General features: G+C 45.9%; 1 protein-coding gene across 3 annotated transcripts; it reads left to right on the top strand.

Moving 5' to 3' along the window:
- Nucleotides 1-28,334: 28,334 nt before the first annotated feature.
- LOXHD1 (lipoxygenase homology PLAT domains 1) lies at nucleotides 28,335-239,084 on the top strand (the record flags this gene model as incomplete). Of its 3 annotated transcripts, XM_082640796.1 has the most annotated exons (41): nucleotides 28,335-28,464; nucleotides 34,860-34,974; nucleotides 41,574-41,654; nucleotides 43,556-43,740; nucleotides 64,670-64,768; nucleotides 70,942-71,090; nucleotides 80,019-80,142; nucleotides 82,524-82,774; nucleotides 92,390-92,525; nucleotides 93,047-93,207; nucleotides 94,224-94,310; nucleotides 94,735-94,870; nucleotides 106,477-106,631; nucleotides 108,049-108,209; nucleotides 119,345-119,421; nucleotides 121,606-121,802; nucleotides 124,215-124,407; nucleotides 128,257-128,417; nucleotides 130,698-131,154; nucleotides 131,613-131,767; nucleotides 133,868-134,001; nucleotides 144,190-144,353; nucleotides 145,107-145,211; nucleotides 148,978-149,106; nucleotides 150,242-150,406; nucleotides 151,458-151,639; nucleotides 162,711-162,827; nucleotides 163,559-163,721; nucleotides 167,361-167,515; nucleotides 171,518-171,727; nucleotides 171,850-171,985; nucleotides 195,661-195,869; nucleotides 196,730-196,915; nucleotides 199,702-199,829; nucleotides 206,613-206,730; nucleotides 207,886-208,060; nucleotides 209,851-210,036; nucleotides 225,153-225,323; nucleotides 231,628-231,760; nucleotides 233,102-233,260; nucleotides 238,604-239,084. In XM_082640796.1, 41 exons carry the CDS (start codon nucleotides 28,335-28,337, stop codon nucleotides 239,082-239,084), a joined length of 6,816 nt encoding a protein of 2,271 aa, XP_082496922.1. The 3 variants fall into 3 exon arrangements, with proteins under 3 accessions (XP_082496922.1, XP_082496923.1, XP_082496924.1); XM_082640797.1 differs by lacking the exon at nucleotides 196,730-196,915; XM_082640798.1 differs by lacking the exons at nucleotides 130,698-131,154; nucleotides 131,613-131,767.
- Between the last annotated feature and the right edge of the window lie 11,021 nt (nucleotides 239,085-250,105).

The raw sequence follows: 250,105 nt of genomic DNA, 5'->3' as shown, positions 1-250,105 counted from the left end.
CCACACCTCAAGGTCGCGGCCCTGGGGATTGCAAGTGAATCAAGCACATTTCCACTCAGTTTTAGCAACCGAGAGAGCACAAACTGTATGGCCTCTTTGCAGCTAAAGGAAGGCCCCAGCGGGAACGGAAAAGAGGGAGACAGGACATGTGAGCACGGTTAAGATTTAACTCAGGATTTTGGGTTCCTGAGTCTTATACCCAGGCCTCAGCCCTGAATTGTTGTAGAGAACCTCAGAACTTAGAGGCCAACCCAGCGGCCAGACCTTCCTGTGGGGACAATGGCTCGGAGAGGTCCAGGGACTACCAGCCAAGGTTCCACCAACCGAGTCCATTAAGCAGCACTGTGAGATCTGATGCAAGGCCTGTGTGTTCCGATCTTCGCCGAGACACCGTCAGCCAAGGAGAGCCACACCCTTCAAAAGCATCCTCAGGCACGCACATAAGTCTTGGTGCCTCCAAGTTCAATCCTGCGTTTGATCTTTTGATGAGAAGGAAACAAACCAGACCAGCCATTTGCACTAAGGTTTCCAAGCCAATGTTATCCACTCAATAAGTGCTTAGCGACTTGCTTCCTCTTCTGTCTCCCTATCTTCAGCTCTGTTTTAACCAGGAGTTATTTATAAGATCCGTCCCTCTGTGTGTTCCTGAATACTGCAGAATCCTGCTGTATAACGTTCCTGAATTGGAACCGTTAAGGCTGCAGGCTGGAAAGCGCTGACATGTGACTGGTGAGCTTAGCGATGGAAGCGAGCCACGGTCTCTGACACCAGCATCACTGAGGTTCTACTGTAAAGGCGGGACTTCCCACAGCACTCAGCCTGGTGGCCTTCACACGCATGGGCCCACAGGGCTTCTGCTTTGGGAAGTCAGCTGTACCTAGGCTAAAAGGGGATCACATGTCATTTCACATCCCTTTGCTTCCCCCGTGGTACTTTGCCTTAGAATTTTGCGTGGTATGAACTGCCTTAGAATTTAGCTTTGTGGGATCGTAGAATATTAGTCCTGAAGGACCTTCGGCTCCCTCCCCCCTCCCTCCTTCCCTCCCCCCTCCCTTCTTTGCTCTCACCCTTCCTCCCTTCCTCCTTTCTCCCCTCCTTCCCATAAATATTTCCAGAAGCCTATTCTGCTTTGGTTTGGGGCTGGGCTTGGGAAGACAGGGTGGCACATAAAGGCAGTATCTCTGTCTTCTAGGAGTGGAGGGCAGACCATAGACAAATTCTGGCCCCGCCCACTGGGTGCTCCGAGGGGGAGGGACTGTGAGAGCGCAGTACAGCAGGGAACGGGACCTTTCATCTGATCACCTCATTTTACAGGCAGAGCAATAGGCCCAGCTGGTGAGGGACAGGAGGGCACAGGCCTTGTCCCGGGCGCCCAGGCTCCCCATCCAGGGCAGAACCCCTTCCTCTTGCCTGGATTTCATGTTGGTGGGCCAATATAGAGCAAGTGCTCCATGCACGACACTGCTCTAGATGCTGGCCTTGGTTCTGAGCTCTGGTCCTCACTGGGAAAACCTGGGGCTGCTCTGAGCCTGTCTGCTTGTCTGCAGAGCAAGGAAGTAGCCAATGAGGTAAATTAGGCCGAAGCACTTGGCGAACCAGGAAACACTACTAAGGACGGTGGATGGTTATGCTTCCTTGTGCTCTGCCTGTTTCTCCCAAGGAAGGAACGTCTGGAAAGATTCCAGTTAACTGAGGTTTCCAGCCACTTGTTTTTGGTTAATTGAGCCCCTTTCTTGAAACTACAGAATGTCAGAACTGGAAGGCTCTTAAAGACCATTTTGTCCCACATAAGGAAACAGGCCCAGAACAGGGAGGTGACCTGGGTCAAGTCGTGCCAGGGGCTCTATTGAGTGCCTACTGAGGATAGAACCCTCTGCCAGAAGCCCTCTGTTTATGTTCCAGATGGGGCAGTGTTTGAGGGCAAGAGCCTTGGTGAGTCAAATACCACAGTTCTCACAGCCAAGGGAGTCATGGGCTGGTGCCTGCCCCAGCCAGGTCCCTTGTAGGGGCTAGGGATGGAGCATCATGGCCCATGCTGTGAAGGAGCTGGACTCCTTGCTCTCCGTCCTATTTAAGTCTCTGGGTCTTAGGGCAAGTCCCTTCCCCTCCCTTAGGGTCTCCGTTTCCTCATCTCTACAGCTAAAGGCTTAAAAAATATCCCTAGGGTCTCTGTAATCTTTAATTTTATTTAAGTTTTTGGAAGTACTCATGATGTATGGATCTAAGCCATAAATAATGTTTATTACTATAATAGCTAAGATTTACTGCACACTCATTCTGTGTCAGGCCCTACACTGGGCACTTTCTTTGCACCGTCTCCTGTGATCATCACAAAACCCCCTTGGGTAAGAAGGCTCCATTGGGCAGGTGGGGAAACTGAGGCTCAGAGCCATTCAGTGTCTGGCTGGTGGCCAAGCACCCGGTGGAGGAAACCGCACCCGCGTCTGTAGAACCCCAAACCTGTGCTCCAAACCTGTCTTAGCTGCTTCCTAGCCAGTGTCACCGGGGCTGGAACAAGAGGGATCCTGACTGAGAGGCCACTGTAGGGTGGTGCTGGGCCCAGCTCTAGGGACAGTGCTCTGGGAGGCTGTTATGGGTCCAGGAGGGAGGCTGCTTGTAGGTGCTCCCGCACCCACCCAGCCCTGGCCCTGGCAGCAGTACAGATGCACCCACAGTGCAAGGTATGCAGGGGAGTTGGGGCCGTGTCCACATTTTGCAGAAGGGGTGCATATTAAAAGATAGCATGCTGGGGGACTTGCCCAAGGCCACATGGCTGGCTAGTGACTCAACTGGGACTCAGCCTCCTGAGTTCCAGGCTACACTTTTCTCCTGCAGCCAGTGTTTGTAGGCAATGCACCTTTTCAAAGGCTCGAAGAGACCTGGGCGTTGACTCAGGAAGCCCCACCCCACCACTTCCCTCGCACCTCCACCCCCATCCCACCATGCAGACTACCAGTGACACTCTTGTATAAGGGAGATCAATTCCCCAAAACAAAACAACCATCGCGTCTTCCTTTGTGCTAAGCCCTCTGCTCCAGGCTTGAAAGGCAGCAAAAACAAGTAAACGACTCTGTGCTCAGCCGAGCAAAAAGGAAGGTGGCTCAAGGTCAGATGCGGCCTCTGAGACCGTTTCAGCAATGCTGCTGCGGCAACTCTGCCCACTCATCACCTGGTGCTGCAGAGAGCAGGGAGCCCGTTGCCCTTGACTCTGCTGAGTAAGTGGGGAAGGGGGGAAGCTGTGGCAGCACTGCCTGACAACTGAAGGACAGCACAGAGCTGGTTTCAGCCAGACGTTCAGCAAATGGTTACTGAGCGCTCATTTTGTGCTGGGCATTGTGCGAGGGGCTGTTGAACTAGTGATGAGCAGAATGGTGCCCCAGCCCTCTTGGAGCTTATGGTCCGGTGGGCATGTCCAGATGCTGAACTGAGTCCCCCAGGCACACGTAGGAGCTGAGCTGAGTGCGAGCAAGTCTGGGCTCAGGGACAGTTAGCATGAGAGGAATACCAGGCCATGCCGGGGTCAGTCCTGAATTCTGAAGGTTGGCAGAATGATTGTAATTGTCAAAGCAGTGGATCCATGTCAGGCCTCATCCTCAGCATCCATGTGACGTGTGACAGGGTGGCCACACTGGTCTTTTGAGTCCTCTCTTTTTATTTTTTTTATAAGGAACCACTTTCCCCCGACTTTCCTCCTGCCTCTCTGAATGCTCCTGCTCAGGCTTCTTTGTTGACTTATCTTCTGTGAAGCTTCCTCAGGGTCCTTTTCTCTTTCTAGGAGCATTTCTGCAGAAATCACATCTGTTCGCAGCCTCAAATCTCTCCTGTCCTTGCATCTTACACCCCACTCCTGGAGGCCATTTCTCCCTTGGAGCATCAGGAACACGCTTGCCATGGCCGGCTGAATGTCTGTACCTGCTCAGCATCTCAGACCTCAACATGTCCTCAACTGGAACAGTTAAAAGGGCAATCTGGATTCAAAGTCATGTACCCTTACTTACTAGTGACCTTGGGGGAGCTACCAAAGCCCCTGGAGGCTCTGATTCATCATCTGAGGTGAGGCCAGGACACCAGCCTCACCAGCTGTGGAATAGAGTTGCACAATGCCTCGCACAGGGCCGGCACAAACTAGACACCCGGAGAGCAGTTTCCCTCTTCCTCCTTTCTTCCCCTGTGGAATGGCTCTACCATATCACTGGCCCTTCAGCCCCAAACCTGGGTCACTCTTAGCTCTTCCTTCTCCCTCACTTTCTAAGTCTATTTGTTCACCAAATTTTATCATTTCTGATTCATTTCTGATGAATCCCTTGAATTCATTCCCTACCTGCATTCCTTCTGCCACTGCCCTAACTCAGACCCTTTTGACTGACTGTTCTGCTTCTAGAGAATTAACTTCTGGAAACACCTTTGGTGGAGCCCATTGCCATCTTATACCATATAGTCCAGATTCCTTACCCAGATGTGCAGAGCATGTCCCAAGCTGGCTCACTCACCTTTCCAGAGACCCTCCTGCCAACACCATCCCTCTAATACTCCTCTAGGTGCTGTGCCTTTGCACAAGCTATTGGAAATGCCTGGAATGGCCCCACATTCCAACCTCCTCCCTCCTCCCCTTTACCCACCACTTTTGCAGATAATGTCAGGTGATGGTCCCCACCTCTTCCCCTCTGTGAAGCTGGGCTGGGCACTCTCTGTGCTTCTGCAGCAACCATCACTGACTTCTGTTAGGACGTCCTCACAGCATACTACATGTGTCCTTGCCCGAGGGTCTGTCCTTTCCCCAGGAGAATGCATTGTATCTAGCTCATCTTTGTGCCCTTAGCACTGGCACAGAGCCATGTGTTAACTATAGCAGTGGGGTCTCTGGTTAGCTGGTGGGTTCCAGTGGTTCAGGAGACCCCATTAATAAACTGAGTAACACCCTGGGGGTAATTGTCAGCTTAAGAGAGTACTCTGCTGATTATTTTTTTGCCTGGTACCTTCTATGTGGGAAGCACTGAGCTATACAAAGACTTGCCCACCTGCCCTTGGGGAGTTTGGGACGCAGGAGGCTGAAATGTCCTTGTTGCAGTTGCTTGCCGGTTCCATCACCCAGTCTCCACTACCTTCTTTTGCCTCCTCCCAGTATAATCTTGCTTATCTGCTTCTTGCCTGTTCTTCAACCCTCTTTCTCTAGTTTAAACAAAAGAGGGAAAGATTTTCTTTTTTCCCTTCCCTCCTTCAGAACCATAGAGATTTGTCAGGATCTGAAATCGCTGTGCTGAGGTACAGGCTGGGTAGCAGTATACAAGGGACTTATCAATAATGGCTCAAGAACAAGTGGATAGTGCTTTATTTATTGGCTAGGTAACAGATGAGCTGAGCTTTGCAAAATGTCCACTCCAGTTGCCCAGTGGAAGGCAGAAGCTTGGGGGTCTCCCTGTGGGGAGGGGATGGTGCTGCTCTGAGTTCAACACGCACCCTGGCCTCTCTCCCTGCAATCAGGGCACCCTTCTAGGAGGAGGCTGGCTGTGGCCAGGTGAGGCCAGGCTTGGGGTGTGCCGATGCCCAGGGTGTGCCCTGTTCTCTTGTACTTTGGAGGGCTGGTCAAGCCAGGACAGTCTGAGGTTGATTACATCCTACAAGGCGTCCTGATAAAGCAGTGTGTTCTTCAAAGGGTAGACTGTAGATCACCTGTATCAGAATCCCCTGAGTGTTTGTTAAAACCCCTGCCTCTGGGGCTTCCCTGGTGGTGTAGTGGTTGAGAGTCCGCCTGCCGATGCAGGGGACACAGGTTCGTGCCGTGGTCCGGGAAGATCCTACATGCCACGGAGCAGCTGGGCCCGTGAGCCGTGGCCGCTGAGCCTGCGCATCAGGAGCCTGTGCTCCGCAGTGGGAGAGGCCCGCGTACCGCAAAAAAAAAAAAAAAACCCAAAAAAACCCTGCCTCTGGACTCAGAACCTCGGGGAGGGGTGGTGATGCTGGGCAACCAGCACTGTGACATCTCCCGGTGGGTGGTCTTGGAGCCCATGTCCACTGGAGAACTGGGCTCTGCACTGCTTGTGTGTCAGTGGCTACTGCCAGGTGAGTGGTGACGTCTGGCCTGATATTCAGACTGGAGTCTTAAGTGGTAAAAGAGCAAAACCAAGAATCTGGCACAACTTCAGCGAGTTCTGGAAATATGAGTATAAAATATAGTCCACTATTAAATTAGCAACAAAAATTAACTGCTCAGGAATCTATAACATTTATGAAATCTGTTTTGGCCTCGACACTATCAGATATTTTTTTTCTATTTTTCAACTGTGGTAAAATATACATGAGATTTACCATCCTAGCCATTTTTAAGTGTACAGTTCAGTAGTGTTAAGTTGTGCAGGCAATCTCGTGTTCTTTTTTAGTTGCAAAACTCAAACTCTATACCCATTAAAGGACAATTCCCCATTTCCCCTCCTCCCAGCTCCTGGCAACCACCACTCTGTTTCTTTGAATTTGACCACTCTAGGGACCTCGTATAAATGGAATTGTACAATATCTGACTTTTTGCGACTGGCTTATTTCATATAGAATCATTTAGATATAAGCTGTTCTCAAATGACATAAACTTTTTAGTGTCCCTATAATAGGATTCTGATTTTGATTTTTGCCTGGAGCAGTTGTCCTGGGCCCTTGCTTGGTCCCTAGCTTCTGGCAACCTCAGCATCCTTTGCTGAGGGTCAGAACAGACCTGGTCTTGCTTTGCTAGCTTGGCTCAGCTGTGCTGGCCAGCCAGTGTCCTAAGAGGCAACAGCCCAGCTTCTATAAGTGTTTAGATATTTCCCCTGCATGGTCTCTTCAGTGAACCTTCTTTTTTTCACTAGAGAGAGAGAGAGACAAACATACATACATATATACATACATACATACATACATACGTACATACATACATATATTACTGTGACTTAGCTCTTGACACAAAAGCCAGAAATCAGTGACTGTCTCTCTTTCCAGTAGGGGGATGGTTCCCTTGGCAACCAAGTAACTCATTTTTTTCAACTAAATGACTTGCTCAGCTTTGAGGTAAAAGTTTTATTTCCTCTAGAATTATGGTTCTCAACCTTATATGCACATTGGATTCACCTGGGGATCTTTATAAAACCACCCCCATGCCAGATCCTCATCTTCCCAGAGAATCTGATTCACTTGGCCTGAGGATGGGACCCCATATTCTTATTTTAAAAAATCTCCTTGAGTGACTCTATTGCGCAGTGGTTGAGGCTCATTGTCCTGAGGCAGAAGGTCTCTGCCTTGGCGGCACATCGGGGTCATCTGAAGAGCTTGAAGACCCACTCGTGCCTGAACTTTGCCCCCAGAAGTTCTGACCCAGTTGGTCTGAGGTGTGACCTGAGTATGAGGGCTTTTCTGACTCTCCAAATAATTCTACTATGCAGCCGAGGTTGAGAACTGTTGTTCTAGGTCAGCAGCTCCTGTGGCAGAATCACTTGGAGAGCTCATTGGTTCCTGGGCCCCTCCCTGGAGTCTGATTTGGCGAGCCTGGCGTGGAGCTTCCTCGCTGGTTCCTAAGCGGTGCTGAGGCTGATCCTGGGACTAGGCATTGAGGAGCCCTGCTCTCTATGATATTGTAATAAGCTCAGCCCTGCTCTGCTGCATTTGTTTCCTGGTTAGGGCTTGGGAGCATCGATTCACGCTTGAGATTTCTGAAAGGTACCAAACAGCTCTTTTTCTGAACATTTTCAACATTTAAATAAACATCATGAAATCTTTTTAAAGCAAAGTTACATAGATTTCTTCTCCCAGGGTTAGTAGGCTCAGAGTGTACCTGAATTAAGAATTCATCTGTGCCCAGGATCAGGATGCATTTGGGGATCAGAGCTAAGGGGTTGGGTCTCCGGAGCTTGGAACCAGCCTGTGACCAGCTGAGGGTCACCCTGTAACTGATATTGGGGTAAGATCAGAGCACAACAATGCTCTCTTTAACACAAAGCTGGACCAGGCACTCTGCCTACCATGACCGTGGAAAACAAAAAAGGAAGGTGGTGATGAGGAAACATCTCACAGAAATGGGCTGATGTGACCCAGGGTTCACACCTGCACTATGTTCCTCCTTCCTTTCCCACCTTCCTCTGGAAAAGGCTCCAGTTGCAACCAGTGAGCTAGTGCCTGGAACCTACCTCAATCTCTTCTGTCTCCAACTGGAGACAAGTCCCCTGCCCCTCCCTCTGAAGATGCCCCCAGCAGTGTGGTCCCAGCGAGCACTTTATCCCCATGGCAGCTCACAATTCCTCATTCAGCCGCAAAAATTTGTTAAGAGAGGAAATAGTTACTGTGTTATTGAAACAAGGTCAAAGCACACCTCACCTCCCAGGGCCACTTACCCAGCAAGTTCACTCAGCCCCAGGCAGCTGTGGACTCAGGTAAAGGAAAATTAATTTTAAGCCCCCAAAGTAGCTTCTATAAAGCTCTGTATCAAAGACCAAATATTTTGCTCACAGCAAATCCCTCACGGCATTCACTTTAATTTTAAATTCAAATCTAGTGAACTTGATTCTGGTTTCTAATAATAAAGCAAATTAAGAGAATGATAACAGGTGCTAGATTTAGCAAGAAGTGGCAGCTAATAGACTAATAATAATGGCATTAAAAAGACCAAGTCTGTACATCTCAGAAAATACCAAGTGATCTGAGGCTATTTAGTGGAGGGGCAAGTAGTTTCGTGGAGGGCCCAATATGTAGTAATAACCCCAAGGGCAACAAATGACCCCTCAGAGCAGCCCATCCTGCGGTATCCACAACCACGTAGAGGTACGAACACACTCAAACAACGTTCGGTAGACTGTGTTTAAGAAGGCAGAGAAGCGTTTTATCCACTTGGAATTATTTCCATCCCCCAACACTTAAAACACATTCATAGATGTCTTGGTGCTTAAAGGATTAGCCCTTAGTTATCTTGAAGTTCAGGTAGGTGAACTAGTTCGTTATCTGATAATACAGGATTCATGAGATGGGCAAACTCATTCTTTTAGACTTAGTTTCCCTCTGACATTTGCTGCCCACACCCCGCCCCCCCAGGAGGAGGGAGAAGGGCACCCCTTCTACCTTCCCGTCTTAAAGGGGCCGCGCAGCGGGGCTGGTTGTGGTGGCCGGGGTGCCTTCTTCCTGCACCGCTGCTTCCACGTGTGGTGCCTCTATTGCACGTGGGAGGGGGATGCGGATCTCAGCCGGGGCCAGGGCAGGCTCTGCAGTGACTTGGCCTGGATTTATTTGTGAATTTAAGAATATGACTATTTTTTTAATATTCTTATGAAAGTGAACACTTCTACTTTCTACACACCTTCATCATCCAATTTCTCACCAGCCCTCGCTGGGTTCCTAGGAGGAGGGTAAGGCAGGTGGTGGCATCCCGACTGGACTGAGGCCCAGGAAGGTGGCAGAGGCGTGCCCCGGTTCACATGGAATGGTGGTGAGCTCCGGTTGGGTGCCCAAGCTCCCCCAGGGGCAGGGGGAGGCAGCCATGTCTTACTTGTGTTTTCTTCCCTCTGGGTTATCAGGCTGACTGCAGTGTGGTTCAGGCCTGGGCTTTACCCCTGGCCTCATGCCTTGCCCAGCGTCGGTGAGGTGGGGCCTTTTTGGGCTCCGTTCCCCTCCGGGCCCCAAGCATGGGGGCTGTACCTGGTGGGGGGAGGGTGGCAGCTGCCCTTGGCGGAGGGTCACCCAAGGCCACGGCAAAGCAGGAATGTGGAGGGCGTTGGCAGCAGACACAGCGACGCAGCCTCCTGGTGCTGTGGCCATTTGCGGGGGGGGGGGTGGCGCTGCTGGGATCCCAAGTGACAGCTCCTGCCAGCCCTCCTGCACCTTCTCGGGCAGGTCCCTGGCCCCCACTCTGGCAGGCTTCTGAGCCAGTCCCTCTTCCCAAGGTTTGGGGGACAGCTGGTCCTCCCTGAGGCTTCCATGCTCTGCACACAGGTTTTAGGGGTGCAGCAGGGTCTTCGTGGCCTGCAAATTCCCTTTCTGGACCCAACTGACCTCCCTTCAGAAAGCCATAACTCTTCTTCAAAGCCGTATTGTTTGAACTGTGAAATATATGTAAATGCATATGTATTTTTTAAACTAACGCTTTAACTCAATGAGCGTACAACTGTTCAGTGCTACAGTTTGGATTCAAAAACCGCTGCCACCTTGCTCCCCAAATGAAGCCAGGACAGATGATGGCGGACCACAGGGGAGCTGCGGAAACCTCGGCCCTGCACCCGCGTGCTCCCTGCCCTGCGCCTGCACGTGCTTTCAGCCAGGCTTGATGGCAGTTTCCAGGAGTGCGTGTGAAGGCAGCCAGTGGAGTACCTCCAAGGGGCTGGTGGCACGGACTCATCCCTAAGTGGCCCCCCGTGTGTGAAGACAAAGTGGCCATGCGGACGTGACATCCACGTGCTCTTCAGCCCCGTCCCTCCCTTGCTTTCCTCTCTCAAGAGCCGCATCACATGGCACTGTGTTCTGTAGAGCCTTTCCTATTGGAGAAGAAAAGGGAGACTGAGATGTTGTTTGCTGGGGTGTAGAGAAACTCGATCTGGGCGTGGAGCTGGAGCATTGCTTAAAAAAAAAAAAATCCCTCCCTTCCTCTGGTTGATTTGCTCCCTCTGTTCGCCCTGGAGAGAAACACTCTGTGCCATTCCAAAGCGTTGGGGAGATGGGGCTGCAGCCGTTATCTTATTTTCATGCAAATTTTGTTGAGGAGCAGGGGTTTATACAAACTCCTGCAGCATAATTCTAGCTTGTGGCTGTCCTTGAGTGAACCTGAAGTGGTGACTGTGACTTATGCCTAAGAACATAATCAGGGTAATTTGTATCTGTCACTGTGTTTGAAAAGCCCTCAATTTCCATCCAGTAAAACCAGTCAAATGGCTGATTTAGCAAAGACTCTCTGGCTGTGGCCGTGTGTGTGTGTGTGTGTGTGTGTGTGTGTGTGTGTGTCTGTGTTTGGGGATGAGGCTGGACTAGGCTGATGCAGCACAGCCCAATGTGGGGAGGCTCCCAGCTCTTGTGAAGAAGGCATGGCCACTTGGGGCCCATCTTTGGGCAGCGTTGGCCTGTCTGTGTCTGACAAGAGTGGCAATGTAAGCATAGGGGCTCACAGGAAGGGCTCAGAAACCAGATCTAGACTAATTTGGGTGGAGTGCTGAATTGACAGTATACAGGGAGCAGGAGGGCATGGAGGACCGCAGGCTTCCACTAAGGAAGGAGGGTCCCTGAGGGCTGGAGGGCTAGGGCAGGTGGGATCTGAGATGTGCTCACACCTGGAAACAGACCCATTAGCTACATAGACTTGTCTCTCTCTAAGCAAACTAGCTCTTTCAAGGTCCGGAGTCACAGCAAAGGAATCTGAACACTAATTACCCTCTTATTAAAAAAAAAAAAAAAGTTCTTTCAATGCCAATATCCACGAATGTGTTTAAAATAGGATTATATTAAATAAATAAAAAAATATTCATGCACAAACTGCCTGGCTGGGTCTGGCCTGCTCTATGAGATGTAGATAAAATTGCTTGGATTCCACAAATCTGCATTTTGGGAAGTCCAAAGCCTTTCCTATGATTTCTGCAAGCTCCCAGGGGCTAACATTTTCATGATCCCTCGGCCTTCAGACTTTTGAGCAAGTTTCTGTTTTATAACCCTTAACCACCTAGATTAGATGCAGACCTTTCCTTGACATCAGTGATCATATAATGCATTCCAGAGTGATGTGGGAAGAGATGGGAAAGGGATGGAAAACATTCCAAACAAGCAATCTCAAATGTAATGTTGGGTGTCCTCTGGCTAACCCACTGGCCAACCTCCCAATGGGGATACTTCATGTGGCCCCAGCCTCAGTCCATCTATCTGGCCCTCCTCTCCTCCCCCTTCTTTGGTCCCCTGTTCTTACTCCCCAACTCCCTCTCAATGGAGAACACATTTCTGCTATTTCTCGTTGGAGCTGTTTAAACATTCTCTGTGTACTTGGTTTCCTGCAGAGCCTAGATCTGAGCTCGCCTTTTACCTTCCCCCTAACAAGAATTTCCATGCCAGCTGGAAGATATTTAAACTTTCCTTATTACCATTGTAAAATGCCAAACAAACACTCAAGCAAGTAACTATGGAACCTAAGGATACTGTTTGAAGGTTATCCCTGAGACCTGGGCACTGTCTATTATAGGAAGAAAAAGAGCTGAGGATCAGGGAAATAGGACTTCAATATGTATTTTTGAATAAATGAATGAATGAACCAATGAACTGGGGAAAGAAGTTGAATGTAGTTCATTTATTTAATAAATAGATGCATACTATTTGTCACTTCATTCATTCATTCAACAAGCATTTCTTGAGCCCCTACTTTGGGCCAGGCAACTTGAGAATTTGGGAATACAAAGGTGAGCAAACACACATGCCATCTCTGCATTTACAGGACATAGAGTCTGGCCAGAACAATAAAGGTAATCAAAAAATTCCACAGTTCAAAGTTTAATTATAGACTGTGCTTCAAACGGGCGTGCGGTGCTGCAAGATGCTGGGCAAATCTCCCTGACCTGAGGTTGAGCACAAAGAGCGCTCTGCTGTTGAAGGGACAATTGAGATGAGAGCTGGAGAGTGAGGAAGGGTTAACCAGGTGAAAGGTAAGGGTGGAGTTGTACAGGAAGTAAGTCCAGGTAGAGGACCCTAGATGGGGAGAGAGCTTGGGACCTTGGAGGAACAATTTTGCAAGGGTAGGGAGGGGGTACATGGCAGGAGATAAGTCTGGAGGGCTGGATGGAGACAAGACTCTGTGGGGAAGAGGTGGGTCATGTTAATGATTCTGATTTTGATTCTAAGAGAATCAAGTAGCCCTTGAAGGATTTTGAGGAAGAGGACATAGTCAGATTTACACTGAAAAAATTTCTGAGAGGTGTGGCCAAGGTAGCAAGTAGGAAGACCCTGAGCTCACCTCCTCCCATGGGCACACCAAAATTACAACTATTTACAGAGCAACTATCTATGAGTATGACCTAAAGACTGGCAGAAAAGATTTGCCACAACTAAAGATATAAAAAAGGAACAATGACATGGGTAGGAGGGGAAGAGATGAGGTATAGTCAATACCTACATCCCTGGGTAGGTGACCCACAAATAGGGGGAAGATAATCACAGTTGCTGAGGTTCTCCTCAAGGAGTGAGGGGTCCAAGTCCCACAGTGGGCTCCCAGCCCAATCCTGCACTGGGAAAAAAAAAACCCCAGAATGGCTGGCTTTGAGGGCCACTGGAGCTTGCATAGGGGAGAGCCAGAGGACTGTAGGAAACAGAGACTCCACTCTTAAAGGGTGCACACAAAATCTCACACAATCTGAGTCCCAGCACAGAGGCAGTAATTTGAAAGGAACCTGGGGCAGACCTACTTGTTGATCTTAGAGAGCCTTTTGGAGAGGCAGGAGGCAATTGGACTCCCCCTGGGGATGGGAATGATAGCAGCAGCCATTTTTTGAGTTTGTCCTACTGCAAAAGCACTGGCACTCACAAGCGCCATTTTGGAGTGCTCTACTAGGCTATAGGTGCTGGGAGCTTACCCACCCACCAGAAGGACAAGGCCCCATCCACTAGGGGGCTGGCAACAACCCCAAGATGCTCCTGGGTCATACAGCCAGCTGTCCCAGGACCTGGCCCTCCCCATCAGTGGGCTGGTAGCCACCATGCAAGGCAAGACCTGGCAGCCAACTGGGCCAGAGTCCAGCCCAGCCTACCAGCATGCTCACAGTAGTTGACTCCACCACAAAGAAGTGCGCACACAACACACATAGGGAGTGTCCCTAGAGCATATAGCTCTGGTGACCAGAGGGGAGAATGCTGCTGGGCCTCATAGGACATCTCCTACTTAAAGCTACTTCTCCAAGATTGGGAAACATAACTGGTCTATTTAATAAATAGAAATAATCACAGAGATTTGGGCACAATGAGGAGACAAAGGCATATGTTCCCAATAAATTAACAAGATAAAACCACAGAAGAACTTAGAAAAGTGGAGATAAGCAATATATCTGATAAAGCATTTCAAGTAAAAACAAAAAATGCTCAATGAACTTGGGAGAAGAATGGATAAACACAGGGAAAATTTTAACAGACTTAGAAAATAAAAAGAAGAACCAAACAGAACTGAAGAATACAATAACTGAAATAAAAATACACTAGAAGGAATCAACAGTACATTAAATGATACAGAGAAATGGATCAGTGAACTGGAAGACCTAGTAGAGGAAATCACCCAAGCTGAACAGAAAAAAGAAAAGGAAGTTTTAAAAAATGAGGGTAGTTTAAGAAACTTCTGAGACAACATCAAGCATGATAATATTTACATCATAGGGGGTCCAAGAAGGAGAAGAGAACAAGTGATAACTTACTTGAAGAAATAATAACTGAACACTTCCATAAGCTGTGAAAGAAAACAGACATTCAATTCCAGGAAGCACAGAGAGCCCCAAACAAGATGAATCTAAAGAGGTCCACATCAAGATACATTATAATTAAAATGGCAAAAATTAAAGATAAAGAGAGACTCTTAAAAGCAGCAAGAGAAAAGCAACTAGCTATGTACAAGGGAACCCCCATAAGACTATCAGCTGACTTTTCAACAGAAACTTTGCAGACCCAAAGAAGTGGCATGATATATTCAAAGCTATGAAAGGAAAAAAACCTACAACCAAGAATACTGTATCTAGAAATGGAAATAAAATAAACAAATGGAGCCTAATGAAAATTAAAAGCTTTTGCACAGCAAAGGAAACCATAAACAAGATGAAAAGACATCCCTCAGAATGGGAGAAAATATTTGCAAATGAAGCAACTGACAAAAGATTAATCTCCAAAATATACAGGCAGCTCATGCAGCTCAATATCAAAAAAACAAAACAACCCAATGCAAAAATGGGCAGAAGACCTAAATAGACATTTCTCCAAAGAAGATATACAGATTGCCAACAAACACTTGAAAGGATGCTCAACATCACTAATCATTAGAGAAATGCAAATCAAAACTACAATGAGGTATCACCTCACACCAGTCAGAATGGCCATCATCAAAAAATCTACAAACAATAAATGCTGGAGAGGGTGTGGAGAAAAGGGAATCCTTTTGCACTGCTGGTGGGAATGTGAATTGGTACAGCCACTATGGAGAACAGTATGGAGGTTCCTTAAAAAACTAAAAATAGAACTACCATGTGACCCAGCAATCCCGCTACTGGGCATATACCCTGAGAAAACCATAATTCAAAAAGAGTCATATACCACAATGTTCACTGCAGCTCTATTTACAATAGCCAGGACATGGAAGCAACCTAAGTGTCCATCGACAGATGAATGGATTAAGAAGATGTGGCACACGTATACAATGGAATATTACTCAGCCATAAAAAGAGATGAAACTGAGTTATTTGTAGTGAGGTGGATGGACATAGAGACTGTCATACAGAGTAAAATTAGTCAGAAAGAGAAAAACAAATACCACATGCTAACACATATATATGGAATCTAAAAAAAAAAAAAAGAAAAAAAATGGTTCTGAAGAACCTAGGGGCAGGGCAGGAATAAAGACGCAGATGTAGAGAATGGACTTGAGGACATGAGGAAGGGTAAGAGTAAGCTGGGACGAAGTGAGAGAGTGGCATGGACATATATACACTACCAAATGTAAAATGGATAGCTAGTGGGAAGGAGCCACATAGCACAGGGAGATCTGCTCAGTGCTTTGTGTCTGCCTGGGATAGGGAGGGTGGGAGGGAGACACAAGAGGGAGGAGATATGGGGATATATGTTTATGTATAGCTGATTCACTTTGTTATAAAGCAGAAACTAACACACCATTGTAGAGCAATTATACTCCAATAAAGATGTTAAAAAAAATAGAAACTAATAAAAAATTTAAAAAAAGAATACCTAGCAAGGCTTTTATTTAGTTTTGAAGGAGAGATGAAGAGTTCTATAGATGAGCAAAAGCTAAGAGTTCAGTACCACTAAACCAGTCTTACAAGAAATGTTAGAGACTTCTTTAAGCAGAAAAAAAAAGGCCACAACAAGAAATATGAAAATTATGAAAGGAAAAATCTCATTGGTAAAAGCAAACATACAGTAAATGTAGTAAATCAATCACTTATAAAGCTAGTAGGAAGATTAAAAGACAAAAGTAGTAGAATAATCTATATCCACAATAAGTAGTTCAGGGATACATAAAACAAAAAGAATTAAATCATGACATCAAAATAATTAAACATGGAGGGGGGAGTAAAAGTAGGGTTGTTAGAATGTGTTCAAACTTAAGAAGTCATTAACTGAAAATAATTATATATATATATATATATTTATATCTATCTCTATTATCTAGCTAGCTAACTATGTTGTTATATATGAGCCACAAACTATGGTAACCACAAACCAAAAACCTAAAATAGATACACATAAAAGAGAAAGGAATCCAAACATAACAATAAAGATAGTCATCAAATTACAAAGGAAGAGAACAAAATAAGAAGGAAAAAAAGAACTATAAAAACAACCCCCAAACAATTAACAAAATAGCAATAAGTACATATCTATTAATAATTACATAAAATGTAAATGGACTAAATGCTCCAATTAAAAGACATAGAGTTGCTGAACAGATACAAAACAACCATATATCTATATCTATATCTATCTATATATATATATCTATATATCTATATATATATTTATATATATATATATATATATATACTGCTTACAAGAGACTCCAGATCTAAAGACACACATAGATTGCAAGTGAGGGGATGGAAAAGGTATTCTATGCAAATGGAAATGACATGAAAGCTGGGTAACAATACTTATATCAGACAAAATAGACTTTAAAACAAAGACTGTAGCAAGAGACAAAGAAGGATATTACATAATGATCAAGGGATCAATCAATTGTAAATATATATGCACCCAACATAGGAGCACCTAAATATATGAAGCAAGTATTAATAGACATAAAGGGAGAAATGACAGTACTACAATAATATAAGGGACTTTAACATCCCACTTACATCAATGGACAGATCACCCAGACAGAAAACTGATAAGGAAACACTGGCCTTAAATAACACCTTAGACTAGATGGATGTGATAGATATATATAGACCATTCCATCCAAAAGCAATGGGATACATATACTTTTCAAGTGCACATGGAACATTCTCCAAGATAGGTTACATGCTAGGCCACAAAACAAATCTCAGTAAATGAAGGAGTATTGAAACCATATCAGGCATCTTGTCCAACAACAACACTATGAGACTAGGAATCAATTACAAGGGGAAAAAAAAGGCAAAAACCACAAAAACATGGAGGATAAAAATATGCTACTAAATAACAAATGGATCACTGAAGAAAGCAAATAAGAAATCAGAAAATAGCTGGAGAGAGGTGAAAATGAAAATACAATGATCGAAAATTTATGGGATGCAGCAAAAGGGAAGTTCTAAGAGAGAAGTTTATAGGAATACAAGCCTAACTCAGGAAACAAGAAAAATCTCAAAGAACCTAACCTTACACCTAACAGAATTAGAAAAAGAACAAACAAAACCCAAACTTAGTAGAAGGAAAGAAATCATAAAGATCAGAGCAGAAATTAATGAAATGGAGACCAAAAAAAAAAAAAAAAAAAGAAAAGATCAATGAAACTAAGGGCTGGTTCTTTGAAAAGATAAGCCAAATGAATGACCATTTAGCCAGACTCATTAAGAAAAAAAGAGAGAGGGCCTAAATCGATAAAATTAGAAATGAAAAAGGAGAAGTTACAACTGACACCACAGAAATACAAAGGATCATAAGAGGTAACTACAAACAATTATATGCCAATAAAATGAACAACCTAGAAGAAATGGACAAATTCCTAGAAATGTACAATATCCCAAGACTGAAACAGGAAGAAATAGAAATTATGAACAGACCAATTACAACTAATGAAATTGAATCAGTAAAAAACAAAACAAAACAAAACTTCCAACAAACAAAAGTCCAGAACCAGATGGCTTCACAGGTGCATTCTACCAAACATTTAGAAGAGAGTTAACACCTATCCTTCTCAAACTATTCCAAAAAGTTACAGAGGAAGAAACACTTCTGAACTCATTCTGTGAGGCCAGCATCACCTTGATCTCCAAACCAGACAAAGATATCACAAAAATTAGAAAATTACAGACCAATATCAGTGATGAACATAGATGTAAAAATCCTCAACAAAATATTAGCAAAACAAATTCAACAGTACATGAAAAGGATCATACACCACTTTCAAGTGGTATGCAAGGATGGTTCACTATCTCTAATTCAATCAATGTGATACACCATATTAACAAATTAAAGACTAAAAATCACATGATCATCTCAATAGTTGCAGAAAAAGTTTTGACAAAATTCAACATCCATTTATGATAAAAACCCTCAACAAAATGGATATAGAGGGAACATACTTCAACATAATAAAGGCCATAGATGACAAACCTATGGCCAACATCATGCTCAATGGTCAAAAGCTGAAAGCATTTCTTCTAAGATCAGGAACCACTCTTGTCAGTTTTATTCAACTGACAATTTAGTATTGGAAGTCCTAGCCACAGCAGTCAGACAAGAAATAGAAATAAAAGGAATCCAAATTAGAAAAGAAGTAAAATTGTCACTGTTTACAGATGACATGATACTATATATCGAAAGTCATAAAGACATCCCCCCCCAAATTTAGAACTAGTAAATGAGTTCAATAACATTGCAGGATACAAAGTTAATATACAGATCTTTTACATTTCTATACACTAAAAATAAACTATCAAAAAGAGAAGTTAAGAAGACAATCCTATCTACAATTGCATCAAAAAGAATAAAATACCTAGGAATTAATCTAACCAAAAAGGTAAAAGACGTACTCAGAAAACTATAAGACATTGATGAAAGAAATTGAAGATGAGACAAACAAATGGAAAGATACACTGTGCTCATGGATTGGAAGAATTAATATTGTTAAAATGACCATACTATTCAAGGCAATCTACAGATTCAAGGCAATCTACAGATCAAAGCAATCCCTATCCAAATAACTGTAGCGTTTTTCACTGAACTAGAACAAATAACTCTAAAATTTGTATTGAACCACAAAAGACCGTGAATAGCCAAAACAATTTTGAGAATGAAGGACAAAGCTGTAGGTATTAGGCTTATATATACAAATTATAGTAATAAAAAGTATAGTAGTGACACAAAACCAGACACATAGATAAATGGAGCAGAATAGAAATCCCAGAAATAAACCCACAGTTATATGATCAATTAATTTGACAAAGGAGGCAAGAATATGCGGTGGGGAAAAGACAGCCTCTTCAATAAATGATGTTAGGAAATAGGATAGCTATAGGCAAAAGAATCAAACTGGACTTCTTACACCATGAATAAAAATAAACTCGAAATGCATTAATGACTTATATGTAGGTACCTGAAACCATAAAACTTCTAGAAGAAAACAGTCAGTGTGCTCCTTGATATCAATCTTAGCAACATTTTTTGGATCTGTCTTCTCAGGCAAGGGAAACAAAAACACAACTTTAAACAATTGTGCTTGATGGGACTACATCAAACTAAAAAGCTTTTGCACAACGAAGGAAACTATCAACAAAATGAAAAGGCAGCCTACTGAATAAAAGAAGATATCTGATAAGTGGTTAATACTCAAGGTATACAAAGAGCTCTTATAATTTAACAACAAAAAACAAGCAACCCGATTTAAAAATGGCCTCAGGACCTGAATAGATATTTTCCCAAAGAAGAAATACAGATGGCCAAAAGACACTTTAAAAGATGCTCAACATCACTAATCATCAGGTAAATGCAAATCAAAAACCACAATGAGATACCACTTATATCTGTCAGGATAGCTATCATAAAGAAAAAACAACAAATAACAAGTGTTGGCGAGGATGTGGAGAAAGGAGAATCCTCGTGGGCTGTTGGTAAGAATGGAATTTGATGCAGCCACTATGGAAAACAGTATAGGGTTTTCTCAAAAAAATGAAAACTAGAACTGCCATATGATCCAGCAGTTCTGAGTATTTACCAGAAGAAAACAAAAACACTAATTCAAAAATATATATGCATCCCAATATTTATTGCAGCGTTATTTACAATAGCTTAGATATGGAAGCAATCTAAACGTCCATTGATAGATGAGTGGATAAAGAAGATTATAGATATAGATAAATAATGGAATACTACTCAATCATAAAAAAGAAAATCTTGCCATTTGTAACAACATGGATGGATCTAGAGGGTATTATGCTAAGTGAAATGTCAGTCAGAGAAAGATAAATACTACATGATATCACTAACATGTGGAATCTAAAAAATAAAACAAACAAACAAAACAAAATGAAAACAGACTCATAGATACGGAGAACAAACAGGTGGTTGCCAGAAGGGAGGGGTTGGGGAGATGGGTAAAATAGGTGAAGGGGACTAATAGGGATAAACCTCCAGTTATATAACAAATAAGCTATGGGGATGTAATATACAGCATAAGAAATGTGGTCAATAATATTATAATAACTTTGTATGGGGACAGATTGTTATTAGACTTATCATGGTGATCACTTCAAAATGTCTGCAAGTCAAATCACTATATAGTACACCTGAAACAAACATAATATGTATGACTATATTTCAATTAAAAAATATTTTTAAGCAAATGAAAAAAAGAAAATTTTCCCTTCTGTGGTGTGGAGTGTGGAATTGCTGGGGACCAGCTAGGAGGCTACTGATGGTGATGAGGACTAGGGTAGAGCAAAGGGGCAGAGTTGAGAGCTCCTGAGGAGACCATGGAAAGGTTCAGAGATGTATTGGATGGGGGTGGGGGAGGGGGAGTGAGGTGTCAAGGATGACACTTTCTCAGCAGAGACACAGAAGGCTGAGACAGCAGCTCTGCCCTGAGTACGGGACTGCCCGGTGGAGGAGAGAGATCAAGTGTGACCATGTCACCAAATCGGAAGTTTCAACCGAGGCACCAACCAACAGTGGATGCCACCTCCCCAGGAGGTGCTGGACCATGTACACAATTTTTAGACAAATTAGCTCAAAACTAGTTAAACTGTTCTTGGCCCCTTCATGCAGACTGAAGATTATAAAAGAGGTGGCAGAGTTGATAGAATAGTTGGTTTTTGAGAAGGATTTCCAATGTAGAGACCGGTGACCCCCCCCTCTCAAGATAAAGGGGTGGGGTGGGGGTCAATGCTACCTCTTAACCCCAGGCTTAGTGAGAAGGGCTTCCATGGGACCACCTGGGGAGCATGTCATGGATTCCCTGCACCTGGAATGCAGGGCACTGGAGCCCCACTCTTGCCTGGGGGAGGTAAAGTGGCCCAGGGTAACATGGTCCAGCGAGTGGGGAAAGTTCCGATAGAGTCCTGGAAGAGATGTGCAGCAGAGAGGTCAGCCAGGGGTCATTTGACAGGGGATTTCTGTGGAAGAGGGTAGCCTGCCAGGGGGAGGGACCCTTGGCAGTGGGGGGTTGTGGGGATGCACTGCTGGGGCAGAAGCTGAGGTGGGATTAGGAACTGTCCATCCAAAGGAGGGGCAGGGAGCTGAGTTGGAAGGAGTCCTGGGAGCAAACACACAAAGATTCCCAAGGAAGAGTTGGCCTTAAATATCCAAGGGGCCCAATCCTGCAGTGGGGTGGGGGTGGGGTGGGGTCAGACCTCCAGCCCCCAAGAGAGGGAGGAGGTCAGAGGGATAGAAGGCTGTTCCGCACCTCCCCCCTTCCCCGACCTTGTGAAAATCACAAAGAATGAGTTTGGTGAGTGTGGTCAGGTGGGGTGGGGTGGGGTGCAGGGGCCTGGGACTGGGCTGGAGTAGTAGACAGCGCCAGATTTGGGGTCCTAGTCAGCGGAGCTAAGGAGTGGGTACTTTGTTTTCTAGGAGACGGGGCAACAAGGGAATAATGTGTCCGCATCAATTTTCTGGAAAAGCAACCTGGCAGGAGTGCAGTGGGGCGGACAGAGATTTGCTGGGCATCCAGCTAGGGGACCTGGTCCCAGTGAGAGAGGAGGGAGGTGAGGACTAAGAAGGTGGCACAGGGGACAGAGAGGAGGGGTCGACTGCAAAGACGTGCTCTAAGGGGTTTTGCCCTTGACAATGGGTGTGTGTGTGCGTGCACTTTTTTTGGTTGGGACAGGAAGAGGAGTGGGTGGAAACAGGGGTGAGGGGTTGGAGCCAGCATGGCTGGAGAATGGGGGGGGTGGATAGGGAGGGGTGAGGAGATGAGAGCCTACAGACCTTGAGGAGGGATCAGGACGTTATTCTAAGGGCATGAGAAGCCTTTGGAATATATACACTGGGGAGTGACATGATCTGATTTATTTTTAAGTAAAATCCCTCGGGCTGCTCTGAGCAGAGTGGATAGGAGGAAGGGGGCGGAAGTGGTTGAAGATGTGCTTTCCTGATATACCAGGTAGCAGGAACAGGGACAGGGTTTGCCTAAAATGTCTGTGAGAACTAATTTCAGTGAAACAGGAAAACCACCAATCCCACATCACCTGTCCTGCTCCCAGAATAAGAGGTGGTTCATTTTGAGATACCAGACCAGCTGGTACCTTGAATGAGAAATTAGGGACACGAGGTGGGTAGGGAGCCACGGGAGGGAGCCAGAGCTGCCAGGACGGGCACTCCTGTTCTTTGCACTTGTATATGCTCTGTAGACACCCCCAACACACATACCTGTAATTCACTCATTCACTCATCATTGCTTGAGTCACACTCACACTCTGCTAGGCACCGGGGATACACAGGACCTCCTGGGAAGGAGCTGCGTCTGGTGGAAGAGAGAAGTCATTGGGGAAGATTGAGTTTTTGCCCTGGTTCTCACCCCTCACCGTGTCCACACCCTTTGCTGTGTACATTTACAGCCCTTGACACTGGGCTCGGACATGTGCATTGCTTGGCTTGGTTGAGGATGTTAGCAGATTGATGAAAGTGCTTGCCTTGTCAGGGTGGCCCTCCTTGCCCTTCGACCATGGCCATGAGAAGAGCTTTGTCTGGGCAGCTGAACCCATTAGCGCAGGCCTGCCCTAGCCACAGCCAGTTGGTCCTGTAGCTGGATGCAGAGCGGTTGAGGCCAGTGTAGATGTCACCCCAGCTGAGCCCCAGACATGTGAGAAATAATGCTTATGCCACTGAGATTTCTGTGGTGGTTGTGTCGCAGAAGCTGGCTGGTATGGAGAGGCACACTCTAGCTCCGATGTTAGAGTGGACTAGGGCTCGCACAAGGAAAGCACCAGCTATGTTTAGAAAACAGAACTTCTTCAGTTTAATTGCAGTGTGGGTTTCCTAAGGGGGAGGTTGCGTCAGATTACAGGACCTCCAATGCCATGGGATTCTATTAGTGCTGGGGATATTTGTTATTCTTTTTTTGGCAACCCAACATCTGAATGCCCTTCTAAAGTTTGAGGAGAGCACGGGTCCCAGGGTAAGAGCTGAAAATGCCAAATCCTCACTTTCCCAGCCTCCTTTCCAGCAAGGTGTGGGCACACCACTTAGGCTCAACCAATTAGATGCACAAGCCCCAGACTCTGAATTGGCACAAGTCAGCGGAGTCCATTCTGGTCCAGCATCGGTGGCAGCGGGGTCCTTACCCAACCACATGAACTCAGGCATCCTTCCAGGGTGCAGCCCCTAAGCATGGTTCTTAGCCCTCTGGAAAATCCTGAAACCCCTCTTCCTCCCATTAACTTTTAAATAAATAATTTTTCTACTTAAACTAGCCAGTGTTAGTTTCTGTTGCTTGCAATCCAGAATCCTGGCTGATAAAATTTGACTGTACTGAGGTGTAACTGAAGGTTTTTGAACTGGAGAGTGACAGGACCAAAGGCAAGCTTTAGGAGAATTGATTCAGCAGCAGGGGGCTGTAGTTAAAGGGGAAGGAGACTGGGGCAATGAGATCGTTTTGTGTGTGTGAGAGAGCATGTGTGTGCAAGCATGCATTTGTGCACATGTGCCAGTGGTCAGTGGGATAAACAGGCCCCTCCTTTAACCAGAAGTTTGAAGTCCCAATAATTACCTTGTCTGCACTTTGTGTCAGCTTTATCAGAGTGCAGAAGTATACGTCCATGTTCAGGGCCTCATGGTAAGCCTAGGTTGGACAAGGTGTCTGACACAGACCTTGCTCTGCCTGGGATGGAAGGTAGGTCTGCAAATCATGCCTGAGCACCTTTTCCCAAGTCAAACATGTACAGGGTCCTCACACCAAAGAGCCTGGGATGGGGATCGGGTCAGCAGTCAGGACTGCACCGGGGGCCTGGCCCAGATAAGCTTTCATAGTGGAAAACAGCAGATGACGCAGGCCAGTGAGAGACAGGACAGAGCCTGAGGCCTAGCACTGCCCTCTCATGCTCCCTTCCAGTCAATCCCCTCCCCACGTGCCTAGCCCCTACAACCACTAGGCTAGTTTCACCACTTCTAGAATGTCAGATACATGTGATCAGACAGCATGTAGTTTATTCTGACTGGTTTCTTTCTCTACGAATAATGCTTTCGAGACTCATCCGTGTTTTGGCATGTATCACCTCTTCTTCCCTTTTTTATGGCTCAATAGTCTTGGCCAGTCAATGGGCATCTGAGTTGTTTCTAGTTTGTGGCTATTATGAATAAAGCTTCTATGAACATTCAAATGCAGCTTTTGTGTGGACATATATTTTCACTTCTCTTAGGTAGATACCCAGAAATGGAAATGATGGGTTGTGTGGGAAGGGTCTTTATAAGAAAGTGCCAAAGTCTTTTGCAAAGTGGTGGTACCATTTTACACTGCCACCAGCGGTGTGAGAGTTCTAGTTGCTCCACGTCCCCATCAACACTTGGTATTGTTTCAGACTCTGCTCTCTTAATCATAGTGTTCTAAGGCCATGGGATTCTCTAAAAATATTTTGATTTCAGTTTTTTGAAAAAATTCCAATAAAAATTTAAATTACTTTTTTCTCTGAATGGGTCCTCATGTAAAATGAACACTTTATCCCATTTTTTCCTCTGAATGGATCCTCATGAAAAATGATATTTCCCTAGTGATTTCCCAGTAATCTTTTAAGGTCTCCATCCTGAAGAACCGAAGGCATAATTAACAATGGAGGTAAAACCATATGGTGCCAGCAGGGGGCGTGCGTCACCCACACTTAAACTTCACTCCTATTCCTCATTCAGTCTTTGAGGGGACCCTACACAATCCCTCAGCAGAACAGAGGCGGAGGTAAAGTTGATCTTTTCTGAGTGATGACGTTTAGGGCCAGAAATACCTTCCCCTGTTAGGGACTTGGGTGGCTCCAAAACACAAAGCTGCCTCAGGCTCTGGGGAGGGATGTGAGTGCTGACTGCTGCTTGGATGTCCTGCATCACTCAGGAGCTTTGAAAACTCCCCCTGCCCAGGCTGCCCCAGACTGAGTCAATCAAGATCTCTGGGACAACCCAGGCATCAGCATTTAAAAACTCTCCAGGTGGCTCTGATGTGCAGCTGGGGCTGTGCGCCCCGGGATGGAAGCTTGTTAATCCTCCCCCATGGCCCAGGTGAGCTGATCAAGTTAGTGAGTTCACCTGGGACATATAGGTCACGGTGGCTCCAAATTTCAGTACATAGAAAAACCCCTGGGAGGAGAGGGGGGGTTGTTGAAAATGTAGATTCCAAGTGTCCCCCTCAGAGATTTTGATTCAGTGGTTGGGGATAAGGGATCAGAAATTGTCATTTTGATGAGTTCTTCCGCAGAGTCGAATCCAGAGTCCTGGAATCCCACCTTAGGAAAAATTGACCTTGACAGCATCTCAGAGGGTAGGAGACTGAGAACAGAGAAGGAGAGGTGGTGCCAGAGGGTCCTGGGTGCTGCGGCTTGGGGCTAAGGGCACTCTGGGTGGGCTCAGCTCTGGGCAGAGAAATTGCGAGGCACAGAGATGACAGAGAGGAACCGTGAAAGCCTTGTGGCTGTTGCAGACCAGCTCCCTCCTCCTCTCTGCACCCCACCTCAGGCTGGGGGGCCAGGCATGGCGGGCAGAGGCCCTCCTGCCCTCCTCAGTCCCCGGTGGTCTTGGGACAGAGCCCCCTCTGTCTGATCTAGGTTCTGCAGCAGAGCCTAGAGCTGGCGCATCACGGTGGCCACTAGCTGGGTGGCCCGTCATGGTTCCTCAATGTCCACCTGCACCTGCCACTCAGTGTCATAGAATGTCCCAGCTACCTGATGGAGAGTCTGCCAGGTCCAAATCCACAAAGGCCCCTGGAGCGCCCCCTGCTGTAGGCAGACAAGCAATGCTATCCAGCCTTCATATCTCTTATGACACTATCACCCCAGGCAATGCTCCCATCCTTCTTCCTGGATTGAGCTGAAACCTGCCTTTCCATAATCACCACCTGCGGGTGCAAGATGGCCCTTTCAGCCTTGGTCTAGACAATCATTCACATTTGTAGACCCTTGAAGTGTCCTCTTCTCCAGGCCAAATGTGCTCAGAACGATATTGGTTCTGGAACACTTTACCAATCTATCTTGTGAAGTGTGTTTGCTTTTCAGCCCATTCTGTTTTCCTTGTAGTAGTTTAGAGCTCTGCTGCAATTTGTTCATTCGTGCATCCATTCATTCACTGAACAAAGGGGTCCTGAAGGCCACAGTGTGCCAGGCATCTTATAGGTACTGGGAACCTAACAGTGAGCAAGGGGGCACCAGCCCTGCCCTCACAGAGCTCAAGGCTGGGAGAGGCAGGAGATGGGTAACAAGTAAGCAGGGCCTTACAAGACAGTCCTCCCAGGAAACTGGATTTTTCATCTGTTCACTAGTGTCTCTGATGTGTTAGTGTGGGTCGGGACCCACAGAGGAAGGACAACACCGGTGGTTGGTCCTTGCCTACAGGACCCGAAGGAGGGCTTCTGGGACAATCTGAGATGATAACGAAGCATCACACACAACCCACCACCACCGCCCCCACCATACAAAATAAGAAAGAGAGAAATCCTCAGTCATGAACATTTATTAAGCTTCTACTGTCTTCCAGAGGCTTCTGCTTACTGAGTATTTTCTCCAAGTGCTCAATATGCTTTAATGAGTCATTCTCCCCCTTTTATAGGTGGGGAGACAGGCTTGCCCAGGCTGCACAGCCAGGAGGTGGTGGGCAGACCAGTTTTGTCTGATGACCTCACGCCACCAGGACAGAGGAATGAGAGTTCCAAGTGAATTGAAAATTTCTAGCTTTCAGGATTTACATAGAAATCTTAAATTCGGGTTGTAAGAAATCTTAATAAAATAAGCAAGGAAGAGGAGTCCAGTGGCCCTAAGGGAAACTTCCTTGCTGATCAGGGTTAGAGAGGGGCCTCTGGTTCTCTCTCTCTGACTCAGAATCCCCATGTGGGGATGCAGGGATGGTAAGGGCTGAGTGGGGTGGGCATCCAGGTGAGCTCTCAGGGTTTCTATTATCTCCTTGCAAGCGCAGAGGGCAATATGGGTAAATGGAGGGCTCTTGTTAGAACAGATGCTGGTTAATCTTGCCGGCCTGTCGGGGCACTGTGGGGGTCACCTAGGACTCGATGGGCTTTCCCAGTGCCCTTGGTTCTGGCTGCAACACCAGGAACCCATGACTCAGAAAGCACTTTGTGGGTGGTCTGAGTGCTCATCAGAGCAGCAGTTCTCTCCTGGCTGAATGGCCACTTCCAGAGCCGGCAGTCTTGAGGAGATAGAAACACAGAGATCAAGAAGGATTCAGTAAGAATATTGCCTGCCCCGTAAGATGAGCAGCGGTCATGAATAATAGAGAGAAATGGAGTCCTCTGAGTCCTGGGGGCCCGGCTTGTTTGGGGCCCTGCCCTCCTCAGAAAGGCCTCAGGCCCTGGGGGCATCTTTCACGGCCCTTGGGGCTGTGGGGCTGGGGTATCTTTATGGGAGATGCCCCACCTGCCCCTGCGGGGGCTCTGCTGTGAGGCCAGGTAGGACACAGATGCCAAGGGCTTGATGTCACCTGATTCTCCATGAAAGGGGGAGGGGGGCGGGTGGGGAAGGGAGGAGTAAGGAAGATAGCCTGTCCTCAGTCCCCATGAATAAGTCATGAGACCCAAAGAGAACCCCACGGCAGGTGCAGAGGAGGGGGCCAGAGACAGGAAGGGCAGAGATAAAGCACCGAGGTTCTGCTCAGGGGCCAGCGAGGAGGGGAGAGCAGACAGCTCTGTGGGCATGTGTGGGCTCTCGCCCCCCCAGGCGTGTGCACGGGAGCTCCAGGTGAGAGGGCCGCGGGTCCAAGGAGGTGCAAAGGGGTGGGCACCGTGAGCCAGTGAGTGGCGGGAAGGGACAGCCGGCAAAATGATGCCCCAGAAGAGAAAGAGGAGAAAGGAGGACATCGACTTTCTAGGCCTGTATGAGCAGGAGCTGCTGAGCTACGCCTCAGAAGATGATGACGAGGAGCTGCAGCACGAGTACTACAAGGCCAAAGGTGCGCGGGGTCCTGGCCTGCGGGGAGGGGGCACAGGCAGGGGCAGTGTGGCCCATACCATCCTATCCCTGTTTTTTTCTCTTTTTTTTGCGGTACGCGGACCTCTCACTGCCATGGCCTCTCCTGTTGTGGAGCACAGGCTCCGGATGCGCAGGCCCAGCGGCCATGGCTCACGGGCCCAGCCGCTCCGCGGCATGTGGGATCTTCCCGGACCAGGCCACAAACCCGTGTCCCCTCCATCGGCAGGGGGACTCTCAACCACTGCGCCACCAGGGAAGCCCTGTCCCTGGTTTTGAGGGAGGAACTTTAGGTTCCAACCCAACCCCTTTCTCGTGGATTATCCTGTTGGGTCTATCCTACATCCCCTTGGGGTACACTGGGGCCTCCACTGTACTGAGGGTCACAGAGTTTTATCGGCACAGAATAGACTAGAACCGAAGTGCCCACACTCTCCAGGTCCTACACGTCCCAGAAGCCACGTTCCCGCCTGGTCTCTGAGGTGTGGCCTGCATCAGGCTGTGCAGAGGCCTGTGGGAAGAGACCTGGTCACTCAGTAGGTGCCGAGCAGGGGTGGGGGGCCGCTGCCCACTGCGGCCGATGGAGGTGAGGGCCTGGGGCTTTGCAAGGCGATGGCCCTGGCCCATATGGGGAGGGCAGTTGGTGCTTTGGATCCAGGGCCCAGTCCTTCCAGTCTTACCTTCCTCTGGGGTGTATGGGAGCTGCTTAGAAATGCTCTACCTTCTTGTCAGGAAAACCAGAGAAGGGGTGAACTGGGGACCCAGGAGCCAGTGTTGGCTTGCAGAGAGCTATTTTTTTTGCTTTGTTGTTTTTATTGGTGTTGTTTTACTTTTACAGTTAAAAAAAAATATGATTGACTGTGAATGCCCATAGGCAGCGGACTTTATCACTCATAGGTCTGTTTTACTCCTCAATGCTGCCTGCCTGGTCCCTGAAGGCATTTAAATTCTCAGCGCTTCCTCTAAACTGTCTCACTACTCCCTGTAAGCACCAGACTCCCCCATTCATTCACCAGATAAGTATCGAATGCTTGATCTGTGCCTGCCATGGGCTTGTTTGCCCTCCTTAATTCCTGTCTGCTGGGAGTTCCTTGATTATATCCGATTCTGTTGGACTTGTGGCCTCAGCCATCCTGACCTCTGTGCGGGGGGTGGGGGGGCTCCTTTCTTTGTCTTGACTCCTAACCCAGCTCCCAGGCTCAGAGGAGGTGGTTGCTGCTATGGTACTATGAGGCTGTGACCCTGCCGAGGCCCCTTTCCCGGCGTGGCGTCCTGGGCACCTTCTGGGGTGGAGGTGGGTATTGTGGGGTGGAAAGAAGGACCTAGAACAAGTGAGGTGTTGCTGCCTTTTCTCAGCACGTGTGCTCCAAGCTCTGTCTGGTGGGGCCAGGGGCATCGAGGCTAGATGTGCGGGCAGCACCCATAACAAATACTCTCAGCTTTGGGGTGACTTGCCCCAGCCAACACGAATGCTGGTGAGAACACTCGAAAACCTCTCTTAGCCTCCATCCCGTCCACTTCTGTTCATGGGTTCTGCCTGCCTTCGTGTGACTATATGATCCTTCACAGCTTCCCTCTTCTTTTTACCCTTCTCAAAGCCTTTTCACTTCCATTCTCACTTTGAATCCTCAAGATCCCCGAGAACAGTCAAGGCAGGTGTGATTAGTCTCAGGTTAAGGACTGAGGCTCCGAGAACTGACGTGATTTCAACAAGGTCACAAGCAGGAGAGACAAGGACTTCAACAGCTCCCAAGACAAGTCCCCACTTCAGGTCACGATGCTGTTCAGTAGAATCATGTATTTAATGCATCAGGCACCACGCTGAGCACTTTACCCATGTGGGTCGGTTTAATCTTCACAACAACCCAACAAGGTGGGTTGGGTTCTTAAAATCTGCTTTTTCAGGCGAGAAAACTGAGGCACAGTGAAGTTAAGTAACATGCCTAAGATCACAAAGCTAGTAAGTAACAGAGTTAGGATTTGAATCTTGCTGTTCTGGCTGGTCCTTACTCTTGTACTGTCCAATCTTGACTCTGCTAAAAATAGCTGGAGGAGAGCAAGCCAGGGTGGGTGCCATGCTGACATTTCTAAGAGACACAGACCCACTGACTCCGCAGTCAGCTACAGGACTGGGCGATAAATGTGTATGATGCTGACAGCAGTCACTTTCTGAACTTGACCTGCACTGTCATTGTTACCCTCTCTGTTCTGGAATGATGTGCTGCCTACTCCCTTTGAGCCCTGGGTTCTTGCATTATGTGGAGAATCTTGATGAGTGTGATGGGGAAGAAGAAGAAGGAAGAGGAGGAAGGCCTAGGTTTCCTTCTCTGTTCCTCAGGTCGCCTCCAGGCTACCCTGGAGTTTACCAACAGCCAGAGGAAGGAGAGCAGCTCCCTCCATGCTCTGAGGGTAGGCTGAGGCTGGTGCACTGGTCTACCTCCTGACTAATACAGGGCCCGTGAGGGGAAGAGAGTGACTCCTACCAGAATCTGGGATCCGAAGGGATCTCAGAGGTCATCCTGCACAAGCTTCTAGCCCTGGGGCCCTTTTCTCTCCTGTATCCTAGATAGGGGACTACCCAGCGTCTGTTGGAATACAGTTTCCCAAGGCAGCCTTCCTTCTTGGGGATGTTGTTAATGGAGATGATGGTAGTGATGTTGAAGATGATATTGATGTTGATGATGACAACAGTGGAGATGATGATGGTGGTGATGATGGTGATGTGATGATGGTAACAGTTTACCACTTATGGAATGTATATCTTTCATCCAGCTGCGAAGGAGTGTCTGTAAGATAAATTCCCAGAAGTGGAAATATGCTAGGTCAATGAGTATGAAAGTTGACAACTTTGTTTTATTTGATTTAATCCTTATGATAATCCTTCAAGGAAGAAATTCTCTCTCTTTCAGTGATAAGGAAAATGAATCTCAGTAAGAAACTTGGTTGAAATCATACAGCCAGTATGGTAGAACTTAGGTTTACATACTGGTCAATTTATTTCCATAGTCCACATTCATTTCATTGATTGTTTCATTCATTCATTTGTTTTTTCATTCATTCATCCATGTAATTATTTATCGAGCATCTCCCATTTGTCATGCTCTGTGCTAGGAACAACCTTTGTTGCTGTTGACAGTTCTTCTTTGTGCTGACCAGGGATGTTACTAGTTGGGACCCTCCTCTCTGGACCAAACAGAGTTTTGTGTCTTCCATGAGGTATTTGTCTTCTCTGAGATAGTTCTTCAGCTGTCTGAACTTTTTAAATTAAAAATTTTAAATTGAAGAATAATATACATATTATATATATGTATATACAGCACATTATAGAATATATATAATATGTATGTGCACATATATATATATATAGCACAAAACTCAAAAAGGAACAGCTGATGAATTTTTACGCATGTGCATGCTTGTGTAACCACCATTCAGAACAGGACACAGAACATTTCTAACCTCCTGAAAGCTCCTTTACTCTTCTTCCCAGAGGTAATGGCCCTCCTGATTCTATCACATACATTAGTTTTTTGCTCTTGAGCTTCATATAAATGGAATCACACAGTACACACATTTTTGTGTGTCTAGCTTCTCTTTCACTCAACATTATATCCAAGAGATTTATCCATGTTGTGACTCGTTATATAGTTTGTTCTTTTTTATTATTTGTGTACTACTGCATTTTATAAATATATCACCATTTGTTTAACCATTCTACTGTTGATGAAATTTGGGGTTATTTCCAGTTTTTAGCTATTATGGATAAAGCTGCTACAGATCTTGCACACATTTTTGGATGGACACATGCACTCATTTCTCTTGGATTTATAATTGGAAGTAGAATCACTGAGTCATAGGGTGGGCTTATGTTTAGTTACCAGGGCTTGTACCAATTTATACTCCCACCAGCAATGTATGAGAGTGCCAATGGCTCCACATTCTTGACAATACTTAGTATTTGTCCGTCTTTTTAATTTTAGCCATCTGGTGGGTATATGTAGTGTCTCATGGTAATTTTAATTTGCATTTCCCTTATGAATAATGACTCTGAGCCCTTTTCCCTATGTTTATTGGCCATTTGGATATCCTCTTTTATGACATGCCTATTTTAGTCTTTTGCCCATTTTTCAACTTTATTGCAATATAATTAACAATAAAATGAATCTACTTTAAATGTGCCATTTGATGGGTATGGACAAATGTATACATCTATGTAAACACTAGCACCATTTATATATAGGGCATTTAAATTATCCCTCAAAAGTTCCACGTGCCCCTTCCCAGGCAGTTCCCCCTAACTTCAACCCTAGGCAACCATGCTCTGCTTTCTGTTATAATAGATTAAAGTTCACATAGCTGGCGTTACATATCGTGTAGTGCTTTGTGTTTGACTTATTTTGCTCCAAATCGTGTGCTTGAGATTCATCCGTATTGCATATGTCAGTTGTTCATTCCTTTTTATCACTGAGTAGGATTCCACTGTATGGATATACCACACTTTTAAAAATTCATTCACTTGTTGATACCTTTAGGTTGTTTTTCCAGTTTAGAGCTATTATGAATACAGCTGCTATGAAAGTTTGTGTGCAGATCTTTGTGTGGGCATGTTCTTATTTCTCTTGGGTAAATACCTAAAAGGGGAATTTCTGGGTCTTATGGTAAGTGTATGTTTATCTTTAAAACAAATTATTGCCCATTAAAGCAATTGTGTGGGCTTTCTTTTTCTTATTGATTTGTGTGAATTCTTTACATTTTCTGAGTACGAGTCCTTTTTTTGGCGACAGGCAGACCCCGGAGATATTGTGGATTCGGTTCCAGAGCCCAGCAATGAAGCAAATATCACAATAAAGCGAGTCATACCAATTTTTTGGTTTCCCAGCGCATATGAACGTTATGTTTCACACCATACTGTAGTCTATTAAGTGTACAATAGCATTACGTCTAAAAAATGTACATACCTTAGTTTAGAAATACATTATTGCTAAAAAATATGCTAACCATCGTCTGAGCCTTCTGCAAGTCAATCTTTTTGCAATAGGAACATCAAAGATTACTGATCATAGATCGTCATAACAAATATAATAATAATGAAAAAGTTTGAAATATTGCAAGAATTACCAAAACATGACACAGAGACAGGAGTGAGCGAATGCTGTTGGAAAAATGGCACCGATAGACTTGCTTGACACAGGGTTGCCACAAACCCTCCATTTGTAAGAAACATGATATCTGTAAAGCACAATAAAGGGAATTGTGATAAAACAAGGTATTAGGGTGGGATGCCTGTGTGTGCATTCCAAATATCTTCTAGTCTGTGGCTTGCCTTTTCATTCTCCTGATGGTCTTAATTTTAACTGTCTAATTTATCATTTTTTAATGGTTAGTGTCCTATTTGAGAAGTAGCTCTGTACACTTGGGGCAGCTATGGAGGTAGTTTCTTTATCCCTCTCCCATACCCCAGACTCCTTTCTCTAAACCAGGCATCTCCAGGCCTATATGTCTTCTCTTATGTGATGTGGTTCTAGAATTTCCACCGTGCTGGTCATTTTCCTATGAACTCTCAGTTTGGAAACATCCTTGTATATGTGCAAACCATATGGGCAACACTTCAGGTCCTGGAGTTATCTCAGGGAGGGCTCTAGGAGTTGTTTGCCGATCAGGAATCCCTGTGGTGTAGACTGTGCAGAATGAAGGCTTTGGTTATCACAAGAGACAGGGAGTCACGCAAATGTACTGCTTCCTTTCTCCCCCTCACGGGGACCTTCATCAGAACCAGGGACATCAAAAGAAAAGACATCAACAGCAAACAGAACAAGCTTCAAGGGGACAAAGAGAGGGGAATTCGGTGCCCCTTCCTACAGGACTCACTGGCAAAGTTCTGCATCCCCCCCACTAAGATGTGTTATCCTGAGATTGCCATGGCAACACCCAGGAGGTCACAGGAAGTGAGGCCTGCAAGCAGCCTTGTGTAGAGGGCAGAGAGAAAGGTGACAGCCAGGGGCAGGCTCTGAAGAAGGTCTTGGCTAGGATGGCACCCGTGTGCTGTGCTGGAAAGATCACAGACAGGCATTGGGAGGCCTTGGGCTGGGCTCTGGTGTTGACATTGTGTATTGTGTGACCTGGGCTTGTCCCCTTGCCTGCAGGTTCCTTACCTGTAAAATGAATGTGCAGCATTAAGTGGGAGATTATGGTCTCACAGCAGGGCTTGGTGTGGGTCTGACCTTGGCTCAGAGGCTTGCAGGTTGCAGCAGGGGTCCAGAGCGTGCTCTGTGGCTGGGCATCCCCCTGTGGATCCAGCAGGAGCTATGGCTTCTCCGAGCCCACGTAGGATTCTGGGCTTTCTTCTGAGCCTGCGGTCTGTCTTCTTTCCTCCTCCAGTGTACGAGGTGGTCACAGCCACAGGGGATGTTCGTGGTGCAGGGACCGATGCCAATGTCTTCATCACCATTTTTGGAGAGAATGGGCTCTCTCCCAAGCTCCATCTTACCAGCAAGTGAGTACCAACTCAGCCTTGGTGGGGTCCTGGGCTGTTAGTGGGGGTTGATAAAGTTCTGGAACCCATGAGAGAAGACAGGTGTGTCCACAGGTGTATTAAGTGGTGTGGGCCTTGCTAACAACCGATCACATGCCAGCCAGGCCTCTCCCAGTGATTTCCTTAGCTCCTCTCTTGATTTTTTTTGTGTATAGTAATGCTTACTTTGGATCTCAGAATTCCCAAGAATTCATATTAGCTGTCCTTTGATGTGGGAGAATAAGCCCTCAGGATCAAGAAACCTGGTCTAGGCCCAGCTTTACCATTTAGTTGCCATGTAACTTTGGTCAAATCTCTTGGCCTCCAAAGCCTTGGCCTCCTCATATGTCATCTGGAAGTGATAATCCTCGTTTTACCAAACTCATAGGACTTTTGGGAAGAGGGGACGAGGTCATGTATGTGAGGAGCCATGAGCTTAAATGCTCTGCACCTACGTCTCAGCTGGGACCAGCATCAAACTGAACCTGCCTGCTCGCTAACACACACTCAAGTCAGTGCGTGTGTTTGTGTAGATGTGCTTGTGTGTGCGTGTGTGTGTGTGCACACTTGTACCCTCCATTTCATTGTGTCCCATTGAGAGCAGAGGCTGTTGTCTCTTCCTTTCCATCCCCTCCCCCCACCACACATGTGCACACACACTTACTACACATGGCAACATTCTAGCAGAATCATGGAATTCCAGAGATGGCCCGGGACCTCACTGGTGGCCTGGGCAGCTGTTTTTCACCCTGTGCTGAGTGGAACAGGGGATTGGTCAGTTGGTTTTGGGCTCCCAATACTCTAGCATTCCTCCCCCTGGAGCAGCTTGACTTATGCTTATCATATCCACCGAGTTTCTCAGTCAGATACTCTTTGCGCAATGGGCTCTGTAGCCAAGAAAAATTTGAAAACAACTAAGTCTAGTCCAACCTGCTCACAGGGAATCTGGGGCCTAGAGGGGAGTGGTGAGCAGCTCTGAGTCATGGAGCTTTTGATGGTAAAGCTGGTCCTCAAACCCCAGGGTCTTGAGGCAGACATGTCCTCAAGCTCATGACCCCGTGGCCCTAGAGGGTGTGTGGGAGACTCCCCTGCAGGCCTCCTGGGGCTCCAGGGTGTGACCTCTGGGGTTTATAACTTGGCACCTCCAGGGGCGGCAGGCGAAGCAGTAGAAAGGTGGGTCCACAGGCCAGGAGATCCACAAACTCTGTGCTTAGCAGAGTGACCAGGTCCAGTGGAATACATTTACCCTGAAGGCAGCCTCTGGTGTAAATGAGGCAGCGTTGAGGCAAGCATAACATCCTATTTTGTCCATTTCCGCAGAACAGGGTACCTGCCTTCTTGTACTGCTTACACTGCCGAGTGACTCGCTTGTGGAAGCCCTTTTCTCCAGTGCTGTGGGCACGGTAAAGAGAATACATGAAATGCCCATCCTCTCTGCCATGTGTTCTCCTCAGAGTGCACCCCTCTAGGGAGAAGACACTAGACCCTGGGGAGTTGGCCAGCTTCGTTTCTGGAGTCCCCAGCCTGTCTTTTTTTTTTTAAACAAGAAGAGCCATTTCCCCTTTTGTGGTGGTTCCTCACTGACTTTCTTCCTTTCATGCATCTGGACCCTCAGACTCTCCCCCCTCACCTTTTTCCTCTGTCAAAACACCTTCTCAGCAGGGCCCCCAGAGTCAGCTTTTGTAACCCCATGTGAAGGTCTGTCACTGTGTCCCCTCGCCCTGGGAGTCTGAGTTCCAGCCTTCCTTCTCAATGGGAAGGAAAGCTGCATCACGGTAGAAAGGTCTCAGGCATGACTGAGCTGACAGGGCCAGCAGGTCTGCGGGTGCTTCTGAAACCACACAAAGGCAGCCAGCTTCTCCGAGATAGCCTGCATGTAGGAATCAACTTCCCCCCAATTACTCCATGGGTCTGCTGGTAAGGGTCTCTCCCGTATCTGTGTCCTGCTCCAAGCTGGGCATCAGGGGCACAGATTAGGCCAGGATCCCAATCCAGCTGGTCCAGAGGGTCCTTCAGGAGCCCGCAGGAAATGGGTAGTTTCAGGGATACAGGCACATTTGCAGCATCAGCTGTATGTCCTTGGAGAGGCTGGGGAGGTGATGCATAGAAGGATGCATAAGTGGAGCCAGAGGATGATGGGAGGTGTGTTTTGTGCCTGCAACACCTATCCCAGTTCTTTGCAAATAGAGCTCACTAAATGATTTGGTATCAGTGTGGCTACAATAAGACTTTACAGGGAAGGATATGTGATCTGGACCTCGACAGGTGAAAAGGACTCATAGAGGAGGGGCAGAAAGAAGGTACTTTAGATGAGGGGGAACAGCTTGAAAAAGTATGGAGGCCGCAAGGGACACTGCAGACCGATGGGGGCTGGATGGGGACTTACCGGCTGCATGGAGGGGCAGTGAGGAGGGAGGTGGGAAAGGCAGGGGAGGACCAGACTGGAGAAGGCCTGTGGAGGCTTGACGTACTGTGCAGACAAGAAGGGTTAATCTGACCGTGGTGAGCAGGGTAAACGGGGAAAGAGGAGACCAGAGTCTGGCTGCTGCAAGACCCGAGAAATTGTCTATAAAGAGAATCGCATAGACACAATCCTCACCATCTGAGACCCTTACAATTCAAGATGGAGATCTCGAGTCTGGGAAGGGAGCACTGCTTTCCGAGGAAGTCCAGGCTGCCGTGGAACCAGCATGCAGACGGCCACAGAGGTCACCGAGCTCTGTGAGATTTAGATGCAGTTAGCCCAGCCCAGCCCTCACCCTCAGCAGTCCCTGGGGTCTGGCTCAGAATGCCCACTGATCTCGAAATCTCCTCTCCTCTCACTGTCTGCTGCTGTTCCCTCCTGGCCATACTGTGTCACCCCAAACCCACACCCACACCCCTGTGTCAACTGGAACTGAGCTCCTTTTCCTTGTTTTACACCCACAAACACACACACATACATCCACGCAAGCACACATATACACATGCACACCTACACACATGCACACACGCACACACACACAAACTACAAGGCATTTTGGTGTGCATCAGACTTCACCGATAACTCGGGGCGCCAGAGTTCACATGGAAGCAACACAGACAACTTAAAATGGAATACTAGATAGACCCCCCCGCCTGCCCACACCAGGGTCTTAAAGTTAAGCCACCACGCTTCCTGGAAGTCCTCCCCAACCCCTTTCTCTGCAGCCTCTGGCCACGTCTCTCACCCCACCTTTCTCTCCTGCCTCTCCCTCGTCCTCTTTCTTCTCTCTCCCATCAATTCCACTCTTTCTTGTGGCCTTTCTCCTCTGCCCCAGGCCTTTACATTCTACTCCCGGGTGGCTTACTAGGATTTTTTATTCTCCAATACAAAATAATTCCTGCTGCAAGAAGAACCTCGGTGCCTGATGTTAAAATGCTGATTGTTCTCACCCTCATGGTCTGGGGTCTAAATTCCTCGGCACACATTGGACCCTCTCTTAGGCAGCAAAGAGTGGGACACGTTCACTTCTATTCCCCTGCTAGCTGACCTCTGCCCTGACCTCCACACTAGCGAAGTGCCAACAGCTCTAGATCCCAGAGGAAGCCCCCTTCCCCGTTACCCAGGACCACTCCCAACAATGAGTTACATGTTTAGGGCATGGCAAAAGGATGGGATCTCATGTATCTTCTGGAACACGGTTCTCCTGTTGAGAATTCACCAACTGCAAGTGTGGTAGAATCCTGGCATTTTAGCCTGCTGGCTCTGCCCAGGGGGCAGCTAAAATGCCCTGTGCTGCCTGGAAAGGGTGGGATCCCTGTGGAACGGCAGGCACAGGCAGGGAGCTGTGTCCTGCATTTGAGGATTGACCAGGAGCTGTGGAAAACCTGCCATCTCCCACAAGGAAATGTGAAGAAGTGTCTATTTCTGATGTTTCTTTGGCCAGGGACCTCTGTCGTTTGCTGTTTCCACACCGCCTTCAGTCAGTTTTCTGAAACCCACCAGCATTTGCATTCTGACTTATTGGAAGGGGGGATTTCGGAGTCTGACCGCAAGTGGGCTGGGGTTGGAGCTCATCTGGGATTGTTTTGGCCCTTCCCTGAGAGGAGGAAGTCTGTAGAGCCCCGTCTCTGCAGTCCTTTGCTTTCCCTTCTCTGAAGAGAGACCCCTGAAATGCAGAAGGCTTTGCTCTTGTCCACCAGGATATTGGTCTCCATGTTGTAAACACTGTGGATGATTGCGTCACATCCTGTGATGCCCTGGATGCTCCAGTGTGGTCCTGAGACAGCGTGGAGCACGCCTTCTGCCCATCCTGGCAAACCTTTCCTCCTTGTTTCCCTTCTTCCACCTCGCTTTTTAAAATTTCTTTTTTGAGTGACTGTAAAGCAACATGGTCGATTATTTAACAAACACACTGGAAAGTGCCAATCCACATTCCACCTGGTCGCGTGTGCAGGGCCTTTTTGAAGGTGCTGAGCTCCCCTTGCTGGATGCAGCTGCTGGAGCTGGAACTCTTATGAGAAGCACCCTAAAAAGCCAGCTGCTTTCCTTCCAAATCACACCTTGTCTTTTCTTTTCCAAATCACCCTCCTCTTCCCCTACTCATTGGCATTGGTTGTTTCCCAAATTCCATGCACCCTCAGCAGATGAAGCCCAGTGAGCCTCAAATTCATTCCGAAGAATTCACCACAAGCAACTGTGGGCTGGATGGAGCGGGGGTTTCTGAAACAGGGGACTGTGCTTTTTTCATAATTACGAAAACAAGATGTACTCCCTTCAGAAAACTGAAAAAAATGAACACAAGAATAAATAACCAGCACTTCATAATAGTCTTATTAGGTAGACATGATGTTTTTGTATAAATCCTCCCCCTCTTTATTGTTTTTAAATGAACTTGGTGTCCTTTTTGTATTGGTTGTTGTTTATACATTCTATTTTTAGCTTGCTTTTTCTTTTAAGCCAATTTCATAAACCTGTTTCTGTTGTATTAAACACTCTTTCACAATAGGATATTTAATGGCTGCATAATATTCCATCATAGAGCTTCCCAGGGTGACTGCTTTGTAGGGTATTTATATGATATAGAGACTCCTGTCTATTCTAAAAATCGATTTCCTTGTCTCGTATACTGAAACAGAAAAAACCTCTTATTCATTTCCTTGTTTCCCATTTACACGGTCCTGACGCACATAATCGATGTTCATGTGTTTTGCAAGTCATTTAACAACTGCTTTGATTCTGCAACAGAATACAGGCTATGTTGTCACTCACCCTTGGAAGTGAGATTCTGACAGGTCCATGTCGCCAGCCTGGGGGCGGGCCTTTTCACTCCAGCAAAACCCGGAAGTTCCTGCCACTCTCTCCTCCCGCTCCGTTCCCCGGGCTACACCACTGGGGGCTCTTCTCCCTGACAAGGCGGCCTCGGTGCACACTTTCACCTGATTTTGTGAGCTCTGCACTGCTTTAGGAGGGCCCTGGGCCCCATGTCTCATAACGTGCCCACCATAAGGAAATATCTCCCCAGACCAGACTGTTTGCCAGAGTGGGTCTGTTTGCAGAATCACAGCTTCTGGGTCTCTAGAACCTTAAAAGCCTTCTGTTACTGAGAGAGTCTGAGCCTTTGCTGCCTTGGGGAGAAGACCTTTCACCTCCCTCTTTATTTTGAAACACAGACATATCTTCTGCGTTTTTCTTTTCCCATGGGCTGTGTGCTGGTGCTGAAAGCCCTGGCCGGGAGCACTGAGGGAGGTCCACAGCTCTCAGCCCTGTGAGGCCTTCACTGTGGTAGCAGGAAGAGCTGCAAGCAGGCCTGGGCTCAAGCGGCGGGCGTCCTGGCCTACACAGAGGACAGAGCAGATGCCCACGTGAGATTCAGGCTTCCACTCCCAGAGGACTCGGTGCTCCAGCCTTCCTGTGTCTAAGCTGATGGACGCTAGGACGCTCCCGAGTCTGGACTTGCTTGGGCATCTCATTGAGAAACAGGTGCACTTGCTTCTGTTTGCACCGTCTGTGGGATGCCAGATATGCATTCCATCACTGCCCCCACTTCGCTGGTTGCAGGTTTGGGTTGAGTGTTTCCTTCCTTGGAATGGCAGGACCATGGCCCACCACCCAAGGTTTGCATCCACTTGGGGCTGCCATTGCAACTCTTCCCAGCAAGAGCAAGGCAGGTGAGGAGGAGAGGCCAGGAGGCCTGCAGACCCAAGAGCACCATGGCATTTATCACACCTTCCTTCCTCCTCCACTCTCCCAACCCAGAGCAACCACAGAGCATTGGATCATGACTCTGGGAGCCAGGTTCTGGTCCCAGCTCTGCTACCAACTAGCAATTTACTTGTTTGTAAAATGGGGCTTATGTTGCCCACCATGCTTGCCTTAATGATACATAGCAAGGATCCCATAAGGACCTGGGCGTGAAAGCAAGGAATGAATACGAACCATCCTTGCCCTCCACCTCTCCAAACCATGTCAGAAAGGAATCTCCGAATGGGATTGGCTGCCAGTAGCACTTCCTGGAGTGGGATGGTGGAGGAAGTAGGGGGATGCCAGCCTTTGGCTCTCCTCCAGGGCCTGTGAGCCAAGTGCTGGTCTGTGCTAACTGTGCATACCTTCATTGCAGGAGCGAATCTGCCTTTAAGAAAGCCAACATCGATGTGTTCCGGGTGAGAACCAATAATGTGGGCCTCATCTACAAAATCAGGTGAGAACCTGACCCCTGACCAGGTTGGGTGAGAGGAAGGCAAGTAGAATAGGAACTGATTTCACTACTGACACTTTTGGGTGTTGATTGCTCTCCTGTCATCATCTGAGGGGTGACCAAAGGCCCAAATCTTTCCCTCCCACTCTGAGTCATTGTGCCTTAAATTTGCCCATTAGAGTTTCACTTCTTTGGGTTAAGACAACGTGAGACAATTTTTCACACACTTGGGAAATATGCTCTGAAAAACCCTAGCAAAGTGGTTAGTAGACTCAGTCCAGATTGCCTTCGTTCAAATTTCTGCCCTGCCATTTACCAGTTGTGGGACTTTGGGAATGTTTCCTCTCCAAGCCTCAGTTTCCTTGTCTGTAGTAATGGTGCCCAGCTCCTAGGGCACCATTAGAGTTAGTAAGAACTCAATGAGTCAGTGTTTAGAATATTAACTGGCATACAGTAAGTACCCAGTGAGTGTTAGAGATGCCAGGTCACATTGCAGGAAGCCTTTTGACAGAGATCTCCCCTAATCTTGCTCTCTCTGGTGGAGTTTTTGTGAATGTGTGGGGAGGGATAGCTCTGACAGCCTGGTTGCTGAGGAACAGCCTTCAATCACCCCTTTTTGCCCCCCTCCACCTACTACCACCCCCAATCAAGTCATGCCCATTTGCCAGCATGTCAAGATCACTTATGGTCTGACTGTACCCAGACTAGAGGGCCTGAACAGAAGGAAAATGCTGCCTCCATTCAGCCCTTGTTTTTTTTTTTCCTCCCACTAGAAAATATAGGGCCATGAACTCTCTTTACTGGGAAAATAAGGGACTTATGAGGGCCCTGGCACTGGTTGTGTGGGGAAAGGGGGTTATGAACACGGAAGGGGCTCTTATGGGGGAGGGTCGGGAAGAAGGTGTAGGTGTGTGTGAAAGGCAGCCACTAAGCTGAGGTCCGCTATGTGCCAGGCTCCATGCCAGGCAGAGGCATGCATCCTTGTGTATATCATGTGTGTCATCCATGTGTGTGTTGTTTTGGACTGTGGTTGTCCCGTTAGGACCTGCAAGTTGTAAGGCCTCCCTGTGATGGGATGCTTGGTGCAAAGTGAGGTTGTCCAAGGGTCAAGTTCTGGGGAAGAAACTGGGCCTCAAAGAGAAAACTGGACTGCCAAGGATGAATAGGACTATAGGAAGTGGCAGAAGATAATGGGGGCCAGATTTTGAAAAGTCTGGATCTCTGCTGCCCAGAACAGTAGCCCTTGGCCCCACAGGGTTATTGATCACTCTAATGTGGCTAGCCTAAACCAGATGCATTGTGTGTGCAAAAACACACCAGGTCTTTGAAAAACTAGTATGAAGTAAAGGATGTAAGATAGCTCATTAATAAATGTTTACACGGTTACCCACTGAAATGATAAATGGATTAAACAAAATATATTATTAAAATTAGTTTCACCAGTGTCTTTCTTTTTCAATGTGGCTACTAGAAAATCTAAAATTACCTATCTGGCTCACACATGAAGCTCATGTGATATTTCTATGGGGCAACACCAGTCTATGTGGCCATGGGGGATCCTCTGGGTGGTGGGACTGAGTATCTGGGGTGGGGGGTGGGTCTGGGAGTCAGGGAGAGAGGGGAAGCTCAAGATGGTCCCACTGCAAGCCTTAGCAATCCTGGATTTTCCATGGAAGGCAATATTTCTTTGTGGGCAATGTAACGATGCAACATTCATTCATAAGCTCATCCACCTTGCAAGGAGTCCCCGCTTTGTAGATAAGGAAACTGAGGTCGGAGAGGTAAAGTAACAACAACATCAAAATGATTAAACTTCTCTTTGGAACAAACATTGGGGTATTTCAGTATGGAAGGGGCGTTGTTTCTGTTCAGCATGTGATGGTGCGGGTGTCTTTCTGCACCAGGATCGAGCATGACAACACAGGCTTGAACGCCAGCTGGTACCTGGACCGTGTAATTGTGACCGACATGAAGCGGCCTCACCTCCGTTACTACTTCAACTGCAACAACTGGCTGAGCAAGGTGGAGGGTGACCGCCAGTGGTGTCGCGACCTGTTGGCCAGCTTCAACCCCATGGACGTGCCCAGAGGTCAGTGCCCAGGCTGGCTTGCCCACCATCCCTCCCTGCCTGCACTGGGCTCACCCAGGCCTCTGCCTTGTTCTGGGCAGCCCCATCACCCCTTGCCACCTCTTCCTGTTGGCTAGGGCCCAGGGGAAGCTCCAGCTTTTCCTTGGGTCCCTCCCAAGAGCAAGTTCTGGGGGCTCATGGAAGTGGGAGATGCAGGAGGTCCTGGAGCCATGATGGAGGAATGGGCACAGCCCTGAGTGTACCCTATGTTTTCAACAGCTCTTGTTGATGAGTATGTATCTACGGAGTGTTCCCTCTGAGTTCAAAGGCAGTTTTTCTCTGTCTTCCTGTTCCCTAGCTTTTTTTCTGATGACCAAGGAAGGTGAGTTTCAGCCAGGGGGGGATGGTGTATGTGAATCGCAATCTACAGCTTCCAGAGTTCCATTGTGCTGCCCCCAACTCCTCCTGATTTTATGAGGAGTAAAACAACTTATTTCAAGTACATTTCTGGCCCAAATCCTTAAATTCAGTCATTTTTAGCTCTACAGGAAAAATGGGAGGCGGGGGATCAAAGCATGTAAAAATACACGTTGTATCTCATGTCCTATTTTATCACTCCTTTGTCACCTAAAGTCCTAACATCACCTTACCCCATTATTGAACATATTTGTCTTTTCAAATAAGGGGACATCACATGTGGGTACCATCATCATAATAGCCTGCTTGCACAGAGTCATGGGCCATCGGAGGGGAAAGGAACTTGGCGGCCAGGAGAAGAGAAGTGACTTTCCCACAGTCACCCAGTAGAATACATTTCACCTCCCAGCATGTACCCAGTGATCTCCAAGTGCCACTGGCTCTTACACCCCAGCTGAGCACATAAGCATAATCCTCTCTTCCAATGGACTTCAGTTCTCAATTTCTCTGTCTACCTCTTATCTCCCACCTCCCAGCAGACCTTGAACACTTGCCCCATTCCTCTGTTGTCCCCATCACAATAACCTGCAACTTCACTGATTCTTTTTTTAAAGATATGTTATCCATCTTTTACTACAAAGGCCAAATTTGATCACTGCAGAAAATTTAGAAAATATGGAAACACAATTATATAAGAAGAATACCTATAATCCCATCACCTGAAGAAACATCACTGGTGAAATTTTTGCTCACTTATTTCTAGTCTTTTCTATGAATATATAGTTTGAAAGGATGGGCTGTTACAACATCTCCTGTTTTAGAGCATGTATATTTCTAAGCCATTATATGTCACTCAACACCCCTACTTGTAATGGCTCTGTAGCATTCTGGTGTAGGGAGATATCATCATTTATTCATTGAATCCTTTATAGTTGGACATTTATACTGTGTTCCCCCTCTAAATTTTTTGTTATTATAAATAATACTATTATGAACAATACACCTAAATCTTTGCACAGACAAATGATTCTTTCCTTAAGATAAATTCCTAAGTGGAATTTCTAGGTCAGATAGAATACACAGGGTTAAGGCTTTTAATGGGTATTCCCAAAGTGTGCTAGAAAGAACCCATCAGTGCACAGTCCCACCAGCTGTGCAAGAGCACTCACTCCACGCGGCCTTGCCAACAGCTGGTAGTATTGTTTAATTTCCCAACTGGATGGGAACAGGGGCTTTTATTATTTTTTTAAATTAATTTTTTATTGGAGTATTGTTGATTTACAATGTTGTGTTACTTTCAGGTGTACAGCAAAGTGAATCAGTTATATGTATACATATATCCACTCTTCTTTAGATTCTTTTCCCATATAGGCCATTACAGAGTATTGAGTAGAGTTCCCTGTGCTATACAGTAGGCCTTTATTATCTATTTGATATCTATTATCTATTTTATATATAGTAGTGTGTATATGTCAATCTTAATCTCCCAATTTATCCCTCCCCCCACTTACCCTCTGGTAACTGTAAGTTTGTTTTCTACATCTGTAACTCTATTTCTGTTTTGTAGACAAGTTCATTTGTACCCTTTTTTTAGATTCCACATATAAGCAATGTCATATGATATTTGTCTTTCTCTGTCTGACTTACTTCACTCAGTATGACAATCTCTAGGTCCATCCATGTTGCTGCAAATGGCATTCTTTCATTCTTTTTTTATGGCTGAGTAATATTCCATTGTATATATGTACCGCATCTTCTTTGTCCATTCCTCTGTTGATGTACATTTAGGCTGCTTCCATGTCCTGGCTATTGTAAATAGTGCTGCAATGAACATTGAGGTGCATGTATCTTTTTGAATTATGGTTTTCTCCAGTTATATTCCCAGGAGTGGGATTACTGGATCATATGGTAACTGTATTTTTAGTTTTTAAAGGAACTTCCATACTGTTCTCCATAGTGGCTGTACCAGTTTACACTCCCACCTATAGTGTAGGAGGGTTCACTTTCCTCCACACCCTCTCCAGCATTTATTGTTTGTAGGTTTTTTGGTGATGGCCATTCTGGAAAAGGAGCTTTTCAATGTTCTCTCTTTGATTACTGGTGAGGTTGAACATCTTCATATGTTTATTGGCCATTTGTGGGGGGTGTGTGTGTGTGTGTGTGTGTGTGTGTGTGTGTGTGTGTGAATTGTCTGCCCATGTCCCCTGTGCCTGTCCTATCTATTGGGGTGAATTTCACCAATTCTCCTATAGACCTTAAGCACTTTAATCCTTGATCCAGTCTCTTTATCAGGATCAATCCTTAGCAAATTGTCAAGCTTGCCATCTTTCTCTTTTGTTCTCTTAGTTTCCCCTTTCTTGGCCTTTTCCCTCCTTTTAGCTCCTTATCCAACCTTCTGCTTTGGTCACATGAAAATCCATTGCTCCACTGTTAGGAGAAGAGCTTCTGAAAATCACCATTGAGAAAGAATGAATGTAACTCAGTGGTTCCCCAACTTTCCACAAGAACTGTCCAGGGTAGTGTTTTCTTAAAGTCTCTGAATCAGGCTGCCTAACTGGGCTCCCTGCTCCTTTATGGGCTGGGGGGCATTGGGTTTTTAGTATTTCCAGGCTAGACTCTGGGGGAGGGAATGAAAAACATGATCTTCAAATATTCAGGGACTGCATTGGAAACAAAAGGTTAAGTTTCTTTTCTTTTCACCTGGAATTATACTAACTTGGTGTTCGGAGGTCTTTGGTCATCAAAATGGGGAAGATAATTATTTCTTTATTCGTAGTTTGACAGGTAAATATATTTCAAAATGTGGGATGTGGGCCACAATAGAAGGAGGAGAGAGGAAAGGGGGCATTTTCAGTGTGTATTCCATGCCCTCCTCCCCTTGTTCCCCTCTCCCCACCCCCAAGGGCCATCTCCCAAAGTTCTGGCTAATAATCAGCTGGAAACTTCTTTCATTCTAGCTCCTCAGGGAAGGTAGGTGTTCCAGGCTGACCGACCGACCCTTTGACCAGACCAAGGTGATCATCAGATGATAGTGGAGTGGAGGGGACTGGGCCTTGATTAGTTTTCTAGATGGTTCCTCTACAGGGGATCTCACATATCATGCTTAAAGACACAAGTGCCTGAGGGGAGCTTGCCCTCCCTGGTGCAGAAGCTAAGCCGAGGTGCACTGGAACTGCTGCCCTGGACAAGAATATCACCCTCCAGCTTCTCCAGCTTCGGTTTAAATCTAGCCTTTCTTGAGTGGGGGATGCTGCCGAACCTCCCAGTGCAACCCATCCCACTGCTGAGCGGCACTTGTTGTCAGAAGGGTCAGCCTGAAATTAAACCCCCATGAGTCCCCCTGAGATGTTTGCTAGTCTGATTCAGACCCCCCCCTCACCCGGCACAGGAGGTTTTCACGTCAGTCCTTTGGCTGTAGGAAGACAGGGCTCTCTCCTCTCAGGATTGCACCCCCAGGTTCCTCAGCCTCCCCTCTTGTGACTCATCCCCAGCCTGGCTCCTGAGCAGCCCTGGTTTATCATTGCCCCTCAAGAACGTGCCTCCCAAGCTAGAACCCTGTGTTTCAGATGGGGCCTCATCAGAACAGCGTGCAGAAGGCCTCCCTGACTCCATTGCCTGCTTCTCTTTAAAAATTATTGTGGAAAAATATACATAATATTTATTGCCTGCTTCTTTTAACAAATTATTGTGGAAAAATATACATAATATTTACCATCTTAACTATTTTCAAATGCACCATTCAATGGCACTAAGTACATTCACATTGTTGTGAAACCATCACCACAATCCATCTCCAGAATTCTTTCATCATCCCCAACTGAAATTTGTACCTATTAAAGAATAACTCCATATTCTCCTCTCCCTCCTCCCACTGCTGGTAACCTCTATTCTTCTTCCTGTCTCTTTGAAAATGACTACTTAGGAACCTCATATAAGTGGAATCATAGAATATTGTCCTTTTGTGACTGCTTATTTCACTTAGCATAGTATCTTCAAGGTTCATCCACATTGTAGCATGTATCAGAATTTCCTTTCTTTGTAAGGCTGAATAATGTTCCATTGTATGAGACCGCATTTTATTTATCCATTTGTCTGTCAATGGACCTTTGTGTTGTTTCCACCTTTTGACTATTGTGAATAATGTTGCTGTAAACATTGGTGTACGACTATCTGTTCGAGTTCCTGCCTTCAGTTCTTTTGGATATATACCCAGAAGTGGAATTACTGGATCATATGGTAATTCTATGTTTAACTTTTTGAGGAACTGCCACGCTCCTTTCCGCAGCAGCTGCACCATTTTGCATTCCTACCAGCAATTCCAATTTTGCCACACACTCATCAATACTTGTTATTTTCTGGGGGTTTAATTTGTTTATATTTGATAATAACCATCTTAATGGTTGTGAGGTGGTATCTCAACTGTGGTTCCGATTTGCATTTCCTGGGGATAAGTAATGTTGCGCATCTCTTCATGTGCTTATTGGTCATTTGTGTATCTTTTTGGAGAAATGTCCATTCAAGTCTTTTGCCCATTTTTTAATCAGGTTGTTTGTTTTCTTGTGGAGTTGTAAGAGTCTATCCAGAATATATTTCTGGGTATAAACCCTTTATCAGACACGATTTACAAATATTTTCTCCCATTCCATGGGCTGCCTTTTGTACTGTTTGTGTCTGCTGGTGCGTAAAAGTTTTTAATTTTTATGAAGTCTAATTTACCTAGTTTTTCTTTTGTTGCTTATGCTTCTGGTGTCATATCCGAAGTCACTGCCAAATCCTATGTCATGAAGCTTTTGTCCCATGTTTTCTTCTAAGAGTGCTATAGATTTAGCTCTTACATTTTGGTTGTTGATCTATTTTGAATTAAATTTTGTATATGGTGAAAGGTAAGGGTCCAACTTCATTCTTTTGTATGTGGATATTCAGTTTTCTCAGCACCATTTGTGGAAAAGACTGTGCTAAGACAATTCCCCATTGAATGGTCTTAGCACCCTTGTTGAAAATCATTTGGCCATATATATGAAGGTTTATTTCTGGGATCTCTGTTATATTCCATTGGTCTAAATGTCTGTCCTTATGCTAGTACCACACCATTTTTATTACTGTAATTTTGTAGGAGTTTTGAAATCAGGATGTGTGAGACCTCCAAATTTGTTCTTCTTTTTATTTTATTATTTTAGTTCATTTTTTAGATTTTTTGATGTGGACCATTTTTTTTTTTTTTTTTTTTTTTTTGCGGTACGCGGGCCTCTCACTGTTGTGGCCTCTCCCTTTGCGGAGCACAGGCTCCGGACGCGCAGGCTCAGCGGCCATGGCTCACGGGCCCAGCCGCTCCACGGCATGTGGGATCTTCCCAGACCGGGGCACGAGCCCGTGTCCCCTGCATCGGCAGGCGGACTCTCAACCACTGCGCCACCAGGGAAGCCCCGATGTGGACCATTTTTAAAGGCTTTATTGAATTTGTTACAATATTGCTTCTGTTTTATGTTTTGGTTTTTTGGCCCTGAGGCATGTGGGATCTTAGCTCCCTGACCAGGGATCAAACTTGCACCCCCTGCATTGGAAGGCGAAGTCTTAACCCCTGGATCTCCAGGGAAAACCCTGTTATTCTTTTTAAAGATTGTTTTGGCTATTCAGTGTCCCTTGATGTCCTGCTTCTTTTTTTCTACTTTTTTTCTTTATTGGGATATACTTCACATACCATAAAATTCACCCTTAAAGTGTACATTCAATGGTTTTTTGTATATTCGTGAAGTTGTGCAACCATCACCACAATCAAATTTAGAACATTTTTATCATTCCAAAAGAAGTCCTATACCGTTTAGCAGTCACTCACAGCACACCCCTCCCAATACTCCCTAGCTCTAGGCAACCATTAATTTACTTTCTATCTTTATAGTTTTGTCTATTCTAGACATTTCATATACACAGAATCATATAATATGGGGCCTTTTGTGACTTGTTTCTTTCATACAGCATGTTTTCAAGGTTTATTCATGTTATAGCATATATCAGTAATTCATTTCTTTTTATGGCATAATAATATTCCTTTTTATATTTATACTACATTTTATTTATCCATTCATTGGTTAATGGACAGTTGGTTTATGTCCTGCTTCTTTTAATGCACCCTAAATTCTCATTAACTATTTTTAACAGTGACACTACACCATAATCACCTGGAAGAAAAGATGAAAATGCTGTCTCCACCCCAAGTCCTCAGTCCTTGCCCAGGACTTAGAGGCTGCTGGAGAAACCTATGAATTCTCCTGACTCATCCCCACGTGAGTCAGCAGGTGTGGGTGTCCCAATCTTGGCTGGCTCTCCACCACATCTCAACAAAAAAATGATCCAGGCAGACATCACACCTCCTAATTAAGCATCTCAGATATATATGCAGCCTGAACAGGGAGTTTGCAGCCACCTCTATGCTCATTTCCTTCTTAGAATGGGGGTCAGGGGTCCTGGCACTTTCTGAGGCCTGGGGAAGGTTGGCAGCTGCTTTTTCAGCATATCTGTGTTGATTATACCTGGAAACACAGTCTTGACTGTCGAATCGTTCCAGAAGTGTGGCAAATTTTCCCTCCTGCCACCTGCTTCTTTGCATTCCCCCACCTCCATTGACATGGACACCTGATTCCCTTCCTGGAGGATTTATTTCATCCTGTCTGGAATGGCTCACGCTTTTGACACCCAGAACCCAGAGGGACATTGACATTTACACACTGATGAAAGCCCTTGGCCAGGATCTAAGGACAGTCTCCCAGACCTCGAACTGAAGCCTCATCATTAGCCACTGCCATTGGTGATGCCCCCCTGAGCTGCTCTTAGATTCTGGGTCAGGGTGAAAACATGGTCTTTTCCCTCAAGGTGCTCACAGTCCAAGAGAGGACAGACATTGCCATAGTACAAGGTATTCACAAAGAGGGTGGAGGGCATGATGGTTCAGAGCTCCCATCTCAAGTCACAGAGTCCTAGGTTCAAGTCCCAACAATGCCACCTACTAGCTATGGACAAAATCCTTCTTCAGACTGTGTTTTCGTGTGCATATACCTTACAGATAGTAGCTTATTTAAAATTCATAACACCCCGAGGAAGTAAGGTCTATTATTATCTCCGCTTTGCACCTACAACGAAGGTCAGGGTGAATATCCATGACCCTTAGTAGTCTCCTCCTCTGTTTCTTGATCTCAGGCCAGCAACTCCCCTTTCTCAACCTGTTTGCTCAGACTGTGTTGGCTCTAGTGTCTGGCAGGCAGTGCTCTGAAAGCTGTTCTCTCCGGCACTAATAAACCATGAAGAAGTTTCAAGGGACCCATGGGAAATGGGATTGAAGCCTGAGGGACACGATGAGACACCCTCTCCCCACCTACTCCCAGATTGTGGAGTGGAAGCCAGACTACTGAAAGCAGTTTCTGGGGTTCAGGCCCACCTTAGCCACCCCAAAAAGGACTGAATAGGACTGCTCTCGCCAGAGCCCCAGGGCCTGCCTGCCTGCCTGTTGCCATGGGGGCTTCTCCTTTCTCCCAGACAGCTGTCTCAAGTCAGTTAGAGAGAAAATTGTGGATCACCCACTAAAATATATACCAGGGTCAGAGGAAACATCAGGGCCCGTGCCTCTTCCCCTCCACCTGTTCTCTTTCACCCTCTCCTTCAGTTTTCTCCATGCCACCCAAACCCCATTGGGTCTAAAGCCCCAGCCTCTCTGGAAAGCATCACCTGTGCCCTTGCCTTGGGTTTTTCTCTCCCTGCAAACTCTGGAGAAATTGAAGTCTGTGCCTTCCACTGTAGTGCAGTGATTCTCAGCGTAGTGCCCCCACCCCAAAGGCAGTTAGGGGATGTGTAAGGAATCTCATGGGCAGAGAGGAGGAGCTTTTCCACCTGCTCCCTGAGGTTCAGATACATTCTGGCTGAATCAGCTACAGCCAGAACAAGCCACTGTGGCTGATGGGGGTGTGCTGTAGCCCTCAGGAGTTTTGAGTTGGATAAATGGCTGAGAAACACCGTATCTCAGGGACCGCTATTTGCCTTTTGGGTTCTAACTCCTTAATATGTGTCTATCTGGTGTCTCCAGCTAAGCTCAGGTTTCTCTAAGGGTAACACTTTCACTTGTGCCTGCGTGCTTGGTCACTTCGGTGGGGCTTGGGTGAAGATCGATAGGACGTGGGCTCATGTGTGTATGGGTTGTGTGCAGACACACCCACTCATGAAGACCAGCAGCAGAGATGGGTGGAAAGAGCTCTCCTGGGGCCCAGAGAGCTGGCTTCTAGACTTGCCCCTCTGTAATTGTGCCCCTTAGGCAAGTTACTTGTCCTCTGGGCTGCCTCCTCATCTTACCAGAAAACCCGGATGTTGTCCAAGGTCCCTTGAGGCACTAGCTTCCTCTGGTACTCTGCTAGCTAAGCATCTCTCTGCCCTTTCACCTGGCTCCATGTTTCCTCCGCCCAGTGATCCCTTGATGCTGGGTCACCTTTAGTGTGACATTCATGGGGCACAGCACCCACATGCAGTTGATAAGCACACTGCAGACTCACACAGGCTGAGAATGCAGGGCTACCCGTGCCTTTCTGGCCCCAGGGAGGCTCAGGGCACATACCCGAAGCTGGAGGTGGGATGAGGGTGTCACTGAAAGATCAGGGGTGGGGACATGGAGGCAGACAGGCAGGATAAGATGAAGTAGATTTGGGGTGACCCAGCGTTGGGGCTCGAAGGAGCGTATGCCAGGGGCTCTCGCCAGGAGGGAGGCACGGGCAAGACCTGTTTAGGGCAGACATGGCCTTCTCACTGCCAATATGACGTCATTTCCTGCCTGCTGGCCAAGTAATTATCCCCATCCTGGTGCCAACCCACAAACCCTCCCACCTTGAAAAGCACTGAGTTGATCACGTGGCTTAAATCAGTAACCAGCCCACATTGCAACAGGAGAGCCTGCCAGCTTGGCAGTGAGACAGGCCTCTGAAGCCAGGAGCTGAGTTCCAGCTGGCCTGGGGGCTGTGCACACCCCAGGGCTGTCAGAGCCCAGGCACAACAGCTCATCAGGGTTTCAGACCAGGCTTCACTGACAGCCGAGAGGGCCCTTGCATTCAGAAGGGCCTGGAGTGAGGTGGGTCCAGCCACCACCCCTGCTCCCAGCTGGGACCTGTTCGTTACGGACAAGCCTTCTTCTAAGGAGCGTTTAGTCTTCTTTGGTGGATTAATAATAAATACGACTGCAACCAGTTTTGTGTTGTGCTCCAAGGAGACTGAGGGGCTGGTAGTTGGAGGAAAGGGAGCCCACAAGGAGGAGCAACAGCTTGGGCAGGTGGGCTGCATGCAGTGTGCAGGCGGCGGGGAGGCAGATGACGTTCTCATTGCTTCCCAGTCTGGAGCAAATGGACTGGCTTTTTTTTTTTTTTTTTTTGGCTCTACCAAATGAGACAGCCAGTGCTGGGGGCCCAAAGTTGCCCAGAGCTGGGGACCAGGTGACAATGACATTGCGTTCCTCTGGCACAATCACTGTTTCCACTCCTGTTTATTTCATCAGGTAACTGGGTTATAATTTCCAGCCCAGGCCGTGCTACACAATGATTATCACACAGCTCCGGGTGTGCACCAGGTCTTGGCAAGACCGTGTTGGGCACAGTGCCCAGGGTGCATTTGAAAAAAGGACATCACGGGCCTCCCTGGTGGCGCAGTGGTTGAGAGTCCGCCTGCCGATGCAGGGGATACGGGTTCGTGCCCCGGTCTGGGAGGATCCCATATGCCGCGGAGCGGCTGGGCCCGTGAGCCACGGCCGCTGGGCCTGCGCATCCGGAGCCTGCGCATCCGGAGCCTGTGCTCCGCAACGGGAGAGGCCACAACAGTGAGAGGCCCGCATACCGCAAAAAGAATAGAAAAAAAAAAAAAAAAAAAAAAAAGAAAAAAGGACATCACAAGAAAGGGATCGTGATGAACATCTTAGGGGCATGTGCAGATTGTGCTGACCTGCAGTGGATTACGGACCAGCCAGAGAACTGCATGGTACAGGAGCAAATGCAAGCAGCCTGTGTGACTGATGCAAAAGACACCCATCGTGAGAGCCCTGCCAAATAAACCGGCAGCCCTGACCTACTCCCAGATTCTACTGGATGATATCATAGAGTAGTTAGATCATTAATTTAAAAATATAGCTCTCTGGATCAGAAAGCACATGGGCTGTGCACCCTGAGTTCTAGTTCTGGCTTTGCCCCCAGCAGGGATGGGACATGGAGCAGAGCTCAGTTCCTCTCCTGTCCTCAGTTTCTTCCTCTGTGGAATAGGGGCACTAGATGGCCTCTTGGGCCTTTTCAGTACTAGTAGAGTGTTTATTTTCACAAGCCAACAGAGGATTGACTGGGGCTAGCCTTCCTCTATGCAGGCAGGAGGAGATTGGCTTTTGGCCCCTCCCCTTCTGCAGTGGATGCTTCTTCCCCATTTCATCCCCACCCCCTACTTTCTACTCTTTTCCACATGCCCATCTCCCCACCAAGAGCTCTGTCTCTGAACCCCCAATCTCTGTGGTCAAAACCTGGCTCTGCCTTTCTACCAGTTAAGCATGAACATATGCCTTAATCTCTCTACCTCTATTTCCTCATCTGTAAAGTGGGGACAACATTAATTCCCACTTCAGAAAGTGCTTGAGCTGGTTAATTAGGGGAGTGAACGTTAAAGGACTTAGTGGAGTGCAGAACATAGAATAAATGCTCAGTACATGAGGCAAGTCTGGTTGTTGCTGTTGTTACAAAGCCAGTGTTTCTCCCCCTGCTGCTTCTTCCACATCTAGGCTTGCGCTGACACTGAGATGCACAGACTCAAGATTCTGGCCTCTCAGACTCAGAAAGGACTTTGGAGGCACTAAGTGCCAGGATCCCCTCTAGAATCCGGCGGGCTCATCTAGACAACTGGGGATAGGCTCATGACCTTGACGGCAGCCAAAGCTTGTGAGGGGCACCACTCCTCCCAAACCCCTTCCTTCTCCCTGACATTTCCCATGAACCCAGCTCAAATGTTACTCAGGGTCCCCTAGCTCTATTTGCTGTGGCTGCTGCATGGGAATCGTGATTCCTTGGAACCCTACAGAGGTGGTCCTGGGCCCACGGATTCACAGCCACGAGGGCTTCAGGGTGGGGAGAGCAGGGCCAGCCCCGCAGCACTCTCCTCCTCTGAACTTCACAGCAGCTTCCCACCCACCCCATCTGCTGCCACCTAGCATTGCAGAAAGTCATCTCCGGAAAGAGTGGGAAGAAGAGAACTGCTTTGAATGAGGCCCCAGTGAAGAGTACCAGATAATTTCAGTACCCAAAACGACCTTATCTACCCTCCTCCGTGTTACAGAGAAGAGCTCAGAAGCCCAGGGAAGTTGAGCAAGCTGCTCTTGGTCACACAGTGTAACTGTAGGCAGAGCTAGAGCCTTGGGCTTGAGAGGCCAGCTCATGCTCCTCCGATGTCATTCAGTGATTCAGTGGGCAGTGCGCATTTATTGGGAGTCTTCTCTGCACCAGATCCTGGGCTCAGGGTAAATATGTAAGGCCTTTTCTCTGTAGGAGCTTAGAGTCTAGAGGGGAGAGGGTCAGGCCAGTAAATAATCACAGTACAAAGGGATAGAATGTTGTAGGTGGGGGATGACCCAGGCCAGTGGAAGCACAGAGGAAGGAGGAATCAGGAGGGCTTCATAGAGGAGGTGATGCTCAATCTGTGACTTCATGGGTGAGGAGTTCGCCAGGCTTTCGAACAGAATGAGGGCATTTTAGGAACTGATGGGTCCTGGTGGCACAGTGTCTCATTCACAAAGCTGGGGACAGACCCTCAAATTCGCAGCTTCACTGTGGCCTCAGGTTCCCTGGGACCACTGCCAGCAACATTCTCTTTCAACCAACCAACCAGAACCTTTGGGGGAATGCATGGAATTGTATATTTGCCCCATACTTGGTTATTTTGGTTTTCAAATAGGTGTTTATAATAACCTTTGTTTCTATTTTTGGAAATTGCACTTTCACAGAGCTGTATTATGTAATCATGAAAATGTGAATTTATGATACAGATATTGCCTTGGCCTGTGGGTGTCCATTCCAGCCACCAATGGTTTCCTACTTGACCCCTCTCCTGAGCATCAAGTGTTTTTCAGATTCTTTTCCATTATAGGTTATTACAAGATATTGAATATAGTTCCCTGTGCTAGACTGTAGGTCCTTGTTGTTTATCTAGTTTATATATAGTAGTTTGTATCTGTTAATCCCAAATTTATCCCTCCCCTGATTTCCCCTTTGGTAACCATTAGTTTGTTTTCTATGTCTGTAAGTCTATTTCTGTTTCATAAATAAGTTCATTTGTACCATTTATTTAGATTCCACATATAAGTGATATCATATGATATTTGTCTTTCTCTGTCTGTCTTACTTCACTTAATGTGATAATCTCTGGGTCCATCCATGTTGTTGCAAACAGCATTATTTCGTTCTTTTTTTCTGGCTGAGTAATATTCCATTGTATATATGTGCCACATCATCATTATCCATTCATCTGTTGATGGACATTTAGGTTGCTTCCATGTCTTGGCTATTGTAAATAGTGCTGCTGTGAACATTGGGGTGCATGTATCTTTTCAAATTAGAGTTTTTGTCTTTTCTAGATATATGCCCAGGAGTGGGATTGCTGGGTCATATGGTAACTGTATTTTTAGTTTTTTAAGGAACCTCCATACTGTTCTCCATAGTGGCTGTATCAATTTACATTCCCACCAACAGTGTAGGAGAGTTCCCTTTTCTCCACACCCTCTCCAGCATTTGTTATTTGTAGACTTTTTGATGATGGCCATTTTGACTGGAATGAGGTGTTACCTCACTGTAGTTTTGATTTGCATTTCTCCAATAATTAACAATGTTGAGCAACTTTTCATGTGCCTGTTGGCCTTATGTGCCTATATGTCTTCTTTGGAAAAATGTCTATTTAGGTCTTCTGCCCATTTTTTGATTGGTTTCTTTGTTTTCTTTTCTTTTTTTTTTTTAAATTAAGCTGTATAAGCTGTTTGTATGTTTCGGACATAGGGAGGTATTATCACATCCCCATTTTGCAGATGAAGGAAACGAAGGCACAGAAAGGTTAAGTAATTTGTTTACAAGTGATGGAGCCAAGAGTGAACCCAGAGACTTGAACTTAATCACTGTGTAGGACAGCCTTAGAGACACCTCTGTTAACATTTTGGTGAATTTCTTTTCTATTCTTTTTTTGTGCATGAATGTATTAAACACTATTTATTGATGGAAAATGGTATTATATTATAGTCAGATTTATAACCAGTGTTTTTCACTTAACAGCATTGACTAATCTTCTAAACTATTATTGTAACTGGCTGCATGGTATTCCATGCGTGAGTGAATACTATAATTCACCCCCAACAGTCCCTCATTTTGGGTACTTTTAAGTGGTTCTCAATTTCTTGTTATTACTAACAGTGCTGTGACGGCCATCTTTTTAGGTCATCCATGAACACAATTGTTTCCTAGCATAAACTAGTTGTTCTGCACAGGGATTGAACTGTTGACTCAAGGGGCTCGCAGAACGACAAGTCTTTGGACGCATATTACTCACCTCGGGCAGCAACTGAGAAGTGCTGGCTTCCCAGCACTGTGGGAAGATAAACTCCAGCAATGGAGTGGAATCGGGGTTGGAAAGAGAGGAAATGCAGCCACAGTTGCTGAGTGTGCACGTGGAAGGGAAGGACCTTCGGCAGCACAGCAGGAGTGGGGCAGGCGAGCAATGGGGGTGCGTGTGGAAATAGCTCCATGAGCCTTGGCAGTGAGGGGGGTGAGCACGAGGAGGAGTAAAAGCTTATCTACTCAATACTGTTCAAACACCTGATAGCGTTAGGCTGACATCACAGTTTCCTAGGAAATATATGAGCTGTATATTTATTTGGGGGTGGGGGGGATGAAAAGAGCAGAGTATTTTTTCTTGATTACCAGAAATTCATGACTGAGTGATATTTTAATGTTGTGTAACCAGGCCCAGCTGAGTTCAACCCATGGCCTGTGTTCTAGCAAGTGTTAAGTGCCAAATAAGTGATGCAGACCCCAGAAGTTCTGGAGTGGAGCATTTAGGGCTTGGGAGGTAGGGCCCTTCAGAGAGAATCTGGGGTTTAAGCTACAGCCGGTAGGGTGGCCGGAATGACAGCTAAGGAGAGAGCCTTCTTGTCTGGATCCCTTGAGTCCAGGTGTGGGCTTCACTCTTTTCCAACCGTGAAAACTTAAGTGTCTCAACCTCCCGCTTCCATCGATTGCCTCATCAGTAGATGGTGACAATGGTCATTGTGAGTATTACAGGAGATAATAGGTGTGCTGGCCCGCACTGCGTTCTCAGTAAGCCCTGGAGGCTCTTATTATCTTGATTAGTGGGTGTGTCTGCAAGGGCAGCCAGGTCGAGGGCCTTATAGAGAAAGCAGAGGTGTTCCAGTCCTGCTTAAAGAACAGGGTGAATCTGGGTGACAGATTTGGGTCTCTGGACCCGAGGGAAGAAGGAGGAAACTGTCTGGGGACAGCACTGGGGGAGGGAGAATTCAAGCCCATGGGCCTGGGAGGGCATTCACTGATCAGTGGCCGTGACCTAGCTCTCGACATGGAGCCTTGCCGCCCATCCTTGGGCTCTGCAGACCACATTCTCCCCATACCCGTGCAGGCTTGAGTAGCTAGGGGCATTCCCTGGCTGGGGGGAGAACGTCCCCCCTTGGCTCCCGCCCCCAGGGCAGCCCCCCCCAATCTCTCTCCCTGCCATTTTCATCTCCTCCCACGCAGCGCCTGTGAGATCTCACTTCTGTGTGTTGGCATCCTGGCTCTGGGTGAGCGGAAGTGCTGGGTGTCAGGGTGTGAACCTGGCAGATGCGGTTGGGGGTGGGGTAAAATCAAGACCCGTCATCCTCCTTCCAACCCTCCTCCCCAGTCTCACCTGCTAAAATAAATAAAGCCACTTTTTAATTAAACAGGATCTGGGGATGGGCGAAAGGCAGGGAAAGAGACTCCGTCAGCTCATCATTAGCTCATTCATGATTCTCTGCTTCCTGAAAAAGCCTGGACCACGTGAGCTTCTCGGAGGCTCCAAGCACGTTGGGCATGGGATGGTCTCTTCCTTGGTAAGTGGGGCAGAGGCTTAGTTATGGGGTCTTTGCTAGGCTCCTGCTGTTGGGTACACGGTGAGCAACTCAGCTGGCTCAGTTGTGCACGCAGCACCAGGACTTGGGGCTTCTGGCCCCCTCAGGGCTCTACCTCCCCCTGTCGCCCAGGGTTGCTCTCTGGAGATGTGTCCCGTCACTGCTGTGTGCTGACTGTTCCAGACAGCGTGCTGGGGAGGCTGTGGGGGCCACTGGCAAACCTGGCGGCACAGGAGGCATCTGGGGCCTGCCAGTGCCTGTCTTTTCTGGAAGCCCACACAGGCAGCTTCCGGCTGGTCTGCAGGGGACAGATTTCCTCTTTGGAAGGAGTAGCCTTGTGCCTCTGCAATGGGGCGTGCAGAAGCAAAAAAGGACAAGGGCAAGGCTGGACTTGGGTATCCCCTGGGCAATGCAAGAAGGACACAGACAACCCAATGATGTGGCCTTGAGGTAGCAATCTGTCTTTAAGCTGTAAATGATACTATCTGTACAGGACCCCAGCTCAACGCTGTTTGGCTTTGGAAGGCACCAGTGATCGGCACCATGACCTGTATCTGTTGTATATTGTTCAGATCAATGTTTCAATTCGTTTGTCCGCTCCGAGCTCCAGCTGACCTTTAGTGGAAGGTTACTACCTGAAAGGTAGGGTTGCTGGGTTCAGATATACAGGCTATGCACTGCACAAGTGCAACTATGGAAGGAGACCGCTTTCACATCCTAGAGCTTGTAGATTTATGCATTTATTATGACAGTTATCCAACAGATGGCAGTAACGTGTCTTGAGGAAGGGATCCCTTTATCTAGTTTGCACAAAGGCACCCTTTGGGCTAACGGTAACCCTGCTGAAAGGCCAGAGAGAAATCAGTTCTAGGGAGAATTTTATAACAGATAATGTGCCAAATGGGTAAACCACAGGCCAACTCTAGGGCTGGGGTGGGCCCTCTCTAGTCCCTGTTTCTCCCATGCTCACTCAGGAAGGGCGATGAACTCCTTGTTAGCCCCTCCTCCAGCCTGACCTTCCCCTCTCTCCCCATCTCTGCTCTTTGCTCATTCACAACCAGGCAATGAGCTGAAAGGCATAACGCCTAAGGTTGCAGAGCTGGACCTGCCATCGTCCCCACCTTCAGAAAACCCCAGACCAGACCCCCTTCTCCACTGGACTCAAGGGAACACCAGGCTCAGCCTGGTCACACAACATCGTAAGGGCAGGAAAAATGGAGCACAGGACCTGCTCCTTCTCACCCCTTCCACCCCAACAGAGAAAGGGCAATAGTTCCCCCACCTTCAGAGCCCTGAGCTGCTTAGCTAGTGGTTAGGATGCGCTGTGATTATCCTGCAACCAGCAGCTGACTCCCCTGCGCCAGGCAGCTCCATTCCCATCCAGGCCACTGAGAGCAGAGTTGCCTGCAGTCCTCTGCCAGAAACACACAGGGCGGTGCCTGAGAGCACGGGAGAACACAGGCCAGGGGGTGGCCAAACCCGGCCTTCTACCTGTCTTTGTGTGGACCATGAGCCTAGAAAGGCTTTTACATATTTAAAGGGTTGAAAAGAAATCAAAACAAGAATAATATTCCATGACACAGGAAAGTTCTGTGAAGTTCAAGTGTCCATGTCCATAAATAAAGTTTTCTTAGAAAAAACAACTTTCCTTTTTTTTTCCCCAAGAAAACTGGGCTGGACCCAGTTTTCCAGCTGGGCCCATATGCTTATGTAGTATTTACATAGGATTGTATCCAGCTGCTTTGGTGCTACAGCACAAGAGCTGAGTAGTTGCAACAGAGACCAAGTGGCCTGCAAGCCCTAGAATATTTATTATTTGGCACTTAGAGAAAAATGTTGCTGACCTCTGGCCGAGAGCATGAGAGCCCATGAGGTACTCTGGAAACAGCCCTGGATTTGGAGACAAGAGACATGGCTTTGAGCCCTGCTGGCAACATTTAGCAGTTGTGTGTCCTCAGCTAAGCCACCTTGCTCTCTGAGCCCCAGTACCTCGTCTGTCAGTAAGAATGTCCACAGTACCTGCCCTCCTCACGTGGCCTTTGCATGGATCAGACTCCATCAAGGACACACAAGTGCCTTGTGAACTGCAAACCCTGTGTGAAGGTTTAGTATTATTTGCCAGGGAAGGTGAGTCATTCCTGGCCTCTTCTTTCCACCTTTCTTCTCATCATCTTTCTCCAGACTGCCTTGCTCCCTTGGCCTCTGGGGCAGGGATTTTTCCTAGCCCTTCCCCTTTCCCCCTGGCCGAACCACCCACTGTGCCAGAAAGGCAAGTTTGCGTTTGTTGAAACTCTGATCACGGGAAATTGGGGGGCTCTCATGTGACCACTTAAGAGGAAGCCTTGCTGTACTGTGCTGGCCGTTTGCCAATGGTGAGGGGACGGAGCCCTGCTTTTATTCTTTCATCAATATACGCACTTCATCGCAACTTAGAATGGGCGCTGGGCCCTAGGGCTTGTTTGGAAAATGGCAAATCAGATATTATGGGGTTCTGCCTGAAGAGGAAATATGGGAAAAGGGAGAGAGAACAGTAATAAAAGAAGCTCCTTTGTCTGTCTATGGGGCCTTTTAAAGAGTAGATTTAAAAGGCAGTTCTTGGCCGCTCCTCAGTGTGATCAAGGGTCATCTTCTATCCACCCAGCCAGCTACTTGAGGACCCAGCACCTCATCTTGCTGTAGAAAGTTCCACAGAGTTTAGAAGACAGTCTAGCCTTGTTCCAGAATCGACTTCCTCTTGCATTCTGTTCATCTGGCTTCCTGATCCCTGGGCACGGGCCCCCGATAGCCTCACCTGGTAAGGCCTGGAAGCTTTCTCTGGCCTATTGGCCCCTGACCCTTGGCTTATCACCCCGCTGCCTCACTTAGGCCCTGGTACTCTGCTTCTCTGGTCTTTCCAAGGATGAGGATGTGTGTTCCTAAAGCCCTTCATGGGCTCCTGCTTCCCGGGCCTCGTCTGCATGGGTCTTGGGTACCTCTCCCATCCTCTGAGATGCTTCCTTGTTCTCCTGGCTTCCCTCCATAGTCTGCAAGGCTGCCTTTCCTGGTCAAATGTTGTGGAATTGCAGATCGAAGAGGACCCTTAGTGTTCTCACATCCCTCACCTCTGCCATTTTCTCCACAGCATCCCTGACAGGTGGCTCCCCGTCAATGTGCTTGGCATAGAGTGACTGCTTAGGTGTCTCTGGGATTGGGAAACTCATTCCCCCGAGGGCATCCCAGTCCTTTGTTGGATAGCCCTACATACTAGAAAATGTTTCTTTTGGTGAGCTAAAATATTCCTCTTTATAATTCAACCCACTAATTCAAATTCCGCCTTCTGGAATGATTCAGAGTGTCTGCTACTCCTTCCACAAATATTCCCCAGCCCCCTCATCCTTCCTCCTGCTTCACTGTGCCCAGTTCCCTTTGAGGACCTGTTGCTCCTCTGACTGATGCTCAGCAGTGGCCTTCAGAGCCTCTCCCAGTCCCCATGCCACCCTGGCACCACCGGCCCTGCAGAGGGGTTTTGCCTCTGTGTGAAGTGAGCCCTGGACTGCACCTGAGAAAGGACTTGAACCAGTGAATGGCTCACAGAGGCCCTGCCAGCCAGAGGAGGAAAGAACCCCTGCAGGAGGCCTGTGCACCTTGGAGGATGATCAAGAACAGGATTCACTGGATGAACCCCCTGATGAAGGGTCCCTGGAAGGCAACCTGGAAATCTGTCTTCTTAACAAGCTCCCCTGGGAGCCTGAATGTGACCCAAGTTTCAAGTCACTGAGCCGGGGTTTGCCTGTCTGGACTCTTCTGAAGGCCCTGGCTCCGTGTCCCATCTCAGAAGAGTCTTAGTGGTGAAGCAAGAAGGGGTGGGAATCTGAGAACAACTGTCCTACTGAAGCCTTCATTTGGGGACAAAGATTGGAGGGTCTTCCCTCTCCCTGGATGGGTTTCACGAAGTAAAGATTGAGGAGAGAAAGAGAAGACTTGGCTCCTTCTTGGCTCAATGTCCTCAGCAGGTCAAAGGCCAGCCTTCAGGGTTGGTGGGTGGAGTGACCTCCGTGGGTCCCCTGCAGGATTCTGCACTGTGTCATCTCTAGAGGGCAGCCCTGTACTGCTGGACAGGATTCGAGATGGGAAGGGATGAAATTAGTTTTCTTCTCCCCTCCCCACCTCCGTCCTTTGCCCTGAGCAGCTTCACGAGACTTTGAGATTTAGGAAATTCAATTCAATTAGCTTTTCAAAGTACTCAGTGAGACTCTAATATGTGCCCAGCACTGTGCTAAGGGCTGTGAGAGAAGCCATATGAGAGAAGGAAGTCCTGCTCCCAGACCTCTTTTAAGTTCTTGAGGAACATAGAATTCTCACCTGCAGGAAACAGCAAATAGCACAAGGAGGAGATGGTGAAGCTTGGAAATCACTGACACAGACAACATGGCAAAGCCAAGGAGCACAGAGGAGCAAGACACGTGGGGGCTGGGACATGAAGGAAGGCTCTAGGGAGGAGGTGGGCAGAGCGGCTCTGATTTGGGCCTCAATGAAAACAGCTCTAATTTTTATCAGCTTCATATATTAGGCATAAGACATCTAAAAAATATTCTGGTACATGAAAAATAGAAAGCTATTGTAGGAAGGGGAAAGGGAAGGGAAAGTTGCCTCAGCCCTTAGAATTGTTGGCACCCAAAGAAAGTCTAGAGGAATCTCCATTTCACACCACATAGCAACCCTTGGCTTTTGCTACCCCAACCTAAGGCAGGCTCTGGTTGGGGAGACCCGGGCAGGGCTCAACATGTGTCAAGTTTACCTTGAGCCCCACCACCCCCTGACTTGAGGCCATGGCCAAGGCTGAAGCATTTTGGGGTTACAGAGAATGGATTTCTGTTCAATAAATGGAGCAAAGATATAGGTCTTTAAATGAGGTAATGCCTGAACATGCATTTGCTAGCTATTATTGGTTCCTCTGGTCTTTGCATTGGCTATGGCCTTGACAACTTACATATACATTAGATTTTTATTTGCATAATCAATTTTTCCCCCATGAATTTTTATACTGTGATGCAGCATAGAGAACAGATTGGAGAAGACAGAGTAGAGGCTGGGGACCCAGTGGGAGTCATTTCAGTATCCAGGGGAGAAACGCTGGTGGTGGGTTGGTTGTATTTGGGATGATTCATGCATCCCAAGGCAACAAGTTAGTAGATAAAAACAGAAGTCCCCTCTACCTCTGATTTCTGCTCTGCACGCAATTCAGCCATGACCATTTAGAACCAACGTCAGGCGACTTGTGTCTTGCTTGGTTATTGAAAGTAATGGTGACAATTCATGCATTGATGGAGGGAAGGGTGGATGGTTGGTAACTACTTTGGCCTCTGTTCTTCTCTACTCACGACCTGAATGAGCTGAGACTTTCTCTGTCTTCATTTCCAGGTAACAAGTATGAAGTCAAGGTGTACACTGGTGATGTCATTGGTGCAGGGACTGATGCTGACGTCTTCATCAGTATCTTTGGAGAGTATGGAGACACAGGTAATGGGTTTGAAATCCTTTCTTCAAAAGCCATGCCCAGAACTACTTCTTAAGTGGGCTGTTTTCCACCCTCCTGGGAGAGGAAGGCAACTCCAGTCTCCTCTAGGCTCTCCTGTTGAGCCTCTCTCTTCTTCTTGTGACGTGGTTTGTCATGGCCTTTCTTGGGCAGCATGGTGTCCATCTTGTCAAGTTTATGTGTGTGATGTGTTTTCAGAGTAAGTTGTGCTTGGTTTTTTGGTTGATTTAAAATCGTCCTGCATCCTAGAACAGACCCAGGCTCCACATCTCCAGGGCACTCATCCTCACTTACTCTCTATCTATCTCCCTAGGCTCCATGCCCATCTTGAATTATATTTTGGGATGTGACTGGGCATGACCTGATTTATTGCAGTGATTTGGGGCAGACAAGAATGGGGCCAAGGGATAGAATTACACTTGGCCTCATAGGTGGAGCAGGAACTGAGGGCACAGACACAGCTGCCAGTGTTGGAAGGAAGTTCAGGCCAGCAGAACTGAGACAGGTGGTCTTGTCCTGCTTCTGCCAATTTAAGGGAATACTATAGGAGTCAGAAAGCTACAAAGACATGAATTTTGGACACGGTATATTAAATAATTAAAAATGCATTGCTGGGATTTTAAGAAAAAAGAGAAATCTCCAGGTGTCAGAAATGAAGAAAGAACTTAAACCAAAGTATCAGCTATGAATTGATGCTGTGGATCTTGGAATCAGGGAGCCGTTATGTTCAACAATCTACAGGTTGGATTTCCATACACATTTGGGGTCAGAAAATGATATTTTGGCTCTGTATGAGGCAAAATATGTAAAAAATTAGAATCACACATAAAGCCAGGATCCCTGAAGTTCACAGGAACATCTTCAGTGAAAAAATAGACTAAGAAAAAAATTGCTCATCAGTATAGTAAACTTATCTCTGTAAGAACTCTAGATTAAAAAGACAGTTGATGGGAAATTGATATCTTAGGCATACACACATGTGGGCTTGAGGTCTGATTTTACAGTACAAGTGTGATTTGGGAACCCTCCCCCTCAGGTACAGAAAATTCATTCCATGCCAGTAATACCCTTTGGTGCTTGGCAGGAGCACTTGCAAGACTTCATGAGATTCCCACAGATAAAGTACTGGAGATGAGTTCACTTTCCAAAACTACAAAACACTCAAGGACACAATCCACCATGACTAACCATCAATAGACACAACAGACAATGAGATTAAATTCTCCAGAATTTCAGGTAATAGAGTGATCTGAGAAAGACTATAACTTAAGTATGTTTAAACTGTCTATAGACATGAAAGAAACAGTTAAGGAAAACAACAAGGCACTATGAAAAATATAGCAAACAGAAATACAGTAAATGAAAATATAGTTACTAAATATAAACACTTAATGGATGGGTTAAACAACACAATTAGAAACTGTTGAATAGAGAATTATTGAACTGTAAGAGAAGTATAAACAACATAGCAGATGTGGCAGAGACATAAAGAGTTGGAAAATATCAATGAGAGGTCATGAGATGTGGAGGAGAGAATAAGTTCTGACATGTTGAACAGGAGTTTCAGAAACAGACTATATAGAATAGGTGAGAGGAAATATTTGAATAGATAATGGCTGATCACATTTTTTCAGAATTAAGCAAAGATATGAATCTTCAGATTAAAGTAACAAAAGACACTGAACATGATAAATAAAAACAGATCCACATTTAGATTCATTGTAGTGAAGCCAAGGGCCAAGAGAAAGATCTTAAAAGTAACCAGATTTGGTGGATTCTCTTCTATAAACGCAATTAGATTTATAGCAAATTCCTATCAGCAAGCTATAGAGGATATAAGTTTATGGAATAATATCTTCAGTCTTCTGGGAATTCCCTGGTGGTCCAGTGGTCGTGGAACTAAGATCCCATAAGCTGTGTGGCAGGGCCAAAAAAAAAAAAAAGCAAAAACAAAACAAAATACAAACAAACAAAAAACAAACTTCAATCTTCTGAGCAAGGACATATATCAACCTAGAATTCTGTACTTAACTAGGTTATCATTCCAGAGTGAGGGCAAAATTAATGGATTTCCAAGCAAACAAAGAGAAATAGGACTGACCACTCACTCATAGACCCACGCTTAAACAACCACTGAAGGATATACTTTAAGAAAAAGAAAATTGTACCCAGAAGAAAAGTGTGAGATGCAAGAAACAAAGGTAAACCCCCAAAATGATAATTATATAACAAATTTAAGCAAGCATTGACTATACAAAATGATGCTAATAATAGCTATTATCAAGACATGAGAAAATGTGGACCCTAAACACTAAAAGATAGTGATCTTTGAGAAAGAAAGGAGATAATGAGAGTTAAAACATAACTTGGTTGTAGCCTATTCCCCTACCCTAGGAGAGCAGAGAATTTGATTAACTTTAGACTTAAATACATCAAGTATGCATATTAAAATTGTAAAAGTAACCACCCCCAAATAGAAATGTATAATTTCTAAACCAGTGGAGGGAATAAAAGGAAATAAAGACTCAATCAACTAAATAGAAGTCAGGAAATGAAGATAAAAAAAGCATGGCTACTAGCAAAAAGTAAGATAAGTGTGTAAATAATACAATAAGTAGAAATAAACTAAACTCATCAATTAAAGAATAGATATTCTCATATTAAATTAAAAGAAATAAAATCCAGCTTAAATATATGATACATAAATGTCTGAGAATATATACAATGGAATAAAGTATACCAGGAACATATCAACTACAAGAAAGAAGCTGGTGCTGCTATATTAATATCCATCAAATTAAACTTTCAGACAAAACACTTCATTAGAAATAAGTATATTATACAATGACAAAAAGAGCAATAAACCTGGAAGATATGATAATTCTGAACTTGTACAGTTTTAACAACATATTTTCAAAATACATGAAGCAAAAAATAATAAAATTCTTGGAGAAACTTGACAAGTACATAATCATAGTGGAAGATTTTAATACAACACTCTCAGTAATTGATAAATGGATAAAAATTTAGTATGGGTGCAGATCTTAACAACACAGTTAATCGCCTTGATCTAATGGAAGTATGTAGATTCCTAAATCCAACTGGTAGAGAATACACATTCTTTTCAAGTGCATAATGACAAATGCAAGTGAATCAATAACATAGAGACAACATTCTTTAATCACAAGTCAATAAAATTAGAAGAAACTTCAACCTCTGGACCCATTTAGAAATAAAATTTAATTTTCATAAAAACTAATGACCATCTATAAAATCATTAGAACTTAAAAATCATTAGAACCAATGAGAAAGTTTAATAAAGGTGTTGGATACAAGATTAATACACAAATATTAACATAAACAGCAAGCAAATATTTAATTTAAAAATATATGATTTACAATAGCAATTATATATCTAAGAAAAACTAGCAAAAGCACATTCTGGAAAAAAATAAAGATTTCTACTTAAGGATACACAAGAATAACTAAATATATGGAAAAATATATTATGTTCATGGATGAGGAAAGACTTAAGTTCAGTAAGATATCCAAATTTCTCAGATTATTCTATAAATGCAATGCAATTTCTGTCAAATTCCCAAATGCAATATCCCACAGCTTAACCTGCTATTAAAATTCATGTCCACAAAGGGCTAAGTATTGCCAAGATAACTTTGAATAATGAAAATAATATTGACAATATTAATAATATGAGGATATTTACCCTGCCAAATATTAAAACATTTAGATCTCTAAAAACTAAAACAGTGAGATATGGATAGAAGGATAAGCAAATAAACGAATAGAACAAAGAGTCTAGAAACACACAGAAAGTGGTATAAATCAGAGGGAAGAGGATGAAATATTCAATTACTGATGTTTAAACAATTGTCTAACCATATGAAAAAAGATAAAAGTAAATCTTTTTACCTTTCATCATACACAAAAATAGGTTCCAAATGGCCTAGAGACTTAAATGTGAAAAAGCAAACTATGAAATTTTTAGAAGAAACTGAGTGTCTTTTTAAAAAGCTCAATTTAGGATGGAGTTTCTTGAACAATTCATTAAAAGCACAAACAACAAAGGGAAATATTGATAAAGTCCATTAAAATAAGAAACATGTCTATATGCTAAAAGCCATAGGCAAAGGAAAGACAATAGAAAAATATGATAAAGTACATGAACAGGAAAATTATGGAAGAGCAAGGTCTAAATGGCCAATATATATATGAACCAACCTCTCAAGTGTACGTATTGAATATATATATGAATGTCTTTCCAAATAATCTTTTAACCTTTTCAAATAATCAAGGGAATGCAAATTAAAACCATAATTAGACGCCATTGTACACACACTGAAACAAAATTTTAAATATGTGTGTTAATAATGATTATGGGGCATGGGAACCCTCATGCACCGCTGGTGGTAATTGATGTAGTACAGCCATTTTGGAAGGTAATTTTGCAATACCTAATACATTGAAGATGAATACACCTCAGGACCCAGCCACTCTATAGGTGTCTATTCAGATCAGTTCTTACAAATGGGCAGCAGAAGGTAAGTACAAGAGAGTCCAATTCAGTGCTATTTACAATAGCAGTCAACTGGAAACAATCAAATGTACATTGGTGAACGAATGCACACATAATAGTGTTTTCTTCATTCAGTGACTATTATACAGAAGTTGGACGAATTCTGTTACTAGCATCAACAGAATAATCTCAAAAGCATGATATTAACTTAAAAAAAAGTAAGTTGCACAAGGGCGTGTGATGATAGGACGATGGTAACAGGAGCAATAGCAACGGCCCCGTCCCTTATGCAGCACCTACCATCTCCAGGCGCTGCCCTAAGGGCTTTGCACACGTCCATTCAGTTAATTCTCACAGCAGCCCCAATGAGGTGGAGCCCTTATCATCCCTATTGTACAGACAAGGGTCTTATAAGACAGAGCGATGTGCACTATGATGTTATTTATGTAAAATTCTAAAACATGCAAAAATAATATATTTTCTTTATGGATACATACATATGCAAGCAAAAATTCATGGGAACAATGGATGCCAGTTGACTATAGTGTTTGTTTGTGGGAGGGTGTGGTGGGGGAAGGGATGGACCATGAGACTTTAGACCTACATGTCATGTTTAATTTCCTTTAAAAAAGAGAAAGGCCTAAGTTAATTACACAAAATGTTAATATCTGTTATACCTCTTACATCTGGGTGGTGGGTACATGGATGACTATTATTATTATCTATATGTTTGAGTTGTGGCAATATAAAATTTAGAAAAATTTAAAGAATCAAATTTTGGAAAAGAAAGAAAACAGAATGGCATAAGCAAAAGGCTGGTGCTTAGGTGGGGTTGTAAGGGTTAATATGACTGGTAGACCTCGGAGGGTAATAATGGAAAACTGCAAAGTAGAAGGAACAGGTTAGATCAAGTCCTAACTGTGTGCTCAATACCTGTGTGACTTTTGGCCAGTTGTTTAACTTCTCCAAGTCTCAGTTTCTTCATCTGCAAAACAGAGTTGATAATACTTCCCTCCTAGATTGTGCCGTGGAATAAGTGAGGGAAGAAACCGTGTTAAACACCCAGCAGTGTCTGATGATAGTTATCATCGCTGTTTTCCAGAGGAGTCAGGCCTAAGGAAGCCTGCTGGCTGATGTCAGGGTCCCAGCCACATCCCGTAGACCAACGACCATGGTTGTGCTCCTAGTTCAGGACCAGCAGCCGGTAAACAAGGCAGGGCCTCAGGTCCAGGGATGGGGGTGCAAATCAGTTTACTAGGGTGGGGACTCTGGGCTAAGGCAGAAATCAGAAGCCCAGTTGTGGGTCCTGGGCACAAGCCACACACAAGGCAAGCCTCGGCCTTGACTGGTGGCTGGAGGGATTTAAGGAGCCTGTAGATCTCGGGGTGAAGCTACCCATTTCTCTTAAATTAATAAACTTTATTTTTTAGAGCAGTTTTAGGTTCACTGCAAAATCGAGTGGAAGTACAGAGAGTGTCCACATACCGCCTGTCACCACCCACCACCTCCCACCGTGGTGACTTTTGAAACCATCCTTCAGTGGGCAGCCCATTAAAGTCTGGAGCTGTTTCCCTCTCCTCCTCTGGCCTCCTTTGTAACTTTCTCATGTGTCTGTGCATACAGGTGAGCGTAGGCTGGAGAATGAAAAGAACAACTTTGAAAAGGGAGCGGAAGACAAGTTCACAGTGGATGCCCCGGATCTGGGGCAGCTCATGAAGATCAATGTCGGCCACAATAACAAGGGGTGCTCTGCAGGCTGGTTCCTGTCCAAGGTGGGTTCAGCTGACTGTCCGTGGTCCCTTGGCCAGGAGGCAGGAATTCTGGTTCTTCAGAAGTTATATAGCAGCCCTAACTTTCCTCTTTAGATCTGTCTCCACTCTTCTGCCTAAGTCCACTGGCCAACCATGCTGCCCTCCCAGTAGCCTCCAAGGCTTTGCCTGTGTTATCACCTTCCTAGAAGGACCACTTCTGTCATCTGAACCCAGCCAGGGTCTGATCATCCTTCAGGGCTCTGCCATGAAGTGCTTCCCCTCTGGCCACCGGAACCGCTCCCTCCCATGTATGTCTATAACCCCGCCAGCTTGTAGCATTCATTTCACCTTAATCATAAGCTACATTGTGACTTATCTTGGCCTGTTGCTTTGTACCTCAAACTTCTGGACCTCAGGTCCTCATAATTTCGCCTACCCAGGACAAAAAGTGAAGAATCAAGAAGAAAGCAAAAAGGCTTCTGAGAAGCTAAGACATATCTGGCTCAAAGTTCATGAGGAGAGCTCATGTCCCTGGCATGACCTTGCCCTGCCCTTATTTTGAAGGCAAGACCCCTCAGATTCTCACTCAGTGCTTGCTTATAATCCCTTCTAGCAAACTTGCTACCTGTAATTTTAAACCTATAGCAGAAAATTAGAAGGAAAAAGAGACACTGTAATTAGTAGGGTTATTGAGAACTTAATGGGGAGTCAGAGAAGATATAAAAAGCCAAAAGAATATTGAAAAATTATGGAACTGAGGTCATTTAGAAAATGGACTATGTATTTTCCTTAGTCACGAGCTCTCCATATATTTCAGCTCATCACGGAATGATAGGAAAAGACTGATGTGTAACATATATTGGAAAATATTTTGAAAAGGTCTTATGGCCTAAAAACAGAAAACCCTCGGATTATAATAATTTGACTATTTAGAACGAAGCTGTCTGATAGTTGAGGTTTTGTTATTCCTTAATTTATCATCTTGTGTCAGTTAGGAACATATTTGGCTGCAAGTATCAGGAAATTGAAGTGCAATGTTAACCAATCAGGGGCTTATTTTTCTCATCTCACATGAGATACAGATACGGTCAGCTCAGGGCTGGTACAGCTGCTTTCTGAGACACCTGGTCTCTCGCTGTGTCACCATCCTCAGCACTGTGGCTTTCATCCTCCAGCTTGTTGTCTCATGATCACGTGGTGGCTGCTGAAGCTCTCTGCATCTTATCTGTGTTCGAGGCAGGAAGAAAAGAGAAGACCAAAGGGGAAAGACATTTTTCTGGCAATTCTTGCTTTATTTTGAGAGAAACAAAACTCTCCTTGGAACTTTTGCCTGTGTCACGTGGCCACCCTAGCTACGTTGGAAACTGGGACTTCAAGAAGGCTTTCCAGCCCTCATAGTAGAAGTAGGCTAAGAAGGTGATGGGAAAGGGTGTTGAGTAAGCATCCTTGAGTGTCTGCCACACGCCTCTCCATAACTAGCCTCAAAGTTCCTTGAGGGCACCTCCCAGCTCTTGGCATGGGACAAGGTGCTGAATCAGTGAAGCAAGGAATGGCCAAGTTTCCTTTGGAAAGAGGGGGCTGGCCTGGCCCTAAGAGCAGCCAGCCTAATTCTGAACAGGGTTCCAGGAGGCTAAGTGGAACTGCTGCTTGGAATGGAGAAGAAATGAGGCAGGAGTCCAGATCCCAAAGAGCCAATGCGCGGGCAGAGGTGTGCCTTCAGGGCAGACAAGGGAGAGGAGGCAGGTGTGTTTTAGGACCTCAGCCAGGGTGGGGCACAGAGCAGGTACCTTGCAGCCCAGTTCCTTCATCCTGGGAGGGAAGACTGAATGAAAACACAGGTGTAGTGGAAGGAGCCGCAAAGTGCACCTGAGGGCCTGAGGGAGGCCTTGACGTAGTCGTTGCCGCTGTACTTTGTGAAGGCAGCTTCCTTTATGATCACCTGGGCCCTCACCCTCTATGCTCTCGGAAGCTATGTGAAGGAGGCAGGTTTGCACACCGAAACAGGTCCTTTTGTCATCTTCATGCTCAAAGGACAGGGCAGCTTGGCAAGATGTGAAATATATGGGTGAGAACACTTTTTTCCTTTAAAACATTATAAATCTTGTTCTGTTACCTTCTGAAATTTGACATCGAAGCCAAGCAGACTTTTATTTCTTTCTGGACAAACTGTTTTGTGATTTTTTGTTTTTCAGCCAGGATGCTTATAGGATTTTTTTCTTTTTCTTTTTAATTTAAGTCTTGCCAGATAATGTCTAGGAGTAGGGCCTTTGTTAGTCCATTCATCTCCCCTCCTCTCCCATCTCCTTTCCTCCCCTCCTCTCCCATTTCCACCCTCCCTCCCTTCCTCCCTCCCTCCTTTCCTTCCTTCTTTCCTTCCTTCCTTCCCTCCCTTGTTTTTAACTTCTCTGCAACAAGATGAATCTTTTCCATGATGCCTAGGATTATTTGTTTGTTTATAGCTCAGAAAAAAGATATCCTATTATATACTAGATTCTTGCTTGAATGGCTTTTTTTGGGTCTCTTCTTCCAGAGCACCAGTTATCCATTTATTGGATCTCTGCTCTCTGTCTTCCAAAGATCTCAGCTTCCCTTTTATTCCTTTCATCTCTATTTTCTTTGCATTCCATAACAACTTGTCAAAAATTCTCCTCCACCTCATTATTGATTTGCTTTTTCACACTACCAGTTGCATTTCTTTCTCCTATTAATATACATTTTAATTCTGAATGTTTCTTCTAATTATTTTTTTGTTCTTACAAAAGTAATATATATTTATTGTAAAAAGTTTAGGAAATACAAGTAAGCAAAAATAAGATAATCTGAACCACCATAATTTCACCACCCAGAAATTACATATCCGCCAGACATTTTTCTGTGAATGAATACACATGTCATTTTTAATAATGGGTTCATAATAAGCACGATGTTTTACAAACTGCTTTGTTTTTACTTTCAAGTGTAACATGCCTGTTTCCCCATGCTATTGAAATAGAATAACATTGATATTTCACAATGTAATTTTTAATGCCTATGATATTTCGTTGCCCAGATATACCATGAATTATTAAACCAATTCCCCTTTGTTGAACATTTCAATTTTTTTCTCAAAATTATTGATACTATAAATTGTGCTGCAACAAACATTCTTGTAGCTTATCTTTATACGCATCTATGATTATTTCCTACAATTAATTCCTAGGAGATGGTTAAAGGGCATACAGAATTGTAAGAACTTTGATGTATTTGCTGCTGTATAGTATTGATTTCCTGGATACCTTTCCCATGTAATCTAGCTCTCTTTTCATATCATTTTATTGCCTTTTCACTGCAGCCCTTTCTATTTAAAGATGTTTACTCCTGTTCATAAAGACCATATCTTCTTATGTTCTATTAAGCATACCCGTTTCTTGAATTCTTTTTCTGTATCCTTTATCCAGTCCTTTCTAGAGTTCTGCTCTTCTTCTGATTCTTCAGGATGATGTTTCCTTCCTCCCTCCCTCCTACTCTCCCGCCTTCCTTTTCGTCTTTTCCTCTTCTTACTGGTTGCTAGTCAGACACTGTTTTAAACCAGAAGCCCAAGCAGGCTACTTTCAGTGTGAGATTGGTTATTCTCTTTGGAGCCAGTATTATGTGTAGGGGCAAGTTCAGGGTCTGGTTGTCAGGTCCCCACCTGTCCCCCGAGTGCCAAGGTGGGTGTCCCTCCAAAGGTTCACTGGCTTCTGAAGAACTCCTAACAGTCTGTTCCTTTAACTTAAGCCAAACCAAAATGCTCCTTGGGGATAAGACAAAAATAATTCAAGAATTTTGTAGGTCAGAACACCTGGATTTACTAGATATTTTCCTGAAGGAAGTATTATGATGAGAGAGGAGAAAGGGGGGTTTTAGATTGCAGGCAGGGTGGGCTCAAGCTGAAAACCAGAGGCTAGAGGAAACCCTGGGCCACCTCTCATCACTTTGTGACTACACAGTGCATAGCCAGCCCTAACCTCCTGCCTTCCCTCTTGACTGGGTCTCCATGCTGCCTCCCCTCCCCTAACCTCCACAGAGACACCAATTAAAATGCTGTTAAATTGTCTGCATTTCCAAATTTGACCCTTGCACAGCAAGCGCTCCCATTGTTGAAGTTGACCAGTTGGTTGCCTTGGACATCACGTGACATCTGCTCCTTCGGTATTTATGTGTGAGGGCTTGGTGGGATAAATCTGAAAGCCAATATAATTAACCCCTTCATAAGTCATCTCCCTCCTCTTCTTCCTTAGTGAATTGCCCGTGCGCGTTCCTCAGCCCCCTGTTCTTTATCCCCTCTCCGGGGCTGGCATCCTCCCTCCCCCGGGCTTTGCACATGGCTTGGGTCCCCGTGTCTGCTTAGTCCAACAATTGTGACTAACTCAAGTGATCAGTTCAGCTCAATGACCACCACAAAAGAGCAAGAGTCACAGGATGGAACATTACGCTGCCAGTGGGCCTTGCCCTTGGCCCACCTGCTTCAGTAGAGGACTTGCTTGAGGCCCCACAGCTCTTCAGTGGCAGTACTGGGACCTACCCCAGGTCCTCTGGACTCTGAGTCTGGACTCTCTCCACTGTGCCATGCATTAGAAAATCCAGAATTGGATGGATCGCCTGCCGCATGCCTTAGGGAACGTAAGTTCAACCAGTACCACTGGCTCTAACAGGAAGAGGAGACAGAGGCTAATGAACAGATTTCAGGGACCTCAGGAAGCCCAACATGGCCTCATGTCACCAATTTATACTCAACATTCAACAAACCTTTACTGATTGATTATTATATCCTAGGCCCTGAGCTACCAACTGCAGCTGTGGCAGTGAACATGGTTCTGCTTCTAAAAGAAAGACGAGTTCCTGAATACTTCCTTACTGTAAGGCAGGTTACTTACTTTAACCTTATATTCCAAAACTTCAGGGAAAGTCCAGCTTTCAGTGAACAAACATTCTGTCCTAAGTATCCCACATGTGTTGATCAAACCAAATCTCCCAGTTTGAAAATCAGAAAACAGAATCACCCCAACTTTAATACGAAGCAGGATGAGATGAGTCTTACGTGAGGTACAAAAAAAATGTTGGGTGAGTTGTGCCTGATTGGGCAACACAGAAGGCTTCAGGGAGGGTCCGCTGGACCGGGGCCATGAAGATGGACGGGGCTTTGCCAGGAGGAGGACTCCTTTGGGCAGAGGGGCTGACAGATGAGGGGCAGCTGGGAGGTGGCACAGGGATACTAAATAACTGGACCAGGGCACAGGGCTCAGAGAACTGAGAAATAATGTCAGGGAGAAGGTGAGGGCAGGACCACCGCAGGCGCTGATCAGAATAAGCCATCAGAGGTCTTTATTGAATGAGGCAGCCGAGGCAGTAATGAAGGAGTGGGTGTGTGGGTGGGCTCAGAGGGGAGGGCTGAAGTGTAGAGGAAAGGGCGAGAGCACTGGGGGTGTCACCATTCAAATGCTGTCATTTACCGTTACTCATATTTGTGGTATGTTACCCAGTAATTGACACAGTATTGCAGTGTGATGAGCGAGGTGCAGAGCGTGTGGGGAAGGAGGAGGACACCGACCCCCCTTCCTTCGCGGAGCTTTGTTCCCCCCATAGAACATTCCCTTGTTCTTCCATGACACCAGGTCTCCCCTGCTAAGCCCTGGATGCCAAGACTTTTTTCCAAGTAGGTTCGTAAACTCCAAAGTCTTCCTCTTTTATCTTCTCCTGTGTCAAAACCTATCTGTCCCTTGCCCTATAATCTAAGAACTCCAAATGTAAACCACAGTTCAATAGTGGTTCCTGGAATGTGGCAATGACTGCTTATGAGTCAAGCAAGGGCCACCTTTACTGGATAACAGATGTGCATTTTCAAAGGGATGATTGGAAACAGGGGTAGGTCTTACATTCATTTCCTGCCCCGTGGCTGGTACAGAGAGGGAACACTGTGGATCACCCAGACTGTCTGCATCTCAGGCACCTCGGCACGTGGGCGGGGAGGAGGAGACCCTTCAGCTTCTCCAGATTGCCCTATGTGTGTGGGGTTTGTTTCTTCTGCCCAGAATGGGTCTCCGCTCCAATCAGGTTATGGAAAGTTGGTGGAAATTATTCCCATATGGAGGAGGGAGAGCTGCTGTGAGTCATGGTTGACTCTCTACACTAATCTGCAAGGTATCGACTCCAAGACAAACCCCATGTGCTCACACAGACATGTTTACCCTGTGTGGGAGGAAATGCAGGCCCCCATGTTCTGGACTGTTTGGGTGTGTTGGTGAACAATCTGGAGAGAACAAGAAAGAACCCCTGTTTGGCAGCTTCATCTTTTCCTTCTCTTTTTCGCGGTTGGTTTATCCTTCTTGGCTTTTTGTAACGGTGGTCTCACCTCGTAACTGCTGTGTCCCTGTTGCTGCAGGACAGGGCGGGCTCCACCGTGGACAGGCCCCCTTGTCTGGCTGCCATCTCGCCTCCCAAGGGCTCATGTCCCCTGGTTTCCCTCTTGCTTCTTAGAAGGTCAGCCCAGCCTATAGGCTTGTCTGCAGGTGAGAATATTCCTCCAGGAGATAACAGCTCTTGTCTTCCATTAGGTTATTGCTTCTGTCTGTCTGTCTGTCTCCCACACACACACTCCAGGTGTGCGCTTCTATCATTCATGATAAAGGCCGCTCTGTCTTTCCAGTCTTATTTTACAGTTGTCTCTGCCAGAACAACAGACTGTGAAACTGTGGTCTGGAGGGAGCACCACCATTTCATTCTGTTAGCAAAAACCATTCCTGAGCTGTCTTGAATTCTTAAAAGGAACTTTATGAAAACTCAGGGATGTCTGGGCAACTTGTGAACACAAGTGGAAAAGCTGCTTGTTCTCCCCCAGAGGGGCCCTTGCTAATATCCTTTAAGCAACAGGGGTCATGGGTCCCAAGCAACAGGACCCATATCTGCAGAGGCCAGAATGCCTTAGGGAGAGACCTCTGCCACGTCCCCCTGGACAATCTTCCTGTGCTGACGTAGGCTCCTTCCACATCTCACCTCTCTGCCCCTTCTTACAGCACTCACCATTTGCTACTAGATGAGTTCCAAAATGTTCCACCCTCTGGGAGCCAGCTTCCTCCAGCCTCATCCTGCAGACCTTGGGACTAACAGATGTCATCAGTAATTGTTTATATATTTCAATACTCATTTGGGAAATTTCCAGAACTGTTCCTGGACTTTTATACTTTTTAAATCAGTGCTTAAGTGTTTATGTCTCAGCCTTTCTTTGTGATTTGGTATTTCGGAATGTCTAATTTTTAGAATCTTGTTGGTTATTCAAATATTCATTCATATATTTTCTCTTCCCTTTGTGGTTCAGCTGTGCAAGCTAGTTTTGTCCTACAGAGTTATTTAATGGCAACACGTTCTATTTTTCAGATTAGCTGAACTTCTCAAGCCAGGAATGTCCATCAGCTATCAGGCCAGGAGAAGGCCCTTTATTGATGACATCTTTGTGAACTGTGAGGGTGGTTTGTCATTTGCTCTTGGAATTATGGCTGGCACACCAGTCTGAGAACATTTAAAGACAGAAATGGTGAATCTGTATATCTGTCAATTAGTAGACTTGACAGCTTATCTGATAAACTTAAGTCTTTTCTTTCTTCACCTTGCTTTTCCAACCCTGTGAGGGTCAGTGTAAAGGCGGTCAGGAGGTAGAGCCCAGATCCTTGGCTCCCCAATCTCCCCACAGCCTCAACCCTGGGAGAGGAAAGACATAGAGAAATGTGCAGATATGTGAATTGGGAGAGATTGGACTTCCTTTCAAGGCAGAACCCCTTCTGGAGAGGCCACAGAGGTCTCCAGGCACTCAGCTCTGAAAGTACTGACACTCGATAAAAATCAGCAAGCTCTGAAGGCTGACTCACACCAACCAAACTTACAAGGGACTGATTTATAAACCAGAGCTTAAATGCTGATGTATCTGGAGAGAGAACCCTGGTGGGACGGCTGATCCTGGCCACTGGCTCAGGCCACTGACCCCTCTCTGGTGGGTGGTATACTCAGGAGTTCAGCTCTCAGCCCAGAAGATTCCTTGATGAACATTGCATTAGAACAAGGTGAGATGCCTTTAGGCAGACCAAGACATGCCCTGTTTCCACACTACAGACACTTTGATCTTAGGAAGTGAGTCTTTCACTGAAAATCGGAGCCCCACTCTGTCAGGCAGTCCTGGGAGTACCTGGGCAGATATTTTTACTTTCCAACTCACCCTGTCTGTCACCAGATGCATCTGCCTTCCCATTATGACTGGAGGACTCGGTCTGGTTATTGACGATCACACTTATCTAAGAGTGAGTTTTCAGTTGGATGTTCCTGGGACATTTTAGGAGGGCCCCTCAGCTCCTTGATGAGCTCTAGAAAACACATTTATCTCAGCCTCGCCAACCTAGCTCACATGTGAGTCCCCGTGGGGGCTTCATGGATGCTCAGTTCTCCTAACTTCACTGTCAGTGGCTGACCTTTTCCAACCTGGTCACCAGATACTGGGATTCTGTGTGCCAGATTCAGGGCATGTAGTTCCCTTTGTGTGGACTCTGCTTCTCAGCAAGAAGGTCAGAATCCCAACCTTCAGCAGGTGAGGAAGATGGTGGTCTTGATGCTGTCTGTAAATCCAGGCTTCCAGTTCTAGCACCCCAGTCTCACAGGGTCCATCCTGCTAAGTTTCTTGCATAGCATTTTTTAAATGATCCTTAGCAGAGGAGGGAACAAGGCTCAGTAATTCAAGGAGTTAATTGTCAGTCATCCCTGTTTGACTCTCAGTGCTTTGCAAGGTTTTCCTGACAACAGGTGTGTCCTTGTGATAAGTTTTCCTTGGGCCACGAGGAAGATGAGAAAGTATACTTGGAGTTCACTCAAGTGATGGAGGAATGGATTCAGTCACCAGGTGTGACCTCAATGACACTTAACCTTCCTTCCCTCTCTTCTCCTTCCCAGATTGTCATTGAAGATATTGGGAACAAAAGAAAATATGATTTCCCTCTTAACCGCTGGCTGGCCTTGGATGAAGACGATGGCAAAATTCAGAGGGATATCTTAGTGGGCGGAGCTGAGACCACAGGTAGAACGGAAGAAAGGGGAGGCCCAATTGGCTAATATTTCACTTTCTGCCTGAGGGTCAGTGTTCTCATCTGTGGGTCTGGAGGCCTGCAATCAAGTGGGAAGCAGCCATGTCTTTAGACAACATTCCTCCTGCCCCTGAAAGTGTTCTGTGCCCCCGGGCTGGAGTCTGGGGCTCTGCTGATACCAGAGGTGATGAGGAGGCGCCCCTGAGCAGATACTGACTTCCCAGGGCAAGAGAAGTTACAGGACGTCACAGGACAGAGCCAGGATGTGAACTCCCGACACGTGGATATTTATGAGGATGTTGACCGACTCTTACCTCCTCCTGCTATTGAGCGCTTCCTATATGGCAGACTCTCTCTAGGCACCTGACTCATGTCATCCCCTCTAATACTCACAACAGCCCTGTAGTATGGGAACGGTTACTGTTCCCATTTCATAGTAGAGGAAACTGAGTCACAAGTTAAGAGACCTGTTCAAGGTCACACAGCTGATAAGTGACAAATCCAGGATTTGGTCTGCCTCCTAAATCTCTACCCTGTGTGAGTTCCATGGAAAACCTGAAGCTCCCAGCATAGAAGTTCATAGATGTTCCAGAATATCAATGTTGGTGAACGCGCACAGCTGAGAACATGCTCTGGGACAGACCCTCCCATGGCTCCCACTGCAGAGAGAATGAGTCCAAGTTCTGGGGTATAAGATAAAATTGCTCCACGATTGGGCTCCAACTGACCATTTCAGCAGCATCTTTCAACATCTTCTGCTACCACTTCCACACACACTCCCTCTCCCTCCCCCGATCTGCACACCTTTCACTCTTTCCCACACCTACCCCCTCTCCCTGTTGCCCCCACCTCACCCACATGCCTTCCCTCTCCCCTCCCCTTAGCTGCTGGCCTTACTCTTTGTCTTCCTTTCTCTTCGGAATATGCTTTCTCCTCAGCCTGTGGTGCCATTTCTCTTCTTTCTGCTTCTCAAATTCCTGCTTCCAGTCACTTCCTCTGAAGCGTCCCCTACCCCCTCTGGACAGGGCCATCTCTCCCTCCTCTTGCTCCAGACGTTTTGGGAGGAACGTGATTGCTATTGTTTAGGAAACCAAAGGCCCCTCTTCTCCAGTGCTTTTCAGCCATGGCATTATGGCGCCTTGGCCTGGGTGAGGGGCGCCACATTGTCGGGTGTGTCACGACTTTGTATTCTATAGTTTGCAAATTATTTACTTAAAACATCCACTAGAGGAGATTTAATATGCCCCCTTTAACTGTGTTACTATTACTTGCTTCCAGTGGTAGACGAGGAAAAATGACAGTGAGAGGCTGGAATTGCTGACAACCTAGGCTATGGCAGTATGTCTAGTGTGAGAACACCATCTGTCCATGTGTTGTGAAATAAAGCTGGACACACACTCTTTGAGGGCAGTGGCTATTCCTTTTTATCTTCATAGTCTCCCAAGACCTGTCATAGAGTAAGCACTCAGTAAATGTTTGTTGAGCAAGGGAAGGTGCGAATGTATGAATGAATAATGCATCCATGTAGTTGCATGTGCTATCTCCCAAAGACATTTTATTTCTCTGAGATCAGGGGATGTGGGTAGGATGAAAGGGAAGTGGGGGACTAACAAGGCTTAAAGTACCACTTGCCTTAGACTCTGGGACAGTGTGAAAAAAGGCAGACCACACCTTAGCAGAATTTCCTATAGTTTCCTGTTCAAATGTTTGTCTTTGGTGTTTTCCTTTAGTCTGTCTCATCTCAGAGTTTAATCTCCTCTTGCTGGAGGAGGTTATGTCCTCACATTGCCTTCTGACTGACCAAAACCCCAAATGGCCCAACCCACAATGTCCTCTCCCTCCCTCAATCTTCCGCATCCTACCACCTCAGGTGGTAAAGGAGGACATTCGTGCCCTCTATTAAGAGTTATGTTTTTAAGTTATGTGCAAAAGAGCAAGCTCCATGAATCAGAGAGTCCTGAATATAAATCTCTCTTAATTGAGTTGACTATTATAATTAAATGAGACATAATAGAATTCATCTGGCAGCTATTAATAATATGCACATGGTAATTAGCATTAATAATAAGTACTATTCTTAACCAACCCAAGCTCTTCCTTCTCTTTGTTAGTTTCCTGTAATGGGGGCTGGCAGCTTCCTGTAACCTGCAGTTTGTTCCTAAACTCAGATGCACTGACACACCAACTCCAAAAAAGATAAAGTGAAGTGGAAAGGGGCACTAGATGTCGTCTGGGGGAGGAGGACTTAGGGAGATGGGGATGTACAGCAGAGGGAGGGCTTAGGGAGGTGTGGTCAGGTGGCGGAGAAGGTGGGTAGGATATTGTTGTCAGCTTGCACTGAACCCTCTCCTTCCCCCTGTTGTTTCCATACCAGCCATCTCATATATTGTCACCGTCTTCACTGGGGATGTCCGGGGTGCTGGGACCAAATCCAAAATCTACCTGGTCATGTACGGGGCCAGAGGGAATAAGAACAGTGGGAAAATCTTCCTGGAGGGCGGTGTGTTTGACCGTGGCCGCACAGACATCTTCAACATCGAGCTGGCTGTCCTCCTCAGCCCATTGAGCCGGGTCTCCATCGGACATGGCAATGTGGGAGTCAATAGAGGCTGGTACTGTGAGAAGGTAAGGGAGGCCGGGGAGGACCCTGCCCTGATTCAACCCTTCTCTTTAACTTGCAAATACAAACTCTAATCTGAATCCTACGTTCTACTTCCTTTGCACCAGTTACAAAGTACTGAGAAATCCCTCTCATGGGGCCATTTTTTTTTTTATTCAAACAGAAAGTCACAAAAATTATAACCATCCTCATCAGTTCACTCAGTCCCATGTAATTAATTTTTTTCATCTTGATCTTTTGTTAGCACTTTTATGAATTCATCAGTTTTCCATTAGAGTTCTGAAAATGCTTATTCATTCAATTCAGCAGTATTGTCAGTTACCAGAAACCTGCACTTGTCAGAGTCTTTTCCATGAATTCCTTAAAGATGAAACCCGTCTATAGGAACATTTTTGTGAAAGCATCAGAGTACACCCAGAACTGTCTGTAAATGATAAAAGACTTAAAAATGACCACGGTTAAAGATTTGATGAAAGTTCATAATAATGCAATTGACAAGGAAATTTAGTTATTTCTGAGATATACATTTTAAAGTAATAACTAGAATAATGACTTATAACATTATACCAGAACATACAAGATTTTTAGAAATTTCATGTAACGTCTGAAACATTTATATTAATATATTTCCATACAAATAACCCAAAGAAAGTTTAGTATGAGTTGCTTTTGTTTGCTTGTTTGTTTGTTTTTTATACTGCAGGTTCTTATTAGTCATCAATTTTATACACATCAGTGTATACATGTCAATCCCAATCGCCCAATACAGCACACCACCATCCCCACTCCACCGCAGTTTTCCCCCCTTGGTGTCCATACGTTTGTTCTCTGCATCTGGGTCTCAACTCCTGCCCTGCAAACCGGTTCATCTGTACCATTTTTCTAGGTTCCACATACATGCGTTAATAAACGATATTTGTTTTTCTCTTTCTGACTTACTTCACTATGTATGACAGTCTCTAGATCCATCCACGTCTCAACAAATTACTCAATTTCCTTCTTTTTTATGGCTGAGTAATATTCCATTGTATATATGTACCGCATCTTCTTTATCCATTCATCTGTCGATGGGCATTTAGGTTGCTTCCATGACCTGGCTATTGTAAATAGTGCTGCAACGAACATTGGGGTGCATGTGTCTTTTTGAATTATGGTTTTCTCGGGATATATGCCCAGTAGTGGGATTGCTGGATCATATGGTAATTCTATTTTTAGTTTTTTAAGGAACCTCCATACTGTTCTCCATAGTGGCTGTATCAATTTACATTCCCACCAACAGTGCAGGAGGGTACCCTTTTCTCCACACCCTCTCCAGCATTTGTTGTTTGTAGATTTTCTGATGATGCCTGTTCTAACTGGTGTGAGGTGATACCTCATTGTAGTTTTGATTTGCATTTCTCTAACAATTAGTGATGTTGAGCAGCTTTTCATGTGGTTCTTGGCCATCTGTATGTCTTCTTTGGAGAAATGTCTATTTAGGTTTTCTGCCCATTTTTAGATTGGGTTGTTTGTTTCTTTAATATTGAGCTGCATGAGCTGTTTATGTATTTTGAGGATTAATCCTTTGTCCGTTGATTTGTTTGCAAATATGTTCTCCCATTCTGAGGGTTGTCTTTTCATCTTGTTTATGGTTTCCATTGCTGTGCAAAAGCTTTGAAGTTTCATTAGGTCCCATTTGTTTATTTATGTTTTTATTTCCATTACTGTAGGAGGTGGATGAAAAAAACATCTTGCTGTGATTTATGTCAAAGAGTGTTCTTCCTATGTTTTCCTCTAAGAGTTTTATAGTGTCCCATCTTACATTTAGGTCTTGAATCCATTTTGAATTTATTTTTGTGTATGGTGTTAGGGAGTGTTCTAATTTCATTCTTTTCCATGTAGCTGTCCAGTATTCCCAACACCACTGATTGAAGAGACTGTCTTTTCTCCATTGTATATCTTTGCCTCCTTTCTCATAGATTAGTTGATCCTAGGTGCATGGGTTTATCTCCGAGCTTTCTATCTTGTTCCATTGATCTATATTTCTGCTTTTGTGCCAATACTATGTTGTCTTGATTACTGTAGCTTTGTAGTATAGTCTGAAGTCAGGGAGTCTGATTCCTCCAGCTCCATTTTTTTTCCCTCAAGACTGCTTTGGCTATTTGGGGTCTTTTGTGTCTCCATACAAATTTGAAGATAATTTGTTCTAGTTCCATAAAAAATGCCATTGGTAATTTGACAGGGATTACATTGAATCTGTAGATTGCTTTGGGTAGTATAGTCATTTTCACTATATTGATTCTTCCAATCCAAGAATGTGGTATATCTCTCCATCTGTTGGTATCATCTTTAATTTCTTTCATCAGTGTCTTATAGTTTTCTGCATACAGGTTTTTGTTTCCCTAGGTGGGTTTATTCCTAGGTATTTTATTCTTTTTGTTGCAATGGTAAATGGGAGTGTTTCCATAATTTCTCCTTCAGGTTTTCATCATTAGTGTATAGGAATGCAAGAGATTTCTGTGAATTAATTTTCTATCCTGCAACTTTACCAAATTCATTGATTAGCTCTAGTAGTTTTCTGGAGGCTTTTTTAGGATTCTCTATGTATAGTATCATGTCATCTGCAAACAGTGACCGTTTTACTTCTTCTTTTCCAATTTGTATTCATTTTATTTCTTTTCTTCTTTGATTGCCGTGGCTAGGACTTCCAAAACCATGTTGAATAATAGTGGTGAGAGTGGACATCCTTGTCTCATTCCTGATCTTAGAGGAAATGCTTTCAGTTTTTCACCATTGAGAATGATGTTTGCTGTGGGTTTGTCGTATATGGCCTTTATTATGTTGAGGTAGGTTCCCTGTATGCCCACTTTCTGGAGAGTTTTTATCATAAATGGGTGTTGAATTTTGTCAAAAGCTTTTTCTTTTCTTTTCTTTTTTTTTCTTTTTTTTGCGGTACGCAGGCCTCTCACTGTTGTGGCCTCTCCCGTTGTGGAGCACAGGCTCCGGATGTACAGGCTCAGCGGCCATGGCTCATGGGCCCAGCCGCTCTGCGGCATGAGGGATCCTCCCAGTCCGGGGCATGAACCCGTGTCCCCTGCATCGGCAGGCGGACTCTCAACCACTGTGCCACCAGGGAAGCCCTCAAAAGCTTTTTCTGCATCTACTGAGATGATCATATGGTTTTTATTTTTCAATTTGTTAATATGGTGTATCACATTGATTGATTTGCATATATTGAAGAATCCATGTATCCCTGGGATAAATCCCACTTGGTCATGGTGTATGATCCTTTTAATGTGTTGTTGGATTCTGTTTGCTAGTATTTTGTTGAGGATTTTTGCATCTATATTCATCAGTGATATTGGTCTGTAATTTTCTTTTTTTTTTTTAGTATCTTTGTCTGGTTTTGGTATCAGGGTGATGGTGGCCTGATAGAATGAGTTTGGGAGTGTTCCTTCCTCTGCAATTTTTTGGAAGAGTTTGAGAAGGATGGGTGTTAACTCTTGTGTAAATATTTGATAGAATTCACCTGTGAAGCCATCTGGTCCTGGACTTTTCTTTGTTGGAAGATTTTAAATCACAGTTTCAATTTAATTACTTGTTATTTGTCTGTTCATATTTTCTGTTTCTTCCTGGTTCAGTCTTGGAAGGTTATACTTTTCTAAGAATTTGTCCATTTCTTCCAAGTTGTCCATTTTATTGGCATAGAGTTGCTTGTGGTAGTCTCTTAGGATGCTTTGTATTTCTGTGGTGTCTGTTGTAACTTCTCCTTTTTCATTTCTGATTTTACTGATTTGAGTCCTCTCCCTCTTTTTCTTGATGAGTCTGGCTAATGGTTTACCAAGTTTTCTTATCTTCACAAAGAACCACCTTTTAGCTTTATTGATCTTTGCTATTGCTTTTTTTGTTTCTACTTCATTTATTTCTGCTCTGATCTTTATGATTTCTTTCCTTCTGCTAACTTTGGGTTTTGTTTGTTCTTTCTCTAGTTCCTTTAGGTGTAAGTTTAGATTGTTTAGTTGAGATTTTTCTTGTTTCTTGAGGTAGGCTTGTATAGCTATAAACTGCCCTCTTAGAAATGCTTTTGGGATATGGGAACAGATGTATATGTATGACTGATTCACTTTGTTATAAAGCAGAAACTAATAAAAAAAATAGAAATAAAAAAAAAGAAATGCTTTTGCTGCATCCCATAGGTTTTGGATCGTCGTGTTTTCATTGTCATTTGTCTCTAGGTATTTTTTGATTTCCTCTTTGATTTCTTCAGTGATCTCTTGGTTATTTAGTAACGTATTGTTTAGCCTCCATGTATTTGTGTTTTTTACGTTTTTTTCCCTTTAATTCATTTCTAATCTCATAGCGTTGTGGTCAGAAAAGATGCTTGATATGATTTCAATTTTCTTAAATTTACTGAGGCTTGATTTGTGACCCAAGATGTGATTTATCCTGGAGAATGTTCCATGCGCACTTGAGAAGAAAGTGTATTCTGTTGTTTTTGGATGGAATGTCCCAAAAATATCAGTTAAGCCCATCTTGTTTAATGTGTCACTTAAAGCTTGTGTTTCCTTATTTATTTTCATTTTTGATGATCTGTCCATTGGTGAAAGTGGGGTGTTATTAAAGTCCCCTACTATGATTATGTTACTGTCAATTTCCCCTTTTATGGCTGTTAGCATTTGCCTTTTGTATTGGGGTACTCCTACGTTGGGTGCATAAATATTTACAATTCCTATATCTTCTTCTTGGATTGATCCCTTGATCATTATGTAGTGTCCTTCTTTGTCTCTTGTAATAGTCTTTATTTTAAAGTCTATTTTGTCTGATATGAGAATTACTACTATAGTTTTCTTTTGATTTCCATTTGCATGGAATACGTTTTTCCATCCCCTCACTTGCAGTCTGTATGTGTCCCTATGTCTGAAGTCGGTCTCTTGTAGACAGCATATATACAGGTCCTGTTTTTGTATCCATTCAGTCAGTCTATGTCTTTTGGTTGGAGCATTTAATCCATTTACATTTAAGGTAGTTATCGATATGTATGTTCCTATTACCATTTTCTTAATTGTTTGGGGTTTGTTGTTGTATGTCTTTTCCTTCTCTTCTGTTTCCTGCCAAGAGAAGTTCCTTTAGCATTTGTCGTAAACCTGGTTTGGTGGTGCTGAATTCTCTTAACTTTTTCTTGTCTGTAAAAGTTTAAATTTCTCTGTTGAATCTGAATGAGATCCTTGCTGGGTAGAGTAATCTTGGTTGTAAGTTTTTCCCTTTCATCACTTTAAGTATGTCCTGCCACTCACTTCTGGCTTGCAGAGTTTCTGCTGAAAGATCAGCTGTTAACCTTATGGGGATTCCCTTGTATGTTATTTGTTGTTTTCCCCTTGCTGCTTTTAATATTTTTTCTTTGTATTTAATTTTTGATAGTTTGATTAATATGTTTCTTGGCATGTTTCTTCTTGGATTTATCCTGTATGGGACTCTCTGCACTTCTTGGACTTGATTAACTATTTCCTTTCCCATATTAAGGAAGTTTTCAACTATAATCTCTTCAAACATTTTCCAAGTCCCTTTCTCTTTCTCTTCTTCTTCTGGGACTCCTATTTACTGTTGTCCCAGATCTCTGAGACTGTCCTCAATTCTTTTCATTCTTTTTTTTTTTTATTCTGCTCTGTGGTAGTTATTTCCACTATTTTATCTTCTAGGTCACCTATCCGTTCTTCTGCCTCAGTTATTCTGCTATTGATTTCTTCTAGAGAATTTTTAATTTCATTTATTGTGTTGTTCCTCTCTGTTTGTTTGCTCTTTAGCTCTTCTAGGTCCTTGTTAAAAGTTTCTTATATTTTCTCCATTCTATTTCCAGGATTTTGGATCATCTTTACTATCATTACTCTGAATTCCTTTTCAGGTAGACTGCCTATTTCTTCTTCATTTGTTTGGCCTGGTGGGTTTTTACCTTGCTCCTTCACCTGCTGAGTATTTCTCTGTCTTCTCATTTTGCTTAACTTACTGTGTTTGGGGTCTCCTTTTTGCAGCCTGCAAGTTTGTAGTTCCTGTTGTTTCTTGTGTCTGCCCCCAGTGGGTAAGGTTGGTTCAGTGGGTTGTGTAGGCTTCCTTGTGGAGGGGACTGGTTGCCTGTGTTCTGGTGGATGAGGCTGGATCTTGTCTTTCTAGTGGGCAGGACCATGTCCAGTGGTGTGTTTTGGGATGTCTGTGGCCTTATTATGATTTTAGGCAGCCTCTCTGCTAATGGGTGGGGTTGTGTTCCTGTCTTTCTAGTTGTTTGGCATGGGGTGTCCAGCACTGGAGCTTGCTGGTCATTGAGTGGAGCTGGGTCTTCGCGTTGAGATGGAGATCTCTGGGTGAACTCTCGCCAGTTGATATTACGTGGGGCCGGAAGGTCTCTGGTGGTCCAATTTCCTGAACTCGGCTCTCCCACCTCAGCGGCACAGGCCTGACACCCAGCCAGAGCACCAAGACCCTGTCAGCCACATGGCTCAGAAGAAAAGGGAGGGAAAAAAAGAAGGAAAGAAAAATAAAATAAAATAAATAAAGTTTTAAAAAAATTATTAAAATAAAAATATTTTTAAAGTAATTTAAAAAAAAGAAGAGAGCAACCAAACTAATAAACAAATCCACCAATGATAACAAGCGCTAAAAGCCATACTAAGTTAAACATAAAAATCAGAAACTAGTCAGTTGCATACAGCAAACCCAAAGTCTACAATTGCTCCCAAAGTCTACCACCTCAATTTTGGGTGGATTCATTGTCTAATCAGGTATTCCACAGATGCAGGGTACAACAATTGATTGTGAAGATTTAATCTGCTGTTCCTGAGGCTGCACAGAGAAATTTCCCTTTCTCTTGTTTATCCATGCAGCTCCTGGGTTTCAGCTTTGGATTTGGCCCTGCCTCTGCATGTAGGTCGCACTCTGGCATCTGTTCTTCACCCATACAGGAGGGGGTTAAAGGAGGGCTGATTAGGGGGCTCTGGCTCACTCAGGCTGGGGGAGAGAGGGGTACAGAATGTGGCACGAACCTGCGGCGGCAGAGGCCAGTGTGACATTGCAACAGCCTGAGGTGCGCCATGTGTTCTCCTGGGGAAGTTGTCCCTGGATCATGGGACCCTGGCAGTGGCGGGCTGCACAGGCTCCCGGAAGGGGAGGTGTGGATAGTGATCTGTGCTTGCACACAGGATTCTTGGTGGCTGCAGCAGCAGCCTTAGCATTTCATGCCTGTCTCTGGTGTCCGCACTGATAGCTGTGGCTCACACCTCTCTCTGAAGCTCTTTTAGGCAGTGCTCTGAATCTCCTCTCCTCGTGCACCCCGAAACAACAGTCTCTTGACTCTTAGGAAGTTGCAGACTTTTTCCCGGACTCCCTCCTGGTTAGCTGTGGTGCACTAGCCCCTTCTGGCTGTGTTCACATAGCCAACCCCTGTCCTCTCCCTGGGATCTGATCTCCGAAGCCCGAGCCTCAGCTCCCAGCCCCCACCTGTCCCGGCGGGTGAGCAGACAAACCTCTCAGGCTGGTGAGGGCTGGTTGGCCCCGATCCTCTTTGCAGGAATCTCTCCACTTTGCCCTCTGCAGCCCTATTGCTGCACTCTCCTCCATGGCTCCAAAGCTTCCCCCAAGCCCACTCCCGTTTCCACCAGTGACGGGGCTTCCTAGTGTGTGGAAACTTTTCCTCCTTCACAGCTCCCTCCCAGAGGTGTAGGTCCCCTCCCTATTTTTTTTGTTTCTGTTTTTTCTTTTTCTTTTTCCCTACCCAGCTACGTGGGGAGTTTCTTGTCTTTAGGGAAGTCTGAGGTCTTCTGCCAGCGTTCAGTAGGTGTTCTTTTGATGTATTTGTGTTCTTTAGGAGTTGTTGCACATTTAGATGTATTTTTGATGTATTTGTGGGGAGGAAGGTGATCTCCACGTCTTACTCCTCTGCCATCTTTAAGGTCTTCTCAATGGTGGATGCCATTTAAAAATTTTTTGACATTTACTTTACAATGTGCTTCAATTTATATATATGTTCCAAGAGTTGAATTTAAGATTTTGATTTTATTTATTAAATTCAGTTTGTTATTTTTGTTTTTGAATCTTCTATCTCCTTAATAACGTTTTGTCTGTTTGATCTATTAATTACGAAGAAAGATGTGTTGAAATTTCCAATGTCAGTGGTAGATATTTAAATTTCTTACTGTAGAACTAACAATTTTTGCTGTATATAGTTTTAGGCTACATTGTGAGATGTAGAATTAGTATAACCTTCTGGTTAATTGAATCTTTATCACAATCTTATCTGATACTATCTAGCTTTTAACTGATAAATTTAGTCATTTCTGTTTTTTATAATTATTAACATGTCTGTTTGTCCTGCTTTTACTATGTCTTTCTTTTTTTTTTTTTTTTAACTGATTGGTTGTGGGTTTTTTTTCTTGATAGTGATTTGGAAATTATACACTCTTTCTGGCTTTTTTAGTGGTTACTATTGAAATTTTAGCATACATACTTACTGTGACAAGACCTAAATTTAACCACCATCTCTAATTCCCTCTTAGACAAATCAAGAACCTTAGAAATTTCTAATGGTAATAACTCTGCATCTAGGTTGCATGCCAATTTTGAAAGTAGAGTATTTTAGCTCTCCTTTAAATTATTTTTAAATTCACATATTATATGCTGTTGTTTTGTAGAGTCATATTTGTCCAGATTTATCTACCTCTTTGCCAGTGTGTTTGCTTGCCAATTCTTCTTGCATCTAAGACCTCTTTTCTGGTGTCAATTTTCTTCTTCCTCCTGAAGTACTATGCTTTAGAAGTTCCTTTGGTTAAGTAAGGTCTATTGGTGGTAAACTCTGTTTTTGTTAATTTGAGAATTATTTTATTTCATTTTCATTCTTGAAAGAAATTTCAGGATACAGAATTCTAGATTGAGTTCTAATGCCCCCACCCCCCAATATCCTCTGGCTTCTGTTAGTCCAATTGCCATCATCTGTCTTTTCTCTCTTGATGCTCTTAAGATCTCTGTCTTTGGCATTCTGATGCTTCTCTTCAAAACGTCTAGGTGTGTCTGGGTTAGATAGAATGCCATGTTCTAAACCCATAAGTTCAGAATGTGGGTAGAGATGGAGAAGGTGTAGGAGAGAAGGTTAGAATGCCATGTTCTAAACCTGTAAGTTCAGAATGTGGGTAGAGATGGAGAAGATGTAGGAGAGAAGGTTAAATAAGGATCAAGTCCTGAAGAGGGTAGTTAGTTTTTGTATTAAATTATAGATATTAATTACCTTTTATGTGATTGACCTTTTTTCCACAAGACAAATATAGAGTATTAATTTAGTATTCTAGTTAATTTGGTTCAGGTGGAGATTTTACAATGTGCATAAGGAAACATGGTATTCAAAAAGGGTATGTGTATAGAGAAAAATGTTTTGAGGTTTGGGCTAGTAAATTGGAATATGGATGATACCTACTTGGGAAGATTTCTTAGAGGAGGTATTTCTTGATCTAAGATTTAATGAGATAGGCAGTGGGAAGAAAAGTGACATTCCTTGAGGGTAGTAATGCAGACAACACTCAGCGTGGGGCTAAGGAGGCTGTTGAACATTACAAAGAAGTCCCAGCCAGGGGACCTACTGTAGGAGATGTGATCTGCTCCCCCAGGTGGTGATTTTGTGCCCCTTCACTGGCATCCAGCAGACCTTCCCTTGCAGCAACTGGCTGGATGAGAAGAAGGCAGATGGGCTGATCGAGAGGCAGCTCTACGAGATGGTGTCTCTCAGGAAGAAGAGGCTGAAAAGTAGGTGGAGGGGCCCAGAGCCAGCAAAGGCCAGGATTGTCAAAGCACTGGGTGCTCCTTCTTCTCAATTCTCCTCTGGAAAAGAAGGGAAAGGGTCCCCCAGGAACCTCAGTTCTCCAAGGTACAGACCACACAGAGTTACAGATGTGGCACCAAGGCTGATACTCCAGCAGCCCCAAATCGTTAAGCTGCTGTGATGGGCTAGTTGTTAAAATGAATGGTTGAACACAGTGTACTCTGAATGTACTGGCCACAGGGTGGGTGGAGTCAACTCTTCCCCCTATTTAAAACATACTAAGAGACTCTCACCATTAAAAGGAACATTAAGGCACACTCTTTCAAATAGCAAGGAATCCTTGGCTTCCCAAATTTAGTATTTGTTATAATGGGTTTCTGAGACACACCTGTATACAACCTGCACTTCAGTCCTGATCACCTTTGATTTGCTTGTCTTCCCCACTGGTAGCTTGAAAATCTCTTCACTTTTGAAGTTTATGGTACAACTTGACCTGTCTCTGCAGAATTCCCATGGTCCCTGTGGGTCTGGACGACCGACTTGAAGAAAGCTGGTACCAACTCTCCTATCTTCATCCAGATTTATGGGCAGAAGGGGCGGACAGATGAGATTCTCCTGAATCCCAACAACAAGTGGTTCAAACCCGGAGTAATTGAGAAATTTAGGGTAGGAAGTGTGACAGAGTGGGAGGGAAGAAAGAGAAAGGGGTGTAAGAAGCATTTGTCGTGGGATTCTGGTTTTCTAAGCCAGGTTGGGATCAAGTTTGAAGACAAAAAGGTAAAATAGAGACCCTAGGCCCCTGCAAGGAATGCCACATTTAATGTACGGGCAACGTACTGATGGGGTGCAGTTTAGATCTGGCCCGTCATCTGAATCAAACAGTCCAGAACCAAGCATAGGAGAAGCAAGTATGTAATGGCTTTGGACATTCAGGAGCCTGGTGACTTGGGGAATCATTGTAGAACAGAGACCCTGAGCACAGTCAGTGTCCAACCGCCCAGTGTGGACTGAATTAGAGAGTGAGGAGCAAATTTAAAGGAAAGTATACATTTTTGAACATTTAAAAAGGAAATTCAGCTTTAAATGTTCAGTATGTATATAAGCAGAGCAAGGCTTGTTTTGTCAACGGAAGTGCTGCTCTGACCTTTAGGTAAGAATAATTTGTAATTTGCAGCTCTCTTCTCAGAGCACCCTGTTGGCGCTTCTATTATACCTTCAGTTCATTGCTCTTTATGTATTTGTCTTCCCGGCTAGACTTTGAGCCCCTAGGGAAAGGGCATGACCACTGTATTGATCTTTTTGTCTGTTTCAGTGCCCAGCAGAGTCCTGGGGCTGTGGGCCTGTGCTAATTTGCAGGGCTGCCATATGGATTTTGTAATTGAAAGCTTATTGCTTGGAAGATTTTATTTAGTCTGGATCCTACTGTGGGTCAGTTATTTTTGTTCCGTTTCACCAGCCCAGATTGAACCTTAGCTCTCTACATGGCTGTCTCTCCCTCATGTGCCATTGGTTAAAAGAGCACAAGAAGATAGAATATATGAGGGTGGTTTGAAGCAAACCCACCCTTGATGCTGAAGAAACAGCTCAAAGTGGGTACCCTCCTGGCAGGGGGTCAGCTGTGAGGGTAATAAACACATTTCACTTGGTTCTGTCCGCTCAGGCCTTGTTATTTTTCACCATAGATTGAGCTCCCAGACCTCGGCAGGTTTTATAAGATTCGGGCATGGCATGATAAAAGGACTCCTGGTTCTGGATGGCATTTAGAGAGGGTGAGATGTACCATCTTGGGGGTTAGAAAGTGGTTGGGAGAGGAACAAAAATGGTCTCTTTCTAATGACCTTGTCTTGTTAGTTTGCCTTTATCTGTTGGGGGTGTGGGTGGGGAAGGGTTGTAGTGACACCTAAATTTGGACACATGACACATGGACTTCCTGATGGGGACAGGACTTCCAAAGTAGACTAAGAAGTTGCTTAGGTTTCAGCAGACTTGCACTGTGTCCTAATCACCTGGCTGCTAGGCAACTGTGGGTCTCCAGGGGACCAGAGGGATAAATATTAATCTGGCACTCCATCTTCCACAAGAGTCTTGTGGAAGGCCTTGTCCTCCTTGAGATGAACTAGCAGAACGGGAACCTCAAGGCATGGATGAATATCTCTGGTACACCCACTTGCTCACTCCAGAACTTCATTCCAGATGACCCTGATGAACACTCTGACCAAGGACAAGTATAACTTCAACTGCAATCGCTGGCTGGATGCCAATGAGGATGACAATGAGATCGTTAGGGAAATGACTGCTGAGGGTCCAACAGTACGGAGGATAATGGGCAGTAAGTATTGACTGGCTCTCATCCTGGGGGAGGTCATGGAACTCTTACTTGGTGTGCCAATGGGTGTCTAGCCCATGAGCTGGTAGTCTTGTCCACTATGCATCATCAGGCTCCCTCTGAATGAGGAATGAGTTTAGAAGGTCCTAGACTCAAGACCGGCTTGTAGTAGCCATCTCCATGATGCTAAGGCTTTATGATGGGCATGGGTGAGAATGGGGAGATTTCTGGGTCTTCGGGTTGGCTATGAGGGGATGAGAAGAATCCACACTCAACAATATTTCTCCACACACTCCCTGAAATTAAAGGAAACATCCTCTTCAAATTATGCATAAGATGGTCCTCAAAAAGGAAGGCTGGATCTGGGTTCTTATAGCCACACTTGACTGCTCCCTTATGAATCCTCTATTTCTTTTTGTGGCTAGTAGAAGAGAGCTGAGCTTTTAAATAAATTTATTTATTTATTTATTTTTTGGCTGTGTTGGGTCCTCATTTCTGTGCGAGGGCTTTCTCTAGTTGTGGCAAGCGGGGGCCACTCTTCATCGTGGTGCACGGGCCTCTCACTGTCGCAGCCTCTCTTGTTGTGGAGCACAGGCTCCAGACGCGCAGGCTCAGTAGTTGCGGCTCACAGGCCCAGCTGCTCTGCGGCATGTGGGATCTTCCCAGACCAGGGCCCGAACCCGTATCCCCTGCATTGGCAGGCAGATTCTCAACAACTGAGCCATCAGGGAAGCCCGAGAGCTGAGCTTTTAATCTGGAGTCTAGCATCCACATTCAAAGAGGGAAAAGGAGATCATTTTGCCTCTAGGTTATACCACCAGAGTGCTGGCAAATACACGGCACATGTCCTATCCTTTTCTCTTGGCAGACATTACTGAGTAATCACAGCATTCTCTCCCATTTAGTCTGAAATGAGCTTCATAGCCCTCAATATAGCACTGCAAGCAAACATTAGCAATTGATCAGAATTGACACTTAATATAATTAACCTATTTTCTAACCTTGTGGCTGTGCTTAATTTTTTTTAAATAGTAAAATAACATTGCAAAATTACAAAAAGTAAATTACAATGTCATCCATAGTTCCAGTAGTCCTTCTAAGTATTTGGATAGTGTCACTTCTCAGGCATTTGCACACCCAGTAGAAGCTCTGTATATATATATTTAAACAATTTGAACAGAGTTAAATACACAAAAACATAGAAACCCCAAACAGCAAATATCTAAAAAGGGATCACCCTGTTAGTCTAATTAGGCAATGCTTGCAATTAGTATTATTTTATGATTCTTCTTCATTTTTAATTAAAATGGACTATGGAATTAATTAAAATGGACTAATTAAAATGGACTATGGAATATTTGTGTTCAAAGGTCCTTAAAATAGATTGATGCAGATAAGGAAACTGAGGAAGTTCTTGCCCTGATTATACAGTTAGAGACAGAGTGAGACCTAGAACAAGATCTCCTGCCTCCTAGGTCAGCAAACTATACTCTGCCTTTTCACATTCAGCAGTATTTTCTTTGGCAACAAGGCTATCATCTCCCTGTAAATATGATAAATAACATATGATTCCTGCCCACCCCCCAATTAGGACTCTATGTGACATGTATCCCACCAAGGCAGAAACACACCCGCTGTTACCTGATCTGCCCTCTTTATGTGCCAGAATTGAGTCTGCAGGTATGAACAATTGAGGAGATGGTCTTGGCATCTAACTGCTTTCTAAATCCTTCTAACCAGTTCTCATAATTTTAGCTCCTCACTCCCTATTTCTAAAGTTACCTGGTGCTGTCATTCCTGAGAGTTTGCAACCTTACTTCTCAGATTTCACAGCTGATAGCTCTGATCAATTCTCTCTGGTCTGTTAAGTCAGGGGACCTCAAACTTCAGCATTGTCACCTGAAGGGCTTCTTAAAACACAGATTGCTGGGGCCCACCCACAGATTTTCTAATTCAGTAGGTCTGGGGTGGGGGGCTCAGGAATTTGTTCAACAAATTTCTAGCGGCTGTCAGGGCTCCTGGTGAGGACCCACTGTGCTAAGGCACTGTGAAAAGCACACTTTTCTAGCTGTGCTCCAGCTTCTGAAATTTGGTTGCTGTTGTCTATATTCATCCCTTTCCCTGAGCCTTATTGGTGAAAATGTTTTGTTTGGTTAAATCTTTAAAATACCTGTATGCTATCGTTTTAGTGAGTTTTTTTCAGAGAGAAAGCTGCCATTTTTACTTAAATGTCCAGGATGTTCTTTTACCTCCATCTCCTCTGTACCTTGACTGAAGCATGGCTCCCCTCCCCCCAAAACCCAGTTTTCCGTCCTCACAACTGTGGGGCTAGCGGGAGGGGGCATTCTCCTGGCTCCCACTGCCCTTTCGGCCTTGAGGCTCACACCACCCACGGTGTGGCCTCTGCCCCAGCTCATTTCCATCTTCTGTTCACTCTGGACATGTTCCTGTTTTGCAAGGTGCCCCCTGGTCATTCTCTAGACCCCTCAACTCCTACCATTGTTCTAGGACAGTGAACTAGTCTGCTTGGGCTGCCATAACAAAATACCACAGACTGGGGGGCTGAAAGAACATAAATTTATTTTCTCACAGTTCTGGAGGCTAGAAGCCCAAGATCAAGGTGTTGGCAGGTTGGCTTTCTCCTGAGACCTCTCTCCTTGCCTTGAAAATGACCATCTTCTCGCTGTGTCCTCACATGATCTTTCCCCTGTGTGTGTGCTCATGTCTATGTGCTAATCTCTTCTTTTTTTTTTTTTTTTTTTTTGTGGTATGGGGGCCTCTCACCGTTGTGGCCTCTCCCATTGCGGAGGACAGGCTCCGGATGAGCAGGCTCAGCAGCCATGGCTCACGGGCCCAGCCGGTCCGCGGCATGTGGGATCTTCCTGGACCGGGGCACGAACCTGTGTCCCCTGCATCGGCAGGCGGACTCTCAACCACTGCGCCACCAGGGAAGCCCCCTAATCTCTTCTTATAAGGACATCAATCATATTGGATTAGGGCCCACACATACGACCTCATTTTACTTTATTTACTTCTTTAAAGATCCTACTTCTAAATACATTCTGAGGTACTGGCGGGTTATGACTTCAACATATGGATTTGTTGGGAGGATACAATTCAGCCCATAACAGATAGTGTCTCTGAAAGTATGCTCAAGGTCCCATTCATATAAAAATCACCTAGAGTGTTTGTTAAAATGAAGATCCCTGGGCCCAATCCCAGATATACTGACTAGGCTCTCTGAGGGCTATGCCTGGTAATCGGTATTTTTATCAAGCACACCAAGTAATTTTTGCACATATCAAAACCTGAGAGCTTTTGTTCCGCTTCCATCAATGTCCATGTGGAAAACCCATTCATCCACATGCTGGTCCTCATCCACTTTGCTCACCTCCACCTCCCTCCCAAGCAACCAGCCACTTCTCAGTACCTCACTTGGGCTCATCCCACAAAGCTGCTCCTCTGAACTCTGACTCAGTCCCCACCTCTGACTCAGGCTCCTGCCCTCGCAGGCCTCTCATGACCTTGATGACACTCACACTACCCTTGAACTTGAACTCCATCCAGTTCCTTCCTCCCCACATTTCTCCTGCTCCATCAAGGACTTGTGGGTGTGTGGAGGATGTATTTTAGGGTCAAGCCATTAAGAAATCATCCAGGGGAAGGAAAAAGTGGTCCTGAAATTGTGCAGGGTTCAGGTAGACGGTGGAGGCGGACATAAATTCAAGAAATACTCTGAAGGTGGAACTGGTAGGAGTTGAATGAATGCTGTAGACACAGTAGGGAGGTAAACTTCCTGCTGAGGAAGATGGGAGAAACATTGTTCAGGCATTTGAGCTGGGTCTTCCATGGTAGGGATTTGATAGATAAGGAGAGATCACGGTGGGAGGGGCAGGGAGGAAGAGCATTTCTATAGGTGACGTACAAAAACACCCTTGAAACATTTTAAACAGTGTATAAGATATGGGGCTATCATAGCTGTCTTTTGTTTGGTTTTGCCTTCTGTGATACTATTAAAGAACAACTGCAATTAAAAAACAATTCTCTAACGACTAGTATTGGATTGAAGTGAGATAAGCTGGGACCTGGCACCATTTACTGGAGTGCTTGGATCTCTAGCAACAGAATACAAAGAAACCATAAGGGACTAAAAATAACTGTACACATAACTGCAGTTGGGGGCAATTATAAGATACAAAAAGACCACAAACCAACGGCCATTGCTGAGGTACCGGGAGCAAAAGCATTATCCCTGCACACAGCACCACCAAGGGTGTGAACAGACACCTAAGCCGCCCCTCCAGCCCGACCCACCAGTCCGCCCCCACCCTCACCCCGTTTAAGGGACCAGCTTGCCCTCCTCAGAGAGCAAGCAAGGGCACCTGCTACTTGTTTTCACTCCCTCGTGCTCTGGCACGAGTCCCAGTAAAGCCTTGCCTGAATGTCTCTTCTGGCCTCTTATCAATTTCTATTGATTAAAGCGTTCAAGGACCCGGGTCAGTGACAGAAGGGCTGTCTGTCCTGGCTATGAGGGCAGTTTGATGCCTTCTGGGGGTCCTTGGCAGTACTTTGGAGCCCATATCAACTCGAATTTCTTTTCCCCGACTGTTCTTTCTGGCCCACATAAATTCCTCTTGTTCCTGGAACACTCCTATGTCCTCACTCACCTCTACAGGAACTCAGATCTCCTTTTCTGGTCTGGATGCTTCTTTGTAACAGTAAATAGAGCTGGTGGCAACATCTCACTTCCCCAGTTGGTACCAAGGTATACCAAGGTATAATGTGCAGGGCTTCCTGAAAATCCCTTCAGTGGAGAGTCTTGGACTCATGTAAAATGAGTAAATGCCAGTTTAAAACCAATTCTCTACGTTTGAAATTGTGTACTCCTAGTTTACTTAAAAAATAAGGGCCAAACAAGCAATTAACACCACGTCTGAGAGCCAAGATGCCTTCCGGGGTGATTGCACTGATCAACACAGACCAGGAGACACAGACAAAACACTCACCAGCCCACAATTTATCTCCACCTTGTCTTTCCCTCAGGAGCTACGTGAGATAGTAAAACCAATGAGATCTGCATTCTCCACTGCATGCCCAGCAGAAGGGATTACATACCACTGATGAGCCGGCAAGAGACCACTGGACTCAAGTGCTGAAAACTGTGGCTTCTTGCTAATCAGGCTGAGCTGTAATTTTAAAATTAAAGTACAAGAGGCTCTAGTACTTACCCATCTGTTTAAAGTCGTTCACTGCTGATGGCCAATATAATTATTTTTAATTGTCCACAGACTTCTTGCCAGGAAGGTGCTTAGAACCTCAGTGGTGGGTGGGCTGGGAGTGGCCCCTAGAGAGAATTAGGACCCCTGACAATGCCCAGCCAATAGGACCTTCGAGCTCCTGAACAAAGGGGATTGGGATTCCCAGGCATAGAGATTTCTAAATTCCCTCATCAGCTTGCCTCTGGGAATGGCCTAATAAATACAGCCCCAAAAGGCAAAACCGACCTTCACCAAAAGTCAGAATGAAGTGAGACTGGTGCCCTCCCTTCCCTTTTGTGCTTCCACGTTTCAGTACTCACTCCAGTTAATGCTTTTTGTTCCTTTTACTGTTAACACAGCCTATCATTGGGAGCGTAACACAAAAGCATCAGCTTCATTTATGCGAAGGCTAAAAGTTTAAAACATTTATCTTTTTCATTTTAACAGAGTTGACTGGAGAGGCAGCAATGGTTGAATTTCAGGTGCTGTCCCTCTGAAGAGGCAGTGTTGGGGGCAGGAGACCTTTCCCCACTCTTGACTTCAGTGGCTGCCTTTGCCAGCCCCACTCAAGCAGGTCTGTGGATAAGCAGTTATCCTTGACCTTTTCTTCTAACAAACGCTTTTGCTATAGACACTATATATTCAGACCCACATATTTAAAGGTCAAATTTAATTTTCAGATGTCTTCATATCTGCAAATAAAAATGGGTATATTACTGAAAAATTAAATTAAACTTACTGGTGATTTGTCTCATTCCTCATGTACTTTATCTTCATTTTAGAGGGACCACCAATGAGTAGTGTCCATTTTTTAAAACAGCTTTATTGAGGTATTCATTTTCCATACAATTCATTTATTTAAAGTATTCAGTGGCTTTTAGTATATTGATAGAATCATGTATCCATGACCACTATCAAATTCCAGAACATTTTCATTGCATACCCATACCCATTAGCAGTCACACCCATTCCCCCACCTCACTCCGTATCTCTGTACTTACCCATCTGTTTAAGCCAATAATCTATTTTTTGTCTCTATAGATTTGCTTGTTCTGGACATTTCGTATAAATGGAATCATTTAATATATGACTTTTTGTATCTGTTTCTTTCACTTAGCATAATGTTTTTAATGTCCGTTCACCTTGTAGCATGCATCTGTGTTTCATTTCTTTTAAATGCTGAATAATATTTCACTGTAAGGATATACCACATTCAACTGTTAATGGACATATGGGTTGTTTCTACTTTTTGGCTATTATGAATAATGTGGCTATGAATATTCACGTAAAGTTTTTGTGTGGACATATGTTTTCAGTTCTCTTGGATATATACCTATCAGCTGAATTTCTGGCTGTATGGTAATTCTGTTTTGAGTTTTGAGAAACTATCATACTATTTTTCAAACAGCTGCACCACTTTGCATTTCCATCAGCAATGTATGAGAGCTCCAATTTCTCTACATCCTTGCCAACACTTGTTATTCTTCTTTATTATTCTTTTTTGCTATTGTTTTGTCTATTCTGGGTTCCTTGAAATTCCATATGTATTTTAGAGATGACTTGTCAATTTCTACAAAGAAATCATTTAAGATTGTGATAGAGATTGCATTCTGTCTGTAGATCAGTTTGGGAAGCATTGCCATCTTAACAATATTAAGTCTTCCAATCTGTGAACATCTTTAATTTCTTTCAACAGTTTTTTAGTTTTCAGAGCTTAAGTTTTTCACTTTTTTCTTTTTTATTGAGGTATAATTGACTTACAATGTTATATTTAGTTTCAGGTGTACAACATAATGATTCAATATTTGTATATATTGCAAAGTGATCACCACAGTAAGTCTAGTTAACATCCATCACAACACGTTGTTACATAATTTTTTTCTTGTGATGAGAACTTTTAAGATCTACTGTATTAGCAATTTCAAATATGCAATATGGTATTATTAACCATAGTTGCCATGCTGTACATTACATCTCCATGACTTATTAATTGGTTTTCACTTGTTTTTAAAAATTTATTCAAAACTATTTTATTCTTTTTGATGCTATTTTGAATGGAAATGTTTTCTTAATTTTATTTTCAGATTGTTCATTGCAAAGTAATAGAAATACAGTTGATTTTGCTATATTGATCTTGTACTCCACAACTTTTGCTGAACTCTTATTAGTTCTAATAGTTTTTAGTGAATTCCTTATGATTTTCAATATACAAGATCATGTCATCCATGAATAGAGATAGCTTTACTTCTTTCCAATCTGGATACCTAGTTGCCTTGGCTAAAACCTCCAATACCATGTTGAAGAGAAGTGGTGGGAGCAGAGATCCTTGTCTTGTTCCTCATCTTAGGGGGAAAGCATCCACTCTTTCACCATTAAATATGATGTCAGCTGTGGGTGTTTCATAGATGACTTTTATGGGTTGATGAAGTTCCCTTTTATTCTTAGTTTGTTGATTTTTCATCATGAAAGAGTGTTGAATTTTGTCAAATGCTTTTGCTGAGTCTATTGAGATGATCATGTGATTTTTGTTTTTTTATTCTATGGATATGATATATTACATTACTTGATTTTCAGAAATTTAACTTGTATCCCTAGGATAGATCCTACCTTGCCATGGTGTATAGTTCTTTTTTATGGGGCTGGATTTGTTTTGCTAATATTTTTTTGAGGATTTTTGCATCTGTATTCATAACATTGGTCTGTAGTTTTCTTTTCTTGTGGTATCTTTGTCTGGTTTTGGAGCAGGGATATGCTAGCCTCACAAAATGAGTTCAGAAGTATTTCCTTCTACTTTATTTGAGAAGAACTGGTATTAATTCTTCTTTACATGTTTGGTAAAATTCAATAGAGAAGACATCTAGGCCTGGGCTTTTCTTCATGTGTAGCTTTCTGAATTCTGATTCAATCTTTTACTTGTTATAAATTTATTCATATTGTCTAGTTCTCCTTGAGCCATCCTTTTACTCTCAACCTATTTGTGTCTGAATCTAAAGTGTGTCTCTTCCATATATCAGATAGTTAGATGCATTATTTATTCTTCCAATCTCTGTGTAATAAGGAGTATGACTTCTTTTTCATATTTGACTGCTGACAGCTTTCCAGTTACACCAGTATCTTTCTGCCTCATGCCTGGGCAATTTGGTAAGAAATCCTGGATGCTCCCTTCCTTCACACTTGTGGAAAGTTCAAGCCATACAAGGACCCATGTGAAGAAACTCTCATCCCTTAACCACCATAAAATGTCAAACCAGTCATCCCTCTCTGCTGTCTCCAGCCATTTTTGGACCTGCTTGAGGGCCTACCATGCTCTCCCCAGAACTGCTCATTATGTGAATAATCATTTTATATTCACTCTTGGTACATGCGTGGTATCATCAGCCTTGATAGCTGAGCAAATTTGGAGTAGGGAGACCCATCCTGTCTCTGCAGGATTACCACCATATTTTGCCTTTTGATTGAAATATTTAGTCCATTTACATTTTTTTTTTTTTTTTTTGCGGTACGCGGGCCTCTCACTGTTGTGGCCTCTCCCGTTGCAGAGCACAGGCTCCGGACACGCAGGCTCAGCGGCCATGGCTCACGGGCCCAGCCGCTCTGTGGCATGTGGGATCTTCCCGGACCGGGGCACGAACCCGTGTCCCCTGCATCGGCAGGTGGACTCTCAACCACTGCGCCACCAGGGAAGCCCTAGTCCATTTACATTTAATGTAACTACTAATAGGGCAGGATTTATGTCTGCCATTTTGCTATTTGCTTTCTATATATCTTGTCTTTTTTTGTTGTTTCTTTATTCTTCCTTCTTTTGTGGTAAATAGATATTTTCTAGAATACCATTTTAGTTCCCTTGTTTCTTTTAATATACATACATATACATATATGTATATATAGTGAGAGTTATTTTCTTAGTAGGAAGAATTACACTTAGGGAATTATACCAGGGAATTGCAATTAACATCTTAACTTATAACATTCTAGTTCAGATTAATACCAGCTTAATTTCAATAATATGCAAAAACTCTGCTCCAGTGTAGGTTTGTTTCTTTTCACCTCCTTTGTGCTATATTGCCATACAGATTATATCTTTGTACATTATAAACCCACCAATGCAGTTTTATATTTACTGCTTTATGCAGTTGTCTTTTATATAAGATTTGAGAGGAAGAGAGTTACAAACAAAAATTAAAGTATACTGTCTACATATTTACCTAAGTCATTGCTTTTCCTCGTTCTCTTTATGTCTTTGGGTGTGTTCAAGTTACTGTCTAATGTCCAATGTGAAGGACTCCCTTTAATATTTCTTGTAGAGCAGGTCTGATGGTGATGAATTCTTTTAGTTTTTGTTTATCTGGGAATGCCTTAATATTCCCTTCATTTTAAAAAAATAGACTTTTTAGAGCAGTTTTAGGTTCGGAGCAAAATCCCTCTGCTTCACTGACTGCTGCTTCTCATCTGAGTTGCCAGCTTCTCCTGGCCTTGACCTCTAATGTTGGTATCCCTCTATAGTTCTTGTCTGCATCCTCTCCATAGGGGATCTCATCTGGTCCTGTGACTTTCAATGGAATCTATATGCCTATGATGACCAAAGTCAGGTCAACACTCCTGACCCTCCACACACATATTCAACTGCCATCTTGACCTCTTTTTATGATCATCTAATAAACATCTCAAATTTATAATGAACAAACAACCATTGATTTTTATCTCCAATCCCATCATTCTCCCCAAGTGTCCCTAAGTCTTGTTGCCAACACTATTCACTTAGTTGCCCAAGCCAGAAACCCAGGAGTCATCCCTGGTTCCTCTCTTTCCCTCAATTACCTATCCAGTCCATCATCAAGTACTATTGTTTCTACCTCAAAAATATATCTCTAATCTACTGACTTCTCTCCATCTCCACTTCTCTCCACCCCCAGTCCTAGGCATCCTCCTCTCTTTTCTAGACTACTGTAATTATTCCATTAACCGGCCTCTCTGATTCACTCTTTCTTCCCCTACAATCAGTTCTCCACATGGCAGCCAAATGCTCTTTAAAACATAGATCAGACTAAGTTACTTCCTTGCCTAAAGCCCTATAAAGGCTTCCTGTTGTATTAAAAACAAAAACACAAAGGAAGCCACATGTCTTACCTTGACCTGTCACACATCCCGGGTCTTAACCCTGTCCACCTCTGGGCCTCATCTCATCCCCTCCTTCTCCCTCCAGTCCAGCCATATTGGCCTTCTCTCTGCTCCTGAAACATAGCTGCTCATCTCCACATTGGGGCTTCACACTTACCCGCACCCTCTTCTCTCACTACGCCTGTGGCTGGCTCCTATCACCAACATTTTAGTCCAAGCCTTGTCTCCTTGCTGCAAGCTTTTCTGCATCTCTAAATCATCTTCACCCCCTTACTGCACACCTCCCTACTTCCATCACACCCTGTGGCATCACTCCATTATACTATCTTTGTTACAGATACAACTCAGATATTTTCCTGTTCATGATTTATGATTTTACTGTCCATCTCTCCTCTCCATCCTTCCATTCTCAACTTTAATATAAGTGCCATTGAACAGGAGTCTGTTTGTCTTGCTCACTGCTGAATCCCTGCACCTATAAAAATGCCTGCCACTTACTAGGCTTCAGTAAACAGATATTGGGCAAAGGAATGAATGAATGAATTTCACTTTTAGCTTAGGAAGTAAGGCCTTATGTGCCAGATGCAGGTTTGCCTGCTCCACTGTACATTGTCAACATGGGAAGAAGAAGCTGCCCTTCCCACGGCAGCTGCACTTTGTGCCTTTCTCTCTGCTTCTCTTCCTGGCATGTCCATAGTACTGGGGAGTTCTGAAGAGAAGGGAAGGCTCAGTTCTGGTTCAAAAAAAAAAGTTATCTTACTTTTCTTAAGAAGACAGGACTCATGAATTGGATGACAACCTGAGGCAAAAAGTCTACTGAGTTGGATGGAATCAAGTGCCAAAATGTTTGAATTAGACCCGTGGTCCCCAAACACTGCCAACTCCACCAGAGTCCCCTGGGGGAGCTTGTAAATAATGCAGTTTTAGGGCTCCCACTCTGGAAACTAAGATTTGGGAATTCTGAGGTGGTGCTCAGGAATCTGAATTCTTATAAAAGTTTCCCATGGCATTCTGACAGTTAGCCAGGATTGGGAACCTCTGGTCTGTCTGGGACAAGGGATTTGCAGATGAGCTGGCCCTTGACTGGTGTGAGGCAGCTGGCGGAATGAGCAATGTCAGCCCAGATGAGAGCGGGGGGAGAGGGGGAGGCAGTGCTCAGAGGTGGGGAGCAGCAGGGCCAGTGTTGGGAGCAGGGAGCTTCCAGCTCGTTGTGTCCCTCTCTCTGCCTGCCAGTGGCCCGGTACCGCGTGACAGTGTGCACTGGGGAAATTGAAGGTGCGGGAACGGATGCCAACGTCTACCTCTGCCTTTTTGGTGACGTGGGGGACACGGGGGAGCGGCTGCTCTACAACTGCAGGAATAACACCGACCTGTTTGAGAAGGGCAACGTAAGTTCCAGCAGTGCACCTCCGTCGGCCCCGCCCCACCCCTTCCCATTCCCTTGTCTTCCCTGCTCTAAGTAGAGCTGATCACTGGGACTGGTGCCTCGGCCATCAGAGAGGCTGCCTCTGGGTGCACGAACAGGGAACTACATGCATGACAGCCACCCGGCTCCTAAGGCTGGGAGCTGGCCCACACCTTAGCTTTGAGAAGAGGGCAGAGCAGGAAGACACTTGGGGTGGGCAGGGAAGGAAGCCGGGCACCTTATGTGTGGACTGAAGGTCTCAGGCATGCAGAAAGCTGGGACACCTGAAGGAACATTGCTTCTCCACTAGGCATGACCACTGGTGGCAACTTGTTCGTTTCCTTTTTGAAAGAGAAATCAGGAAAGACGCTAAACATGGAAGTGGGAGAATTGGGTTCTATTCCTAGCCTCATTACAAACATGCTGGGTGATCCCTTTGGTTTCCCCAACCATCACCTGGATTTACTGAGGAGGCTGTGTGAAACAATGGGGAAAGAGTCAGGAGGATCGGGGCCAGACCCTCCATTCTCTGAGCCTCAGTTTCCTTGTGTCTGAAATGGGGGAAAGGATGCCTACCTGTGGCTGGCTGTTGTGAGGATTAGAGATGACAGATATACTGCCTGCCAGCAGACCTGACCCTCAGCACACAGTAGGTGCTCAGTTAAGGGTCATAGTTCAATAATGTGAGACCCAAGGTTGCTCATCAGGTGAAGAGATTTGGTAAGCCTTGGTCCTCTCCTTCCTCTGCCACCTCTTCCTTAGCAAGGGCAGGGCAAGCCCTGGAATTCAAGTGGAGGTCTTTCTCCACCCTTTCCTACTCTTTTCTTTCTACATCTTCTGATTCCTTCCTTCATGAATCCCACTCTCGAGTTCCTGTTCCCAGAGGGCCCCAGGTACACTTGTGTAGACTTGGCAACTCTGCAGCCCCTGCTGCATTCCTGCTGCTTCACTGGCAGGCAAAACTGTGAAATTAATAAGACCACTGGTCCCCCTAATCATTCCCTTTCTCAGAAGGGAGCCAGTGTCCTTCTGTAGCAAGGAGCCAGAGGAGATTAACCAAGGAATTAATTCATGATAAACGGTTAGTGACTGATAACAGCTTAATATATTAATCCTCCTAGAGGATTTACCTTTTAAAAGGAGATCACAGGGAATGGCCATTGTTTATCCAAAAATACAGATCTCAGCTGTTGGGAACTTGACATCGAACATAGTCCAGTGGGAGAAATTGAGGGAGAGGTGCAATCCGTTCTTTATGGGTAGCCCCTGGCCCACCTGTGAAAGACCAATAGCCCAACCCATTGGCTATGGCTTTTAGGATTTCTGGGCCTGTGTCTTCCCTTGGTGTTTGGGTCCAAGGGGAGCCACATCTAAGTGGCCTTGCTGTCTTTCCCACAAAGGCCGATGAGTTCACCATTGAGTCCGTCACCATGCGGAAGGTAAGGCGGGTGAGGATCAGACACGATGGCAAAGGCAGCGGCAGTGGCTGGTTCCTGGAGCGGGTGCTGGTGAGAGAGGAGGGGCAGCCCGAGAGCGACAACGTGGAGTTCCCTTGTCTCAGGTACATGAGTCCTGTCTGTTTTGATTTTTTCCAGCTTAGGTTATGGGCCTTAGTTTTGGGAAGACTCAGCCTATTCCAGGTGCAGGGAGCAAAATCGTAGCTTAAGGATATAGTTGGTCCAGAAAAAGAGGTGGCCCTGCTGGTGGCACTTAGACCTGGGCCTCATATCCCCGCCACCCCCAACACACACAGGTGATGGAACAGCAGCATTGGGTGTCCCAGTGTGGTGCTGCTACTAAGTCTATTAATTACCAAAATGTTGGCATTTTTCAGTGATAAAATATGACAACTTCAGACTTTAACTGAGAGTTACCTCAGAGGCTTTGTTACATGCTGAACTAAACTTTTGAATTAAAGGTGGTTTTTTCCCCCATTTCGATGGCCTTCTACCACATCTTTTCCCTTTTAATATCTTGTCAAGATATTTTACTTTGTTTTCATTTCCTTATCCCAGCTTACTAGTGAGGTAAAGTTTCTTTTCTCTTTTGTCTTAAGCATTTGGATTTCTTTCACAGCCAGTTTGGGCTCTATCAAACGTTCCTGAGAGAGACATTTCTATAATGAGGAGCAACACCAGCATTTTTTGTGCTGTCTGGTTGGCCATTCCCATTCACCCGTAGCAATGTCTGGGAGGTACACTCTTAACTGGAGCTTTGGATCAACTAGGTTCTGCAAATCCCAGTCCCAAGCTGAGTCTTGCACCTATGGACGAGGTGCTGCGTGTGTGTCCAAGGTCACTTCCTTAGGGCTGGCCCAGGCTTCTCACCTAAGGGCAGCCCTCCTCGGAGTGGGTGGAGGCAGGTTGCCTAACAGCCTGGCAGCGAATGCATTGCTCTTTCTCTACCAGGCACACAGACGCACTCGTGCACACATGTGCATGCAGACACATTTGCCACAGCTCATTTGCTTACCACCACACCAGCCCAGGAAGAGCAGTTTCCCAGCTATGGAGGGCCACTGGGGCAATCCCAGGGCACAATGATTGTGAAATGTTTTTGTCCATGACAAAGGCATCTACAGTCTTCAAAGTATGGCCACTGTTAGTATTAAGAGGATTACACTGGAAAGATAGGTAATGATGCAGGCAGTTCCAAGTCAGTGGCACTAATAGACAGAAAGAGGCTCCGAGTAAGGTTTGGGAGCCAGGGAAGGCCTCCCAAGAGAGGCAGAACAGGACCTGGGCCTGGAAGGAAGATTGGAGAGTGAATGGATGGTGAAGAGAAGGGAGGGTGGGTCATCCAGGCTGGAGAAGTGGTGAGAGGCATGGGACTGAGGAGGTGGTTCGCAGAGGTTGGTGAGGGCTGCCTGGCACATGGGGAGGGAGCACAAAGAAGGAGGGGGTGGGAGAGTTCTGGTCTCTCTTCAACACTGACCCGTTTGCTCCCTGCTAGACCCGGAGGCTGCCTGGCTGGGATGCTGGATGGAGCAGCGTTCCTTGTTTTATTCCCATCCACTCAAAAGATATTTATGAAGCATTTATATACGCTTGCTCCCTGTCCTCATGAAGTTTGTTGTCTGGAGGGGAACTAAGCAATGAGCAAATGAATACACTAAGAAAGCCACAATTGCTAACTTTGAGGAGTGGGCTGGAGGACACGCACAGTGGTGGCAGCAGCTGCTGGAGAGGCCACACTGAGATGGACAGGGTGGGTCAGAGATGGAGAAGGTGGGTGGGTCTGTCTTCATGGGGACGTTTAGGCTGACTTCTTGCAGGATGAAAAGGAGAGTGCCAGGGGAAAGAGCTTGAGGGTTCTAGAACTCCAATGGGACCAAAGCAGGTGGACAAAGGAGAAAGCCACCCAGTGGGGTCAGAGGTGAGCAGAGGCCCATATCAGGAGGGCTTGGTAGGGCTCTTCCATTTTAGGTAGTTGCCTCTGGTTTCTGCATGGAGGACAGGTGGTAGGGAGTCCAGAGAGGAAACAGAATGGCAGGAGGTGTTGTGGGGTCCATGACGGTATGTATTAGTTTGCTAGGGCTGCTGTAACAATGTACCACAAACTGAGTGGCTTAAACAACAGAATTTTGCCTCGCAGTTCTGGAGGCCAGAAGTCCAAACTCAGGGCGTCGGCAGGACCATGCTCCCGCGAAGGAGCTCTGAACAGGGTCTGCTCCGTGCCTCTCAGCTTGTGGTAACCGCAGGCGTTCCTGGGCTTGTAGATGGCCATCTTCTCCCTCTGTCTTCACATTATCTTCCCTCTGCATGTGTCTGTCTCTGTGTCCAGATTTCCACTTTTTATAAGGATATCAGTCATTTTAGATGAGGGCCCACCTTAATGACCTCATTTTAACTCAGTTACCTCTATGAGGACACTATTTCCAAATAAAGTCACATTCTGAGGTTAAGGCTTCAACAGATCTTTTCTTGGGGAGGGACATAATTCAGCCCATAACTTGGCAGCCTGCCCCCAGGTGGTGGCAGCGAAGGTGGGGGGAAGGGCTGCACCACAGGTGGATCCTGGAGGTGGAGTTCATAGGACCTGCCATTAAGAGAGAGGAGAATTGGAGACCCCAGGTCTCTGCCTTCAGTAGGTGGGCAGAGGTCACCCTCTCTACCGAAATGGGAAGCCTGGGGAGCAAGGGCTGAGGGTTGGGGATGGGTGGACTCTGCAGGTCCGGTGGGATCGTGTTAGTTTTGAGATGCTTGTGCATCAAGTAGGCAGAGTCAGGCCTTGAGAAATAAATTCAGGAAATGAGAGCATAGAGATGGAATTTAAAGTCAGGGAAATGGAGGGGATCCTTTAGGGAGAGTGTGGATAAAGAAAATGAAGACTGAGCCCTGGGACAGGTGAGGAAGAAGAGGGGGAATGTGAAAAGGGGATGAGGAAGAAGTCTGAGTGTCCACACTGGCTGAATTGCCATGAGCGTGGTGCAAGGCCCAGGAATCTGGCCACCTACCTGCTAGGTGACTTTGGGCAAAGCTCTTAACTTCTCTGGTCTTCTGTGCCTTCCCAACCAGCAAGTGTCTTATGGTGACTATGAGGGTGAAATCCAGTTGCACTTTGAAAAGAGCCAAGTCTGCTGATGACACAGGCGATACTGTTGCTGCTGCTGATTGTAGGGCTGACTAGGAGCTGAAGCCTCTGACATACCCCAGGGCTCTCCATGCCCCCAAACACTTAAGAGTTCACACATTTTTTAGAAAATGGATTCTTTTTTTCCCCCCTGATCTATACAGTAGGTCTTTGTTGGTTATCCTTTTTAAATACAGCAGCATGTACATGTCAATCCCAAACTCCCTAACTATCCCTTCCCTCCACCCTTCCTCTCCGGTAACCATAAGTTCATTCTCTAAGTCTGTGAGTCCGTTTCTGTTTTGTAAATACATTCATTTGTATCATTTCATTTTAGATTCCTCATATAAGTGATATCATATGATATTTCTCTTTCTCTATCTGACTTACTTCATTCAGTATGACAATCTCTAAGTCCATCCATGTTGCTACAAATGTCATTATTTCATTCTTTTTTATGGCTGAGTAATATTCCATTGTATATATGTACCACATCTTCTTTATCCATTCATCTATCGATGGACATTTAGGTTGCTTCTGTGTCTTGGCTATTGTAAACAGTGCTGCAATGAACATTGGGGTGCATGTATCCTTTTGGACCATGTTTTTCTCCAGATAAATGCCCAGGAGTGGGATTGCAGGGTCATACGGTAGCTCTATTTTTAGTTTTTTAAGGAAACTCCATACTGTTCTCCAGAGTAGCTGTACCAATTTACATTCCCACCAACAGTGTAGGAGGGTTCCTTTCTCTCCACACCCTCTACAGCATTGATAGTTTGTGGATTTTCTGATGATGGCCATTTTTTTTTTTTTTTTTTTTTTTTTTTTTTTGCTGTATGCGGGCCTCTCACTGTTGTGGCCTCTCCCGTTGCGGAGCACAGGCTCCGGACGCGCAGGCCCAGCGGCCACGGCTCACGGGCCCAGCCGCTCCGCGGCATATGGGATCCTCCTAGACCGGGGCACGAACCCGTATCCCCTGCATCGGCAGGCGGACTCTCAACCACTGCGCCACCAGGGAGGCCCTGATGATGGCCATTTTGACTGGTGTGAGGTGATATCTCATTGTAGTTTTGATTTGCATTTCTTTAATCATTAGCGATGTTGAACATCTTTTTATGTGCCTCTTGGCCATCCATACGTCTTCCTTGGAAAAATGTCTATTTAGGTCTTCTGCTCATTTTCTGATTGGGTTTTTTGTTTTGATGATATTAAGCAGCATGAGCTGTTTGTAAATTTTGGTGACTAATCCCATGTCGGTCCCATCATCTGCAAATATTTTCTCCCAATCTGTGGGTTGTCTTTTCATTTTGCTTATGGTTCCCTTTGCTGTGCAAAAACTTTTGAATTTAATTAGGTCCCATTTTTTAATTTTTGTTTTTATTTCCATTACTCTGGGAGACAGATTGGAAAAGATATTGCTGCGATTTATGTCAGAGAGTGTTCTGCCTATGTTTTCCTCTAGGAGTATTAGAGTGTCCAGTCTCACATTTAGGTTTTTAATCCATTTTGAGCTTATTTTTGTGTATGATGTTAAATAATGATCTAATTTCATTTTTTTCCATGTAGCTGTCCAGTTTTCCCAGTACCATTTGTTGAAGACACTTTCTTTCCACCATTGTATAGTCTTGCCTCCTTTGTCATGGATTAATTGACCATAGGTGTGTGGGTTTATTACTGGGCTTTCTATCCTGTTCCATTGATCTATAGGTCTATTTTTTGTGCAAGTACCATACTGTTTTGATGACTATAGCTTGTAGTATAGTCTGAAGTCAGGAAGCCTGATTCCTCCAGCTTCATTTTTCTTTCTCAAGATTGCTTTGGCTATTCAGGGTCTTTTGTGTCTCCATACAAATTTTAGGGTTTTTTGTTCTAGTTCTGTGAAAAATGCCATTGGTAATTTGATAGGGATTGTATTGAATCTGTAGATTGCCTTGGGTAGTATAGTCATTTTCACAATATTTAATCTTCCAATCCAAGAGCATGGTATATCTTTCTATCCGTTTATGTCTTCTTCAGTTTCTTTCATCAGCATCTTATAGTTTTTGCAGTACAGGTCTTTTGTCTCCTTAGGTAGGTTTATTCCTTAGGTCTTTTGTCTCCTTAGGTATTTTATTCTTTTTGATGCAATGGTAAATGGGATTGTTTCTTGACTTTCTCTTTCTGATCTTTCATTGTTAGTGTATAGAAATGCAACAGATTTCTGTGTATTAATTTAGTAACCTGCAACTTTCCCCAATTTATTGATGAGCTCTAGTAGTTTTCTGGTAGCATCTTTAGGCTTTTCTATGTATAATATCAGGTCATCTGCAAACAGTGACTGTTTAACTTCTTCTTTTCTAGTTTGGATTCCTTTTATTTCTTTTTCTTCTCTGACTGCTGTAGCTAGGGCTTCCAAAACTATGTTGAATAAAAGTGGTGAGAGTGGGCATCCTTGTCTTATTCCTGATCTTAGAGGAAATGCTTTCAGCTTTTCGCCATTGAGTATGATGCTAGCTGTAGGTTTGTTGTATATGGCCTTTATTACATTGAGGTAGGTTCCCTCTATGCCCACTTTCTGGAGCATTTTTATCATAAATTGGTGTTGAATTTTGTCAAAAGCTTTTTCTGTATCTTTTGAGATGATCATATGGTTTTTATTCTTCAATTTGTGGATGTGGTGTATCACATTGATTGATTTGTGGATACTGAAGAATCCTTGCACCCCTGGGATAAATCCCACTCAATCATGGTGTATGAGCCTTTTAATGTATTTTTGCATTCGAATTGCTAGTATTTTGTTGAGGATTTTTGGGACTATGTTCATCAGCCTGTAAATATCAGTATCAGTGATATTGGCCTGTAAATTCCTTTTCCAGTGGTATCTTTGTCTGGTTTTGGTATCAGGGTGATTGTGGCCTCATAGAATGAGTTTGGGAGTCTTCCTTCCTCTGCAATTTTTTGGAAAAGTTTCAGAAGGATAGGTGTTAGCTCTTCTCTAAACATTTGATAGAATTCTCCTGTGAAGCCATCAGGTCCTGGACTTTTGTTTGTTGGGAGTTTTTAAATTATAGTTTCAATTTCAGTGTTTGTGATTGGTCTGTTCATATTTTCTAATTCTTCCTGGTTCAGTCTTGGGAGACTGTACCTTTCTAAGAATTTGTCCATTTCTTCCAGGTTGTCCATTTTATTGGCATAGAGTTGCATGTAGTAGTCTCTTGTGATCCTTTGTATTTCTGTAGTGTCAGTTGTAACATCTCCTTTTTCATTTCTAATTTTATTGATTTGAGTCCTCTCCCTTTTGTTCTTGATGAGTCTGGCTAAAGGGTTATCAATTTTGTTTACCTTTTCAAAGAACCAGCTTTTTGTTTCATTGATCTTTGCTATTGTCTTCCCTGTCTCTATTTCATTTATTTCTGCTCTGATCTTTATGATTTCTTTCTTTCTACTGACTTTCAGTTTTGTTTGTTCTTCTTCCTCTAGTTGCTTTGGGTGTAAGGTTACCTTGTTTATTTGAGATTTTTCTTGTTTCCTGAGGTAAGATTGTATTGCTATAAGCTTTCCTCTTAGAACTGCTTTTGTTGTATCCCATAGGTTTTGGATGGTTGTTCTTTCATTTTCATTTGTCTCTAGGTATTTTTTGATTTCCTCTTTGATTTCTTCAGTGATCCATTGGTTGTTAAGTAGCAAATTGTTTAGCAGTAAATTGTTTAGCCTCCACATGTTTGTGTTTTTTATAGTTTTTTTTCTTGTAGTTCATTTCTAATCTCATAGCGTTGTGGTCGGAAAAGATGCTTGATATGTTTTCAATTTTCTTAAATTTGCCGAGGCTTGCTTTGTGGCTCAGGATGTGGTCAATCCTGGAGAATGTTCCTTGTGCACTTGAGAAGAAACTGTAATCTGCTGTTTTGGGATGGAATGTCCTATAAATATCAATTAAATCTATCTGGTCTATTTTGTCATTTTAAGCTTGTGTTTCCTTATTAATTTTCTGTCTGGATGATCTGTCCATTGACAAAACTGGGGTGTTAACATCCCCCACTATTTTTGTGTTACTGTCGATTTCTCCCTTTATGGCTGTTAGTATTTGTCTTATATGTTGAGGTGCTCCTATGTTGTATGCATATATGTTTACAATTGTTATATCTTCTTCTTGAATTGATCCCTTGATTGTTATGTAGTGTCCTTCTTTGTCTCTTATAACAGTCTTTATTGTTGTCTATTTTGTCTGATATGAGTATTCTACTCCAGCTTTCTTTTGATTTCCATTTGCATGGAAGACCTTCTTCCATCTCCTCACTTTCAGTCTGTATGTGTCCTTAGGTCTGCAGTGGGTCTCCTGTAGACAGCATACACACGGGTCTTGTTTTCATATCCATTCAGCCAGTCTATGTCTTTTGGTTGGTGCATTTAATCCATTCACATTTAAGGTAATTATCGATATGTGTGTTCCTATTGCCATTTTCTTAATTGTTTTGGGTTTGTTTTTGTAGGTCTTTTTTCTTTCCTTCCTCTTTTGTTCTCTTCTCTTGTGGTTTGATTACCATCTTTAGTGTTGTGTTTCTGTTGCTTTTTCTTTTGTGTGTGTGCATCTATTGTAGTTTTGGGTTTGCTGTTCCCATGATGTTTTGATATAGCAGTATATATATGTACAAGGTTGTTTTAAGTTGCTAGTCTCTTTCCCACCTAGAGGAGTTCCTTTAGCATTTGTGGCAAAGCTGGTCTGGTGGTGCTGAATTCTCTTAGATTTTGCTTGTTTGTAAAACTTTTGATTTCTCTGTCGAATCTGAATGAGATCCTTGCCGGGTAGAGTAGGCTTGGTTGTAGGTTCTTCCCTTTCATTGTTTTAAATATATCATGCCACTCCCTTCTGGCTTGTAGAGTTTCTGCTGAGAAATCAGCTGTTAAACTTATGGGAGTTCCCTTGTATGTTATTTGTCATTTTTCCCTTGTTGCTTTTAATAATTTTTCTTTGTCTTTAATTTTTGTCCATTTGATTACTATGTGTCTCAGTGTTTCTCCTCAGGTTTATCCTGCCTGGGACTCTCTGCACTTCCTGGACTTGGGTGGCTATTTCCTTTCCCATATTAGAGAAGTTTTTGAGTATAATCTCTTCAAATATTTTCTCGGGTCCTTTCTCTCTCTCTTCCCCTTCTGGGACCCCTGTAATGAGAATGTTGGTGCATTTAATGTTGTCCCAGAAGCCTCTTAGGCTGTCTGCATTTCTTTTCATTCTTTTTTCATTATTCTGTTCTGTAGCAGTGATTTCCACCATTCTGTCTCCCAGGTCACTTATCCATTCTTCTGCCTCAGTTATTCTGCTATTGATTCCTTCTAGTGTATTTTTCATTTCAGTTATTGTATTGTTCATCTCTGTTTGTTCCTTAATTCTTCTAGGTTTTTGTTAAACATTTCTTGCATCTCCTCGATCTTTGCCTCCATTCTTTTTCCGAGGTCCTAGATCAGCTTCACTATCATTATTCTGAATTCTTTTTCTTGAAGGTTGCCTATCTCCACTTCATTTAGTTGTTTTTCTGGGGTTTTATCTTGTACCTTCATCTGGTACATAGTCCTCTGCCTTTTCATTTTGTCTATCTTTCTGTGATTGTGGTTTTCATTCTGCAGGCTGCAGGATTGTAGTTCTTCTTGCTTCAGCTGTCTGCCCTCTGGTGGATGAGGCTATCTAAGAGGCATAGAAAATGGATTCTGGTATCTTGCTGAGGTGTGTGGTGATGGCATTTGCTGCTTCAGGACCCAGGAGGACTCTGAAGAACCTGGAGGTAGAACCTGGGCTCACAGACTGCTTCTTTTTTCACCTGAGCTATTATTTTACTCCCTGGGAGAGGAGAACAAACCAGGCCTATTTATCAGAACTTCTCTGCCAGGATCAGGGAGTGGTGAGCATCTTAGCTATGGTAGGTGTGTGTGTGTTTATGTGTGTGTGTGTGCCTACGTGTGTACATGTGTGTTTAGGTGCATGTGTTTATGTGTGTGTGCATGTGTTTATGTGTGTACATGTGTTTGTGTTTATGTATGTACATCTGTGTGCACACGTGTGCATACTTGCACATTTTTGTGAGCCCAGGGAAAGAGTAATAAAATCTCCAGCAGACTGGCTTATCCATTTAGCAACATCTCACTCTGAAACTGGGCTGAAGTGTTTCAAGCTGAAAGAAAATGACTATATTTGGAAATACCTATTAATATCCTGCAAGTATTTAGGTGGAAACTGAAATGACAAGTCATGGTTTCCTCTGCTGCTGGGGAGGGCCTGGGGATGGAGAAGTGGTGGAGAGAAAGAAGGGAGAGCAGATGGGATTTTGCGAAGGCCAGTGGCTTGCTGACTATCCACCCTCCCTATCCCTGTGAGCACACTGACAGGGCCACATCACTGCCTCCTCCTCCGTGGTCTCCAAGTCTGTGGGAGATGCTGCAGTGACCTCAGCAGGACAGTCAGAGGTTGATTGAGGAGCTCTAGCCAGCACTCCCTTGCTCCCCAAAATCTCCCCCTTACCCTGTCATCAAAGCCATGAGTTTGTACCTTCATGTCTTATAATCTCAAACGGTTTTTGCTGTTCTAGATTCACAGCATGAAAGCTCATGGGAAGCATAACAACTTAATTGTCAGCTAGTGTTTTTTTTTTTTAATTGAAGTATAGTTGATTTACAATGTTGTGTTAGCCTCAGGTGGTGATTCAATTATATTTTTCAGATTACTTTCCATTATAGGCTATTACAGGATATTGAATATAGTTCCCCGTGTTATACAGTAGATCCTGTTGCTTATCTATTTTATGTGTAGTAGTCAATGGTAGCTAACAGCCAGCTGAAAGCAAGGTCCCATGGAAATGTAAGATCATGTGCTTAGGGAGGGAGGGTGAGAGCAAAGAGATGGGAGAGACCACAGTGTTGCCTGAATTGACACTGGGGAGGGGGGCAGTATATTGGCAGAGAGGACTGTGGTTTAGAGAAGCTTGAGCTCCATGCTGGGAACGCTGGTGAGGAGACAGTGCTTTGACTTCCTTTGATAGGTTCTGTGGCCCAGGAATTGCCTCCCTCTAGGGAGTATAATAGGAGTGGGCTGCAAAGACAAGCATCAAGATGTAGACAAATGGTCAAGAAGCAAGTACCTTGGTTTCCCCATTGCCCTGGAGAACACTGAGGATGTCTCTTCTCTTGCCATCAGCCCATATCACAGACTGTCTCGAGTACTGGGGCCTGGATAACTCGTGCTTGCATGAGAGTCTGATTTCCCAGCCTGGGTCTCTGTGCTCTGTGGGAGCAGTGCTTTTCAGGCAAATTGGTCCAATGTCTTTTCCACTGGCAGATGCCACGGCCCAGTCCGACATATTGATGAGTCATAGCCATCAAATCCCAGCCCTGCAGGGTCCAGACCCAGCTTCTCCTTGTTGGCAAATCTCATTCATCCTTGAGGACTCATATCAGTGGCCCTTCACCATGAGCCCTTCTCACTTCTCTACACTTCTGTTGCACTTACTTTGGTTTAACATCCATCCTTGTCTTGGTCTCCAGTACCTCAGCCAGTCTATCTGCCTTCTTAACTAGACTGCAGGTTCTCCAGGGGCTGAGCTGTGTCTTATTCATCATAGTGCATGTTCTCTGCCTTCTCCCCACCCCAGAGCTCCCATCACAGTGCCACGCACATGATGGACTCTTAGAAAAAGAGGTGGGTTGTTTTTTTTTTTATGATGATGACACAGGTGTTCATGGCTTTTAGGAAAGACTCTTTACCATGATTACCAAAGTTCCACATCAAGTGACCCTGCCACCTCTCCAGCCTCATCTGCCAGCACTGCACCATTCACTCGTTCCATTCTATCCACACTGGCTGGCTGTCTGCTCCTGGAGGCTCCACTCCATCCTAGCATGTTGTTCACTCTGAATACACCTCCCTCCTCTCCTGGTTAACTCCTTGTCATCCTTCCAGTCTCAGCCAGATATCACCTCCCCAAGGCAGCCCTCCTTCCCCAGTCTGGGTTGGGATCCTTTGTTCTGAGCTCTGGTAGAACCATTTCCCTTTGCTGAGTTCAAAGCTCTGGCCTCCTGGTGACTCTGCATGAATTGTGTGATGGTTGGTTGTCAGGCTGCCCCACTCAAAGAGCTAACAGCCCCTCGTTTGCCCAGCAGGTGGTTGGACAAGGATAAAGATGATGGGCAGTTGGTCCGAGAGTTGCTGCCCAGCGACAGCAATGCGACACTGAAGAGTAAGTCGTCCTGAGGACAGGTGGTAGGTGTGCCCTGGGCAGGACAGATGCCCTCCCTTGGCTGCTTAGAAGGCAGTTGGAGAAAGCACACACCCTTCACTCCACGGAGGCAGCACTGGGCAGGGTAGAGAGGAAGAGGCTCTGAGGGAGGATCTGGAAATCTGTCTGTCTGCGCTGTGCACACAGCCACTTTATGGCCCTCAGTGTGGGGCCCTGACGCATGTGGGCCTCTGTCAATGAGAGTAACAAGAGCAGTAACACAGGCTAATGTTGCCCATTGCTGGGGGTACCTATCATTCAGGGCCTGGAGAGGATAAACACGTTTGGAAGGGGCTGTACAATGAAAACATTGTTTTCAATGCCAAGAATTATCCTGGAGGCCTTACAGCTTTCCTTAATGGTGTTATTTCTTCAAGTGCCTTGGTTTGATCATGAGCATTAGACAAAGTTTAAAAGAAACATATCCAGAATCCTCAGTAACACCAACACCTCATTTCTTTTACAAGACCTCATATTTATCATTTATTATCTCACGTGAGCCCTGCGATAACCCCAGAAGGTAGGCAGAGCTGATGTTGCTATGCCCATTTGTCAGATGGGGACACATCTGGCGGAGCTAAATATCTTTGTAAGGTCAGATAGAAAATTGAAGTGTTGGAATTCTACATTCTCTGAATGAAGAATTACAGAATTTAAGAACTGGGATGATCCTTAAGAGATGAACTAATGACCCCATTGGATACACGACACATGCCTGTGGCAAGGGAATCTCCTAGTACAGCCAGGTCTGCACCCAGCAGTGGAGCTGGTACCAGTGCCCAGGAGTCTGTGCCTTCCTGCCTTGCCCTTCCCACTCCAGCAAGCCCTGCTTTACCACATGGATAGGACCCTTCAGGCTCTCCACTCCCAAGTCAGAGCTTTTGAAAGGATTTAGATGGAAAATGGTGTAAAGAAGAGGTCTTTTTTTCTCAGTTCCTGCTATATCTTTACAGCAAGAAGGACAAAAGCCACTTCCTCGGTGCCCTCAGGTGTCCCTGGAGGAGCTGAGCTGGGCCATACCCACAGGTCTGGCCTCTACCAGGGCCTGGAGCGTCTGTAGGGCTGCCCCCGCAGCAGCTGTGCTCAGCTGCCTTTCTCTGAGTCTTTTTTGCCAGTGCTGGAAGGCCCTGAGACAGCCATGCACAGTGGGTCTTGGAACTAGCATCACTTGCCTTCTCAGTGCTTCCCTCCTCATTCCCAAGACCCATACCCTGCAACAAACCTATAGGACTTGGGCTCGTGGCTCAGGTTATCCCAGGACTTGCCTTTTACCAGGCATTTGTATCCTCCCTTGTGGACAGACAATGAAGACCTTTCTAGGTCATAAGATGGAGTAACATCAGCATGGCATTTCGGTTGAGAACGGGGCCAAACGGGGTCCATGTTAGGGTTTCACTCATAGCTGACTCCTTCTTCTTTTTTTTAATATCTCCAACTATTTTACTTTAATATATGAACATCAATACATAATAGTTCAAAGAAAGTAGTTGTGATTATTTCAATATCATGCCAGAAACTTTATTTGATAAAACTCAGCTTTCATTTCTCAATTTTCTCAATTTTTAAAAAATGAATACAAGGTTACTTTCTTAAATGATTGTGTAAAACACAACTCTCAAATATGCTTAATGTTGAATGCCTAGTGTTTAATGCTAGGCTGGCTCCTTCTTAACTGTTGCCATCTTGAGCCAAATACATTATCTTCTGAAGCTCAGATTCCTCACCTGTAAAGCCGAGGTCAGAACACTCAGCACTAACACCGTGTAAACATGCTACACCCTGTCTGCAGGGAGGTAGATGCTCCCTTTGCCTCAGTTTCTTCATCCATCAGACAAGAAATTGCATGAGGTGTTTGCTTTAAATCCTTGTCTCTTACACTTTAGTATTCTTTGCAAGCCTTACTGTTCCCAGTGCATTCACACCCCGTGGGGCAGGCCAAGCAGGTATTAGAATTCTGATTTTGAGATGAGGGGGGCTGGCGGGAGCCAACCCCAGTCTCAGGGTTACGTAAAGAGAGCAAGACCCTAGGGTCCCAACCCCCAACTGAGCGCCCCAGCCCTGGCGGAGCGGCCTCCTGCCCCACGCTCCCTCCCGCTCACCCTGCACTAAACCCTCCCTTCCTGCCTCCTGCCTCGGGCTGTTCAGACTTCCGCTATCACATCAGCCTGAAGACTGGGGACGTCCCTGGGGCCAGCACAGATTCCAGAGTCTACATCAAGCTCTACGGGGACAAATCTGACACCATCAAGCAAGTTCTTCTTGTCTCTGACAACAACCTGAAAGACTACTTTGAACGTGGCCGGGTGGATGAGTTCACCTTGGAGACCCTGAACATTGGACCTGTAAGTCTTCTTCCTGAGACCACATGATGGCATCTTACCCGTTCACCTGCGTGTATCTGCACATGGATTCACACACACACACACACACACACACACGCACACTCGCAGACACACAGATGAACCCATTTTGAAGGAAAAAAATGCCCAGGGGCACAAGTGGTGAAGTACATTGTTTTCCAGTTATGACCTAGATCAGCAGAAGACATGTGAACAGTGGTCAAGCTTCCAGAATCTCTTTGGGGCTTGAAGATGTATTCTTAGTGGCTGTAATCCCAACATTTCCTTTACCTCCATAGCCAGGACTGATGGACCTGGGTCCCAAACACTGGAGAAGGGGACAGTGGTGTACAGGGAAGGAAGAGAGGAGGAAAAGCTGTAAAGAGGGGCTGAAAATACTTCCCAATTCCAAACTAGAGTGTGTATCAGAGAGACGCTCAGGAACCCTGTTTCAGTGTTTACTCCCAGGCCACACCTGAGAGACTCTGCCTTAGAGGATGGGGCCTCCAAGAGTCTCCCTCCATCATGTCTCCAGGTGGCCCTGCTGCGAGGGGTCTGAGCACTTCACCTGGAGAAGTGTGGATCTGACTGCCTGCACTCAAGTGTTGGAGACTTTTCTAGCAATGTCTGAGCTGGGCTTCATGTTATCACCTGCCCGTCTCAGGCGGTGGCTTGTGGAAACTGAGACGGTTACAACCTCCCCTTTGCTAACCCCTTCCCCTCTTGGTGAGCCTCACCTTATTTCAGGTGCTCTGGGGAATGATCTCATGTCAGTCATTTATATCTTGAAGGTAATGAGCTTAAATCAAGATTTTCCTTGATCAAAATGTATTTACATTTTAAGCTGAATTAATAATTGTAGACTGAAATGCTGTTTGCATTACTAAGGATTTCTGGCAACAGCCAACAGATAAATGAGACATCTGAGGGATGGGGGAGGGCGTTTGGGCCCTTCTTGTGTTTCTGAAACCCCCTCAACAAACAGTGTGGCCAAGAGGGTGGGAGCATGGTTTTAGGCTGCTGACTGCCTGGGTCTGAAGCCCAGTGTTTCCACGTACCTGCTGTGTGCAAGTTACTTCATCTCTGTTTGCCTCAGTTTCCTCATTACTATCCAAAGGGATCCCAATGGGGTTGTTATAGCATTAACTATGTTAGTAACACCCACATGCAGTAGTGTGTTCAATAAACACTAGCTGTTATTGACTGAACGTCAGCTCACGTCCGGTGCTGGTCGTTGTGGAACTGACAGGCAGTCCCTGCCATTAAGGTGCTTTCTGTCACACCAGGTAGAAAATACCTGTCCCAGTCTTTGCTCTGTCACAGTCCCAGCACCGCAGAAAGACAACGAAGCTCTCCCATGCCCCTTGGCACACACCCCAAAGGCTCTCAGGCTGTGTCTATAGATATAGTTGGTCTCCTTCCCACAATTCCAGGGGATCGGGCTACATGCACTCAGCTGCGATAACGTTTCTGTTACCAGCTGCAAAGGTGCACTTAGTATGCACAAGAGTGAGAGCAAGGCTTACAGGGACAATTTTCTAAATCTAGCCTTTGGGCACCAGACTCACAGCAAGCGTCACTCCTCCAAACTACCACAAAGAGAATCTAGGGGGTGCTGGAAGGGATCTCAAAGGCCATCTGATATTTCCATCTGAGGTTAGAATTGCCCTGTATACAGCATTTCAAAAAAAACCATAAAAGTCATTTGAATGTTGAAGAGCTAGGTACATTTAAGGATGGTAACATGATCATTTATGCGCTCATCTATGTTACTTGTGGGCAAAGATTAACATAAAATATAAAATAGTGAAGCAACTGAACTATGGAGTATTATAGGGAAAAAATGCACCTCAGTGCTGAGAGAGGAGGAATTGCACACAGAATGACAGAGCCCTGAGGTTGTCTGCATATTCTGTCACCTATAGGATGGGTGTGTCGAAGAAGACATGCAAAAATACGTCCAATAGTGTATGGTTTCAAACAAAACAAAAAGCCAAATCACCAACGTGGCTATCAGAAGCTGACGGTTAATATTTTGAACATTTGCTTTCTTGTGCATTCATCACGTTCTTAGGAAATCCACCACCTAACTTTCAGTATGTACTGGAGCTTTCAAAGCTCCTGCCACAGCTGTTCCCACACTTGTTTCTCACAATGTACCCAGAAGGTGAGCTGGACTAAAGACTTGAGGACAGAGGCTCCAGGCAGGAGAGGTGGTGCCCTGGTGCCCTGGCTGGCTGCTGGCAGGCAAGCCTGGGACCCAGCCTCCTCCTGCTAAGTCTGCGCCTCCCAAGGAACTGGACACCGGGTTGAGGAGGGCCATTTGTGCCGGTGTTTGGGGGTGGGTAAGGATGGAGGGATGAAGGTTTCTACACAGTGGCTCCTTGCTCACTTGCACCCTGGGTTTCCTTCCAGATCAACCGGCTGGTGATCGGGCACGACAACACGGGCATGCACGCCAGCTGGTTCCTGGGCAGCATCCAGATCCATGTGCCCCGCCAAGGCAAGCAGTACATCTTCCCTGTCAACCGCTGGCTGGACAAGAACAAGGCCGATGGGCGCCTGGAGGTGGAGCTGTACCCCAGTGATGTCGTGGACATCCAGAAACGTATGGAGGTGGCCATGGTGGGACCGTCAACAATGTTCCCTGTAGGGTGGGGCAGCAGGGAAGGAGGAGGGACAGTGGGCGACTTGGGTCTTGTCTCAAAGGGGGGAAGCTTCCAGTTGTCCTTGGTACCAGGGTTCTGGGAGGGAAATGGGGCTCCTTTTACAGATGAGGAAACTGAGGACTCAATGGATAAAACATTGTTTTCGGGGATAAAGGCAGCAAATGACTTTATTAAGAAATATACTTTCTGGGAATTCCCCGGAGGTCCAGTGGTTAGGGCTCCATGCTTCCACTGCAAGGGACATGGGTTCCATCCCCGGTCGGGGAACTAAGATCCCACATGCTGCATGACGCAGCCAAAAAAAAAAAATATATAGCTGTCAGCCCTGTGTTCAAGAGGAGTTTGAGAAATAGTCTTCCCCCTGGGAAGATTGGTGAGGAGATAAGCTGTTTATTCATTTATTTATTCAATAAATATACGTTGAATGTTTCTCTGTGCCAGCGCTGCCCTAGGCTTTGCAGAGGCAACCATGAGCAAAACAGACCAAACCCTTGTCCTCATGGACTTTACATTCCACCAGAGGAGACAAACAATAAATACATAATATAATGCCAAGAAAGAACTAGAAGAAAAGGAAGCAGGATAAAGGGTTAGCAATGGCAGGGGGTGAGGGACCTTTTTGGACAGGGTGGTGACATCTTTGAATGGAGGTGAAGTTCAAGGCGATCTGGCCACCATTGCACATGATGTGAGAGCCATAGATTAGGTAGGGGTCAGAGAAACAAGAGGTTATCTAGAGGGTCAGGAAGACCGTGGGACCAACCCTGGTACAGACAGTGTCTCTTCCCTCACCTGTGCATTTCCGCACCTACCCTGAAAGCAGCCATCCAAGGCTCACTCCCACAGGAAGCTTCTCTGAGAAAGAACCCACTACAAACTCAGCTCTTCCTCTTCCAGAGCTCCTTGTGTCTTTTCATTGAGTGCATTTTCTCTCCCCAACTAACCTGTAAATTCCTTAAGGGCTGTGTCACATATATACAAAGCATATACACATGCTTTGTAATGGTACCTGCCAGTATGAAGAATTAACTCCTTCCCTCTTTTTATGAGTTAAAACTTGATTTCCATCATAGTAATACAGGTACTAGTTAACAAGATAAAGATGAAAAATCAGGAGTTACCTTACCTACCTCTTCCCTCAACCCATCCCCTTTCTTCAGAGGTAACAGGTTTTTAATTACTTTAGCTTTTTCCTCTGAAATGTATCTCCATATTTCCAATAATATGCTTACCAATTTCTTGATTTTTCAGTCATAGACATTAATTATTGACTTCCTACTATGGAAGAGGAGGATCTAGCTTTTTTAACACAGGCTCATGTGCATGCATGTGCACATGCATGCACACACACAATCCCCTCCTTCCAGCCTTCAATAATCAATATTTGATTTGTACATTATTATAACCATGTAAATATTCTTCACTACTGACACCTACTTATAACAATTATATTTAATTTTTATACAACTTTTTGTTTTTTCTGGAGTTAATAATAGCCTCATTTATTCATTAGCAGAGTTTTCGATATAGCCATCTATATTTCTATATACCCATCTGTATACCCACCTATCTGCATTAGTGTGCTAGGGCTACCATAAAGAATATCACAGACTAGGTGGCTTAAGCAACAAAAATGTGTTTTCTCCAGGTTCTGGAGGCTGGAAGTCTAAGATCAGGGTGTCAGCAGGTTGGGTTTCCTCTGTGGTCTCTGTCCTGGGCTTGCAGATGGCCACCTTCTCACTGTCTCTCACAGGGTCTTCGTGTGTGCATGTGCATGTCTGTGTCCTAATCTCTTCTTACAAGGACACCAGTCATTGGATTGGTGTCCAGTGTCCCACCTTAATGGCCTCATTTTAACTTAATCACCTCTATGAAGGCCCTGTCTCTAAATACAGTCACATTCTGAGATACTAAGGGTTAGAGTATCAGCATATGAATTTTGGGGGTACACAATTCTGCCATTACACCATCTTATCTCCATCTTCCCAATAGAACTAAAATTCTTTTCATATGTTCAAACCCAACAGGAATTCTGTTGGTTTTCTCTCTGCACTCTTCTCCCCCACTCCCTGTCTCAAGGGAAACTCTGTCCTGTTCTCTAGGCTGCCATGCAGCTGTCCTTTGAGACTTCCTTTCTACTATCTTTTGGACATTCCATTCTTCTCTCATCTGGGTCAAATCTCCTGTTTCCTGGATTCCATGCCTTCCTCTGCTTTGGTTTATTCCCTCATTTTAGAGGGAACACATTCTCCACTGCGATGGAAAATTTGAATGTCTGCAAATGTCTTTGGTCTACTCTCACCATTGATCCATAATTTGGCTTGTTAGAGAATTCTGAGTTAGAACTCAGAGTTTAGAAGGAATTATTCTACCATCTTCTAGCTCCCAGGGCTGCATTTGGGAAGTCTGATGCCATTCTGTTACCCAACACTTTGGGTTTTTTCTCTCTAAAAGCCTATAGGATCCTATTTTTATCCCTAGCATTCTGAAATTTCATGATGTCCTCACTGCCTTTTGTGATTTTAGTTTCATCCAATCTTCTGGGAACTCATGGGCTCCTTCAGTCTCGAAGCATTTTTTAGTTTTGGGAGCCTTTTTTGTATTTCTTTCTTTGACAATTTCCACCTCTCTATTTCCTCTGTTTTCTTTAGAACTGAACTTTTAGTGAGATGGTGGACTTCCTCTGATTTTCTTACCTTTCTATCATTTGTTCTTGGGAAATTTCCTTTTTGTTCTTCAGAACTGTCCTTGACTTTACCCTTGCTTTGGAATATTTTATTTCAGCTACCACATTCATTCCCAATAGCTGGCTCTCGTTCTCTGAATGCTCATTTTTATCTATCCTAATTTTATATAATCCTGCCTGCTATTGTTCTAAGAACCGAGAGAGGGAACTGGGTTCAGGGTTCTCTCCATTCAGAATGCCGGCTTTTCCTGAGTCCCCCTGTTGTCCATCTGCTAGCCCACCCTCACTCCCAGCTGAGGCCAATATCTCTAGCTCAACTTCTTCAGGCTCTCAGCTAGTCCTCTTGTTTTCAGCCCCCAATTTCTCACATTGCTATGGTAGTGGGAGATCCCTCATCTTGTTGAAAATAACAGTCTTAACTTGAAAAAAGTTATGATTTTGTCTTATAACATTGCTGAGAGAGCAAGTCTTGTAATAGTCACTTTGAATAAATATGGTCCCATAGTTCTGGGAGACATTTTGCTCTCCTATGGGAAGTGCCCTCTAGGAGTAAATACCTGTAACACATTTCCACCCTCTAACAGCTTGATCAAGTATTACTACTTCAAAATACAGACAATTCTCTGTGTAGCTGTATCTGTTGATATCATCTGAAAGGTGCATATATTTAAATGAAAATTGTCATTTCAACCCCTCCTCCTTTACTGAAAATAAGGAAAAGAAACAAACACACAGCCTTTTACTTCTTTCTGCACTGTGGTGTCTGGCCAGGGGTAGGCACACAGCAGAGGGTGCCAGCTGGTGTACTGACTACTCTTCATCCCTGGTTCCAGAGGACATGTGTGACACAGAGGATAACTGAGCTTTGGAGTCTGATGGCTTGAGTTTGCCATTTCCACCACCTACTCCATTCTTCTAAGCCTCAGTTTGGCAATCTTCAAAATGGAAATAATGGGGTTTATGATATTGATGGGAGGGTTGGATAAGATAATGCCTAAGAAGCACCAGACATATGGTACAGGCTTGTGAAGTGTTTGCTTTGTAATGATTATTACGACTGTTATTACTAAATGTCCCATTTCTCCCCCATGTGCCCACCCAGTGATCCACTACGAGGTTGAGATTTGGACAGGGGATGTGGGCGGCGCAAGCACCACTGCCCGAGTCTACTTGCAGATCTACGGCGAGGAAGGCAAGACAGAAGTGCTCTTCCTCTCCAGCCGCTCAAAAGTGTTTGAGCGGGCATCCAAGGACATATTCCAGGTGTGTGTGGGCAAAGCAGTGGGGTTGTCAACAGAGGGCCCAGCAAATGTCTGAAAATGTTGGGATTGGTGCTCAGCCCTGGCTTCTTATTAGAATCACCTGGGGAGCTTTAGAAAACAAGGCTGCCTGGTCTACACCTGCATCAGTTAGATCAGAACCTTTAGGGTGGGATGTGTTTTCTGGGAATGTTTCTGAATGCTTTACCAGAGATACTAATGTGCTGCCAATTCTGAGACCTGCTGGAGCAGGTGATTCTAATTTAGCAAAATACGGCACGAGACCCTTGGTTACTACATTCATTCCCAGCCTTGGCCTCCGATTCTACCACTCACTCAGCCTGAGGGCAGGGCCGTGCCTCCCAAACAGGATACTGGGAGGCTTGGGGTCTCCCGGCTGTGTTCTGAGGGCCCCAGGCCTCCTCACTTCCCTTTGAGTAGAGGAGGAAAGAGATGAGAGTGCGAGCATATTGTTGGCAGGAGAGGAGGGAGGATGCAAGGGTGGTGCCCCTTGGGGCGGCCCATGAATATTTTATGTGGGACATGAGTGCGTGTGTACCTGTGTGTGTCTGCAGACCTGTGTGTGCATGAAGTGTATTCATGCTGGCTGGTCTATGAGTGTCTGTGTGCCACAAGCAGCTTGGCCCTCAGCAAAGAGTCCTAACCCAGTGCCCGGCAGAGAGGGTCCTGGCTGAGCTGGGCCAGTGTCACAGGCATCTGGAATGTTAGCACTGAAGGGGGCCTCCTGGAGTCCAAGCCCTCATTACACTGCTGAGGATGCAGAGGTCCGAGCGGTTCACCTCTCTGAGCCTCAGCTTCTTTAACAGCTCAAAACTAGCTTCGTAATACCTGCCTGGCCTGCTTCACAGCCCCTGGAAAGATCAAAATAGTCAAAGTCAGGGAAAGTACTTGGGAAATCAAGTCATGGGGATGTAAGAGCAGGGCATCTTCTGGATGTGAACAGACTGCATGGCTGGATATGGTGGTGGCTGCATTCACGGCTGGGCAGACAGATGGGGGAGAGGGGACATCAAGTGAGCTGGCTTGCAAGGATGCTGTGACCTGGAAAGCACTAGAGGGGAGATGGAATGTGCTGAAGAAGGGACTTACCGTATCCAGAACCCATCCCCTGTGTAGCTGAGAAGAATACATTCCTCTTCCTGGGGGCCCTGGGCTCCATTCTGGCTAATAATTTTCTCACAAAGGTGGTTTTGGCTGCATTGTGGCTTCATAAACCGGGAGTCAGAAGGCCCGAGTTCTCATCTAGGCCTGGGCTCCAATTATGGGACACTGAACAACTCATAGGACAGCCCTGGGCCTCAGTTTCCCCAGCACACAAGCAGAGAACTGGTGGGACTGGGCTTTGAGGATTGTCAAACACCCAGGCAAGGGCCCATCAGCACAGGGAGCCCTAAGAGTGGCCCGACCGGCAGGAACCCCATGTGAGCTGTCCCCTGAGCTCTACGGGGGCCAGACCTCCCCTCAGTATGAGGCTCAGAACAGAGTGGCAGATGGAAGGTCAAGGACCTGATCCTCTGAAGCAAAGCTAAATCCACGGACACTGCCCTTTGAGCCAGCCACGTGCTAGGCCCAGTGGGAGAGAAAAGCAAGAACGAACAGTCCCTGCTCTCAGGAATTCCCACTTGATGTGCAGACACCAGCGCACATGGGCAAAGAGGGCATCCAGGCCAGGCCAAGCTCTGAGCTCCCAGGGAGAGGAGAAGCTGGTGTGTGGGAGGGGCCTGGGGGAGACTTCCATTTTTTAAAAATAACACTTACTTTTTGCTTCTTGCAAAATTTATATATAATTAATGCTGAAAAAAAATGTTCGAAAGGAGAACACAGAAAAGCACAAACTAAAAAAAATAAAGTAATAATAAAGCTCAGGAATTAGAATGAATAGGTTTTAGAGGTAGAGGAAGGAATGTGAAGGCATTCTGCGTGAGGGAACAAAGATGAAGGTATGGAATTAAAAAAAATAGGAATGGGTGTGATGTGCATGGTGTGTGTGTGTGTGTGTGTAAAGGGGAGAAAGAGAGAGAGGGAGGGGGGGAGACCATCTTTGCACTCTGTACAGGGGTTTAGAAGGACACACGCTTGGGGGGAGGGGGAGGCGGGAAGGGAAACCAGGCTTGCGGGCACGAGAGGAGGAGCCGTGGCATCTTTGAGCTCAGAGGTCCCAGCCTTTTCATCCCACGCTCCTGGCACGAGAGGCGCCAGGCTCCTCAGGGGGCGGGGAGGATGCCACCCCCGACCCCCAGCCACTGCCCCGTGCTTTGAGCAGCTGGAGGCGGCGGACGTGGGCCCGGTCTTCAAGATCCGGCTCGGCCACACGGGCGAGGGCTTCGGCCCCAGCTGGTTCGTGGACACCGTGTGGCTGCGGCATGCGGCAGTGCGGGAGGAGGACCTCACGCCTGAGGAGGAGGCGCGGAGGAAGAAGGAGAAGGACAAGTTGCGGCAGCTGCTCAACAAGGAGCGTCTGAAGGCCAAGCTGCAGAGGAAGAAGAAGAAGAAGAAGGGTAGCGACGAGGAGGACGAGGGGGACGAGTCCTCGTCGGAGGAGTCCTCGTCGGAGGAGGAGGAGGAGGAGACCGAGGAGGAGGAAGAGGAGGAATTCGGACCCGGGATGCAGGAGGTGATCGAGGAGTACAAGTTCGACGCCCACCGCTGGCTGGCCCGGGGCAAGGAGGACAATGAGCTTGTCGTGGAGCTGGCGCCCGCGGGCCGAGAGGGTCCTGAGCGTAAGCCTGAGGAGGTGTCAGACGGTCCCCTGGTGGGGGGGGGGGCCAGGGAGGGGGAGGGGTCCAGCTCTCCTCTCACGTGGGGGGCCCATGGCTCTCCTCACCTGCCCTCTCCTGAAATGCCTCCACGGACAGTTCTTTGGCACTGGGGTTGGCATTGTCCTTGTCCTGAGACTCTTGGAAGGAGCCCTGGTATAACTCGCTGTAACGCCACGTGGGAGACATCACTAGGAGGGTTGCTGACTGTGAGTTTTGCCAGGACTCTCAGCCTCTTGGGCTTCATGGCAAAGCGAAGTCTTGGGTAGGGAGGAGGGACAGGTTCAATTCTAGGTTAGTGTAGATGCGGGTGTACCCGGAGGTCCTTCCTACTCCCACCATCTGGCTGGATCAAAGGGGTTGAGCCTCAAGTCCACCCCGAGGCCCAGGTGTCCTCAACACTGTGTCTTTTGTGTCCCCAGCCAACACCTACGAGGTCCAGGTGATCACGGGGAGTATGCCCAAGGCCGGCACTGATGCCAATGTCTTCCTGACCATCTACGGGGAGGAATATGGGGACACGGGAGAGCGGCCCCTAAAGAAGTCGGACAAGTCCAACAAGTTTGAGCAGGGGCAGGTAGGACTCGGGCTCTCTGACCCCAGGCGATGGGTGGGACCCAGATGGAGAGAGCCCTCTGGTGATTCCTGAGGCAGCTCCACCCAGCACAGCACTGCTGTGTCCAGCGGTGTGCTCTGTTCAATCCAGCCAGGTAGAACGGAAGTGCCTCTTCTGTAAGCACCGGCACTTTGTGGTGGGGACGTAAAAAAGGCACAGGTGGGGGTCAGTGCCAGGAAGCCCACAGCAACTAACTGGAGATGGTATGGGTAGCAGATGCTCAGGTGCTGAGTGAGTGGGGCAGGGGTTCAAGGAGGAAGTGCTGACCGTAAGATGGTGCTTTCGGGGAAACTTAGTGAGAAGGAGCGATGTGAACTGGGCCATGGTGGATGACTATGGTGTCCATGTCTAAAGATGACAGTGAGAGGTGTTCTCTGAAGATGTGACCACATCTTCACATCTTCCACATGGGGGTGGAAGTGTGGAAGGCCAGGTGGAGGACAGTGGGTCTTCTCACTATGCTGTGGTTAATGCCAAGCCATGATGGGCACTGCCTCTGGGAAGCTTGACGGGACCAATTTAAGGGGTGAGGGCATGAGAGCCTTGAAGGACAGGCTGAGAAGCCCGACCTGCATCCTGAGGCAGTGACGCCACAAAGGCTTTTGAGCATTTAGAGAAATGCATACCTCTCCCTCTTCTAGGTATAGTAGGAAAAGCATGGAAAAATACATCTGTCATTCTTGTCCTTTGAGATTTTACTACATCCTCTGGCTAGACTGTCTCTCATCTCACCTTTCCCATTTCTACCCCCATCCCAAAGCCAGATTCCCTTATCAACACAGAGGAAAACCAGAAATAAACCAAATCCATTAAAAATACTTCTGGGCTCATTGCTTGATTTATTTCAGGTATCCCCTGCTTTTTCCTTCAACACTGCCTTCCCATGACTTGAGAATCAGGATTTATTTCTGTGTTTCAGTACTTTCCTTTTAAAATTATAGCCACTATGATGGCTGGAATTGGAAGGAAATTGCTATAGATGGTGTAACTGGTACAGCTGATGAAATTTGAATAGGGACTGTATATTAGATAATAGTGTGTTGACTTTAAGTTTCCTGAATTTGGTAATTGTACTCTGATTATATGAGAATGTCCTTGTTCTTAGAAAATCTATGTTGAAGAATTTGAGTGGAGGATCATGATATCTGCCATATACTTCCAAATGATTCAGAAAAAAAATAGAGAAAGGGCAAGAGAGTGTGGGAGAGAAAGCAAATGTTGCAAAATCTAAGTGAAGGGTATACAAAATTTCAATGGGTCCTGGTATCGTCTGCTTCCTCCAGTGCGTATGTGTATACTTGTATCGTACACAGTCTCTCTTCTCACCTGAATGGTGAGCAATCCAAGTCTTACACTCCGAATTCTGTCAGTCACTCTAGATTTGCACTTTGGCTTATAGTAGGTACTTAATTAAATTTATGGTTGCAGGAGTTTATGCACGTATGTGCACACGCAGCACGTGGTCTCAGCACACACCCAAGCAACAGGTCGTACATACACACACTCCCCATAACACAACTGGGAGCGCCCAGCCAACCTGTTTTCTCCTCTCCTCCTCTCTTATGGTCACCTTCGTCACCCTCCTACTCCTCCCTCCACCTTGCGGGACACAGTGGAAGTGAGACCTCCCTGGTAGGGGCAGGTGTAAAGACAATAGTGCAATAGGTGAAGGGAATTAAGAGTTGCAAACTTCCAGCTATAAAATAAGTTAAGTCACAGGAATGGAATGTACACATAAGGAATACAGTCAATAATGTTGTAACAACGATGGTAACTGGTCTTTATGTGGTGATCGTTCCATAATGTATAAAAACATCAAAACACTATGTGGTACACCTGAAACTAATATAATATTGTATATTAATGATAACTCAATAAACAAAAACAAAAACCAATAGAGTAGACCAAACACCGGACAACTGACTGCACTTTCCATTCCCCCTTCCCCCTGATGCTTTGGGTCTTACAGCCGGTCTCAGGCTGCCCCAGGTCCTGGGAGGGTGAAGCTGATGGCGAGGTGGGGAGGGCTGCCCCCCAGTGTGCTACTCTGACCCTTCCCAGACAGACACCTTCACCATCTATGCCATTGACCTTGGCCCCTTGACCAAGATTCGGATTCGCCATGACAACTCAGGCAACAGACCAGGCTGGTTCCTGGACAGAATAGACATCACTGACATGAACAACGAGATCACGTGAGTGGGACTGGAGGGGAGGGAGGGAAGGCCATGCCTGCCACTAAGTAGTCATGGAAAAAAGGGTGGGGGTGGGGTGGCTGTGGCGGTGAGGGTGGGGGTGGGGTGGCTGTGGTGGGTGAGGGTGGGGTGGGGTGGCTGTGGTGGGTGAGGGTGGGGGTGGGGTGGCTGTGGCGGGTGAGGGTGGGGGTGGGGTGGCTGTGATGGCTGAGGGTGGGGGTGGGGTGGCTGTGGTGGGTGAAGGTGGGGGTGGGGTGGCTGTGATGGCTGAGGATGGGGGTGGGGTGGCTGTGGTGGGTGAGGGTGGGGGTGGGGTGGCTGTGATGGCTGAGGATGGGGGTGGGGTGGCTGTGGTGGGTGAGGGTGGGGATGGGGTGGCTGTGGTGGGTGAGGGTCAGGATGGGGTGGCTTTGGTGGGTGAGGGTGGGGGTGGGGTGGCTGTGATGGCTGAGGATGGGGGTGGGGTGGCTGTGGTGGGTGAAAGTGGGGGTGGGGTGGCTGTGATGGGTGAGGATGGGGGTGGGGTGTCTAGGATGTAGGTTTGGCCCATGGAGTTGGCTGGGTGGGCATTGCCTCCCTCTCCTTGAGCAGCCCCTCAGCTGCTGGCCCTGTCAGGTGACAGTCTGGTAGGACGTCCAATCCAGTTCTTGACTCCATCATTTCAGAAAGTCAGGTTTTCTGTCCTTGCCATGGCCCAATCTCCATGGCCAGACTTAGAACCCAAAAGTCTCTCCATGTACAAAGTGACTTCCAGGACATTGTTTTAATGTTCTAGACTAGAAATAAGCAAACTTATGCTGTAAAGGCCAGAGAGCAAATATTTTAGGTTTTCAGGGCCATTTGGTCTCTGTTACAACTGCTTGACTTTGCTGCAGAAAAGCAGCCATAGACGATGCTAAGTGAATTGATGTGGCTGTGTTTCACTAAAACTTCATTTATAGACACTGAAACTTGAATTCCAAGTAATTTTCACATTTCACAAAATATTATTGTTTTTAGATTTTTTTCAACCATTTGAAGATGTAAAATCTCTGCTTAGTTTGTGGGATGTACATAAGCAGGTGGGCCAGATTTGGCCCACAGGCCATAGTTTGCTGGCCCCTGCTTCAAATTCACAACTAGCCCCAGGAGCCAGGCTGGGAAGGGTGAAGGAACCACACCCCAGGAAGGCCAGGCCGCAGCCCCAGCGTCAATTTGTGCCAGAGCCAGGACCAGGTCTCCAGACCATCAAAGATGAATCTGGTGTATTTCCACCACTAGGCCACATTGCCTTTTGGGCAAGAGAGGCCAAAGGGCAATAGACAGGAAAAAAGCCTGGAAATGTGGTGGGGAGGAGCAGAGGGATGCAGAGAAGAAAGCAGACAAGATCTTGAGGGGCTTGTGGGGTTGCCGAGGGCCTGCCAGTGCCTGGAACATAGCAGGCACTTAAGTACATATTTGTTGAATTAAGCAGCTCCTTGGCCTGCAGCCTGGTGTCTCTTGAAACATGCCCTCTTCTTGAGCTGCTCCCCTCTGTTCAGGGCAGGGACTGATGGGACTCACCCCATCTCCCACCTCCAGCCTGCCCCACCAGCCCAAGATATTACTCCAGACAGGGACACTGAGGCACAGCTCACACACAGCCTGAGGTTATGGATTTCCATGAGGTCATCATGGTGGCACAGAAGGGTTGTGGGACTAGCCCATGGCTGGGAACCAGGGTCCTGACCTGGGGTAGGTCTTCTTCCAGAAACTCACCAGGTCACCCTGGAGAAGTCGCTCCATCTTTATGAGCTTTCATTTGCCCTTCTGATAAATGGGCTTAAAGATGTCAGCCCAACTTCTCAAGATGTTCTCAAAATCTAAAGCATTTAAGCTTGACAAGGATAAAGTGCTGCAAAAAAAGTAAGGACAGGGACAAACTGTGAACATTCCGGCTTCCCCTTGAAGCCTGGTTAGGATCAACTCTGTTCAGTTGATTTGGCACTTCTAGGCCAGCCCAACAATTTTTAAATTATTGTAGCCTTATAATCTATTTTAATATCTGTCAGTACTTGTCTTCTTTCATTATTCTTCAAGAATATTAGCTGTGCTTACATTTTCAAATCAAAATATTAAGTGATTTAAAAAATATATCCTGTTGGAATTTTAATTGTTTTGCTGTTAAACGTATGTGTGGAGAATTGCATATTTAGAATGTGAAGTGCTCCCCCAAGCACACATTTCCATCTATCCAAGTGTTTCTTTGAGGTACCTCAGTAGTGCCATTTTCTACACATTGTCTGCCACTTGCTACACATAGGCTACATGTTCTTGTTACATTTATGCTCATGTGTCTCATATTTTTATCACTCTTGTGAATGGAACCTTCCCTTTACTCCTCTCTCCTCTTCCCCTCCCTTTCTCTTTTTCCTTCCTCCACTACTCGCTCCCCTCACCTCTTCCTCTTCCCTTGCCATCCTTTCTCATTGGTGCTGTACAGTTTCTTTTCTTTGTTTCCTTGGTATTGAAGCAGCAGTAAGGGCTCTGTGCTGAGCCAGCTCCAACCACTTGCAAGTGGAGAGAGCAACTCTGAGCAAAGCCTGACCTGGGAGATAGACATAAAATCATGGGAGACTGGTTCAAGATGGTGGAGTAGAAGGATGTGCACTCACTCCCTCTTGCAAGAATCACAACTAACTGCTGAACAATCATCGACAGGAAGACACTGGAACTCACCAAAATAGATACCCCACATCCAAAGACAAAGGCAAAGCCTCAATGAGGTGGTAGGAGCGGTGCAATCACAATAAAATCAAATCCCATAACCTCTGGGTGGATGACTCATGAACTGGAGAACAATTATACCACAGAAGTCCACCAACTGGAGTGAAGCTTCCGAGCCCCACATCAGGCTTCCCAACCTCGGGGTCTGGCAATGGGAGGAGGAATTCCCAGAGAATCAGACTTTGAAGCCTAGCAGGATTTGATTGCAGGACTTCGACAAGACTGGGGGAAACAGAGACTCCACTCTTGGAGGGCACACACAAAGTAGTGTGTGCACTAGGACCCAGGGGGAAGGAGCAGTGACCCCATAGGAGACTTAACCAGACATACCTGCTTGTATTGGAGGTTCTCCTGCAGAGGAGGGGGCAGCTGTGTCTCATCACGAGGATAAGGACACCAGCAGCAGAAGTTCTGGGAAGTACTCCATGGCATGAGCCTTCCCGTAGTCCACCATTAGCCCCACCAAGGAGCCTGTAGGATCCAGTGCTGGGTCACCTCAGGCCAAACAACCAACAGGGAGGGAACTCAGCCCCACCCACCAGCAGACAAGCCTATTAAAGTTTTACTGAACTCTGCCCACCAGTGCAACACCCAGCTCTACCCACCACCAGTCCCTCCCATCAGGAAGCTTGCACAAGCCTCTTAGATAGCCTCATCTACCAGAGAGCAGACAGCAGAAGCAAGAAGAATTACAGTCCTGCAGCCTGTGGAACAAAAACCACATTCACAGAAGGACAGACAAAATGAAAAGGCAGAGAACTATGTACCAGTTGAAGGAACAAGATAAAACCCCAGAAAAACAACTAAATGAAGTGGAGATAGGCAGCCTTCCAGAAAAAGAATTCAGAATAATGATAGTGAAGATGATCCAGGACCTTGGATAAAGAATGGAGGCAAAGATCGAGAAGATGCAAGAAATGTTTAACAAAGACCTAGAAGAATGAAAGAACAAACAAACAGAGATGAACAATACAATAACTGAAATGAAAAATACACTAGAAGGAATTGATAGCAGAATAACTGAGGCAGAAGAACGGATAAGTGACCTGGAAGACAGAATGGTGGAAATCACTGCCACGGAAAAGAATAAAGAAAAAAGAATGAAAAGAAATGAAGACAGCCTAAGAGACCTCTGGGACAACATTAAATGCAACAACATTCACATTACAGTGGTCCCAGAATGAGAAGAGAGAGAGAAAGGACCCAAGAAAATATTTGAAGAGATTATACTCGAAAATTTCTCTACCATGGGAAAGGAAATAGTAACCCAAGTCCAGGAAGCATAGAGAGTCCCATACAGGATAAACCCAAGGAGAAACACACTGAGACACATAGTAATCAAATTGACAAAAATTAAAGAAAAAGAAAAAGTATTAAAAGCAACAAGGGAAAAATGACAAATAACATACAAGGGAACTCCCATAAGTTTAACAGCTGATTTCTCAGCAGAAACTCTACAAGCCAGAAGGGAGTGGCATGATATATTTAAAGTGATGAAAGGGAAGAACCTACAACCAAACCTACTCTACACAGCAAGGATCTCATTCAGGTTCGACAGAGAAATCAAAAGCTTTACAGACAAGCAAAAGTTAGAATTCAGCACCGCCAAACCAGCTCTACAGAAAATGCTAAAAGAACTTCTCTAAGTGGGAAACACAAGAGAGGAAAAGGACCTACAAAAACAAACCCAAAACAATTAAGAAAATAGTAATAGGAACATACATATCGATAATTACCTTAAATGTGAATGGATTAAATGCTCCAACCAAAAGACACAGGCTTTCTGAATGGATACAAAAACAAGACCCACATATATGCTGTCTAATAGAGACCCATTTCAGACCTAGGGACACATACGGAGTGAAAGTGAGGGGATGGAAAAAGATATTCCATGCAAATGGAAATCAAAAGAAAGCTGGAGTAGCAATACTCATACCAGATAAAATAGACTTTAAAATAAAGAATGTTACAAAAGACAAGGAAGGACACTGTGTAATGATCAAGAGATCAATCCAAGAAGAAGATATAACAATTATAAATATATATGCACCCAACATAGGAGCACCTCAATACATAAGGCAACTGCTAACAGCTATACAAGAGGAAATGGACAGTAACACAATAGTAGTGGGGGACTTTAACACCTCACTTACACCAGTGGGCAGATCATCCAGACAGAACAGAACTGGAACAAAAAATCCTAAAATTTGTATGGAGACACGAAAGACCCCGAATAGCCAAAACAATCTTGAGGGAAAAAAAACAGAGCTGGGGGCTTCCCTGGTGGCACAGTGGTTGAGAGTGTGCCTGCCGATGCAGGGGACATGGGTTCATGCCCCGATCCAGGAAGATCCCACATGCTGCAGAGCAGCTAGGCCCATGAGCCATGGCCGCTGAGCCTGCACGTCCGGAGCCTGTGCTCCGCAACGGGAGAGGCCACAACAGTGAGAGGCCTGTGTACCGCAAAAAAAAAAAAAAAAAAAAAACAGAGCTGGAGGAATCAGATTCCCTGACTTCAGACTATACTACAAAGCTACAGTAATCAAGACAATACGGTACTGGAACAAAAACAGAAGTATAGGTCAATGGAACAGGATAGAAAGCCCAGAGATAAACCCACACACCTATGGTCAACTAATCTATGACAAAGGAGGCAAGGATATACAATGGAGAAAAGACAGTCTCTTCAATAAGAGGTGCTGGGGACTTCCCTGGTGGCACAGTGGTTAAGAATCCTCCTGCCAATGCAGGGGACAGGGGTTCGAGCCCTGGTCTGGGAAGATCCCACATGCCACAGGCCAACTAAGCCCATGCACCACAACTACTGAGCCTGCTCTCTAGAGCCCGTGAGCCACAACTACTGAGCCCGTGTGCCACAACTAACTGAAGCCCATGCGCTTAGAGCCCGTGCTCTTCAACAAGAGAAGCCACTGCCATGAGAAGCCCATGCACTGCAACGAAGAGTAGCCTCCACTCCCCACAACTAGAGAAAAACCGCGCAGCAACGAAGACCCAACACAGCCAAAAATAAATAAATAATAAATAAAAATTTAAAAAAAAAAGTGGTGCTGGGAAAACTGGATAGCTACATGTAAAAGAATGAAATTAGAAAATGCCCTAACACCATACACAAAAATAAACTCAAAATGGATTAAATACCTAAATATAAGGCGGGACACTTTAAAACTCTTAGAGAAAAACATAGGAAGAGTACTCGTTGACATAAATCACAGCAAGATCTTTTTTGACCCCCCTCCTAGAGTAATGGAAATAAAAACAAAATAAATAAATGGGACCTAATGAAACTTAAAAGCTTTTGCATAACAAAGGACACTATAAACAAGACAAAAAGACAACCCTCAGAATGGGAGAAAATATTTGCAAATGAATCAACAAAGGATTAATCTCCAAAATATATAAACAGCTCATGCAGCTCAATATTAAAAAACTAAACAACCCAATCAAAAAATGGGCAGAAGACCTAAACAGACATTTCTCCAACGAAGACATACAGATGGCCAAGAAGCATATGAAAAGCTGCTCAACATCACTAATTATTAGAGAAATGCAAATCAAAACTACAATGAGGTATCGCCTCACCAGTTAGAATGGGCATCATCAGAAAATCTACAAAAAACAAATGCTGGAGAGGGTGTGGAGAAAAGGGAACCCTCCTGCACTGTTGGTGGGAATGTAAATTGATACAGTCACTATGCAGAACAGTATGGAGGTTCCTTAAAAAACTAAAAATAGAATTACCATATGATCCAGCAATCCCACTACTGGGCATATACCCTGAGAAAACCATAATTCAAAAAGACACATGCACCCCAATGTTCATTGCAGCACTATTTACAATAGCCAGGTCATGGAAGCAACCTAAATGCCCATCGACAGACAAATGGATAAAGAAGATGTGGTACATATATACAATGGAATGTTACTCAGCCATGAAAAGGAACGAAATTGGATCATTTGTAGAGATGTGGATGGACCTAGAGATTGTCATAGAGAGTGAAGTAAGCCAGAAAGAGAAAAACAAATATCATATATTAACACATATGTGGAATCTAGAAAAATGGTACAGATGAACCAGTTTGCAAGGCAGAAATATTGACACAGATGTAGAGAACAAACATCTGGACACCAAGGGGGGAAAGCGGGGTGGTGGTGGGGTAGGGTGGTGGTGGTGGGATGAACTGGGAGATTGGGACTGACATATATACACTAATATGTATAAAATAGATAACTAATAAGAACCTGCTATATAAAAAATAAATAAATAAAATAAAATTCAAATAAAAAAAAATCATGGCCGTTTAGAGGAAGTAAAATTAGAGGAGCAAATCTCCTCTCTCTCTGGAAGAGACACCATCTTCCCCGTCAGTGCCTGTGGCCTCCCATGACCTTTATTAGCTCAGGAATAAGGCCTTTGCAGCCAGAAGGGTAAATGAACACTGACCTCATCCCTCAGCTGCCCCTGGACCCAGTCACATGTCTCCATGCAAACTGACTCCACCCTGACTCCCCTTTGCTGCTCATGCCCCACCCCCAATCCATCGCCACTGTGTCAGAAAAGCTCAGCCAGACCCCCCTCCCCATCTTCAGCACCCCCTGGTCAGAGCCTCCTGGCTGGTGCCTCTGCTTCATCCAGACCCTCCTAGCGTCTACAGCCATCCAGCCCTTAAGCCACGTCCCTCCTCTGTTCACACCCTGCAGAGGCCTTCTTGGTGATGAAACTCGGGGCCCAGCAGCCACACAGAGTGTAAGGGGAAGAGCAGGGGCACAAACCCAGAGTTCTGGAATTCCAGACCCACTCTGTTGCTACGCCACTCTTCCAGTACCACCAGTTGACATACTTGATGTGCTCCAGCCTTTATGCACAAAACGGGAAAGGCCACACATTAAATACATTTTACAGCGTTCAGTTTTGAGATCCACTCCTTCCAGTTTAACTTTCAAGTGAAACTCGTACTTTTAGTGGCCCCGAGCTTTGTTCCAATGCTCAGTTTAAACCTCCTGCTGACCCAACCCCTGGCTCTTCCTTCCATGGCCCTTGCTTAAGTGGAGTGGTGGGCATACCTGGCCAGAACACCTGCACGCCTCTCTTCCCCTTTGCTCCTGAAAAATCCCTACCTACTCCCCTCTGCAGACCTGCTTGAGCAGGATTTATTCCTGTGGGAGGAAGGGGAGGGGCCAGTAGGCCCAGTCCTCCACTGGACCTCCTGTGAGTGCTCATTGTTGCTGTGGGGATAGAGTCTAAACGTCCAGCGCTCAGGCCCATCCTGGCTCCAGCTCTGGTTCTCCTGCCTGCGGAGGCTGCAGCCATGGGCGTGCTAAGGGCCTTTAACTTCATGGTGCAGGTATCTCAGGGGCCACGGGGGTGGTGCCAAGAAGCCAGGCTCTGATTCCCCGCGCATGCGCTCTTCACGGGTGTGGGAGGGCTTGTGCCTTCCCCTCTTCCTGACTTTTTTCTCTGCCAGCATCAGTCTCCCCCAGTTCTTTCTTTATGCATCCCTCTCCCCCTGTCTCTGTCCTCCTCCAGCTTCCCATACTCTCATGACTCCACCTCGGCCCCAACCCCACTCTTTTCTTTATTTCTGTCTCTCTCCCTTAATCGGCCATAATTTTTTTTTTTTTTTTTTTTGTGATACGCGGGCCTCTCACTGTTGTGGCCTCTCCCGTTGCAGAGCACAGGCTCCGGACGCGCAGGCTCAGCGGCCATGGCTCACGGGCCCAGCCGCTCCGCGGCATGTGGGATCTTCCCAGACCGGGGCACGAACCCGTGTCCCCTGCATCGGCAGGCGGACTCTCAACCACTGCACCACCAGGGAAGCCCGATAGGCCATAATTTAGAACTAAAGCCTATTATTCATAAATTAGTAAAAGTTTAACTTTCCCACTCATATATTTGAAAGGCAGAGTAGTGGAACGATATACATTTTTCACTTAAACACTAATTTCATAGCAATTTGGTTTATATCTCCCAAGGTTGAGCTCCTCCCACCCTTTAAATCCACATCTCTCAATACACAGTTGCCCCTCTGTGCCCCATCCGAACCCCTGGGCCGAGGTGGCATCCTCTGGCGCTGCCCCCCTACCATGCTGACGTTGGGAAGCAGTAAGGACTGTAGGAGGATGTGGGGCTCAGACAGGGACGAGACCCTTGGCCTACACTGCTCCCACCTCTCCAGACTTTGACCAGGCCCTGAATGCATCTTATGCACCTGGACAGTGGTGGGGAGGGGGTGCAGATGGGGCTGTAGAGATGGGCTGCATCCCCAAACCCTCTTGAGTTGTTCTGGAGGCTCAGGGACCCAGTGGGAACTGTCCAGCCCACAATCTCAGGCATGGACTGAAGAGGAAGAAAGGAAGCGTAAGAAGAATCATCATCATCTTTACAATAGTTTTAGCAAATTCCTAACCAAGAGCATACTGAGAGCCAGGCATTTTTTTTTAAACACTTAAAAATGTTTGAGTCATGAAATTCTCACAACCACCTATGAAATAGCCACTATCATCCTCATTCTACAGAGGGTTGCCTGATAAACTGCAGAATGGCCAATTAAATTTGAATGTCAGATAAGCAATGGATAATGTTGTAGTATAAGTATGTCCCCAATACTAGACAGGACATACTTATATTGAAACATTATTACTTGCTTATCTAAAATTCCAATTTAACTGGGAGTCCTGTGATTTTATTGGCTAAATCTGGCAACCTTTGCACAAAGAGGTAAAGAAACTTGTTCAAGCTCATGTGACTGTAGGCAGCAGAGCCAGGATTCAACCCCAGTCTGGCTCTAGAGGTGAGTCCTCAGTTCCCGCACCCTGGTCCCTCTCCCCCCAGCCTTCTTTCCCTTCCGTCCAGGCGCCTTCCTTGCTCTGCGTTCAGCCTCTCCACTGAGGAGTCTACCTTGGACCTCCCTTCCCTGGGTGGTGCCTGCTGTCTGCTGTGCCAGCTCCTTAGCCATACTCTTTGCACCTTCCAGAAGCATAATTGGGTCATTCCATTAAAATCCACTAATTCAGCCCTTGGGTATGAAGCCCCTCCTATGTGTACAACATTCTCTGCCAAAGTGGCCCTGGCTAACAGGTTGATTCTAGAAAAGGCTGGAACAGTCCCCAGAAGCCCCTTTTCCTCTAGATTCCTCCAATAGGACCCTGATTGAGGGTTTGCTGTGCTCCAGGCACTGCTACCCAGCCATTTTCAGTGGGGTTGTATGGAAACCACATCCCATGTTTGCTGTCTACTCCAGCCAAGTGACTAATGGGGTGACTCCCAGGCTAGGTAGGATGGGAGGGCAATGCTGGGGGTGTGGGGGAAGACAGGGGAGCATTTGGACCCCATCATGGCCTCTCGTTCCTCAGCCCATGACTACTGTTTCATGAGACCTTTCCAAAGAGACATCCCCCAATTCTCCTCACCCCCTGTCCCCACAGGTACTACTTTCCATGCCAGCGCTGGCTGGCAGTGGAGGAGGATGATGGCCAGCTGTCCAGGGAGCTGTTGCCAGTGGATGAGTCCTATGTGCTGCCACCAAGCGAGGATGAGGAGGGTGGGGGAGATGACAACCCCCTCGACCGCCTGACCCTGGAGCAGAAAGGTTTCCTAACCTAGAGCTGATTTCTCCCCTCCAGCACCCCTTTCCTCTGTCTCTCCCCCACTAGGTCTCCATCTTCCCTTCCCCTATGGGCTCTGGGCACTTCCTTCCCTGGGAATCTATCTGTTCTCTCATTCCTCCATGGCAAGAATGGGGAGGTGAAGGGGGCGTATTCTCACATGTCTAGCATACAGCTGAGTATAAAGTACATGGCCTAGCATGGAGTTATTGTCAGGAATAGAATGGAACGGAAGGAATGGAATGGAATGGAATAGAATAGAAGAGTTATAGCTGACTCTGACTTAGTCTTCTGTCCTCCCCTCCAGGCACATTATAGACTCTCAATATGAATATTTTTGTCAAGGGAAAGAGTGAACTTTCAAGAGTTCTATGATGCTTGTTCTCCCTTCCTTGAAACATGCATCCCTAAAACTTCCCAACCTGAAGGAGTCAGACCAGGGCTCCTGGCTGATGAGCCTCTGAATCCCACAGTCACCCCAAGTCTTCCCCAAGCATCCTACAACTTTACTGATTGAGGGTTTCCTGTGTGAGCTGGACGTGGGCTGGGGGGACCTCATCTCTGCCTTCAGGAAGTTTCCAGACTAAAGGCAACTGCAGAAGAACACATGCTACAAGTAAAGTGATTCATAAAAACAGCCAACACAAGCAGAGAAACATGCTCAGTATGTTTTCTTCCTCCTCCCTTCATGGGAGGTGCAATCTACCACTCACTTCTCCACACTCTTCTCCTGGCAGATAAATCTACCACATTCTCAGTGACCATAAAGACCGGGGACAAGAAGAACGCAGGCACCGATGCCAATGTCTTCATCACACTCTTTGGCACTCAAGATAACACTGGTAAGAGAGCAACGCAGGGCCGAGGTTCACCCAAGTTCCCCTCCAGGGAGACTGGGAGATTCAGTGCAATTTTCCAAGGAAATACTGGACATGACTCTCCCTCTTTCTCTCTTTTATTTTAAGAAACCATATTTTAAAATTCTCTTTATTATTTTATTTTATTTTATGAAGAATACTTAACATGCAATCTATTTTCTTACCAAATTTTAAATGTATGATACATGGTCATTGACTATAGGTATGTGGTGTACAGCAGATCTCTAGAGCTTATTAAACTTACTAAACTGAAACTTTATGCCTGTTGATTATTAAACCCCCATTTCCTCCTATCCCCAGCTCCTGATAACTACCATTTTCATCTTTAATTTTATGAATTTGATACCTCATTTAAATGGAGTCATGCAGTATTCATCCTTTTGTGTCTGGGTAATTTCACTTAGCATAATATCCTCAAGAACCATCCACATTGTTGCATATTGGAGAATCTCCTTTTTCAAGGCTGTATAATATTCCATTGTATATATATATATACCATATTTTCTTTATCCATTCATCTGTCAATGAACATTTAGGATTTTTTCCATTCTTAGCTATTGTGAATAGCACTGCAATGAACACATGAGTGCTAATACTTTTCAAGGATCTGATTTCAATTCTCTTGGATATATACCTAGAATTGGGATTGTGGGTTCATATGGTAGTTCTCTTTTTAACTTTTTTAGGAACTTTCATACTATTATCCATAGCAAATGCATCATTTTTCATTCCCACCAACTGTGTGCAAGGGTTCCAATTTCTCTACATCCTCACCAACACTTTTGGTTTATTTGGGTTTTTTAAAAAATTTATTTATTTTTGGCTGCATCAGGTCTTACTTGCAGCACATGGGACCTTTCATTGCGCTGGCCGGGCTCTTTGTTGCAGCGCAAGGGCTTCTCTCTAGTTGTGGCACGTGGGCTTTGTAGTTGTGGCACACAGACTTACTTGCCCCATGGCATGTGGGATCTTAGTTCCCGACCAGAGATGGAACCCACGTCCCCTGCACTGAAAGGCAGATTCTTAACCACTGGACCACCAGGGAAGTCCCCTTTTGTTTTTTTGATAGTAACCATCCTGACAGGTGTGAGATATCTCATTGTGGTTTTGATTTGCATTTACTTCATGGTTACTGACAATAAGCATTTTTTCTTATACTGTTGGCCATTTTTATGTCTTCTCTGGAGAAATGTCTATTTAAGTCCTTAGCCCATTTTTAATTGGGTTCTTAGTTTTTTTGTTATTGAGTTGTAAGATTACTTTATATATTTTGGTGATTAACCCCTTATAGATATATAGTTTGCAAATATGTTCTCCCATTCTGTATGTTGCCTTTTCACTCTGTTGTTTCCTTTGCTGTGTAGACACTTTTTAGTTTAATGTAGTCCCTCTTGTTAATTTTATTTTTTGTTGCTGTGCTTTTGGTGTCATATTCATGAAGTCATCGCCAAGACCAATGTCATAAAGTGTTTCTTTTATGCTTTGTTCTAGGAGTTTTACAGTTTCAGTCCTTCTGTTTAAATCTGTAATTCATTTTGAGTTGATTTTTATGTACGGTATGAGATAAGGGTCCAAATTAAGTATTTTACATGTAGACATCCATTTCCACCATTTATTGGAGAGGCTATCCTTTCCCCATTGTGTATTCTTGCATGCCTCTGATTCTTGAAAGATTTCATGCAACTAGCCCCAACAGAGAAAGGCAATTCCTTTTTTCTTAAAAATCTCCCTGTGAGATGACTTGTCTGCCTGGGTTGTGAATGCCAGTTCTTTTAAAATTCTTCCTAAATCTTACTAAGTCAGGCCTACCGCACTCTGGGGGCAGAGAGCTCCCTGCCCTCTCTTGGTCCTCACTGCTGCCTCTACCACCCTACAAGTGTTTGGAAGCCATGTGAATCATCTTCCCTTCAGTATCCTCTCCCCAAGTAATGGTGCCCAATTCTTTGTCCAGGACTTTCTGAAAGTGTTTACCATTTCCTGTGCCGTTCCTTGAGGTGTCAATCTGTTTGTCTTTCAAAACTGTAGCAAAGGGACTCCTCAGTCCAAACCGCGAGTGATCTCTTCTCTGTGTCTTTTGCCAGCTTTCTCCTTCTGTTCTAAAGGCAGAGGTAGCCCTAACTCTATCTCTACCTCAGTAACAACCTGGGAACCAGTGGCTCTTCCCAACCTCTAGTGAGATTCAGCCAATCGGTTCCATGTTACTCTCCGTATGAGATGCTCAAAGAGTCTTGGGGTCATTCTGGAGCCTCTGTCAAGACAATCAGAGAAGGTGGCATATAGTGCTGGAGTCAGCCATCCACTTGGACCACGTGTCCAGCCATTCTGTCTGAGTTCAGAGAGGAACCAGTCCCTCAAATATGTAATCATCCCATATTTGCTCAAAACCCTGTGGGTCCAGAGCACTATGCCAAGAACTGCTGAAGAATGAAGGAGCTTAATCCCTGACTTTGGGGTGCTCATATTCTAATTCAGCACTGTGGTGATATAGAGCATGGACTCAAGCTTGACTGATTGGTTTAAACTTCTGCTCTACCACTCATTAGCTGTGTGACCTTGGGCAAGTTCCTTAATCTCTCTGTGCTTTAGTTTCACCCATTTGTAAAATGGAGATTATATTAGTACATGCCTCATAGAGTTGTGTATTTAATGAAATTGAACATGTAAAATATTTGAGACAAAATGACACTCAATAAAACATTTATTATTATTATTATTTACCAGGTTAGGTAATGCAGATATAATGAATGAGTCAGGCCAAAACTTATAAATGTATGTCTTTGCAATAGTTACTGAGCCATGGTCAATGAAATTGAGGGGCCCTAACAACTGCTTTTATTTGCCAAGGGATTGCTCTGTGTTAGGCACATTCTTGAAGACACAAGTCATCATCTTATTAAATACTCACAACAGCTGTATGGGGGAAGACCATCCCTTTTGACATTCGAGGAAACCAGTTTCAGAGAATTAAGTAATTTGTCCAAGGCCATCCAGATGCTAAGTGGCAAAGCCGGGCATCTAACCAAGGTCCGTCTGACTCTTTGTGCGCTGAAACCAGTCTGCAATGAGTCTAGATTATCAGAAGACTTCCTACATGAGGTGGGACTTACAGCGTTAAGGAGACTTGAAAGCTGAGGCAGGAGGAGATGGTGATGATGCTGAAACCACCTTAAATTTCAGACTGACACGCAGCCAGAGCCCCAGGACAGATAATGTATGTGAGATGGCTGGTCAGGGGCATTTGAAGCCACCCCTCCTTCTGTCATCCAGAGAAGAGTCTCCAGAGAATTCCCACATGCCCCATCCCTGCAGGGGAGGCCCTGTTTCCCCAGGGAGCGTGGGAGGGTGGTCCTGTCACGGGCTCCCTCCCAGCCATGGAGAAACGTGGGGATTGTGAAAGGGGAGCACACATTGACTTAGGGCCCTACCACTTCCTCCTGGATGACCTTGAATAAGGCACTTAATTTCTGGGTGTGTCTCCTTGTCTTTAGATTCAAACTGGAAATAAAAATATGTATGTCAAAAGATTATTGTAAAGCTTAATAAAAGGACACACACACACACACACACACACACAAAATGCCAAAGACACCTAGTGGATGGTAATTGTACAGTCTAAATTTGAAGAAAGTTCAGAAATTTGGTCATTATGAGGAGAGATGAAAAAAGGTGGTCAGACTAGGTTGGAAGGTCTCAGGCCCAGCCAGTCACGATGGGGTCATTTGGTTGGCAGGAATGACCCTCCTGAAATCCTCCAAGACAAACAGTGACAAGTTTGAGAGGGACAGCATCGAAATCTTCACAGTGGAGACCCTGGACCTGGGAGATCTGTGGAAAGTCAGGATCGGCCATGACAACACAGGTCTCTGCCTTCCCTCTCTCTTTTCCTGGCTAAGAACGTGAGGACCATGGGCAAGTCCCCGTGAGTGTCTAGGAAAGAATCTTAGGTAGACTTGGATGTCATCTGCCTTCCATAATGACACAGCTTCCTCAGTCCCTTCAGTCTGGTAGGGTCCTGGCTGCACACAGAGATTCTGGTCTAATTGATCAGGGAGGGGCCAGGACGCTGGTGACTTTTAAAGCTTTCCCCAAAACCGCACTCTCAGAAATTTCAGTGGGCAGCCAGATTTGAGAATCCCTGATCAGTGGTTCTCAAATTTGAATGTGTATCGGAGCCATGTTTGGGGGCTTGTTAAAACACAGATTTCTGGGCCCCACCCACAGCCTTTAGTTGGAGTAGGTCTGGGGTGGGACCCTAGAGTTTATGTTTCTCACCGGTAATGCTGAGGCTGCTAGTCCGGGGGCTCCACTTTGAGAACCACTGATGGAGCCAGTTCTTCCCAGAACCCACTGACATTGAAGCCAGACAAAAGCTGTGCCCAAGTTTATTCTCTCTCAGTAAAGCAGACTCATTTTCTTGGTCTTCAAACCATATCTTCTAAGCCTGAGGAAGGAGGCCTTCCTCCTTCCCTCTGGGACTGAGGGACAGGGTCTCTGCCTGGCTTCCATTTCTTTCTTTAAACCTGAGCACTCATTTTCCCTGGGAGGAGCATCAATCCTTCACTAGTTTCCCTTGCCTTCATGCATCACAAACTGAGGCCAGGGAGCCCAGTGTTTCGCCCCATCACTGGGTGAAACTATGGAGTCCTCGTTAACACAGGCTCTCTCTGGCATCTCTGGGCTCCCTCTTTGGAGAACCTTCCACCTTGGACAGTGTCCTTGCTTCCCTCCCCTCAGACTCTGCCTCCTGTCATCTCCTCCCCATGCTCCTTTGCTCTTGCTAATTTCACTGACAGCAGGCTGGAGTGTGATCCACCTTCAGCTGCGTGCAGGGGAATCAGTTCAGTAATGCTGTAAGCAAAAGGGAAGGCATGTTCACGGTGGAGCTATAAGCACCAGCCGTCGAGTAAGGAAGGATGTTTGGAGTCCCTGAAGTTGTTCACAGGAAACCATCTGTGTAGAGGTCCTTGATGAGTTCTGTGTCTCCTTCCCTCCAGGCAAGGCTCCAGGCTGGTTTGTAGACTGGGTAGAGGTGGACGCCCCATCCCTTGGAAAGTGCATGACATTCCCCTGTGGCCGCTGGCTGGCCAAGAATGAAGACGATGGTGCCATCGTCAGGGACCTCTTCCACGCGGAACTTCAGACAAGGCTGTATACACCATGTAGGAATCTTGCACAGCAAGACTGGGCCTCCTCCTGCACCCCATTGCTCACCACCCCAACTCAGTCCCAGTCCATCGTCCAGTGTTGACCCTTGGCCTGGTGCACCTTGGAAATTACCCTGGCCCTGTGCTGGCTGTGGACAGAGCCCTGGACCCAGGGAAAGAAAATATGGGATGTATTCCACACTGTACCCCAAACCAGCTGGTGACAACAGGCAGAAAGCCTGACTTCTCTAGAGTTCAGTTTTTTTGTCTACAAAATAAAGATAATGTAGAATAGTTGTAAGACCCGAAAGGAAGAAAAGATAAAGGCCTAACAGTGAAGGATCATTATCAACCCCTTCACCAATCCTCATTCCAGTCATTAACACGCCAAAGAAATCACCACTATAAGACTTTATCCTGACTGGGGGGAAAAAGAACTTTAAAAAAGGTAAATGTAATTCCTTTACCAGCTAAAGGAAAGGAGGAAGTGGAACAACCAGGTGAAGTTTTGACACTTCCCTTCCTCTATCATCATCAGGAAGTCTGTGCTAAGGGGTTGAGGGGCAGGCCAGGTGGAGCCAGTGGATGAGTAGCAAGGGGTGGGAAGAGAAGAGAAAGGACTCTCTCCACTGTAGACTGGCTGATCCAATTGGCTGCTGTCCCCTGAAACATAATGCTCCTGTGTATAGAGTGTCTAGAACCAAGGACCCCATTGAGGACACTTTACAAATGAGGAAACCAAGGCTTGTAGGTGACTCGTCCAGGTCACACAGATAGTCAGGCTAGAGCCTGTGCTTTCAGCCAGTCTGTTGTTGTACTAGCTCTGTGATGGGAGAGGCACGGAGACCCTGGTCTGAGGTGACAGGAGCTTTCTGTGGGCACTAGGCATGACAAAACATCTCCCCTCACCCTGTGGTTGCTAGGCAACCATGTGACATTTCAGGTCCCTGGGTAGCAGCTCCCAGTGAAGGGACCATCTGGGGTGGTGGTGCTTGTGAAGAACTTGACCTGCCTGTGTCCTGTTTTCCCCTCCCCTCTGACTTTGCCCTCTGTCCCCCACCCTTAGTTGTCCCTTACGAGATCACCCTCTACACCAGTGATGTCTTTGCCGCTGGGACAGACGCCAACATCTTCATCATCATCTATGGCTGCGATGCCGTGTGCACCCAGCAGAAGTACCTATGCACCAACAAGAGGGAGCAGAAGCTGTTCTTTGAGAGGAAGTCCGCCTCCCGCTTCATAATGGAGGTACCTGGGTCTGGCAGGCTGCCAGGGGAGCCAGGACTGGGGGCGGGATGGGCCAGAAGACAAGGAGAAGGAGCCCTTTGTCCAGAGTCTGACGTGTGCCTTCCCTCCGATGCGCTGCTGTGAGTGAGGGAGACAGGCAGTCCATCCAACCTCTCTGAGCCTCAGCACATCTGAGTAGCCAGGAGGACAGTGAACCTACCCTTCCAGGACCAGTGTCTGAATCAAAGGTGATCATGAGTGGATAGGGCTTAGGGAGCTGGATGCACAATTCCAGTTCCATTGGGGCCATCTCCAGTGCTACCAACAACAGAGACCTGTGGAGAGAGCTAGCTTCCAGACTTTCTCATCGTATAATTGTCTCCCGTTCATCTGCTAAGCTATGGCCAATCCTCTCATATACAAAAGAGCATCCGTATATTCCTCGGTTCCCCCTCAACTCTGGCCTGAGAGTTGTTCGACGGTTACTGTGGATGTATGTCACCACATCCACACCTTGGTATTCTGTGCACTCAGTCCCGTGCCTCCCTGTGCACTCCACTGCGTGCCAGGTGGGGTGGGAGAGACAAGGGAAGAAGAGGACCCAGACTATGCCTGCAAGGGGCTTGCAGTCCAGCTGGGGAACTCCAGATCTCACACGAGGCTAATGAGAGAGTTTGGCGATCATCATAGTAACTGATGCTGGGGGTAAGAAGGCACCGTCATAGGGCTTTACCCATATTAGCTCACTTAACCCTCATAGCAACTCTGTGCTTTAATTATCCCTGCTTAAATATGGGGAAACTGAGGCACAGAGAGTTTAGTAGCTTACATGAAATCACACAACCAAGGCATAGTGGAAGCAGGATTCGAAGCCAGGAGGACTGGCTCAGAATATGTGCTCTTAGCCGCTGTAGTAGACTAGTCCATGGTGATGAGGGCAAACAGTGGGGCTGGCTGAGCGTGCTATAGGTGTTCAGAGATGGGAGACGGCTCCCTGGAAGTGGTGGTTTTGAGCTGGACCTGAAAGTGGACATAAGCGGGAACAAGGAGGGAAGGCATTCCTAGCAAGGGGAACATCATGGCCAGAGGTGGAAGTAGACACAGCAAGTGGTTTGAGGTTTGGCCAGAGGGGATAGGATGAGAGTGATGCGATTTGGGTAGAGGACGAGATGGAGCAAGACTTAAAGGGGATGACTCTGAACGACGAGAGATGGGAGCCTGGGCTCTCCAGGTAGTGGGGACCTTTGCAGATGTGCCCCTTATTTTCTGGTGGGAAACAAAGTCCAGAGCCCCTTCCTGCTTCCTCGGGCTGTGTCTGCCCTGGGGGACTCCCTTTCCCCTCCCCGCCTTCTCTGGGAGCAGTCAGCACTTGTGGGAAGTTTGCCACCTTGGTGGAGTTTTTGTTTGTTTGTTTGTTTGTTTTTTGCGGTACACGGACCTCTCACTGTTGTGGCCTCTCCCGTCGTGGAGCACAGGCTCCGGACGTGCAGGCTCAGCGGCCATGGCTCACGGGCCCAGCCGCTCCACGGCATGTGGGATCCTCCTGGACCGGGGTACAAACCCGTGTCCCCTGCATCGGTAGGAGGACTCTCAACCACTGCACCACCTTGGTGGAGTTTTTTAACAAGGAAAATTCAAGGGTGATTCATCTATGCACACAGAGCAACACCTCACCCACCTGAGATATCATGGCGTGTGCGTCATCCAAGCCTGATGCCGTCAGGGGCCCGAGCTGTGATGACACCTCAGCATGGCTTCCGGGGAGTTTTATCCATGAAGTCCGCCTAATGGGCAGCTATAATTTGCCAGCAATTTGTTGCTATCTTCTTTCTTTTTTCTTTTCAAATCTATCTGGGAGCTGGGTGTATGAGAGCTTAGAAACAAATGAGATCGCTTTGTATCCCTGTCTCTTCATTTCTCTTTTCCAGTTGATCTTCAGATAAGAGGTGGAGCACTGGATTGCGAGCCCATAACCCTGGGTTCTGGTTCTGCTCAGCCTCTAACTCATGAGCAAGCCCCATCCTCTCTCTGTGGCCTCATCCTCAGACACACGGATCGGCTGCGCAAATAACAAAAATAGCTAATATTTACTGAGCACTTCCCATGTGCCAGCCTTGTCCTCAGCACTTGGTGTGTGTCAACTCATTTAATCCTCATCACCATTCCAAGAGTTAGGCTGGCGAATTATTCCATTTGCCAGCTGCCTGGCAGCTCAGTGTCCTTGAGTGCAGATTCTGTGAGCCACGATCTCACCCGTAGCTTCCTGTTTCTCCTGTTGTCAAAGGATAAGGCCCTGTGAAATCACTGGTCTCTGTTTAATGATTCAGAAAGCCCGGGGACTCGTGGGGGACACCACTTCTCTGATGATGCATGGGCGAGCTGGCCAGCGGGGAGTTGGAGCGGAGCTGCAGGGCAGCAGAAGCAATGACAGTTATAGCATCTTGTTAACTCAGGGCGTCTCCAGCCCTGTGGCGCCATATTGGTCACTTGGAAGGAGAGAATCATTGACAAAAAGAAGCACGTCTGCGATCTTAGATGTAGGAGTGACCTCGAAGGGTTGCTCTGCCCATGCCTCTGCCTTCAGCCAAGCAATCTTCCTATTTGATAGATGAGGCAGCTGAGGCCTGGAAGGTCAAGTGCCTTGTCTAGATCACACAGCTCGTAGGGCTGCAACTGGGAAGGATGGAGGTGGGGTGGGACTACGGGGAGGTTTCTCAAGCAGTGCTGATGGGCCTCCCCATGGCTGCTGACTGTGGGTGGGTGTGTGCGGAGGGTATGCAGTGATGGGAGCTGTTCTAGTTCATTCCCAGGTCACATCTATCTAGGGTTATAGAGGCTTTGCATTTGATGAATGACTCAATCACTCATTCAGATGCCATTCACTCATTGGGAGCTTTCATCCATCCTGGAGCCGTCTCTTTGTAGCACTGAGACCTTGATGGAGCAGGCCAGGCAGGTAGCTTTGCACAGCTGCTACCAGGAAACTCAAGTCTGCACACCCTCTTTAACCCCCAACTGTCAAAGCAAAAGGCATGAATTCCATGGACGAACCATGAGCCAGAGCACCTGGGTATTACCATATTTCCCTACCCTCTTTTCCCTTTACCCCAACTTCCTTGTTTATATCCACCTGTGATTGCCCAGATCCCCATAGGGCTGAGGCAGGGTGTGAACTGATACATACAGCACCATTTCAGAAGAGAATATGACACATGAGAACTGGGAGAGGCCCTGGAGTGGGACCTGGTGGGATGATGGAGGGCAGCCTGGCAGGGAGAGAGCCGGGGAGGCAGGTGCCAGCTGAGTGGCTGCCTCGCCTTGTGTCTGGCCACCTCCCTGCTTCCTTAGAGGGCTCCGAGGGAAGAATCTGGGGATCATTCACTCCTGGCTGAGTTCCTCCCTTGCACCTTATGCCCATAGGCTCCAGGCAGGAGAGACAGGAGATCACAGCTCCCTGAACTTCAGGGACTCACTGTGGCACGCACGTAATCAGCTTTTTCATTCAAGGGGACGTTCATACACACCTTGGTGGTTAAGGTTCAACACTGCATGTGAGAGAACCCAGTTGACTTTGTCACACCCATTTTTCAAATGAGGAAACAATCATTCTTTCATCCTTCCAGCCAATAGTTATTGAGAATCTAGTTTCTGGGCTTTGGGGATGCAGTGATGAGCAAAGCAGATATGATGCCTACCCTTGTGGCTTTCAGTTGTAGAGAAGAAGGTATCACACCTTCTTTATCACATAGGTAAATGCAGACTCCTAACTGAGAACTGCTGTGGGGGGTGGTTATAGGGTGCTGTCAGACCCTATCATGAAGAGATTTGACTTTCTTAAGGGGGTCAAGGGGGTTCCCTGAAGAAGTGATCCTTGAGCTGAGACCTGAATGATGAGGTTGAACAAGCACTGGTTCAGGTAAAGAAGAGAAAAGGGGGACTTCCGGGTAAGATGGCGGAAGAGTAAGACGCGGAGATCACCTTCCTCCCCACGGATACACCAGAAATACAGCTACACGTGGAACAACTCCTACAGAACACCTACTGAACGCTGGCAGAAGACCCCAGACCTCCCAAAAGGCAAGAAACTCCCCACATACCTGGGTAGGGCAAAGCGGAGAGATCCGCACACAGAGGATCGGTGCCGAGCGGCACTCACCAGCCCGAGAGGCTTGTCTGCTCGCCCGCCGGGGCACGCAGCGCTGGAAGCTGAGGCTCGGGCTTCGGTCAGAGCGCAGGGAGAGGACTGGGGCTGGTGGCGAGAACTCAGCCTGAAGGGGGCTAATGTGCCACAGCTAGCCGGGAGGGAGTCCGGGAAAACTCTGGAGCTGCCGAAGAGGCAAGAGACTTTTTCTTCCCTCTTGGTTTCCTGGTGCGCGAGGAGAGGGGATTAAGAGCGCTGCTTAAAGGGGCTCCACAGACGGGCGCGAGTCGCGACTGAAAGCGCGGAGCCCAGTGACAGGCGTGGGACGCTGGGGCTGCTACTGCCGCCGCCAAGAAGCCTGTGTGCGAGCGCAGGTCACTGCCCACACCGCCCTTCCGGGAGCCTGTGCAGCCCGCCACTGCCGGGGTCCCGGGATCCAGGGGCGGCTTCCCTGGGAGAACGCACGGCGCGCCTCGGGCGGGTGCAACGTCACGCCGACCTCTGCCGCTGCAGGCTCGCCCCGCACTCCGTGCCCCTCCCTCCCTCCCGGCCTGAGTGAGCCAGAGTCCCCGAAGAGGCTGCTCCTTTAACCCTGTCCTATCTGAGCGAAGAACAGACGCCCTCCGGCGACCTACACGCAGAGGCGGGGCCAAATCCAAAGCTGAGACCTAGGAGCTGTGAGAACAAAGAAGAGAAAGGGAAACCTCTCCCAGCAGCCTCAGAAGCAGCGGATTAAAGCTCCACAATCAACTTGATGTACCCTGCATCTGTGGAATACATGAATAGACAACACATCATCCCAAATTGAGGAGCCCGGAGTCAGTGCTGTGCCTCTGAGGTGGGAGAGCCAACTTCAGGACACTGGTCCACAAGAGACCTCCCAGCTCCACATAATATCAAACGGCGAAAATCTTCCAGAGATCTCCATCTCAACACCAGCACCCAGCTTCACTCAACGACCAGCAGGCTACAGTGCTGGACACCCTAAGCCAAACAACTAGCAAGACAGGAACACAACGCCACCCATTAGCAGAGAGGTGGCCTAAAATCATAAAAAGTCCACAGACACCCCAAAACACACCACCAGACGTGGACCTGCCCACCAGAAAGACAAGATCCAGCCTCATCCACCAGAACACAGGCACTAGTCCCCTCCACCAGGAAGCCTACACAACCCACTAAACCAACCTTAGCCACTGGGGACAGACACCAAAAACAACAGGAACTACGAACCTGCAGCCTGCAAAAAGGAGACCCCAAACACAGTAACATAAGCAAAATGAGAAGACAGAAAAACACACAGCAGGAGAAGGAGCAAGATAAAAACCCACCAGACCTAACAAATGAAGAGGTAATAGGCACTCTACCTGAAAAAGAATTCAGAATAATGATGGTAAAGATGATCCAAGATTCTATTTCCCAGATACAAAATCTTGGAAATAGAATAGACAAAATGCAAGAAACAGTTAACAAGGACCTAGAAGAACTAAAGATGAATCAAGCATCGATTAAAAACACAATACATGAAATAAAAAATACTCTAGATGGGATCAATAGCAGAATAACTGAGGCAGAAGAACGGATAAGTGAGGTGGAAGATAAAATAGTGGAAATAACTGCTGCAGAGCAAAATAAAGAAAAAAGAATGAAAAGAACAGAGGACAGTCTCAGAGACCTCTGGGACAACATTAAACGCACCAACATTCGAATTATAGGGGTTCCAGAAGAAGAAGAGAAAAAGAAAGGGACTGAGAAAATATTTGAAGAGATTATAGTTGAAAACTTCCCTAATATGGGAAAGGAAATAGTTAATCAAGTCCAGGAGGCACAGAGAGTCCCATACAGAATAAATCCAAGGAGAAATACGCCAAGACACATATTAATCAAACTGTCAAAAATTAAACACAAAGAAATCATATTAAAAGCAGCAAGGCAAAAACAACAAATAACACACAAGGGAATCCCCATCAGGATAACAGCTGATCTCTCAGCAGAAACTCTACAAGCCAGAAGGGAGTGGCAGGACATACTTAAAGTGATGAAGGAGAAAAACCTGCAACCAAGATTACTCTACCCAGCAAGGATCTCATTCAGATTTGATGGAGAAATTAAAACGTTTACAGACAAGCAAAAGCTGAGAGAGTTCAGCACCACCAAACCAGCTTTACAACAAATGCTAAAGGAACTTCTCTAGGCAAGAAACACAACAGAAGGAAAAGACCTACAATAATGAACCCAAAACAATTAAGAAAATGGGAATAGGAACATACATATCGATAATTACCTTAAATGTAAATGGACTAAATGCTCCCACCAAAAGACACAGAGTGGCTGAATGGATACAAAAACAAGACCCATCTATATGCTGTCTACAAGAGACCCACTTCAGGCCTAGAGACACATACAGACTGAAAGTAAGGGGATGGAAAAAGATATTCCATGCAAATGGAAACCAAAAGAAAGCTGGAGTAGCAATTCTCATATCAGACAAAATAGACTTTAAAATAAGGACTACTAGAAGAGACAAAGAAGGACACTACATAATGATCAAGGGATCGATCCAAGAAGAAGATATAACAATTGTAAATATTTATGCACCCAACATAGGAGCACCTCAATACATAAGGCAAATACTAACAGCCATAAAAGGAGAAATCGACAGTAACACACTCATAGTAGGGGACTTTAACACCCCACTTTCACCAATGGACAGATCATCCAAAATGAAAATAAATAAGGAAACACAAGCTTTAAATGATACATTAAACAAGATGGACTTAATTGATATTTATAGGACATTCCATCCAAAAACAACAGAATACACATTTTTCTCAAGTGCTCATGGAACATTCTCCAGGATAGATCATATCTTGGGTCACAAATCAAGCCTTGGTAAATTTAAGAAAATTGAAATTGTATCAAGTATCTTTTCCGACCACAATGCTATGAGACTAGATATCAATTACAGGAAAAGAGCTGTAAAAAATACAAACACATGGAGGCTAAACAATACACTACTTAATAACGAAGTGATCACTGAAGAAATCAAAGAGGAAATTAAAAAATACCTAGAAACAAATGACAATGGAGACACAACGACCCAAAACCTATGGGATGCAGCAAAAGCAGTTCTAAGAGGGAAGTTTATAGCAATACAATCCCACCTTAAGAAACAGGAAACATCTCGAATAAACAACCTAACCTTGCACCTAAAGCAATTAGAGAAAGAAGAACAAAAACATCCCAAAGTTAGCAGAAGGAAAGAAATCATAAAAATCAGATCAGAAATAAATGAAAAAGAAATGAAGGAAACGATAGCAAAGATCAATAAAACTAAAAGCTGGTTCTTTGAGAAGATAAACAAAATTGATAAACCATTAGCCAGACTCATCAAGAAAAAAAGGGAGAAGACTCAAATCAATAGAATTAGAAATGAAAAAGGAGAAGTAACAACTGACACTACAGAAATACAAAAGATCATGAGAGATTACTATAAGCAACTCTATGCCAATAAAATGGACAACCTGGAAGAAATGGACAAATTCTTAGAAATGCACAACCTGCCAAGACTGAATCAGGAAGAAATAGAAAATATGAACAGACCAATCACAAGCACTGAAATTGAAACTGTGATAAAAAATCTTCCAACAAACAAAAGCCCAGGACCAGATGGCTTCACAGGCGAATTCTATCAAGCATTTAGAGAAGAGCTAACACCTATCCTTCTGAAACTCTTCCAAAATATAGCAGAGGGAGGAACACTCCCAAACTCATTCTACGAGGCCACCATCACCTTGATACCAAAACCAGACAAGGATGTCACAAAGAAAGAAAACTACAGGCCAATATCACTGATGAACATAGATGCAAAAATCCTCAACAAAATACTAGCAAACAGAATCCAACAGCACATTAAAAGGATCATACACCATGATCAAGTGGGGTTTATTCCAGGAATGCAAGGATTCTTCAATATACGCAAATCAATCAACGTGATACACCATATTAACAAACTGAAGGAGAAAAACCATATGATCATCTCAATAGATGCAGAGAAAGCTTTCGACAAAATTCAACACCCATTTATGATAAAAACCCTGCAGAAAGTAGGCATAGAGGGAACTTTCCTCAACATAATAAAGGCCATATATGACAAACCCACAGCCAGCATCGTCCTCAATGGTGAAAAACTGAAACCATTTCCACTAAGATCAGGAACTAGACAAGGCTGCCCACTTTCACCACTCTTATTCAACCTAGTTTTGGAAGTTTTAGCCACAGCAATCAGAGAAGAAAAGGAAATAAAAGGAATCCAAATTGGAAAAGAAGAAGTAAAGCTGTCACTGTTTGCAGATGACATGATACTATACATAGAGAATCCTAAAGATGCTACCAGAAAACTACTAGAGTTAATCAATGAATTTGGTAAAGTTGCAGGATACAAAATTAATGCACAGAAATCTCTGGCATTCCTATATACTGATGATGAAAAATCTGAAAGTGAAATCAAGGAAACACTCCCATTTACCATTGCAACAAAAAGAATAAAATATCTAGGAATAAACCTACCTAAGGAGACAAAAGACCTGTATGCAGAAAATTATAAGACACTGATGAAAGAAATTAAAGATGATACAAATAGATGGAGAGATGTACCATGTTCTTGGATTGGAAGAATCAACATTGTGAAAATGACTCTACTACCCAAAGCAATCTACAGGTTCAATGCAATCCCTATCAAACTACCACTGGCATTTTTCACAGAACTAGAACAAAAAATTTCACAATTTGTATGGAAACACAAAAGACCCCGAATAGCCAAAGCAATCTTGAGAACGAAAAATGGAGCTGGAGGAATCAGGCTCCCTGACTTCAGACTATACTACAAAGCTACAGTAATCAAGACAGTATGGTACTGGCACAAAAACAGAAAGATAGATCAATGGAACAGGATAGAAAGCCCAGAGTTAAACGCACGGACATATGGTCACCTTATCTTTGATAAAGGAGGCAGGAATGTACAGTGGAGAAAGGACAGTCTCTTCAATAAGTGGTGCTGGGAAAACTGGATAGGGACATGTAAAAGTATGAGATTAGATCATTCCCTAACACCATACACAAAAATAAGCTCAAAATGGATTAAAGACCTAAATGTAAGGCCAGACACTATCAAACTCTTAGAGGAAAACATAGGCAGAACACTCTGTGACATCAATCAGAGCAAGATCCTTTTTGACCCACCTCCTAGAGAAATGGAAATAAAGACAAAAATAAACACATGGGACCTAATGAAACTTAAAAGCTTTTGCACAGCAAAGGAAACCATAAACAAGACCAAAAGACAACCCTCAGAATGGGAGAAAATATTTGCAAATGAAGCAACTGACAAAGGATTAATCTCCAAAATTTATAAGCAGCTCATGCAGCTCAATAACAAAAAAACAAACAACCCAATCCAAAAATGGGCAGAAGACCTAAATAGACATTTCTCCACAGAAGATATACAGACTGCCAACAAACACATGAAAGGATGCTCAACATCTTTACTCATTAGAGAAATGCAAATCAAAACTACAATGAGATATCATCTCACACCAGTCAGAATGGCCATCATCAAAAAATCTAGAAACAATAAATGCTGGAGAGGGTGTGGAAAAAAGGGAACACTCTTGCACTGCTGGTGGGAATGTGAATTGGTACAGCCGCTATGGAGAACGGTATGGAGGTTCCTTAAAAAACTACAAATAGAACTACCATATGACCCAGCAATCCCACTACTGGGCATATACCCTGAGAAAACCATAATTCAAAAAGAGACATGTACCAAAATGTTCATAGCAGCCCTATTTACAATAGCCCGGAGGTGGAAACAACCTAAGTGTCCATCATCGGATGAATGGATAAAGAAGATGTGGCACATATATACAATGGAATATTACTCAGCCATAAAAAGAAATGAAATTGAGCTATTTGTAATGAGGTGGATAGACCTAGAGTCTGTCATACAGAGTGAAGTAAGTCAGAAAGAGAAAGACAAATACTGTATGCTAACACATATATATGGAATTTAAGAAAAAAAAATGTCATGAAGAACATAGGGGTAAGACAGGAATAAAGACACAGACCTACTAGAGAATGGACTTGAGGATATGGGGAGGGGGAAGGGTAAGCTGTGACAAAGTGAAAGAGCGGCATGGACATATATACACTACCAAACGTGAGGTAGATAGCTAGTGGGAAGCAGCCGCATAGCACAGGGAGATCAGCTCGGTACTTTGTAACTGCCTGGAGGGGTGGGATAGGGAGGGTGGGAGGGAGACGCAAAAGGGAGGGGATATGGAAACATATATATATGTATAACTGATTAAATTTGTTATAAAGCAAAAAAATAAAATAAAATAAAATTTAAAAAAAAAAAAAAAAAGAGAAAAGGGAAGGGGCAGGAGGAGCATGTGCAAAGGCTCTGTGACAAGAGAAAGTAGAGTTTGAGGGACTGGAATTTGAGGGATATAGAAGAGGAGTGGCTGGAGATGAAGGGGGCTCTTGGGGGCCAAGGAGAAGGTAAGGGTGGCAAGAGAGGGCATGGTCAGAACTAGAACTCACCTCCTGATGCCCCCCAGGCAGTTCTTAAGCCACTGCTAGAAGACAAGGAGCTGGGCTCCACCATGAAAAGTGGGGGGCGGGGTGGCAGCCTCCCAGAGCTTGTGTGAACTGAGTTCTGAAGTCTAGGCTGATGTTAAGCTTGGGGGGAGGAAGGGAGGTATGAGCACGGCATAGGTAGGGGAGGGCGGGGGCTGGCTTGACTGGACAGGAGGGACATACTGGGAGAAAGTGACCCCAGGAAGTTCAAAGGGACTCACGGGTGGATGCCCTGGGGAGGTAGGGTTTTGCTGAAGTTGTAATTTCCAGGACCTTTCAGCCAACATCTGGTACATTTTCTCCTTTCCGAAGTTAGAAGACGTGGGAGAAATCATTGAAAAAATTCGGATTGGCCATGATAACACGGGCATGAATCCTGGTTGGCACTGCTCCCACGTGGACATCCGCAGGCTCCTCCCAGATAAAGACGTGAGTTTCTGACTGCTCTGTCCTGCTGTTTCTTTTGTCCCTTTTCAGAAGAGATTAAAGACAGATTCTTTATAAGAAACGGTAGCCTTTTTTAAGTTGAGATAAAACCATCTAAGGAAAATTCAGCCAGTTCACTCCGAGTGCAGGAACGAACTCAGGTCCAAGGCAGAATCTCTTAGAACATGGTTTATGGGTCAAGAAGGAGGGTCTGGGCAACCATGTCTCTGCTCCCCACCCCCAAAGCCATACTACCAGTGAGTGACCAAGTGTGCCCTTTCTGCAACTCAAGGTCGACTCAGAGAAAGAAACCCACCTGACCAACTTGGAAAACATTCCCAAACCACGAAATTCTAAACCTAGGAAGCAGCTGTCAGTCATGACTGTGGTTATGAGCTGGAAGCTGGGAGCAGTTTTAAAAAAACAGAGCTTCCTCCCCTTGCCTGCTGAGTCTGCGTCTCTGGGATGGGGTTCAGATATCTATTTTTAAGTGACTCAGGGAACTCCACCTTCAAGAGCCTACCCCTGACATGGTGTGGAAAGTGCTTTAAGTAAGACTGGATCTGCCGGAATTGGGGCAGGCCGGGGGGAGCTCCTCTGTGGCTTTTGTATTATCAGTGGGGCTCCATCACCCTTGTCCTTGGTTGGTCCCCATGAGTGTTGACATGGTGATGGATGACTGAAGTTGGCGGTTTCCACATTAAGGGCTCAGTTTCCTCCTTCCCTCACCCCAGGGCACAGAGACCTTGACCTTCCCTTGTGATCGATGGCTTGCCACCTCAGAGGACGACAAGAAGACCCTTCGAGAACTGGTCCCTTATGATATCTTCACTGAGAAATACATGAAAGATGGGTCTTTAAGGCAAGTCTACAAGGAAGTGGAAGAGCCTCTGGACAGTAAGTGTCATGTGATCGCCCTCATCACTGTCCGCAGAGCCCTCCCTTGTAGGGCACCTGCCCTGTGCTGGGCGGAGCCTTTGCACCCAGGAGGTAGAGTCTATAATTATCTTCACTCCATAGAGAGGGCAACTGAGGCTCACAGAGGTTACATAACCTGCCGAAGTTCACTCAGCTAATAAATGGCAGGACTATTCTTCAGAGGTACTCAGCTATCTCACTCCGAGGTTTGTGCTTACCTGGTCTGACAGTGTAATCATACATCCAAATATGTGCTCTTCTGTGCCTAGACTATGCTGGTCCTTGTTCTCTCCCTTGCTTAGTTAATTTCGCTACTAATCTCCAGGGCTTGGTTCTCTCTGCTCTTGCTGGATCCAGCTGTCCCAACCGAGTATGAATCAAATAGCATCTTGGCTTTGTACAGAACTGGAGCTGTGGTGTGTTTGTTCTCAGGGGCTAGGTGCAGCTTCAGTGTCCAAGGTCATGGGTTTCTTTTCTGTATGTGCCAGTTTCCTTGTTCTCATTGATGAGGTTTTTTCTGCCTAATTTGCCCCAGCCTGACCACACACTTCTTGCTCTCATTCCTTTGCTTTTGAGCTACTATTTTCTGGTTCTCTTCTTACCTCTCGGGCTGGGCCCTGAGTGCCGTTCTCCCTTCTCCTGCCAGGTGGTATTGCTTCAGGCTCAGCCCTCAGCCTCAGCTGAGCCTCTGCTATAGCTCTCACATTTCCTTTAGTCTGAGTTGCCATTTGCTTAAGAGATAAAAACAAGTGTTGCCTCAATAACATGCCTTTCCCTACCCATATCCCTTTCTCCAAATTTGCTTTGCTATTGAATCTGGCAGATAATTCCCTTTTCTACTTGGATCCCGGAGGATGCCCAGGAAAGCTGGCCCGGCGGCACATTGGGCTGTTCTGTATTAATAACATGCCACAAACCCACTCTGTGCTGGGTGGTGTTTCTAGGGAAACATCTTTCCACGGAGAGCTGTGTGGCCTTGGTGGGACAGGGAGGGAGGAGGATCCAGAAAGAGCAGGATTTGACTGCATGACCACATTGCTCAGCTCCCAGAAGCTGAATCGGTTTTCCTAATTCCCAAAGGACTGGAGAGAGTGGGGGGGGGCGGGCGGGGGTGGGGAGAAAGGGTCAGGAGGGCCATTTAATCACAGCCCTGGAGACACAGCACCCCACTCTGGGACGAAGGCTCCTAGAAGAGGTCCCGCCCAGGTGTGAAGTAGGGCTGAATGTACAGCCAGCAAATGGATGGGGAGAGAAAATGAGGGGGGTGGGGACAGTCGACTGTCGTGTCTAAACCATGGCAAGATTCCTAATGTTACCTCACGTCAGTATTAGCCAGACAGGCGTGGGTGATGTTTGCTCTTTTCGACACGAGAGGATTTGTTTAATGCCCACGTGAAATGCTGGCCAGATTCTGAGCTGAGCCGAGCAAGGTGGGGGCGTTGGTTTCTGTCCTTGAGGGGACAGGCCTCTGAGAGCAGTTCTCCCGATGCGCCAAGGAGGTTTAGCCAGCAGAGTGCTGGGTGGGGCGGCAGAGAAGGGAGGATGGGAAAGGGGGCGTAGGGAGGGGGCGGAGTTCAGGATTGGATGTGAGTTTGTGCTCTGTGGTCTAGTCAAGGTGGACATGGGGGCGTGGGTCCAGAGCACAGGAGGGAACTGGGCTGGAGATGCAGCCGCGGGGAACTCACAGAAGTCAGCACCCGGAGCATGCAGGGTAAGAGCTACGGGTAGTGGACTGACCTGGGAGACGTGGGCATCCGAGGGGTAGGCAGACGATCAGGAACCTAAAAGCTGCTCAGGGAGCAGCCAGAGAGGCAGAAGGAGAGCAGGAAAGAATAATGCTGTGGAATCCAAGGGGAAATGAGGATAATAATAGGAACCGTGTTGTGGGCGTGAGCGTGTTCCATACCAACGGGTAAGAGCAGCTCACATCACCTTACTCTCCTACATTTAATTACACGTGGTTTTGAGCCCACTTGCAAGGGTTGGTAAGAAAGTCCATCTCAGTCACTGCAGGGAGGGGGCATCCCCTTTTCTAGGGTCTTATAAAAATCCTGAGGCTCACATCAGGGGCCTGGCCCTTAGTCCCGGTGGGAACAGCCTACACCTGTGGTCTCCTGCCGCTCGGTGACGCTGCTGCTGCTTGCTCCCCGCTGACATGCAGGTTTCATCTCTCTGGATGGCCAGCAACGCTTCTCCATGGACCCTGGCTTTGTCAAAAGACCCCCTCTCTCTCTCTCTCTCTTTTTTTAAAAAATAAATTTATTTATTTATTTATTTTTGGTTGCTTTGGGTCTTTGTTGCTGCGTGCAGGCTTTCTCTAGTTGCGGTGAGCAGGGGCTACTCTTCATTGCAGTGCACAGGCTTCTCATTGCGGCGGCTTGTCTTTGTTGCGGAGCACGGGCTCTAGGCGTGCGGGCTTCAGTAGTTGTGGCTCGCAGGCTCTAGAGCGCAGGCTCAGTAGTTGTGGTGCACAGGCTTAGTTGCTCCATGGCATGTGGGATCTTCCTGGACAAGGGCTCAAACCCATGTCCCCTGCATTGACAGGCGGATTCTTAACCACTGTGCCACCAGGGAAGCCCAAAAGACCCTCTCTTCAGCCTGGAGGCCTCCTTGCTTCAAGTCCCCAGATAAGTCAGGCAGCTGTCTCCTTATTGGGTCCCTTTGTGCAGGTGAGGACTTCCTACCACCCATAGGGACTCTCGAACCCTCACCTGCTCCCAGGCTGGGGAAACTGACCTTCTTCCCAGTTGGACCACTTCCGCCTTCACCTCAAAGCCACAACTTTCATCCTTCCCCTTGGGGATAATCCAGCTAAGTCCCTTCTTCCCTGGCCTGAAACTCCAAAGCCCCTAGAATAAACGAATACGGAGAGGAGACAAAGAATGCTCAGCCTTCCTAAAAACAAAGCCTTGCCTTTCCCTCCTGGGGTGGGGATTGGGAAAGGGGCTACTTTGTTCTTCCCTGATGAGTGTATAGCAGCAAAACAAAAACAAGACAGTGTTTAGTGTCATTTTCCTGAATAACTTTTAATAACTGTCACACCAGTATTTATTGAGCCCTTTCCAAAGGCCATAGGAGATAAAGGAGTGGGTGGCAGTGACTGTGGCTTTGGTGAGGGGGGTTTCCCTGAAGTGCTGGGGGCAGGCTGGTTGAAGAGTAAATGAAAATACGAAAGACACTGAGGGGAAGCTATTCTTTCAAAAATATTTGATTTTTTCCATAAACTGTTTAGAAGGATCTGGCATTGATACCGGTCACCCTCACATGGGAAGGCACCTTACTGTCAGTGTGTCACGGTAGATAGATTTAGTGACCACGGTGTGCATGTGCGTCAGGCAGTTTCCTGAGTCTTTCCCCCGGAAGCTGTAAGCAGCCGGAGGGGTGGATGGTTTGAGGGGGCTGGAAAAGTCTCCATCCCTTGGGTCTCTTAGAGGTAAACTTTCCACTGGTGAATCCACTCCGAACTGTAGCAGAATGTGCGTAAGGGAACAGACAAAAGGAGGACACTGAGTTCTCCTGGAGTCCTGGGCCACAAGCTGAATACCGCCTACAAATCCAGTTCCCCCAAACCTAAACGCCATCCCTTTCTTCCCTTTGTCTGTCCGGCTGCCCACCCAGTTGTGCTGTACTCGGTGCAGATCTTCACAGGAAACGTTCCCGGGGCAGGGACGGACGCCAAGGTCTACATCACCATCTATGGCGACCTCGGGGACACGGGAGAGCGGTACCTCGGCAAGTCAGAGAACCGCACCAACAAATTCGAGAGAGGAACGGTAGGCGGAGCCCGCCGAGTTACCCCGCCCCTCTTCCTCTCTGTTGCATTATCATTATAGGGGGTGGGGATGAAAGGGGCCAGCTCTTCTTGTCTTGGAGCTTTGTGGGATGTCATGCACCCTTATGTGGGCATTTGCCCCCCACGGAGTCTGCTCTCCTTCTCTCAGCCCACACAGGGTCCTGCATGTGGAGTAGGGGTGGGGCTTGAGCAAGCAAGAGGCCATTTGAGCCCCAGGTTGTTGGCTGTAAGGAACTGGGTTGCCTTCAAAGACTCCAGCTCACTGCAGTGGGTCATGAGCGTGCAGTGGTGAGTGCCTGCAGAGCGGCGGCATGGCCCGGACAGCGGCTTGAACTAGGGTCTGGAGGCCTCGTTCTGACGTCCACACCTTACATGGCTGAGCATCTCTGGCCTCAGTTTCCTCATCTGTGAAATAAGGAGGCTGATGTGAACCAGCTGAACTGTGTTGTGCAGAGTCCCGGGCAGCACCGAGGCCCACGGGAGCCACAGAAGGGTGGGGGCAGCAGACAGGCAGCCACTCCTCCCGCACGGGTCCATCTGACCTGGCCTAGCTATTGGAGTGCCAAGCAAGCCCTCTCTTAAGCAAGGGGCTCTGTGGCTACAGAAAAGCCTTGAAAACCACACCACTGGATGGTGTCCGAGGCCCTGCCAGCTCGGACCTAACAGTGGTTTTACAAAAAAGAAGATATCCGACCAAACTTGCCGTCCCGCCAGCTTGGCCTCCCTCTCCCCGCCAGAGCTCCCCTCTCTGGAAGGTGGCTCTGCCGCCTTCCCCCTTCACTGCCCCTCGGCCTCTCTTCCGCCTCCGTTCACGGAAATCTGCCGAATCCCGCCAGACCAGGCTACAGCTGTGGGGATGAGAGCAAGGTGATTGGCTCCTAACTGAGTCTGTGGCCCTCCCTGTGGCCAAGTGCCTGGGGAGATTCCCCCATCAACCAGCGGGTGTTTATCAGGGGTCTCCTTAAGCCTGACCCCCAGCCAGGCATGACCTTTAGTGCTGAAACATTCGCTACTTGGTTAGGTTGAAAGTAGCTCTGGGCCAAGGAAAGCAGGTGTCACTAAGTAGGTCTGCAGCTGGTGGGTAACCCCAGGAGTCAGACCGCCTGGAAGGAGCCCCAGCCTGACCTCGAGGTCTGTGAGGAGTCAGGCCCCAGGGCTGCCTTTGCTGTATCATCCAAATATGAACCCATTACATTTAGCTTTGGTTTACTGCTTCTGGAATGGGAATAGCTACTTAGACCCCTGAACTGAAAAACTGGACAAGAGATAGAAGAGCACTTTGTATCAGGGAGAAAAAGTTTAACACACACACACACACACACACACACACACAATATAGTTGTTTGCCACACTTACAAGGTAGCTAATAGGAGGTCTATTCATTTTGGAAAAATAGAATAACAAAGAGGTCAAGTGACTCATGTGGTGTGCCTGACTCTGAAGTAGAGACGTTATTATCAGGCTGACTCACGTATGCTGCTCTGGCACGTGGCCATGTCATGCGGCGCAGGCGTGCCCAGACCTGCAGCTGGGGCCAGATCACATGCATTCAGCTCCTGTCTCTGACACTGACTAGCTGTGTGATCCTGGGCAAGTTCCCTAGCATCTCTGTGCCTCAGTTTCCTCCACCATAAAATAAGTTCACTGAATTAAAACATGTGAAGTGCCTAGAACCATGCCTGGCATGAAGTTAGCTCCTTGTTAGTGCTGGCTGTTGTTGAGGCTGGGGAGAGCCCACCTTTCCTGTAGCTCATCACAGTGCCTGGAAAATGCACCATCAGACAGCAGCATGCGCCATACGGATGATAGGTCGCTCGTTCGTGGCTAAATCCACAGGGCCTAGCAGAGTAGGCGCATAAATATTTTTTGAGTGAATAAGTGAATGAAGGTATAAATGAAGGTGATGCAATCCATTCTCCTCTGTATTTAGATTCAGATTTTTTTCTCTCTTAGCAATTATGACATCACAAGAAAAGTCTCTGACTCATCCCTTTCTCTTCCTTCCCTCCTGTGTTGATGTCCCACTGGGGGAGCTGCAGCTACTTCTGGCTCAGTCACTAATGAGTTCGGACTTTAAGTTCACTGCTGAGCATCTAAAAGCTTCCACTTCTCTACTTATTTGCTCCAGAATCTAGGAGTCACCTGGACACCCCTCTCCCTACCAGCACTCCCTTCCCACCCATATCCAATCAATCTTGGAGAGTTGTGGAGAGGATCTCTTCTAAATAACTCTCAGATCAGCCCGGTCAACTTTGTCACCACTCAGCCCTTCCTTATTGCACCTTGCTTAGTGAGCCAGTCTGGTCTCCCTGCTCCAGGCCCCTGAAATCCAATCCATCCTCCAGCTGTCCCCAATTAACCCTTCCAAAGGTGGCCGAGTCACTCCCTCACTTCAACCTGTCAAGCTTCCCACTGATCCCAGATCTGGTCTGAGCCTTTCATGGGATTCACAAACCTTCACTGCCTGCCCAGCCAGCCTGCATAGAATGTCCCCCTGGGCCCCAGTTTCCAGAATGCTCCACACTTTCTCCTGTCTCCAAGTTTTTCCGAGCCTTTTCTCTGCATCTGTGCACGTACGCACATAGGAAATACATAGTGCTGCTCTGTGGTTTTAACTTTTTACATAAAAGGCGTCATCCTATATGCGTGCTTCTTGCAGGCAATGGGGTATCGTCGAAATCTATCCATCAGGAGAGTCAAACACAGATGTTGTTGTCTTGTTCTTTGTAACCACTGCACACATAACGTTCCACACACGACATTGCCATGGTTATTTACCATTCCCTAAGCACTGTGGACACCGAGGTGGGTCCCAGTTTTCCACTGTAAAAAATTATCCTGCAATAAGCATCCTTGTGCACATATGAAGGTGTCCCCCCAGGACAGATGCAGAGTGGAATTGCTGTGTCGTAAGGTGTACCCATTTTTGCTCTAATGGACTCAGCCACTTGCCGGTGCCCCAAGGCCTGCACAGGCCCACACCCGCCATCAGCATCACACCATTCACCTGCACTTTCCTCAGCCCGCAGCCTGCCCTGCCCTGGCTGCTTAGAAGGCCCAGCCCCCCAACTTCAGCTTAATGCCTCCACCTGGCAAGTCTTGCCAACCCTGCCCCTAGTCCTCACGCAGGTGGTTGTTCCCACCACCTGGGCTGTCCTGAGGAGGAGCACAGGGTGTCCTATCATCCCTGGGTTCCCAGCACTCAGCACAGTGACTTAGCATATCTTTCAGAAGGGAAGTGGGTGTCATTCAGGGTCACCTCTCCCTCTTTCCCCTCCCCAGGATTCTGCCAGCTGTGTTTTGACCCCACTTTACCCAAAGCCTAGAACTCCACATCTCACTGAGCAATCCTAAAAGAATGCAAGCCCCCAAGAGTGCAATGCCACATCACTAAAGATATAATCAGGGACACAGAGAAGGGCCAATGTCACACCTCTGACAAAATCCCTCATGAACCCACAGTCCAGGTGATACGCCCTGTGCTCTCCCCAGCCTGGCCTGGCCTCCGCCACAGCCTCTCCCCTCTCTGCCTGCACTCCTGCAGCCTGACCTGGCTCCTCCAGATGCCAGCCTCCCCTGGGAATTTCAAGCCCCCCTCTCATTATTCAGAAAGATTTCACCTCTTCCGTAGCTCTTACCGTCCAGCCTCCCACCTGACCTCAAGCCAATACTCAGCATAACTAAGGATGTCCAGGTACCAGGCTGAGCACCCCACTCACACAGCTCGTCAGGGTCCATATTCCAAACACCCACAGGGCTTATCCCAAGAGGAGGTGGACTGCAAAACGGGGCCATTGTGGAAGCGAGGCCTTGGAATACCAAACTCTCTGCGTTAGGGATTTGGGCCTGGAAGGCTCCTGGCTAGAAAGGGTCTGTTCAGCCCAACAATTGAGGGGGATGGAAGGTACTGGATGGATGGGGTTGGAGTGGGTGGAGGTGGGGAGTGCCCCGCCACCCAAGTCCACACATCTGGACTCCCCAGGCCGACACCTTCATCATCGAGGCTGCTGACCTGGGTGTCATCTACAAGATCAAGCTCCGTCATGACAACACCAAATTGTGTGCAGACTGGTACGTGGAGAAGGTGGAGATCTGGAATGACACCAACGAGGACGAGTTCCTGTTCCTGTGCGGGCGCTGGCTGTCCCTGAAGAAGGAGGACGGGCGGCTCGAGAGGCTCTTTTATGAGAAGGTGCGTGAAAGGCAGCCGGGGGCTTGGTTCAGCCATGGCCTGTTATCCTCATACCTGGGGTGGCTCAGTGGAACCCAGGGTGCCAGAGGTGTAATGGGCCTGGGTTGTGCTCCTCCGGACAGGAGTACACTGGGGACCGGAGCAGCAACTGCAGCAGCCCCGCTGACTTCTGGGAGATCACCCTGAGCTCCAAGATGGCCGACATCGACATCGCCACCGTGACAGGGCCCATGGCGGACTACGTTCAGGAGGGCCCAGGTAAGTCAAGCAGAGAGCTCATCAGAGGAGGAGGAGCAGGCACATGGATATGTTCCAACTGTTCTTGGACAGGCCATGTGTTGACCCCATCATCATTTGACCTACATTTAACACTTTGTAATTTACACACAGTTTCCTCACATGTTGTCTATTTCCATCCCCACAATAGCCCTGTGAACTGAGAGATGTTGACCTAAAACAAATAGATTGCCAGTCATTTCTCCAGTGAAAATGGGTTTATTCAGGATCAGCAGAGAATTGCAGCTTGGAGTCTGCGACCAGGGCAAGCTACATGCAATTCCCCATAGAGCAAGGGAAGGAGAACTCTTTTATAGAGGAGAAAATGAAGTTGGGAAGGCTGTAGTAAACAAAGAGTCCGTGGCTTTTCACTGGCTGAGTTGTTGCCAGGAGAGAAGAGCAGTCTTTCTTCTTCCTGTTGAGCTCTGTCTGTTGTCACAAGGCCTGAGAGCTCCCCCTTCTGGTCTCCTGACTCTATTTAATTGAGGTTTCTATTTATTAATTTTTTACATTTTCTCCTCTTGATCAAGACCTTTCTATGAAAGTATCGCTGATCAAGAGTCAGGTCTTCTGGTTTCAGCAGCTTTTTGTCCCTTAATGTCAGGAAAGGCCTTTCCTGGGTATAGTGTCCCATGTTGGAGAGAAAGTGCACAGATTGGAATCCTAATGAGATCACGTTTGAGTAACAAGGAGTTGTAGGAGAGAGACCTCTGAAGCATTTTTTAAATCCAAAGTCTATGTTACAAAGATAATAGACTCTGGAGATTATCTGAAGTGCTTTGTCATCATCAAAGGTTTGGAAAGAAACTTCTGACAGACCTGATCTGGATATCTTGGGAAAGTTGTCTCATCAAATATTGTATGCTTCAATTCCAGGAAATATTTACTTTCATGTCACAGATGATGTGCAAGTCCAATCAGGATTTGGTTGCCTTCTTTGTCACATGAATCCAAGAGTCTGTTCCCTGGAGTTTGGCAGCACAAGTGTTGGTTAGCAGTACTTGGTAGGGGCCTCTCCAGCAAGATTGAAGATAGTCTTTCTGGAGATATCTTTTCCAATAGACAAAATATCCAGGTTGTAAGGTGTGATGCTTAAGGTCTTTGTCCCCAGAGAGCACGCTGTGAAAAGATTGCTCTACAAAAAAACATGATTATTTTTAACAAAAGCAGTATGAGAGTATCTCTCCTTTTATTGGCTGTGGATCAGAAAAAGCAGAAGCCAAGAGCTTTGGGTGTCCTGTGACTATCTCAAAGGGCAAGTGTTTGTGAGTTCCAAAAAGAGTGAATCTAAGATTTAGAAGGATCAATGGTAAAGCTTTTGGACAAGATATGTGGAGGGTTTCTACACATGTTGCCATTGAGTCTTCATAATGCCGTTAGTGCACGTGACTAAACCAGAGCATTGAGGGTGATAAGCACAGTGAAGTAAAACCAGCCAAACAGTGCAGACTTGTCAAAGTACCTGACTAGCAAAATGAATTCCTCAATCACTATGAAGTTCAAGAGGAGTTCCTCAGGTAGGGATAATCTTTTCCAAAAGGACTTTAGCCACAGAAGAGGCAGTAGCCTGTCTGCAAAGGAAGGCTTTAGTCCAGTGTGAAACAGACAGACCATGACTGAAAGGTATTTATCTCCATGAGACAGAGGAAGTTGTATGAAATCCATTTACCAGACCTCAAATGGTCCATTAGGAAGTTTAAAATGTCCAGGGGCAGTACAAACAGGCTTCCCTGAGTTGTATTTCAGATAAGTGGAATGGTGAGGTAGGCACTTTTTGTGGCCTTGTTAATGTTTCCTCACTAATATTGATTCATGGGTGCTATCTTTTTGCCAGTAGACCAATGGTTTAATGCATGTACAATGGTGATTAGTGGGAATTTTAGATCTCTCGTAGGACTGGGTTGTTATTTGGCCCAAATCAGAGCTTTCTCTTTTTATCAAACCAACAACTGTTGAATTTTCAATCTTGTTTTTCTTTTTTCTGAGGCCAATTGTTGGGCTTCTCTAGCCAGTTTCGCTATGTTATCATTTGGGGAAATATCCCTTTGGACCATGACAGAGGTTTGACTGCTTTCAGTTCCTTTAATGTCAGCATTCCTTGCAGAAGTGTCAGCAAGGTGATTTCCCTCAGCTTCCAAAGATTCAAGTTTAGAATGCCTCAGAATCTTATCAATAGCTAAAACATTGCACCCAATAATTCCTGAACATAGGGATCATTTTAAATTTTATTTCCACTGGAAGTAAAGAAGCCATGCTCTCCCCACAACATTCCAAAATCACAAGCTATTCCAAAAGCATATCTACTATCAGTATGAATATTGACAGTTTTGTCCTTGGCTAAATTATGAGCTCGTGTAAGATTGTAACCTATTGAGATCACTTTTGAGTAACCATATGAACCACAGGGCTGAAGTAGCCATAGGTAGCAACATCAAAAGTAGTGGCAATAGCATACCCAGCACAATATTTGTCCTTGTCACCTTCTGAATAAGAATTATCAATGAACCGTGAGAAGTCAACATTACCCAAAAGAATTTCCTGAAGATCATCAAGAGGAGTCAGGAGGTGACCCATCAGCATTAAGCAGTGGTGAGGGACTTCATCACAGAGAGAGAGGAGAAGAGTAGCCAGGTTAAGGTTATTACAACGTAAAAGAGTTACGTGGGGACTTCCCTGGTGGCGCAGTGGTTAAGAATCTGCCTGCCAATGCAGGAGACACGGGTTTGAGCCCTGGTCCGGGAAGATCCCACATGCCACGGAGCACCTAAGCCCGTGCACCACAACTACTGAGCCTGCACTCTAGAGCCCACGAGCCACAACTACTGAGCCCATGTGCCACAACTACTGAAGCCTGCGTGCCTAGAGCCCATGCTCTGCAACAAGAGAAGCCACCGCAGTGAGAAGCCTGTGCACCACAACGAAGAGTAGCCCCTGCTCGCCGCAACTAGAGAAAGCCCGCGTGCAGCAACGAAGACCCAAAGTAGCCAAAAATAAATTAATTAATTAATTTAAAAAAAAGAGACTTATGTGAGGAGCAGTTAACAAAAGGACTTCATAGGAAGTGAGGTGGCTGACTTAGAAATGTTGAGTATGATGAGAATTCAGGAGGGCTTCTACTTCATGAGGTAAAAAATGGTTAAAGAAGATCCCACGATGATTTTCTCAGTAGCCCTTAACCAAAAGGGCAGTGGCTGTAATGGCTCTAAGGCAAAGGTGGTATCCCAGTGGCACAGGCTCCAGTTGCTGGCTACAATGCCCTATGGGCCAATGGTGGTCCCTGTGTTTTGGGGTAAATACCCCAGGGATAGCCTCTTCCTTTTCATATACAAAAAGGGAAAAGGAAATCTGATATCCATATGGGATGCCCAAGGGCAGGTGGGTTCATCAAACTCTCCTTTAAGGCCTTAAAAGCTATGTAACTGGTTCTTCCCATAATATTAGTTCAGGGTTGTTATTGTTTAGTAAAACACACAGAGGTTTGGTCATAAGAGAGAAATTTGGAATCCAATTTTCACAATAACAAAGTAGCCCAAGAAAACCGAGCAGTCAGTGCTTAGTTTGGGGTTTGGGGAAACTTGGGACATCATGAAGTCTATCTGGAACTAGGTATAGCTCTTGTTCTGATATAAAATGCTCTAAATATTGAAACTAGGTTTGGACAAACTGCAACTTTTCTTTGGCAATCTTATATCCCTTCAAGATTAAAAGCTTTAGCAAGTAGACACTGTCTTCCTATGAGGAAGCTTGAGGAGAGAAAGGAAACAAATCACCCACGTATTGCAACAAAGTAGATCCCTAGGGAAATTTATATCATCCAGATCAGGCTTTAGGATTTGTGAGAAATAAGGACTCCTAGAAAAACACTGAAGCATTGCTGTCCAGGGGAATTGTTTTTCTTCCCAAGTGAATGCAAAAAGGTATTGGCTAGCTTCATCAACTGGAATACTAATTGATGTACTGCATAAATCATTTACAGTCAAGAATTTGCTTCAGTGGGAATGAATATTAGTAACATTTGAGGTTTAGGAACAATAGGGTGTTGAGGGATAACTATTTTTTCTATTGCTCGAGGTCCAAGACAAACCTCTACCCTTGACCCTTAGGTTTTCTCACCAGCAAATGGGAGAGTTACAGGGGCTAGTACAAGAAATAATAAAGCCTTGAGCCTTGCAATCTTCTATTATTGACTTTATGCCTTGAAGGGCTTCTTCACTTATACGATATTGATGAATTCTGAGAAGAGATTTCTGGGAATCTATTTGAATCTTGGTGGGAATTTTTGCCAGTATTGGTTGGAGGTTTTGCCCTTAAGGAAGCTGGTAGCTGATTCAATAGGGACAAATCATCAGTGTTTCCAGAATCATCTCTAGTACTGTCAGAGGTGGGACAAATAAAAAATGTCAAAGGGTCATTTAACTCATCTGGTTGGCTGCTTTGATGACTACTGTCAAGTTCTAGAATTATTTCCCCTTTGGGGGAGAAATTCCAACATGATACTTCTCTAAGAAGTCTTGGCCTAATAAATGGGAGTGGAGGAACAAAGGAGAAAAGGGTGTGTATTTCTCAAAGGGCCTAAACAAAAGGGAATAGGTTCAGAGACAGGAACTTCTTGAGGTTCATTAGAGATCCCCACTAGCTGAAGTGTTTTAGTACTCTGGGGCAGGGGCTGCTTGAGTAGGGGGGTTGAGCATTGGGATTGTGGCTCCGTGACAGTTAGGACTGGGAGAGATTCATTCCCAACCTGGAGAAATGTTTCTCCAAGCTGTTTAAGAGGGAGGATTGGGAAGGGCTCCTGTATTTTCTGTGAGCCCTGTCACTGAGAACTGGGAGGACGTTGGAGGGCTGAAGGTGCCTGAAGCACTTAAATCTGTAGCAATCTCTTTTCCAATGTCCTGTATGTTTGCAATAATAGCAGAAACTAAAGGGTTTAGGTTTTGTTTAGGGGCCTTCAATTGTTGGAGATGAAGAATAAGAATTTTGGTGGTCCTCCTTTTAGGTGGCTCATCTAGAGTGTGAGAGAGCTGGTGTGCCAAGTTAACTAACCTGGCGTGGACACAGTTTACCATTCCATCCTGGTTCTTTTTTGCTGAAGGGAAAGTTTCCTGTTTAGCTATTAATAAACACAGAGTTAAAAGCTACTCAGGTGGAATCAATAATCTGAAGTCAATTATTATAGTTATGAACAGGTTTATCAGATTTTTGTGTGCAAACCTGAATTTTGTTGCAATCAACAGGCTTTGGAAAAGCCTTAGGAATCACCCAATGAAGTCACCTAGTGATTGCCTGAGCCTGATCATATACCTCGTTTTATTGCACTTTGCTTTATTGTGCTTCACAGATATTACGTTTTTTACAAATTGAAGGTTCGTGGCATCCCAGTATAGAGCAAGTCTATCAGCGCCATTTTTCCAACAGTATTTGCTCATTTCCTTGTCTTTGTGTCACATTTTGGTAATTATTGCAATATGTCAAACTTTTTCATTATTATTATATTTGTTCTGGTGATCTGTGATGAGTGATCTTTGATGGTACTATTGCAATTGTTTTGGTGTGCTACAAGCCTATATAAGATAGGTGAACCAATATAAGATAGTGAACTTAATCAATAAATGTTGTGCATGTTCTGACTGCTCTACCAACCAGCCATTCCCTGTCTCCCTCTCCTGTGGCCTCCCTACTCCCAGAGACACAACAGTATTGAAATTAGGCCAGTTAATGCCTACAGTGGCCGCTTGAGTGGTCAAATGAAAAGAAGTTGCAAATCTCTCACTTTAAGTCAAAAGCTTAAAATGACTAGGCTTAGTTAGGAAGGTATATTGAAAGCCAGGACAGTCTGAAAGCTAGGCTTCTTGCACCAAAGAGTTGTGAATGCAAAGAAAAAGTTCTTGAAGGAAATTATTATAAACGTGCTACTCCATTGAACACACGAATGATGAGAAAGTGAAACAGCCTTATTGCAAATATGGAGAAAGGTTTCATGGTCTGGATAGAAGATCAAACCAGCCACAACATTCCCTTAAGACAAAGCCTAATCCAGAGCAAGCCTTTAACTCTTCAATTCTATGAAGGCTGAGAGAGGTAAGGAAGCAGCAGAAGAAAAGTTTGAAATTAGCAGAGGTTGGTTCATGAGGTTTAAGGAAAGAAGCTGTCTCTATAACATCAGAATGCAAGGTGAAGTAGCAAGTGCTGATGTGGAAGCTGCAGCAAGTTATCCAGAAGATCTAGCTAAGGTAATGAAGGCAGCTACACTAAACAACAGATTTTCAATGTAGGCAAAACAGCCTTATATTGGAAGAAGATGCCATCTAGGACTTTTATAGCTAGAGAGAAGTCAATACCTGGCTTCAAAGCTTTAAAGAACAGCTGACTCTCTTGTTAGGGGCTAATGCAACCAGTGATTTTAATTTGAAGCCAATTCTCATTCACCGTTCTAAAAATCCTAGGGCCCTTAAGCATTATGTTCAATCTACTTTGTCTGTGCTCTATAAATGGAACAACAAAGCCTGGATGACAGCACATCACTTTACAGCATAATTTATGGAATATTTTAAGCCCACTGTTGAGACATACTGCTCAGGAAAAAAAAAGATTCTTTTCAAAATATTACTACTCATTGACAATGCACCTGGTCACCAAGAGCTCTGATGGAGATGTACAGTGAGATTAATGTTGTTTTCATGCCTGCTAACACAACATCCATTCTGCAGCCCATGGATCAAGGAGTCATTTTGACTTTCAAGTCTTATTCTTTAATAAATACATTTTATAAGGCTATAGCTGGCATAGATAGTGATTCCTTTATTAGATCTGGGCAAAGTGAATTGAAAGCCTCTGGAAAGAATTCACCATTCTGGATGCCACTGAAAATATCTGTGATTCATGAGAAGAGGTCAAAATATCAGCATTAGCAGGAGTTTGAAGGAAGTTGACTCCAGCCCTCATGGATGACTCCGAGGGGTTCAAGACTTCCGTGGAGGAAGTAACTGCAGGTGTGGTGGAAATAGCAAGAGAGCTAGAATTAGAGGTGAAACCTGAAAATGTGTCTGAATGGCTGCAATCTCATGATAAAACTTTAGCAGATGTGAAGCTGCTTCTTATGGATGAGCAACGAAAGTGGTTTCTTGAAAAGGAATCTACTCCTGGTGAAGATACTGTGAAGATTGTTGAAATGACAATATAAGATTTAGAATATTACTTAAACTTAGCTGATAAAGCAGTAACAGGGTTTGGGAAAACTGACTCCAATTTTGAAAGAAGTTCTACTGTGGGTAAAATGCTATCAGAGAGCACTGCACACTACAGAGAAATTGTTCATGGAAGGAAGAGTCAATTGATGTGGCCAACTTCACTATGGTCTTATTTTAAGAAATTGCCCCAGCTGCCCCAGCCTTCAGCACCACCACCCTGACCAGTCAGCAGCCACCAACACCGAAGCAAGATCCTCCACCAGCAAAAAGGTTATGACTCACTGAAGGCTCAGATGGTGGTTAGCATTTTTTGGCGATAAAGTATTTTTAAATTAAGGTATGTACTTTTTTAGATATAATGCTATTGCACACTTAATGGATTACAGTCTAGCATAAGCATAACTTTTATATCCACTGGGAAACCAAAAAGTTTATGTGACTCACTTTATTGCAGTATTTGCCTTATGGCAGTGGTCTGAAGCTGAACCTGCAATGTCCTCAAGGTATTTCTATAGTGAGATAGCAGGATGGCTTCCCAGTTGTGAGTCTAGACACCTTTCAGGATTTTCCCAATTAACAGTTTTCTTTTTTAATAAATTTATTTATTTATTTATTTATTTATTTATTTATGGCTGCGTTGGGTCTTTGTTGCTGCGCGCGGGCTTTCTCTAGTTGCAACGAGCGGGGACTACTCTTCAGTGCAGTGTGTGGGCTTCTCATTACAGTGGAGCACAGGCTCTAGGCGTGAGGGCTTCAGTAGTTGTGGCTCGTGGGCTCTAGAGCGCAGGCTCAGTAGTCGTGGCACACAGACTTAAGTTGCTCCGTGACATGCAGGATCTTACTGGACCAGGGATGGAACCCGTGTCCCCTGCATTGGCAGGTGATTCTTAACCACTGCGCCACCAGGAAAGCCCCAATTAACAGTTTTCATTCAGTGCTGGGCCTGGCCTTCACCACCAAGCATATTCACTGAACTGAATATCACCACTAGCTGATATGTCAGAGAAACCAGGTTGATGAGTTTGAATTACTATATTAAATTCCTTCTCAAATCTGTAAGGATCATTGGTTACTTTGGGAAAATCTTTGACTATGGCTCAAAATTCAGCTTTATTCCAGGGAATAAAAGAAATTAATGATTTTGGAAGGAGGTGATCAAGATGGTGGAGTAGGAGGAGACCAAGCTCAACTCCCACCATGAACACATCAAAAATACATCTACAGGAGCTTCCCTGGTGGCGCAGTGGTTGAGAGTCCGCCTGCTGATGCAGGGGACACGGGTTCGTGCCCCGGTCCGGGAAGATCCCACATGCCGCAGAGTGTCTGGGCCCGTGAGCCATGGCCGCTGAGCCTGCGCGTCCAGAGCCTGTGCTCCGCAACGGGAGAGGCCACGGCAGTGAGAGTCCTGTGTAACACAAAACAAACAAACAAACAAACAAACAAAAAAGACATCTACACGTGGAGCAGTTCTCACTGAAAATAAACTGGAGGCTAGCAGAAAGACACTTATCAACCAAGGCTGTAAAGAAAGATCCACGTGGAAGTCAGGAAGGGAAGAGAATCGATCAGGTCAGGACCTGTGCCCTAGGAGGGGACACAGAAGAGGAGGGGCTGATTACACAGGCTCGGAGATCCTCCTTGGGGAGTGAGCAGTTCAAGTCACATACTGGACACCCCTGCCCTGGGGTCTGACGCCAAGGAGACAATTTCCCTTAACTGGCTTGAAAACCAGTGGGACTAACAGGAGGCTGTAAGAAACCTAGACTCTGCACATAGGCTTGCTTACTCCCAGGAACAAGGCAGAGGAAGCAGATTGACACTTCCCAGAACTCCAGCCTGTCTCCCACACCGAGCACCCACTCCACCCCTCTAGCTCCAGTGCAGCTCCACTAGGGTGTAGGCTGTCATTGCCGAGGAGAGTGTGCAATTTTGTGGGGGACAGAGCCAGCTTGGACCTGGCACTTCATCTGAATAGGGTGAGCGTGACCATTACTGGCACTCGTAGAGATGGTGGATCAAGAGCACACTGGAGCTCTGACCGATGTACCAGGACCAGCCAGTGCATGCCCTGGCCCACACTGGGTGCCCGCTCTGACCTATCTTGCTCCAACACTACTCCCCTCTTGGACAAAGGTGCTAATGCTGGGAGTGGGGAGAACCCACTTAGAAGAAACGGAACCAGTTTGGACCAGACCCTCAGGACTTCTGCCTCAGCAACGTGGGACCTGACCCCAACCCCAAGAGGGTGGTGTTGGCCACTGAGCATAGCAGAAGCTCTGGCTCATAACCAGCTCTGGCTCTAGGCTCTCCATCTCCAGGCCCACTTCCCACCAAGGTGATAGCTGCCAGCACACCCCAGGGGAAGACAAGACTTGTGTTGACTTCAGATCCAGCTCTCTCACCAGAGCCATTGGGCACACACAGACTGCATAGGATTGCTCCCACACAAGGACACCCCTTCAAGACTGGGATAGGTAACTGTTTTACCCAATTTCAAAGAGACAGAAAAAGTTAAGCAAAATGCGAAGACAGAGGAATGTGTTTCAAATGAAAGAACAAGACAGAAACTCTGAAAAAACAACTAATAAAACAGAGGTAAATAATTTACCAGATGAAGAGTTCAAAGCATTAGTAATAAGAACGCTAACTGAACTAAGGGGAAAAAATGGATGAACACAGTGAGAATTTTAACAAGGAACTAGAAAATATTAAAAAAGAACCAATTAGAGCTGAAGAATACAATAACTGAAATGAAAAACACCTGAAGGAATTAACAGCAGACTAGGTGGTACAGAAGAATGCATAAGTGATCTGGAAGGTAGAATAATGGAAATCATCCAATGGAAACAGCAAAAAGAAAATCAAATTTAAAAAAATGAGGAGACTTTAAGGGACCTCTGAGAGAACATCAAGCACACTAACACTCAAATTATTAGGATCCCAGAAGAAGGGAGAGAAAAAGGTCAAAAATGTATTTAATGAAAGTATGGCTGAAAACTTACTGAACCTGATAAATGAAACAGATATCCAGATACAGGAAACCCTGAAAGTCCCAAACAAGATGAACCCAAAGAGACCCACAGCAAGACATGTAATTACAATGGCAAAAGTTAAAGGCAAAGAGAGAATTCTAAAGGCAGCAAGAGAAAAAGAGAATCACATATTGTAAATCAACTATACTTTAATTAAAAAAAAAAAAAGTACCAGACACTGGGGAAAAAAGATTCACATACAAAAGGACCCCCATAAGGCTATCAGCTGATTTTTCTTCAGACACTTTGTAGACCAGAAGGGAGTGGCATGGTATCTTTGAAAAGCTGAAAGGGAAAAACCTACAACATAGGACATTCTACCAAGCAAGATTATCATTCTTGCTGGAGAGATAAAGAACTTCTCAGACAAGCAAAAATTAAAAGTTCATAAATACTAAACCGGCCCTAAAAGAAATGTTAAAGGGTCTTCTCTAAGTGGAAAAGAAAAGACTGCGGAGACTTCAAGATGGCGGAGGAGTAAGACGTGGAGATCACCTTCCTCCCCACAAATACATCAGAAATACATCTATATGAGGAACAATTCCTACAGAACACCTACTGAATGCTGGCAGAAGACCTCAGACCTCCCAACAGGCAAGAAACTCCCCACATACCTGGGTAGGGCAAAAGAAAAAAGAAAAAACAGACAAAAGAATAGGGATGGGACCTGCACCTCGGGGAGGGAGCTGTGAAGGGGGAAAAGTTTCCACACACTAGGAGCCCCTTCACTGGCGGAGACAGGGGGTGGTGGTGGGGAAGCTTTGGAGCCACAGAGAAGAGCACAGCAACAGGGGTGCAGAGGGCAAAGCGGAGAGATTCCCGCACAGAGGATCAGTGCCGACCAGCACTCACTAGCCCAAGAGGCTTGTATCTCACCCGCTGGGGCAGGAGGGGGCTGGGAGCTGAGGGTAGGGCTTCAGAGATCAGATCCCAGGGATAGGACAGGGGTTGGCTGCGTGAACACAGCCTGAATGGTCTAGTGTGCCACAGCTAGCCGGGAGGGAGTCCGGGAAAAAGTTTGGAGCTGCCGAAGAGACAAAAGAGACCATTGTTTCCTGGTGCATGAGGAGAGGGGATTCAGAGCACCACCTAAACAAGCACCAGAGACAGGTGCGAGCCGCGGCTATCAGCGCAGACCCCAGAGACGGGCATGAAATGCTAAGGCTGCTGCTGCCGGCACCAAGAAGCCTGTGTGCAAGCACAGGTCACTCTCCACACCTCCCCTCCCGGGATCCCGTGCAGCCCACCACTGCCAGGGTCCTGTGATCCAGGGACAACTTCCCTGGGAGAACACACAGGAGGACACACGGCGCACCTCAGGCTATGTCACACTGGCCTCTGCCGCAGCAGGCTTGCTCTGCATTCCGTGCCCCTCCCTTCCCCTGGCCTGAGTGAGCCAGAACCCCCTAATCAGCTGCTACTTTAACCCTGTCCTGTCTGAGTGAAGAAAAAACGCCCTCAGGCGACCTACACAAAAAGGAGGGGCCAAATCCAAAGCTGAACCCTGGGAGCTGTGTGAACAAAGAAGAGAAAGGGAAATCTCTCCCAGCAGCCTCAGGAGCAGCGGATTAAATCTCCACAATCAACTTGATGTACCCTGCATCTGTGGAATAACTGAATAGACAACGAATCATCCCAAAATTGAGGCAGTGGACTTTGGGAGCAACTGTAGACTTGGGGTTTGCTTTCTGCAAATAATTTGTTTCTGGTTTTATGTTTATCTTAGTTTAGTATTTAGAATTTATTATCATTGGAAGATTTGTTTATTGATTTGGTTGCTCTCTTCCTTTTTTAAATATATAGACATATATATATATATCTTTTTCCTTTTCCTCTTTTTGTGAGTGTGTATGTGTATGTTTCTTTGTGTGAATTTGTCTGAATAGCTTTGCTTTTACGAGTTGTCCTAGGGTTCTGTCTGTCCTTTTTTTTTTTAGTATAGTTTTTAGCACTTGTTATCATTGGTGGATTTGTTTTTTGGTTTGGTTGCTCTCTTCTTTCTTTCTTCCTTTTTTTATTACTTTAAAATTATTTAATTTTTAATAATTTTTTATTTTAATAACTTTATTTTATTTTTCTTTCTTTCTTTTTTTTCTCCCTTTTCTCCTGAACCATGTGGCTGTCAGGGTCTTGGTGCTCCAGCCGGGTGTCAGGCCTGTACCTCTGAGGTGGGAGAGCTGAGTTCAGGACATTGGTCCACCAGAGACCTCCCGGCTCCATGTAATACCAAACAGTGAAAGCTCTCCCAGAGATCTCCATCTCAATGCTAACACTCAGCTCCACTCAACGACCAGCAAGCTACAGTGCTAGACATCCTATACCAAACAACTAACAAGACATGAACACACTCCACCCATTAGCAGAGAGACTGCCTAAAATCATAATAAGGTCACAGACACCCCAAAACACACCACCAGACATGGACCTGCCCTCCATTTACATTTAAGGTAGTTATTGATCGTGGAGCTGGGAGGCCTATGGTAGACCAATGTCCTGAACTTGGTTCTCCCACCTCAGAGGCACAGCCCCCATGCCTGGATGGAGCACCAAGAGCCTGTCATCCACACGGCTCAGGATAAAAGGGAGAAAAAAAGAAAGAAATAATGAAAAAGATAAAATAAAATAATTTAAAAAATAATTATTAAAAAAATTTAAAGTAATAAAAAAGAAAGAAAGATGAGAGCAAACAAATCGAAAAACAAATCCACCAAGGGAAACAAGCACTAAAAACTATACTAAAAATAAAGGAAAAAATTTTAAAAACAGACAGAACCCTAGGACAAATGGTAAAAACAAAGCTATACAAACAAAATTGCACACAGAAGCATTCACAAAAAGAGAAAAAGGGAAATATATATATATATATATATATATATATATATATATATATATCATTGCTCCCAAAGTCCACCTCCTCAAGTGTCCACTGACAGATGAATGGATAAAGAAAATGTGGCACATATATACAATGGAATATTACTCAGCCATAAAAAGAAACAAAATTGAGTTATTTGTAGTGAGGTGGATGGAGCTAGAGTCTGTCATACAGAGTGAAGTAAGTCAGAAAGAGAAAAACAAATACTGTATGCTAACACATATATTATGGAACCTAAAAAAAAAAAAAAGAGAAAAAATGGTCATGAAGAACCTAGGGGCAAGACGGGAATAAAGATGCAGACCTACTAGAGAATGGACTAGAGGACATGGGGAGGGGGAAGGGTAAGCTGGGACAAAGTCAGAGAGTAACATGGACATATATACACTACCTAATGTAAAATAGATAGCTAGTGGGAAGCAGCTTCATGGCACAGGGAGATGAGCTCAGTGCTTTGTGACCACCTAGAGGGGTGGGATAGGCAGGGTGGGAGGGAGGGAGACACAAGAGGGAAGAGATAGGGGATATATGTATATGTATAACTGATTCACTTTGTTATACAGAAGAAACTAACACACCACTGTAAAGCAATTATACTCCAATAAATATGTTAAAAATGTAAAAGAATTAAATGCTCCAACCAAAAGACATAGACTGGCTGTATAAACAAGATACCAAACAAGACCTGTATATATGCTGTCTCCAAGAGACCCACTTCAGATCTAGGGACACATACAGACTAAAAGTGAGGGGATGGAAAAAGATATTCTATGCAAACAGAAATCAAAAGAAAGCTGGAGAAGCAATTCTCATATCAGACAAAATAGACTTTAAAGACTATTATAAGAGACAAAGAAGGACACTACATAATGATCAAGGGATCAATCAAGAAGAACACATAACAATTATAAATATTTATGCACCTGACATAGGAGCACCTCAGTACATAAGGCAAATGCTAACAGCCATAAAAGGGGAAATCGACAGTAACACAATCATAGTAGGGGACTTTAACACCCCACTTTCACCAATGGACAGATCATCAAAAATGAAAATAAATAAGGAAACACAACCTTTAAATGACACATTAAACAAGATGGACTTAATTGATATTTATAGGACATTCCATCTAAAAACAACAGAATACACTTTCTTCTCAAGTGCTCATGAAACATTCTCTAGGATAGATCATATATTGGGTCACAAATCAAGCCTTGGTAAATTTAAGAAAATTGAGAGCAGAAGCAAGAAGAACTACAATCCTGCAGCCTGTAGAACAAAAACCACATTCACAGAAAGATAGAGAAGATGAAAAGGCAGAGGACTATGTACCAGATGAAGGAACAAGATAAAACCTCAGAAAAACAACTAAATGAAATGGAGATAGGCAATCTTCCAGAAAAAGAATTCAGAATAATGATAGTGAAGATGATCCAGGATCTCAGAAAAAGGATAGAGGCAAAGATCAAGAAGATGCAAGAAATGTTTAACAAAGAACTAGAAGAGGGCTTCCCTGGTGGCACAGTGGTTGAGAGTCTGCCTGCCAATGCAGGGGACACGGGTTCATGCCCCAGTCCGGGAATATCCCACATGCTGTGGAGCGGCTGGGCCCATGAGCCATGGCCGCTGAGCCTGCGTGTCCGGAGCCTGTGCTCCACAATGGGAGAAGCCACAACAGTGAGAGGCCTGTGGACAGCAAAAAAAAAAAAAAGAAGAACTAGAAGAATTAAAGAATAAACAAACAGAGATGAACAATACAATAATTGAAATGAAAAATACACTAGAAGGAATCAATAGCAGAATAACTGAGGCAGAAAGGATAAGTGACCTGGAAGACAGAATGGTGGAATTCACTGCTGTGGAACAGAATAATAACAAAAGAACAAAAAGAAATGAAGACAGACTAAGAGACCTCTGGGACAATATTAAATGCAACAGTATTCGCATTATAGGGGTCCCAGAAGGAGAAGAGAGAGAAAGGACCTGAGAAAATATTTGAAGAGATTATAGTCGAAAACTTCCCTAACATGGGAAAGGAAATAGCCACCCAAGTCCAGGAAGTGCAGAGAGTCCTATACAGGATAAAACCTACGAGAAACATGCCAAGACACATTGGCAAAAATTAAAGACACAAAAAAATTATTGAAAGCAGCAAGGGAAAAACAACAAATAACATACAAGGGAACTCGCAGAAGGTTAACAGGTGATTTCTCAGCAGAAACTACACAAGCCAGAAGGGAGTGGCATGATATACTTAAAGTGATGAAAGGGAAGAACCTACAACCAAGATGACTCTACCCAGAAAGGATCTCATTCAGATTCGATGGAGAAATCAAAAGCTTTACGGACAAGCAAAAGCTAAGAGAATTCAGCACCACCAAACCAGCTCTACAACAAATGCTTAAGGAACTTCTCTAAGTGGGAAACACAAGAGAAGATAAGGACCTACAAAAACAAACCACAAACAATTAAGAATATGGTAATAGGAACATACATATCAATAATTACCTTAAACTTGAATGGATTAAATGCTCCAACCAAAAGACACAGGCTTGCTGAATGGATACAAAAACAAGACCCACATATATGCTGTCTACAAGAGACCCACTTCAGACCTAGGGACACATACAGACTGAAAGTGAAGGGATGGAAAAAGATATTCCATGCATATGGAAATCAAAAGAAAGCTGGGGACTTCCCTGGTGGCGCAGTGGTTGAGAGTCCACCTGCCGATGCAGGGGACACGAGTTCGTGTCCCAGTCTGGGAAGATCCCACATGCCGCGGAGCAGCTAGGCCCGTGAGCCATGGCCGCTGAGCCTGTGTGTCCAGAGCCTGTGCTCCACAACGAGAGAGGTCAAAACAGTGCGAGGCCTGCGTACTGCAAAAAAAAAAAAAGAAAAAGAAAAAAAGAAAAGTTGGAGTAGCTATACTCATATCAGATAAAATAGACTTTAAAATAAAGAACGTTACAAGAGACAAGGAAGGACACTACATAATGATCAAGGGATCAATCCAAGAAGAAGATATAACAATTATAGCTATACATGCACCCAACATAGGAGCAGCTCAATACATAAAGCAACTGCTAACATCTCTAAAAGAGGGAATTGACAGTAACACAATAATAGTGGGAGATTTTAACACCTCACTTACACCAATGGACAGATCATCCAAACAGAAAATTAAAAAGGAGACACAAGTTTAAATGACACAATAGACCAGATAGATTTAACTGATAGGACATTCCATCCAAAAACAGCAGATTACACTTTCTTCTCAAGTGCCTATGGAACATTCTCCAGGATAAATCACACCTTGGGTCACAAATCAAGCCTCAGTAAATTTAAGAAAATTGAAATCATATCAAGCATCTTTTCTGACCACAATGCTATGAGATTAGAAATCAATTACAGGGAAAAAAACGTAAAAAACACAAACACATGGAGGCTAAACAATATGTTACCAAATAACCAAGAGATCACTGAAGAAATCAAAGAGGAAGTCAAAAAATACCTAGAGACAAATGACAATGAAAACACTATGATCCAAAACCTATGGGATGCAACAAAAACAGTTCTAAGGTGGAAGTTTATAGCTATACAAGCCTACCTCAAGAAACAAGAAAAGTCTCATAAACAATCTAACATTACACCTAAAGGAACTAGAGAAAGAAGAACAAATGAAACCCAAAGTTAGCAGAAGGAAAGAAATCATAAAGATCAGAGCAGAGGGGGGCTTCCCTGCTGGCACAGTGGTTGAGAGTCCACCTGCCGATGCAGGGGGCACGGGTTCGTGCCCTGGTCGATGCCCTGGTCATGCCCTGGTCGATGTGATGTACCGCAAAAAAAAAAAAAAAAAGATCAGAGCAGAAATAAATGAAATAGAAACAAAGAAAACAGTAGCAAAGATCAATAAAACTAAAAGCTGGTTCTTTGAGAAGATAAACAAAATTGATAAACCATTAGCCAGACCCATCAAGAAAAAGAGGGAAAGGACTCAAATCAATAAAATTAGAAATGAAAAAGGAGAAGCTACAACAGGCACTGCAGAAATACAAAGCATCCTAAGAGACTACCACAAGCAACTCTATGCCAACAAAATGGACAACCTGGAAGAAATGGACAAATTCTTAGAATGGTATAACCTTCCAAGACTGAACCAGGAAGAAACATAAAATATGAACAGACAAATAACAACTAATGAAATTGAAACTGTGATTAAAAATCTTCCAACAAACAAAAGTCCAGGACCAGATGGTTTCACAGGTGAATCCTATCAAACATTTAAAGAAGAGCTAACACCCATCCTTCTCAAACTCTTCCAAAAAATTGCAGAGGAAGAAACACTCCCAAACTCATTCTATCAGGCCACCATCACCCTGATACCAAAACTAGACAAACATACTACAAAAAAAGAAAATTACAGACCTATATCACTGATGAATATAGATGCAAAAATCCTCAACAAAATACTAGCAAACAGAATCCAACAACACATTAAAAGGATCGTACACCATGTCCAAGTGTGATTTATCCCAGGGATGCAAGGATTCTTCAATATAAGAAATCAATCAATGTGATACACCATATTAACAAATTGAAGAATAAAAACCATACGATCATCTCAATAGATGCAGAAAAAGCTTTTGAAAAAATTCAACACCCATTTATGATAAAAACTCTCCAGAAAGTGGGCATACAGGGAACCTACCTCAACATAATAAAGGCCATATACGACAAACACACAGAAAACATCATTCTCAATGGTGAAAAACTGAAAGCATTTCCTCTAAGATCAGGAACAAGACAAGGATGTCCACTCTCACCACTACTATTCAACATAGTTTTGGAAGTCCTAGCCATGGCAATCAGAGAAGAAAAAGAAATAAAAAGAATACAAATTGGAAAAGAAGAAGTAAAACTCTCACTGTTTGCAGATGACATGATACTATACATAAAGAATCCTAAAAATGTCACCAGAAGACTACTAGAGCTAATCAATGAATTTGGTAAAGTTGCAGGTTAGAAAATTAATTCACAGAAATCTCTTGCATTCCTATACACTAATGATGAAAAACCTGAAAGAGAAATTATGGAAACACTCCCATCCCATTGAAACAAAAAGAATGAAATACCAAGGAATAAACCTACCTAGGGAAACAAAAACCTGTATGCAGAAAACTATAAGACACTGATGAAATAAATTAAAGATGATACCAACAGATGGAGAGATATACCATGTTCATGGATTGGAAGAATCAGTATTGTGAAAATGGCTATACTACCCAAAGCAATCTACAGATTCAATTCAATGCCTATCAAATTACCAATGGCATTTTTTACGGAACTAGAACAAATCATCTTAAAATTTGTATGGAGACACAAAAGATCCCGAATAGCCAAAGCAGTCTTGAGGGAAAAAAACGGAGCTGGAGGAATCAGACTCCCTGACTTCAGACTATACTACAAAGCTACAGTAATCAAGACAATATGGTACTGGCACAAAAACAGAAACATAGATCAATGGAACAAGATAGAAAGCCCAGAGATAAACCCACGCACCTATGGTCAACTAATCTATGACAAAGGAGGCAAGGATATACAATGGAGAAAAGACAGTCTCTTCAATAAGTGGTGCTGGGAAAACTGGACAGCTACATGGAAAAGAATGAAATTAGAACACTCCCTAACACCATACACAAAAATAAACTCAAAATGGATTCAAGACCTAAATGTAAGACTGGACACTATAAAGCTCTTAGAGGAAAACATAGGAAGAACACTCCTTGACATAAATCACAGCAAGATCTTTTTTGATCCACCTCCTAGAGTAATGGAAATAAAAACAAAAATAAACAGGTGGGACCTAATGAAAGTTCAAAGCTTTTGCACAGCAAAGGAAACCATAAACAAGACGAAAAGACAGCCCTCAGAGTGTGAGAAAATATTTGCACATGAATCAGCAAAGGATTAATCTCCAAAATATATAAACAGCTCATGCAGCTCAATATTAAAGAAACAAACAACCCAATCCAAAAATGGGCAGAAGACCTAAATAGACATTTCTCCAAAGAAGACATACAAATGGCCAAGAAACACATGAAAAGCTGCTCAACATCACTAATTATTAGAGAAATGCAAATCAAAACTACAATGAGGTATCACCTCACAGCAGTTAGAGTGGGCATCATCAGAAAATCTACAGAAAACAAATGCTGGAGGGCGTGTGGAGAAAAGAGAACCCTCTTGCATTGTTGGTGGGAATGTAAATTGATACTGCCAGTATGGAGAACAGTATGGAGGTTCCTTAAAAAACTAAAAATAGAATTACCATATGACCCAGCAATCCCACTACTGGGCACATACCCTGAGAAAATCGTAATTCAAAACAAGTCATGTACCACAATGCTCATAACAGCTGTATTTACAAAAGCCGGGACATGGAAGCAGCCTAAGTGTTCATCAACAGATGAATGGGCAAAGAAGATGTGGCACATGTGTACAATGGAATATTACTCAGCCATAAAAAGAAACAAAATTGAGTTTTTTGCAGTGAGGTGGATGGACCTAGAGTCTGTCATACAGAGTGAAGTAAGTCAGAAAGAGGAAAACAAATAACATATGCTAACACATATATATGGAATCTAAAAAAAAAAATGGTTCTGAAGAACCTATGGACAGGACAAGAATAAAGACTCAGATGTAGAGAATGGACCTGAGGACATGAGGAGGGGGAAGGGTAAGCTGGGACGAAGTGAGAGAGTGTCAAAGACATATATACACTACCAAATGTAAAATCAATAGCTAGTGGGAAGCAGCCACATAGCACAGGGAGATGAGCTCAGTGCTTTGTGACAACCTAGAGGGGTGGGATGGGGGGTAGGAGGAAGACGTGGGAAGGAGACCCAAGAGGGAGGAGGTATAGGGATATATGTGTATGTATAGCTGATTCACTTTGTTATAAAGTAGAAACTAGCACACCATTGTAGAGCAATTATAGTTCAATAATGCTGTTTGAAAAAAAAGAAAAGCTGCAACAAGAAGTAAGAACTTCTAGGAAAGGAAAAATCCCACTAGTAAAGGCAAATAAATTCTATAACTATAATAGCTAAAAGATAGACATGAAGATATAAAATATGACATCAAAAGCACAAAACATGGGGGAGGGGAGTAAAAAAAATGTAGATCTTTTAGGCAGTATTTGAACTTAAATGACTACCAGTTTAAAACAAAGCAGATATAGCTATGGGTCAACATATACAAACCCCAAGATAACCACAAATCAAAAACCTACAATAGATACACAAAAAGCTAGAGAGAAAGGAACACAAGCAAATCATCAAACCAAAAGGGAAGAAACTAAAAAGAAGACGAAAAGAACAAAGAACTACAAAAAAACAGAAAACAAGTAACAAAATGACATAGCTATCAATAATCACTTTAAATGTCAATGGATTAAATGCACCAATCAAAAGACAGAGGGTGGCTGATTGGATTAAAAACAACAGGACCCATCTATACTGCTACTTACAAAAGGCTCACTTGCAGAGAGGCAATTTTAGGCTTATGATAATATTTGGAAGCCTCAAAGTACCAATCTAAATACACATTCCATTCAGTTCTAGAAATTTTAGCACTATTGTATTCCAATTTGGCTTTAAAAAAATTCAGCTTGGGGATTTCAGAAGTTCCATTTGGCCATTGATATTCTAAATTGCCTTTGGTCAGGTAGATCTATTTAGTTAGAAATGTGTATGAGGAAGAACTGAGGTTTTTACACATAAAATTGACCAGATTCCCTGTAGGAGGGGTGCCCTCAAAATATTTAGATAACTGGGATCCTATTTCTCAGAGGTTTTCCTACAGAGTAAAAGAATAATTTTTAAACAGATTAAAAAACTCAACCATCTTACATTTTTAACAACTCAATTCAATAGCTTAAACAGTTCAAATATCTCAAACAGCTTGCAAAGGAACTGCAGGCCTAATACTAGCAAGTTCTAAGGGAACAGGTTGGTCCTAGAGGAGCCAGGCCAAAGGCTTCTCAGCCCACTTCTCATAGAACAACCCCTGCTCCAAAGGAATGGGTCAAAGGCTGAAACAGCACAGTTGCAATGAAACAGCCCCCGTTCCAAAGGGAACAGGTTGAAACCTAACCAGTTTCAGTTGAAAGAGTCTGATCTCAAAATCTGACCAAGGTGGCAAATGATTACTCATATACAGAACAAGGCCTTAATCAGAAAGGACAAAACCTTAAAATAGATCCCAGATAAAGCCTGGAAAGCTTCAAATGCTAAGAGAGTATGCGCTCAGATCCAGGAAAAAGACATACCTTCAAACTCCAGGGTTGACAAGAAAAACAGTGGGCACAATGGGCTCAATTGTGGGTATCTCACCTGTTTGCTCACCAGCCCCAGACCTGTTGGGGCTCTTCTCTGGATCCCTGTACGGGCCACCAAAATGTTGACCTAAAACAAATAGACTGCCAGTTATTTCTCTAGCAAAATTGGTTTTTTGGGATCAACAGAGAATTGCAATTTGGAGTCTGCAACCCTGGCAAACTACATGCAAGTTCCCACAGAGCAAGGGAGGAGAACTCTTGGAAAAGGCAGTTGGGAGAGTTGTAGTAAACAAAGAGTCCAGGACTTTTCATTGACTGAGTTGTTGCCAGGAGAGAAGTGGAGTCTTTCTTTTTCCTGTTGGACACTGCCATCGTCATAGGGAGTGAGAGCTCCCCCTTCTGGTCTCCAGACTCTATTTAATTGACGTTTTTGTTTATTAATTTTGTTTACAGAGGGCAGCAATTAGCTTCCTTTACAGATGGCGAAACAAAGGCTAAGAGAAGTTAGAATGATGATATCCGTAATCTGCTAATCTACCACCAGGAGGGTATCATCCTAAACTCTGCCCTCACCCAGACTCCCAAGAAATAGTTTCAGCCCAGAGAGCCTAGGACAATTCTCATGAGACAGAAATCAAGAGCAGCAATGAGAATTCCTTGTATGTTGTTTAGGACTCAGCCATGCAAATTTTAGGCATGAGCAGTGTGGGGGGATGGGAAGAAGAAGTCCTGAGCTGTTTTTTGGGAGATTTAAGTTCCATTTCTGGCTCTGACAAGAAAACGCGTGGCCTTGGACAAGTCACTCTTTTAGCTTCAGTTTTTTCCTGCTTCTTAAAACAATATTGTAATCCCCTGAGAAGTTCATTTTTTCCAACCAGATTTTTGAGATAAGGCAGTTGTATATTTTTCTGTTGGACATTTAAATCCACTGCTTTTCTGTTCAGTTCTCTTAGATATAAGAGCATGTCAACCACTATATTTTTCTCCAGAAGACCACATGGAGGGACTGTGGGATTGGGCAGAGAGGCAATCTTTTCATACCCTACCTTCTTAGACAGGACCTACAAGAAAGTGCTTCTCCTTAATTAAGCATGATGATCAACTGTGGAAAGGCCAGTGGCGCTCTCCTTGTAAAGATGAAATGCAGCCATGGGCAGAAAACAATGCAGGTAGTTCCAGCCAGGAAGGTCTAATCTGGAAATTTTTCAAAGGGCTACAGATTGCATAACCTAACATCTACTACCCCAGGGCAGTGTCTGCCAAGCTGTTGAGGAAGATGAGCCAGGAGAAGGTTTTCCAACCTGTTTCAGTTAGTAACTGCAAGTAACAAGAGACCTAAAGATAGTGTCTTAAATGAACAAGGAATTTTTCTTTTCTTACACATAAAAATTCAAAGAGAAGCAGTTGGGAATGATATAGCAGCTCCAGTGAATTCAGGGACCTAGGCTCTTTCAACCTGACCACTCTGGCAATCTTACAAGTGGCTTCCATCCTAAAGGTTGCCCATGGTTCCAAGATGACTTGGAGCTGGAGCTCCAGACATCACATCCACATTCCAAGCAGAATGAATGGAAGGGTAAGGGGCAAAAAGGTGCTCCTCCCGGTTGAGTCAGACCCTTTAAAAGAAATTTCCCAACATCTTATATATCATGACCACCTCTAGCTGCAAGGAGAATGGAAACTGGCTGGGCAACTAGAACTCTATGCCGTACTACCTGAGCAAGTTTTTATGCTGTTTAATCTGGATTGTTTTGGAAATGAGTGCCTTCTAGAACTTTGATTTACCAGGTTACATATATAAATGCTATTTTATTATCTTCCCTAAATTCCTGCTTTCCGTGAGACCTTGCTTTTGCCAACCTCATTTTTGCTGTGATAAGCTTTTCTTATCTATGATAAGCTTTTCAGGCATCTAACCCCTGTACTCGGCTAGCCATTGTTGTTCTCACCCCACTTCACATGGGAGTGCTCGGTGCAACGAAGATAATTGGTCAACAGGGCTTTTAGATGTGGCAGCGATGCTCTCTTTGATCTTCTCTTGGGAGTTACCAGCTCCCTCAGTCGTTGGAGGGCAGACACTTGCCAGTCTGAAAAGCTGTGTTGTACTTTGTCTCAGAGGCGGGGAGCTGAGATCAGTGCCTCCAGAGGTCATTTCCAAGTGTCCGAGCCTACCCTGGTCCACGTGGCCCATGATGAGGCTGGGCTCCCATGATCTCTTGCAGTTATTCCCTACTATGTGTCAGTCACCACGGGGAAGCACAAGGACGCAGCCACCGACAGCCGGGCCTTCATCTTCCTCATCGGAGAGGATGACGAGCGCAGTAACCGCATCTGGCTGGACTATCCCCGAGGGAAGAAAGGCTTCAGCTGCGGCTCAGTGGAGGAGTTCTATGTTGCAGGCTTGGATGTGGGCATTATCCAGAAAATAGAGGTGCTGGGCCCTAGGGCCTCGGGATGGTGACCACCCCTAGGGAAGGAAGCAAGGAACTGACCAGTACACAGGTGGGAGGGTGAGTGGGCCCGACCTGAACCCCACTGAGAACAGGCAGCAGAGGAAGAGCTCCTGGCCCCTGCCATCAACTAGCTGTATGACCTTGGTTGCATCACCTGCCCCTCCAGGTCCGTTTTCCACCCACCCAATGGGGAGGCCTGTGTATTCGTTTTTTATTGCCGTGTAACAAATTACTACAAACTTAATAACTTAAGGCCACACAAATGTATTATCTCACAGTGTCCTGAGTCAGAAGTCCAGGTCTGAGTTAGCTGAGCCCTCTTCTCAAGGTCTCACTGGGCTGAAATCAAGTTGCTGCCACGGCTGGGGTCTCATCTGAGACTTGGGGTCCTGTCCCAAGCTCAATGGTTGTTGGAGGAATCTGTTTCCTTGTAGTTGTAGGACCAAGGCCAGAGGCTGCCTGCATTCCCTGCCACATGACCCTCTCCAAAATCAGGCAGTTTGTTTCTTCAAAGCCATTCAGAGAAGATCTCTTCTGCTTCACATCTCTCTGACTTCTTCCATCTCTCACGTCTAGACCCTCTTTTAAAGGGCTCACCTAATGAGGTCTGGCCCACCTAGAATAATCTTTTGATTAATTCAAAGTCGCCTGATTAGAGACTTTAATTACGTCTGCAAAACCTCTCCACCTTCACGGGAGGGACAGGTCAGTGAGTGTGAAGCACATTGGAAGGCGATGCTGAGGGAGGAGGCAGAGAGTGGGGAAGCGGACGCCGAGCAGGGAGGGCTTCTTTCCCAGTTGCGCCCTGTCCTCATGGCCCCTGTGTGTCCCCTCCTAGCTGGGCCACGACGGGGCCTCCCCTGAGAGCTGCTGGCTGGTGGAGGAGCTGTGCTTGGCTGTGCCCACCCAGGGCACCAAGTACATGTTGTGCTGCAATTGCTGGCTCGCCAAGGACCGAGGAGATGGAGTCACCTCCCGTGTCTTTGACCTCCTGGATGCCATGGTGGTGAACATCGGGGTGAAGGTATAGGGGGCACCTGTGTCTGTGCGTTGTGTGGCTAAGGGCAGTGCAGGCTGAGGTGGGCGAGCAGCAGGGGAAATGGAAGTGAGAGAAGCAGCAGACTCATCCCTGGGGCACTGGCAGGGGCTGCAGCCCTATATAGCAGCCAGACCCACTTTGCTAGGAGCCAAGAGAATCAAGTCTCTTCTTGTCTGCAGCTCTGTAACCTTGCACAAGTCATCTGGCCTCTCCGGGCCTTGGTTTTCTCATACAGCACATGGAAATAATGCTTCTTATCCTGTTCCATGTAAGATCTTGAGGAGAACTAATGAGACCATGAACAGTCCAGAAAAGCTTTGCATGCTCTACACAGACAGGCAGAGTCATTGTTCTCCAAAGGATGCTGCAACATCACCAATAGGCCAGTCATGAGGACAGATGGCACATTTGAGAGACTGTGAGCCTCTGGGTCTCATAGTGTAGTGAGTGCTGTCTGCACAAGACCCCCTTAAGGGGAGAAAGCTGGAAGGCAGGTGCTCTAAGCTCCTGTCCCATCTCTACCTCTAACTAGCCAAATGACCTGGGACAAGTTGTATAAAGTCACAGGTCGGTGTCAGGCAGGAAGCAGGATGCCTGGGTGCTGGGGCCCAAGGAAACGTGACCAGCTGGTGGCGCAGAGGCCTCTGTGTCACATGACCCTACAGGTTCCCTTTCTCTCTGAAAAGCTGTGGAGTAAACGGAAGGTCCCAGCCCTCATCTCTATTCCTGAATCCAAACCCATGCGCTACTAGATTTAGGTCAGAAGCCGTCACACAAAGGTAAGGAGAAATCGCTCTGGGCCTGAGCATGTCCCGCCTATATAGTATATGGAAACAGAACGAAGGGCTGAGTTATGGGCTCTAAAACTCTTGCCAGGCAGGAGTGTGGATGCCAGGCCATCCCCTGCTTGAGAGCCAGAGAGCAGAAATTTCTACGGCATCGATACCCCCCCTCCCTTGCTCAGCCATCTCCATCTCTGGCCAGACAGTCAGTGTAGGAGAGCACACAACTCATCCAGGGACCTCCGTCCTGACCCAATTCCCAGCACGCACGTGGGCATGTGTGTGGGTCACTCCCAGTGCATACGCACACCCCGCTCGGTACAGCTGCATCTCCCTCTGAGCCCTTTAGTCTGTGGAAATCCAGACCCACACCCCAGTTATTCCTGTTACAAAAGAACACACGTTTGTCACTTTACAAAGAACTGTAGGGCTCTTTGGACTGGCCACCTCCCCAGGACATCTGATATCAGACTGGAATTACAAAAGCCCTGTTTCTGTGTCTCTTTCTGGAAACACACCTATGACATAAAAAGAGATGTGTCTGCATAAAGGAGAGAAAGATGGACACAGAGAACACAGGAGTCTGGAGAGATCAGCCTTAAAGGGACAGTCTCCATGGGGCCACCGAGCACTCACTTTGATCATTCTGTTTCTATGTCTGCTGGATTAGAGCAAAATAGTGTCAAGCTTCTGCTTTCATTTCTGATAGCTCCGTGCCCATCACACATGCCCCTGTTAGGTGGTCTAAGAGGATTTTCCTGGTAAAGCAAGGGGCTCTTCAATGACTCCCTTGGCAAACATGTCCTCCTGGCCAGGCCTGAAATACTACTTCGAGCCTTGCAGTAGCATGGTGAAGGTTCTAGATGTTGCCTGAAAAGACACAAAATCAGGGGCATGATCACTGCCATGAATAACTTGGGTTATGAGTCCAAAGGCATCTGGGTGATGGGGACCTAGCGTCTTCACGAGTGACAACAGATACTGGGGAAGGGAAGGGCCGGACACAGGTATATGCAGAGGAGATGCTCAGCCTGGCACATCCTTGGCCACGTGTGCAAGCCTCTCCTGAACCTCTGAGACCTAATTGCTAGTCCTTGGGCACCTGGTGAGAGGCGTGGAGTAAGAAGCCAGGACCAGAGAACCTTCCAGGTCAGGGGTGAAGATGGACCCTCTTGACACGAGGCCGCCTCTTGGAGGAAGAACCAAGGCAGGGGCCTCGGTGAGGGCACCGTCCTCGGAGGAGTAGGCTGCTCCCTCCCCCTCCAGCAGAGACAAAGGGAATACGTCCTCTTTGGAGCAAACCTCAGGCAAAAGGGCAAAATTCCAATCTAAAGTTAGAACCACGTACAATAGGCGGCTGTCCCATTTCACAAGTGAATGGAGGCAGAAGTCCCTGAACCATCAGACTGGGCGGGCTTCCCACTCACCGACGTGCAGGGTGTGTGCTGCCTGCAGCAGGAAGGAGGGAGTCCCCCAGAACCATCCCCAAGGCGAAGTGTCTGCAGCTCTCGCAACTCTACAAAGTGCTTATCCCTATTTTATGGGGGAGGAAGCGGAGGCTGGAGAAGGTGTGGCCTCTGTCCAGGTCAACAGCTAGCACGGGACGGATCTGGGACTCAAATGGCGCCCTGCATGGCTCCAAAAGCCACTGTCTGGCCAACACACGCTGCTGGGATGAACAGACTTAGGTTGAGATTTCAACTGACATAGAAATCGGTTAACGCTGGGGCTTTTGGTCATATTCCTACTGCGCACGTGTTCTCTATCAGAAACTGAACTCTACAGCACTGAACTGGACACAGCCAGGGACACAGACAGTAACAAGGCCTAGCTCTTGCTCTCCAGACATTTACAGTTGATTAGGGGGAGATCTCTTTTCAGAGCCATGGAGCTTGGAGGGCGTGTTGTCTTGCCCCAGTGAGAGTGAGGCAAATCACTGGGGTTAACGGTTGCGACCAATGCCCATGACCCACATCCCTCTCGTGGCAGGTGCTCTATGAAATGACGGTGTGGACGGGTGACGTGGTTGGTGGTGGCACCGACTCCAACATCTTTATGACCCTCTACGGCATCAACGGCAGCACAGAGGAAGTGCAGCTGGACAAAAAGAAGGCCAGGTATCTGGAGGTGGCCTGTGCCGCTTGCCCCTTTGCCCCTCCACACACCCAATCCTCCACCATCCAGCCCCATCCTGCCTTTAAATAGACTGCTCCCCTCATTTTCCCCTCATCCCCTGGGGCCTCCGTGCCTCTGTGTGATTTCTCCCTCCTGGAATGCTCTTCATCCACTCTCGCTGTCCCAAGACCCTTCTGTTTCAAGGGCTAGCTCAAATCCACCTCCTCCAGGAAGCCTTGCTTGATCACCTCAGCCCACAACACTCCTTCCTTCCTACCTTCCGCCTTTCCTTCCTTCCTTCTCTCACTCAAAAATGTTTACTGTAAGGTCTGTGTTAGTTGATAGCATTGTGTCATTGTGAATCTCCTGCTTTCTTTCTTTTTCTTTTTTTTTTTTTGCGGTACGCGGGCCTCTCACTATTGTGGCCTCTCCCGTTGCGGAGCACAGTCTCCGGACTCACAGGCTCAGTGGCCATGGTTCACTGGCCCAGCCGCTCTGCGGCATGTGGGATCTTCCCGGACCAGGGAATGAATCCGTGTCCCCTGCATCGGCAGGCGGACTCTCAACCACTGCGCCACCAGGGAAGCCCTGCTTTCATTCTTTGTATGGTAGTAATGTAACCTGTTCACATTAGGGGAAGCTGGGTGAAGGGAACACAGAAACCCTCTTCTATTTTGCAACTTGCCTGCAAGTTCAAAATGATTACAAAAAGGCTAAAATAATCTTTAAAATATTAAAAAACAATTGAACACCTGTGTCAGACACTGTCTCAGACACTGTCGAAACAATACAACCGGGAAGAGAAGATGTTCAAACTAACAAAGCTTAACACCTGAGGGAACCACAGCAACAGCATGGACACTGATGTGGGCTTATTTTGTGCTGGACATTTTTCTAAGCCCTTTGAATGTATTGATACACCTAGTCCTCCCTACAACTCTATGAGGACCGTTATTATCATCCCCATTCTATAGGTAAGAAAACTGAGGCACAGCAGGGTCAAGTCATGTTGCTCAAGGTCCCAGAGCCAGCAAGTTATGGCACTGGGCACTGCACCCAGGGGCCCCAGTCTTTTTTTTTAAATTAATTAATTAATTAATTAATTAATTTATGGCTGTGTTGGGTCTTCGTTTCTGTGCGAGGGCTTTCTCCAGTTGTGGCAAGCAGGGGCCACTCTTCATCGCGGTACGCGGGCCTCTCACTATCGCGACCTCTCCTGTTGCGGAGCACAGGCTCCAGACGCACAGGCTCAGTAATTGTGGCTCACGGGCCCAGTTGCTCCGTGGCATGTGGGATCTTCCCAGACCAGGGCTTGAACCCGTGTCCCCTGCATTGGCAGGCAGACTCTCAACCACTGCACCACCAGGGAAGCCCCCAGGGGCCCCAGTCTTAAGCATTAGGTTCTACTGCCTCTTAAGATAGTTATTTGTAGTGGCAATAAAGGTGAACCTCTTGTAGTGCTTCCTGCCTGAGCCTTCCATCAAATCCTCAGCTTGGTCCTGGCTTTTGTCTGGTTTTCTATGTTCAGCCGTTGTCCCCCAAACCATCCCTGACCCCTGATATCTTAAGCGTCAGAGGGGAGAGACTCAGAGCCCAAGCCTAGGATTTCTAAAGCCCATCCACAGCCACTCACCCCTGAGGCCACACTGCTGCCTTCCCAGGCTGGAGGACAGGATCCAGAGAAGCCTCCTTTCTGAGTCCTCACAGCTCCTGACTCTGGCCTTGCATGTAGCAGGCCTCAGTAAGTATTTCTGGATGGTGAGGACGATGCTGAGGATGAGGATGGCGGTGCTGAAGCTCTTGGGAGCCAGGCACAGGTTTCTTCCCATGGACAGAGCAGTTCACGAGAGCGGGAACTCTGCTCATCTTATGCAGCTCGTGCCTGGGTGTCTGATGAGAACAGTTTTTGCCTGTCTTCTTTAGCACTTCTACACTCTCATTATGCAACTCCTGTTTCCTCCTGGAATTCTCCCCTGACCAATTCTCCCCCGATGATGATTGTAACAATGGCTAACATTCAATGAGCACCTGCTCCCTGCCAGGCACCATTGTAAATCCTTTTTAAAGATATATTAACTCACAACCAATAAGGTGCCTGAGACACAGAAAGGTGAAGTAACTCCTCAAGGTCACTCAGGTAGTAAGCAGGCGAGCTGAGGTTCGAACTCCTGAAATTGTGGAAATAAACGAAGGCCGAGTGAGAACAGAGGCTATTTCTTTAGAGCTTGCTATAGCAAGGGTGTGAGCCACCATCACTTTGGCAAAGGCTAAGGCTGTCAGGACTCTGGCAAAGCTTCAGAGTGTAGCATTACTGGGGGCATGGTGAAGCTGGAGGGGGGCTACCTAGAATCGGGCATCTTATGTGATTGGATTGGGGAACGAATCTGGGTTTCTCTGATTGTCTTGAGTTGGGAGAAGGGGCAAATCAGGGAAGCTGGCAGTCATTCCCCACATCCTGACCATCATGGGCCCACTGCTGTCTGGCTGCCTGGGATGGCTGCTGCTGCAGAGGTGGTAGGTCAGAGTTCTGTTATCATCTCTGGTCTAGCTAGTGTCTGTTTGTATCTTCAGTCACTCACAATCTTTACCGCTATACTTTGACCCTAATCTCCACCCCGACCCCAGATTCCTGGAATTTCTCGGATTAATTATTCCACGCCTACATTCCACCTTATTTTATAGACACACGCAGACACAGTTGCTGGTGGGAAAGATAGATACCTCCTTTCTGGTAGTATCTAAATTCCAAAAATGTTGCTTGAAAGTCACACCATATTGTAAATGCTTCGAGGCACCTTGTTAAAGAATTTTGGTTTTCCCAATTAAGATTTATTCTTTGAAGAGAGCCATCATTTCTTAATTATTCTGGAGGGCAAGCTCAGGGCTCTTACCCAAGACATATTTTGCTTCATTGCATTTGCAAGTGGCCCGAAGTTTGACCTGTGTCTTGGAATCCTCATTATAGGTGTCAGCATCTTGACTCAGGGACTTGGATTGTAAGACCCACTGGGCTTGTGTCATGCACACAGCTTAGTGTTGTGCAAGGGAGCCTTTCCCAAGAAATGGTGTGTGACCAGAATGGAGGCAGAAACGTGCATGTGTCACACAGAAAGCATTGTGTAGGTTTGCCTGCTGCAGCGCCCCTGTTGTAAAATGCTATACCCAGAGTCCAAATTTGATAGCAATTCCCTCAACCCCACTCCCCAGCTAAAGTCCCCAACTTGTTGTCTTGCCACTTTGGGGGAAACTGTTCTGGTAAATTAATTCACAGTGAGATGGTTGTGAATGGATGTAGCATTCAAAAAAATGATGCCTTCAAAAGGTAATGCTTAAACCCAAGGAATGACTGTCTAACAGTGGAACTTGAGGCAATTAGTTTCTAATGGATGTAGGGGCTATTTTTGGGCAAATAGATGTGGTTTTTCTCTAGAGGGAAGTAAGTACCTGTAAGGAATCATTCCTAGGCCCATCGGAGACACCATAAACTGGGAAATTCTTTGGTCTGGAAGCAAACCAGATTCTCAGAGTTCTGTTGGCTTTGCCCTTCCGGGTGGCCCCCTGGCTTCCACTAACCCTTAGTGCAAAGAAGATGAGAAGAGACTCAGCTCAAGAGAACTCAGATGGAAGGCAGAGCCCAGATGGCTTTCCAGTTGCCACTTCAGGAGGCATTTGGGAGCCACCAGTGGCGGTGGCCTGGGCTTAGCCTGTAATAGCTTGTAAGTTTTGAATCTTTCCTTCATATCTTTCTCACTTAGGTCTCACACTGCCTGGTTAGTGATAAAGCTCTGAGAATGGAAAGGGCCCATCTTTGGGGGCTTCATGGGCAGGGGAGCTGGTGGGGAGGCTCCTGGAGTTGGTCAGGCTTGGAGGGAGGTCTCAGGGCTGAGTGGGAATGGTGGTAGTCTGAGAGAAGAGGCAAGCGGGCTGAGTTCCAGGGACGGGTGCCTTTGAAAGATCAGGCAGTTGGAAAGTTCTAGCACCCACTGCTGGGTGACCCCTCTTGACACATCATCTTCAACTCAGAGGCTGCCCTTTAAAAGGACACTGGAAGATTTGAACATGTGCTGGGCCTGATCATGCATTTGAGGATGGTAGAGATTTAGAATCTGTTTGAGATTTCTTTAACTTTGATCTACTCTCAAACCAAGGCAAGGATGCTCATGAGATATGGATGCAGACGGGTTGATGCAGCTCCCTGCTGGGCAGCAAGTTCAATGATCTTATTGGTCCCTGAGGAACCCGGTTCAGAGGAGCCAGGGCCTGTGGGCTCTGCCTTTTACCCCTCAGTCACATCAGCACCTGTGGACACCTACACCACCGCTGAGGCAGTCCTGCTGCTACTCACCAATGCCTGGAGTTCTCTCTGTGCTGGGTCTCTCATTTGGCCCCCCTACAGTCCCAAAGTGCACAGTCTTGCCACTTGGGTCTGTGTTAGTTTCCCGAGGTTATGACAAAAATTTACTACAAACCTAGTGGCTTAAAACAATGCAAACTTATTCTCTAACATTGTGCTGATGAGCACTTCGGGCCTGAAGGAGAGAGGTCTGGTGGCTACTGCAAGGGCCTGGGGAGGGGAGACTGTAGAGGCACCGAGCTTGGCCAAACGGTTGACAATTAAACAATTGGCTCTTGGGCCAGAGCTGGGGCCGACTTATTAAGGGTTGGCCAATGCTGTCCTTAGAGGGACAGAGCTGCCCCTAGTTGCTGTGGGATGGAACATGGGCTAGATGGCCACTGGTGCTGGAAGGAGCTGGGTCTAACATGAAGCTACAGGTGAGCCTCTGATCCCAGCCAACTCCGGGAGCCCCAGCCCTACCTCTAAGATGCACAGAGGCAAAGTGCCCGAGCAGCTGCCCCAGGGAGGCTGGCTTTGAACCCCATAACCTTCTTCCCTATCTTCCAGCCACCCCCTCCCCAGGCTCCCTACCCATAAGTCTTCCCCAGCTTCTTAACAATGTCTAAAACTTTTCCATTAAATACTGGCCCTTCCAGCCTAAGGCTTTGGGTTTGGTTAGCCTTAGGCTGTCTTCCGTCGCAGAGACGGGTGAGTGAGTGGGCGCTAGGCCCTTTCCCAAGGACAGCCTTTGAAGGGGTGGAGAACAGAAAGAAGGGATAACAGGAAGGGAGTGAGGGGTAGCTAAAGCTGCTGAGCTCCTTCAGGTGGATGAGCAGGGCAAAGCCCGGGCCACTTCAGCAGCCCCATCCTTCTGAGCCAGAGGCAAGGGGACCTGACTCAGAGGCTGACCACTTCTCCAGCGGGGGCCCCTCAATGTGGTGGCTCTCTCTCGTGGCAACTGGGATGTCTCGAGGGGCTCGGAGCAGCAGGAAAAATGTGGCTGGTGAGCTGTGGAGGAATAAAGGGCCAATGAGGGGCTTTCCTTTCGGATGCAGGCCTTTTACCCTGAGGAGAGGGGTCTATCCAGGTGTAATCGGGGTTTAGTCTTTAATGGAGGGTGAGGGGACAACTGTAACCCAGTCTTCAGTTTTCTAAAAGAAAAGCTTATTTCTCTCTCCCTTTTTCCTTACACCTGCCCCACCATAAAATCTCCATAAAAGGGAGATATTTGGCTAAATTCAAAGGGCGAAAATTAAAAAAAAACTACAAAGCACAGATTTCTAAAGTTCCTTTGTTCTGCAAAATTATACACCTGGCAAGAGTAAGGAATCCATGAGTTGAAAGATTATTTGAGAGAATCTCCTCTATGTGAGATGAGCTTGACAGGGGAGTTTGTGAGCACCGCCTTCCAGTTCCCACGTGACCAGAGGGACAGACAGCTTAAACTAGAGCAGGAGGCATTTAGGGCAGACTTCTGGGAGAGTGTTTTTACTTCTAATAATCATAAAGTGCACATAAGCAAGTTATCAAAGGGATTAGGCCTCTGTTCCACTGCTGTCTTGAAGACGAGGGGTAGTTAGTTCTCAGTTTGCAGCATTTGCAGTCCCAGCTCCCACTGGCTGTGGCCTCTGTTTTTAAAAGTATGTTTTGTTCAAGGAAGCATAAAATTGCCATGCAGTGTCATATCTTCAGTGATACCTGCGTTACCCCCAGGGGCTTAGCAGCAGCAGCATCTGGAATCAGTGAGCAGTCAAGCAATGTCAGCACCGAAGGTCGCGTTTTGCACGCAGCACTGTGGGAAGAGCAGTAAGAAATAAAGATAGAGCGTCTCTGAGATGCTGCGGTCATTCGGTAGAAAAATAGTAATAGCAGCAAAAGCAACGTAACTGCCATTTTACAGTTATTAGTAGTTTTACCCAACCTAGGGCCACTGCCGTCAGTTATGCATATTCTGTGCAGAAAAAAGTGAACAGCACTCTCTAGAGTTGTGCAGTGCACAGCTTGCCCCACCATTCGTGGCAGCCAGGTCACTCACTGAGTCTCATTTAAAGCTTTGCAGGTATGGAATTCTTTTCACATGTTAAGTTGATTTCACATCCATTTGGTCCTCATGACAGTTTTATGAGATTGCCGGGCCAGTGTCATTTTCCCTAGACTACAGATGAGGAAACCACGTCCCAGAGAGGAGCCGGGGCTGTTCCATGTGGTTAGCAGAATGAGATTAGGACCCAGAACTGGTACCTCTTGATTCAGGACCCTATCTACCAGCAACTCACTTAACCCAGTCTTTTGGGAACACGTCTGGGGCACAAGAGACAGGCTAGTGGGGAGTCACTGGGAGCTGAGAGGCCTCTTCTTCCCTCCTTACCCTGAATCTGGTCTCTGGCACGACCTCGCCCTCTCACCATGGCCAGCCTCCCTTCTTCATGCCCCTCCTCTCCACCCCTAGATTTGAGCGGGAGCAGAATGACACCTTCATCATGGAGATTCTGGACATCGCCCCGTTCACCAAGATGCGGATCCGAATTGATGGCCTGGGCAGCCGGCCCGAGTGGTTCCTGGAGAGGGTAACGTGGCTGGACCCTCACCCTCCCTTCCACCCACTGCCCACCCCCTCTTCCTGCTCTTTTGGGCTGTCAGTGGGCCTTGTTAAAGTGCAAATGTCACCTTAAAGGGTTGTTATGCGGACCTGGCCCAGATAATCAATACGCCCTTTGGTGTGAATTAATCAGAGAACGTAGTTTTATTTATTTGAGTCCAGTCAAAACTGAACCAGCTGCCAAGGCGTACAGCCTGCCCTGTCAGTGCAGTGTGGACAGAGACAGGGTGTGGGCTTCCTGGAGGAAGCGAGTTGGGAGGGGTGAGAGGGGAGCGGGAACTGGGACGGCAAAGCTCCAATGGTGGGAACATTAGACCAACGGCAAGGCAGCTTCCGGTGCCCCTGTGATCACGGTTAGCTGGCTGCCTCTTCTTCCATCTTGGGCTAGTGCTCCCCTCTGAGTCATCCTCTCATCCCTCCTCCATCAAAGGCCATCTGTTCCAAGTCCCCTCAGGCTCTGCTCACCTGTCCAGCCTTTAGCAGATTTTTCTTTTTTCTTTTTTTTTTGCGGTACGCAGGGCTCTCACTGCTGTGGCCTCTCCCGCTGCGGAGCACAGGCTCCGGACGCGCAGGCTCAGCGGCCATGGCTCACGGGCCCAGCCCCTCCGGGGCATGTGGGATCCTCCCGGACCGGGGCACGAACCCACGTCCCCTGCATTGGCAGGCGGACTCCCAACCACTGCGCCACCAGGGAAGCCCCCAGATTTTTCTTGAACCAACAGTGTGGTGCTCCCACCAAGGGCAATCTGGCGAACTTGGGTACACAGTTCCAGGGGTCTATGGCTGACAGTGGTTTGGTTGGTCTGTTTTTCTGTCATTCATTCAGCAAACATTTCTCATGCACAGTGATGGGCACCTCTCGGAAATATATTTAGACGAATTGCCCATTTCCAACTCCCTAAGTGAGGGTAGTCATAACAGGGGCTTCAGACCCTGTGCCAGGCCCGCGGGGCAGGGTCTTTTCCTGGAGAGGACCCTTTCCTCATGCCTCGAGTCTAAATCAGAAGAACTTATCTCAGGTCTGGGATCATGGGTCCCGGGGGTCCAGATGAGGGGGCTGCGTAGCGGGTGGGCAGCTGGCAGAGGTGAGGGAGGTATCCCCACACTGGCCCCTGTCTCCCAGATCCTCCTGAAAAACATGAACACTGGAGACCTGACCATGTTCTACTACGGAGACTGGCTGTCCCAGCGGAAGGGCAAGAAGACCCTGGTGTGTGAGATGTGTGCCGTCATCGACGGGGAGGAGATGATGGAGTGGACTTCCTACACCGTCTCAGTGAAGACCAGTGACATCCTGGGTGAGTCAGTGGGTCCCTCCCTTCTCCTATACCCCCCTGCCACTAACCCTGCCCCTCCTTAAATTCTGGCTCAGGTCCTGGGCTCTGGTCAAGACATTTTTCTCTGGATGGCCTTCCAAAAGTTAGGCCAGCTCCCTTCCACAGTGTGCCACCTCCTGCCTGAACGAAGTATTCCTCCCAGTGACTGACTTGGCTCTGTCCTTCCTGGCTCAGGGAAGTGAGGGAGAACGTCATCAGGCCATATCGTCAGCACTTTCTTTTTTTTTTTTTTTTTTTTTTTTTGTGGTACGCGGGCCTCTCACTGTTGTGGCTCCTCCCGTTGCGGAGCACAGGCTCCGGACGCGCAGGCTCAGCGGCCATGGCTCACGGGCCCAGCCGCTCCGCAGCATGTGGGATCTTCCCGGACCGGGGCACGAACCCATGTCCCCTGCATCGGCAGGCGGACTCTCAACCACTGCGCCCCCAGGGAAGCCCCCCGTCAGCACTTTTGAAAACGGTGCAGGAGCTTGGCTCAGAGGCCCTCTGTTCTCCTGCTGCCTCCTGACACCCCTCACCCGGGTGCCATGCATCTTGGATGCCCTTGGGTTCCTTCCCACATCCCTGTGCTTGGCCGCCATCTGCTGTGTGCCAGCTTTGGCCTGGGGTCTTAGGATGGGATAAGTCCCTGAGCCCGTGTATGACTGACATTCGAGGGCAGCAAGGACAGTGAGGCTGTGACAGAAGTTGGCACAGGTGCTGGGAACCCAGAGGAGGGCACCTTACCTGGCCTGAGATCAGAGGCAAGGGTCATGGAGAGCTTCCCAGAGGTGGTGCCAAAGTCTGGCCCAGAAAGACCAACAGAAGCCGGTGAGGCAGAGGGGACACCACAGGACGGGCCTTCCAAGCAAAAGTACGAGCGTGCTCAAAGGCCAGCAGCTGAGAGGAAAGCAATGCCTCCTGCCTCCCCTCCCCTATACCAAGCCTGTTCCCCAGCAGCTGGTGCAAGGAATCTGGCAAACTCACTCACACTACTTATAAATGGCTAGTGAGAGAGCCCCTTGTTGGCCCTGGTAGCTTACATTTTCAACAGAGAAGCATTCAGCCAAAGAAATGGAGCATCTCCGGCATACGTGATGGGTCAGGACAGCTGGCAGAGGTTTTTCTGGCACCTCCCTTCTTCCTTTCCTCCTCAGAGCGAAGCCTTCACTCTCTTCGCTTAAAGTTCCAAGTGTTCGCAGTTTTCGAGTCCCTCATCCCTTCATGATGTGCTCTCAGAAAACAATAACTTCATTTTTAACCACAGGGTGTGTATCAGAAAATCTTCAAGGAGTGACCTCTCCCAGAAGCCTTTTCTTTTCAACTGGGGTCAATACCTCTATTTGGCTTAAGCAAATGATGTGAAGCTCTAGTGTAGAATGTCAACCAGAGGCAGATTTGGGAACAAGGAACTTTCACATTTTACAGGAGGGAGTTTTATTTCTAAACTGTAAAGCCAGTCTACATGGCACATGTTTAAGTATGGGTGTATTTCCCCTAAACTAGGTGAGTTCTTGTACCAAACCATTCACACTTGGTAACCAGGATCCCAGTTAGCCCAACAGCATTTACAAGCCACAGAGGTGAGATGAAGGATAGAGTTGGGAGCCCTATGACACTGACCAGCCCTTTCCGACCTCACCCCTGGCCTCGATGACTCTGAACTTGCCCATGTGCCCCCCTGGCTCCTCCCAGGATCCCAAGAGTGAGGCCAGAACAAGAGAGCCATGATTCACAAAGTCCAGCACCCAGAGCCCTTGTCTTGTGCACCCCAGGAGCGGGCACCGACGCCAATGTGTTCATCATCATCTTTGGGGAGAATGGGGACAGCGGGACCCTGGCCTTGAAGCAGTCTGCCAACTGGAACAAGTTCGAGCGGAACAGCACCGATACATTCAACTTTTCTGACATGCTGAGCCTGGGCCACCTCTGCAAGCTGAGGGTCTGGCACGACAACAAAGGTAGCTCAGGGTGGGAGGGAGGGCAGGCCTCAGCTCTCCACCTGAGCCCCACCCTGTCTCCCTGGCAGCACGTGGACCCTTCTACGCCAGGGTGACAGGGAACCGAAAGTAGTTGATTGCCACCATTTTTAAAAATTTTATTTATTTTTGCTGCGTTGGGTCTTTGTTGCTGAGTGCAGGCTTTCTCTAGTTGTAGCGAGTAGGGGTTACTCTTCATTGTAGTGTGCAGGCTTCTCATTGCGGTGGCTTATCTTGTAGCAGAGCACAGGCTCTAGGCACACGGGCAGGCTTCAGTAGTTGCAGCACGTGGGCTCAGTAGTTGTGGCTCGCGGACTCTAGAGCGCAGGCTCAGTAGTTGTGGCGCACGGGCTTAGTTGCTCCACGGCATGTGGGATCTTCCTGGACCAGGGCTTGAACCCGTTTCCCCTGCACTGGCAGGTGGATTCTTAACCACTGCGCCACCAGGGAGGCCCAATTGCCACCATTTTGACTGTTCCATCAGGTAGAAAGCCAATGTTTCTGGGCAAATTTTAGTTCCTCCTGCTCCCCCCTGCCCCTCGGGGTGTTGAGTAGCTCTTAATTTTCTGTTATGTTGGGGCATTAATTCTACTTAGTTCAGATATAAAAATTAAGAAAAGAAGGGCTACATCACCAAATTCACTTCCCATGGATTTTCTATAAAGGATTATGTTTGTTTATTTATAATAGCTAGTCTAAAATTAGTCAAATTCACTTATAAATATGAATGATGGGATAGACTATAAGCCAAGCAAGAAATTTATTTTTAACTTCAAAATATCTAAAGAATACTTTGTCATACCTGTCATTGTGCTGAATTTTTTCATTATCCTTTTGTTGTCTTCAGGCCATTCTGAACATTTTTTTCTGGCTTTGGGTCTTTATGTTACACATTATATAATTAGAAAAGAGTTGTTAAATACTACATTTCACCTCCTTGAGACACATTACTTTCTTAATTTATGTGTTCGAACTCACCCTCTTGTCTTCCATTGAAACTGGCCTCAACAAAGCTATTCACTCAAATACTTCTCCAATCTTTCCTGAGTTTCCCCCAGGAGTGGCCCAGAGGTGTCCTGAGTGTTGCATTTGTCCTTACTTCTTCCAAATCCTGACAGAAGACCAATATGTCTGTCATGGTATCTGATGAAGCCCAACTTGGCAGCTTTAACATGGGTTAAACAGTAAAAATTTTTCAATACCATGGGATAAGCTCTGATTAAGCACAGAGAAAGTACTCAGTCTTCAGAGCAATAATCTAATGAAGATGTGCACAGCCCTCCATTTTCAAATCTCAGTGTACCCATTCAGTCATTCATTGAGCGAACATTTACAGCATTCACTGTGGTCCTACTGCTCTGTTAAATATGAAAGATACAAACATTTGACCCTTACAACAATCTTGTGAATTCCTGCAACAAAAGCACTGAATTATCTCTCTTTTCTACAACCAAGGAATATTGAGGCCCTGTGAAGTTTGAACAACTTACTCAGAATCACACAGCAAGAAAGAGACACAGCCAAAACTCAAATCCAGGTCTTCTGATGTCTGTTCTGGGATACCAGCCCTACCTGCCAGTTCCATTGTGCACCCTCACCAGCCACTGTGCCAACAGGTCAAAAAAGCAGATGAGGAGACGAGGACAGCTTCTTCTACCTCTCTTCTCCCCCATACATGTTTATTGTCAGGGTATAGGGGGAGGATGACTTCTCCAGAAAAGTGGAAGGGGCTGCTTATTCCTCTCCTGTTCATTCAGTGTCCTTATAAGTCTATGGAAAGAAACATACTTGCAAAATATTCTCAAAATATCCCTAATGAATCTCAACTCTTTCCCAATAAGGAAACAAAACAAAGACCCCTGAATTCTTTCTCACTCTCTCATCATCCATTATGATTGTTTTAGAACTAGTAGAAGGTTGGCCGGTGGTCGAAAGTCTGGCTTAACAACAAGAGCCAAATTATTAAGATCATCTCCTGCCCCAGACAGTTCATAAGATCAAGATGAGCCGCTGCCCATGACACTCCACAAATGGATCACTCAGTCAAGACCATCACTTCAGTGTTTGAGCAAGATGCCAGGGGCTCAGGAAAAGCACTGAACCCCATTGTGTGTGTCACCACAAGCCTAATTAGAGTGATTGGACAGACCAGATTGATGAGGGTGGGTGGGGATGGGGTTTGTCTACCCTAATATACATGCATACAGCTTCCTTGTTGCAGTGTCCACTCCAGAGGCAAACCATGGTTTAGGAAGTATATTCCTGGGAAGTGTGTCCCTGTCCTAATCAGAAAGAAGCACATTTTATCTCTGGACTGCCAACACACCCTGGCAAGGCATTACTCTTGAGAGCAGGGGCCATGGCTCATTCATATTTATTTTCATAACTGCCTACAAAGGTGCCTGTGGCACAGTGGAGACTCACTAAATCTTAGCTTAGTTGAGACTCCACCCCTCCCCCACTCCCAGGAGAGAGCTGAGAAATACCAGGGCCTTTAATTCTGTTCTTCCACAGCCCCTACCTCAGAAGCAACAGAGAAGCAAAGGGACTAGAACCTTGAGAAGGAAGAAATATTATTCCCAGCCAGTCTGAACAATCCCCTTAGGGTTCAACCACATGATGGGATCAGAGGTCAAGGGGCTCCCTGATCGCCTCCTGGTCAGGTCAGAGAACTGGGCATGGTAGAACTTCATGTAGACCATGATGACCTCCATCCCTTTTCCAAGAAGGGAAGACAGTGTCAGGGCCATTTTTAATATGAAGGTTTCACTCACAGGGTTGCGAGGGTGGAGGGGATGACCAGAAAGACTGAGGATGCCCGTGTTAGAGACCACAGTTCTGGGTAAACATGCTATAGCCTTTGGAGCTGTGTAGCTGTCCAGGGTACTGACTTCTCTCTGGCTTCTCTCAATTCTGGACTCTGCCACCTGTTTCTAGGGTTCCCACCTTTGAGGCTGACTATTTTCAGCCTGGACTGTTACAGACTTCCCTCAGCTTGCCAAAATGGTTCAACTTACCATACGTCTCATCCTCAATTCACAGCAATAAAAGACAGATAATTGCTGATCCAAGATCAGAGTTCATCTCTGTTTCCTGCCTTCAAAGGCTGCTATCTTCAACTCCATCTTATCTAACTCCACCTGACTAACTATCTGAAACCCTACTGGTTCTTTGTTCCTTGGATGACTTCTCCTGTTGCTACCACACCTTCAAAGTCTGCCTTCTCCTTCCATCCCCATCTGTTTCTCATCACAGACTTTCCAGAGTCTTCTTAGGCATTCCTGCTTCATGTGGTATCCCTACTTCCAAACTACCTAGGAAAGCAAAGGCACACATATTTGAGAAAAATGTCCCAGAAAGTCAAGCAGTAACATTCCAGGAGTCAGGGATAATGTTTGCCTGTAGTGATGCCTATGTTTCCCCCTTTCTTGTTTTTCTCCTCCTACCTGACATGTCCTCTTCCCAGACAACATGAGCCTTTCAGTTCCTCTACTACTGTAGTCCTAATGATTCCTAACAAGTCCTAACAAGTTTTTATATTGATTTCAGTCAATAAATCAAATATAACCAATTCTCATTATCCACAATAGTTTTGCACTCTAAGGTTGCTGCAAACACTGAACCACTGCTCCTAGGGAAAATACAAGGTTAGGTTCCTGCAGGCCTCTGGTCACAGTATTTTCATCAACCAGTCAATACATAACTTTGTTTTATGTGTGTTCCTGTTTAAAGACACTTCATCTAATATATATTCTTGATTTATTTTTTTAACATCTTTATTGGAGTATAATTGCTTTACAATGGTATGTTAGTTTCTGCTTTATAACAAAGTGAATCAGTTATACATCTACATATGTTCCCATATCTCTTCCCTCTTGCATCTCCCTCCCTCCCACCCTCCCTATCCCACCCCTCTAGGTGGTCACAAAACACCTAGCTGATCTCCCTATGCTATGCGGCTGCTTCCCACTAGCTATCTATTTTACGTTTGGTAGTGTATATATGTCCATGCCACTCTCTCACTTTGTCACAGCTTACCCTTCCCCCTCCACATATCCTCAAGTCCATGCTCTAGTAGGTCTGTATCTTTATTCCCGTCTTACCCTTTGGTTCTTCATGACACTTTTTTTTCTTAGATTCCATATATATGTATTAGCATATGGTATTTGTTTTTCTCCTTCTGACTTACTTCACTCTGTATGATAGACTCTAGGTCTATCCACCTCACTACAAATAACTCAATTTTGTTTCTTTTTATGGTTGAGTAATATTCCATTGTATATATGTGTCACATCTTCTTTATCCATTCTTCTGTTGATGGACATTTAGGTTGCTTCCATGTCCTGGCTATTGTAAATAGAGCTGCAATGAACATTTTGGTACATGACTCTTTTTGAATTATGGGGTTTTCTCAGGGTATATGCCCAGTAGTGGGATTGCTGGGTCGTATGGTAGTTCTATTTGTAGTTTTTTAAGGAACCTCCATACTGTTCTCCATAGTGGCTGTATCAATTTACATTCCCACCAACAGTGCAAGAGTGTTCCCTTTTCTCCACACCCTCTCCAGCATTTATTGTTTCTAGATTTTTTGATGATGGCCATTCTGACTGGTGTGAGATGATATCTCATTGTAGTTTTGATTTGCATTTCTCTAATGATTAATGATGTTGAGCATTCTTTCATGTGTTTGTTGGCAATCTGTATATCTGCTTTGGAGAAATGTCTATTTAGGTCTTCTGCCCACTTTTGGATTGGGTTGTTTGTTTTTGGTTATTGAGCTGCATGAGCTGCTTGTAAATTTTGGAGATTAATCCTTTGTCAGTTGCTTCATTTGCAAATATTTTCTCCCATTCTGAGGGTTGTCTTTTGGTTTTGTTTTTGGTTTCCTTTTGCTGTGCAAAAGCTTTTAAGTTTCATTAGGTCCCATTCGTTTATTTTTGTTTTTATTTCCATTTCTCTAGGAGTTCTTGATTTATTAACAGTGAACTCATGGTCATCAATACTATAACTCATGCCTAAAGACAAATCTATTTTCTCTGTAAGGCACATCACAGCCTTGTTGCACTTAGAAACACTAGACAGCTCTCTAGCACTATGCTTGGGGGGCATTTAAAGCAGCAAAATTACCAACAAAAAGCATAAAAATGTAAAAAGAAAAAACCACAGCACTAAACAGACCACACAAAGGACACTTATTCATAGTGTGAGAGCTGAAACAAGGAGGCAGGGTATCGTCTTGTTTGACCTCAGCTGGCAACATGTGCATCAGACAGCTCAAATTTTTTGCCACTCTGCACATGTCCATGAATAACTGTGAAGGCACTGTGAGTATTGATTTTAGGGTGACAAATACATTTTAGCAAGTAGGTTAATCTGTACATATGGGTAATACACAAATAATAAGGTTCAACTGGATCTATCTTTGAAAAGGTGAATTTAAGCTAAGACCTGAAGTATTGATAGGAATAGACATTTGGTGAGGTGTGGTGTTTACCAAAAATGAAGCATATTTGAGGCAGAATGAATAGAAAACATAAAAGCCCTGAAATATAAAAAATATTGATATGTTCCAGAAATGAAAGAAGAGTTCAGAATGACTATAAAATAGGGAATGGGGTTGGGAGCCAGAAAGTAGACTGGAATCAGGCTGTGCAAGGTATTATAAGCCATGTCAAGGATTGGGTCTTTATCCTAATTGTCCTGAGAAGCCATCAAAGGATCTCAGAACAGTAGTCACATGGGGAAGATTATCATAGTATCTGTGGGGGATAGGTTAAATGCAAAAGAAAACAAACTTCAAAAGATTGGCTAAGAGATGATGGGAGATAATGATGCTTTGCACAATGATGGTAGCAGTGGGGAATGGAGAAAATGTAGAAAGATTTGAGAAATATTTAAGGCAGAAAACTTATTAAAGGTTTGGCTAAGAAGGAAACTTGAGCAAGAACGGTGAGGATGCTTGAGGAGTTTCTTCATCTTGATATGTTTAATTTAAAGGTCTGGAAGACATCTAAGAGGTGATAGCTAGTAACAGTGGGGTCTGGAGCTCAGGAGGAAAACTAGTTGGTAGATATTGATCTGAGATATTGATCTAAGAGTTGTTAGTGCAGAGACATTACTGACGCCATGAGAGTGATAAGAGCATTTGTGGAGGAAGTGCAGCTTGAGAAAAACAAAAGTGGCCGAGAGCAGATTCCTGAGAATTCTAACCTTTGAGGTTAGATAATAGAAGGGAAGGAAGAGGATAAGGAGGAAGAAAAGAGGAGGAAAATGGATTGCTTTAACATTTTTTACTTCCAAAGGGGAATGTGTCTGGGGAGATGGACCCTGTCTGGGGAACTATGTAATGTTGAGGATCATTCACTGGCCATGAAATCCCAAGAAGTGGTGTGTTGGTTCATGATGTCATAGTTTCCTGGGCATAAATTTAATAAAGGAAATATGAAACCACATTTGTTTTCAAATAGCAAAACAATTTAAACTATTTAAAATGTTTATTTCTCCCTAGCAAATTCCCAGAATCCCTTGATGAGAAATTTTTTTATGCAGCCGAACATTTAAATCACTGTAACAAGGGAAAAGGAGGGGAAGATAAAGAACCTTCTGTCATTTATGGATTCATGTTTATAAGACAAAAATGTTCGTCATTGCCTCCTAAGTACTCCTCCCCACCCACCCCCCCACACAAATTGTCAGGGAAACTTTCTCACCTAGCTTCACCCTCTCTGTTTCTTGTCCTTTTTGTAATGTGGAATTGCCTTTTTATTCCTGACTGTTCCAGTCCATCCAGTGAATGGTGTGGTACATATGAATTTGCAACAATGAGAAATCTCTAAGATGAACTTCCATTAAAAAGGTTTTCTCTTCTCTTCACTCTCTTCTCTTTCCTAGCTCTCTGAACTTCGAGGCCAGCCCTTGTTTAAATTTTACCTGGCATGAAATAACTTACATCTTTGGCCAAGCTAACAGTTATTCATAAATAGATACCTAAGAGATGAGTTTTCTCCTGAAATTCTCTTCCCCTGATAAATTCTAATGCATCCTTCAAACTCCAGATTAACTACAACTTTTTACATGAAATGAAATTAGATGCTCCTTACTCGATGCTCACGAACTGTTCTGTTTATATCTCTATTCATAGCGCTTACTGAGCTGAATTGTAATTGTCTTGCCAATTACAACTGGCAGATTTTGAGTCTCTAAACAGTAGGTTTCTAACTTGTTTGATTCAACTTTGAATTCTCAGTGCCCTGCACTTAGTGGCTATTTAATAATTATGTGAACAAATGACTAAATTCATGTCAAACATCAGCTTGTAGCAGCTTCTTAAGCCTAAATGGATGACTCCAAATGCCATCCTTTTCTGGACTCCCAGGGAAGTCTTTCTCCTCTCTAAGTGTTTGAGAAGCTCCAGATGTAGCACATCCTATCAGACACTCCTTCAAAGAATTTGTAATTCTCCAAAGGCAGATTTAGTGGGTCGAATGTTCCCCCTGAATTCTTGGCCACCTAGAACCTCAGAATGTGACCTTAATTGCAAATAGGGCCTTTATTAGTTAAGGATTTTGAGATGAAATCATCCTGGATTTAGGGTGGTTCCTAAATCCAATGACTTCTGTCCCTATAAGAAGATGAGAGGACACAAAGAGACATATGGAGAAGAAGTCCATGTGAAGATAGAGGCAGAGACCGGAAATAGAGAACACAGCTCAAAGACATTGAATGCCAGGGATTGCCAGGAGCTACCCAGAGCTAGGAAGAGGCCAGGAGGATTCTTTCTTGGAGTCTTCAGAAGGATCATGGCCCCACTGACACCTTGTTTTCAGACTTGTAGCCTCCAGGGTGGTGAGAGAATAAGTTTCTTTTTTTTTTTTAAGCCACCAAGTTTGTGATAATTTGTTACAGCAGCCCTAAGAATTGAACACAGTAAAAAAGAGGCCCTTCCAGGGAATAGTGTAGACTTCCTGAGGGCTCCAATTCAATCACCTCTCTGCAGCAAAATATCTGCCTCAGGATTCGCTGCTGGATAGAAAAATATTCAAGGCCATTGGGCCAAGATAAAATGCAGCAAATCAGAGTGAAGTCCCATCAGAGAGCCTGAAGTCAGCAAGGTTAACTGCAGCACCTTAAAGTACAGTGAGGTGGTCCAGAGCTATAATTCTCAAGGTGGTGTCAAGTTGGGATCTGCTTGACAAACTCATTGCTCTTAACTGTTATAGCTGGGGTCTCCATAGCCCTGCAGGCAGTTCAGTGGTAACTGGGGCTCAGAAACCAACTATTCTTCTAAGCAGGAAAAAGAGGAAGAATCTAGAGCTAAAAGGCATCAGACTAGCTTTTGTTTCTACTATGTGCTTGACATTTAATTCCAGCCCCTGAGACTTCTGCCTTGTGACCTAACTCTGAACCTGCACCCTGCCATGATTACATCTCCCTGTTTATGATTAACAAACTCTCTTATGTACTAACCTCCTCACTGTAAGTTCTTCCTATTGCCTTACCTTACTTAAACCGTCCCCCAGAATAGTCATTATATTTGTAACTACATGCTTAGTCTCTGTCTCCCTCACTTATCATCTCCATGAGTACCATTGTCATATTCATTGCTCTTTCCCTAATGCTTATCACACTGCCTGTAATATAGTAGGAACTTAATATAGAATTTATTTATACCTCTGTTTCAGTCCCTCTGATCATTCCTGTCTTTTTATGCCTCCACCATAGAGAACCCACATTTCTCCTAAATCAGAATTTTTCCTTGTGTCTTAGTACTTTCAAAAATTGAGTACTGGCCATGAACCTCAGGGTCATCACTAGGTCCTCTCATAATGGCTGTCCCCACTCCTTAGACACTATGCACATATGTAGACTTTCTCAGTTTTCTCAAGAAAAAAACTGCATTTTTCTGCATTTTTCTTCTATGCAAAAACTCTGCATTCAAATCTGTCTCATCACTGTCAAAACCTTGAAAGAAAAGGGAGGCAGTTCAGCACCTTGGACAGCTCTAAGCCATACTAACGATTGTTTGTTGCTACTACTTTGGCTCTTCAAAGAACTTGATGCCTCCCTTGGATAGCCCAAGACTGATTGCCTTTGGCCCCATAATGGCTCTGAACTTAAAGAAATCCCAAGTCATTGATGTTAATCTCTTCCCTTTGTAAGCAGAGAAGTGGCCTTCTCCTCTCCAACCAGACTTTGGATCTGAAAGCAGGGTCCTATCATCAGCAGGGAAAGAAAGATTTTTGTGTCTTCATTGAGCCCAAGTGGTTGGGATACTAGGGTCAGGAGAGGAACAAGGTTCTGTGCCTAACTTCTTCTTTATAGTAACTTTCTCTTCCAGAGATGAAAGTTTAAATCCTAATATAAGTCAAGACAGCTAGATATGTATAATGAGCTTCCACATACCCATCACGTGGATTCAACACATGATTTGTCATACCTGCTTTACCCTTTTTTTTCTTTTTTGGCTTCTTTTTGGTTGCTGAAAGATATAAAATCAAATCCTAAACCTCATGTCATCTCACCCAAACATATTTAGTATGCTTCTCTTTTAAAAGTAGATATTTTCTCAATGCCATTATCACACTTAACAATGATTTATTTATGTTATCCAATTTCCACTCCATATGCAAATTTCCTTAATAACATAAAAAATGTCTTTGTACTTTTGGTTTTATGTGAATCAGGATGCAAACAAGGTCCACACAGCATATTTAGTTGTTATGCTTCTTTAGCCTCCTTTAATGAAGAGCCATACCTAATCCCTTAATTTCTTCATGCCATTGACTGTTGAAGGAACTGGGTCCAATGATCTATAAAATGTCCACACTCCAGACCTGCCTGTTTGCTTCTTCTTGGTATCATTGCTTCCTTATTCCCCATATTTCCTACAATCTGGAGGTCAGCTCTAAAGGCTTGATTAGCTTCAGGTTCAACATTCTTTGGCAAGAATGCCTTATAGGTGGTATCAAGGCTACTTTAAAATGGGACCTGTGTCCTTCATATTACATCACAGCTGTCTCAGTCTCACTGATGCTCACATCTAATGATGGATCCAGGGGCTGTCTACTTGATTCCTCCATTGTAAAGTTCCCCCCATCACTCTTCATCTAATGGTTTCTCCCAGTGATGATCAATGAGGGTTACAAATGATTTTCTAATTGTTATTTCTTATCCACTTATTAGCTAGAATTCTTCTGTAAAAAATTGTCCCTCAGGCTATTTGATTACCATGAAATATAGTTCATAGATGAAAATCAAGATAAATGATTAATTCTTCCCCTTACTTCCAATCACCCAGATAGCTTTTACAACACTGAACAAATTATAACAGAGTGTTTATTTTCTAATTCATCTTGTTCTTCTTGCTTGCTTCCTCTGAAAACTCTGATGAAATGAAGAATTTTTTTAATCACAGAATGAATTTATATATTTTCTTTTGAATAATATAAATTCATAGAAATATAAAGGACCACAGAAATCATGTATTTTAACCCAGTCACATTGCTCAAGTAAGGAAACTGAGGCATGGAGATATTATAATACATTTAGTATGGTGGGTATGCTGAGAATGCAGTCCAGATTTGCCAAATCCATGCGTGTCATTTTGGGCATCCTAGTTTGGATGTGAAAGTGTTTGTGGGAGAATAATAACTAGATTCTTATATTCTTTAATAGCTAGGACTGTGATGGTTCCATAACTCATTTCAAGCCATCTATTTATCTTGTTTAAGAAATTTTGTTTACCCACATAGACCTTAGCTTGACAAAAAAAAAAAAAACACCTGAGAGTTCACTATAGAAAGTAAATATAATTTATCAATTCTATGTTTATTGAGCATTAAGTCAATATCCCTGTGATGCAAACAAGAAGTCATAAGACATGGTTCCCACACCTTAAAATCTAACTGGAGAAGCCAGACATACAACATAAAATCAATAAAAGAGTTAGTTCATGTTCATGACCTCAATAGCAAAGATTTCCCAAGCCATCTGTGTTCATAGCCAAGTGAATGGACAGATGATGAATGCTATGGGACTGGGGAGTTTAGAGGGTTTCATGGAGGAGGTGGGGCCTAAGTTGTCCAGAGGATAGGTGGGAATTTAGGGCAGGGAAATAGCTTGGAGCCTTAATGAAGAGGAAGGAAATGCTAAAGTGGTGCTGAATAAATCTATCTAACTAGGGTGGAGGATTTGCATTAGGGGTCTTCCTTACTGAGGTAAGGAATGAAGTGTATGGAGACAGGGTGAAGAAAGCCCTACATATGAAAACACAGAATTGGGCCCTTTTTTCCCATCAGGTATGGAAGGCCACTGAGGAATCACAGGTAGTAGATGGCATGATGAAATCCAGGAAGCATGTAGCAGTCAGTCTCGCTCCCATTCAGAATCTGCCCTCTCTTGGCTGGAAAGATTGGGACCCCATGCTCATTCAGTTTCTAAGCTTTTTTCTTATAGTAAACCTTAGGACATTCGGGATAAAATAATCAGTTCTACTAGGGCAGGCCACTGCTCCCTGGTGGGGCTTTGAATTATTTTCCCCCTCCATTCACAGAATGTTACCACCAGTGTCCGTCTTCCTTGTTCTTCCCTATTCACTAATAGTGCACACTCATGCATTCAATAAACATTTGTTGAATAATGTGCTAAGCATTGCTCTAGGCACTAAAATATAGTGGTGGATATATCAGGCAAGACCCCTGCTTTCATGGGGCTTACAACCTAGTAAAAGACAGACAATATATAGAAAATGTGCAAGGAAATAAAAACAAAATTATTTCAGATTGTGAAATGGGTATATGTTGATGTGATGGCAAGTAATTGAGGATGAGGAAACCTCTGCAAATAGTGTGGTTAGGAAAGGTCTTCCCAAAGACAGGACATTTGATCTGACACCTCAGTGATGAAACACTATGGGCATTCAGAGCCTGGGGTATATTGTTCCAGGCAGACAAAAAAGTATATGCAAAGTTTCCAAGGCAAGACTGGATTTCATATATTAAGGTACTAAAAGGCCAGTGTAAGTGAAATATAGTAAGTAAACTTGCAAGTAGTATGAAATGAAATCAGAATGGAAAGGGACAAAGTCATGTTGATTCTTAGAGTTGTTAGTGAACTGTTTGTATTTTATTCTGAGAGTGCTGGGAAGCCATTGAAGGGTTTTCTATGGAGAAGTCACAAAATCCGATTTATGATTTTAAAAGATCCCTATGATGCATGTAGAAGGATAGTAATTATACCATTGCATATAGAAGTAAAAGTCTAGTTAGCAATCCATCAATAAGAACAAGGTAGAAAATTTCTTTTGTGAGCATACAATGGAATACCATGCAACTGTGAAAAAGGATGGGCAGATATTTATGTACTGATATAGATTGTAAGTGAAAAGGTAAGATGTCAGGCAGTGTGGGGTGTTTGTTATATTTGTGTAAAAAAATAAAGTAGGACTCTAAAAGAGGAGACTTTGTAAAGAAATGGATTCTCTAATGGTGCGATTCAGATGGTTCCCTATTGGTCTATGGTGGAGACCATCCAGGTAGTGCTGGCCACACAACTCGCCATGCTATAACTGTCAGTCTGTCAACTTCTCTGGTGCCTTCACCAGCAGAACCCAGACACATGGCATCAGCCTGCCCAGGGCTGCCTGTTCCCATGTTTGATAGGTTATTAGTCTAGAAAGTTGTAGTAGGATCCCTGTCAATCACATCCAACATTTCCAAAACAAGGCAACTAAATAAGCAGTGAGCATGAAGCTGAGAATGAAGCTTCTTTATCTCAGAATGGTTGGCATTAGCCTGCTATTTACCATGGAAAAAGTTCTTTTGCAGCATCAAACTTGGAAAGAGAACTGGGGATGGGGTGAGACAATGCCATGCTTTCAGAGGAGAGAGGAAAGGGGGATGCAGAGGGAAGGGAGCAACCTGCCAAGAAGCACCAGGGCAACCCGGACCAGGTAGGCTCCTCCTCTGGTTGTCTTCAGCCACACACTGGGGCACTGAATTGCCTGTGGATGAAGTCAAAGCCAGCCCAGAATCCACTCTTCCCATCAACCCACTGCTTTCCTGTCACCACCCTGCCTGGAGCTCAGGAAGTGTAATTCAGGAGTGAAACCTGCCCAGGACGTACAGCAGGGTGAAGAGTGCATTCCAGCAACAGAAGTGATCTCATGATGACCCACCTCTCCGGTTAATGTCATCCCCCTCCACTAACACTCACACACACTTAGGCACACACTAACACAAAATTCTCATTGATTCCCATTGATGATTATTGCCATGATATCATAGAAAGACCATCATCCTGGAGAAGAGATGACTCCGATACATTAAGACAAGGTGTGGCTCTGGGACCAGCAGAACCAGGAGCACCTGAGAAATGGTTAGAGAAAGAAATTCTTGGACACCACTACAAACCTACTGAATCAGAATCTCTGGGGGATGGGGCCCAGTTACCTGTTTTAACAAAGCCCTCCAGGTAATTGCGATGCAGGCTCAAGTTCTCAGCCTTGGCTACACATTGGAATCACCTGGGAAGCTTTAACGACTGTTGATGCCTGGGTCGCACTCCAGAGATCCTGTTGTAGTTGATTTGGGTAAGGCCTGGACAGGGAATCACCTCATTCATATTCTCTCTCTCTTTCTCTCTCTCTCTCTCTCTCTCTCTCTCTCTCTCTCTCTCTCTCTCTCTCTCTCACACACACACACACACACACACACACACACACACACACGGTAGGGGATTGGGGGAGAGCAAAGAATGTCTTCCACTGGGACATCTTCCAACAGGACCAACGATTTGTCTTCTCTTCCTCTGCCTCCCTCTTCACTCCCTCTTCCTTCCTATGTTCCGCTCTCGAAGCCTGTTAGGACTGCTTCCATGGGTCTGACATGCACCATCTCTAGACTGAATACTTCGAGCCTTATTAAGCAGTTTAATTAGTGTATGATAGTATCAGGAATCATCTCAGAAAGCAACCAATTTACAGACTTACAGATGGAACTGGCCCTAATGCAGGAAAGTAAATATATTTATTTTAAAAAATGTTTATCACAAATACTGACATTTTAAAATAAAGCAACTTAAGTGTATCTAATAGAATGTAAACACTCGAGCAGTTTGATGCCCACATTTATCCACTTAAATGAATACCCAGACTGTTACTAGTCAAATATTTGACATCATTTCTTAATCTTTTTGAGCTTATATTCTATGTAATTCTGAAAAGATGAGGAACAGGGAGGTGAAATAACTTGCCCAAGGTCACATAGCATGTATATGGCAGCTCTGGGTATGAATCCAGATATCTTGCTTCGGATTCTGTTATTTCCATTCATTACTAACCATTTGTTATTTACATTTTGAATTTAAATAAAACTTAAAACATGCGTGCCAAAAAAATTTTGTTGATAAAATAACTCACCACTTTTTAACTCAACAGAACTATTTTAAAATTTAACTTGTTTTAGGACTCGCTGTTTTCCACTTTCAGTAAAGATCTATGTTTTAAAACATATGAAGTACTTTTTACACTGGGAATGAAGCCATACTAGGACTGCCAGTATGTATGCTCTGTCCATGAGCCTTAATATCTACTCCCTGTGGACTGGGCGACTGCAAGTGTGTGTCCACCTTTGTGTGTCTCTTTGTATTTATAACCCTTGAGACCAATGGCAAGATCTAGAGTTGTTGCTTTGAGCAGTGTCTGATCCTAGAGAATGGCTTTTTGGTGAGGACAGTGGGACTGCCCCCATGGCCCCAAGTGGCACGAGAAGGCAAGATGTGAGACTAGAATATATACATGCCTTCCTTGTAGGGTTGCCTTGTGGACATACTATGGACATATACATATTAAAGGACATACACGGACCCTCTAAGAGTTCATGAACCCAAGTTAAGGATTTTGCAAAGAGAATTATAGCCTCTGGGATAGAAGTGTCTCAGAGATAATCTAACCCAACCCTTCATTTCATCAACAAGGAGACAAAGGCCCAGGAGGACAGAGAACTGTCCAGGGCCACACAGCCAGTGGGCAGGGGGAGTGGAAGTCTGATAGGGGAGGGAGAGCACGTTCAGCTCCCAGTCCCCATGTCTCTTTCCTACAGGGATATTTCCTGGCTGGCACCTGAGCTATGTCGACGTGAAGGACAATTCCCGCGATGAGACCTTCCGTTTCCAATGTGACTGCTGGCTCTCCAAGAATGAGGGCGACAGGCAGACAGTCCGTGACTTTGCCTGTGCCAACAATGAGATCCACGATGAGCTGGAGGAGACCAGTACGTGGGGAGACTGGTGGGCCCTGCTTAGATTCAGCCTGGGCTGAAGCTTCAGTTAAACGAGAGTTAGCTCAGGAGGGAGGTGGGAACAATGTTGGAAAATCCAAAGAAGGAACTCTTACAGCTGCAGGGGAATCAGATGCCCAATGAAGGAAATAATATTGGAGAGGTGCATAAGTAAGCACCCTAAATGTTGTTTCATGGACCTGGAACAGCCAAGATACTGGTACCAGCTCATGGCCCCAAATCACAGGGACTAATTAGGTAGAGGAAAACCCACAGGGGACAAGCTTACTCTGCCCTGAGGGCTGGGCTGGGCAGTTTGATGTGATGCTCCCTCTGGTTTATTTTTTTGTCATGGACTCTCGCCAACTGATGTCTATGACAACAGCCACCAAATCAAGCCTTCCTGGAAACAGAATGTGCAGGGTAGCCAGCTTCTCCACCAACCACTTCCTCTTTGGTTCCTTCCTCAGGGGATGTTTAAAGGGAAAGAGAAATTGGTCCCTAACCTGGATGGCCATCCAGGACCAGGGAAGTGTTTCTTTACTACAGATGCTAGTATCTGCATCCAACAGATTTGACAAAGGCTTATCAATAGCAGAGCCTGATGTGAAGAAAGGATTTTCCAACCTTAGTTATTAAGGTAACACTAGCTGCATGAAGACATAAACCCCCAAATCTCAATGGCTAAATACAACAAAATTTGTTTCTCACTCACATAATAAACTGTCCAGTGCGAGTGTTTGGCAAGAGGCCTTCCACACTGTGATTCAGGGACCCAGGCTCTTCTCATCTGTCTGCCATTTTCAACACGTGACTCCCACATTTCTTGCAGAGGGAAAAGAGAGCATGGAGAAGGCACACTCCCCTACCTTCTTAACATATTAACTCACATTCTATTAGTCATGCAGCTCCACCTAGATGTAAAGGCATCTGGGTAATGCCATACCTGGCTGGACAGTCACCCCCTGGCAAGCACTGTACACCATGTGGCAAGGGAAGCATGGATCCTTGGTGGAAAGCCACTCAGCCTTCTCCACCATGCCATCCATACTACCCAATGATGGACTTAGCTACTTCGGGAGGTAGTGAACACTGATGTCCCTGGGAGCATTCAAACAAGGGCCAACTACTCATCTATCAGCTTTACTGCATGGGGATTCCTGCCCTAATTCAGAGGGTGAACTCTCAGCTTCTGTAATTGCACTTACTGGGAAGTTACTGGGGGCCCAGTTTTATTTTAGATGCTAAGTGCGACGCACACTGCTTTGTGATTTCTAGTTTATTTGTATTGACCTTTGTCCATGTGTAGTACTCCCTACACAGCTGTAAGCTCCCAAAGGTCAAGGACAAAATCACTCATGTTTGTAGCCCTCTGCAGCTCTCTACGCTTTGGGACTTAGTAGGTACACAAGTCGTTAGTGCTCAGCAAATGGAAGAAGATGCAGTCAGTCGTTTTCCTTAGAGCCTCACAATCTCATTAGAAGGAGAGGCTAATATACAAATGCCAACACAAGCAATAGAGGCTCCTTGGACCATTGATGTTTAGGGGAGAAGAGATTCGTGAGGCTGGGAGAATAACCACTGAGCTTCCTTCCCAGATTTCCTGCCAAAGAGCTGCTAAGACCTATGGGATTTGGGTTGGCAGGGAGATTGGCAGAGGGGAAGCGGCACTTGCATTATTTCCAGAAGGATGTGTGTGGGCTAGAGTTGGGAGGGCAGGGACATGGAGCCCAGGAGATGGCCTGGATCAGTCCGTCTTTACTAGGAGCCTGCAGAGAGCAGAGTGGCGCCCTCTAGGCTGCCCACAGGGGGAGAGACAGTGACACCCATGTCCTAAGATGGAGGCTTATCCTGGGGAGAGCCAGGGATGCAGTTCAAGCCAATCATTTCAACGCTCAGCTAATTTTATTTAACCACTTGGCAAATACTTATTGAAAACCTACTGAGTGCCACGGCCTAGTGTGGGTTCTGGGGACACACTAATGAATAAAGCAGAGACCCTGCCCTCATGGCACTTACATTCTGTGTCTGTGTCCCCAGGGGCACCTCTGGGCACTTGGCTTGTGAGAATAAACATGCTCTCATACTTGAACAGAGCTTCACGTGTGTGAAAGCATTCCACACATCCCCTGCTCTCACCGAGTCCTTGCCATCCCATTCCCACCCTATGAGCTAGATAGGGGGCAAATTCACCCCTCTACATCATAGGTAAAGAAAACCAAAAACCAGAAAGGTGAAGTGACATGTCTAAGGCCTAGCCATAACTATTAGGTCTCATATATCCTGATTCCTAGACCACGACTCATTGCACCACCGAAGCCTTATTGGGCCTGGCTGGTACTCCAGACTGATCCATTGCCCCACCTTGTTTAGCCTCCTGTTTTCTGCCTTCACTTCCAACTCTTTTTTTTTTAAATATAATTTATTTATTTATTTATTTATTTATGGCTGTGTTGGGTCTTCGTTTCTGTGCGAGGGCTTTCTCTAGTTGTGGCAAGCGGGGGCCACTCTTCATCACGGTGCGCGGGCCTCTCACTGTCGCGGCCTCTCGTTGCGGAGCACAGGCTCCAGACGCACAGGCTCAGTAGTTGTGGCTCACTGGCCCAGTTGCTCCGTGGCATGTGGGATCTTCCCGGACCAGGGCTCGAACCCATATCCCCTGCACTGGCAGGCAGATTCTCAACCACTGTGCCACCAGGGAAGCCCCACCTCCAACTCTTATTAGCAGTTCCTGAAGCTGCTCCCCATCCTCTGCAGGTGATTCCAATGTGCAGGCAAAGCTGAAAACCATTGGCAAACTTCAAATAATACTGATGTCTGAGTCTCACCCCAGAGATTTTGTTGTAATCAATCCAGGCTAAGTCCTGAACAGTAGGATCACATGCTCATATGTGCATACACATGCACACAGCACACACACATACATGCACACCCTCATGCGTACACACACACACACACATGCATACACACATGCACACCTGGGAGGACAAAAATATCTCTCTCCCTGGAACATCCTCCAACAAGACCAATGTCTCCCTCTTTACAGCCCTCCTCCTTCTTATCCACCCGCACTTGAAGCCTTTTAGGGCTGCTCAGTCAGCCTTATCTGCAACATTTCCAGCCCAAATACAGTCCAACTTGATGGCCAACTCCCCAAGGATGGAAGACTCACTGCTCCACAAGGCAGCTCTGTTTAAAAAAAAAAATTCATCTTTATATTTATGTTCTTGAAGTTTCTATCCTTTGGCAGTCCCAATGGGATGGGGTCAAACGGAAAATTTCAGGAGTGGTCAGGACCCTTGGTTGTACATATACAGCTTAGGGTGTACCCCACCCCTAAGCCGGCTCCAGCAAAAAGGGAGCATATTGGTTCCCAGAACTTGGAAGTTTCAGGTGGAGCTGGCTGGGACTTGGCTGTCTCCAGAGGCTACAATGCTTTTAGTATGTCTTTGTCCCCCTTTTCCTCTTAACTGTTTCTTTCTCTACATCATGAGAAGATGGCAGCTGGTACCTGCAACCCCACTGCCTTCTAACTTAACAGCTTCAGTGGAAGGGAAGAGAGTGTCTCTTAGGGAATAATTCTGACTCTCCAGGCCCAAGACTCTCAGCCCCATGCAAACCACATGGTAGGAGCTTGCCAGAGAAGGGTCCTGACAACATGAGGTGGGGAAGGCAATGTGGAGCAGTAAGGTCCCTGACGCCCACCAGATGCCCAGGCATCCTCTGGTGCTCCTCCATGGAATCACATGCCCCTGCAGTCCTGGCCTCAAGGCAAACACCTGTCTGTTCAGGAGCTGCTCACCTGATGGAATGTTGGATCCCCTCGGTGCATCCTGGGTTGCTGGTTCATCTCCCTCTGAGGGTGCCACGCCCAGAGCCCAGGCAAGATGCAAGTGTGGCCAGATCTCCTCTCTCCTCTCCTGCCACCTGAACCACATTCACCACATTCACTGGCTTTGCTGGTGGCCCCTTCATGTGAGTGACTTGCACGGTGGCTGCTGAGCCACTTTCTCCAGCTAGGCTGGTCCTGTGTGGGTGTTGGCCCCGAGGTGAGCCTCATACGGACCCCTCCTAGGCTGGGCTCCTACCAGCCCCACTCTTTCAGGTCCCTGGTCCTCCTCTGTCCTTTCCTCCCAGCAACCTATAAACAAAACTGAGAGTCATGCCTTCCACATTTTTATCAAGCCTTTCCAAGGTGGACATATGCTGATTGAAAGACCGTTGATGCAGCTGGCCACATTTGTTTCTAATCTGTCTAAATGTCCTGACTTACACACTTTCCTGCTTTACCTTCTCCCCGGGGCCATGAGGAGAGGATTGCTTATGGTCCACATGCGCTGCTTCTCGAATGTTCCACTTGAGTTGATTGTAGAGATCAAGTAGGTTCCTAGCGCTCCCTGCCTCCTCTCCTGGGCGCTGACAAGCCATTTCCTCTACAACGCCCAGGATCCACTTTGAATTCACAGGTGTCTGGTTTTCAGAAATACTTTACCGGCTGCTGGGAAAGCAGAATGGCAGTGGGACCACCCCCTCCCTGCAATGACTTCGAGCCGTGGGCAGTGACTCAGCCATTTCACATCCCTGGGCTGTGAACGGTCGGGCCTGCAGAGCCCCGCTCTTCTTCCAGGGCTTGTGCTGTGGATCTCTTCCCCTATCGTGGGCATTTTTGCCCTGATTCATTCTACCTGTGACTTGAGAGAAGTCACAAAGGCAACAGTTTGCGGAGAGGCCGGGATTGAGGTTACATTGAGCTGTAGGCACAGCCATCCCTTCTAATTGTCTTCATCACATCTCTGAGATAAAAGCATAGAGATCAAACTATCCCTTTGGATCCAGAATCCCAAATCCTCAATGATTCACTTACTGCAGCAAGAGCTGTACGCACAGGGAAACCTCCAGACAAATATTGTGTCCTCCTGTGTGCCAGCTCCAGCCTAGCCTGGTCCCTGGGGAGTGGGGCTGGATCATGTGGATTTCAAGCCCCTCTCATGCCCCTCAGTATCTTTGCTTATGCTGCTCCCTCCTCCTACAGCATCCCTCGGTTTTCTGCTGATCATAATCATGGCTGTTTTTCAAGGCCAAGCTCAATACGTCATCTTCTTCATGAAGCTTACTGCGATTAGCCCAATCATTCATTGTTCACTCAACAAGTATTTATTGAGTGCCTATGTGCCAGGTTCCTATGTGTTCTGGGCTCTTGGGATCTGTAAGTGAGCAAAACGAAGACCCCTGCCCTCATGGAGCTTACATTCAAGTGGGAGGGGGGAATACAATAAACGATAAAATAATCAGTAAACTCCTTAGCATGTTAGAAGGTACTAGGTGATAAGAGAAGATAATAGAGCTCAGTAGGGCAGGCGCTGGGGAAATCAGGCAGGAAGCGTGGTTTGGGTGGTCTGGTAGACCCTGTGAGAAGGTGACATCTGAGTAGGGAGGAAGGAGGGGAGGGAGTGAGCCAAGCCAACGTGGGTGGGGGTGGGGGTGCTCAAGGCAGAGTTCTAAGGCCGGAGTGTGCCTCCTGTTCTGGAACAGCACAGAGGCTGAGCGGAGCGAGCAAGGGAGAATGTACTGGAAGGTGAGGTTTGAGAGGTAATGGGAGCCTGCTTTATCCTCCCTCCCATGCTATTTTGGCCCTTCATTTAAGGTTATTCTGTCCTGTGGTGCAGTCGGTGTTTCTGTCTGGGGCTAGAGATGAGTTCTAGTGCTGCCCAGAGTCTAGCCCAGTCCTGACACTTGGCAAATGCTGACATGCTTGTGGGAACTGCAGGGGAGGGAGGTCGTGATGATGAGCATGACACCAGAGTGAGAGCTGAGACAAGACAGGGAACGAGACTGCTTGCTACAGAAAGTTCGAGGCAACTGGATCTTCCCCTCCCCTTTCTGTAGCTGGGCCCCGCCTCTCCTCCCTTCTCTTTACACACCATCTCCACTTTGCATCTCACAGACTCTTCCATCCCTGAGAACCAGGCCCCAGCGTCTCTCCGAAAACTCATCCCAACCTCATGGATCCTGGAGGCAGAGGCGTTTGGCTCTTCACTCCCAGTGGCTCCCATGCTTGCCAGGCAAAGAGACTGCTACTATAAATAAAATGAGGACACCACTCTAGACCCCAAACTGAGGCAGGTTCTATTTATAGTGCCTCAGTTGTAGCGATTTTAACCTGCGCCCCACCGCAACCCCCTTAAGGCTGTGATCTAAGACCAGATGTAGGACCTGCAAGGAGTGGCCAATTTGCTCCTGCTCTGATGGCGGGTGCTGCTTCCCCTCTGCTGACCCTCTCCCACCTTCTCCACCACAGCCTATGAGATCGTCATAGAAACCGGCAATGGAGGCGAAACCAGGGAGAACGTCTGGCTCATCCTGGAGGGCAGGAAGAACCGATCCAAAGAGTTTCTCGTGGAAAATTCTTCTAGACAGCGGGCCTTTAGGAAGTAGGAAGAGGGGTGCCCACAGGGGAATGTGGATGGGTGGGATGGGTAAGAGAGGGACCCCAAGAACCAACCCTTTTAGTGGGGGCCATAAATATACAAATGGGCCTAACCAGCAAGAATTTATTGAGTGCCTACTGTGTGCCAACCCCATTCGAGCTCCAAGGCGTGAAACAAGGAGATTTAGAAGAGCGAAGAGAGGGGACTGTCATTTAAAGAGAGCCCCCTCTAAGAGACTAGAATCTATATTATTCCAACTACTAGAAAGAAAGGATAATTATGTAATATGATAGAAGTGCTAATTATGGCTACAATGGCAATCACGGTACAATATATAAATGTTTCCAAGTAACATGTTGTACACCTTAAATTTACACAATAGTATATGTCAAATGTATTTCAATTTTTAAAAAGTTAATGGAAAACTACAACAAAAATCAGTTAATAAATTAATTAAAGCTGGGCGGGAATCATACAGACGTTATCCTGTGTCCGTGCAGATGAGGAGCTCACAGTCTAGTTGAAAAGGGAGACATTCATCCACAAGAATGCAGAAGGATCATATAGGACAGCGTAGACTTTTAGGAGGGAGGGAGGGGAGAGCCTCTAAGATGCTTTATAGGAAAATCAAAACTGGGTCTCGTGTAATAGGTGCCTCTGCTCAGCACTCCCGGCTGCCTGCCACACGCCGGAGACTCTCACCTCCCCCTGCACGTCTGAGCCGCCTCTGAACTGCTCAGAAGCCCCCTTCATCTCCCCGCTCCCTCCAGAATTGCCTACATAAAGTCTCCCCCTGCCATAGCCCCACTTTACCTTCTATTCAAACCCCTCTGAGTGGGGATGGTCGGAGCTGACCCCCTCCCCCCCGCAGACTGCCCTTCCCCCTTCTTTTCCACTGCCCTTTCCCTCAATGCACCCAGCCAAGTCAGCACTCCCCCCAGAAACGTCTGCACCTCCAGTCCCACTGTTCCCATCCCTTGACTTTGCCAAGTCAGATCTACATCGGAGGACTCTTCCCTTCCCCCGCCTCTGCTCTCTGAATCTCATCAGCCTCTTCAACCCAATGTCCAAGGCCCAGGACCTCACCCACCTCCAACACCATCCGATATTACCAATCATTGATTCAGGGACCAAGAAGCCAGAAGGGCTTTTTAATGGTTATGATTGTCTTGTTCCAAAACTAGACTGAACCCTTGAGCAGTGGAGACCTGACATCAGGTCTTGCTTGCTCTTCTATCTCTGTTCTTCAGACCAGTGCTTAGGATACAGTTGGCACTCAGTAAATGCTTACTTCCTTCAGTGGGCATGAGCTGTTCTCACTGGCCATATCTTTGCATCCTGCAGGGGGACCACAGACATATTTGAGTTTGATAGCGTCTATTTGGGAGACATTGCCGCCCTCTGCGTGGGCCACCTCGCCAGGGAGGACCGGTTCATCCCCAAGAGAGAGCTGGTCTGGCACGTCAAGACCATCACCATCACCGAGATGGAGTACGGCAACGTGTATGTCCTGGGCCTCTGCCCTCTTCCCCAGGAAGTGCCACGCCCTCAGTGGGGAGGGCCTGTGGCCAGACCAGATGGCAGGGTGTGAGGTGTCCCCTTTGAGGCTGAGGTCACCTCACTCAGGAGGCATATGAGGCAGCAAGGGAAGAGGCAGCTACACTGGTTCTTGAGCTTTCTGAACCAGAGGCTTACCCCAGAGGCAGGGGACTAGACGGAATGACCTTGGGTGCTCCAGTGATGCTTCTTTGGAAGGAAAGAAGATCCAGTCAGACAGGGCCAGACAGCTGAGTCTTTCCTTCCCTTCCCCCATTATCACTGTATAATGATAAAGAGATACAGCTTTGAAGCCTGCTGCTCCACAGTCAGAGTGAAAGCCCGTCATTCCTGTGGGCAGAGTAGAGACCAGCTGGAGTAATCCCATGGGCCACCGGCCCTGAGGACCCCAGATAAGGAGATTTACATTTCCCCCACCAAGGCCTTCTGGGGACTCAGGCATTTCTGGAGGATTAAGGGTCTTAGTTACCTGGGTAACAGTTCACAGCCATCAGTTTTTCTAATTAAAACTACTTGGTAACCACCATTGGAAGACAGAAAGAGCCCTGAGGCTCTGGAAGGCAGGAAAGACACTAAGAAGGAACCAGGAGATGAGGAAGGGGAGGCCAAGGGCAGCGCATGCCTTGGGGAGGGTAGGCCCAAAGAGCAACCAAGGCAGTTGGACATCCCCCCAGAGCCACTGCCGGCCCCTCCGAGCTCCCCTCGTGCCCCTCCAGGCTTGGCCCTGCTCCTGGCAACGCCTTTCACAAGAAACGCATGGGACAGAAGCAGCAGCCCTGCCTGACCAGGCGGGTCCCAGCTTCAGGCTCCAGCCTTCAGGAGCCCAGCTTCTCAGAGAAATGTCTGTCCACATTCAACCTGCCACCTCCCTGGAATTGGCTGCCTCTGACCAAGCTTCCACTTTGGGAATTAAGCAGGAAATGTTCTCACATTTGAACTTCTGTCTTAGCCATCTCAGGCTGCCATAACTGAATCTACAGACTGGGTGGCTCAAACAACAGGCATTCTTCTCTCACAGTTCTGGAGGCTGGAAGTCAGAAATCAGGGTGCCAGCAGGGTTGGGTTCTTATGAGGCCTCTCTTCCTAGCTCACTGTGTACTCACATGGCAGAGAAAGAGAGAGGGAGATCTGGCATCTCTTCCTCTTCTTATAAGGGCACTAATCCCATCATGAGTCCCCACCCTCAGGACCTCATCAAAACCTGATTACCTACCAAAGCCTCCATCTCCAAATACCATCACTTTGGGGGTTAGGGGCCTCAACATGTGAATTTGGGAGGAGAGGACTCCGTTCATAGCAGCTTCCCTCTCAGGCTGCAGTGTTATTTATTGCTCTTTTTGAGAAAAGAACAACAGTAAATCCTGTAGGAGCAATACTGACGAGGACTTGAGAGCTGGGATACAGGGGCCTGGAAGAGTTCCAGCTCACCCAGCGAGCCAGGGCCAGGTCAAAGCCCCTTCTGCAACTTGAACTGTCTCCCTATGGCAAGGAGCATGGCTGCTGATACTGCGCCTCTGCAAATGCCCAAAATAAACAAAACAATACAATACAATAATAAGTCACCACCTGAGTTAGCTTTAAACCCACAGTGTTGGCTGTGAGAGAGAGAGCCAAAGATCTCAGCACCACTTGGCACCTTCTAGTGTCAGGAGGAAGCGGGTGAAGAACTTCCCATCCCACAGTCCTGGGGCCGTTATAGGATTTTCATCCAGTGGAAAGAATCTGCCACTCCCAGTGAAGCATCTTTTCCTACATTCTCAAGAGTGTGGCCTTTTGTCAGCATGGTGCTTGGGCTGGAAGGGGAGGGAGGGATGTCCATGGCGGGGGGGATCTTCCCAAAGGGAAGTGAGTGCAGGGAGTGCAGACACCCAGATGCTAGAGCTGTCACGGATCAGCCGTGTAGCCTCAGGCCATAACCCAGCACCTCTCGGGGAAGAGAGCTGGATGCCCTCTAGAGTCTGGTGGGAGGGGAAGGATGGCAGGGGTTCCAGCCTGGAGGGCTCTCAGAAGTCATACTCCAGCCTACCTACCTGCACTGGTCTCAAGCCTGTGATTCCTGGTGTATGAGAACCTCCCCCCAACAAAATATCACCTCTATACCAAGAGGGGACAGTACAGGGGTGTTCCATCATTGTGGTTGTTTACATGTCACCATTCTAGAACACATTTAAATTCCGTCATGTAAAGACCACTTAAATTGCACTGTATATGGATCCACATTTCCTTTCCAATGAGCATGTTGGACCATAATATTTGGATTTCCATGAAATACAAATTAATTTAATCTCAATCTCATAAACACAACAATCTCAAATTTTTATGTTCCAACCGATTCCAGTCCTGACTCTGCTTCTTCAGCGTTTCTGACCAGCTGTTTTTTGTCACTAATATCCTCAGGACCTCAGTGGAAGGACACACAGAGAGGTTTTTGTTTCTTTTTTTAAAACCCAAAGTGGAATCGTTGTTTTATCCCATTATCATGTATAATACATAATCATTTTAAAATTCAAATAAGGTAAAAATAGTGTGTAAAACAAAGTAAAAATTCTCTAAAGCCCTACCCATCAGAGATGGCCATCTTGAGCATTTGGTGACCCTGTTCTCTCTGGCATATTTCTAATGTCTCACACACACACACTGTTCACAGAAGTGTAATCATATTCTACTTGGTGTTTTTAACATGTTCATTTTTTTGTTTGTTATTCTCTGCCTTGCCTTTATTCTCACCCATGACCCTACCCCCATTGCCAGTGGGAACAGCCTGGCATGTTCTTCTGCAGCTGGAGTCTTAACTTCACAAAGCCCTGAGGTCCCACATTTTGGTGATCTTATAATTATATCTATTAGGAAACATTTCCGTATAACTACACCCGTGAATATTTTTCAGCCATTAAAAACAACAAATTAGGTTTCCCTGGTGGCACAGTGGTTAAGAGTCTGCCTGCCAATGCAGGGGGCACAGGTTCGAGCCCTGGTCCGGGAAGATCCCACATGCCGCAGAGCAACAAAGCTTGTGCACCACAACCACTGAGCCTGCACTCTGGAGGCCTTAAGCCACAACTGCCAAAGCCGACGTGCCTAGAGCTTGTGCTCCTCAACGAGAAGCCACTGCAGTGAGAAGCCTGTGCACCGTGATGAAGCGTAGCCCCCACTCGCTGCAACTAGAGAAAGCCTGAGCGCGGCAAAGAAGACCCAATGCAGCCAAAAATAAATAAATAAATTTATTTTTAAAAAAAAGAATTAAATATGTACCAGAAGACTTGGAGCAATTCCCAGGAAGTATTGTTGAGTGAGGAAAGTAAGATATGGGAAAGAATGCATTATATGATGCCATTTTGTAAAGGGAACACTGACGTCCTGAATGTGTCTGTGTCTATGTGGGTCTGTGCAGGGTTGGGTGAAATGGAGGGAAATTTGGCAAGATACATCTACAGCTGTTACATGGGTTATCTGAGGTGAAGGCAAGATGCAGGAGGGGTATGGAAAGAGAAAAAGGAGATAGAGCCAAGCAAAAAGGAAAAGAAAAAGAATGCATTTAGAAGAACACCCATATGATCACAGGATTTTTGCATTTATATAGAATTATGTATATTAGTGGGCATTTGCATAAAGAAATACATTTTAAGTGAATGTTTAAGCAAAGAATGCGATTATATCTTCCTCTTAGAAAGTATGGTATGTAACAACAATCTGGATTTATCAAGTGACGAGTTGGGGGCAGAGAGATCTCAAGACAGAATAATGATTTCTTGTGAAGTGTCTTTAAATGGCTGGCTCGTCAGGTGGCCAGGTAGGCTGTCTCTGGGCCCCAGCTCTGTGTCACTTGTGCAGTAACTTCTCTTCTCCAAGCCTTCATTTCCTTTCTGTGAAATGGGAAGACGAAGTCTACGTATGGCTCAGGGTTGTTGTGGGAGTTGATGAGATGTACGAATGCAAAGTCCAGGCATTTAGTGAGCATGAAGAAAACCAAGTTCTTTTTGCTGTTATGTATTTTCATGTAAAAATTGATTTTGCACCACTGGGCACGCCCTTTCAGGGCTAAGTTCCTGAAATCATTAGCCAGTGCCAGGATTGCTTATTTCCAAAGCTGTTAAAATATTAGCAATTTGGATGGGAAAAACACCATGGCAGTTGTTCAGTCCAAACCTCTAGTACTGCCGATGGGAAAATCAAAGTCGCATAGGTAGTAGGTGGCAGGGCTGAGGCAGACCCCAGGCCCCCTTACACCCTATGCAGTGTTTTCTCACCGTGCCCTCTGACTTCTTCCTTGGTAATTATTGGACTCACTGTCATTACCCAGAGGCTAACATTGGGGGTGGGGGGTAGAGAAGGGACTTTTTGGTCCAAGACCATTTCTCTTGGGCCTGGACTTGCTTCTGCTTGTGGCAGCTTCTTTCAGTACTTTGTACTGAAGTACTTTGCACCCCTTTGTACTATGTTGTCCATGAGTACATGCGTGTATGTGTGTGCACACGCAACACACACACACTCATAGTTCAACTCAGCCAAGTGCAAGGGATTTGGGAGCATACATTTCATAGCTATTTTTCCACTTGGCTTTGCCTGAGATTGTTGTTCTGGATCCCATAGCTCCTCTGAAGGTGACAACACTGGGTAAAATCATTCATCAGTCCCTTTGAAGGGGCAAGGGGATCAGCCTGGTTGGCGTGGAGCGAGCTTAGAGAAAGGCAGACAAGTCAGGAAGGTAAACGCTGGGAGGAGGGTCGGATCATGTAAGGTCTTGCAGGCCTTTGTAAGGTGGTGATTTTTATTTATTCTGGGAAGCCAGTGGAGGGTTCTGGGCAGAAGGGTGACATTCGTGGGCTTACATCTCCACAGGATCACTTGGATGCTGTGGAGAGGAGTCACGATAGGTAGCGCGAAGCAGGCAGACCAGTTAGGAAGCTGACACGTTCCAGGTCGAAGATGGTGGTGACTTGGATGAGAGGAGCAGCAGGGCAGAGAGTGAGATAGCGCATACTTTTTCGAGTGGGCTGATTCTGGACCTGTTGTGAGGACGGGGTCAATGGGAATTGCTGGTGGATCGGATGTGGAGTGTGAGGGGAAAAAGAAAAGGAAAATCAAGGAGCAGCTAAAAATATGGAGATGTCACTCACTGTCAATTTTCAGATAAACGAGACCCATCTTCACATTTTAATGCAGACATTTCCCGCCCTAAGATCCTGTCACCTGGGGAAGGAATCACTTGTGGATGTCCAGGGTCCTGGGGGGGGAGCGTGAGCCTTGGCTGGTGCACACTAACCTCCCCGACTCCCCCGCCCCTTCCAGGTACTTCTTCAACTGCGACAGCCTCATCCCCCTCAAGAGGAAGAGGAAGTACTTCAAGGTTTTTGAGGTCACCAAGACCACAGAGAGCTTTGCCAGCAAGGTCCAGAGCCTGGTGCTGGTCAAGTACGAGGTCATCGTGACGACGGGCTATGAGCCAGGGGCGGGCACCGACGCCAACGTCTTCGTGACCATCTTCGGGGCCAACGGCGACACGGGCAAGCGGGAGCTGAAGCAGAAGATGCGCAACCTGTTCGAGAGGGGCAGCACCGACCGCTTCTTCCTGGAGACACTGGAGCTGGGCGAGCTGCGCAAGGTGCGTCTGGAGCACGACAGCAGCGGCTACAGCTCCGGCTGGCTGGTGGAGAAGGTGGAGGTCACCAACACCAGCACCGGCGTGGCCACCATCTTCACCTGCGGCAGGTGGCTGGACGCGAAGCGGGGCGACGGGCTCACCTGGAGAGACCTCTTCCCTTCCGTCTGAGGGCTAGAGGCCCTCGCTCCCGCTTCCCACCAACGTGTCCCGACCACCCCCGCTACCCCCCACCTTGGCTTTCAGCAGTCCTTTCCCGAAAGCCTCCTGGAGCTGGGACTGGGGGCCAGAGCTCCATGGTCCTTCAGAGGCCATTGTGGGCAATGGCTTGTGGGGTCCTACACCCTCTCGGGTGCCCTGGATCCAAATGAATCCATCAACCTGTGTCATAATCCATTGCTGCACAAAAATAACTTTTTGCATTTTCTTTTTCAATAATAGCAGTGACCAGGCTGAGGCTTGCTGCCAGGCGTGGATGGGAAATTGGGGCTTCACCCAGGGGATAGAAGTGGGGAAGAAGAGGCCATCAAGATGATGTATTTTAAGCAAAAACTAATTAACACTTTTTTCCCAGAAAAGCTGGGCTAATTAAATTATTACCAACCACACCCTGCAAAGGACTCATCTGGGCATCTGCTCACTTAGATATGCATCCTTTTTCCCAGTTTCAATAAATCCAGTGGCAAACAGAGAAAAACATCAGGAGGAAGAATTTTAGCTGGAAGGATTTATGACCCTGTGAACAGGTACATGATTCTTTCTGTCACTTTACAAAGGACGCATTGCCAAGTGCCGGCTGGCTGCCCCAGCCAGTGATAACACAGTTGAGACCTGGAGACCTGAGCAGGTGATCGGGTACGGGGAAGAGGGGGAATAAGGTGCCTGGAACAGTGCCTGGAACTGCCTGGTCCCTGCTGCACCCGGGCTTGGAGGGGAGGAGGGCATCAGTGGTGTTTAGCGCTATGGATCGCTGTGGGCAATGTAGACTGAAAGCTGAGAAGGGATTGGAACAAAATAAAGATGTGGTCTCTGCCCTCAAGGGGGATGTGACCCTGATGGAGAGGCAGCAAGAGAACCATATATTCATGTGCGTGCACAGATGTGCACATACACACACACACACATCCTGATCAACAATCACAGCTGGAGTGCAGTACAACTCAGCCCCTGACTTCTGATTTTCCTGTGGAGGCAGGGGTGGGAATGAGCAGAAAGGTGCATCAGGCCAGGAAGTCTTCCTGTAGGAGGTACCCAGTACCAGGATTTCTGCTGTGTCACCAAAGACCCTCTAGCCCAGACAGGTGTAAACTTGGTGAGGCTTCATGGCTCTGAGCTCTCGGAGACCCTTGGAGAGAGGCTGTGGCAGTGAGCACAGGCCTGGAGGCAGCAAGAAGCTGTCTTGGGTCCCAGCTCTTCCTTTTCCCTGCTGGGAGAGCTTGAGCACAGTGCCTCATCTCTCAGGCCTCAGTTTCCTCATCTGTCAAATAGGAAGAATGATAATACCAACCTTGTAGGCTACTATGAGGACTACGTGAGTTAAAATGCAGACAGTTAATTCAGCGCCTGCACTGAAGGGTTTGTCCATCATGTTAAACAAGCAGGACTTAAGGGGGCTGGGGTGGGGTGGGAGAGAAGTGATCATTAAATAGTTTTATTTGTATCTTTTTCTGGAGCCGGTTCTTCCCTTGTCCCTGGATGAAAATTAAGGCAAGCCTCATAACTCTTCCGGACTCTCATAGGTAATAAAACATCCAGCAACCACTTTAAAGTCACAAAGTCCATCTCAGTTCTGTAATTTAAATGTATGGCTCCAATATAAAGGCCAAAACATTCCACTCAGAGTTGAGCCTCCTCCCGTCCCCCAGTTCAGTCCTATCACAAGTGGTAACAAGAGTGAGTGAAGAGCGAGCATGTGGGTGTGTCTGTGTGCACACGTGTGTGTATGTGTGTATGAGTGTGGGGTCAGCCTCACCTCTCGTCCCCACCTTGCCCTTTTACCCCTGCTCCCCGCTCTAGCTGACCCCGGTTTCCCACCCCTGGTGGAGAGGGAGGAGAGGTGACGAGGACAGCTTCCTGTTGGGGGCGCTACTGTGGTCAGTGTCCTTTCTCGACTGGCAGCTGTTTGGAGCCTTCCTCCCATGAGCACTTGTGTGGGTTCTATCTCAGGCCCTTCACCACCATCCCCCACTCTGTCTTGCTTAGGATCTAAGACACCCAATAGGATGTCTTCTGGCATCCTTTGCTCTGACAAACTGGGCATTCAGGCCACTTGTCTCTGCCATCAGTGGCCGGTCAGCCCATCCCTTATCCCCACGATTTCTCTGGACACATCCCTCTCTCCAAATAGCCCCACTGAAACCCCAGTCACTAGCCTTGGGCAAAGGGCAGCCAAATGGAAGGAAGGAAGGGAGGGAGGGAGGGAGGGAGGGACGAAGGGATACTCCCAGCCCACCCTCAGCTCTTTCTGAAAACCCTGCCCTCGTATCCACGGCCCCTTTCTCAGGCTCTCCATCCACTGTCATACCTGGAGGTCGAGGGTCAGCTCAAAGTTAAAATCACTTTCTGCCGTGTCCTCTGGCAAGTGCTACTCAGTCTCACTATGGAATGTATCATCTATTGTCTTGTTGAACCAGCCAAGATTGGATGGGAAAAGCCCCTTGTTTTGTCAGTTGCTGATGTGCTCAATAAATGTTGGCTCACTCTTACTGGGATGGGGCGAGTCTGGTTTGGGGACATACCCCGTGACCTGCGTCAACTTTCTTTCCATCCCTTACCTTCCCTGCCTCCTCTGCTTCCTCGCAGGGGACTTGTTAGGATCAGATGAAACTACTGCTGTAGTTCGAAACGGTTATGCCTTCTGTTCATCCGGGTGCACTTCATCTCACACAGGGCACCCCCCACCTGCCTCGTTCCCCAAGTTCTTGGGACCTGGGCCGGTTGCCCACAGCTCTTCGTCCAGCATGTTACCCTCCAGCAAGGCCACACCCACCGTCCCCTCTGCTGTGCGTCCTCTGGGGCTGTTGCCATGCTCTTAAGTCTCCTCACCACCGTCCACCCCTCCCTCCCACCCTGTTCTGAGGCCCCAGGCTTGGAGGGTATAATGGTCAGTAAAAAAAGTCAGACAGAGAAAACAAATATGGTATATCATCACTTAGGTGTGGAATCTAAAGCAAACAAACAAACTTGAATACAACAACGACAAAAAACAGACTAGACCAGTCTAGCCTCCCTGCTTCGTAGGGGCGGGAACCGAGGACCAGAGCAGGCATCTGACTCACCAAGGGTCCCACAGGGGCAAAGCTGCACTTGCACTCGGCTATCTGACACCCTTCACGCACTGCGGAGGAGGTGGGGGAGACGTGCACATCGGTGGAGCGGGAAGTCTTGCAGAATCCACGTGTGTCAGGTCCCATCCCCACAGCCCTGCGTCTTTGCGCTGGCACTGCCTTTCCCTTGGGGCCCCACACTTCTCCTTCCTCGACCCAGGCTGCAGGCAAAGGTCGAGGGAGACCCACTTACCAGGGTGTTGGGGAGAAGGGTAGAGAAAGGAGGAGCCCCTGCTGCCCTCTGCTCCCACCTGCTGCTGCCCCCGAGCCTGCCCTCTGCCCTGAGGAAGGGGTGCCAGACACCCATGAGAAGGCCCCAGGGGAGGGCTCGCTCAAAATCTCACCCCGTCTGCCTCTGGGCTGGGCTTTACCTCTCAATTCCTGCCTCTTCCTTGCAAGCTGGCACAGGAATCCCCCTTTTGGCAGAGCAGAAAGGAAAGCTGGTGCTTTGTGACCGCCTGGAGGGGTGGGATAGGGAGGGTGGGAGGGAGGGAGATGAAAGAGGGAAGGGATATGGGAACAGATGTATATGTATAACTGATTCACTTTGTTATAAAGCAGAAACTAACACACAATTGTGAAACAATTATACTCCAATAAAGCTGTAAAAAAAAAAAAGAAAGGAAAGCTGGGATGGGAGAAACAAGCAGGCAGCCCAGGGTGCAAACTTGAGGGAGGCGCTAGACCTCAGGCTTGTGCAAAGGCAGGGCTGGCGTCCGAAGCTGGGGCTTCCTTAAACATTGCACCCAGGGCATCTCTCTTGCCTCACCCTCAGCCCTGGCCCTAGAAGAAAGACAATCTTCTACCCAAAGCCCCCACAAAGCTCTGTACCCCAACAGTCCGAATTCCAAGGCTGAGACCCAGCAACCAGCCATGGGGAAGATGATGACATACGCTTCTCTTGGGAAGGTCCCTCCTGAACCCCTCTCACCCTAAGGCCCCTGCTGCCGACATGGCCCCTGGTCATCACTGGGGTGGTCAACCATGGCAGGTGGCCCTGGATGCCACCTCTCCTCCAGCCAAGACCAAACCCCTCACCAGGGTTCTGGGTGAAGAAAACAAGAGATTTTTTTATAAGGATGGCTTCTTGAGTGCCAAGGTTTTATATCAGTGTGATCTTTCCTCACTTGATTTAGAGATAAGTCGGCATTAAAGAATATTTGGAGAGAACCTTAAATGTAATGCTACAAATACAAAGTACTTCCAAATAAATATCCCGGGGGTCCACATTAAAGAAAAAAGACTCATTTGCAGTTAGCACAAGCTAATTACCCAGGAACTGTTGCACCGAAGTCTAAGAAACACTTGCTCTTAAGCAGGTTAAACAAAAGCCTTCCATCTTATTTTCTCAGCTATTTGGCTGAACAACACTTTTCTTCCAAGATTTTGATATAAGTACCCTCAGCCCAGTTCAGATACACCCCTTCTTGAATTCTGATTATGTGGGCTCCAATGGCACGAGGTCAGAAGTCCTATGGGTGCCCCACTTCCTGAGGACCCTTGGTGCTGTGTGTCTGTCCTGAACAGGTACCCCCATTAGTCCCAGCCCCTTGACAGAGCTCGGCACCAGGCATCACTCACCCACAGACACCCAAATGCCCTGAGTGAGGGCAAGATAAAACTTCCAGGGACAGGTGGGGGACCTCAGCCCTGGACAAAGGGAGTAGTGGAGCCTAGAGGAAAGGAGATTTGACATGATGGGCCTGAGTGAATGACTTTTTAAGGGAGGAAAGAACATTTTACCCTAAATTTAAAAGGGGAACTTTGGGCCCTGGGATGGTGGAGGGGGTGGAAGGCAGTGTTGCTAATGAGCTGGAGGGAAGATGCTTCCAGCCTTGAGGCTCAATGTGGCTTTTCTTCTAGAATCTCCAGCTGAATGTGGAAAAGACTTTTAATGAAGCAGCGATTCCTGGTGTCTTGGTGTTGAGGCCTCAGCCACCAGCCCTCCTACTGGATAGACAATTACCAGTGGCTGACCATGGCGTGGAATGGCCAGAGGGGAAGAACAGACATTGATGGGGCCTGGGAAACTCTCCAGGAAAAGGAGACGGAGAGAGGGACAAGAGAAGAAATACTATGGAAGGCAGGGATTTAACAGAAAACAAAACAACATCACCATCATCATCTTCTACATGGCTAATATTTATAGAGTGCTGACTATATTCCAGACAGTGCCTTACACACGTGAGTTCATTAAATCCTCAGAAAGACCTATGAGGCAGATGCTATTGTTATCGCCACTTCATAGATGAAGAAACGGAAGCACAGAGAGTGTAAGTAACTTGCCCAAAGTCACACAGCTAACAAGGTGCCACAGGAAGCCCAAGGGCAGGGGTTCTCCTCAAATGAAATGTTAGCTGGAAGCTCGAGGTATGTAAAGGTGGAAGAACTTCAGCTGTGGCTAGTTGGGGGCAGGGAGGGTTCTGGGACAGAAAGCCCTCAGGAAGTGCAGGCCCCGTGGGAAGGAACGTTGTTTGCAGGTGAGGCTACGTGCAGGGCAAAGGGGAGTGCGGAAAGGACAGTGCCTGGCAGGGAAGGCTCTGGTTTTCTGCCTCCAGGTAATGGAGAGTGTGGGGGAGAAGCCAGGGCCAGAGGCCAGGTGTCATCTTGGGGCCACGCAGTGTCTGCTGGGGTGCAGCAGCTGGGGAGGCCTGGGAGTAAGGCGAGGACAGGGTGCAGGTTAACTTGCTGGGTCATCTTGACTGGCCACGGGGCGCCCAGATTAAACATGACTTCTGGGTGTGTCTGTGAGGGTGTTTCAGATGAGATGAGCATTTGAACTGGTAGACTCAGTAAAGTAACCAGCCCTCCCCTGTGTGCATGGGCCTCATCCAATACCTGGAGGGTCTGGATAGAGCCAAAAGCAGAGGAATGGAGAATGTATCCCCTGCCTTCCTGCCTGCTTGGGCTGGACATCGGTCTCCTCCTACCAGCGGGACTGGGATTTTCCCCATCGTTCCCTAGCTCTCAGGCCTTCTGGACTCAGACTGAATTATACTGTTTGCTGTACTGGGTCTCCAGCTTGCAGAGGGCAGATCATGGGACAGCTTAGCCTCCAGAGTCATGTGAGCCAATTCTTCCTCAAAATAAATCTCCACATATATAATATACATATGATATATTATATCATATTATATATGGTATATTATATATATCATATCAATCCCATTGGTTCTGTTTCCCCGGAGAACCCTGACAATCACAGCTGGACTCTGTCCTCCTTGACCTCCTGAGGGTTATGGAGACTAGGAGTCACAGGCAGAGCTTGGGTGTTTTCTGAGAAGTCTGTCCTCCTGGGCACTGCGATAGGAGGTGGGAGAGGGGTGGAGATTCGCAAGGCTGCCCGTTGGCCCACATGTTGGGTGGGCAAAAAATCCGAGGGAAGAGAGCCACTCCCCCAGCCCCAGAAGGCCATGACCCAACAGAGATTAAGTAGACAAAGACAACAGAGGTAGTCCGGGGAGATGTTGAGGGAAGGAGCCTGGTCTGCCATCCACATGCTTACAGTTGGCAAACCAGGGACGGGGAGTGTCCACATGGCTGGCAAGTGGCGGGGCAAGGACTAAGAAGCTATGGTTCCTGAAGGAAGAGACACAGATGGAACTGCGTGGAAAACAACAGACAGCATTTTGGATCATCTCACTGGAAGGAGAACTGGGGATTCTGAACATTCATTAACATAATGAAAACCATGGACTTTAGTTAATAATAATGTATCAATATTGGCCCCTCCACTCTAGCAAATGCACCCAACCAAGGCAAGATGTTAATTACAGGGGAAACTGGGTGGCCATGAGAGAACATATGGGAACTCTCCTTATTTTCAATTTTCTGTACACCTAAAACTGTTCTGAAAAATAAAGTCTCTGACTTTAAAAAAAAAAGAGTTCATTAATATGGGTTCTGCTTGCAGTTTATGAGAGAAAGCCATCTTCCAGCTCACTGACCCACACTGTTCTGAGAATAGACTCTAGACACCACAAAGAGTGTCTGACTTTGGGCTCTTAGGAAGGAATAAAAAATCCACTCCAACTTTCAAAAATCAAATTCCTTCTCTCCTATGGAGAAACTGACGAGCCTCTAGTCCAAACCACAAGCGGTTACATTTGAAATTGATCAAAAATGGGAACTTTCCACTTTAAGATGCATAAAGTTCAGGAAACAGGTTAATGAGATGATTCTTCACAGAATAGAACAGATTCTTTGAGAGATAAAGAGGTAAAAGAAAATAATAGATAAGAGAGGAGGAGGAGGGAGAGGAAGGGAGTTGGGAGGGGGAGAAGTGGGGAGGCTGAAGTGGGGGAGGGAGAAGGGAAACAGGTGAAGGACAGGGAGAGGATGAGGAGACAATAGACACTGTCACGTGTCCTGGATGAACACAGGTCTGTGAGCGGCTTTCTCCGGACGTTTCCTGGGTGGTCACAGAAATAAGCACCCTCCACGAGTGAGGTGTAGTTAGCAATGCAGTTCATTTTTATTAGTTATAAATAAAGTACAAAAAATCCACCAAAAGTGAATCTAAGCATTTACACAATTCCTAATGTCTCCGCCTTTTCATTGATGCACTATTGCTTTAATATTCATAATAAATAGTCTTCTAGCTTTCTGCTATAAAATAGTCTATGTAGCAAAATGTTGCACAGCACAACAGAACAGAACAGCAGGAGGATTACAAAAAAGGACAATCAACACTGAGGATAATCCTTTCACTTACCAGGGGCAACCAAATTACCCCCTCGAGGGCCTGGTGTCGCTGGCTCCATAGCTGAGAAATGAGCCACTGCCAAGGCCAGGGGTGGGGCTGGGGAAGGGGAAGGCTGGGGTGAGGAAGGGTGGGGGACAGGCCAGCCAGGGCAAAGGGCACTTCCCACTCCGACCCCACAGAGCAGCATAAGGCATGTCTGTCCAGGAGCCCTGCCAAGGGGCAGCATCCGCCAAGCCCCCTGCCAAGGGGCAGCGTCCGCCAGGCTCGGCAGTGTGGTGGTTATGCCCCCGTGGGCAACTCCACAGGCTGCCTTCACAGAAAGCGGGTAAGCACGGCTCCAGGGTGGAGGCAGAGGGGAAGCTGGGCAGGCAGCAGGCCGGAAGCCCAGGGAATGGGACCCACAGTCCAGCCAGAGCAAAGTTGGGGCTTAGGCACCTTGCACGGCCCAGCCACTCTTACAAGCCTGGCCAGGCAGCGTGGTGAATCTGGGCCTCCGCTCCCTCCCCAATCAGCACCATCCCAGGGGCCTCATGTGGAGGGTGGATTTCTCCACCACGCAAAGGCAGTGATGTCAAGAGGCAAGAGGGAAGGATGAGCTGGAAAGAAACGGGAGGAGGTGAGTCAGGACAAGACTGATATGCAGAGTCGGAGCAGCTCAGAGGCTGCCCCTGGGGACAGGGACCTCCTCTTTCCTTTCGGCTCAAAAACTGCTGGGCTCACCGCTGTGCCAGGCTTTGAAGCTACTGCTTCCTCAGACTCTCCCCTCCCACTCCTCCTGGGGGGCAGTGAGATTGGAGGCCCACACCCGTTCTCCACAGCAGTCCCTCCTGCCCACAGCCCCCTTGGAGCAATGGCAGAGGGTGAAGGAGATGCTGGGAGGAGAGACCATGGGTCCAAAATCTGTGCCCCAATCTGCTGTCAAGGGCGATGCCTCAACAACAAAGCCTCCTGGAGAAGGTAGGATGGGGGTGCCAATCCCAAACGCCATAGTCTGGGGCTTATAGTCTGCCAACCCCATCCCCATATCTAACAAGACACAGATTTCAGCTCACTCTCCAAATGACCACTAAACCTTGTGAAAGCCCATGTCCAGGGATGTGTCCACACATCTTGATGCATGTAAAAGGACAGACACCCTTCCAGGTTTCTCCTTTGAGCAAATCCGCTGGATAAATTCTCACTCCACTCTGTTCTTCTCCTCACCTCTCCTTCCCTCCTTCCCTGCACTCTCCCTTTCTTCTCTCCTAAGAGGATGAGGGAGCACAGCGTGGTGGGCTCCCACCGGCTCTGTGTCATATTCTATCCAAGTCTGAGGGACCCTAGAGAAACCCTCCAGTTCACCTTCCTCACCCCAGCCCAGAAAACTGAGACTCAGGGAGGCCAAGTGACTTGCTCAAGGTCACGGGGAAGTTTGCAGAAGAGCTGCTGAAAACCCAAGCCTCCTGACCCCCGGTTCAGAGCTCGTTCTAATAAATCAGGCTTTTGGCTCTCAGACGCTCCTGCTGGTAATGTCTAAAGGGCCCAGTTCTGGAACCAGAGAGATTTGCAGCCCAGGTGGAGAGGGTGCCCCCGGACCTTCCTCAGAGGATGGGGGCAGGGTGGCCTGAGGTGTGGAAACAGGGAGAAGGAGAAAAAAAAAGGCTAATGATGGGGGGTTGGGGAGAACAGGCAAGGATAGCAAGTGAAAGGCTTACCCCAGTCTGCTGACGAGTGCAAATTATATTTATATATGTGCTAAATACAGTCACTATATTGGAGTTTTTCACTAGGATCACAGCATACAGAATCAAAGGTTTGCATTTCGTATGGAATGTATCCAAAGAGGCCAGCACCACAGTAGGACAGCTTGCAATCACACACCCTGATAGTCTGGACGAAATAAAGTTCGCGGAATTTTATTTAAGTTTTTTTTTTGTATTCGTAGTTGTTTGTCATCGTACCAATGCATGCAAAGCATTCCACTCCCAGAAACAACGCCAAAATGAGGTAATAGGAGTAATAAAAAAAATTAGTATCCTTTCTAAATAAATAAATTATAATTAAAAATGCAAAACAACTATAAAAATAATTAAATAAGAACCCACGATATCTACAAGTTAGTCATAAATTATGATTGTTAAATATAAGGCATTTAAACTCACAAAACCCTGTAAACTAGCAACGTGCCATGTTTTTTGTTTTTTGTGTTTTTTTTTTTTTTCATTTTTGTTTTTCTATCAGCTGAAATCGCTCTAGCATTTGCTCTACGCGCGCGCAGGAGATGAAACACGAGGGGGGGACCTGACAGACGTTGCTACAGCCCCACGCGGGGAGTGTCTGTCCCGCCGGTAGGCGGGGGCTTGGGGGATTTCTTCAGGAAAAAAAAATCTGGTGCTTTTTCTTCACCGTTGAAAAAACTGTGCTTGTTCATTAGGCGTAAAGAGTTAAGAATACTTGCACGGAGGCTGGAAACATTTGCAGAAGAGGAGCTTGAGTCCCGCCACGGGTAGGGGGCGAGGGCTGGGCCGGGGGCCCAGCTGGAGGAGGAGCCCAGGCTCCGCCCCCGCCGCGCCAGGTGGCCTGGGTTTGTGGGTTTCGAAGATTGGCGTCCATGGCGACCCGCTGCGGCCAGGGCTGCAATGCGGCTGGAGGCCCAACTGGAATCCTGGGGCAGCTCTCGCCCCAGAAGGCACTCATGCGTCTCAGTCAAGAAGGGGTCTGAGTCCCTTGAGTTGAGCAGGAGGACGACAGGGGGCTGAGGCCAAAGCCTGCCTCTTCTCCAGTCTTCCCAGGCTCCCAGACGTCGAGGGAGGGGAAGCACAGACCCCTCTCCTCTCTTCTCACCCCGCCTGGCTGCCTGCTGAGGAAGCTGGGGCGGGGGGGGGGAGGGCTGGGAGGTGCCCACCTGCAAGGTAGGAGGGCCCCAGAGAGATGGGCATGGGGGGCTCCAGGATCTACCCCCAAAGTCAGAGCTGACCTCTCCCCTCTGGGTGACCTTCACCCCAGTCACTGGCTAACGTTAGCCCGGGGCACTCAGGGAGCCTGCAGAGAACTGGGGGGAGGAGGGGACCCATCCCACTCTCAGCCTATGATATAGGCGTTAGTGCCTTTGGGGAAGGTTGCTGTCAACAGCTTGGTGGGCACACAGCTCTCCCACCTTGAAAAATGTGTTGATGTTAGGG

This window comes from Mesoplodon mirus (assembly GCF_964341445.2).
Source record: "Mesoplodon mirus genome assembly, chromosome: 13".
Taxonomy (NCBI): Eukaryota; Metazoa; Chordata; class Mammalia; order Artiodactyla; family Ziphiidae; genus Mesoplodon; species Mesoplodon mirus.
This window is presented reverse-complemented; position numbering and strand designations above follow the sequence as displayed.